The 288,358-nt window shown below is 41.7% G+C and overlaps 21 protein-coding genes and 2 pseudogenes across 25 annotated transcripts in view; 7 read left to right on the top strand and 16 right to left on the bottom strand.

Moving 5' to 3' along the window:
* The window catches only part of LOC139472269 (glutathione S-transferase theta-3-like), an 11,691-nt gene extending 4,036 nt beyond the window's left edge, over positions 1-7,655 (top strand). Inside the window, exons 2-4 of the mRNA XM_071254679.1 lie at positions 212-299; positions 607-760; positions 7,045-7,655. Coding sequence (XP_071110780.1) covers positions 212-299; positions 607-760; positions 7,045-7,383 — 581 coding nt within the window. The 3' untranslated portion in view covers positions 7,384-7,655. The remainder of the gene's footprint in view (positions 1-211; positions 300-606; positions 761-7,044) is intronic.
* On the bottom strand, positions 3,383-5,648 carry LOC139472270 (uncharacterized). The gene is made up of 3 exons (XM_071254680.1): positions 5,576-5,648; positions 4,769-4,889; positions 3,383-3,677 (listed from the first exon to the last, which is right to left on the bottom strand). The coding sequence occupies exons 1-3, from the start codon at positions 5,646-5,648 to the stop codon at positions 3,383-3,385; spliced, it is 489 nt and encodes a 162-aa protein (XP_071110781.1).
* A 7,667-nt stretch (positions 7,656-15,322) lies between the features above and the next one.
* On the bottom strand, positions 15,323-17,120 carry LOC139472196 (uncharacterized). Its single transcript, XM_071254572.1, has 3 exons — positions 17,109-17,120; positions 16,157-16,382; positions 15,323-15,576 (listed from the first exon to the last, which is right to left on the bottom strand). Exons 1-3 carry the CDS (start codon positions 17,118-17,120, stop codon positions 15,323-15,325), a joined length of 492 nt encoding a protein of 163 aa, XP_071110673.1.
* Positions 17,121-19,864: 2,744 nt separating this feature from the next.
* Positions 19,865-21,667, top strand: LOC139472490 (uncharacterized; annotated as a pseudogene).
* Positions 21,668-22,633: 966 nt separating this feature from the next.
* On the top strand, positions 22,634-28,484 carry LOC139472268 (glutathione S-transferase theta-3-like). Its single transcript, XM_071254678.1, has 5 exons — positions 22,634-22,703; positions 22,836-23,009; positions 24,590-24,677; positions 26,217-26,370; positions 28,082-28,484. Exons 2-5 carry the CDS (start codon positions 22,898-22,900, stop codon positions 28,418-28,420), a joined length of 693 nt encoding a protein of 230 aa, XP_071110779.1. The 5' UTR covers positions 22,634-22,703; positions 22,836-22,897; the 3' UTR covers positions 28,421-28,484.
* Positions 28,485-34,099: 5,615 nt separating this feature from the next.
* On the top strand, positions 34,100-40,811 carry LOC139472225 (centrosomal protein of 112 kDa-like). The gene is made up of 2 exons (XM_071254600.1): positions 34,100-34,130; positions 39,931-40,811. The coding sequence occupies exons 1-2, from the start codon at positions 34,100-34,102 to the stop codon at positions 40,809-40,811; spliced, it is 912 nt and encodes a 303-aa protein (XP_071110701.1).
* Positions 40,812-44,599: 3,788 nt separating this feature from the next.
* LOC139472480 (TWiK family of potassium channels protein 9-like) lies at positions 44,600-54,217 on the bottom strand. Its single transcript, XM_071254957.1, has 2 exons — positions 53,791-54,217; positions 44,600-45,399 (listed from the first exon to the last, which is right to left on the bottom strand). The coding sequence occupies exons 1-2, from the start codon at positions 54,215-54,217 to the stop codon at positions 44,600-44,602; spliced, it is 1,227 nt and encodes a 408-aa protein (XP_071111058.1).
* Positions 54,218-60,001: 5,784 nt separating this feature from the next.
* LOC139472468 (uncharacterized) lies at positions 60,002-65,034 on the bottom strand. The gene is made up of 4 exons (XM_071254944.1): positions 64,995-65,034; positions 63,360-63,528; positions 60,762-61,373; positions 60,002-60,107 (listed from the first exon to the last, which is right to left on the bottom strand). Exons 1-4 carry the CDS (start codon positions 65,032-65,034, stop codon positions 60,002-60,004), a joined length of 927 nt encoding a protein of 308 aa, XP_071111045.1.
* An 887-nt stretch (positions 65,035-65,921) lies between these two features.
* On the bottom strand, positions 65,922-71,222 carry LOC139472469 (tomoregulin-2-like). The gene is made up of 4 exons (XM_071254946.1): positions 71,137-71,222; positions 69,396-69,621; positions 67,719-68,057; positions 65,922-66,046 (listed from the first exon to the last, which is right to left on the bottom strand). The coding sequence occupies exons 1-4, from the start codon at positions 71,171-71,173 to the stop codon at positions 65,932-65,934; spliced, it is 717 nt and encodes a 238-aa protein (XP_071111047.1). The 5' UTR covers positions 71,174-71,222; the 3' UTR covers positions 65,922-65,931.
* A 1,129-nt stretch (positions 71,223-72,351) lies between these two features.
* On the bottom strand, positions 72,352-78,597 carry LOC139472495 (uncharacterized). The gene is made up of 4 exons (XM_071254972.1): positions 78,555-78,597; positions 74,780-74,969; positions 73,149-73,397; positions 72,352-72,495 (listed from the first exon to the last, which is right to left on the bottom strand). Exons 1-4 carry the CDS (start codon positions 78,595-78,597, stop codon positions 72,378-72,380), a joined length of 600 nt encoding a protein of 199 aa, XP_071111073.1. The 3' UTR covers positions 72,352-72,377.
* A 5,309-nt stretch (positions 78,598-83,906) lies between these two features.
* Positions 83,907-90,084, bottom strand: LOC139472195 (uncharacterized; annotated as a pseudogene).
* A 6,599-nt stretch (positions 90,085-96,683) lies between these two features.
* Positions 96,684-104,003, bottom strand: LOC139472467 (tomoregulin-1-like). Its single transcript, XM_071254943.1, has 4 exons — positions 103,914-104,003; positions 101,058-101,256; positions 98,078-98,326; positions 96,684-96,854 (listed from the first exon to the last, which is right to left on the bottom strand). Exons 1-4 carry the CDS (start codon positions 103,954-103,956, stop codon positions 96,737-96,739), a joined length of 609 nt encoding a protein of 202 aa, XP_071111044.1. The 5' UTR covers positions 103,957-104,003; the 3' UTR covers positions 96,684-96,736.
* Positions 104,004-107,361: 3,358 nt separating this feature from the next.
* Positions 107,362-113,960, bottom strand: LOC139472464 (tomoregulin-1-like). The gene is made up of 4 exons (XM_071254940.1): positions 113,874-113,960; positions 110,830-111,025; positions 108,118-108,366; positions 107,362-107,520 (listed from the first exon to the last, which is right to left on the bottom strand). Exons 1-4 carry the CDS (start codon positions 113,914-113,916, stop codon positions 107,403-107,405), a joined length of 606 nt encoding a protein of 201 aa, XP_071111041.1. The 5' UTR covers positions 113,917-113,960; the 3' UTR covers positions 107,362-107,402.
* A 1,088-nt stretch (positions 113,961-115,048) lies between these two features.
* On the bottom strand, positions 115,049-121,536 carry LOC139472372 (tomoregulin-2-like). The gene is made up of 4 exons (XM_071254843.1): positions 121,440-121,536; positions 118,759-118,948; positions 117,174-117,419; positions 115,049-116,443 (listed from the first exon to the last, which is right to left on the bottom strand). Exons 1-4 carry the CDS (start codon positions 121,480-121,482, stop codon positions 116,326-116,328), a joined length of 597 nt encoding a protein of 198 aa, XP_071110944.1. The 5' UTR covers positions 121,483-121,536; the 3' UTR covers positions 115,049-116,325.
* Positions 121,537-122,328: 792 nt separating this feature from the next.
* LOC139472425 (large ribosomal subunit protein uL18m-like) lies at positions 122,329-128,575 on the bottom strand. The gene is made up of 6 exons (XM_071254903.1): positions 128,397-128,575; positions 126,449-126,536; positions 125,009-125,086; positions 124,239-124,352; positions 123,152-123,269; positions 122,329-122,734 (listed from the first exon to the last, which is right to left on the bottom strand). Exons 1-6 carry the CDS (start codon positions 128,485-128,487, stop codon positions 122,585-122,587), a joined length of 639 nt encoding a protein of 212 aa, XP_071111004.1. The 5' UTR covers positions 128,488-128,575; the 3' UTR covers positions 122,329-122,584.
* A 7,902-nt stretch (positions 128,576-136,477) lies between these two features.
* On the bottom strand, positions 136,478-144,640 carry LOC139472284 (cytochrome P450 1A1-like). 2 transcript variants are annotated; one of them, XM_071254715.1, is made up of 5 exons: positions 144,541-144,640; positions 142,794-143,237; positions 141,044-141,832; positions 140,271-140,370; positions 136,478-139,390 (listed from the first exon to the last, which is right to left on the bottom strand). In XM_071254715.1, the coding sequence occupies exons 2-5, from the start codon at positions 143,233-143,235 to the stop codon at positions 139,153-139,155; spliced, it is 1,569 nt and encodes a 522-aa protein (XP_071110816.1). In that variant the 5' UTR covers positions 143,236-143,237; positions 144,541-144,640; the 3' UTR covers positions 136,478-139,152. The 2 variants fall into 2 exon arrangements, with proteins under 2 accessions (XP_071110816.1, XP_071110815.1); XM_071254714.1 differs by having other exon boundaries at positions 144,545-144,640.
* Positions 144,641-144,929: 289 nt separating this feature from the next.
* LOC139472244 (nuclear cap-binding protein subunit 3-like) lies at positions 144,930-164,436 on the top strand. The gene is made up of 11 exons (XM_071254633.1): positions 144,930-145,153; positions 145,755-145,820; positions 146,074-146,171; positions 146,917-147,074; positions 148,157-148,276; positions 150,282-150,505; positions 151,436-151,625; positions 152,853-152,924; positions 154,478-154,505; positions 154,735-155,046; positions 156,475-164,436. The coding sequence occupies exons 1-11, from the start codon at positions 144,932-144,934 to the stop codon at positions 156,968-156,970; spliced, it is 1,986 nt and encodes a 661-aa protein (XP_071110734.1). The 5' UTR covers positions 144,930-144,931; the 3' UTR covers positions 156,971-164,436.
* A 2,036-nt stretch (positions 164,437-166,472) lies between these two features.
* Positions 166,473-232,171, bottom strand: LOC139472254 (protein unc-13 homolog D-like). Of its 4 annotated transcripts, none has more exons than XM_071254645.1 (27): positions 231,942-232,171; positions 195,002-195,109; positions 193,818-193,877; positions 193,641-193,713; positions 192,431-192,668; positions 189,502-189,615; positions 189,020-189,104; positions 188,343-188,459; positions 187,085-187,162; positions 186,130-186,230; positions 185,106-185,271; positions 182,766-182,887; positions 182,019-182,109; positions 181,362-181,571; positions 181,092-181,252; positions 179,583-179,709; positions 179,272-179,340; positions 178,811-178,885; positions 177,802-177,906; positions 175,565-175,846; positions 174,882-175,022; positions 174,080-174,112; positions 171,732-171,890; positions 171,012-171,099; positions 170,740-170,902; positions 168,427-168,643; positions 166,473-167,905 (listed from the first exon to the last, which is right to left on the bottom strand). In XM_071254645.1, the coding sequence occupies exons 1-27, from the start codon at positions 232,050-232,052 to the stop codon at positions 167,765-167,767; spliced, it is 3,435 nt and encodes a 1,144-aa protein (XP_071110746.1). In that variant the 5' UTR covers positions 232,053-232,171; the 3' UTR covers positions 166,473-167,764. The 4 variants fall into 4 exon arrangements, with proteins under 4 accessions (XP_071110746.1, XP_071110747.1, XP_071110745.1 ...); XM_071254646.1 differs by lacking the exon at positions 231,942-232,171 and adding an exon at positions 219,630-219,708; XM_071254644.1 differs by lacking the exon at positions 231,942-232,171 and adding an exon at positions 201,077-201,381.
* A 9,618-nt stretch (positions 232,172-241,789) lies between these two features.
* LOC139472236 (oncoprotein-induced transcript 3 protein-like) lies at positions 241,790-246,327 on the top strand. The gene is made up of 5 exons (XM_071254616.1): positions 241,790-241,868; positions 242,726-242,932; positions 243,795-243,959; positions 245,159-245,356; positions 246,266-246,327. Exons 1-5 carry the CDS (start codon positions 241,790-241,792, stop codon positions 246,325-246,327), a joined length of 711 nt encoding a protein of 236 aa, XP_071110717.1.
* Positions 246,328-268,979: 22,652 nt separating this feature from the next.
* Positions 268,980-270,122, bottom strand: LOC139472194 (calphotin-like). Its single transcript, XM_071254570.1, has one exon. It carries the CDS (start codon positions 270,120-270,122, stop codon positions 268,980-268,982), a length of 1,143 nt encoding a protein of 380 aa, XP_071110671.1.
* Positions 270,123-273,581: 3,459 nt separating this feature from the next.
* LOC139472193 (beta-casein-like) lies at positions 273,582-274,208 on the bottom strand. Its single transcript, XM_071254569.1, has one exon. The coding sequence runs from the start codon at positions 274,206-274,208 to the stop codon at positions 273,582-273,584; it is 627 nt and encodes a 208-aa protein (XP_071110670.1).
* LOC139472192 (putative per-hexamer repeat protein 5) lies at positions 274,207-275,472 on the top strand (the record flags this gene model as incomplete). The annotated part of the gene is made up of 2 exons (XM_071254568.1): positions 274,207-274,258; positions 274,559-275,472. Coding segments are annotated over exons 1-2 (966 nt in total), but the record flags the coding sequence as incomplete, so codon positions are not given.
* A 24-nt stretch (positions 275,473-275,496) lies between these two features.
* On the bottom strand, positions 275,497-277,772 carry LOC139472191 (fap1 adhesin-like). The gene is made up of 3 exons (XM_071254567.1): positions 277,485-277,772; positions 275,617-277,397; positions 275,497-275,527 (listed from the first exon to the last, which is right to left on the bottom strand). Exons 1-3 carry the CDS (start codon positions 277,770-277,772, stop codon positions 275,497-275,499), a joined length of 2,100 nt encoding a protein of 699 aa, XP_071110668.1.
* Positions 277,773-288,358: the final 10,586 nt, after the last annotated feature.

The following is a 288,358-nucleotide window of genomic DNA, read 5'->3' as shown; positions in this document are numbered from 1 at the left end:
CAACTTCTATTGTTATTGTTAGCATATCATTTGACTAACCACGGGTCCAGGTAGTCCTGTGGGTACCCGAATCTTACTCAGGACCCATCCAATACCAGTTACCTGCCTCAGCCCTGTGCTGTAATGGACATGATTATGTTGGGACATGTTTGACTATTATGATAATAATTCTGACTCACTGTAATGCATAATTTGTGCTACTTTATTACAGGAGAACAATTCTCTGAGGAATATGCAAGAATCAACCCCTTCAAGCTGGTGCCAGTAATTGATGATAATGGATTTGTTTTGACAGAGAGGTATGGTACTCTACTGGGTCTTATATTTTCATTCATGTTTTAGTCATAGGCCATAATCCAGACTGGTTGACTGGTATTGGGCCCGTAGTTTCAAACTTGAATGGGGCCTTATGGCCTGCAGTACATTTGTGTGTTGATTTATTTGTACAATAAGCATGATAAGCTGCAGTTTTTAAGTGAGGGCCTGAAGAGTTTAGTCAGGGCCTGCAGGTTCTAAAGTCTGTATGTCCCGATGGCAGCCTGGCAATATTGTTTTCAGACACTGTAGGGCTGTGGTCTTTTCTGTCTACCTAATCCTTCTTTTCAGTGTGGCCATTCTGAAGTACCTTTCCTGTAAATACAACGTTCCTGATCACTGGTACCCACGCACTGACCTCCGAGCCCAGGCAAAGATTGATGAATACTGCAACTGGCAGCACCAGAACACAAGAGGCAGTGCTGCCATGCTCTTCAGAGAACTTGTGAGTATCAACATCACCACAGTTACCTCCCCTTCTCTCAAACTCAGTTCACATAAAAAATATTTGTCCTATAAATTGTTTATCTCAGAAATCATTTAGCTCAAATATTTTTGTTAATCTCAGATGTTGTCAGTATAGACATACATGATAGATTTAGTCTTGAATATAATTTGTTTATATATGCTTCAATTGCAAATGTTAACCATTACTATATTGTGTAATGGTTACAACTTTGAGCCACAAATTATGCATTTATGCTTGTCCTTCCCTAAGGCTAAAAAAAATAATAATCTCGCTTATCAGGCACCGCCCGCTTCATCACAAAGTCCGCCACATGTTTCGTTTTTATTTCCATTTCAAAATATATAAAAAAATCCTTAAATATTCCATGTCCAACAGGAGTTGTGTTCCAGTATTTTACTCATCAAGGAATACATTTACCGTTTTTGACGTAATAAGCGCCCCGCTCTAATAAGCGCCCACGGCGATATTTGCTAAACAATTTGCTAGTGAACGATCCCAATTAACACCCTTTTCGATTGAATACGTAATGTAATACGTGTGTTATATGCATCCTTAATAATGGGACATTAAATTCTGGAAAAAATATATCTGTCGCATATAAACATATCAGGCTGTCCACATAAACCACGAAATTTACGGATCTTTCAAAATAATATTCTAATAAGAGCCCCCTATTTCTAATTTTGAGAGTGCCCTGGGCGCTTATTATGTCGAATACGGTATGTAGGGAGGCCCTTTTACAGGTTGATTGTACACAACCTTTTATTTGGTTACACAACTGTTTATTTGGTTACATACTAGTTTGAACGACCCACTCCCAAAAAGACTGCCCACACTGTATTTGCAAAAAACATTGCCTGAGAACCAATTCTTTTATTTTATTCAGCCTAAATTACAACTTGATACTCAGTGATACAAGGTCTCTAAGTGGTTGTCATATGAAAACACACTGGTGTCATATTGATCAATCATTGTGCAGACAGGGAACTAATTGCATGTACACTGACATTACTGACAGAACTTGAAACTCCACTATTTCTTTCTGAAAAACAGTTAATTAGTGCCACATGTTGAATTTTATGAATGCATGGAGCTATCACATGTTTAACTTACGTCTAGTCCTAACGAAAATGTCATAGTGAGAAACTGCTTCTCAAAGGTGATGAATGACCCTTCTAAAAAAGTTAATGTTACGTTTTTTCACATGAAATGACTTTTTTTTCCGTGATTACTCCGAAGTTCAATTAGGGTTGGCATCTCTGCTTGAATTAAATTTGCTTCGATCATTCCAAAATCCACATAATCATTTGTTGTCCAGTGAAACTCACACTTGCTATTTGCTGTTTGCTATTTGAAGAGGTTCTTTATTTTATGCTCCTGCGACTGAAAGTCAAGTGAGCTTATGTCTCCATACAGCAACCGTCCATGCAAAACTGTAAATATTACTTTTTGAAAACTTTTTGATTCAGAATTACAACATGAATTGATAGTTCTTGTGACACCCGTTCAGTTTTTATGTTTGGGATGAAGTCTGTGTTACAGATTGGTCATCTGTAAAGGGATAAAAAGTAGTAGCAGTAGCATTTGGATTTCTGGTGCCCAGAAGAGACCTATTTGCATCCAAGAGGGAGGTGACATTTGTCAGAGATTGAGTTGGAATCAATACCTTCACAGATTGGGGCTAACAAAAAATTGACAGCAAACTACAATGTCTTATCTTTCATTTAAGCTATCACAAGTCACTCCAAAACAATTGCCACAGGCTGAACAGCCCATTTAAACAGGGTACTATATTCTCCTATTTTCATGGTAAAACTTAGGGGGGATAACTGTGGTCTGAGGCCTATCAGGACAGAAAAAAGTATGCAATTCAAATAAAACTTCATCAATACTAAGCCCATACACTGTTGAAGGCTCACAGAAAATTTGGAATCCCTAACTCATACACAGCTTGACTTATAGTCATTTGAAATCATGCTGCATCCATAGCACTTGAGAGTACATTTTTGGCATGAATTCATTTCAAATACAGTTCTAATTTGTCCATAACTCCATAACCAAAAGGAAATGGACAAAACAAGCAAGTGTTCCTGTCTCGTCATTACATATACTATCAACAGACATCAATTTCAGTCCGGTAAATCAATTCTTTTTTTGGGGGCCTATTTTTAGATACATGCATGCATTTTTTAACAAAAAAATTGAATTAAAGTTCATATTTTTCAACAAAAATGAAAACTGAAACTGTTAAATTTTTATTCACATGAAAGCTCTGTCTCTACTCATTAAAATGATTGGTGGGAAAGGTAGCTGTGTACAGCCAATCAAGTGCAGCGAGTCACCAGGTGTGACCACTCTCAGCTGACACTCGGCCAATACACGCCAAGGTGTCAAACTGTGTGTACAGCTCAACTGCAATTTGGACTGCTGGCACAAGACATATGTATGTCTCGAGAGTTTCTAATACATTTACACGCTTGTCATTGCCATTGACATTACACAGTGATGGGGTAGCTACATCTTGTGCTCAGAGCTCCCGTGTGCGAAATACGCTGCAGTCGGAAAGCGCACGTTAAATCTTCTATATCAGTCAGTCAGTCAGAGCTCATTAGTTCTGTCCGAGACAATCACGATGAAAGGCGATCGCAAGAGAATCAAGTCACAGTTCAGCAAGGGCCACACTCCCTGGAACAAAGGTCTCACCCTTGAGTCTGAAGAGACAGAAAGTGACTCTCCACCCCAGATACCCAGGACTGTCACTAGGATGAGTGCTGAAGACTTCTCACTGGTTACCAAGTCTAGGTTGGATGGCACTGGGCTGTCGACACCTGACTGTGAGGGCATCTCTACCTCTGTGAGGCTGTTGCGGCCTACTGCAGCCAGCATGCAAGACCTGAAACAAGAGTCAAGTAAAGATGACTTGGAGGGTATGCGACTAGTCGACAATGAAATGGTGGCCGAAGCATGGAACACAGCTCTGCGACTGCATCGTTCGACATCCACTGACTGCGACGACCCTCAGCTGCAGATAGCCAAGGAGAGAAAATGGGGAGCATGCTGGAAAGTGACACTGAAATGTGTTGTATGTGACTTCACAGCACCTGAAATGAAGTTGTATAAAGAAATCAAGACAGGCAAACCTGGACCAAACCCAGCAGCCCCTAACGTAGGACTTGCCTTGGGTCTTCAAGACACCCCTATTGGAAACACAAGAGCCAGGTTACTGATGGCGAACATGGACATTCCGCCCCCATGCAGGAGCAGTATGCAGAGGACCTCTACCAAGGCGGCTATTGCTGTTACTGAACTGAATACACAGGATATGGCTGAAAAAGTTGAATTGGTAAAGGAAGAGGGGTACTGAGCCATGCGAGATGTATATTGCCAAGGATGGCCGATACAACTCAACGACAATAGCCAGCAGGAAGAAGCCAGGGCAGAATGCATCACAAGCAATCGGCATAGCCTGCGAAACTATTACCGATAAGAAGTTCATCATCGGCGCGTCATTCCAGAATAAGCTGTGCTGGACTGGTGCTTGGCTGAAAGGAAAAGGAATGGATGTGAAGTGTCCAGGGGGGCACCCAGACTGTACTGCAAACATGTCGGCCTTCGCTCCGTTCTCCGAGTTCAATATGGGAGAGGACATTGGAAATCAGCTTGCGCTACAGGGTGTGCTCATTAAGTATGCTACTACCGATGGGGATTCTAAGTCTGCAGATGGAATAGACCAAGCTCTGAAAGTCTTAGACCCTATGTGGAAGGTGCAGAGGCTAGCTGATCCCACCCACTTGGCTCAAGGACAGTTTTGGCAATGCTACAGAGCTGATTTCAACCCAGATATGTTCCCCGGCACTACTCGTACACAGAAATTGGAGGCTAAGAAGGTGCTAAGTCAGGATGTAAAGGCACTGTGCAGCCTGATACTGAAAGAACTCATGAAGGATCATGCAGGCGACATGAAAGCACTTCGTAGTATCTTACCTAGAGTGCTCGAAGCAACCCTTAAGTGCTACAGCGGCGACTGCTCCAGATGTGCCTGGTACTCTGTTGTGTGTCGAGGCGGTGTAACAAACAGCTGGTGGCAGCGGTCCATGTTCCTCGGCTGCAACAAAATCACTCATTTCAATATGGATGACAATGATAAACACTTGATGAATGAAATTCTCAAGATGAAGCTGAGTGTCGAAGTTGTCGAACAAATGAAACTGTACACAGACACACAGAAATGTGAAGCCGTGAACCGATCAATGAGTATTTCTTTGCCAAAGAACGTGAACTTTTCAAGAAATATGATTGGGAGGGCTTCATCGACTATTCATAGGCTCAACAATGTCCCCGGGACATCAGCAATCGACAAGTGCCAAAACTCTGGTGTTGAACTATCAAGTCGAGCAGTGCGGTCACTTGAACAAATGGACAAGGAAGCTGCCTATCAGAAGAAATACCAGAAAAGTCCCAGTGTTGTGAAAAGAAAGCTTGTGCAGCATGGGATCAAAATTAGTGAACATTTAAAGTCAAAACTGAGTGACAAACAGAGGGGGGGCTACAAAAAGGGTCAACTTGACCCTGTGCCATGTTTTAGTGAACAAGCTGACCATTCATTTTCAAAGAAATGAACATGTGCAGTAATACTGTAGCTAATGACTAGCTTATGACTGACTTTGTGTAAAAAAATGAGTTAAAATAGGTAACAGTTGCTGTACAGCTATGTTTTTTGGTATATGCAATGCTACAATCAGCTGTCACTGTGATGAACATCAGTTAATGAATAAAGTCTTAATCATTTACTTTGCTTGTTGTTGTCTCCTTTCACAGCTTCAAAGCCAAAAGGCAATCTGCATATGGCGCATGGCCTTTGCATGCACCCCTGTTCACACAGGCTACTCTGTCTGCATTTACACTATGCGGCTCAGCAGACAGATGTTCGACATAGGTGCATTTGGAATTATGGCACAAATGGCTGATGTCCAAATCACCTATGTCGAAATCTTCCCTATGCACAATGTAGCTAAGTCTATGGGCATGTATGGTGCACCACTTGTTGGATATGGGGCAATAGTACCTCAAAACCCCATATCCACTGGGCTTACATGCCCTAGACCAGATGTGACATGGGCCGTTTTGACACGTGCCATGTTGGTCACTTTTGGCTGAATGCCGAGCAAATATCTCTCTGTATTTCTTAAAAAAGGCGTTGATGTTGGCCATATTAATATTGTACAAGTGCAAACGAGGCACGACAGGTGTAGTGATATATGATTCTACCATATTGGAACTCATATGACTTATTATGATGCTGGCATTCACTCATTTCAACAACATGCATAAAATCGCATGTTCGAAAAAGTACACAAAATCATTAAAAAAAATATAAAAATATTTCAACCTGAAAACACATGTACACAGATTTCAACACTTACTGTGAATATATGTGCCAAGTTTCAAGTCAATTTCTTGCATAATGATAGAGATATAGTGAATCAAACATATGCACTAGCCTCACCATATCAGGCCTCAGACCACAATTAATTTCCTTCTTTGCTATCTACAGTGACATGACAGCCCACCATAATTATTATCAGTCGTAGGCTGTTCTCCTGTTGCATGCTGACCAACCTGCCACTTGTCACTTAACACGCAAAGTTTCGGCCAGCATTCACCATCTCGCTTTCGCAGTAACCACTGTCAACAATGCTCACCGGAAGTTTCGAGCCGAAACACACACAACGGCTTTCAACTTGGGGTCAAATCATGGGAAGCTGGAATCAATACCTTCACAGATTGGGGCTAACAAAAAATTGACAGCAAACTACAATGTCTTATCTTTCATTTAAGCTATCACAAGTCACTCCAAAACAATTGCCACAGGCTGAACAGCCCATTTAAACAGGGTACTATATTCTCCTATTTTTCTTCAGGTTCATGGTAAAACTTAGGGGGGATAACTGTGGTCTGAGGCCACATCTGTGCACAGCCTTGCATAATGCTGCAATATAATCACAAAATATGGCTAGCTTCCCGGCTCAATTTCTAAGTACAGCAAGTTAAACACACCATCCTCGGATCTGTACCAAATGAAAATTTACTTGAAAATATCTGTAGAGTTTGAGTATCGATTATCTCCCCTGAGGAAGATAATTATAGACCACAGTGATCCATATTTCTAATGATGGTGTCGATGTAGTTTTTGGAATCAATATCAATATCAATATATTTTGAATATTAATTTGGGTATCACTAAATATATTTGTTTGCAGCTAATAATCCACAGGGCAAAGAATCAACCAATTGACATGGGTAAGGTGGAGAAATATCGCAAACTGGTTCGTCAGTCTGTCACCGATATTGAAACACATTTCCTCAAATCACAGCCATTCCTCTGTGGGAATGACATCTCTATAGCGGACATATTCGGAGCTTGTGACCTCATACAGCTGTACGCCGTTCAAGAGGAGAACCTGTATGAGAGCAGCCCCACCATGAAAGCTTGGATGCAGCGAGTGCGAGAGAGGCATCAGTCAGTGTTTGACGAGTCCTCCAAGATGGTGTATCGAGCCCATGATGTGACCAAGTCCTCACTCGGATCTAATCTGTGAAGACATGACCCAGAGATGACAATAATCAAAATGTGTTGTGCTTCGACTCATATGGCAGTAAACAAACGTGAAACTGTAACACAGCCTGTGTTGCCAGGGGCTGCAGTTAATAATATAGTGCACTCATGATTCAAGTGAATTGAGTAATTGATCTTTTGATTATATATTGCTTGTCCACAGACGTATATTATCTGTGTTTCATCATGACAGTTGAATGTCAGTTATTCAATATGTGACACTACTGTGATAAAGAAGTGTATATGACCAATAAATTGATATACCTCAAATATGATGTTGTCTTAATTCACTTACTCAGACGCGAAGGGAAAGTTTAGCCAGAGAAGAACAGGGTTTTAGTCAGTTTATCTTACCATTTGCAGATCTTGGTGAATGGAACTTTAGTTTCTGGTGTGATCGGAATTTATCATCTAGACCTAGACTGACATCATTGCGATGTAGCACACTGAACCTAGACTGTCACCTATCTGTGTTACACAGCAACAGTGTCTGAACCTAGACTGTCACCTGCCTGTGTTGCACAGCAACAGTGTCTGAACCAAGACTGACACCATTGTGTCACACAGGGACAGTGTCTGAACCTAGACTGACATCACTGTCACACAATGACAGTGTCTTAACCTAGACTGACATCACTGTGTCACACAGGGACAGTGTCTGAACCAAGACTGACATCACTGTGTCACACAATGACAGTGTCTGATCCTAGACTGACACCACTGTGTCACAAATGGACATTGTGTGAACCAAGACTGGCACCACTGTGTCACACAAGGACAGTGTGTGAACCAAGACTGGCATCACTGTGTCACTCAAGGACAGTGTCTGAACCTAGACTTACACCCATCTGTGTCACACAGGGACAGTGTCTGAACATTGACTGACATCACCGTGCCACACAAGGACAGTGTCTGAACCTAGACTGACATCACTGTGTCACACAAGGACAGTGTCTGAACCACGACTGACATCACTGTCACACAGGGACAGTGTCTGAACCTAGACTGACATCACTGTGTCACTCAAAGACAGTGCCTGAACATAGACTGACATCACTGTGTCACACAATATCAGTGTCTGAACCAAGACTTACATCAATGTCACAAAAAGGACAGTGTCTGAACCTAGACTGACATCACTGTGTCACACGAGGACAGTGTCTGAACCTAGACTGACATCACTGTGTCACAAAAGGACAGTGTCTGAACCTAGATTGACATCACTGTGTCACACAAGGTCAGTGTCTGAACCTAGACTGACATCACTGTGTCACACAAGGGCAGTGTCTGAACCTAGACTGACACCACTGTGTCACACAAGGACAGTGTCTGAACCTAGATTGACATCACTGTGTCACACAGGGACAGTGTCTGAACCTAGACTGACATCAATATGTCACACAAGAACAATGTCTGAACCAAGACTGACACCCATCTGTGCCACAAAAGGACAGTGTCTGAACCAAGACTGACATCACTGTGTCACAAAAGGACTTAGCATAACACCAATGCCACAGGCGCATTAGTTGATGGAGGTCATTCACATGTATATCATGTGACCGAAACGCGGACTACTTCCTTGTTTTATCAACAAAAGCTATCTAAGGGCTACGACTATTGTAAGCCTATGTTAAAGTATGAGAGTTACGATCATCTTAGCGCTAAGATCCCTTTGTGCAAGTGGGCCCTGGTAATTTCTCCCCTCAACATCATTCAGGTGATCAGGTGATAAGCATACGTGGCCAGAGCATGCAGACTGAGTGTGAGTGGAAAAGGAACCACCCTTCGGGAGGATTATGACTTCAATGAATGTAGTATGGTAACTTTTTTGGTAAGTTAATATGTTCTGTAGTTATATCATTGGGAGTGGTATTTTGTGGTTATTATTTACCAGTTTTTTATGCATAAATACAAACAAAACATATTTAGAATCTACACAATACTTTGCGGAGAGAATTTATGGGTACCTCCTGCAATATCGCTATATGTCAGTGTCCATGTACAAATATCTATAAATAGATCCAGTGAAAAGCCCTGTATTTTAAGGTGAGGTGAAGGTGAAATGGGGTTTAACGTCACGTCCAAGATTATTGCACTTATATAGCGACGTGCATGTACGTGTGTGTGTTTGTGTGGCTGCTTGTACTAGTCCGGACTGATGCCGCTTTATAGTGCTAGCTCACTGAGATACCATGCCGCAGTTTAACATGAATATCGCACTCACACACAGTATACTGACTCTGAGCCAACCAGTCCTTGTTTTAGCCCCTTAATGCCGAGCGTCAGACAGGGTAACAACAAGTACCATCTAAAACGTCTTTTGGTATGACGCGGCCGGGGATCGAACCCCGGACCTTACGCTCTCCGGGCGGACGCTCTAGCACTAGACCACGGAGGCGGCCCGTAATTTTAAGAATAAAGCATACGGTTTTTCCAGTTCTATGTATAGATCAAGTTACGCCCTAAAAATAGAGCAACGAAAACATGAAATAGTCACAGCTTCATCCGCATTTATTAAAAAAATTGCGTTGTCATCCAGCCAGTATGATATGTAGTCATTATTTTAAATGTCCACATTTGTTTTACTATGTGATTATTTTTATATTTGTTAGTAAGACTAAGAACTTCAAAACATTCATTTAAAATGGCATAATATTGGTTAGAAACAAAGAAGAGATTATTAATCTTGTTGCTATCTCAATATTGTTGATGATATGTATGATATGTATGTAGAGGAATGATAACTGTATGCTTAACATGGTGTCATTTTTTGGTTATTTTAGGAATGTGATGCTTCAATAGAAGACATAGAGTCCGGAGTTTATGTCATCTTATGCCACCCAGAGGCATTATTTTCCACACCTCAAGGAGCCGCTTTACTGAACAGTCAGACCTTTCAGGATAATGTTCTGGCAGTTGTCATTGATGAATGTCACACAGTTGATAAATGGTAAGTATACATGGTAGAAATGATAATGTGAAGCCACCAATTACAACATTTTATAAAAAAAATAATTAAGTAATAAAGATGTAATTGCCTGAAGCATAAAACCAGCTTGTTTAATGCTAATGTGGATGATATCAAAGTCAGGCCTTGCAACATTCATTTGATACATATGGGAACATCTGAAGTCTATTCTTATATCTAAATACTAGTATGTTGTTATTGTTTGATATGAGCATGACATGCAAGTAACTCAACTTGAGTTCCCACAAGATTGTGGTTATAAATTGTAGTTTGGTTTATATGTACTTTAAAAGTTCTTTCTTTGGTGACATATATGCAACATTTACTGCCTTTTAAGATATATTCTTCAGACCGTACAACCTACAATTTTATTAAAATCAGACCTTAGTTCTCGCTACCGCTAAGCAAAGATCTGAAGACATCCCATTAGGGGTCACGTCAGAACGACCTTTCATCTGACCAATCAGAGCGTCGCTTACCAGATCATGAAAGTGACAGTCGGAATGTGATTTCTAATCATACAACCTCTGAAACTTTAACACGGGGTATTCCGAACGATAGTTACGGGTTTAACGACTGCATCCATACAATCTAGACCATCTATTTGCCATTACAGAATGTTCTTTTGTTCAGGTTTCAAATTTGTAATTGAGAATTTGTCAAAATATGTTTCGAAGCATAGTAGCCAATTTAAAATTGGTGCCGTAAAGCACGAGAAAGCTGCCTTCTGATTGGTCATTCCATTGGTCAGTCAAAGTTTGCACAAGGTCAGTCTGACGTGACCCTTAATGGGATGTCCTCAGATCTTTGTTTAGCAGTAGCGAGAACTAAGATCTGATTTTAATGAGATTGATACAACCTATTAATAATACTTGTTTCAGGTCAAGAGACTTCAGAAAGGCATTTGGAGAGATCAACATCCTGCCCACCTTCTTATCCTGCCCAACCATTGCTTTAAGTGCAACATTGACATCCCAAGCTATGGACAAACTTCCTGGTCTGTTAAATATGAAGAAACCAAAAATAATAAAGGCAAATCCTGATAAACCCAATATCTTCTTGTGCTGTAAGAAAAAAATGTCTAATTATGACATCATTGCATGTGCAGAGTCTGTTTATATGCCCATTGTTGATGAATTGTATATCTTGGGTCCAGATTTTCCTGTAACTTTGTTGTATATGCCCATTGAATGGTGTTCCCAAGCCCAGATTTACGCTTTAGACAAATTTGATCACCCAAGCCTGCATTCAACATCATTCATAACCATTTTCTCTCTCCAGGATGAGGAGGTTCTAACAAATGAACTAAGAAAAGATAATCCACAAATTAGACTAATTTTCTGTACATCAAGTATTGGTGTGGGGTTTGACTCACCAAATGTTAGCAGGGTTATCCATGGGAAGCTTCCTCGTAATATCATTGATTATATTCAACAAATAGGACGAAGTGGTAGACAGGGGCAGAGTGAAGTAGCGGTTTTACATTTTAATGATAATGATATTGCTAAAAATGTACATCACATTGAAGAAAATATAATAAATTACTGTCGTTCAAAGAACTGCTTGAGGCTTGAAATGTTGAAGGTGTTTGGAATGTTGAAGGTGTTTGGTTTTGAAGAGGCTGTTGCTTATCTTGATAAATGTAGATGTTGTTCCAACTGTGCAATGAAATGTCAGTGTGAGTTGTGAACAAAGGAATAAATGGAACAAATAACATTTTTTACCTATTACTCAACCATGAAGATATTTAATGAAATACACTACTTAATCGATATACAACATAGACTGTAAAATCTTATTAATCATTTTAACTTGTTAAATGTATTTATTTGGTACAAATACAATACATATTACCATTATGAGAGTACTTACTCATTAACATAAACCTATTCATAATATGATGCTTGATATTCAACTTAAGTAGTTCAGGTTGTCAAAAAAAAGTAATCAATGAAAAGGTGCTGTGAATAAGTGCTCAATTTAAGTTCTATAAGGACTTCTCAAATAAAGGTGAAAAAAGAGAAATAAGATTTGGAAACATTCAATCACTTTTTAATTACCAGCTTAATCAGTTATTAATACCGTATTCGACGTAATTAGCGCCCCACTCTAATAGCCCACAGCGATATTTGCTTGTATATTGGCTAGTGAACAATCCTAATTAGCACTCCTTCTGATTGATCAATGTACACAAGACTTATTTTTTTCGTGTATAATACGCACTCGTGTGTAATATGCACTCTTAATTATGGGCAATTAAATTCTGGGAAAATATATCTGTCGTATATAAACATTTCAGGCTGTCAGCATAAAGCCATAAACCATGAAATTTACGATCTTTCAATTTTTAATTTTTTTTAAACAAAATAATATTTCAATACGAGTCCCCTATTTCTAATTTTGAGAGCGCCCTGGGCGCTTAGTACGTCGAATACGTTACTCATTGAATTAGCATAATTCTAACATGTATTATTGATTGACAGAAACAATTCATTTGAAAATAGACATTCTTGTTATTGTAGATACTCAATAAATACAAATACTTAAAAACTTGAGTATTATATGTACATGTTGTATTTATTCCAGTTTGGTTAATTAAATGTTACATTGTATTTATTTCAACCATAATTTCCATTAATAAGTACATATAGTAAAGTTAGACAATAGCAGTCATCCATCGCATACATGCAATTTCACTGTCAAATGACATATGTTTAGCTGTACATTGTATCTATATCCTCCATTTACCGTTCAATGTGTGCATTATCAACAGACCAATCATTTCTCACAGAAACAATACTGGCACCTAAACTCAGTAATTCGTCTATAGTGTTATGTTAATGTACCTTTTGATTCAGTTGATGAAATTGAGACCGAGATAATAAGACAAGAGACACATAGGGCCTGTATCGCTCACCTGGATATTTACTCAATCATGACAAAATATACACTTGCATTGTACATGTATATAATACTGCAAATATTTCGTAATTTTGAAATGGGTGGATGGCAAATCTGACAGCATGAACAATGTACAATGTACTTCTCTAGATACAAATGTAGCATAAAGATCGGAACCGTTTCGATGTTATGATCCAGGATCTAAGTTTCCAGAGGCAAGGCTGGACCCCAGGGAGAATCCTATTGGCATAAATGTATTATTCCCTTCATAACAAACACATGTATACAATGTATCTGTTTATCATAGGGTGGGGATAATATAGGTTTTGCATGTTATGGTCAAGGTTCTAACTCCTTTTGGAGTGCCGGACATATGAACAGAAGGGCCAGTCATGGTAGCATAATGCCTCTCATTATACTCAGCAATTGTACATACCGGTATGGTTATACGATGGGGATCTTAACTGTGTCCAAGTTATAAACTTTTTTTGGCCCAGCCCCTCAGCCCTTCCATTTGTACAATTTTGAATCCTCACCACCGGAGAATGTTTCCAACCAAATATGGTTGATATCTATCTCTTAGTTCGAGAGAAGAAGCTGTTTAAAGCAATATAGCCACCTAGGGGTGCTTCTAGTATAATTTCATTAATTTCCGATTAGTGTTTCAGAAGAAGAAGTCGTTTGATTGTTGATAATTCCCATTACACTGAAACTACAATTATCCATCTGCCTGATGTAATTACTTCTCCAATGTTAAATGTTCACCATGGCTGCTAAAATGTTATTATGTAACTAATATATCAAGTCATAATGCATAGTAATTCATAATGTCATAATGCATAATAGTTCAGATTAAAATTTGTAATAAATTTCATCATGTTGACACTTGATAACAATTGTTACTTATTAATTCAATTGTCCTTATCAACAAGTTGACACTGGTACTGACAACTATTTTGTTTCTTTTATATCTACATCGGCAGTTTTATGTGAGAGGAAAGTTGAACCAGTATTTATTCACATAAGCCAATTGAGATATATGTTCAGTTTGTTGCATTTGACCAGTAATGTTTTCTAAATGAAATCATAACTCATATCATGAACATGTCAATATCTTAAGGGGGCACGGGTGGCCCAGTCGTCTAAGGCGTCGTGATTCGCTGTGCAGAGTTACGTCCCTTGGGCACGCCAGAAACCTACAATTGTGGGTTCGAATCCTGGTTCGCCCCGATGATGTTTCTAGGTTTGTCAGCACCATACCTGTGCTCGTGGGTTTCACCGAAGTGGTAAATGTCTGAGACCTGCTTCACTTCGGGCCTTCCTCCCACATTAAGCTGACATGCGCCGATATGACTGTAACACAGTTTAAAAGCGGCCTTAAACCCAACACACTCACCACTCACTCACTCACTCACTAAATGTCCTAAGTACATGATAAATGCATACACAACTTTCAAAATATCCCATACTGAACCAATGAACTTGTTGCATGTGTAAGTGCAACTGTAATAAGCACCAACTCTTTAAATGCACATATAAATTTGATGTACTGAAGCCATGCGACTGAACTCCAAACACTGGTGCTGGTAGTGGATGAGTTGGATTTTGAGACATTGATGTGGTAGGAAGAAACATGTACATACAATGTTCCATGTAAGTAGGCAACAAATCATTCAAGCAGTTACAGATGAATGAATATATAGCATACAATTATGATTTTCCCTATAAACAGCATCAAATTGATGGCAAGCTATCATTCTCTTCACATTCATCATAAAGTTCTACTTCAACTATTTGTCCTCTACACGATCTTGTGATGACACGTTCCATATCCTTTCTCAATGTCACGAAAAATGTTGTGCTGAGATTTTCCTCCATCAAACATTCTTCCAGCCATGAATTGAAATGGACGCACCTGCCGAAAGACATCTTGAACTTTTTTCTTGTCTGCTTCCGATTCACGCTTTGTGTGTCGAGATGATTTGCACCTGGTACCAATGCTCCGGTTCAGTGATGCTGTAAGTTTTGCCACTGTGTCAGCTGCCAAGGATGCTCATTGTATGGCCTTTTCTGTCTTGTTAGCCCCTAGCTGACAGATAAGATCCTTCTTGTTCCTCACGGAGTGCTCCATAACAAGGTCAGTCTCCACATTGTTGCCTTCATTACCATGTGGGTTGACATAGCTTCCTTCCAACAACCTAAGCTGCATCTGTGGAGAAAGTAGATACTGAGTTTTCAGTAATATGTCAATGTTCTCCACAAAATATTTTGACAGCTTACTGTGAGCATAGAAGAAGGGTATGTTGGCTTAACAGGCAAGCACCATTCTGTCAATGTCTCCTTCCTTGGCAATGTCGTTCATGTGCATTAGATGCATTGCCCAATGAGTTAGATCATTACAGCAACTCATGACTTTGTCCTCTTGAGCTGGGACTTCCTGTGGGGTAACAATGATAGCACCATCTGGAGGTAGGCCTGTGACAGCATGGATATTTTGTACCGGGTACTTCATGATTAGCTGGTGGGTTGATCAAGCTTCCAATGGGGTTGGACAGGTTGAATCTCCCATACTCATATCTATTGAGGATTCCCATCAGGATGTTGTTGGCCAGATCCACCCTTCTTTAACGTGGTAGCCTCATGATGTTGTCAGGAATACTGATCTGAATATATAAAAATTAGAACCATCACTGATGGAATCAGCAGTTTCTAATACAATTGTTATAAATATACATTTAAAAATTGACTGTCATAAAGGTGACAAACTTAAACTGGGTTATCTTGAGCAACATTATTCTGACCAATCAAGGGCATAGTCTATGTTTGTTCTAGATTAATGTTTTAGTTACATCTCCCACAAATTTGTTGCTCTGATCAATGTTCATACTATATTTTATCCTAGTTGGTTGGGATTGATATGTTTCCATTCCCAGGTATTCAAGGGCCTGTTCCGTCATCAACATGTCTCCAAGAAGTAAAAATAATTCCTCATGGCCAGTGTAGTTGTTCTTGACCTTCCCATTCACACTTGTCCGGCGGAGAGACACCTTGAAGTAGAAGAGACTCCCTCGAACACGCCCAGAGTCCTTGTCATAGAAGCGCCTGTATGCTTTCTAAAAATGAAAGAATAAACCCTTTCTTTTAATAAATTTTACGCGGATTCATACAGTTTGCACATCGGTTTTTCGATTCATACCGCAATGAACCGAAAAAAATACACAGTCAATCCTTAAAATAATTTTCATGCATGTATTACATTTTTCAAGCCATTTTAATTACAAAAGCCTTACTCTATTATTTTCTTATCAATTACAACATAAACGACCATGTTAAAAAAGTATGAACATACATGTAAAAAATCCTGCTTATTGTGCCACAAAGTACGAATGAAAGGGCGAACATCTTCAAATATCTTCACAGGATTTGGTGCAAGTGCCCCTAATGGCTTTGCATACTGTAATCGGATCCTAGTAAGTTGATCACCCCAGAATGGCACTTTCGTTTTCTCAAGTTCAGTTGATGAACCTACACAACATTGGAAAACCACATTAGAACACTATTTGGGGACAATAGTCCTCCATATACATGTACAAGATTAATTGTCTTGATATAAACTTCATTGCATCCAGTTCATGACAACCACTGTCTAATAATTAAATTTTCGTTGTGTTCATTGAAATTCCTGTATTCTGATTGGCTGAATTGGTCACGTGTTATTGCATTCATTTCCCAAAGAATGTAAAAAATTAAGCCACGCCCACCGAGGCGCACTATTTTTATTACTTCGGAATGTCGGGTAATCCCAATATTACAGCCGAGGGAATTCCCTTTCTGCTCACGTGTATCGTCATGCACAGGACATTTAGCGACTTTCATGCATATTCATTGCCCAAACAAACCTTTGAAACCGAAGGCCGAGAATGTATGAAACAGCAAACGTGCAGGCTCGATCGCCTGGTTTTTTTTCTGCTCGCCTCGGTTCAACTTTCATGTCTTCGGGTTTCCTTTCTAACTAGCATATTTCCAACTGTGTTTTACCGTAATCAGGGAAGTAATGTTTGAATCTGGCAGTAACTGACCATGTAATTTGAAACAGCCGCCTTCTCCCGGACATATTTCTTCCAGTTCGTTACAGTCTGACTGTTCCAGTTCTTTTCGCAACTTGCCTTAACTGACAGGTCCAATGAACATTGTTTTGATCCTGCTCTCCGTTGATTGGCTACTGACAGTGTAGGCGTGTCAATTTATGTGCATAAACTAAACAATCACCTGATTCATGTTACGCCACAGTATGTATTCCTACACCTGGACTGTTTATCAATCTCGTCATTTTTGTCTGTTTTGATATATACAACTGTTTTTGGTTAAACTATTGTAGATAAAACATGTTTTACGTTTTCGAATGAATCGGAAAAACCAGTGTGCAAACTGTATGAATCCGCGTAGCGGATTCTTACAAAAGTTTGCACACTGGTTTTTCGATTCATACCGCAATGAAACGTAAATAAATACACAGTCAATCCTTAAATGTAATACATTTAACATTTGGGGATGCTAATTAAATGACTGACAAAACATGCCTGGTTGAATAACTATGTATCTACTTCTTGCTTTATTCAATGAATGATGTATTTCATTTTCACGTACATGCAACTGATCTAGTTAGAATATAGGTCAACTATGAAAGAAACGTCTCCATTCACACTGTAATCATGATAATACTGTAAAAAAGCCAAGTAATATTAATTTACATGTTTTTGAGTTCATTATTTTTCTGATATTAGTTCTAAAGTTATAAAACAAACAAATTACTGATAGCGTTACAAATTATATTGATAGCTTTCTTTGTAGATTTTATGTATGGATTTAGATTAAAATATTTAAAATGTAATATGCAAATTTACAAAATAACAATGATTACAAAATAATAACAAAACTTATTGTTTGAATCACACATAAAATATTTTTAATTTATTCGTTCATTAATCAAGGGGAAATCACTCTAACTTACAAATACAGATAATTGATGCCAGGCATAGGGGCATTGTGAACGTGGGCTGGTATTTCTGAGTTTTGTTTGTTTGTTGTTTAATGCCGCACTCAGCAATATTCAAGCTATATGACAACGGTCTGTAAATAATCGAGTTTGGACCAGACAATCCAGTGATAGACAGCATGAGCATTGATCCACGCAATTGGGATCGATGACATGTATCAACCAAGTCAGAGAGCCTGACCACCCAATCCCGTTAGTCGCCTTTTACGACAAGCATAGTCGCCTTTTACGGCAAGTATGGGTTGCTGAAGACCTATTCTACCCCGGAATCTTCACGGGCCTCTGAGTTTTGAGGTTTGTACATTATTTTCCCAGCATGATGTATGTAAATTTTAATGCAGGGTACATTTGCAGTATTTTATATTGTATAACCTACATAAAGCACCAATAACACAATAGCTAGGGACATCTTATTTACTTTTGATAAACTGATAATATTTTTATTTACTGGGATAATGTGTTTCATTGGTTACCATTACTTCTGTTAAATCTTTAATAAATTATATTTTTGAATTCTCGAAATGAACCACTCAATATAGAATCACAGGATCAAATCAGTACTACTGATGCCACTTGTCATGCAAATGATATAGCTGAAAGTGCTTGTTTGCTGTTAGAGATTTGTTGTAACAGTATGAGAGAATATTTTTCACAGCATGCCAATTAAAATCCTAATTCATCAGGTATCCTCATCATATAATGGTAGTTTCATGACCAGTAAATATTTTTAATATCTTTCATTGATTTACAAACACACTTTGAACTTTTATATGTTCTAAAAATAATCTAAACAGTTTGGTCATTATCAAAATATGTACCCTTTTTATGTCAGTAATCTCAATCTTTCATAAAGTTGAAGATAGCCCTTAACTAATAATTTAAACAATTATTTGTTAAGTTTAGACCCAGTTACACCCTTACCTCTCCACACTTGTAAGGCAAATCTACCTCAATCAAGTCCTGACGGTTAGCTCTGAGAACTGATGGGTTCTAGTTTGATGTTAAATCTATACATGAACTCTCAATTTCTTCCAAAATGTTCCTTTTCAAGCACAAATCAATCTGTGGAATACTTCTCAAGGTGAGCACGTGAGTGAGTGAGTGAGTATGGTTTTACGACGCTTTTAGCAATATTCCAGCAATATCACGGCGGGGGACACCAGAAATGGGCTTCACACATTGTACCCATGTTGGGAATCGAACCCGGGTCTTCGGCGTGACGAGCGAACGCTTTAACCACTAGGCTACCCGACCGCCCCGGTCAGCACGTGAACCGTACAAGGAATGTAAACGATGGGTCCTTGCGCGCATAAAAAATAGTGCGATGCATTTTGCAACATTTGCTTCCTTTTATTATAATTTTATTGGCGCTTTTTAAGTGAGTATAATTGTACCAGGGGGAAAGTCACACAAGTTCGATCGACATGTAAATTCGATCGGCCATTTTGAATGATATTTCTCGCGATATGTAACGAGAAATTACGGTACCTGCAGCTTTGATCTTCTGACAACACCGCTTTCGTTCGCTTAGACCGGAAAATGTTTCGTGTCAAGTTACCAAACGTAAGTAATAGCTCATATTCAGCAAACAACTACTTTTTAACCCGAGATCACTAATGTAATTTGATCAGCTCAAATAAAATGTCAATTGTAATAAATGCACACGTTGTAAATCGAAGGCACACCTGTCGTCTGCTTGTTTACTTTCATGCTGTAAATGTCACGTGATCAGACACGTGATGTGCTCACCAAAATTTAAAACTATGGAAACAAATTAGGGTCATTTCTGTCATTTATTATTGAAAACTTTATGCTTTTTGAGAACTTCTGTCTCTGGAGTTTTGGTGATATATAAAATAAAGCTTTATTTTTACAGGATTTGACCAATGGTGAACCAACCAGAAGAGGCCAATATAGGCAATATTTGTCTGCAGCCCTAGACAAGGCATATAATGCTGTTTTCGATGGAATGGCAATTAGGAAAGCTGCCATGCACAAACTTTGCTGTTCCATTTGCTACATTGCCTGACAGGATTAGTGGGAAAGTTTCTATTGAATGTAGTACCACTGGTGGAGAACCATTATTGTCCATGGAAGAAGAACGGGGACTTGTTTCACATATTGAAGCCATGGCATATTTTGGGTATGGCTATAATAGGGCTGAAGTTACTACTATTGCCACAGACCTAGCAATATATGTTGGAAAGAAGTCAAAGGATGAACAACCCCTATCACTTCATTGGTTCTATGGGTTTATGAAGCGATGGCCTGATCAGTGAAGAAGCCACGATCCCATGAGATACAGAGGAGGAGACGGTCACTCATTATTTTATTGAGCTTGGGCACATCATGGATAAGTACAACCTGAAGACATGCCCTCATCGCATTTATAATGTTGACGAAAAGGGACTTGTGGAGCATCATACCCCACCATCAGTTGTTACATCGAGTCAGAGTATTCCAGCTGCAGTGATCAAGATCAAGTACTACAACTGTTATAGGTTGCGGCAATGCGTCTGGTAGTTCTTCACCACCGTATTTTGTATTCAAGGGCAAGAGGATGCGGGAAGAACTCCTTTTAGGAAGTACCCCTGGAGCAGCAGTCACTGTGAGCGACACTAGCTGGTCAAACACGGAGATTTTTCAGCACTATATGACAGCATTTCCTGAAGCATGCTGTCGCCGCGTCTGCAGATTGTCCACTTCTTATTGTGTACGATGGTCATAGATCCTACGTATCTATTCCACTCATCGAATTGGCACGTCAGCATCACATTATTTTGTTTGTACTGCCTGCACACACGTCCCCTGTTTTGCAGCCAATGGATATAGGTTGCTTTGGACCTTTTGCTGAAATTTACAACAACCTCCGCCATACGTATATGCGGGAAAATGCTACAAGTTCAGTAGATAAACATTATGTTTGTGAACTTGGCTGTAGAGCTTATAACCTGTCGCTGACACCAACAAATCTGCAATCCTCTTTCAGGAAATGTGGAGTCTACCCATTTGACAAGTCTACCACCGCCAATATCAACAGCTTTTATGTCGACTGAACGTTTGCTGCATCCTTATGCTGGTGTTATTGATTCAAGTGTGCCAGTTGGAGACAAGAGTGCCACTTCACCTACTGAGGGCAATGATGTAGCAGGATTCTTTAAAGACAAGACGACTGTACTTTTTAAGAAAGCTGTGCCTACCAAAAAGAGAAACGTTCTGAGGGCTGTTGTCGGGGACAAGGCCATCACCGAAGTCGTCATTCTGAATAAAATAATTTTCCACCAGACTGTGAAATTGGCACCAAAAAAAGGAAGCAAGCACCTAAACCAAGTAAATCTTTAAAAAAAAAATACTGTCACTGCAACGAATGCAAGTACTTCTGGAACTTCACGGTCCAACGCGCATCAGGACGATAGTTATGATTCGTACGATAGTGATTTGACAAGTGATGACGAATTCTGCTGCAAATGTAACCAATTTGTACCCGATGAGGTTCGAGCTAATGTCTCACTGATCATTACAACCTGGGCACAATGTACCCACCCTACATGTCAGCACTGGACACATTTACGTTTCTGCACGCCAGTTCGTGTTGTGCGTCGACATTCTGAGTTTTGATGTCCCTGTCATGATGAACCTGAAGAATAACTCCCTGCATCAACCTTATAATTAATCTGGATATTTGAGACTTTTCATATATTTTTTTAAATATTAAAACATAAAATGAACGTTTGATGGACAAAGATATCATAAAACAACTGTGGACTGTTCTACTTCGGATTTTGACACAAGAGAGCGTCCATACATGTCATCCCGGTTATGCGACAAGCCAACCAATCAAACTTATGTGACGTAGCTTTCTGGGTCACTTCTGTTGACAGCGAGTGTCCATTTCAATGAAAATCCCTGGATTTGTGAAATGTTTGTCATAAATAAAAAAGTTCACAGGTAAGATATTTGAAAAAAAGATTATATGAATGTTACTATCATGAAAATTCAGCGACTTTTCGTAAGTGATAGAACTTCCATGACACGAGGATATGAGTTTATTTATTTGCTTAATTGGAGTGTGTAAGATGTGACGAATCGACACATGGCGCTGGCCTGTGGCAGAGGTACCATGCTGGCTAAGCTGGGCCCGTCTCTAATATCACAGGTTGACGACGTGCATAGGGAGCCGGGAACCAGCCTACTAGTACTATGCTGGCTGGCTGCCGACCGCATGGAGCTCTGGGTAGGAGAGTGCACTCCCTGTGTTGAGAGCTTCATGAATGGGCTATCGCTGTGAGGAGCTAAGCTTGGTCCCGTCTTATATCGAAATATACTTGGCGCAAGTTGACGACGCGCATGGGGAGTCGACGAGAACTTGCGATCAAAGGTAGACTGGTTCCCGGATCCTCCGCTTGGTGTCGCTGCACTTGTTCCGCTTTCCAATCAAAGCGTAAGATGTGGATTGTTATATATGCGTAAGATTTTCGCAGGAACGAACGGGAACCAGTCTAGATCAAAGGTCACCTGGAAGGGAGGGCAGCGACACTTAGTGGAGGATTCGGGAACTAATCTACGGAAAACATGGCGTTGAAAGTGTACTATGATTTGATGTCTCAGCCATCGAGGGCTGTTTATATGTTTCTGAAGTTAAACAAGATACCGTTTGAAGATAAAGTACTTGCGTTACGAAAAGGTATGCCACGAACGGAAGCTTTTTTGCATGACACTCTATTTGACAAAAGTTGTAATGAAATATGTTCACCTGTAATGGAATTTGTACCCAGCATAATGTTGCAGCAGCCGCTAAGACAGGGTTTTTACGTGACGCAGAAATGTATAGAATGGCGGCAGGAAACTATAAATTCCGTCCCGAGGGACGCACAATAATATTTCTTGTACTAAAATTCTTCACAAGAAATATAAAGTTCCTGTAATTAAAGTAATTATTCCATTTAACAGTACATTACTTTATATAGATCAGGGTCAAACCCTGTAAAACTCTTAAGTTTAGTACAGGAACTAGGAGACTGGGACTTGCGGCACTTGACAGTGATGACTGACGTTAATTTTACCGAATTAACTAGGCCAAGTCTAACCGAGACATATGCTGTTGTATATGCGATGATCATTAATAAATCCCACTCACCAATGTGACATGGGTACAAAGTGTGTAGCCTATTTTTGGTGTCCACAGTCGTGATATTTTTCAAATATTACTAAATGTGGCGTAAAACCATACTCACTCATTATGACGACATTTGTTATAGTTTCATTTTAAAAACCTCTTAAAAGTTTCATTATCTTTTTCCTCAAGTCCATAGGCATGAAAGGCATACGATCGTAGTGACTGGGTGTGGATATAAGCTTGACCATCTGGCAAACCTTGCTCCAACAGATCATAATGACCTGTCTGATATTAGTTGTTATTAACTATAAATACTGTCTAAGTGTTAAAACCCAACTATCCCAGCTGACTGAAAGTATTGTTGAGTGTGATAAGTATTTAGATCATGTAGATGTTGATGGATAATCATGAGCCACTATTTCTGTGTGATAACCCTGTCAGTAGGGCTGGGACGAGTCCATATTTACTACCCAGGTACTTGACCCCTGATAACCTGACCCTACCTAGGTAACCCCTGTAGGTCTCAAGAGTTGGGTACATAATGTCCAATTGGAAATTGTTTTACCCAAGCCTTGGCAAATACTATTTAGATACACATATATATAACGTTCAGATCATGCATACACTGAAGTTGACTGAAGTTTTATCTTTAGCGTATAAAATTCAGAAAAAATGCATGAATAGTCAGAAAAAATGCAAACATAAGCAACTTCTATTGTTATTTTATTAAAGGAACATATCACGTGACTAACCACTGGTCCAGGTAGTCCTGTGGGTACCCGGATCCTACTCAGGACCCATACCAGTTACCCGTCCCAGCCCTGTCTGTCAACCACTCGTTTGTCTGGCCTGTACAGGGATTGTCAGGTAGCCTAGTGGTTAAGGCGTTCGTCACGCCGAAGACCCAGATTCCCAACATGGGTACAATGTGTAAAGCCTATTTCTGGTGTCCCCTGCCGTGATATTGCTGGAATATTGCTTAAAGCGGCGTAAAACCATACTCACTCACTCACTCAATCACTCCGGCCTGTACTACTTATTTACAGAGTTCTGTGGTGGACATGATATTATTGGGATAATTTTGACTGTTATGATAATATTTCTGACTCTCTGTAATACATGCTGGTTTTTGTGCAACTTTATTACAGGAGAACACTTCTCAGAGGAATATGCAAGAATCAACCCCTTCAAGCTGGTGCCAGTTATTGATGATAATGGATTTGTTTTGACAGAGAGGTATGGTACTCTACTGGGTCCTATATTTTCAATAATCTTTTAGCTCATCACAGGCCATAATCCAGACTGACTTAATTGATGTTACTTACCATCTAGTTGAAACTAATGAAAAGTTTAATTGTGACTAATACAATTTCAATTAACTTACTCTAAGTACAACCAAAATGCTGGAGCTCTACAAAAGCTAACATGAGAAGCTCTAATACTCAAGAATATGATAAGGATTGCTTTAAGATTCTACATGTTTTCACAAAGTATTTGTTGCATGCAGATGATTGTTTTTTAAATATATGACAATACATTTGGTTCAACCCAATGAAGGGTTCCAACTATGCTATCTTTGTCAAAACAGGCAACTAATATGGATTGTGTGGTCAGATTCAGTGGTCTGGTTGATTTCATGTCCTTACCCTCACAGTGTTGAATGTCGCTCATTATTTCAACCATAGGTTTATCTCATTCAAGGGGGCACAGGTGGCCCAGTTGTCTAAGGCTCCACGATTTGCTGTGCAGAGCTGCGTCCTTTGGGCACGCCAGAAACCTTTGATCGTGGGTTCGAATCCCAGTTCACCCCGATTATATTTCTAAGTTTGTCAGCACCATACCTGTGCTCGTGGGTTTCACCGAAGTGGTAAACGTCTAAGACCTGCATCACTTCGGGCTTTCCCCCCACATTAAGCTGACACACGTGATATAACTGGAATAATGTTAATAGCGGCATTAAATCCAATTAACTCACTCACTCACTCACTCACTCACTCACTCACTCACTCACTCACTCACTCATCCAGAATTATTTGCAGTCACATAGCAGCATTGAATAACATTCTTTACTCACTCAAAATGTATTTGGGAAAATGACATACAAGAATTTAGTTGATCTTTATGACCTTTGCCTTTTGAACCTAAAGTTAAAACAGTTTATAATGCTGAAGAGTGTCCCCCGAATGTTTCAGGTAGATCTTATATTGGGCCCGTAGTTTCAAACTTGTATGGGTCCTTATGGCCTGCAGTTAATTTGTGTGTTGATTTACCGTATTCAACGTAATAAGCGCCCCGTCTCTAATAAGCGCCCACGGCGATATTTGCTGATATATTGGCTAGTGAACAATCCCAATTAGCATCCCGTCTGATTGATTAGTGTACACAAGAATTATTTGTTCGCGTTTAATACGCACTCATGTGTTATATGCACCCTTAATTATGGGCAATTAAATTCTGGAAAAATATATCTGTCGTATGTAAACATTTCAGGCTGTCAGCATAAACCACGAAATTTACCTTTCAACTCTGTGTTTCTTTTGCCAAATTAATATTCTAATAAGAGCCCCCTATTTCTAATTTTGAAAGCGCCCTGGGGGCTTATTACGTCGATTACGGTATTTGTACAATGAGCTGCAGTTTTTAACTGAGGGCCTGAAGAGTTTATTCAGGGCCTGCTGGTTCTAAAGTCTGTATGTCCTGATGGCAGCCTGGCAATATTGTTCTCAGACACTGTAGGGCTGTGGTCTTTTCTGTCTACCTAATCCTTCTTTTCAGTGTGGCCATTCTGAAGTACCTTTCCTGTAAATACAATGTACCTGATCACTGGTACCCACGCACTGACCTCCGAGCCCAGGCAAAGATTGATGAATACTGCAACTGGCAGCACATGAACACAAGAGGCAGTGCCGCCATGCTCTTCCGAGAACTTGTGAGTATCAACATCACCACAGTTACCTCCCCTTCTCTCAAACTCACTTCTCATAAATGTTATTTGTCCCATAAATTGTTTATCTCAGAAATCATTTATCTCAAATATTGATGTACTTTTTTATTTTTGTTTATCTCAGATGTTGTCAGTATAGAGTTAGTCTTGAATCTAGTTTGTTAATATATGCTTCAATTGGAAATGTCAACCATTACTATTTTGTCTATTCAAATAGTTACAATTTTGAGCCTAAAATTGTCCAGTTATGCTTGTCCTTCCCTAAGGCTAAAAACAATAATAATCTTGGTTCTCCGGCATCCCCCTTATTATGACAAAGTCCGACACACGTTTCGTTTTTACTTCCTGTTTAAGAAAGCAAAAAAGTCCAGAAGTAGGCAAATAACTTCTGTCATTTTTCTTCATGAACTATTTACATGCATAAAATATCACAGGGAGGAAATTGTTTATGGTGACATGAAGTATTCAACAACAAGACCATTGAGAGCCATGCTTTTAATTCACATTGTGTTGATACAAGGTCTCTAAGTGGTTGTCATGTAAAACACACTGGTGTCATATTGATCAGTCATTGTGCAGACAGGGAACTAATTGCATGTACACTGACATTACTTTTGAACTTGAAACTCCACTATTTCTTTCTGAAAAACAGTTAATTAGTGCCACATGTTGAATTTTATGATTGCAAGGAGCTATCACATGTTTAACTTACGTCTAGGCCTAACGAAAATGTTGTAGCGAGAAACTGCTTCTCAAAGGTGATGACCCTTCTAAAAAAAGTTAATGTTATGTTTTTTCACATGAAATTAATTTTTTTCCCCTAATTTCTCCAAAGCTTTGATTAGGGTTGGTATCCCTGCTTGAACGAAATTTGCTTCGATCATTCCAAAATCCACATAATCATTTGTGTCCAATGGAACACATACTGGTTATTGATATTTGAGGAGGTTCTTTTTTATGCTCCTCTGACTGAAAGTCAAGTGAGGTTATGTCATTGCCTGTTTGTTTGGCTCCACAATTTTTGAAACCTTTTTGATGCAGAATTGCAACATGAATTGATAGTTCTTGTGACACCCGTTCAGTTTTTATGTTTGGGATGAAGTATGTTACAGATTGGTCATCTGTAAGGGGATAAGAAGTAGTAGCAGTAGCATTTGGATTTCTTGTGGCCAGAAGAGACCTATTTGCATCCAAGAGGGAGGTGACATTTGTCAGAGATTGAGTTTGAGTATTGATTATCTCCCCTGAGTTTGACCATATTGTCTCCCCTTGGTTGGGATAGATTGTCTCCCCTATAAGGGAGCAATTGTCATTTCTGGTTACCAACTATTTTCCCTGGTTACTAACTGTTTTCCCATTCTTAATGGAAACACTATGTTATTTAAATAATAATTAGGAATTCAAGAGTTATTCCATGTACAACTGTGCACAGCTTGCATAATGCTGCATTAAAATCACAAAATATGGCTCGCTTCCCGGCTCAATTTCCAAGTACAGTACGTTAAACACGCCATCCTTGGATCTGTACCAAATGGAATATACTTGAAAATTTCTGTAGAATTTGAGTATCGATTGTCTCCCCTGAGGAAGATTGTAGACCACAGTGGTCACTTTCTAATGATGGTGTCGATGTAGTTTTTGGAATCAAAATATTTTTAATATTAATTTGGGTATCACTAAATATATTTGTTTGCAGCTAATAATCCCCAGGGCAAAGAATCAACCAATTGACATGGATAAGGTGGAGAAATATCGCAAACTGGTTCGTAAAGCTGTCACCGGTATTGAAACACATTTCCTCAAATCACAGCCATTCCTGTGTGGGAATGACATCTCTATAGCGGACATACTCGGAGCTTGTGAACTCATACAGCTGTACGCCGTACAAGAGGAGAACCTGTATGAGAGCAGCCCCACCGTGAAAGCTTGGATGCAGCGAGTGCGAGAGCGGCATCAGTCTGTGTTTGACGAGTCCTCCAAGATGGTGTATCGAGCCCGTGATGTGACCAAGTCCTCACTCGGATCTAATCTGTGAAGACATGACCCAAAGGTGACAATAATCAGAATGTGTTGTGCTTCGACTCATATGGCAGTAAACAAACGTGAAACGTGAAACTGTAACACAGGCTATGGTTAATAATATAGTGTACTCATGATTCAAGTGAATTGAGTAATTGATCGTTTGATTATATATTGTTTGTCCACAGAAGTATATTATCTGTGTTTCATCATGACAGTTGAATGTCAGTTATTCAATATGTGATACTACTGTGATAAAGAAGTGTATATGACCAATAAATTGATATACCTCAAATATGAAGTTGTCCTAATTCACTTACTCAGACGCGAAGGGAAAGTTTAGCCAGGGCAGAACAGGGTTTTAGTCAGTTTATCTTACCATTTGGAGATCTAGGTGAATGGAGCTTTGGTGTCTTGTGTGATCGGAATTTATCATCTGGACCTGGACTGACATCTTTGCGATGTTGCACACTGTCTGAACCTAGACTGTCACCTAACTGTGTTGCACAGCGAAAGTGTCTGAACCTACACTTCTGACATCACCGTCATAACAAGACAGTGTCTGAACCGATACTAACATCAACAAATGTCACTCAAGGACAGTGTCTGAACCTAGGCTGACATCACTCTGTCACACAGGTACAGTGTCTGAACCAAGACTAACATCACTGTGTCAAACAAGGACAGTGTCTGAACCTAGACTGACATCGCTGTCACACAGGGACAGTGTGCCTGAACCTAGACTGACATCGCTGTGTCACACAGGGACAGTGTCTGAACCTAGGCTGACATCACTGTGTCACACAAGGACAGTGTCTGAACCTAGGCGGACATCACTGTCACACAGGGACAGTGTCTGAACCTAAACTGACATCACTGTGTCACACAAGGACAGTGTCTGAACCTAGATTGACATCGCTGTGTCACACAGGGACTGTGTCTGAACCTAGACTGACATCGCTGTGTCACACAGGGACAGTGTCTGAACCAAGACTAACATCACCAAATGTCACACAAGGACAGTGTCTGAACCTAGACTGACGTCACTGTGTCACACAATGACAGTGTCTGAACCTAGACTGACATTCTGTCACAATGGGACAGTGTCTGAACCTGTCCCGTGAAGAATAGGTATTCAGCAATCCATGCTTGCCTAACAGGCGACTGTGCTTGTCGCAAGAGGCGACTAACGGGATCAGGTGGTGTGGATCGCTGTTGCATGTCATCGTATCCCAATTGCGTGGATCGAAGCTCATGATGTCAATCACTGGATTGTCTGGTCCACTTTACATATTTCGAAATCAACCTTCAAATTGTTTCCGATGATCTCAGTAACACCCTCAAACATTTGGTAACAGTGTTACGTGAAGGTTGTAGTTCTAACTGATATTCCCTGCTGTAGTTTTTTTTTAATTTTGCAAAAGAACAGGTTATGATGCTGTATTGATGAAATGTATAGCCCGATTAGTTTCACAGGCGACAATGCAAAAATATGGATTGACGGACGGAGAAGGACAATCGCATGGTTGACATGATACAAATGTATATTCTACGTGACAGTCCTAAGCTCGTATGTTCACTGATGATCATTTTGTTAAGAGTTAATAATAGCCACCAAGTTTTACCCAAAGGCTGGAGACTTAAATTGTCACGTGACGTAACTGCGCCAATTTGAAATTACCACGCGACAATTCACCATCCTGTCCCATGAGCCTCAACATTTTGATCGACTGTATCCCACAAGAAAACATGAGTAAACGAAAGCGTCCAGTGTTTCTGTCACCCAAAGCTCACAGTCGCGCCGTTCATTAAATGAGCGTTTGATGGATACCTTTAAAAAGCCACGACTGACGTCAGGGTTTCCAGCTGGGCTCTGCGTCTCAACCTACGTCATTTCAATGTTGAGTTGAGCTTCCAGGTGCTCGTCTGTAGAACACTACTCAGTAGAAACAATGATGTATGATCAATAATTCTGCCGGAGATAGTTAGTTATATGGATTGATTACTTGTTTCGAAATGACAAATTGAATTGTTCGCAAATATGAAAAAGCTTCCTTAATGCTTTGATAATGTTGATAGTGAGTGAGTGAGTTGAGTTTAACGCCGCTTTTAACAATATTCCAGTTATATAACGGCGTGTCAGCTTAATGTGGGAGGAAAGCCCGAAGTGATACAGGTCTCAGACGTTTACCACTTCGGTGAAACCCACAAGTACGGGTATGGTGCTGACAAACCTAGAAACATAATCGGGGCGAACGGGGATTCGAACCCAAAATCATAGGTTTCCGGCGTGCCCAAGGAACGCAACTCTGCACAGCAAATCGCGGCGCCTTAGACCACTGGCCCCCCCCCCGTGCCCCCCGTTGATAATGAATAGGTTTGAGATAAAATACCTGGAGTTGTTGATTTAATGTTTTTGTTTCCTGTTGTCATTAAAGATTCATGCTGACAAGACATCCTCCGTGGTCTACAGGATAGGGCGTCCGCCCGGTCGAAGGTCGGTGGTTTGATCCAGGCCGCGTGAAAACCAAGAGACGTTAAAAGATAGTGCTTGTTGTTACCCTGCCTGCTGTCCCGCATTAAGGGGATAAAACAAGGACTCGTCTGATCGAGGGCAGTATACTGTGTCTGAGTGGGTATCCTTGTTAAATTGCGGCATGGTATCTCAGTGGGCTAGCACTATAAAACCGGCATTAGACCAGGTCTTGTACAGGACCGAGCCACGCACACACACATGCATGCACGTCGCTATCTAACTCAATATTTTTGAAAGTTAAACACCATGTCACATCACCTACTGTCAACAGACCCTCGAAGCCACGCTTACCAGTCTCCCCGTAGCCACGGTTACCAGTCTCCCTGTAAAATTTCCAGCAACCTTAAATATGTCTCGGTGACTTGTTTGACTATGTGTCATCAGTACGAGACAGTGCACGTATATCAATCACTGGATTGTCTGATCCAAACTCGATTATTTACAGGCCTGCGTCATATAGCTGGAATATTGGCGACGGCGTAAAATAACAAACAAATAAGTTAGCAGTCACAACATACATCAATATCACAATATAATCCTCTCGTTCCTCGTTAAAACAAGTATGCACCCCTCCCTCCCCAAACAAAGACTGCTTATTGAGAATTAATGAACCTACATCTACAACACAGCACGGTACCCGAGATTTTTTATTGACGCCACTGTTTTCCATTCTTCATTAAATTAAGTAATTGCTAATTAGGACAAAGCATTTCGCGACTGTATTGATTGGATGTGTTCAGTCCAAATGGATCACACTCGTTGAGAATAAGACGATTTATACCTGCGTGAAGCCTAGATAATTCAGCAAGCATCCTGTGTTGCCATGGAAACGAAACAAACCGAGAAGAAATAGATTCTCCGCGTGTTGTGACCGACATTGCAGGTCAAACCCGTATGATGCGTGTTTGTAATTAACGGAAAGAGGAGTATGTCTGTATAGCAAAGGGAGATGACTGGTACATGAGCATGTATGTTTGGTAGCGTTTGTGTCGAGATGAATCTGGACTGCCGGTGACCGAGAAGAGATTAAGTCGACAACTGTTATGGTGTGGTTAAGTAGTCCCAAATTCAGCATACGTCAAACATATACTTGCAATATCGGCTTAGTGCGTGATTGTGTAGGTACATGTACATCCATGACGATGTAAGTGTAAATATATATATATATAGCATTGACAACGATAATGTTTCAACAATGACGATGTAAATGTGTACGTTAATGACGGTGACACTGTACATCCATGACAGTGACTTTGGGTACATCCATGTCAATGACAGTGCGTACGTCCATGACGGTGAAAGTGTGTACATCCATGACGGTGTGCACGTTCATGACGGTGATAGTGTGAACGTCCATGACGGTGTGTACGTTCATGACGGTGAAAGTGGGTACGTCCATGACGGTGTGTACGTTCATGACGGTGAAAGTGGGTACGTCCATGACGGTGTGTACGTTCATGACGGTGATAGTGTGAACGTCCATGACGGTGATATCGTGTGCGTCCATGACGGTGTGTACGTTCATGACGGTGATAGTGTGAACGTCCATGACGGTGATATCGCGTGCGTCCATGACGGTGATAGTGTGTACGTCCATGACGGTGAAAGTGGGTACGTCAATGACGGTGTGTACGTTCATGACGGTGATAGTGTATACATCCATGACGGTGTGTACGTTCATGACGGTGAAAGTGCGTACGTCCATGACGGTGTGTACGTTCATGACGGTGAAAGTGGGTACATCCATGACGATGTGTACGTCCCTATCGGTGTGTACGTCCATGACGGTGATAGTGTGTACATCTATAACGGTGTGTACGTCCATGACGGTGTTTACGTCCATGACGGTGTGTTCGTTCATGACGGTGGAAGTGTGTACATCTATGACTGTGTGTACGTCCCTGTCGTTGTGTACGTCATGACGGTGATAGTGTGTACATCTATAACGGTGTGTACGTCCATGACGGTGATAGTGTGTATGTCCAAGACGGTGAAAGTGGGTACGTCCATGACGGTGTGTACGTCCCTGTCGTTGTGTACGTCATGACGGTGATAGTGTGTACATCCATGACGGTGTGTACGTCATGACGGTGATAGTGTGTACATCTATAACGGTGTGTACGTCCATGACGGTGTTTACGTCCATGACGGTGTGTTCGTTCATGACGGTGGAAGTGTGTACGTCCATGTCGGGGATATGGTGTGCGTCTATGACGGTGATAGAGTGTACGTCCATAACGGTGAAAGTGTGTGCGTCCATGACGGTGAAAGTGGGTACGTTGTGATACTGTGTACATCCATGACAGTACTTTTGGGTACATCCATGGCAATGACCGTGCGTACGTCAATGACGAAGGTAGTATACGTCCATGACGGTGCTAGTATGTACGTCGGTTACGGGGTGTACGTCCATGACGGTGACGGGGTGTACGTCCATGACTGTGAAAGTGTGTACGTACATGGCGGTGTGTACGTCCATGACGGTGATGGTGTGTACGTCCATGACGGTGGTAGTATGTACGTCGGTGACGGGGTGTACGTGCACGATGTTTACACGTCCATGACGGGGGTGGTGTGTACCTACTTAACGTTGACAGTGTGTACGTCCATGACGGTGATAGTGTATACTTCATAACGGTGAAAACATACTTTAAAGATTCACTCACTTCCTTTGGCTGTTGAAATATTGATGAATAAAGTGTAAGTTCAGTTATAAACTAAGAATTTCGCATAAGCTATAACTTGATTCAACTACTGCTTCTTGTGGCTAGTGATATATTGATTATTTCTCTTGATACAGTTTGTGATTGGAGTCGATTCCATTTCGCTCTTTAACTTATATTTTACGTTACACTTATATTTTTTGTTCTCTTCATATTCTCTGGAAATCCTAACGTATGTTAATACAAACGACTTTGTGAAATCCAGGATATATATACTTGCCCGTGCCTACAGACGCGTGTCAACACTTCACCTTGTGTTGGAATGATGTTATATACAAGGGCTAATTACGCTAATAGACATGACAGTTTGCTGACTAAATACAGTAGCGCTACAGCGCTCCAGTGCTGTGACCATATCGTCCGCGCACCTGTCTGCACCACGTGACAAGTCTGCGACACACAGCTTCATCAGACGCCAGTAGACCCGGCAGGAAGGATGAACGCTAAAGGTCTGCCTGGATTAGAAGGTAAAGCACATATTGACATTAGTGAAACACGATCAACGCACGTCAGTCATGTTCGTCTGTTTTTACAATTAGAACAAATGTTTTCAAATCAAAAGGCCACTTTTTTATTGATTTTAACAAAAGGTGATGGATGACCCGTGACAAAGTTGCTGTATCAATCTCATAAAATCAGATCTTTACCCCGATACGATACCCTTTACACAGAGAAGTATCGTGTAGGATTAAAAAATCGGATTTTATAAGATTATTGCTGTATAATGTTCATCAATATATGCACCTCCTCTCAGATCACAGGAGGCGCCCGTTAAGATCTGGTTAATATGTAGACCGTCAAGGGTTTCGTCTTTACTAAACGACTAATGCGAAGCGGGTCCATGTTAATGTAAGTAAAATTGTTAGTGTCAGTGGAACATGTACGTTTCGCTGAAGAATATCAAATGTTTGCCCATCAAAGAATGCCCTTGTAATATGACTGATTACAGACAGTGTTCATGTCAATGTAGGCGATCATACTGTTCGCGTCAGTGAAACTTCATGGACAATGTCTAGACGCTGCGTGCCACTGTGGAATCGCAACACAGGCCATGTTTTATCTAGACCTACTTAGAGGTCTATAATCGGTCCCGGGTCTGCAGCAAGACCGTAAAAAACCCAAATAGGCATTGATACATTTCCGAATTCATGTGTCATATTTATAAGTGATGTCATAGTCTGTGTAGAGGTGACTTGTATTTCACTGATAACAGGACCAATACATCGAAAGAGGCTTTAATGCTTAGTGAGTGAGTGAGTGGGTGAGTATGGTTTTACGCCGTTTTAAGCAATATCCCAGCAATATCACGACAGGGGACACAAGAATCGGGCTTCGCACATTTGTACCCATATAGTGAATTGAAGCCGGGTCTTCGGGGTGACGAGCGAACGCTTTAACCACTAGGCTACCCGATCGTCCATTTTAATGCTTGGTGTTGCAGTGTTAAAATTGATTGCTAATATCACTTTAAAATTATTTTTTATAAACATAGAGACTTTATCCAATTTGTCTGCCAAGGGCACTTAGTTTGGAATCCGAGATAAATCCCTGCATGTACGTTCGTGATGTCTCGCGTGGCGGCAACACTCATGTCAGCCAACTCCGTCCATGTATTGTTGAGAAAATACCGTGTCCTGCAGTCTTCTTCACGTTTGCCACAAGCGGCGGCTCGACCGTGAGGTTGACCGTTGTTGTTTCTGTATGGTTGATGTGAGTTTAAGAGTAAGGTCCCGAAGGAGCATCTGTGATTAACTCCCGAGAAGTACGGTTGCCTTTATCGGCAAGTAGATGTATTTCTGCATTAATTCCTTCTCGGTATTAATGATAAAACGGTGGTCGTGTCGCCAAAGACCTCGGAGTCTAAGGCGCCGCAATTCGCTGTGCAGAGTTGAGTCCCTTGGACACGCCAGAAACCTATGATCGTCCCGGTTCGTGTCTGAGGTTTGTCAGCACCATATGTCCGTGCACATGGGTTATCACCAAGGTGATAAAAGTCTAAGACCTGCATCATTTCGAGCTTTCCTCCCACATCAAGCTGACACGCCGTATATAACTGGAACACTCTTCAACACGCCCTGATATATGTGAAATACTGTTCAAATCGACATTAACCGCATCTCATTATTAACTCACCAACGTCTAGAATGAGAAGCGGCGCCTAACCATACTTACTCACTCACTCAGTGAAATAACATCCATTCAAATGCTGCGACTGTCAGTCGACCAGTCTTATACACGTCACTTGCCGTGTTCGGTGTTCTCTGGATCGCTATCACTGGTCGGCAAGCCGTTCATACAGACGTTGTCGCCTACACGTGGAGACGTTCACGACGTCGTCTCTCTGAGGTATAAACCCATGCTTGGTAGTCTTAAAATGAAACCACAGATAATGTCGTCCTATATATCAAGTGCACTGAGACAGTGAGGTGGTGATGGGACTGTTTGCCTCAATGGTACCGACAATACAGTACAAGCGATGCCAGTATTTCGATAATACTACGAGACGTACTGGTGTTATGGGCACGCTGGTGCCAACTTTGACGTCTCTGCGTTAGACTATCGGCAAACGCTATGTAACATCAGTATAGTGGATTGAAATGGTTAAGCTGTTTTCTCATTTCTCCAAACGAAATGTCCTTGTACCATTAAATCATTGTATTGAGCGGACACGCCCAGGTATAAGCGTCATAATTCGTCAAGGATGAAATCCATACAGAAATACTACAGAAGACACAGCAAACATCCCGCTCTCCGCCAGCTCACAATACATCAATGGATCTGACAGTAGCTCATCGGTGAAGTCCTTCAGGCAATTACAGTCTCAAGTTCCCGATAGCTGCTGAGTACTTGGTTAAGCCTGCGTGTGTGTATGTTCGTCGCATCTTCATCGATTCTAGATTCACATTTATCATTATAAGGCAGTATACCTGTTGTGACACGGGGAATACAAGGACGGGGTATGATGTATTGTTATGGGATATAGTAATAACTCAGTATGTAATTGTCAGCCGTGTACTATAGATAACCGTGTCTGGAAAGATAAAATAAGTTATGGAAACCCAATGTCTAAATGGATAACACAGTATCTAAATGGATGACAGAATGTCTAAATGGATAACACAGTATCTAGATGGATGACAAAATGTCTAAATGGATAACACAGTATCTAAATGGATGACACAATGTCTAAATGGATAACACAGTATCTAAATGGATGACAAAATGTCTAAAGGGATAACACGGTATCTACATGGATAACACAGTATCTACATGGATAACACAGTACCTAAATGGATAACACAGTATCTAAATGGATAACACAATATCTAAATGGATGACAAAATGTCTAAAGGGATAACACGGTGTCTACATGGATGATACAATGTCTAAATGGATGACAAAATGTCTAAAGGGATAACACGGTATCTACATGGATAAAACAGTATCTAAATGGATGACAAAATGTCTAAAGGGATAACACGGTATCTACATGGATGATACAATGTCTAAATGGATGACAAAATGTCTAAAGGGATGACATGGTATCTACATGGATAACACTGTATCTAAATGGATGACAAAATGTCTAAAGGGACAATACGGTATCTAAATGGATGATACAATGTCTAAATGGATCACAAAATGTCTAAAGGGATAATACGGTATCATTGTACATGGATGATACAATGTCTAAGTGGATGATACAATGTCTAAATGGATGATACAATGTCTAAATGGATGTGACAATGTATCCATGGATGTTACAATGTCTAAATGAATGTTACAATGCCTAAAGGGATGACACAATGTAAAAATGGATAAGTGGGTATCTAAATGGATGATACAATGTCTAAATGGATGTTACAATGTATCAATGGATGTTACAATGTCTAAATGGATGACACGGTATCGAATTGGATGATACAATGTTTAAATGGATGATATAATGTCTACATGGATGATACAATATCTAAATGGCTGTTACAATGTAAAATGATTGACACAATGTAAAAATGTTTGACACGATGTAAAAATGTTTGACACAATTTGAAAATGTATGGTTCAATGTGAAAATGGTTAGCACAGTGTAAACATGGTTGACACAATGAAAACATGATTGACACAATGTAAACATGTTTGACACAGTTTAAGAATGGATGACAAAATGTGAAAATGGATGACAGGGCTGACAGGAAACATAATGACAAAGTCTAAATTGAAAACACAAAATTCAAATGCACAAAACACTTTATCGATGCGATTAACCACTCCGATAAACTAAGTATCATGATCCGATAAAACTAATAACGAGGAACTACTTTCAAGCTCCATTTATCAATGCCATGTATTTTTTCTCATTGTAATAAACTATTGACAAACGTTCCAAGTGTGCTTAAATATGTTTTCCATATGTATGTAAGTCATTTGGCACTATATTACAAACTGGGCGATACACTCAAACATTGTATTCACATGGGATTTCTAAAATTTCTTCACTTAGTGAAATAACGTCTTGCAAATCCATTCTAATGTGAATTTGGAAAATATTTGATTTTGATTGGTCAAAGGTATCAAATACCCCCCCCCTCTGATTGAAACAGTCCATTTGACGGCTGCATCAGCGCTGAAGCTAATATTTTTAGAATACTACTACTTTTACTGTCATTGTCGGAAGGCGTATTTAAATTATAATATGTATAATTACAGGCGACGAAATGCAAAGTTGCGGTTAAGACAATATTCAAGGGATGTGTGGCAATATATTTCGTGCCAAAAAACGATAGACATCTTCAAAGAGAATGTATTTCAAGCTTGCTATTTGCCGCGGTTTAAAGCGATTGCTCGTCACGCCGAAGACCCGGGTTCGATTCCCGACATTGGTACAATGTGTGAAGCCCATTTCTGGTGTCCCCCGCCGTGATATTGTTAGAATATTTTATAAATGCAGCCTTAAATCATACTCACTCGATCACTATATACGACTGTGACGTCAAATATTTAAGAATTGACTTTCACTTTGTCTGAGTTCATTGGAGTATGAAAATTCATAGAGTGAGGGCCAAACTGTCGCAAGCTCCGACGCTCATACAGTTTGGCCCTCACTCTATGAAGGTTCATACTCCAATGAACTCATGCAAAGTGAAAGTCAATTCTTATGATTTTTGTATCACAATTTCTTACCTTAAAGGATGTAGGCCAAGGCCTAAACACAATTTTATTTAGTACGTGTGACTTCATGTTTACACTGACAGCCATACAGCAACCAGCTACATCGCGGAGTAAAATAGTTCCTCCAAAAGAGAGGTGACATGTGCGTATGGATGCACAACTTGCTCTTCAGAAACATCTTACGCAGCACATGTCTTCAAATCATATCCTCATTAGATGAGAAAGTTCTGTAAAGAACTACCTCAGTAAGTCAGTCACAATGAAAGTACGTCGTAATACATTTACATCAAGTACAAGACGTCAATATGGCCGACACGATAAACGTGACGGGAGAGATTTCCGAAGTTGTCAATGAACCTGTGGCGATTACATGTGTTAGTCATCATTGATCAACTGGCCGATTATTGAAAGGTGAATAAAGATGCGTCAAACAGACACTAAGGTAAATTCATAGATTGCTGGAGACGGTCAGTGTCAGCCGAAGACACGGATCGAGTCGCTAACCCCGATAGTTTAGATGTGCATTTCTTCGTTTGTTCATTAGGATAGGCCGTAGCGAGGATATTCTTGAACAATCATGCAGTCACGCTCTCTGACATTTCTCAATGTATACTGAAACGCTGAGACCAAGAATAAAGGTTCTAAATGATCAGAAAGAACACTTATGTATGTTTTCGTGCTAGGGAATTCCTAGGGGTTTGCCCAGGAATGTGGAAGTAGTCCATCAGTGTTTACGTCATTTCAAGAACACGGTCTCGTGAAAAACGTATGAACGTCAAATTGTGTCGTTCATACACTTATGAACGTCAATTTCGAGATCATGTGACCGACCTCTCGTCCAGTGGAAAAGCCGTATATCGTGTAAACTTCAAATTTAAAAATTATCTTACGTTACATTGAGCGATATGACATCATAATAGTGACGCACGGCGAACGAAGCCTTTGCAAGGCTTGCTTACAATTATCGTAGCTCTACGATCGCTTTGTGGAACGGTGTCCTGTGTTCTGTGAATCCCCAATGATCGTCGGGCTACAGCGTTGATATAATGTTCAAACAATTCTTACGAATAAAATCTGTATTCAACCTTGTATTTTCAGTGTTATTCCGGGAACAGACTCGACTGTCGAAGAAGCTGAGCGTGGATGAGTTGGCGGCTGTTAGGCGCTACATAGAACAACGGGTGACATTCGAAAACCAGAGTCTTCTGTTCAAACTCCGCCACCTCAAGTCCACACAGGATCTCAGTGAAAGGGAATATGAGCGATCCCTAACTACGCTGCAGCGAGAGTTGGATAAAGAAAAATGGATTGCTCAAGAGTTTCAGCGAGAGTTTGGAAGTCTCGCGAGAGTTCTTCAACAACGAGATGAAAGATATCGCATGAAGAGCGACACATTGATCTCTGATTTGAAAAAGGCGAGACGCACTTTGTCTAGCGTCGATGACGCGAAAGAAAGGATGAATAGCGAAATTAAACAGAAAGACTGTGTTATTAAAGAGCAAGAACTGAAAATGAATCAGTTGAGGGATAATAACAGGAAACGGTATGAGATAGTGGAACTGAAATATTCCGAAGAGAGAGACAAAATGAATAAAGAAATATTGCGATTGAAATATATGTTGGATGAGAAGAATAAAGAAATAACAAATCTCAAAATAGATCTGTATGAAGGAAAGATGGTGGAGAAAAACGTGCGGTTCAAGGACACTTATTGTGACGCTGGCATGTGCAAAGCACGTGCAGACCTAGACCAATGTCGGACCCAGCTTGTCCACAAATGTACAGAAATAACGTCCCTGAACTTCCAGATCGAGCAAGGCAAACAGAAGATCCGCGAGCAGGCCAAGCTGCTGGACTATCTCTCCCCCGTGTTGAGGCAGAGAGACGATGCCAGGAACAACCATGGCTCCAACACACGGGTGAGGCGGCTGACGGCTTACACTCTCTCCAATGTCAGGAAATCAGGCTCTAGGATTTGATAGAGAGGTGGGTTTTCATGTACTCCCTCCAGTGTCAGAACATCAGTGTCATGGTGACAGAGAGGTGTGGCTTCATGTACTCCCTCCAGTGTCAGGAAATCAGACTCTAGGATTTGATAGAGAGGTGGGTTTTCATGTACTCCCTCCAGTGTCAGAACATCAGTGTCATGGTGACAGAGAGGTGTGGCTTCATGTACTCCCTCCAGTGTCAGGAAATCAGACTCTAGGATTTGATAGAGAGGTGGGACTTCATGTACTCTCTCCAGTGTCAGGAAATCAGGCTCTAGGATTTGATTGAGAGGTGGGACTTCATGTACTCTCTCCAGTGTCAGGAAATCAGGCTCTAGGATTTGATAGAGTGGTTGGACTTCATGTACTCCCTCCAGTGTCAGAACATCAGACTCTAGGATTTGATAGAGTGTTGGGACTTCATGTACTCTCTCCAGTGTCAGGAAATCAGGTTCTAGGATTTGATAGAGAGGTGGGACTTCATGTACTCTCTCCAGTGTCAGGAAATCAGACTCTAGGATTTGATAGAGAAGTGTGACTTCATGTACTCCCTCCAGTGTCAGAACATCAGTGTCATGGTGACAGAGAGGTGTGGCTTCATGTACTCCCTCCAGTGTCAGGAAATCAGACTCTAGGATTTGATAGAGAGGTGGGACTTCATGTACTCCCTCCAGTGTCAGGAAATCAGACTCTAGGATTTGATAGAGAGGTGGGACTTCATGTACTCTCTCCAGTGTCAGGATATCAGGCTCGAGGATTTGATAGAGAGGTGGGACTTCATGTACTCCCTCCAGTGTCAGGAAATCAGACTCTAGGATTTGATAGAGAGGTGGGACTTCATGTACTCTCTCCAGTGTCAGAACATCAGACTCTAGGATTTGATAGAGAGGTGGGACTTCATGTACTCTCTCCAGTGTCAGGAAATCAGACTCTAGGATTTGATAGACTTGTGGGACTTTATGTACTCCCTCCAGTGTCAGAACATCAGACTCTAGGATTTGATAGAGAGGTGGGACTTCATGTACTCTCTCCAGTGTCAGGAAATCAGGCTCCAGGATTTGATAGAGAGGTGGGACTTTATGTACTCTCTCCAGTGTCAGGAAATCAGGCTCTAGGATTTGATTGAGAGGTGGGACTTTATGTACTCTCTCCAGTGTCAGAACATCAGTGTCATGGTGACAGAGAGGTGTGGCTTCATGTACTCCCTCCAGTGTCAGGAAATCAGGCTCCAGGATTTGATAGAGAGGTGGGACTTTATGTACTCCCTCCAGTGTCAGGAAATCAGGCTCCAGGATTTGATTGAGAGGTGGGACTTCATGTACTCCCTCTAGTGTCAGAACATCAGTGTCATGGTGACAGAGAGGTGTGGCTTCATGTACTATCTCCAATATCAGGACACCAGTTATGATGTGTGTACCGTTTTCACGGAAAGGAAAATATGAAGCTAGAAAGTTTCAAAGGTTTCCAAAGCGACATGAAAATAGACATCTGCAGTTCGGTGGGGTGAGATTTCGGCCGACTCACAAAGGTGATGTGATCAACAGGCGGCGGTGATTTCATGATATTGGCATTGACATGCAGAGCTGTTATTAAACTCTAAACTGTAAATAGTTTTCAAAATTAAGGACTTTTGAATTTTCTATATTTTAAAAAGAGAATTGCAATGGCACAGTGTTTTTCTATCATCCCATCTGTATCATGAGCAGTTTGCATTATTATGTCGTGTTCGTTGAAATAAACACACCGATTTGATTACAATGTGCTTGTGTTATTGTATACATATGTACTGTACAGGCATTGTATTGAACTCTACCATGCGGGACGATGAGATAGGACAGTAGAGAAAACTCTGGTTCGTCACACTGAGCGAGTGAGTATGGTTTTGATTCGTCACATTGAGTCACTTCCTCGTCACTCAACCAGGTCACACTGTCAATTCCTTGTCACTTAATCAAGTAACTTTGTCCCTTCCTTGTCACTCAACCAGGTCACATTGTGACTTCCTCGTCACTCAACCAGGTCACATTGTCAGTTCCTTGTCACTCAACCAACTAACGTTGTCACTTCCTTGTCACTCAACAAGGTCACATTGTCACTTCCTTGTCACTGAGCCAGGTCACACTGTCAATTCCTTGTCACTTAATCAAGTAACTTTGTCACTTTCTTGTCACTCAACCAGGTCACATTATCACTTCCTTGTTACTCAACCAGGTCACGTTGTCACTTCCTCGCACCTCAACCAGGTCACATTGTCACTTCCTTGTCACTCAGCCAGGTCACATTGTCACTTCCTTGTCACTCAGCCAGGTCACATTGTCACTTCCTTGTCACTCAGCCAGGTCACATTGAGTCACTTCCTCGCACCTCAACCAGGTCATGTTGTCACTTCTTTGTCACTCAACCAGGTCACATTGTCACTTCTTTGTCACTCAACCAGGTCACACTGTCACTTTCTTGTCTCTTTCTGGGGGAATTTAACACAACTTCGCCTTGCTTTTTAACCGACATTAATCTATTGTTATATATGTTCTTGTTCTAAACCTGATAACAATATTCATATTCTATCAGCTATATAGTCAAGGTATTTATTCATATATACAGCTATTTAAGCAAGATTTTACATTTTTACAGGTTTAACATCTCATCTCTATCAACACCGTATAACATGTACCAGGTATCCTGTATCATGGTTCAGGAAGGCCATGTGTCGCTGGTGACTGCACAGATCTCCTGGAGGATTCCATCCTCGGGTGTAGCGGGGACAAGAAGGATACATATTTGCCCTACACGTCAAGATCCTTTCAACACACCCTGAGATCCTTCCCCTGCCCCATGGAATGCCCCGTGATACGCTTGAGTTACGCTGCCAAAGTTTGTCATTTCCCGCCTGTGTGTCGACTGGTAAAATAATGTACCCTAATTGGCCACTACACACAGGTGTATTCCCTGTCACGTTATATTGGCTAACCACTGATATGTCACGTTACATGAGTGTGTAAATGCACACTTCTTGTGTCACTTCACATCCATGTCAATATACACGGGTGTATCGCAATACACTAGCGTCCCACTTCAGACCTGGGCGTCACTATACACGTTTTTGACACTTCACACCTATGCGCCACTATACGCTCGCATGACATTTTACATAGGTGTGTCAGTGTCACTCACTCACTGCCTTTTCCCCGTCTTCCTCTTTTCCTCCTGTTCCAGTAGCCCTACCCTCTTGGCCAGCTCACTCACTCACTCACTCACTCACTCACTCACTGCCTCTTCCCCCGTCTTCTTCTTCTCCTCCTGTTCCAGTAACCCTACCCTTCTGGTCAGCTCACTCACTCACTCACTCACTCACTCACTCACTCACTCACTGCCTCTTCCCCCTTCTTCTACTTCTCCTCCTGCTCCAGTAGCCCTACCCTCCTGGCCAGCTCGCTCACTCTCTCACTCACTCACTCACTGCCTCTTCCCCCGTCTTCTTCTCCTCCTGTTCCAGTAGCTCTACCCTCCTGGCCAGCTCGCTCACTCTCTCACTCACTCACTCACTGCCTCTTCCCCCGTCTTCTTCTCCTCCTGTTCCAGTAGCCCTACCCTCTTGGCCAGCTCACTCACTCACTCACTCACTCACTGCCTCTTCCCCCGTCTTCTTCTTCTCCTCCTGTTCCAGTAGCTCTACCCTCCTGGCCAGCTCACTCACTCACTCACTCACTCACTGCCTCTTCCTCCGTCTTCTTCTTCTCCTCCTGTTCCAGTAGCCCTACCCTCTTGGCTAGCTCACGCACTCACTCACTCACTGCCTCTTCCCCCGTCTTCTTCTCCTCCTCCTCCAGTAGCCCAACCCTCTTGGCCAGCTTGCGGAACTTGTAGCGGACCTCCTCCTGCATCAGGTGGAAGCACATGGCCTGCATGGCCATCCCGAACACCAGGTACAGGCAGCACATCACCAGCTTCTCCTGGCTGCCCCACGAGTCGATGCTGCTCCCCGGGACGTAGTCGCCGAAGCCGATGGTGCTCAGTGTGATGAAGCAGAAGTAGGAGGCGATCAGGAAGTCCCAGTCCTTCTCCCACAATGCAAACATTATAGCGCCACCTATGATGTATCCGGTCATGATGAAGAGTGTTATCGACACCGGGACGCGAACCTCCGTCAGCTTAGTATGAACTGGCTCTTCGTCTAAGGGAGATAACTCTCCTTCAGTTTCATAACACGTTATTTCTCGAGATTCCGATTCATCTTGTTGTTTGTTTTCATCTTCGGCTAGGAGTTCTGAATTATAGTCGGTTTTGACGTTCTCCCCGCAGGCCTCAGCGGTTCCCCCGTTCATCTGACGACTCCATTTCCTGGCTCTCTCGGCAGCTTCTCGTATCTTCGATAATCTGCGAGACTTCCGCATTCTCCGTTTGAGGAGAAGCCATCTGCTCATGAGCCCTAAGCAAGCATGTTTATAGACTAGCTTGACGCAGGAGCTGAGCAAGGAGCCGATGTTCCGGAGACACAGAAACGTGAGGGGGATGCCGACGATTGCGTAGACGATAGTGACGATCCGACCCCAGCTGGTCTTAGGTGTGATGTGGCCATAACCTGCCAATAAAGTAGTGGGGAGTGTTATAGTAGTTTATACATATGTGTTTATTCATTTCGTTGTTACACGACAAATCAGAAATATTTCAACTATATGACGGCGGCCTGTAAATAATCTAGTCTGGACCAGACAATCCTGAGCATCGATCTATGAACCAGGGTCAGCGAACCTGGCCACCCAGACCCGTTACGACAAGCTTGGGAGGACCACTTTAAATATATTTCTTTCATTTTTTTTATATTTCAAAAAGAATTAATTTCAATAAGCATAAGTAGCGACTAGCATGGGAAGACCAATTCCAGTTCGTTTTTGTCTCTCTATTTTTAAATTTAAAAAGAATGAATTTCTATAAGCATGAGTAATACACCAGCCTAGTTCAAGTATTTATCTCTTGGGGTGGCACATTCAACGAATTTCTGTAGAAACATTGTCGTTAGAACTGGGTTTTTAATCCATTTATTTTTAGGGACATGCGAATCCAAGCGTTGTGACAAATGTGTCCATAACATTTAATATATACATTGACTATGATACACCTCGAAGTGTTACTTTTATTTGGCGTGGACACTGATCTTAATGAGCAAAACGACGACACTGACAGGACACCCATTCCTTAGGTACATGTATGGCCTTGGGCCATTTTCGCTAAGACTTGGTGTCATCACTGATTTTCAGTGATCAATTCATATAATTTTCAGTTTTTTGCTTTTTACGCCCGGTAGAATCTGTTTCGTCAAAATGAACAAGGCGTGGTGCTCCCTAAAGTTGGCTTTTTTATATTTACCCAGTACTGACTGTCCTAGGACACCGGCACCACTGCCCGCCACTACTGATCCTAGGAAACACAGCCCGGCGCATATTATATTCGTAGGCATTTACAGCACCGGTCTCCCACGGTGGCCTAGGTATAAGATCCTCATCATCTAAGCCCTTATCTCACCCACAAAGTTCAGAAGAAGCATAATCTGGTATAGTTTTTACCTTCAATCCCAACAACAAAACCCATGTAATTTACACAATGTTTATTGAAACACGTAAATGAAAACGTTTGTTGTTCTCGTCCCAGCAATATGTTCACAAACTAATCGAGTCTGGATTAAACAGTGAGTGAGTGACTATGGTTTTACGCCGATTTTAGCAATATTCCAGCAATACCACGGCGGGGGACACCAGAAATGAGCTTCACTCATTGTACTCACGTCGGGAATCGAACCCGGGTCTTCGGGGTGACGAGCGAACGCTTTAACCTCTAGGCTACCCGACCCCCCCCCCCCCCCCCCCCCTGGATTAAACAGTCCAAGGATGTCATGCTATACATCGCCGTCGTGGAACGATGGACCAACCACAGTCAGGCGGGCCTGACCATCCGTTTGGTTTGAAATCAGCATTGTTTTATGTTTAAAAGCTCAATTATGTTTTCATATACATAAACAGGTGCTCAGTTATTACCTTTAAACAAATAAAAATAAAGAATTATTTGGACACTTGTTTGCAAAGCAAGGGCACATTATATTGTTTCCTTCAATGCAAGGCGTACGCATTTCCTTCTCAGTAGACCGCCTCCGTGGTCTTGTGGTAAAGCGTCCGCCCGGACAGCGGAAGGTCCGGGGTTCGATCCCCGGCCGCGTCATACCAAAAGACGTTAAAAGATGGTACTTGTTGTTACCCTGTCTGGCGCTCGGCATTAAGGGGCTAAAACAAGGACTGGTCGGCTCGGAGTCAGTATACTGTGTCTGAGTGGGGTATTCATGTTAAACTGCGGCATGGTATCTCAGTGTGCTAGCACTATAAGTCGGCATCAGTCCGGACTAGTACAAGCAGCCACACACACACGTGCATGCACGTCGCTATATAAGTGCAATAATCTTGGACGCGACGTTAAACCCCATTTCACATCACACATCACATCCTCCTCGTAAATCACGGACGGAAACATCCCGACATATGGTAAGCCCGTGTGCAACCATTCACAGAAAGCTGTTTCTTTGCCTAGCACTCTCTACGACGTGTCTCCGCCCCAGACAGGTGCAATACAGTCTGAGATCTTTAACTTTCTGTACACGTTCTGATACAGATGAAATAGCAAACGTCGGACACTCTGAAACTTTGTGCTCCTCTTCACACCTATAGAACTTTGGTCTCTTCACTTGCTGCTGTGAAAACAAACTTCTTTATCTATCCCTAGGGTTTTGAGAGTTTGATGTCATACCAGTCTTGCCTTTTACATGTCCCCCAAATCAGGGTAAAAGCCTTTTTCTGAAAAAGTCACTAATCTGAACTTCAAGGTCACTTCAACCCCTTAGGATCCGTAGCCATAAATTTCCACTGCTCTATGAGGTGTGAAGACAGCCGTGCTACAAAAATGTTGACCGGTTCATAACTCTATACACAATTGCAATCGATATTCTTTGATGTATATGTTACAGTCAATGTATAAACAAGGGCCGTCCTTCACGATTGGGGTTTAAATAATCTCCGTTGTGCACCATTGGGAATCAAACAAGCTCCTTCGTTCACCATTGGGATTATAACAAGCTCAGAACTTCACGATTAAGATTCAATCAAGCTCGGTACTTCACGATAAGGATTCAATCAAGCTCGGTACTTCACGGTTAGGATTCAAACAAGCTCGGTACTTCACAATTCAGATTAAAACAAACCCGGTACTTCACAATTCAGATTCAAACAAGCTCGGTACTTCCGGATTAGGATTCAAACAAAATCGGTAACCCACCATTGGTATTCAAACAAGCTCCGTCGTTCGCCATTGGGTTTCCAAGAACCCTCGTTCACGATTGGGACTCAAACAGTCTATAAACATCAACGCTTTTGAACATGAATATGTCTGTCATGTGGCAGATCAACTGTGATTACTCACGAGGAAAGGGTATTCATGAATAACCAGAGATTGCACAAACAGTAATAGACCCTGGAACCTTACTTCTGTGGGAGTTTTAGTGGGGCCGCCATTTTCTCATTGTCGATCTGGAATAACGTTCGAAGAAATAAAGTATACGTAATTGGAGGTGAGTGATTAAGGGGAACATTGCCATATTTTTTTTTATTGTTTTGTCACATTGGTAAGGTATAACAGAAATAACCTTAAAATCTGCGCTAATGTGCAAACCTTCATGGAGAAACAATGAAACGTTTACCTAAAACAAGCTAACACTCATTCGAACTTGCTGCTAAACAAATGGACAAAGGAGTGCGTCTGCACGTCCGTCAAGCAGCGTGTTGATGGTGAATGAAACATAAAGGATGACAGACAATCATATTGGTAAACTTCGTAATATAATCGAGATATAATCAGGGCTATTCTTGCATTTCAGGACAAGAACATATATGTTTGTTTGTTTGTTGTTTAACGCCGCACTCAGCAATATTCCAGCTATATGACGGAGGTCTGTAAATAAGCGAGTCTGGACCAGACAATCCAGTGATTGATATCATGAGCATCGATCCACGCAATTGGGATCGATGATATGCATCAACAAAGTCAGCGAGCCTGACCACACTATCCCGTTTACGCTTTTTACGACAAGCCTAGTCGATTTTTACGGCAAGCATTTGTTGCTGAAGACCTATTCTACACCGGATCTTCACGAACTTACATGTAACTGAATGGAGTTTTAACACCTGATACAACGCAAACAATACCAAAGCGTTGGCTATTACAGTCATATCAAACTGCCATTACTATAGTGGCTAACTTGAAGATTACATTCCTGAGTCGCAAGCAGGTTTACGATGTTGCTTTCCACAACGCACCATATTTTACATTCTATCAAGAGCTTGTTTGATAAAGACCTAAAGAAAACTATTTTACACCACTTTCGTAGATTTTAAGAAAATATTTGATTATGTTGAAAGAGATGCAATTCAACGTTTGGATATTTGTTTTCTGGTAAATTATATTCAGGACTGACAGTTAACCTCGAAAAAAACTAACGTTGTTTTAGAAATAGTGGTATTTCATCTTCCAAGGAAAAACGGATGTACAAGGCAGCACACAGGCCACAGTTAACAATTATTAAGTTCTTAAGCGTAATTTTTTCTAGCACTTTTCAAATTGCAAATTGCATCAATGAAATATCGTGCAAAAGGGGTCCAGTGGAAATAACGAATATATATTTAAACAATATTGGAATGTTTGACCCAAAATGTATGTTAACATATTTGATACACAGGTTTAACATTTTTATCACAGGTGTATCAAATCTTGAAATCTTGTACACATGTCTACCACAAAACAGTGTTTGAACCTCAAATATATTTTAGCCTTGTCACTGAAATACATGCGCGTATTATTTTAATCAAATTAAGATGGATATTTTAACTCAACAAAAGAAGAAGGGGATGGCAATCGGATGAATCAGTTTTACGTATTTGCCCTGTTTGCGGTTGAGGATGAGTATAATTGTGTACATATTTGTAAATATTATAAAATAAACTGTGGAAAGCTTATCATCCAGAATGTCCAACTGCAAATAAATTTATGAGTTTGCTGTGAACATCTCAGGATGAAACAAGCAACCAGCAATATTTTATATACCATGCATTTTTAAAAAGATCCGAAATCTTAAATTCCATGAAATATGTGTCACGTAATATAGTCTTTTGCTTTGAAAAACCTATAGTAGAGAAGCCTGTTGTGTACACACAAGGGCTTCATTACCGGCTTCATCCTTTGTTCATGGCACTGACTTCACCCATGGCCATCATCACTGCCCTTGTGTGTACACAACAGGCTTCTCTACTCCAGTATACAATATCTCCCCTTCTGTATAAACATTGCCTCCTACGTGTATATATACTTGCCTACTGCACTCAAACATATTAACCAAATACTCAAAAGCGCAAATAACTTAACAGAGGCAGGCAAACAAATAGCATTTATCTGGATCCCAGCCCAAGTAGGAATATATGGAAACGAAAACGCCGATCAAGCCGCCAAAAAATCCCTCAAAATTCCTGAAATAAGCCTTAATCTACCAATATCTAAAGCAGAGATCAAAAGCATTAACAAACGTAAAATCACCCAAAAATGGCATAAGACATACCTAAAAACAAACACACAGATAATCAAAATCCTCAAAAAACCTCTAACCAAACCTAAAATCCTCCATCCATCCAAGAAAATTGATAGAATAATCACCAAACTCCAAACAGGTCACACTAAACTAAACAGTCAACTCCTAAAAATAAAAAAACACGCAACCGGAAAATGCCCACACTGCCCACACCTGGAAACAATAGAACATGCACTCTTACACTGCACGCACTACCAAACCCACCGAGCAACACTCCAAACAAATCTAAAACTAGATAAAGCCATAACCCTAGAATCAATCCTAAATCCACATAACAATATAGAAAAATTTAAAGCACTAGGCGTATACTTAACTAAAACCAATCTAATGATCCGCATCTAAAAACACTCAACCACACCACATAAACAAACAAACACACACCAACACACTCCCTTAGTACACTACCACACCCCTAGGCATGCATTCCAAATTTCAAAATCTCCAAAACTTATATAAGCAACCACTAAAACCCCCCTCTGGTTGCAACACCTTTATTTTCCCTTCAAAACCACGCTAAATGGCCCGACCGGGCTCGTGTGCGAAATACGCTCCAATCGGAAAGCGCACGTTAAATCTCCAAACGTAGGTAAGTAAGTAACTCAAACATAGCTAAAACCACCACACTCGCATACATACACGAAAATTGGCCAAATTGGTGTCACATATACACTGACGGATCTTCAGACCCGATCTCCAACCACACAGGCTTCGGAGTCCATACCACACAATCAGTTATATCCACACAATCTTACCGACTCCCCAACAACCAATCTATATTCATGGCCGAACTTATGGGCAAGGCCTCAGCCCTGCATAACCAACAATCTAAAAACAACAATAAAATCCTAATTCTCACCGACTCCCTTAGTGGACTACAAGCCCTCCAAAACAAAAATACAAAAAAACGACCTAAATTAATAAACCAAATACTTAAAAGCTCCAACGGTCTAACAAAAGCAGGCAAACAAATAACCTTCTTGTGGATCCCCGCCCACGTAAGAATTTACGGCAACGAAAGCGCCGATAAAGCAGCTAAATTATCTCTCAAAATACCAGAAATAAGCCTAAACCTACCCATCTCAAAATCAGAAATTAAAAGTGTTAACAAACAAAAAATAACCAAAAAATGGCATAATCAATATCAAAACACAAATAGCCAAATCAAAAAAGTGCTCAGAAAACCACTAGCCAAACCAAAAATCCTACACCCCTCAAAACAAATTGACAGATCAATTACAAAACTCCAAACAGGACACACTAACCTAAATAACCACCTAAAAAAACTTAAAAGGCACACCACAGCCAACTGCCCCCACTGCAAACAACCCGAAACCACAGAACACGCACTCATCCACTGCACCCAGTACAAAACACACAGAACCACACTACAAACCACCCTCAATCTAAATAAGGTTCCTACTCTAGATGAAATACTAAACCCTCAAAATAAACTAGAAAACTTCAAGGCCCTAGGTGTATTCCTAATCAAAACAGACCTAATTAAGCGCATCTAAAAACTAATTAATCTACCAATCCAAAATCCAATAAACATACAAACAAACACCCACCTCACCCGGCTCCCTTAGTTCCCTCCTCCACCCACCTCGGCATTTATTCCAAATTTAAAAATTCCAAAAATTCAATATAATTAAGCAACCCCTAAAAGCCCCCTCTTGGGTTGCACACCCCACTTTCACCCTTTTCGGAATACACTAAATGGTCTGGCCAGGCCCGTGTGCGAAATACGCTACAGTCGGAAAGCGCACGTTAAATCTTTTATATCAGTCAGTCAGTCAGACTCTGTAAACCACTTCCTTGATAACGGTGTTAGAACCTACACCGAAACGTCGCTCTTAATTGTAATAAAGAAGTTGTTCATCCATAAATTCTTATCCTTACTTAGTACTCCAACTTCTAAATGCCTATCAAAGAGTGAGTGAGTGAGTGAGTTGGGTTTAACGCCGCTTTTAACAGTATTCCAGTCATATCGCGGCGTGTCAGCTTAATGTGGGAAGAAAGCCCGAAGTGATGCAGGTCTCAGACGTTTACCACTTCGGTGAAACCCACGAGCACGGGTATGGTGCTGACAAACCTAGAAACATAATCGGAGCGAACCGGGATTCGAACCCACAATCATAGGTTTCTGGCGTGCCCAAGGGACGCAACTCTGCGAATCGCGGCGCCTTAGACGACTGGGCCACCCGTGCCCCAGCCTATCAAAGAAGTAACTCCCATACTTTAACACTGGCTTACGATAGTCGTAGCGCTAAGATCGCTTCGTGGAGCGGTGGCCTGGTGTTATCCCTCATTTTTAGTCGTTCACTCATTCAATTTTCACCGCTGTGCCTGTTATGGCCTATAGACGTTGTTTCGGTGGATAGTCTTGACTGGTTGTTCTCTGGCGTTGACGGTTTATGTATAGTGTATTTGGGTGAATATCCCAGTTACTAATCAACGACGTTGACTTTGACTCATTGTAATGCACATAGTTTCCAAGAATAAAACTGATGATATCAATCACGGTTTTGTCTGGTCAAGACCCGATTGTTATATTTACATCCACCTTCATATTGCTGTAGTCTTGCGGAGCGCTACTTTAAACGACACACGAAACAAAAGTATCCTTCTCTCTACCTGTTTTAAGCAGCTGTTGTTGGTTTCTACAAAGTTAAAACAGCGTGTATTATGTAGTATTTTGAGTTGTGTTCACTGTTGTTTCACTTCTGTACTTGTAGACCTCGGTCCCGTTTGTACAAACGAAATACAGTTCAGGTGCAAACAGTATAAAATACAAGACATTTCATTTTTGTATTTTTAGCAATAGCAGTGTTAAGATAACGTACATTATCATAGTTGGAGTATTTGTGTTCTTACAACAAGAGCATTAACCAGATACTTTGCTGTATTCATATTGGTAATTGGGTCTTGCGATGTCAGTTGTGTATTAAACTTCAGAATATTTGGAAAAATGTAAAATTTTGATTTTATGTATTGGGCTTAAGATGGCTATATGCTGGACAAATTAACAAAAAGAGATATTCATTTTTGATATGGTTTAGGTTATAAACTTTATATTTTCTAAATTCATGAGGAATATAAAAATGTCGCCAACGTTCAATTTCTAACTAAGCCGAAAACGAGTCAATGTGGTCTTGAATTTATTTACAGTAATACAACTCAAATAGTTCGCACATGAAATGGATGTTTTAAACTGTGCACGCTAAGCTGTTTGGGGACTTTTGGGTAATTCAATATGTGAAATCTGTTTAAACTTGTTTATTGATAGACTCCACTCACCGATAGTTGTGACGACGGTGATGGCGTACAGCAACGCACCGGGAAACGACCACTGCAATTCATCTTCCGGTTCCTGACCATCCCAGCCATTGAAGGCTGTCAACTCGAAAACTTCCATCTGAAATGTCTCCACCAACCTGGTCGCGTTCTGCTGCCACATGGCATAACTCTCCGTGGTGTTCTTCAACGCCTGTGACAGCTCAACCAACTTCTTGGTGTACGTGACTCTGGCCCTCTCAACTCGATCCCTTTGGATCCGTTCGCTTGGCGCCTCCAGACCCTTGAAAATGACACCACCTAGCATGCTGTAGGCGACCACAGCCGACGTAAGTCCAACATGTGAGAAAAGGAACATGACGAAACGTTTAATTCCGGTGAGGATGGCATGACGTACCCGTTTAGCGCGTGACACAGTTGGTGTTTCCATTTCAGGTGGAAAGCTGTAGAAATGGTGATATTTCACCTGGTGTATAGCACTGGTTTATCACTGTCTCTCCGCCCAATGGAATCTGGTTATTCACTGGCGTTTCTGTTTTGAATTATATTTCAAAGTGCTGTGCTATTATTTTTGTATTTCGTGTTGTATTGTTACTTGAATTAAACAAGTAATATCATTTGGATGCGTGCCTGACAACCGATGGCTATTAACAGTCCCTCTCTTATGTCTGGCGATCCCCTATATATCCGGTTAAATCAGTTATTCTTGGTTCGGATTGCAGGGTAGTGTATCAACAGAGTTGACCCAGTCTGGCTCTTTGATTGCACCGCTCAACTTCCGTGACAATCATTCACTGCACTCAGAATCATCAAACTTCATGAAACGTATACTTCTTTTGTAAACGAAACAGACTGTTATTCGCCATGAAAAGCCGCAGTCCTCTCTGTGTACACAACAGTAGCATAATAACACATCCTATCGCCACAAACTTAGTCAAAAATATTTGTTTATACCTCGGAACATCTGTTCAAGGTTTCCAGGTGCACAGTCGCTATCATTAAATATTTTTATACATTAACTTACGCTTCTCCGTCGAGTCTTCATCTTCTGATACTTTCTATAATAACATCGCCCCCTACCAGCACGTCTTCAGATAAACCAGGTATTCGTTGCTCTACAGACGACTGGTGGAATTTAATGGGAAAGGCAATTAAAGCCTAGCGTATTGAGTACTGTATCTGGAACATAAAGCAGTGGTTTTCTTTCCCCGGTATTCGGTGGTTGTAATCAGTGGCCTTAGTGTCTCCTGTCTATATAGAAATACCAGAAGTGATGTACAGTGCCAGCCGAGAGAACACCTGACCACATCCCGCGATCAAACGCGAGATTACATAGCCTGTGCCATGCGCGTAGTTGTTGCGTAAAGAACCATGGGAGCCGCGTGCCACCCTGGTTCTGTCAGACAGATAGCCTCCTGCTCTACCTGAAACGTAATACTTGCTGTTTCGTGTGTGTGTGTGTGTGTGTGTGTGTGTGTGTGTGTGTGTGTGTGCGCGCGCGTGCGTGTGTGTGCGTGCGTGTGTAATTAGTGAGTGAGGGGGCTTGGTTTATTCCCTCTGTGGAGAGTATTACATTTACTCGAAGTGATGCAGGTCGATGTTATTTTGATTAAACCAACAAGCACGGATGGGTGCTGACAAACCTCGAAAAATGTGTGTGTGTGCGTGCGTGCGTGCGTGCGTGTGCGTGCGTGCGTGTGCGTGCGTGCGTGTGTAATTAGTGAGTAAGGGGGCTTGGTTTAACCCCTATATGGAGAGTATTACATTTACTCGAAGTGATGCAGGTCTATGTTATTTTGATTAAACCAACAAGCACGGATGGGTGCTGACAAACCTCGAAAAATGATGTGGGCGAACTGGAATTGGAACCCACGATCAGATGTTCCTGGCATGCCCAAGGTAGACAACTCTGCACAGGGCTCTAACAGAAGTAGCTCGTATATTATTATTGTATATGGTCTTATTAGGTTACGTATAACCTGTTGTAATGTTGTATACTCAATATATGATGACGTCATTGACTCATGTCATTTGTATACTTTGACAACGTCGTGATAAATAATATTGTTTGTTCACTAAGACAAGGTGATTGTACATAATGTTGTTGCTCACAGTGACAAGGTGATTGCACACAATGTTGTTTGTTCACAATGATTTTTACATAATGCTGTTAGCTCACCTAGACAACGTCATTGCATATAAGGGGGGCACTGGTGGCCCAGTCGTCTAAGGCGTCGCGAGTCGCTGTACAGAGTTTCCTCCCTTGTACACACCAGAAACCTAAAAATGATAGTGGAAGCTCACCTAGACACAGGCATTGGTTATAATATTGTAATCTCACCTAGACGTCATTGGACATAATGTTGTAAGCTCACCTAAACAACGTTGTAAGCTCACCTAGACAATGTCATTAGATATAATGTTGTAAGCTCACCTAGACGTCATTTAACATAATGTTGTAAGCTCACCTATACCACGTTGTAATCTCACCTAGACAATGTCATTAGATATAATGTTGTAAGCTGACCTAGACGTCATTTAACATAATGTTGTAAACTCACCTATACCACGTTGTAAGCTCACCTAGACAATGTCATTAGATATAATATTGCAACCTCACCTAGACGTCATTGAACATAATGTTGTAAACTCACCTATACCACATTGTAAACTCACGTTGAAAATGTCATTAGATATAATGTTGCAACCTCACCTAGACGTCATTGAACATAATGTTGTAAGCTCACCTAAACAACGTTGTAAGCTCACCTAGACAATGTCATTAGATATAATGTTGTAAGCTCACCTAGACGTCATTTAACATAATGTTGTAAGCTCACCTATACCACGTTGTAATCTCACCTAGACAATGTCATTAGATATAATGTTGTAAGCTCACCTAGAGGTCATTGAACATAATGTTGTAAGCTCACCTATACCACGTTGTAAGCTCTCCTTGACAATGTCATTAGATATAATGTTGTAAGCTCACCTAGACACAGGCATTGGATATAATATTGTAGGCTCACCTAGGCGTCATTGCACATAATGTTAGTAGCTCACCTGTATATCGTCATTGTTAGTACACTTATACAACGTCATTGCATACTATGTTGTTAGCTCACCAAGGCAACATCATTGCATATGAAATTGTTAACTCACTAATATAACATCCTTGAATATACTATTCTTAGCTCACCTAGGCAACGTAACTGAATACAAATTCGTTAGTTCTCTAAGGCAACGTCACTGAAAATATGATTGCTTGATGTTGTTAGTTCGCTAATACAACGTCATTGAAACGAGTATTGTAGCTCACTCAATAACACTATGGAACTATAAAATTTCTTGTAAGCTCACCTAAATAAAGACGTTATATGTTGTTAGCTCACCTGGATAATTTGTATGCAATAATATTGTTATATGTAGGGATATGATATGTGCTTTAACCTCACTATTAATAACTGATTCAAAATAACGTTGCATTGTTTTCATTGTTTGTGAAACGCCCTTTAGGAACGTGACATGATATCAGCTGATGATTACTTGAACAACCAATCATATATGACTGCGGTCTGAAAACAATCCAGTGATTGCCGTCGCGAGCATCGGACTACACAATCAGGATACGATGACCAGGAAGTCATTGAGTTCAACCACTCGATTCATTAAGACAAGTTTAAGTTTCTGGGGACAAATTAATTTTACCCGGAATTCTTTACAGAGAGAGGACAGATTGACAGCTGATGTGGCTTTACTTAATTATTTTGTTGAGAGCATTGAATTAAGGAATTACGCCATCGCGTTGTCAATGTACATGTACCTGTATAACATTAATCAGATGAGGTGAAGTGGGGTTTAACGTCGCGTCCAAGGTTATTGCACTGATATAGCGACTTGTACGTGTGTGTGAGTGTGTGTTGTTGCTACCTGGACTAGTACGGACTAATATAGATTTTATAGTGCTAACCCACTGGCATACCATGCCTCAGTTTAATATAAATACCCCACTCAGACACAGTATACTGACTCCGAGCAGACCAGACCTTGTTTAATACCGAGCGCCAGGCAAGGTAACAACAAGTACCATATTTCAAAGTATTTTGGTATGATGCAGCCGGGGATCGAACCCTGGACCTTCCGCTCTCCATCCTGGCGGACGCTTTACCACTAGAACACGGAGGCGGCCCCCTAGGGATAGATAAAGGAGTGTGGTTTCACTTCATCAAGAGAAGACAGCACCCAAGTGGTATGTGTGGGAAGAGGAGCCCAGTGTATCAGAGTGTCCGACATTTGTTGATTCATTTATATCAGAACTTGTGCAGAGAGTTAAAGATCTCAGACTGTGTCTCATCTGTCTCGTGCGAAGACACTTAGTAGAGAGTGCAAGTCAAAGAAACAATATGAACACTCCACTCAGACACAGTACACTTACTCCAGGCAGACCAGTCCTTGTTCTAGCCCCTTAATGCCAAGCGCTAGGCAGGGTAACAACAAATACCATCTTTCAACGTTTTTTGGTTTGACGCGGCGAGGGATTGAAACCCGTACCTTCCGCTCTGATGGCGGACGCTCAACCACCAGATCACGGAGGCGGTCTCATAGTTTAAGTGGACAGCCTCAGTATATAGTATTCTTACTTCGAGTTAGCAAGCCAGTGTATACCATTATTTGATTTTGAAGGAACAAACGGTGCATCACATCACTAGTTCTCTTTACTCCGATACCATACCTCTGCATGAAGACATGGCAGCCTATATATAGGAACTTTCAAATCGAACAATCAGTGTTGATGCTTCTAAGTTCCATGAGTTGCATGAGTTAGCAACATATTTAATTTCTGTATCACGAAAACGAAAGAAAACAGCCAGTTCCGTGTGTGAATAATATAGGTCGAGCCATTCTATTGTTGATATCTTATACACCCTGGCCTTTTCTGAGCGCCATTGAATCTCCAACAACGAACCCGGTCATTTGACATTTTCAATCGGGTCGTGGTATCATATTGGAGTGAAATATCTTATGATAACGTCATTATTAACTCTCCATAGCACATAAAAGTCAAGTGTACTCGTAAAACAGGCCCCCCATTACAACGTCAGTGTATAATGTGACTTGTTCATATCAGTGGATAGCACTTAAAGTTTAGATTGGGTAATATCTGTGTATAGCTTTTCTAACCTATATTTGGCAAGGTCGATGTATGACTTACCTTGGCTCACTTTGGCAGGGTCAGGGTTTTGCATTGAGAAGTCATGGTGGCCACGTCTGCCTAAGAATCTGTTAGTTCTCTTTCGAAACATCAATGTATTTCATTGTGAGCTTACAGTGGCAACGTCAGTGTACAGAAAATTTCGCTCATCTTGGACACGCAGTGCCTAAATATCATATGCGCTCCTTAGATCAATGTAGAACAGTGTTAGCTCTCCTTAGCTCTGATTTCATAGCATTATAGTATAATAATATTATTCATTCTCTTTTAAACGACAATGTAATGTATTGTTAAATTCACGGAAAGGGGGGATTAGTTAAGATTAAAATGAGAAGATCAATTTATGGCTTTATGCCTCGAGTGGTAACAATGCGTCATGGCGAGTGTGCACTGGGATCTTATCTAAATGGGCATATGGATCATATATGACACATAAGATGGGGACTAGAGTACTGTAGAAAATAAACTAGAAGTGTTTGTTGTAATGTTACGTTGTTGTTTTAAAACTTTCTTACGGGCAGAGAAGTGGGGTGGATGAGGTGTACTGGAACAGAGGGTAGTGCGTGTGTCCGTGTGTGTATGTGTATGTGTCGGTGGGGGGGGGGGGGGGCGGGGGCAGGTGAAGTGTACTTGAAAACGGAGTAGTTGTGAGTAGTGAGGTGTACTAGGCCATGGGGTGGTTAGTGTGGGGTGTGTGTGGGGTGTATATTAGAGCGGGGGGGCTGGGGGGGGGGGGGGGGAGATATATTCTAGAGCAGTGGGACAGTTGGGTGGGTGGGGTGTACTAGGGGGAGGTGGTAGTGACTTAACAGAAGATAGGTCATAAGGGAGGTATCGAATCAGAGTAAACGATCTGATTATAATCAGGTTATGCCAATGCGATGAATTCAACGGTTAGGTGTATCCCGATGTTGAAGATTTTGCCACAGACGATGCGCGTTACACAAGGAGAAGAATTCAGAGAAAATATTTTATTTCGAAAGACAAAATGTTAAATTGAATTTATCCCACAATGGGAACAGGGCTCTTTGTCGTGGTGACGCCACAGAAGGATGGGTCCGTCATCTCCAGATCCAGCTTGTAACACTTCGTCTTAGAAAATATACATCTACAAAACACAATGATATGGATACTATGTTGTGTATATCGCCAAAATAGAAACAGCTTGGACTTTCTTGAAAAATATAAATTGACCAGAAAACCCTCGCCTTATAAAATAAAAATAAAACGTCTTGAAAATATGGTGCTGAGGGAAGATAAAATAATTCGGCTTCTCCCTTCAGAGAGATATCATTTAAGGTCTTGTCACAGTGACACCCTACCCTCTCACCCTAGCAATATGTTAAATGGACGAATAAAGTTTCATTAAAGCAGAATAGTGTCAAGATTCAGAATGCAGATTTATGCACTTTATGTCTTCTGTATTCAGCGTATGCATGTTTAATGTGTATTGTAATGTATCAGAATAATGCGGTGATCAGTATCATGCGATCTGTTGTGCGTTTTAGATACTCACGATTTATGTATAATGAATGCTCCCGCGCATGTCAGCGCGCATGCGCATTTGTGCCTTGCTTGCTCGATGATACGAATGAGTCATGTTGTTCGGCGTGGAATAATTCAAATCAAAGATACAACATGCCCACTCCGACTTACTGATATAAAAAAAATACTATATTTCTTTGAAAAAGCGTTTTCCATTTCAGAGAATAAAATATAAGTTAAAAAATATGAAATCAAATAGCACAGGCGTGCAGCTTACGTATTGCTGTAGGTTCGTCCATCGGTACCGCATACGAGCAGAGTCGGCGAAGTTCCACACGTGATGCTGTGTATGTTACGACAGAAGACTTCATGGATGATAGCGAAGGCAGGGTCAACGCCCTCCGTCGTGCTTGGAGCCACCGTTGATGCCGTGATGGCATCTGACGACATCGGAACCGTATCGGTCTGTGTCATGATGTCCGTTGACCTGATATCGTCGGTTGTTGACATCAACATGTTAATGAGGTCACTTGTTGCCTTTATCGATGGTGACGGTTTGTCTGACGATGTCGCTGGATTGGCTTTCTCAGATGTATCGGTGCTGGTTTCCATGGAAACCATAGGTGTCACCATGGTAGCTGTCACCGCATCGGATGACATCGGTGTGTCTGTTGTCGCAGTTACCGGGAGAGACATCTTTGGGGAGACTGCTGACGTCTTCCCTGCGTCAGTTGTTGCTGCTGTTGCGGACGGAGAAGATGACGGTTTCTCTGACACTCCAACTTTGCTGGTTGTAATTATGTCGTTAGTGACAGGAGATTGGGGACAGGGGCCGTGATTCAAGAGTGTCACGTTACCATCGTTACATCTGGCTTTAGCAAAGAGGCAACTGAGGAAAAGAACATTTGAATTTACAAAGTTACAAGTGTGTTTGAAAGCTGATACGCGATGTGGAGAAATCATATCATGGTTGATGTAAATTTCTCTAATTTCCCTACAGCTGCGTCAGATTTACTTGTTTGAAATGCACGTTCAGGATGGTCAATGAATTCCTGAAAACTCAAGAACAAAAGGGGTGACGTCACCATAAATCATGGGTTTGTATTTCACTTAGGTTGACTGTTTTTGATTCGGTGTTGTGTATTCATCAATTCAAAATGTTTTTGCCTCAAGACACAGCACTTAATCAGCGTCACTTTTGAAGCAGCCAAGGTGACACTGTCCTCGATAGGTTGTGTCAAGTCGTACTCACTGCTGTCATGTGATGTGTCGTCATCCCTATGGAATATGACGCAACACATCTATTCCCTGATTTATACAATATACCAGTATCCATATACTCACTGGTTGCTATACAAAATGCCATTTTCCATATGCTCACTGATTGTTATACAACATACCGTCATGCGTATACTCACTGATTGTTATACAAAATACCATTATCAATATGCTCACTGATTGTTATACAAAATACCACCATGCATATACTCACAGATTGTTATACAAAATACCACCATGCATATACTCACTGATTGTTATACAAAATACCCCCATGCATATACTCACAGATTGTTATACAAAATACCATCATCAATAAACTCACTGATTGTTATACAAAATACCCCCATGCATATACTCAAAGATTGTTATACAAAATACCATCATCAATAAACTCACTGATTGTTATACAAAATACCACCATGCATATACTCACAGATTGTTATACAAAATACCCCCATGCATATACTCACTGATTGTTATACAAAATACCCCCATGCATATACTCACAGATTCTTATACAAAATACCATCATCAATAAACTCACTGATCGTTATACAATATACCATCATGGATTTTCAATTCGTGCAATATACCGTCAAGCATATACTGATATACACACTGATTGTCATGCAATAAACCGTCACGCATATACTCATATACTCACTGATTGTTATGCAATAAACCGTCAAGCATATACGCCAATACTCACTGATTGTTATGCAATAAACTGTCAAACATATACGCAAATACTCACTGATTGTTATGCAATAAACCGTCAAGCATATACGCAAATACTCACTGATTGTTATGCAATGAACCGTCAAACATATACGCAAATACTCACTCATTGTTATGCAATAAACCGTCAAGCATATACGCAAATACTCACTGATTATTATGCAATAAACCGTCAAACATATACGCAAATACTCACTGATTGTTATGCAATATACCGTCAAGCATATACTCATATATTCACTGATTGTTATGCAATAAACCGTCTAGCATATACTCATATATTCACTGATTATTATGCAATATACCGTCAAGCATATACGCAAATACTCACTGATTGTTATGCAATATACCGTCAAGCATATACGCAAATACTCACTGATAGTTTACAATAAACCGTCAAGCATATACGCAAATACTCACTGATTGTTATGCAATTAACCGTCAAACATATACGCAAATACTCACTGACTGTTATGCAATATACCGTCAAGCATATACGCAAATACTCACTGATTGTTATGCAATATACCGTCAAGCATATACTCACATACTAACTGATTGTTATGCAATATACCGTCATACATATACGCAAATACTCACTGATTATTATGCAATATACCGTCAAGCATATACGCAAATACTCACTGATTGTTATGCAATATATCGTCAAGCATATACTCATATACTAACTGATTGTTATGCAATAAACCGTCAAGCATATACGCAAATACTCACTGATTGTTATGCAATAAACCGTCAAACATATACGCAAATACTCACTGATTGTTGTGCAATATACCGTCAAGCATATACTCATATACTCACTGATTGTTATGTAATATACTGATATACTCACTGATTGTTATACAGTACGAGGTCAGTACCGCACAAGTTCTCGTCTCCGTGTGGTATGTGTGTAGCACAGGGTATAGATAGAATTGAGGCACACACCTCCTGTGTATAGTTCATCATCAAATTGTTAATGTCGTGAATAGTTTCCCCATGGTTGATCTTCGAGGCTATGACTGGAAGATGAAAGCAACATGACATGTCAGTAAAGCTCATATGAAGTTTTATGGAAGACATGTGGAGAACATTTCCAAATTTGACGCATAAGTGACCAAAAGAATTATGTACGATGCATTTCCCTAATTTGATATATACCATATGTTCCCGTGTGTTTTTAGGTGCACAGTTGATTAGCCTTTGCATGTGTTTGTGACGGCAAGAACCGATCACCTTTTCGTGAACACCTGGTATCATCACAATTTCATGATCATTCATGAACACATGCTCATGATATAGTTGTAATCGTACAATCGGCTTTTGAGTTTGTTATGAATATGGAAATGGTTTTGTCATTGTACGTTGTAGTTGACTCAGCATTATTGATTATTGTTTCTGAGCTTATGGTGAAACAAGGGGACTACAGTTTACCAGCAGAAAAATCAGTTATAAAAAGACAACGCCAGAGAATAACCAGTCTCGATTATCCTCCGAAACAGATTTCATTGGGCGCAAAAGACAAATCAGAGATGAAAAGTATACGAATTCATAAAATTCTTAATGAAGCTGAACGGAATATTTTATCAGACTGTAATATTTTAACCCTTTCTTACAGCCACGCCCTGGGGTCGACCGAACGCGCTTTGGTTTGCCTCATGTGACGTGAGTTTAAATTTGACTAGTTTGAATGGTTGGTTGTAGTTTGACGCCGCACCATGCAATATCCAAGCAATATGACGGCGCTCCGTAAATAATAGACCAGACCAGACAATCCATGACTGACATCGTGAGCATCGATCCACGCTATTGGGATACGATGACGTGTATCAACCAAGTCAGCTAGTTCGACTACCCGACGCCGAGCATGGGTTTCTAACCCGGATCCGCGCGGATTATGTTTGGACTGTTTGTTGATATTACAGCACGGCAGTGTCGATATGTATTTTGATCATTCGTCACGATTCGCATGTTTCCGTAACCTACAACAAGGCTCGTCCTCCTCTAGAGGGATGCCTTGCGTGGAAACGGCGCACGCCAAATCAGAATGCGCGTCAGGATATCGGTACTTTGATCAACATAATCACAAGTAAACAACTTTTAGAAAAACTTATATGACTTATAGGCCGAAGGTTTTCAGGGTCATCTGTACTTTCTTCATCTTTGTAGATCGGACGAATAATTCCATTTAACAATTCCATTATTCGGGAAACATCCCAGTAGCAAAGATAAGAATAAAAAGTCTGGTATACAAGGGTGACAATGTTTACACTGAAGAATCATTGCTAGTGTTACCCTTTAGTAGTTTGATGGCGCATACAATTTCTTGTTCACTTATGTCACTGACAGTGTTTAAAATATCATTGCAATTACTGACATAAAAAATACTATTAAGATCATTCGGATCGTCAGCGATTGTCATCGAAGGAAAATAAGTACTATATATAATTACAGATTCGTTAATATTTCATATATAAGAGTGACGTACCGTTGATCAGAGAGGAGAAAATTATGACTTTCACAATCATAGTGTTAAGCCGAGGGCTGCTCTGGCTGAAAATACCAAGCTGCTATCTCGGGCTACTCTATAAAATATAAGGTTTGCACGTCATAGGTCACAGCCAGAAGTAGTTCTGGCCATGGAACGGCGACAGGGAGTGTGCGTCCACGTGACAAGCATGACCTCTATGGCACTCTTTGGAGTTTCTGGTGTATGCCAGTACAAGACGAGTGTCACTGTTAGAAATAATCATTCATCTGTATCTGATGTGGGTTTGTTCGTTGTTTAACGCCGCACTCAGCAATATTCAAGCTAGATGACAATGGCCTGTAAATATCGAGTGAAGACCAGACAATCCAGTGACTGATATGAGCAACGGTCCATACCTGTCAGCTTGGTATGGGAGGAAATCCGAAATTATGAAGGCCTAGGCGTATGAAATGAAATCAGGTATCGGCTTTGTAAAGCGTTTCGACGTCTCTTCTTTAGCACTTCGATTCGGGAATTTTGATTTGTACAAAAGAAAACGCACACAGAACCCACATTCATTCCTTCGGTTGAGCTCAGCAGCGACAGGGGTATCACAGATCCACAACTATATAATAGAGCGGCCTTTATTATTTGGATTCGGAACTACTTGTTTAACTTCGTTAACTTCGATACATAAAATCAGATATGCGTACAACCATACCGGGAATTTCGAAGCATCGATGCTGATTGGATGATTAGAAAGTTCACCTCCTATGGAGGTGTCAGATCTGGGAGAGGTATGGTATTGGATTATAATCAGATTAAGCCAATGCGATAAATCCAGCGGAAAGGTGTATTCAGATGTTGAAGATTTTGCCACAAACGATGCGTGTTACACAAAGAGAAAAAATCAGATAAAGTATTTTATTTCGAATTACAGAATTTTCAGTTGAGTTTATCCGAGCAGGGGGACAGGGCTCTGTGTCGTGGTGATGACGGGAAGTCCATGTCCTCCACAGTTCACCACCTCCAGGCCAGGCTTGAAGCACGCCACCTTGCTGAACATACACCTGTAGACACCAGCACACAACCAATCACAGTAGATCCTTGTGTTAGTCCCTGTGAGTGAGTGTGTAAATAAGGTTTTACGCCGCTTTTAGCAATATTCCAGCAATATCACGGCGGGGGACACTAGAAATGCGCTTTACACATTGTACCCATGTCGGGAATCGAACTCGGGTCTTCGGCGTGACGTGCGAACGCTGAAACCACTAGGCTACCCCTCAATTCTCCACGTGGGTACAATTTGTGAAGCCCAGTTCAGGTGTCTCCCGACGTGATATTGCTAGAATATTGCTTACAGCAGCGTAAAAACAAATTCTCTCACCCACCAGCCTGGGAGAGTGTGACGCAAGGCATATTACAGTCATCAATGAAACAGTTTCATTTGTCAATTATACATATTTGTGCATACCACTCTTTTTATGCCACTTAGTACAGTACATATTTGTGCATACCACTCTTTTTATGCCACTCAGTACAGTACATATTTGTGCATACCACTCTTTTTATGACATTCAGTAAGTACATATTTGTGCATACCACTCTTTTTATGCCACTCAGTACAGTATATATTTGTGCATACCACTCTTTTTATGCCACTCAGTACAGTACATTTTTGTGCATACCACACTTTTTATGCCACTCAGTACAGTACATATTTGTGCATACCACTCTTTTTATGACATTCAGTAAGTACATATTTGTGCATACCACTCTTTTTATGCCACTCAGTAAGTACATATTTGAGCATACCACTCTTTTTATGCCACTCAGTACAGTACATATTTGTGCATACCACTCTTTTTATGTCACTCAGTACAGTACATATTTGTGTATACCACTCTTTTTATGACATTCAGTAAGTACATATTTGTGCATACCACTCTTTTTATGACATTCAGTAAGTACATATTTGTGCATACCACTCTTTTTATGCCACTCAGTACAGTACATATTTGTGCATACCACTCTTTTTATGCCACTCAGTACAGTACATTTTTGTGCATACCACTCTTTTTATGCCACTCAGTACAGTACATATTTGTGCATACCACTCTTTTTATGACATTCAGTAAGTACATATTTGTGCATACCACTCTGTTTATGCCACTCAGTACAGTACATTTTTGTGCATACCACACTTTTTATGACATTCAGTACAGTACATATTTGTGCATACCACTCTTTTTATGCCACTCAGTACAGTACATATTTGAGCAAAACCCTTCTTTCTATACCACTAACTTTGCAAACATATTTGTGTCGACCTTGGGGTTCCAGGTAAGACAGGAGGTCAGGTTCCATGACTCGACAGACTGTGTGTCCTATGACCCTGACGGCCTGGGTCATTGCTTACAGTATCAATCATTGAATGTTCTGGTCCAGAATCCATAATTTACAGTCGGCAGTAACATAGTTGGAAAATTACAAACAAACAAACTATACTTACATAAGTAAGGATAAGAATTTATGGATGAAGAACTTCTTTATTACAATTAAGAGCGACGTTTTGGTGTAGGTTCTAACACCGTTATCAAGCATATTCACTTGCTTGATAACGGTGTTAGAACCTTCACCGAAACGTCGCTCTTTATTGTAATAAAGAAGTTGTTCATCCATAAATTCTTATCCTTACTTAATACTCCAACTTCTAAATGCCTATCAAAGAAGAATACTTACATATTGGTGTAGACCCTCCCGTCAGAGCCACATATGTCACTATCAATTCCATTGCCACAGCTGATTGCATCGATATTCCTGCAAAACACTTCTTTGATGAGGTCAAGACTGGGGTCGTGACCCCAGGTGATGGTGTTCCATGTCGTGGTTGTCACAGAAGGAGTGGTTGTTGTGACCTGGATTGACGGGGGGAGCGTCTGTGAGGTGACAAGCAGCCCCTGGTCCTCTGTGCTTGGTGAAGGGAGAGTTGTGTGTGGCGCTGGTGTGATGGGGTCGCAGGCACCATACTTGACGAAATCAACGTCATGATGTTTGCAGCGAGCTTGTGCAAACTTGCAGCTTAAACACAGGAAATATTCCTTTACACAGATGCAACTGTCATATGTCAACCATTTCAACCAATTACAGAATTACAAATTATTGCTTACTGCAAAATGTTATCATGTCAGTTTATAAGCCAGTAGCCGCCATGGTGACCTTCGGGATGGTTATTAGGATGCTGTTTCTGGTCAGTCAGCACAATTACTGAAGCAGCACATTGGATGGAAGATGAAGGACTGAGTGCGCCCCAGCAACAATGCATCACTCGTGACGATTGAACTTATGAATTACTCAATACTTAGGAAAATTCTGAAGTACTATTAACTTTAGGAGTACTCTTTATGCTAAAACTCTTTATGAAAAAATTCTTAGATTAAAGAGTAACGTTTGGTATTTCTTAGAATGTTCTAAGACCTCTTTAGCACTCAATACATTTTCATGAATACCACCCCAAGTATTGATTTCCACAAAGAGTGATCACTGAATACAAACTGAATTCACAATGATCACTATATCTCGAAACCCCTAAGGATACTCTGTGCTCTGAGTATGACCACTGTATGACCGCTGTGTTTGACCACTGTGTTTTCTGTGTATGACCGCTGTGTGTTCTGTGTATGACCACTGTGTGTTCTGTGTATGACCACTGTGTGCTCCGCATTTTGGTGCCCATTCACAGTCAAGATGTTGATCACTTATCACTGCCCTGTGTGAACATGAGACATTGTGTGACAGATTGACAGACATAGAGAATGTTTGGTGTACTCACGGGCAGACAGTAGGAGGCAGACGGTGGACGTACGCATGTTGCTGATCGTGCACTCGTTGGACACTCGAGTACCTGTCGCCTGTCAAGCCGCCACGACGGACACAATAATGTCACATCTGACATTCGTCGCACTTTACCCGTGAAATCCAGATAATAATATGTCTTCAGCAACCCATGCCTGCATAAGAGCCGATTATACTTGTCGTAAGAGGCGACCAACGGAATCGGTTGGCCAGGTTCGCTAATTTGGTTGATGCATGTCATCGTATCCCAATTGCGTAGATCGATGCTCATGATGACAATCACTGGATTGTCTGGTCCAGATTCGAGTATTTACAGACCCCAATCATGTCTTGGAAGAATGACGGTTAGAAAAAGGCGTGCATTGGAAAAATGACTGAAAGAAATAGCCATTTCTTTGAAGAATAAAAGGTGAAAAGGGACATTTCTTGGAAAGGTGAAAGGTAGAAATAATTATATTTTGGAAGAATGACAGATAGAAATAGACATGTCTTGGAAGAATGAACTGATTTGTTTGGTTGTAAAGGACGCATGTTTTAGTCAACCAGAGAATCTATAAAACTTACTGACTCTCGTATGTTTCGCTATTAGAGCCGCACACTTTACTATCAGCCGGCAAGGTGTCACAGTGGAGACCATGGATGTGTTGACACATCGTCGGGTTGTATTTGAGGATCACCTCGTTGATTTGGTCCACGACGCTCTCAGTGACGTGAGTTGTCTGTTGGTGGTCGCCATGGTGACCTTCGGGATGGTTATTAGGATGCTGTTTCTGGTCAGTCAGCACAATTACTGAAGCAGCACATTGGATGGAAGATGAAGGACTGAGTGCGCCCCAGCAACAATGCATCACTCGTGACGATTGAACTTATGAATTACTCAATACTTAGGAAAATTCTGAAGTACTATTAACTTTAGGAGTACTCTTTATGCTAAAACTCTTTATGAAAAAATTCTTAGATTAAAGAGTAACGTTTGGTATTTCTTAGAATGTTCTAAGACCTCTTTAGCACTCAATACATTTTCATGAATACCACCCCAAGTATTGATTTCCACAAAGAGTGATCACTGAATACAAACTGAATTATTCACAATGATCACTATATCTCGAAACCCCTAAGGATACTCTGTGCTCTGAGTATGACCACTGTATGACCGCTGTGTTTGACCACTGTGTTTTCTGTGTATGACCGCTGTGTGTTCTGTGTATGACCGCTGTGTGTTCTGTGTATGACCGCTGTGTGTTCTGTGTATGACCGCTGTGTGTTCTGTGAATGACCGCTGTGTGTTCTGTGTATGACCGCTGTGTGTTCTGTGAATGACCGCTGTGTGTTCTGTGTATGACCGCTGTGTGTTCTGTGTATGACCACTGTGTTTTCTGTGTATGACCGCTGTGTGTTCTGTGTATGACCGCTGTGTGTTCTGTGTATGACCGCTGTGTGTTCTGTGAATGACCGCTGAGTGTTCTGTGAATGACCACTGTGTGTTCTGTGTATGACCGCTGTGTGTTCTGTGAATGACCGCTGTGTGTTCTGTGTATGACCGCTGTGTGTTCTGTGTATGACCGCTGTGTGTTCTGTGTATGACCGCTGTGTGTTCTGTGTATGACCGCTGTGTGTTCTGTGTATGACCGCTGTGTGTTCTGTGTATGACCGCTGTGTGTTCTGTGTATGACCGCTGTGCGTTCTGTGTATGACCACTGTGTGTTCTGTGTATGACCACTGTGTGTTCTGTGTATGACCACTGTGTGTTCTGTGTTTGACCGCTGAGTGTTCTGTGTATGACCGCTGTGTGTTCTGTGTATGACCGCTGTGTGTTCTGTGTTTGACCGCTGTGTGTTCTGTGTATGACCGCTGTGTGTTCTGTGTTTGACCACTGTGTGTTCTGTGTTTGACCGCTGTGTGTTCTGTGTATGACCACTGTGTTTTCTGTTTAAGACCGCTGTGTGTTCTGTGTATGACCGCTGTGTGTTCTGTGTATGACCACTGTGTGTTCTGTGTATGACCTCTAAATATGAGAGTAAATATGTACAGTAAATTATCGATACGTTTTGTACTTATAATAGCGGTTCCAAATAAAATGTCCGGGGATCAAGTATTCACAAAAAATGAAAATCATAAAACGTGAACGCTTTATCCCCTGTTTCGTAATATGATTTGTGTTCATTTTCACCTCTTAATGAAAGACTTTGCTCCGCATTTTGGTGCCCATTCACAGTCAAGATGTTGATCACTTATCACTGCCCTGTGTGAACATGAGACATTGTGTGACAGATTGACAGACATAGAGAATGTTTGGTGTACTCACGGGCAGACAGTAGGAGGCAGACGGTGGACGTACGCATGTTGCTGATCGTGCACTCGCTGGACACTCTAGTACCTGTCGCCTGTCAAGCTGCCACGGCCCATCCTACAAGAAACCAGTCTATAGTACACTACTTTCAGATCCCGTGGAACACTGTGCGTTAGTGTAGATAAGAATGTTTCCCAGTACACAGGTGCATACATGTAAGTGTGTTTGATAGTCGCAGATAATCAGTATCTGTACCTGGACTGTCTACAACATCAGTATCTGTACCTGGACGGTCTACAACATCAGTATCTGTACCTGGACTGTCTACGTAATCAGTATCTGTACCTGGACTGCCTACAACATCAGTATCTGTACGGGGAGTTTCTACATATTCAGTATCTGTACCTGGACTGTCTACATAATCAGTATCTGTACCTGGACTGTCTACGTAATCAGTATCTGTACCTGGACTGTCTTCATAATCAGTATCTGTACCTGGACTGTCTACATAATCAGTATCTGTACCTGGACTGTCTACATAATCAGTATCTGTACCTGGACTGTCTAAGTAATCAGTATCTGCACCTGGACTGTCTACATAATCAGTATCTGTACCTGGACTGTCTAAGTAATCAGTATCTGTACCTGGACTGTCTACATAATCAGTATCTGTACCTGGACTGTCTACAACATCAGTATCTGTACCTGGACTGTCTTCATAATCAGTATCTGTACCTGGACTTTCTACATAATCAGTATCTGCACCTGGACTGTCTACAACATCAGTATCTGTACCTGGACTGTCGACAACATCAGTATCTGTACCTGGACTGTCGACAACATCAGTATCTGCACCTGGACTGCCTACAACATCATTATCTGTACCTGGACTGTCTATAACATCAGTATCTGCACCTGGACTGTCGACAACATCTCTATGTAGATTTATACAAGCAGTAACCGGACTGTCTGTGACGTACTGTACGATGACTCGCAATCAGCTAACCTGACTCCCCGATCCATTAAGTGTTAATTGACACCAGAATGTGTTGCATTCCAACCTGGAAGTCCCACGTTGAATAAATTCTTAATATTCATCGCCGTGATACAGAAAACAATGTAAATTCATTTTGATCCTGGTTACTGGTGTTTAATACCAAAGACATATTTACAGTTCAGGAATCAGTGTCAGCATCGCTTAAAAACAGGTCCATCCTGGTATTTGAAACATGCATTTCGTCATATTGGGCATGAATTTATCCAATCAGAATAGACTTCGGTGTTGACTTCAAGGGGAGGCCGTTCTCGTGACACTTCGCGGGGTTGGTCGGCTCCAGGTCGGGCTTGAAACATTTCACTTTGGCAAAGAGGCACCTTGAGATAAAGAGTTTCCTTGTGTCAGGAAAAAGCAAGGAAGCGCAGAGGTGCGTCTATCACTGAGGCACACACTGCACGTCACACTTGTCTTTAGCTAGTACTACTACTACTACTACTACTACTACTACTACTACAACAACAACTACTACTACTACTACTACTACTACTACAACAACTACTACTACTACTACTACTACTACTACTACCACAACATCTACTACTACTACTACTACTACTACAACAACTACTACTACTACCACAACATCTACTACTACTACTACTACTACTTCTACTACTACTACTACTACTACAACTACTACTACTATTACTACTACTACTCCTACCACAACATCTTCTACTACTCTGCTACTACTCTAGCTACTAATACAACAAATACTACTACTACTACTACTACTACTACAACATCAATAACTACTACAACTATTACAACTGCTACTACCTTCTACAACCACTACTACTACAACTACTACTACTACTACTACTACTACTACTACTACAACTACTGCTACTACTACTACAACATCTTCTAATACTGCTACTACAATAACAAGTACTACTACTACTACTACTACTACTGCAGCAACTACTACTGCTACTGATGATGATTATGATTAGCGTTATGATCTTACTGGTTCGTGTACACCTTCCCGTCCGTGGCACAGATGTCGGAGTCTACATTGTTCCCACAGATGATGGTGTTGATGTTGGTACAGAAAACGTCTTTGATCAGGTCATATCCTGGGTCATGGCTCCACGTGACTGTGCTTGGAGGAATGGTGGTCATGTGACTGGCTGGAGATGGCGTGACGTCACAGGCTCCTTTGTGATTGAACAGTATGGTGGAAGAGGGCCGACATCTTGCTTTGGCAAACACGCAGCTGAATGTGGAAGGAAACATAGAAGCAGTATCTTGGAACTGCAAATATATAGTTTATTCGTTTAATGAAGAGTGGGAAAGTAATAAATTTGTATTCATGATGTGATAAAGATGTCATTTGTATATGTCCGGTCTAATATAGAATGAAACGTAGTATATTCCTTGTGTAATATTGAATGGAAAGTAGCATATTCCTGGTGTGATATTGAATGGAAAGTAGCATATTCCTGGTGTGATATTGAATGGAAAGTAGGATCTCAGTGCTGTAATATTGAAAGCATAAATATTATAGTCGAGCTGTTCTAAAGTATGGGCAAGCAGTATATTCAACCAGTAGGGAGGGTGGATATTCCTGAAGTAATATTATGTTATATTAAACTGCAGTTATGTGGAAAGGAATATATTCCTGATGTATAGGCGAATGCGGTAATATACCCAGGGTAATATTGAATGGAAATAGTGAGTGAGTGAGTATGGTTTTACGCCGCGTTTTGCAATGTTCCAGCAATATAAAGGCGGGGGACACCAGAAATGGGCTTTACACATTGTACCCATGTCGGGAATCGAATCCTGATCTTCGGCTTGATGAGCGAACGTTTTAACCACTTGGCTAACCAACCGCCCCTTGAATTGAAATAACCAATATTCTATACCTCATAAAGTGTATACACTACGTTCCTTCATTCCCCGTAAATCATATGGTCTAGATGCAGTGTAGTGGCTTAGTGGAACCTACGAGTCAAACCACGGTCTGGTTCAAGGAGATGTGAACAAGGGAATGTTCAGACCAAGTAGCGTTCAGATTACATCGGCTCTACACATCGCTTCCATATCAGCCAAAGGGAGGGTTCGCAAAAGGTTCATCGATGGAGTTGTGCTTTTCTGACTTCAGTGAGATATACTCGCAGTAGAATAGACGATGAGTGAGTGAGTGAGTGAGTGAGTATGATTTTACGCCGCTTATAGCAATATTCCAGCAATATCACGGCGGGGGACACCAGAAATGGGCTTCACACATTGTACCCATGTTGGGAATCGAACCCGGGTCTTCGGCGTGACGAGCGAACGCTTTAACCACTAGGCTACCCGACCGTCCCTTATATAGACGATGAGGGTTGTATAGACGATGTATAACCCCACCCTGGAACATGTCCAGCTCCTGACCATGTACCGTCACTTCGTTGCCAGTCTCTAAATAGACACGTGCCACTGCTACACATATACCGGTAGTGTATATTCACGGGTGATAGGGAACTTAGTGAATGAAAACCCCTGAAGGGTTGAAGATGATGGCTACCAGGAACTTGTGGTTCGCTGATTCTGTTTGCATCCTCTACATTTAGGCCTAATCATTTACAACTATTCGGCCCTGAACACACTCACTGGTCGGGGTAGGTGACTTGGTCGGTGCCACACATTGTCTCGTGGTCCGTGACTTTGTGAAGACTGCAGTCAAACTTCAAGATGGCGGCGCACAACGTGGCGGAGAAAGGATTTTTGTGGGGGTGGTTGAGGACCTCTTCCACTGGCCTCGCATGAGCATTCAGTGTCCATTGAATATCGGACAGAAGCACTAAAACATATTTTGGTTACACTCCATAACATACACAATTGGGTTACATTACAGTATATGTAGAATCTGATACATTATGCTATAAGTACATTTGGGTAATATAATGTGTCAAAAACATAGGAGATATGGGGGTCGTTTTGCGTTACTAACACTGGGTAAAATCTGTTGGCCAGACATGCGCGATTTCTTCAAGACATGCTTCCGATGAGTCGACCAATGTCAGCTTACCTTATGTTATTCCATTCATCAGTAAGAGCAACACAGAGTTCATTAGAGTGGTGGGTGGATTTTGACGTTGACGTAACCGTCTGTCAATGACATCTCAGGCATGTCCAATGGAGGAAAGGCCAGGACGTTTTGGTGGCCATAACATGACAATGAGGTTTTGCTGTTGAAGGTATTGGGTCACGATCCTTGCACGATGTGTACGTGCATTTTCATGTTAAATGTGCAAATGGCACTACGGGTGTGTCCGTGACTGCCATGGGCAATATGAAGCGCAGTCCAGCCAGTCATTGTGATACCAATCAATACCATTATGGCCCCACCCCGAAACTATCCTGCTGTATGACGTTAACGCCAATAAAAAAACCATAGGTCGTCTCGAAACTCGATTCCTTCATTCATGGAAGTTGAGAGTGAACTTCGAATCGTCAGGACACATGACAGAGCCCAACATCGATTTTCCCACCGCTGACGTTACCTACTCCACAGACGCCTCTGATTCAAATGACGTGCAGTACGTTGTGGGATGACTCGTGGACGTCATGCACGTAAATGCCATCTGTGCAGACGATTTCGCACCGTCTTGGCATGTACTCTCACAACATGTGCCTGTTGCAACCGATCCGTTATCGGAGTGGCGGTTTGCAACGGATTTCTTAATGCCATCATTCTGACTCATCTGTCTTGTGCCGGGGTTGTTACCCTTAGGCGTCAGGAGCGCTGGCAGTTACTGACGTTAGGCGTTTGTTGGTATCGAGCCCACAATCTGCTGATGACATACAGTAAACTACGTTTATAACGAACATGTTTATAACGAACTGACGGATATAACGAACTTATTTTTTGGTCCCGGCCATTTGATGTATACATGCTGTATACATGCTTATAACGAACTACGGTTATTACGAAGTAAAATAAGTGGTCTCTTTGAGTTCGTTTTAACCGTAGTTTACTGTATTGAGAAACATTAATAATTCTGACGTGTGCCCACTACTGCAACATGCCTGTAGCACGGAAACGTCCAGCACGTTGCAAACATCACATGATTATTAATGTCGCTTCCTTAATGATTAAATGTGTTAATAAAGTGTCTTTGGCGTTTGGTTCCAATAAAAAATATGCCAAACATATGTCATACCACCCCTTGCACGTGCTGTCCGAGGTCATGACTGTGACAGTGTTGTGTTTGGGTGCTTGATTTCTCCAGACATTTTCATAAATCAATTACTTTCATGGCCAGAGACTTAATCCGACAATCGGTTTTATCCGACACTATTGATGGGAGCCGATTAAATCAGTCCTATTTAGCTTCGTTAATCCGAGGGTCTCGCACTGCGGCTCCAGCACACCTAATTTCCAACGAATTACCGAAATCACTCATTAATATGCCTCGTTAATCCGACACAGTGATCAGCGTACTCCATGGTCATCTGCCCGCAAGCCCTGTGTTTTGATGCGAGGCGAGCCGGTTGATAGCTGCATATTACAACGGCAGCAGAGGTAAACTTGCTTAACAATAAACACTAAACTACCTTACACTTGGGTTACACTACACTGTAGGTGCACTTAGTTTACACTAAACTACCTTACACTTGGGTAACACTACACTGTAGGTGCACTTAGTTTACACTAAACTACCTAACACTTGGGTAACACTACACTGTAGGTGCACTTGGTTCCCACAAAACTACCTGTACACTTAGATAACAGAACACTGTAGGTGCACTTAGTTTACATTAAACTACCTGTACACTTAGATAACAGTACACTGTAGGTGCACTTAGTTTACACTAAACTACCTGTACACTTAGATAGCACTACACTGTAGGTACACTTAGTTAACACTAAGCTACCTGTACACTTAGATAACACTACACTGTAGGTACACTTAGTTAACACTAAGCTACCTGTACACTTAGATAGCACTACACTGTAGGTACACTTAGTTAACACTAAGCTACCTGTACACTTAGATAGCACTACACTGTAGGTACACTTAGTTAACACTAAGCTACCTGTACACTTAGATAACACTACACTGTAGGTACACTTAGTTAACACTAAACTACCTGTACACTTAGATAACACTACACTGTAGGTACACTTAGTTAACACTAAGCTACCTGTACACTTAGATAAAACTACACTGTAGGTACACTTAGTTAACACTAAGCTACCTGTACACTTAGATAACACTACACTGTAGGTACACTTAGTTAACACTAAGCTACCTGTACACTTAGATAACACTACACTGTAGGTACACTTAGTTAACACTAAGCTACCTGTACACTTAGATAACACTACACTGTAGGTACACTTAGTTAACACTAAGCTACCTGTACACTTAGATAGCACTACACTGTAGGTACACTTAGTTAACACTAAACTACCTGTACACTTAGATAGCACTACACTGTAGGTACGCGAGGCGTACACATTACTGTAGTTCACTTCACTTATTGTCTTGCTTGACGTTTTATTTTTACACAATACAACCGGTTCACTTGGGTAACGCTACATGGTAGGCACACTTGGCTTACACTATTCCGCATGCACGCTTGGATTACATGCATCTGTAATTCGCTATTGCTTTCAAAATTAAGTCGCAACTTTTTTCAGAAGACTTTGGAAGGGGGTGTGGGAGTGTGGAGGGTGCTTGTAAGCTTTAAGACATCCGATTTACTGACTTATCTTAGATGAGTACCATTTACCTTCAAAAGTTGGTCGTTAGAGTCTGACGCAAATCGGGCCCTCGTTTCCGGAAATAGATTTAAGCTTTTACTCAAATCTCAAACTGAGTATGCCCCCCCCCCCCCCCCCCCCTCTAAAAAAACAACAACAACAACAAAAACAACAAAACAACAACAAAAAACAAAAAACAAAAAACTCACAAACTCACTCTAGCTAAATTTCGCCAAACAAACTTATCAAGAATTCAGCTGTTGGACACGAGTGACACGACGTATAGAATCGTTATGAAATCTAAATCTAAATGTTCCCCTGGCATGTAATCCAGGTTTTTTTTACGATCTAGAAAAAACACGTCTCCTTCTCGATCTCCGCTGTCTATTAGCAATCGCCATTTTGTATCAGTATTAAAATTTAAGTAACCAAGTAGGCTAACTTAAGTTTTACGTGGTTTCGACATCTTTTGGAGTAAACAAATGAACTCAGTTTTGTTTTAGAAATGCATTTTGTCGAGTTTACTCATTAAAAACTCTTACTTAAGTAAGTTTTTGAACTTAAGTTTGTTTCGAGAAATAACTGCATATAACTGCAGTTACATCTCGTAGTAGAGTTACAGACTTAAGACGCTGTACCATGTATACACAATCAAGAAGTTGAGGCCAGACTCACCAATAGCCAGCTGAATACACAGAAGTACCCGGGAAAACCACATGCTTTGTTTCAAGTGTGGAGAAGTCAGCGTGGCGTGCTGGTGGAGTCTTTCCAATGCTGACCTCTTGAGATAAGGCCAAGCACTTTTGACATATATTGAATGATATTGCTTAAAGCCTGTTAACTATTTGTAGAATTTGGTTTGTATGAGGTCAAATCCTTAGGGACAAAGGCACAGGTAGATTTTTAGTAAATTTATAGTACCAAATAAAGTCGATATATTGATTTTAATATCATATATACAAATATGAAATTTTGGAGCTCGATAGTCACATGATGTCGTTGTACAAAGGCATTGCAAACTGTTCATTGCCATGTCACATAAGACCACAAGGTAGCACTGATCTCAGTATCTCGCGTGACAGCCCCGGGCAATAATCACGGCTCTTCATCTCCTCGGCGCTGACTGGATAAGTGTACGAATTCTGTCCTGCGGAATTCTGTGTCATTCTGCTTGTAACGCATTGGTCAGTCTCGACGGCCAGGGCAAGGCGTTGATGTTGGCATTATGAAGGTAGTCTACCGTGACACGAGCTGTGTGCTGTGGAGCGTTGTCCTGTTGAAATAGCTCACTTTGGCGGTCAATGATTGGTAGAAGTTGAGGTTGTAGAATTTGATTCATGTAGCGATTGTCTGTCAAATCTCCCTGAACCACAACCAAGTCGGATCTCGTGGTATAGGATATGCCCCCTCCCCTACCCCAATCCATGACACTACCGCCACTGAAATTGTCGAATTCACGAACACAATATGGTGCAAAACGCTCATTTCGACAACGATAAACACGTTGTCTTCCATCTCGCCGGTGAAGAAGACATTGTGATTCATCACTAAATCATACCTGTCTCCTTTCGATGGATCTGTTGCAAAACAGGGTCTTCTGGATCGCATTCCAGCCTCGCGAAGATGGTTGCTGACAGTCTGGTCCGATATCCCCCTCAAACCAGGGATGCGTCCTGTAGTCTCCGCAGCTGTGGCATTGCGATGACGTAGGTGGAACAGTCGAATGTAGGGATCCAGTGCATGGGGTGGTAACTCTTGGTCGGCCGGTTCTCGGACGGTCTGCAGTGCAATTGAACTGTGTGTATCGGTCACAAAGGCGGCAAATAATGCTGTGGTGGACTTTGAAGTGGCGTGCAACAGAAGACTGTGATTCCCCTATTTGGCTACGTCCAATGGCGATGTTTCGATCGGCAGCTCTGAGTCTCGGCATTTTCAAACTTATTGGCTTGTGCTTTCCTTTTCATAGCCACTAACACGAGTTACGAATGCCATAACTTGCACGTGAATTTTGCTTTACTGTTTTCCTCTATGACATTCTTGAACAAGTGTGAAAATAATGTGGTTTAAAACATTGCAAATCGACAATGGCTGCATTTTAACGCACCAATTGTCGAATACCAGGCCACATTTTCCAATAACAGATATCCAATTTATATACTGGATTGTTTGTGTAGTCAGGTTCAGTGAACTACATACCTGTGCGTTTCTATTTTTGAAAAGTGTACATGTTGATTCCCAAGCTGAAACGCGAAGAATAAACAGAACTCAATTTTGGAATCAGTAAACAACCACATAAAATAAATGAACAATCACCAAATTATATTAAAACACTCAGTATTATGTCTACAAGCATAAAAGGCAATGCAAAGGGTCAAATATATGGCTGCAGCACTAAGTAACAGGCCCTGTTACACAAGTCTGTGCACTCACGAATGTCCAGAATGTGTCATGGTCGAATGTCTTGAACGAGGCACGTGCTCCGTTCTGGAACCCAGAAAACAGGAAGAAGGCAGAGAAGTCGGAGCTTTCCGAAAGGTATCTTGTCCGGACTTGGCAAGTAAAGAAGTCGCGAGGCAAATCGTAGAATGAGGCTCTCGCTCTCATATAAAAGGCCGGGCAAAAGAAAGCACTTAAAAACTGTCGTCCAAATTGTGCCCTGCAAGGTTCTTAAGACGTCATACGCATGTCATCTGTCGTGAGATATTCATGGATATGATTCATGTCATATCGCCGATCAAATGCATTACCATCAAATAATAAAAATATTTTGGTTTCACTTTTGGCCACCATCAAATATGGACGTACACTTTCTTTTGCTATGCATATTGGTGCAGACAGTCTTCTACAAACTTCTAGAAGTCAATCAGTCCTGTAAGTGAACAACAGTAAAAACGCTGAGTTATCTATACCGGGAGAGTCAATAAATAAAAGCGAAAAACCCTTTCCATATCTATAAGAAATCTCTGCCAAAAGCAGACTCTATTGAACGATTCAGACTTTATCTTGAGTATGTATTTTGAATCACCATAAAAAAATGTGCCACCAGGTGTCATCAGGTGGCACCCCTCACAAACACACGCAAAGGCGAGTCAAGGACTGGAATGGCGTTTGGACGATTAAGAACCACGAGAGCATCACCAACAGAACACTTGACATTTTATGCGCACCTGCCACTAGCAATCATCAGAAATAGTCACGATATTTACTGACACAGTGCTCTCTCCCCTTCATGATCCAGAGAGGAGAAGTTTAGGTGAAAAATCTCTTTAAAAAGAACACTTTGTCCAAATTAAATATATTAAATGAAAATAATATACATGTTTCCATGCTAAATGCATAAATAATTGCATGTGTGTACATGTCTGCTATTGTGTCTTAGCCCTTGACCCCGTGGGGACCTTGGGTAGAATGTATTCCCAGCACACCATTGCTGGTCGTAAGGGGCGACCAAATTAGGCTACCGAGTTTGCCGTAGGATTTGTCTTCGTGCCTGTGTCGGCGCAGGGCTGCAGTCTGGTGGTTGAGTGTATGGGTTCCAGGAGTAGCGTTCCTTTGCTCAATACACCACTTCGATCCATACTTCGCCTAGACGGGTTGGATGATGGGCCTTGTCCTATCAATCGGCTAGTCATGGCAAGGCCTGAGCACCTACTTTTCTTGTCTGATTGGCTTTGAATTGTATATATATGATTGTATTGTTTTGAATATACATTTACACTGGTTTTGACCACACTTGTTCAATTCAAATTTGCATCTACGCCAGTGCCAAAAGGCGATGGCTCATGGGCCCATCTGGTAGAATGTATATTCTCAAGAAATATTTCGGCATACACGGCATACACTCCTGGTGTCTTTTGTGCCGTCTGTTGGGAGGTCCACTCCATGGTAGGTTGGGAGCTAGGAGGGCGAATCATATTCGATACTACCATGGCCTTCACTCCCATTCAAAAAATGTTTAAATGAATCTGATGATTCAATCTCTTTTGAGGATGAGGACCCTTTAACAACCCTCATCAAACCTGATAATTTGGCGCGATTCCTTGTCATGTCTTCTCTTGACGTCTGTCTTCTAAAGTTGAAGACCGCCTCCGTGGTCTAGTGGTAGAGCGTCCGCCCGGAGAGCGGAAGGTCCGGGGCTCGGTCCCCGGCAGCGTCATACCAAAAGACGTTAAAAGATGGTACTTGTTGTTACCCTGTCTGCGTAAACTGCTCTAGAAGTCATCCTTCATCTTCCAAAAGATTACCCTATGTGGAAAGTGCAATCTAAAATTTTGTGAATCAAGCATGAGAGTAATATCTCTTTTCTGGATGAACAGAAGATTGTTCTAGCTCAGGAAAAAACGGACGTCATATGAAGATGCTGTAGTTCCTGTTTCAACCCACCTCCTGCTACTGTTCCGAGACCTGTTTCGTGGTATTCAGTAGGTTGCCAGACCGAATACACGCGGGCTACAGCTTCTCCTTCTATGTTGTGATTTACTGCAGTCTATGCGAGGCCTCCACAAGAGACGTCCAGTTCACAAACAATCATTCCCTCACAGGCATCTTGCGCTATGGATTAATCCTCATCTCAATAAAAATTGTCATCTCACTCAACTCAACAACCAAAATCAGAAACAAATGTAAAGCAAATTGAAAAAAACAACAACTTATACTTAGGACAGAACCTTCAAAAAAGAATCAAAGTGGCAGAGCCTCTAAGTATGGATCCCTTGAGGATATGGATGTGTCTGACAACGGCCATCATAGGACACAAAGCTTATCGCCCTCAAGGAAGACAAGGGTAGATATCCTGTCAATGCTCCGAAGAGATAGCTTCTTCATATATATTGAAATGGAATTGTAGAGAACTGAGGACTAATTTAATGAATTACAGCTCTTTGTTCAGGATTCTGCAGTGTGTCTACAAGAAACCTTATCTAAAGCTGACACATCATTTTAACTTACGTTAGTTTCATACATGTCGTTAGTTTTCTCCTCTGGGAGATAGGGTTACTGCTACAGGTGCTGATAATATTCGTTATCAGTTACACAAACATTTACCTGATTAATGCTAAGAAACATTGTCAAATATGTTTTTTCATATCTGGAGAACGGGAAATTTCCCTTCATAATGATCTTATTACTAATATTCAATGTGGTTTTCGAAAAAACAGATGTATAATTGTCCATTTGGTTGGATAGGAAACATTTGTTAAAAATGCTATCATCAATAAACAACACACAGCAGTTTTCGATTTGGAAAAAGTGTCTGATACAACCTTGAAACATGGAATTTTAAAAGAACTTCATCAAATTAGATTGAGAGGAAATTTGCCTTATTTTATATCAGAGTTTTAACAGACAGAAATTCCCAGGTACGTGTGTGATCCACACGTGAAATTTTGGAGAATGCGTTTTGATCATCATCTTACTTTCTTAGCACATATTACATATCTGAAAGCTAAATGTTTCTAATTCCAAGTGGGGAGATCACTTAACCCTTCTTCACTTGTATAGATCAGTTATCTGTTCTAAACTCGACGATAGCGCCATCATTTATGGTGTTGCTTCCAAAAAGTAAACGTAAATTACCTGATCTAATGCACCATCAAGGTCTAAGATCACAAAGTTATATTCAAATGACTCCAACCCTGCATACCAACGTGTGATTAATCCCCTTCGTGTGGATCTTTACAAAAACATGTTATCTATTATACCGCCTCTTGGAATAAGAATTAAACATTTTATTTCCGCTGCTAATATTGAACGCAATGACCTAACCTGACTACCCGATCCATAAAGTTGCTAACTGACACCAGCAAGTATATCGGGGAATCCATTCCAACCTGGAATTCCCATGTTGAATAAAATCTTAATATCCATCGCCGTGATACAAAAAAACCCCAATGTAAATTCATTTTGATCCTTGTTAGTGGTGTTTAATACCACAGGCATATTTACAGTACAGGAATCAGTGTCAGCACTGCTGAAATACAGGTCCATCCTGGTATTTGAAACATGCATTTCGTCACATTGGACGTGAATTTATCCAATCAGAATAGACTTCAATGTTGACTTCAAGGGGAGGCCGTTTTCGGGACACTTCGCGGGGTTGGTCGGCTCCAGGTCGGGCTTGAAACATTTCACTTTGGCAAAGAGGCACCTTGAGATAAAGAGTTTCCTTGTGTCAGGAAAAAGCAAAATAATACAAGGAAGCGCAGAGGTGCGTCTATCACTGAGGCACACACTGCACGTCACACTTGTCTTTAGCTAGTACTACTAGTCCTGTTGCTGCTGCTACTACAGTTACTACAACTATAACTAATACTACTCTTACAACAACTGATGAGTGAGTGAGTGAGTGAGTGAGTGGGGTTTAACGCCGCTTTCAACAGTATTCCAGTTATATCACGGCGTGTCAGTTTGATGTGGGAGGAAAACCCGAAGTGATGCAGGTCTCAGACGTTTACCACTTCGGTGAAATCCACGGGCACGGGTATGGTGCTGACAAACCAAGAAACATAACTGGGGCGAATCGGGATTCGAACCCACAATCAAAGGCTTCTGGTGTGCCCAAGGGACGCAACTCTGCACAGCGAATTGCGGCGCCTTAGACGACTTACCACTGCTTTAACTACCACTTCAACAGCTAAGGCTGGCATGGGGGTCATGACCAACAACAGCAATAATCTTACTGGTTCGTGTACACTTTCCCGTCCGTGGCACAGAGATCGGAGTCTACAGTGTTCCCACAGATGATGGTGTCGATGTTGGTACAGAAAACGTCTTTGATCAGGTCATATCCTGGGTCATTCCCCACGTGGCGGTGATTGGAGAAATGGTGGTCAGGTGACTGGCTGGAGATAGCGTGACGTCACAGGCTCCTTTGTGATTGAACAGTATGGTGGAAGATGGCCGACATCTTGCTTTGGCAAACACGCAGCTGAATGTGGATGGAAAAATAGAAGCAGTACCTTGGAACTGCAACTATATAGTTTATTCGTGTAATGTAGAGTGGGAAAGTAATAAATTTACATTCTTGATGTAAATCTTTAATAGAAGTAGAGCATTCCTGCGTTTATATTGAATAGCAAGCACAGTATTGAATATTGAATGGGAAGTGTAATATTGAATGAAAATTGGTATATTCCTTGTGTAATATTGAATGAAAAGTAGTATATTCCTGGTGTAATATTGAATGAAAAGTAGTAAATTCCTGGTGTAGTAGATGGAAAAATAGAAGCAGTATCTTGGAACTGCAAATATACAGTTTATTCGTATGTAGAGTAAAAAAGTAATAAATGTATATTCTTGATGTTATCTTTAATGGAAAGTTGAGCATTCCTGTGTGAATATTGAATAGGAAGTGTAATATTAAATGAAAAGTAGTAAATTCCGGGTGTAATATTGAATGGAAAGTAGTATATCTGGTGTAATATTGAATAGAAAGTAGGAGCCCAATGCTGTAATATTGAACAAGTACATATTATAGTTGAGCGGTCGTAAAGTATGGGCAAGCAGTATATCCATTTGGTAATATTGAAGGGAGGGTGGATATGCCTGATGTTATGTTATATTGAACTGCAGTTATGGTGAATGGAAAGTAATATATTCCTGATTTATCACCGAATGTGGTAATATACCCAGGGTAATAGTGAAAACTTGAGTGAGTATGGATTTAAGCCACTTTTAGCAATATTCCAGCAATATCAAGGCGGGGAACACCAGACATGGGATTCACACATAGTACCCATGTGGGGAATCGAACCCGGGTCGAACCTTCGGCTGGACGAGTGAATGCTAAAACGCAGCCCCTTGAATGGAAATAACCAATAGTCTATACTTTATAAAACTGTATACACTACGTTCCTCCATTCTTCGTGAAAACATGTGGTCGAGATGCAGTGTAGTTGCTAGTTGGAACCATATCAGCCAACGGTAGGATTTGCGAAAGGTTCATGGATGGACTTGTGATCTTTTGACTTCAGTGAGATACACACGGAGTAGTATAGACGATGGGGGTTCTACATCATCCCCGACCCAGGACCAGGTCTAGCTCTTGACAATATTCCCTCACTTCATTAACGGACTTAACGTGTCACTGCTACGCCTATACCGGTAGTGTGTATTCACGGGTAATGAGGAACTTAGTGAATACAAAGTGTTGAAGAGGATCAGAGTTCATCCGGCACAAGTCATGGCTACCCAGCTTCTGTTTGCATCCTCTACATTTGGGCCTACTCATTTACGATTATTCGGCCCTGAACACACTCACTGGGTAGGTGACTTGGTCGGTGCCACACATTCTCTCATGACCTGTGACTTTGTGTTGACTGCGGTCATACTTCAAGATGGCGGCGCACATCGTGGCGGAGAAAGGATGTCCGTGGATGTGAATGAGGACCTGTTCTACTGAATGCGTCGCCCTTGCATCACCAATTAGTGTCCATTGAATATCGGACAGAAGCACTAAAACATATTTTGGTAACACTACATAACATACAACACAATATATGTAGACCTTGGTACATTACGCTGTAAGTACACCTTGGGAATATTATATGCCAAAAACAAAGGAGATAGTGGCTCAACTTCGACATTTGCACTCATCAGTGAGAGAAACACGGAATTTGCACTTTGCTGCTACTTTAGTAATATCGGTAAAATCAACTCTGTAGGCCAGACATGCATGAGTTCTTCCAGATATGCTTCTGGTGAGTCGACCTACATGTATGTTGGCTTGACTATTGTTGTTCCACTTATAAGTAAGAGCAACAACGAGTTCATTGAGAGTGGCAGGTGGGTTTTGACGTAACTGTCTGCCAATGACAACCCAGGCGTGTTCAATGAGGGAAAGGCCAGGACTGTGTATTGGCAATGGCATGATATGGATGTATTGCTGTTATAGGAACGGGGTCACAATCCTTGCACGATGATCACGTGCCTTTTCATGTTGATGGTACCACGAGTGGTGCATTGATGATGTCCTGATAGTATTGACCTGTGACTGCCATGGACAATATGAAGCGAAGTTCGGCCAGTCATTGTGATACCACCCCATACCATTATGGTCCCAATCCATGATCATGCTGTACGACGTTAACGCCCATAAAACGGTCATTAGGTCATGGAAGTCGAGACTGAACCTCGATTCGTCAGAAAACATGACTTTATCCCAGTGCTTACATTCCCTACACCGTATCTTGCATGTAAATGTCATCTGTGAAGATGATGCACCGTCTGGGCAGGTACTCGTACACCAGTTGCCTGTTGCAACGGGTCCGTTATCTGAGTGGCAGTTTGCAGCCGATTTCTAAATGTCATCGTTCTGATAAATCTGTCCTGTGCCGGAGTTGTTACCCTGGGGCGTCCCGAGCATCGTCGATCGCCAACGTTATGTGTTCACTGGTATCGGGCCAACAATCTGCTGATGACAGACTGAGAAATATGCAGTGTTTAGGCAACTATATTCTGATGTGTGCCCACCTGCTACATGCTTTTGCCATGTGTCGTTCAGCAAGCTGCAAACGTCACTTGATCAATGCTCTTGCTTCATTTGGGGCGGTCGGGTAGCCTAGTGGTTACGCCGAAGACTCGGGGTCGATTCCCGACATGGGTACAATGTGTGAAGCCCATTTCTGGTGTCCCCCGCCGTGATATTTCTGGAATATTGCTAAAAACGGTTGAAAACCATATTCACTCACTCATTCACTCACTCATTCACTCACTCTTGCTTCCTTTATGATTAAATGTGCTGAATAAAGTGTCTTTGGGCGTTTGGTTCCAATATAAATATGCGTCTGCACACACCCGATTCCGAGTGCCAAATCTGTCATAACACCCCTTGCACGTGCTGTCCGAGGCCACAAGCCTCATGACTGTCACAATGTGTTTCAGAGCCTGATTTCTTCGGACATTTTCTTTCATTGCCAGACATTGATATATTTTCCCTTTTCTTTCACCTCCAAACATACTACCCCCTTCTATTTTTGTATATTATACTTCATGGTAGGTACACTTGTGTAACACTACATGAAAAGCGCCTCAGTTGTCTAGTGGTCTGGAACCTAGTTTCTGCCCTGAAGGTCTGTGGTTCGATCTCAGCCGAAGGATGTTATAACTTGTTGTTACTCTTCCTTGCGTCCGGCGTTAGGGGATACAATAAGGACTAGACGGATCAAAGTCAGTATAATGTGTCTGAGTTGGTTATCTATGGCATGGTGTCTTAGTGGACTAGCAGTATAAAACAAGCAGTACAAGCAACTAAATACACCCGTGGGTACAAAGGGATTTCATGATATTACATATACACATGACTTAATCAATGCTAAAAGGAATCCTTGACGTACACCAAACCAGCAGGCACTCTTTGCTTACAATGGACTAAAGGTACACTTAACTGGGATACAGCTTTAGTGATACTATAGTGTAGGTACACTTGGTTACACTAAACTACATGTACAATTGGGTAACACTGTAGGTACGCAAGGCTCACATATTATTGCAGTGCACTTGGCTTATTGTCTGGCTTGACGTTTAATATTTATGCCTTACTAGCGGTAAACATAGGTAACACGACATTGTAGATACTCTTGGCTTAAGTACTTGGCTTGTACTTGTAGGAACACTAGAAATAAAGGAGATCAGTGAGACCGCCTCATCTGTTATATATTTAGATCTATGCATACAGATTCAGAGTAAGGAAACACTCTGTCCAGGAAACTGTCCAATAGTCAACTTCAGCTCCAGCCTTTGGTGTTTACATTTCACAACTTTTGAGATACATCGATCATACTTTTTGTACCAAGATTTCAAAGAGCACGATAGACTCTTGCTCAGAAATAGTTTGATCAAAGTTACAACATTCAAGGTCTCAGTAAATCTTTCAAAATGTTTTGTGGTGGACATTTGTTGGACATTTCCAAATTTGACGCATCAGTGACAATAACGATGGCGGATGCAGTTCCTTCTTTTGACTTTTACCATATGTTCCCTTGTTTTTTCAGGTGAACAATTGACTTGCTTTTGCATGTGTGTGTGTGTGTGTGTGACGGGTGACACCGGTGGGGCAGGATATGCTCACCTTTTCGCGAACACCTGGTATCATTACTATTTGATAGTGATTCGTAAACACACGTTTATGATGTGGTCAGAATCGTACTATAGATTCTGCGTTATTCAGAGATTTCTATTGGACATGGAAGGGGTTTTGTCGCTTTGTTTACTTAATTAAGTGAGCCAAACCACATGAACACTTGGATTACATGCACGCCTGACGTTCACACTTCTGTACATGACTCTTGTCAAAACTCGTTTCTGTACACTACTGCTCCTGTTCACGTGACATGCATGTTATGTGCATTAAGTGTCAAACTAGATCACCTTACATGGACTCCCCGATGGAGCCATGGTTCTTTTATGCATGTTGGTGGGAAACTGATGCCAGTGGACGTTCACACAAACATTCGTTTTGCTTTTCACAATTAAGTCACAACTTTTTTCAAAAGGCTTGCACAAATGTTTACAGCTTGCGGGAGGTACTTAATTAGTTGTTTCTTTACTTCTACTTTAGCTATGCTTGGCTTGTACCTTGTTAGTAATTGCAATTTAGTGGAATGTGGAAATAACGTATTAGGTTAAAGTCACCATCATCTTTAGGGTATTATATTAAGAACTGTTGAGGCACATGGTGCGAAGACAAGTCATTCTAACATTGGCTCAAAACACTGCAGTGAACAATTGACTAAGTCAATACTTATCAAGAGAAATAGTCATACATATAACACGTCAACGACAGACAATAACCAGTCTCTATTGTCTGCTGAAACAGATTCTAATTCCCGTAAAAAGGCAATAGTGGCAATTATATAAATGGATCACTCATAATCAGTGCTGAAACCAGGGGCTCGCAAAAGGGTACGTCTGTCCACATCTAATGTCATTGCTCAGTACAGCATGAAGGTGCGATATACGAGAACAATCAACTGGTATTCCGAGAGAGAAGAGGGAGTTGGGGATTTTGTGGGGTGGGGTGGGGGTTGTTTGGTGGGTGGCTAGGGACAGAATAGTTGTTTTGTACTGACGTATCTGACCTGATAACTGCAGTAACATCACATGGTACAGTTAAAGATTAAAAGACTCTGTACCATATGTACACATTCAAAACTTGAGGCCAGACTCACCAATAGCCAGCTGAACAAACAAGTACCCGGGAAAACCACATGCTTTGTCTAAGGTGGGGAGAAGTCAGCGTGGCGTGTACGTGGAGAATAGTCCTTGCAATTCTGACCTCTTGAGATAAGGCAAAAAACTTTTGACATGTATTGAATGATATTGCTACACACGCTTAAAGAATCTTAACTATTTGTAGAAAGTGGTTTTTATCAGGTCAAATCCTTAAGAAGAGACTTGGTTGGTTCAACTATCAGTGTTACATTCTCAAGTTGAAACGCGAAGGTTAACCCAAAAATCGGTACGTACAGAACCTAATTGTGAAATCTGTAAATTGTTACGTGTCGATTCCCATATTGAAACAATACGTGAAACCAACAAACAACCAACAAATGGTATATAATCAACACATGTACTACAAAAATCACTAATTTACAAATCAATACAAATTACTGCACAACAATTACAATGCCAGTACACAAGAGAGCAGTAGTACAATATTCAATGGCAATACATATTATGATAGCAGTGGTCTCGATCAAATACAAAAACACAGTGGTGATAGCAAAAGTCAGTGAAAATGAAATATATACACTTAGCAGCGACAGCAGGCAATCTTCCAAGGCAGGCCGAAGAAGTGATTCGGTGATGAGTGATCCACACGCGAAAGCTGGTCTTAATGTGATTTAATGTGAGAGATACGTAAAACGACATTGTCCCGTTATATACAAGCTACTGGAAATGTCCATACCGTGCCCTCGCCGCATGACAGAAATGTCGGTAACATACTGACACCGTCCGCGTATAACGGACCGGAAGTTTACACATCTAAATATAGTAACTTCTTGACAACTGATCCCTGTCAAAACATAATGCAATGAGCGTCTACTGAATCTGAAAAGAAACAATGCAACTCAGTTACAATGATTATTAAACAATAGCATACACTGACATATAACAAAACGAACACACAAGATAAATAAACAATCAACAGTTTATATTAAAACACGGGATCATGTCTAGAATCATAAAGGGTAACAAAATGGGTCAAATGTATGGCAGCAACAATAACAGTCCCCGTTACATAAGGCAGTGCACTCACGAATGTCCAGAATGCGTTATGGTCGAATGTCTTGAACGAGGCACGTGCTCCGTTCTGAATCCAGAAAACAGGAAGAAGGCAGAGAAGTCGGAGCTTTCCGAAAGGTATCCTGTCGACACTTGGTAAGTATATAAGTCGCAAGTCAAGTCGTAGAATGAGCCCACGAATCGCACTAGTCTCGCACTCATATGAAAACTGCCGGTTTAAGTGGAGCCAGGCTTCTACAAATTTCGAGAAGTTAATCAGTCCTGTAAGTGAGTCAACAACTGTAAGCAGATCTGTCAACAGGTTCCTCAAAGCTGAGCGCTCCATATCGGAAGAGTAAAAAAATAAAAGTGTCAAAACCATATCCACATTCATAAAAAATCCCTGCCGAAAGCATTCTCTGTTGTACGATTCCGACCATATCGTGAGCATGTGTTTATGGATCACCATCACATAATGATCAGGTGTTGGCGAAAAAGTGAGCGTATCCTGCCCCGTCAGTGGCACCCGTCACAAACACACGCAAAGACGAATCAAGCACTGGGGTGGAGTTTGGACGATTAACAACCAAGGGAGTATCACCAACAGAACACTTGACATTTTATGCACGCATCAATTCTCTGCCACAAGCAATACTCAGAAATAGTCACAATATATACTGTCACAGAATATTCTCCCCTTCATGATCCAGAGAAGAGAAAGTTGAACGCCGTGAAAACTCTCTTTAGAATGGACACTTTAAACCATAATGAAAATATGTGTCCATGATGAATGTATGCAAACATATTGTTTTAGCCCTTGACCCCGTGGGAACCTGGAATAGAATGTGTCGCCAGCACCCCATTGCAGGTGGTAAGAGGCGACCAAATTGGGCAACCGAGTTTGCCGTGGGTTGCGTCCATGTGTCGCGGAGGACGGGAGTATGGTGGTAAAGGGCTCTGGTTCCAGGAGTAAAGATCCTTTTCTCAATACACCACTTTGAGACTTTTCTTCGTCCAGATGGATGGTAGGATGTTCCTATCAATCGGCAGGTCGTGCAAAGCACTGAACACCTCACGTTTCTTGTTTGCACACAGATTGGCTCTGAAGTTTATATGTATGATTGTAATTCTTTTGAATACACATTTACACTGATTTTGACTATACTTGATTATTTAATAATTTGTCTCGATGCCAGTGTCAGAAAGTGGTGGCCCATGGGCCAATCTGTAAGTATGTATCTCTTGAAGATATATTTCTGCTTGAGTAAACCCTCCTGGTATCCTTGGTGCCGTTGGAGGTCCAAAGACGTGAGGCATCGTCCATGTAGACACTCCATTGTGGCTCGGGGGGCTTGGAGAGCGAAACATATTCGATACTACCATGGCTCTCACCCGTCTTCAAAAACAGAGGATGAGGACCCTTCAACACCTCTCACAAAACCTAATAACTAGGCGGGATTCCTTGTCATGTCTTCTCTGGATGGCTGTCTTCTAAAGTTGAATTTCTTTGCTATAGGAACGGGTATTGAAGATTTACCTGGAGATGTAAAGGAGTTTAAAAAGCTATGATCTGGACATCTATTGATCGAATGCAGGATAAATATCCAATCGCAAATTGTAGTTGTTACTAAATCACCAGCAAATGTTCCTGTTTCACCCCATCGGGCTTTGAACAACAGTAAAGGCACAGTCCGCAATGTTGGACGCTGCTTCTCAGACATGACAAAGAGTGACATTGTTTCAGAGCTACACTCACAAGGGGTTACTGATGAGTTGCGTTTCACTGCAAGGAAAGATAATGAAGTCACAAAGACAAATACCTATTTATTTACATTTGGTTTTCCATCACGTCCGAATCACTCAAATCGGGTTTCTGCAATTTAAAGGTGGAGGCATTTATCCCTAATCAGATGTTACAGTTGTAAAAATTATGACCATGTCTCATAATCATGTCATGACGAAGCTGTCTCATAGATTTGGTGAAAAGTGAAGACCGTAGATTACATGACAAAACTCCTGCCTGCGTAAACTGCTCTGGAATTCATCCTTCATTTTCAAAAGATTGCCCTACATGGAAAATGCAATTCTTAAACTTCACGAATCAATCATCTATTTCTTGGGTGCAAAGAAGATCGTTCTAGCTCAGGAATAAACGGGGCCGTCAAATGCTGCTGCAGTTGTTTCTGTTTCAACTCCACCTCCTGCTATTGTTCCGAAGCTGTTTCATGCCATTCAGAAGGTTGCCAGACCGAATACACAAATGAAACGTGAGGGGTAGATCTCCCGTCAATCCTCCGAAGAGATAGCTTCTTCACATGTTCTACAATGGGATTGTAGATGACTGAGGACTACTTTTCATGAATTACAGCTCTTAGTTCAGAATTTTAAACATTCAGCATGCTGTCTAAAAGCTATCTGCGATGTATAATCATTGGTGATTTTATGGCAAAAACCCACTTAGGGATGGTACAAACACAAATACTAAAGGTAAAATACTTCAGGATTTCCTCTCCAATAACCACCAGTTTATAGTGAACGATGCCTCAAGCACGTATCTTCATCACTTACTCATACGCTTACACTACAGTCATCTTTTACAGACACTAACCTACTAAACGAGTTTGAACGCTCAGTGCACAATTACCTTTGTGGAAGTGACCATTTCCCAACTATCCTTTCAGTAGTAAATCCATCTAAAATTTCACCTTCAACAAGGTGGAAGTTTACAATGGCAAACTGGCACTTGTTCCAAACTCGATGCACAACTATGCTAAAATCCGAATGTTTCAGTGATGTTTCTGGTCGTATTCAGTTTATGAGTGACGTTTTAAATGAAATTGCTGATGAATTTCTCTACAAGTCCTCCTATATACGTACACCTTGGTTTAACACTGATAGTAAAGGAGCTAGGAGAAAGCAGAGAAACATTTCCACCATCACCCAACTGTCAACAACTGATATAAATTTATAATGTTAAATGCGAACGCCTGTCGTACGTTTAAAGAAAGTAAACTATGTTTCTAAAATGAATCCTCATACACAATGTCTAGGGTTTAGAATATGGTAAAAAAGCATAAAAGGTAACGGTTCCAAATCTACTATTCACCATCGTTAGCAAATAAACTAGGTGAAACTATAGCTAAACATTCTTTCTCGTCAAATTATATCCCGAAAATTTGAGAGATTTAAAAAAGAAGAGAACATGACACTGCTGCAGCTGCTGATAATATTCATTATCAGTTACTTAATCATTTATCTGATTCATGCTCAGAAACATTGTTAAATATTTTTTATCACATCTGGACAACGGGAACATTCCCTTTATGGTGACGGAATGCTGCTATCATTAATACCTAAACCTGGCCGTGATCATACCGACCCTTCCAATTAGGCCAATATCACTTACTAGCTGTGTTTGTAAGACCGTGGAAAGAATGGTCATTAATAAATTAATATGGTACATTGAAACAAATAATCTTATTACTAATATTCCATGTGTTTTTCGAAAATATAGAAGTATCATTGACCAATTGGTTAGACAGGTAACATTTGCTAAAAATGCTATCATCAATAAACAACACTCTGTATATATATATTTCGATTTCGAAAAAGTGTATCATTACAACCTGGAAACATGGAAGCTCAGAAAGATCCTCATGAGATGGGATTGAGAGACGGTTTGCCTAATTTCATATCACAGTTTGTAACAGATAGAAATATCCAGGTACGTGTGGAATCCACCTTGTATGATGTTTATGATCAACAGATCAGGTTGTCCCACAAGGTAGCATATTATCGATGACCTTATTCAGTATAAAAATGAATAGTTTTTCTGATGTGTTAAATGACTCTGCTGATGGGTCATCACTTGTCGATGATTTTAAAGTATCATCTCAAGGTAAAAATATGCACACGAATGAGAGACAGCTGCAGCTTTGTCTTAATAAAATTGATGATTGGACGGAGCAGCTTTAAATATTCTAAATCTAAGACAAATCGCATTCTTCCCTTGAGTATCTCTGAAAGCAATATATGCAAACGCTTTCTTAAGCTCGGTTTTAAACAGTTATTATGACATTGTGTGACCATGGCACGAAGGCGATTATCAAACGCGACAAGATGGCAAATAATCGGCATGCATGTCTTGTAAGCCATTGGTCGTAATTTGGGGAATCATCACACTGTCGTGAGCCGTTTTGTTGAGATACATGCTCAGTCCGGTGATATACAGGACCGACCCAGATCTGGAAGACCTCCTGTGACGACACATCGCGAAGACAGGGGCGTTCTTCGTCTCATACACCGAGAACCCTTTTTAGCAAGTACTCGTCTGAAACAGTTGTGGTTGCCCAATCATCCTTTCAGCGCCAGAACCGTCAGGAACCGGCTGAAAGCAGCAGGACTGAGGCCCAGACGAGTGATGAAGAGTCCCTTGTTGAGAGATCACAACAAAGCTGCTCGTCTAGCATGGTGTATTGCGCGACAGAACTTGAATCTGAGAACTTGGAGACGGATCCATTGGTCAGACGGAAGTCGCTTTCTGCTTCACTTCACTGATGAAAGAACGAGAGTTTGGAGGCACCGGAACACGGACTACCAACTGTTGCATACGGCGGGGGCTCGGTAATAGTTTGGGGGTGTATCTCTCATGATTGCAGGTTGGATTTGGTCACCATAAGGGGCAACTTCACAGGGGCTCAGTACATCCGGGGCGTTCTGAGGCCAGCCATCGTTCCTCATTTTGACAACACCTTCTTGCTTCTCGACCTTAGAACATGGATGACAATGCCATACCCCATCGTTCGCATGCAGTCGTGAATTACACTAGGGCAAATGCAATAACGACTCATTTAGCCCGGATTTGGACCTTGTATATCCTTGAACATGTTTGGGATATTCTTGGGTGGCGCATACAGGCACGAGATCCTCCTGTACAAGATTTACGCCAATTGGAAGCAGCATTGCATCAGGAGTGGTTGTTGTTGACCCATCAACAGATCCAACGTCTGACTAGGGCATGAAACGGGCACGTGGCGGTTTTACCCGCTACTGATCTTGTTTCACGTGGCGTGTGAAGTAGACTTTAAGGAACATTTTCACATGAAACATCAAATGTAACTCGTTTACCTAATCCTGCAGCTCCATACTTTTTTTAGGTATTGTCTTAGGTCGAAAACAGCACCTGTGTTACCATGATGTTTCTGTCAGTAATTTTCAATCACAACTCACCAAATCTCCTTTATTTGTTGTCAAATGTTTGTCCTATTCGATGACATTGGTATCGCCCAGCTCCATGATTTTTGTTATTTGTCATGGTTCAGAAATAGGGGTGTACTTAACTTTTTTCTTTGTGTATATTATCCGCCATTTGGAATAAGAATTAAACCTATTATATCGGCTGCTAATATTGAACGCAATCAGCTGACCTGACTACCCGATCCATTCAGTTACTAATTGATATCAGCATGTATTCTAGGGAATCATTTCAAAACTGGAATTGGCTGTGATACCGGAAACAATGTAAATTCCTTTTGATCCGTATTAATTGTGTTTAATATGATAAGCATATTTACAATACAGGAATCAGTGTCGGCATTGCTTAAATTCAGGTGCATTTGGTCACATTGAACCTGAATTTATCCAATCAGAATAGACTTCGGTGTTGACTTCAAGGGGAGGCCGTTCTCGTGACACTTCGCGGGGTTGGTCGGCTCCAGGTCGGGCTTGAAACATTTCACTTTGGCAAAGAGGCACCTTGAGATAAAGAAACTTTGTGTCAGGAAAGAAGAAAATAATACAAGGAAGTGCAGAGGTTCGTCTATCACCAAAACACACTGTAGTGTCTTTAACTACTACTACTACAACAACTACTCTAGCTACAACTACAACTATTACAACAACTACTACAACAACTACTACTACTACTACTACTACTACTACAACATCAATAACTACTACAACTATTAAAACTGCTACTACTACTACTACTACTAATACAACCACTACTACTACAACTACTACTACTACTACTACTACTACTACTACAACTACTACTACTACTTCTACTACTACTACTACAACTACTACTACTACAACTACTGCTACTATTACTACTACAACTTCCACTGACCCGTGAAGATCTGGGTTAGAATAGGTCTTCAGCAACCCATGCTTGCCGTAAAAGGTGTCTATGCTTGTCGTGAGAGGCGACTGACGGGATCGGATGGTCAGGCTCGCTGACTTGGTTAATGCATGTCATCGTGTCCAAATTGCGTGGAACGATGCTCATGATGTCAATCATTGGATTATCTGGTCCTGACTCAATTATTTACAGACGGCCGTCATATAGCTGGAACATTGCTGAGTGCAGCGGTAAACAACAAACAACTTCTACAACTACTACTACTACAGCAACAACTACTATTACTACTACAACCACCACTACTACTACAACCAATAATAATAATAGTATGGTGATGATGAAGGGGGGCGTCATAATCAATTCCAACAACAGGAACAATCTTACTAATAAGTCACACAATGTAGGTCACACTTGACCTTCAACTAGGGGCACGGGTGGCCCAGTCGTCTAAGGCGCCGCGATTCGCTGTGCAGAGATGTGTCCCTTGGCCAGAAACCTATGATTGTGGGTTTTAATCCCGGTTCGCCCCGATAATGTTTCGAGGTTTGTCAGCACCATACACGTGCTCGTGGGTTTCACCGAAGTGGTAAACGTCTGAGACCTGCATCACTTCGGGCTTTCCTCCTACATTAAGCTGACATGCCGCGATATAACTGGAATACTGTTAAAATCGGCGTAGAACCCAACTCACTCACTCACACTTGTCTATATCTAGGACTACTACTTCTACTACTGCTGCTACAATTACCACTGCTATAACTACTGCTTCTTCTACAACAACAACAAAGCCTGGCATGGGGGTCATGATCTTCCCCAACAAATGCAAAAATCTTACTGGTTCGTGTACACCTTCCCGTCCGTGGCACAGAGATCGGAGTCTACGTGATTCCCACAGACGATGGTATCGATGTTGGTACAGAAAACGTCTTTGATCAGGTCATATCCTGGGTCATGGCCCCACGTGACGGTGCTTGGAGAAATGGTGGTGATGTGACTAGCTGGAGATGGCTTGACGTGACACGGTCCTCTGTGATTGAACAGCATGGCGGAAGATGGCCGACATCTTGCTTTGGCAAACACGCAGCTGAATGTGGATGGAAAAATAGAAGCAGTATCTTGGAACTGCAAATATACAGTTTATTCGTATGTAGAGGAAAAAAGTAATAAATGTATATTCTTGATGTTATCTTTAATGGAAAGTAGAGCATTCCTGTGTGAATATTGAATAGGAAGTGTAATATTAAATGAAAAGTAATAAATTCCTGGTGTAATATTGAATGATAAGTAGTAAATTCCGGGTGTCGTATTGAATGAAAAGTAGTATATTCCTGGTGTAATATTAAATGAAAAGTATATTCCTGGTGTAATATTGAATGAAAACTAGTATATTCTTGGTGTAATATTGAATGATAAGTAGTAAATTCCCGGTGTAGTATTGAATGAAAAGAAGTATATTCCTGGTGTAATATTAAATGAAAAGTAGTATATTCCTGGTGTATTATTAAATGAAAAGTGGTATATTCCTGGTGTAGTATTGAATGAAAAGTAATATATTCCTGGGGTAATATTGAATTAAATGTAGTATATTCCTGGTGTAATATTGAATGAAAATTGGTATATTCCCCGTGTAATATTGAATGGTAAGTTTATATTCCTGGTGTAATATTGAATGAAAAGAAGTAATTTCCTGGTCTATATTGAATGAAAAGTAATGTACTCCTTGAGTAATATTGGAAGTTGATATTCCTGGTGTAATATTGAATAGGAAGCTGATATTCCTGGTGTTATATTGAATGGGAAGCTGAAATTCCTGGTGTTATATTGAATGGGAAGCTGATATTCCGGGTGTAATATTGAATGGGAAGCTAATATTCCTAGTGTAATATTGAATAAAAAGTAGGATCTCAATGCTGAAATATTGAACGGGTATAAATTATAGTCAAACGGTTCAAAAGTATGTGCAAGCAGTATATCTAATCAGTAATGTTGACGGGAGTGTGGGATATGCCTGATGTAATATCCTATTGAACTGCAGTTGTGGTGAATGGAAAGAAATAGTAGTATATACCTGATGTATCACCGAATGCGGTAATATACCCGGGGTAATATCAAATAGAAATAATCAATATTCTGTACTTCATAAAATTGTATACACTACTTTCCTGTATTCCCCGTGAACACATACGGTCACGATATAGTAAAACTGCTTGGTGGAATCTACGAGTGAAACCACGGTCTGGTTCCAAGAGATGGGACCGCCTCCGTGGTCTAATGGTAGAGCGTCCGCCCGGAGAGCGGAATGTCCGGGGTTCGATCCCCAGCCGCGTCATACCAAAAGACGTTAAAAGATGGTACTTGTTGTTACCCTGTCTGGCGCTCGGCATTAAGGGGCTAAAACAAGTCAGAATACTGTGTCTGAGTGGGGTATTCATGTTAAACTGCAGCATGGTATCTCAGTGTGCGAGCACTATAAATCGGCATCAATCCGGACTAGTACAAGCAGCCACACACACACACATACACGTGCATGCACGTCGCTATATAAGTGCAATAATCTTTGACGCGACGTTAAACCCCATTTCACCTCACCTCACCTCACCTCCAAGAGATTGGAGCAAGGGAATGCTCAGACCAATGAGCGTTCAGATTACATGGGCTCTACATAACGCATCTGTATCAGCCAGCAGTAGGGTTTGCAAAGGTTCATGGATGGAGTTCATTTGACTTCCGTGAGCTATACACGGAGTAGTATAGACGACGGGGGTTCTGCATCGCCCCACCCTTCACCAGGCTCAGCTCCTGACACTGCGTGGGCTCACTTCATTAAAGGACTCACAACAGACACGTTTCACAGCTACACTGTAAGCAGGTCGTATGAATTCACGGGTTATAGGGGAATATAGTGAATACAAACCCGTGAAGTGTTGAAGAGGATCAGAGCTTAGCCTATTTGCTTATATGATTTCCGATTATCATTCTTATTTTTTCTTTTTCTCTTCTGCTGCGGTGATATCCATCCGAATCCAGGACCTTTGCATAGTCCAGATTTAAAGATTATACATCTAAACGTACGCAGTCTTAAAGACAAAGTAGATTTAATCAGTGCTGAATTAGATAGTTATGATGTTGTATGTTTAACAGAAACCTGGTTGCACCATGATATTCTTGCCACTGATATTACACTGATACCATTTTCAAATCGTAGCCTGTATCAAGGAATATATTTTAGATCTTTAATCAGAGTATAACGGACAGCCTGAGGTGGAGGCGCGCGAGGATATGTTGACAGTTTTTACGTAGTTAGTGTTAGTGTTAAATTAATAAGATTTCTGAATTCAGTTACAACAGTAACCGTACATTTATTTGTTACATTAAGTCAAATTAGTTATGATTATGTCTTATAATTGTTTTAGGATGGAAGGTACAGTTACCAAATAAAATATGCTGAAATATCAATTCATTATGACCATATTTCATAATCTATTTTTTAAAGTAACCCTCCTTACATTAAAGATAACTATTAAAAGAATATAGTACTTAAAGACATCGCAACAAACCGAATAATCAGGGGGGAGACTTTATATTGAAGGGGGCGCGAAATATATCCGCCCGGGGGAGATTTTATTTCAGAACAGATTCTCCTTGGGAGAATCTGTACCGGTATAAAATCTCCGGGGGGAGAATTTGTACTGGGGAAAGTTTATACCGGGACACCGCCACAAGGCAGGCTACCAGGAACTGATTGTTCGCTACTTATTTTTGCACCCTCCGCAATTAGACAAACTCATTTACGATTATTCGGTCCTTGCACTCACTGGTCGGGGTAGGTGACTTGGTCGGTGCCACATATCGTCTCATGCCCTGTGACTTTGTGTTGACTGCAGTCAAACTTCAAGATGGCGGCGCACAACATGGCGGAGTAACCATGTCCGTGAATGTGGCTGAGGACCTCTTCCACTGAATGCGTCGACCTGGCATCACCACTTAGTGTCCATTGGATATCGGACAGAAGCACTATAAACATATTTTGGTTATACTACATTACATACACAATTGGGTTACACTACAATATATGTAGTCTTAGGTACATTACGCTATAAGTGATTGAGTGAGTATGGTTTTACGCCGCTTTTAGCAATATTACAGCAATGTCACAGCGGGGGACACCAGAAATGGGCTTTAGACATTGTAACCATGTCGGGAATCGAACCCGGGTCTTCGGCGTGACGAACAAACGCTTTAACCACTGGGCTACCCGACCGCCCCGACGCTATAAGTAGACTCGGGTAATATAATATGCCAACAATGTTGGAAATAGGGGGGTCGATTTCGAAATTTGCATTTCACAGCCAACGTTACTAATATTGGGCAAAATCAACTCTGTTGGGTAGACATGCATGATTTCTTCGAGACATGGTTCTGGAAAGCTGACAAATGTTAGCTTAACGCATGTTGTTTCACTCATCAGTAAGAACAACATCGAGTTCATGAAGAGGTGGGTGGATTTTGACGTCGACGTAACCGTCTGCCAATGACATCCCAGGCGTGTTCAAGGCGTGCAATGATGTTGTCCCGATAGTTTGACCTGTGGCTCCCATGGACAATATAAAGCGCAGTTCGGCCAGTCATTGTGATACCACCCAATACCATTCTGGACCCACTACGGAAACGATCATACTGTACGTCATAACGTCAGAAAACACTCATTAGGTCGTCCGCAAACTCGATTCCTTCAGTCATGGAAGTCAAGAGTGAACCTCGATTCCCCAGAAAACGTGAAATCAGCCCAGCGTGCTATCACAGTGCTGACGTTCCCTAAACCACAGATGCCTCTGATTTGGGCACGTACACTTTCAGCATGTTGGAAACGTCACATGCTTCCACTTTGTATACATTATGGTGGCTAACTGATGCCTGTGAACATTCACACAAACATTCACTTTTGCTTTTAACAATTAAGTCACAACTTTTTTTAGAAGACTTTGTGCACAAATGTCTATAGCTTGAGTGAGGTACATAATTAGTTGTTTCTTCTACTTTAGCTATGCCTGCCTGGGACCTTGTTATTTATTGAAATGTAGTGGAATGTGGTACTTACTTATGTAGTGTTACACAGACTTAATACTTATTTACATAAGTCATAACATGTAGTCATATAATTGCAGTCATTTAAATGTTTTAAATATGTCATTAAGTTCCGAGACAAACCCAGCACTGGATATCTTCACCTTTCCTAAATGTTTCATTTGAGAATGAGTGAGCGAGTCCGTATGTATTTATCATGTATGTATTTGCTTGTAACAATGTTATTTATGTATAATGTAAAGCGTTCGTAGGTATGTTATGTGTTATGTGTACATAATTCGATTTTTCTAAGATGAACCGTTTTAATTTAGTGAGTATATTTTTCTTTGTATTTGTATTTAGATGCAGGCATCATAGTCCTGTCCGTTTGTGTTTGGTGAACGCAGTTCGCCAACCAGTTTCACCTACAGGGTATGCTTGTTATTGTCACTTATAACACATCCTTCAATGTATTTGTTAAAAACATGAGTTCTATCTATGTCTATGATGCTGTCTGTGTGACGATAATATAATATAATATGAGTGAGCGAGTGAGTGAGTATGGTTTTACGCCGCTTTAAGGGGGGGGGGGGGGGGGGGGGGGGGGGGGGGGGCACGCGTGGCCCAGTCGTCTAAGGCGCCGCGATTCGCTGTGCAGAGTTGTGTCCCTTGGCTTGGGCAAGCCAGAAACCTATGATTGTGGGTTCGAATCCCGGTTCGCCCCGATTGTGTTTCTAGGTTTGTCAGCACCATACCCGTGCTCGTGGGTTTAACCGAAGTGGTAAAGTTCTGTGACCTGCATCATTTCGGGCTTTCCTCCCACATTAAGCTGACACGCCGCGAAAAAACTGGAATACTGTTAAAAGCGGCGTTAAACCCAACTCACTCACTCACTCAAAACACTGCAGTGAAGAAATATATCAATACATATAAATTTTCAACGCCAGATAAAAACCAGTCTCGATTATCTGCTGAAACGGTTACCTATTGGCGTAAAGATGCAAAATAGTGGTGAAACCTGATATGAATAGATCACTAAAAATCAGTGCTGAAACCAGGGGTTCGCGAAAAGGGTAAGCATGTCCTGCTCTACCAGTAAGCACTGAAGAGTTGAAAAGAGTTCCGTGTCAGCATGGTTAGCTCCGTCAGCATAGAACTGCGATTTTTGAGATCCAGAAGGGAAGGGGGAGTGGTGTGGGGTGGGGGTGGGGTGGGGTAGGTGGTGTTGGTATGTGTTGAGTAGCGGACGAAGTGGTGTGAGGTGTTTGCTGGGGACAGAATAGTTGGGGTTTTTTTGCCACAGCTTCAAGATATCCGATTTACTGACTTATCTGACCAGGACCCACTTGCACAAAGTGATCTTAGCGCTACAATTATAGTAAGCCTATGTTAAATTATGGGAGTTACGATCATCTTAGCGCTAAGATCGTTTTGTGCAAGTGGGCCTTGATCACCAGATTCTTTTATAAGTGGGTCGTCACAGCTTCGCGCAAATGTTTGGTTAAACAGAAACCTGACGTATAACTGCAGAAATATCACATGGTACAGTTACAGACTCAAAGACGCTGTACCATGTGTACACATTCAGAACTTGAGGCCAGACTCACCAATAGCCAGCTGAACAGACAGCAGTACCCGGGAAAACCACATGCTTTGTTTCAGTTGAGGTGAAGGTAGCGTGGCGTGTTCTTGGAGAAAAACCCTTGCAATGCTGACCTTTTGAGATAAGGCCAAGCACGTTTGACATATATTGAATAATAGTGCTACGCTTGCTTAAAGTCTGTTAACTATTTGTAGAATTTGGTTTGTATGAAGTCAAATCCTTTAAGAGAAACTTGCTTGATTCATCTGTCAGTGGTGCATGTTCATTCCCAAGTTGAAACGCAAAGATTAAACAAAAAGATTAATTGTGAAATCAGTAAATGACTGCACAGATAACAGAACAATAACACCGGATTATGTCTACAATCATAGAATGCAATAGAATTGGTTAGATATGTGGCAGCAGCAATAAATAACAGGCAATAAAAGTCAGTGCACTGACGAATGTCCAGAAAGTGTCATGTTCGTTTGTCTTGAGCGAGATACGTGCTCCGTTCTGGAATCCAGAAAACAGGAATCGTATCATTTTTATACAAACTCCATGGCAAAAGAAAGCATTCAGTTGAAAACTATTGCCTTCTACAAACTTTCAGAAGTCAATCAGTCCTGCAAGGGAACAACTGTAAACAACCCACAACCAAAAACAAGTTCCCCACAGTGGAGCTCTCTGTACCGGGAGAGTCAATAAATAAAAGAAACAAAACCCTTTCCATATTCATAAGAAATCTCTGCCAAAAGCATGATAACTGCATGTATTCTAATCCAGGCAACGGACTCTAAAAAGTGAATCTGCAATTACATTGTCTTAGTTATTGATATGTTTGGTCTCAAGGTTAAACTGCTGCATCCTAAATATATCCGTATTTCAGCAATAACAGATTATTTTATTTACACATACATAAATACAATGTTCCAGTTCCATAATGACACTAATTACATGGTTCCATCCTAGTCTAGGATTGTGCAGCAAAGCAGGAAACTGGAAACCCCTTAAAGGCACTACAGCTGCAGATTGTTCACAAACACGCAGCCAGCAAGGATTTTGAAAAGTCACGTTATGTTTAACAACAAATCAAAAGAAAAAATGGATAAAACAGGTAATACCAATGATGGCAAATGAAATGTTCCAACCAAACTGTGTCAATATATCAAACTCATTCCTTCATGGTAGTATCAGTTGACATATTCCAAACAAGCTGTGTCAAGGTGCCATGCAAGCCCAACCCTCAACAAATGGAATTTAGATAGAGGTTGACGATTAAACTCACGTACATCCTAGACGAGAACCTTCTTCTAATACGCCTGCCAAGGTACCTGTTTGCTTATATTATCAAGATGGTGTTTTGATGAGAAAATGGAGAACTCAAGAAGTTTCTGCGGAAAATGTATGGAAGGAGTTTCACCAGATTGTGATTATCCAGAAAATTAACAAAAAGAGTTAAGTTCATTTACTGGCCCAGCCTGGATCAGTGGTGGGAGGAAAACCTAATAAGAAAAATCCCAGCCCCTTGAAACCTATACAAGCGTTTGAAGAGCCATTAAGCCAGGTCTACATTGATTGTATTGGTCGGTCGCCTAACACAAGGTCTGGTAATTAGTATTTGCACGTTTCAACCAGATTTCGAGAAGAGGAAAATTGCCGCGCTAATTAGTGTTAAGGCTTTGATCATCTCCATGGTTGGCTTAACCACAGTAGTTCAGTTTGATCAGGAGTCAAATTTTATGTCAGGGTTGTATAAGCAGGTCACGTGTGAGTTGGAGATTAGACAGATTCAATCTTGTGCTTATCAACCTCCGTCACAAGGTGCAATGGAGAGATTTCATCAGACTCTTAAAACTAGGATCAGCATTTACTGCTTTGAAACTGAGAAGAAGTGAGTTGAAGGCATTTGTGTTGCTGTTTGCAGCTACTAAGGTGTCAGTTCAGGAATCGCTAGTATTTAGTCCCTGTGAGTTTGTCTTTTGGCCCACGGTCAGAGGAACACTCAAGCATTGTAAGGAAGAACTATGGCCATAATTTGAATTTACTGGACTATGTGAATTATCGCCGGACAAAATGTAGAGCCAACTGTGACATAAATTGCAAAGGATTCCTTTGTAATTGGGTTTTGGTGATGTTTTCCATCCCTGGCCAATTGGAGATCATGGTCCTTATGTGATTGATAAGAAACTGTATGAAAAAGACCCCTGAAAACAAATTTACCCGCCATATCTTATTCATGGTTTAAATGAAGGTGGTGTATTTCCTGTAAAACAACATTGGAGCATCTCAGAAAAGAAGTCAAGTATATGTTGGAAAATGATGTCATCGAACCAAGTAATATTTAGAGGAGTAGGCTATGCAAATAGGCAAATTTCCCAGTTCTGACAAACAAAATGTATGGCTGGTAGATATGGAACATTTTGTCTAGACTTCCGAAATGTATTGAACCCCTTTTACTGACTTATTGGCCCAAAGTACAAAATTGCTTTGGGATTTTCACCACAGTGAGCTCTTATAACAGTGAAAGCCATAGTCATGAATCCTCTAGTCAGATTTTGAGAAAATAGTTAAGCTGGTGGTTGATATTGGTGCTGGTGGTGCACTGTTATAGGAATATATAAATGGCATCGATCACCCTATTTGTTACTTGTCAAAGAAATTTGACAAGCACCAGAAAAATTACTCTGCAATTGACAAAGAAAGCCTTCCTTTGGTTTGCCATGGCGAACATGTATTTGGGAACTACCAAAAATATGCCATTGAAATGTTCGCTGATCACAATCCACTGACTTTTCTTTATAGATGAAGACAAACATCTGAAATTAATGAGGTGGAGTTTGTTTTTGCAATGGTTTAATCCTGAGATCAAGCTAAGGTCTATGCAATCGCCACCTACAATTTAATTGTTGATTCCTGTGAAAATTGTGGTAGGTTTTTGACAGTTTATCTGCACACGTGTGCCTATGACGGACGTTACTTGCCGTATGTTAATATGCCTCCTCTGTGTAAAGGTTCCCTAAGATGGGGATCTGGTAGTCAGGCTCATCCCCAATTGCCCTCATACACGGATGGCGTGAGCCTTTGGTCATGCTTGCAATCAATGGTTCACCTAGTCCAGAATCGATCAATTACTGGCTGCCATCAAAGAGCTGGAATATTGCAGAATGCAGCAACTCACTGTCGACGGTTTAGCCTTGTATGCTGTATCGCAAACGGTTGTGCTTTCATGTTGTGCTGATGGTCACCTAATCAACCATACCAGCTAACCTAACCACATGATACACTATATCACCAATTAACACCGGAATACGTTGCAGAGGATCTATACTAATCTTGAATCCCCACGTTTAATACAAGCTTAAAATACATTGACGTGATACCAGAAACATTGGAAGTTCATATTTGTTAATGATTACTATCATAGGTATATTAACAGTACCGAAACCAGTGTCCACTTTACAACAGGTTTATTGGCATTTGAAACTTTTAATTTAACACATGGAGTGTGAATTTATCCAACCAGAAATGGGTTTGGTGTTGACTTCAAAGGGAGGCTATTCTCGTGACACTTCGCGGGGTTGGTTGGCTCCAGGTCAGGCTTGAAACATTTCACTTTGGCAAAGAGGCACCTTGAGACAGAAAAACAGTGTGTCAGGAAGGAATTAAAAAATACTAGGAACCGGGTGTGGGTTTGAGGGATGGAGTGGGGTGGGGTGAGGTGGGGTGGGTTGGTTTGGTTTGGGGGGTGAGATTGATTTATCACTAAAACACACATCATTAAAAATCACCGAAGTGGTAAACGTCTGAGACCTGCATCACTTCGGACTTTCATCCCACATTAAGCTGACACACCGTGATATAACTGGAATACTGTTAAAAGCGGCGTTAAACCCAACTCACTGACTCACTCACTCACTGAAAGACCCACAGCTGTTTAATCTTCTTTATGGGCTCATTCGTTTGTATACCGTTTCTACAGCACCGTAATGATTGTAATGTTTTCATCCCAGTTGAAAACAGGCTGTGCACAATATGTGGGCCTTAGTTTAATAAATTCCATGAAGCCTGTTTATGCCAACAATAGTGAAATCACATGTGACACGTTCCTATGACTGTTCGTATAGGAAAAACAACTATTGATGGTTCCTGAAATTTGAAACATTGTGGAAAATTTAATTTAGGGAAACTGATTTGTGTGTGAGAATGTTCCTGTGTAATTGTCTTACTGGTTCGTGTACACCTTCCCGTCGGTAGCACAGATGTCGGAGTCTACGTTGTTCCCACAGGTGATGAGGTTGATGTTGGTACAGAAAACGTCCTTGATTAGGTCAAAGGCCGGGTCGTGCCCCCAGGTGACGGTGCTTGGAGGGATGGTGGTCATGTGACTGGCTGGAGATGGCGTGACGATACACGGTCCTTTGTGATCCATCCTAATGGTAGATGATGATTGACATCTTGCTTTGGCAAACACGCAACTGTATGTGGATGGCGAAAAAACAGCTGTAACTTGGAACGGAATATAGTTTATTCGTATTGTAATGTTGAGTGGGAAATCAGTATATTCTTTATGTAATATTAAATGGAAAGTTGTATGTACCTTTGTTAATATTAAGCGGAAAGTAATATATTCCTGCTGTAATATTGAGTTGAAAGTAATATATTTTTATTGTAATATTGAATGAACAGCGATATATTCCTGCAGTAATGTTCAGTGGAAAGTAGTATATTCCTGCTGTAATGTTCAGTGGGAAGTAGTATATTCCTGCCACAATGTTCAGTGGGAAGTAGTATATTTCTGCTGTAATGTTCAGGGGGAAGTAGAATATTCCTGCCGTAATGTTCAGTGGGAAGTAGTATATTCCTGCCGTAATGTTCAGTGGGAAGTAGTATATTCCTGCTGTAATGTTCAGTGGGAAGCAGTATATTCCTGCCGTAATGTTCAGTGGGAAGTAGTATATTCCTGCCGTAATGTTCAGTGGGAAGCAGTATATTCTTGCCGTAATGTTCAGTGGGAAGTAGTATATTCCTGCCGTAATGTTCAGTGGTAAGTAGTATATTGCTGCCGTAATATTCAGTGGGAAGTAGTATATTCCTGCCGTAATGTTCAGTGGGAAGTAGTATATTCCTGCCGTAATGTTCAGTGGGAAGTAGTATATTCTTGCCGTAATGTTCAGTGGTAAGTAGTATATTCCTGCCGTAATGTTCAGTGGGAAGTAGTATATTGCTGCCGTAATGTTCAGTGGGAAGTATTATATTCCTGCCGTAATGTTCAGTGGTAAGTAGTATATTCCTGCCGTAATATTCAGTGGGAAGTAGTATATTCCTGCCGTAATATTCAGTGGGAAGTAGTATATTCCTGCCGTAATGTTCAGTGGTAAGTAGTATATTCCTGCCGTAATGTTCAGTGGGAAGTAGTATATTCCTGCCGTAATGTTCAGTGGTAAGTAGTATATTGCTGCCGTAATGTTCAGTGGTAAGTAGTATATTGCTGCCGTAATGTTCAGTGGTAAGTAGTATATTGCTGCCGTAATGTTCAGTGGGAAGTAGTATATTCCTGCCGTAATGTTCAGTGGTAAGTAGTATATTGCTGCCGTAATGTTCAGTGGTAAGTAGTATATTGCTGCCGTAATGTTCAGTGGGAAGTAGTATATTGCTGCCGTAATGTTCAGTGGTAAGTATTATATTCCGTCCGTAATGTTCAGTGGGAAGTAGTATATTCCTGCCGTAATATTCAGTGGGAAGTAGTATATTCCTGCCGTAATGTTCAGTGGGAAGTAGTATATTCCTGCCGTAATGTTCAGTGGGAAGTAGTATATTCCTGCCGTAATGTTCAGTGGGAAGTAGTATATTCCTGAAGTGATATGTTCTTAATATAATAATGAATGGAAAATGGCATATTGCTGCGTTCGAATTGAATGTATTATAGTCAAGTACTTATATTGTGTAGGTAATATTGAAAGTGAGGGGGGATTATATGCCTGAAAATGAAAATGCAGTTATAGAAAATGGAAAGTATTATACTTCTGATGTATCACCGAATGGAAAATAGTATATACCCAGGATGATATTGAATAGAAATATTATTCCCGCGGCAATGTTGAATGGGGTATTTTGTTCATACCATAATATTGCTGCTATAAGATAAAAGCTTGATTGGTTCCAAAGTCCAATTTACTAACATCGTCTACGCTTAATAGATTGTTATACACCAATTTGTCCCAGTGCCCGGGAATACATACAGTCGCTATGCAGTTGTCTCGCTGTTTGGAACCAACGTGTCAAGGCAAGGACTGAGAGAGAACACGGAAATGTTCAGACCAATGAGCGTTCAGATTACATCGGCTCTACACATCGCTTCCACATCATCCAACGGCAGGGTTCGCAAAAAGTATATGTACGGAGTTGTGTTCATTTGACTTCCGTGAGTTTTTCACGGTTACACTGTATCTCGGCCGTATGTATTCACGGGTGACGGAGGAACATGGTGCAGACAAACCCGTGAAGTATGGAAGATAACCAGAGTTCAGCGGGCACAAAGCATCACGACAAGGAGGTTGTGGTTTTGCTGCCTCCATTTGCATCTGGTTGGCTGCGGTCTTTGTATCCTTTCATCTGTTCCGCGTTTAATTTGGGGATTATGTTTCATCCCGTCAAAAAAGTCAGCGGATTTGTGCTCTAGGATTTACAATTTATAAACCAGTCGGTTTTCTAATCCCTTACTCCAAAAGGGCATGCTTTATTAGAATATTTTTTAAACTTTTTGATATAAGATTTAGTAAAAGGATTCCAGATCCACAACAAAAACCGGTTGTTCTTTTGGGTGCAGCCATCTTGTTTCCAAAGTATTCCCAGTAGTGACATAAAGACAAACTGATTTTAAACGAGGAAGGGGGTACGGTAACCACAGCAACTCATATTCGGCTCCTGAACACACTCACTAGTCGGGGTAGGTGACGTGATCGGTGCCACACAATATCTCGTGCTTTGTGACTGTGTGCTGACTGCAGTTAAACTTCATCATTGCGGCGCACATCGTGACTGAGAAACTGTGTCCGGGATCTCCGAGGGCCTGCTCCACTGGCTGCGTCGTCCTCGTCCTGGCCGCTAGTGTCCTCTGAATCTCGGACAGCAGGACTACAAACATACTTAAGTTACACTACATAGCACACATATCTCGGGAGGACCACACTGTACTTGTCTAACATGAGTGAGTGAGTATTGTTTTATATTTAGCAATATTCCAGCAATATCACGGCAGGGGACACCAGAAATGGACTCCACACATTTTACCCATGTCGGGAATCGAACCCGGACCTTCGGTGTGACGAGCGAACGCTTTAACCACAAGGCTACCCGACCGCCCCATTGTCCAGCATGATCCTCAGCGAGGTGGCCCAGCTTTGGTTACTCGTGGCCTATAGCCCGTGTTTTAAAACTGTATACATGAGATTGTTATGCCTAATATGTTTCATGAATTGTTTCTTAATATAAATAATTATTCATAAACAAACTGTGTATATATCAACTTGGTCTCGTCGCTATATGGGTGAAATAATGCCGATGCGACGTTAAATTTTAACTCACTCACTCACTTGTCTAACACTAAACTGACTGACTGCGTGGTCTCGTGGTAGAGCGTCCGCCTGGAGAGCGGGTTCGATCCCCGGCCGCTTCATACCAAACAACGTTAAAATATGGTACTTGTTGTTACCCTGTCTGGCGCTTGGCATTAAGGGGTTAAAACAAGGACTGGTCGGCTCGGAGTCAGTATGCGGTGTCTGAGTGGGGTATTCAAGTTAAACTGCGGCAGGGTATCTCAGGGGGCTACCACTATTAATCGGCATCAGTCCGGACTAGTACAAGTTCGAATCCCGGTTCGCCTTGATTATGTTTCTAGGTTTGTCAGCACCATACCCGTGCTCGTGGGTTTCACCGAAGTGGTAAATGTCTGAAACCTGCATCACTTCGTGCTTTCCTCCCACATTAAGCTTACACACTGTGTAACTGGAATAATGTTAAAAGTGGCGTTAACCCCAACTCACTCACTCACTCACATGTGCCAATACTGTACTTCCTGTACATTTGACGTACGATATACTACCTGTACACTTAATTGATGTACAGAACACTGTACTTTTAGTAATACTCGGATAACACTATGCTACCTGTACACTTGATCGACGTACAGAACACTGTACTTTTAGTAATACTCGGATAACACTATGCTACCTGTACACTCAATTGACGCACGGAACACTGTACTTTTAGTAATACTCGGATAACACTGTGCTACCTGTTCACTTGATCGACGTACAGAACACTGTACTTTTAGTAATACTCGGATAACATTATGCTACCTGTACACTTAATTGATGTACAGAACACTGTACTTTTGGTAATACTCGGATAACACTATGCTACCTGTTCACTTGATCGACGTACAGAACACTGTACTTTTAGTAATACTCGGATAACATTATGCTACCTGTACACTTAATTGATGTACAGAACACTGTACTTTTGGTAATACTCGGATAACACTATGCTACCTGTACACTTAATTGACGCACGGAACACTGTACTTTTAGGTATATTCGGATGACACTATACTACCTGTACACTTAATTGATGTACAGAACACTGTACTTTTTAGGTATACTCGGATGACACGCTACTACCTGTACACTTAATCGACGTACAGAACACTGTACTTTTGGGTATACTCGGATAACACGCTACTACCTGCACACTTAATTGACGTACAGAACTCTGTACTTTTGGGTATAGTCGGATAACACTATACTACCTGCACACTAAATTGACGTACAGAACACTGTCCATTTGGGTATACTCGGGTAACACTATACTACCTGTACACTTAATTGACTTACAGAACACTGTACTTGTAGGTATACTCGGATAACACTATACTACCTGTACACTTAATTGACGTACAAAACACTGTACTTGTAGGTATACTCGGATAACACTATACTAACTGTACACTTAATTGATGTACAGAAGACTGTACTTTTTAAGTATACTCGGATAATACTTTACTAACTGTACACTTAATTGATGTACAGAACACTGTACTTTTTAGGTATACTCGGATAATACTTTACTAACTGTACACTTAATTGATGTACAGAACACTGTACTTTTTAGGTATACTCGGATAATACTTTACTAACTGTACACTTAATGGACGTACAGAACTCTGTACTTTTAGTAATACTCGGATAACACTATACTACCTGCACACTTAATTGATGTACAGAAGACTGTACTTTTTAGGTATACTCGGATAATACTTTACTACCTGTACACTTAATGGACGTACAGAACTCTGTACTTTTAGTAATACTCGGATAACACTATACTACCTGTACACTTAATTGACGTACAGAACACTGCACCTTTAGGTATACTCGGATAACACTATACTAACTGTACACTTAATTGACGTACAGAACACTGCATCTTTAGGTATACTCGGATAACACTATACTACCTGTACACTTAATTGACGTACAGAACACTGCACCTTTAGGTATACTCGGATAACACTATACTACCTGTACACTTAATTGACGTACAGAACACTGCACCTTTAGGTATACTCGGATAACACTATACTACCTGTACACTTGGCTTACACATACCATAGGTACACTTATTTTATGCTATGAATTATCAATAAATTGTGTCTACTTTGTGTGTATACACCACTGAACCAGTTCACACTGCATGTTTTGGGCATTAAACAAGGGAGTCAAACTAGACACCCATACTGAGCCACGGTCATGCCATGCATTATAACTAAGTTATCTTCCAAAGTGGGTCGTTTTATAGCCTTGCGCAATACGGCATTTGTGTGGTCACATGGAAACCTGGCGTGTACCTTCAAAACCAGCACGTGTTAACTAGTAGCAGACGCTGTATCCTCTGTGCACATGGAAGATGTTGAGGTTAGACTCACCAATAGCCAGCCCAGCAACCACTAGTGCCCGGGAACAACGCATAGTTTGTGTCAGGTGGGAAGATGTCAGCGTGGCGTATACCTCCTGGCAATGTTGACCTCTTGAGATAAACCCCAAATTTTCATTTAAGAAATAAACGACTCGTAGTCGTTGTTTAAAAACAATATAACTCTGCATGGAGAATAATTACGATGGGCGTTGCCCCGAGTGGTCATACTCCTTGCATTGTTTTATTGTACGATACAAAACGACGAGTCTTTTGTTTCTTAAATCAATATGAGAAATTAGCATTATTTACAGCCTCTAAGTATATTGCATAATTCATTATTTTCCCTGTGAAAATTTGTGGACATTCGTGTAAGTATTTTCGCACTTTATCTGCACACGCGGACCCTTTTCGCGCAAACCTGGTGTCATCACTGATATATTTCAGTGATCCTTTCATATGATTTTCACCTCTATTTTGCCTTGAACGCCCAACGGGATGTGTTTCGGATAATCGAGACTGGTTATTCTCTGGCGTTGGCTCCGTGGTCTAGTGGTAGAGCGTCCGCCCGGAGAGCGGAAGGTCCGGGGTTCGGTCTGTGTCTGAGTGAAGTATTCGGGTTAAACTGCGGTATGGTATGTCAATGAGCTAGCACTATAAATCGGCATCTGCCGGACTAGTACACACACGCACGCATGCACGCACGCACGCACGCACGCACACACACACACACGTGCTATATAAGTGCATTAATCTTGGACGCGACGTAAAAGCCAATTTCACCTCACCTCACCTCTGGCGTTGACGATTCATATTTACTTCTCAACTGCAGCATGTACCGATAGTTCAGTGTGCTTCATGATTGTACAAGCCCAATCCAGAATCGATTAATTTCCGGCCACCGTCAAATAGCTGGACTATTGCTGAGTGCAGTACATCACTGTCAACGCTTTAACCTTGTGGTTATTACGTTGATACATCTTACAGAAGACCCGTGTTCCGATTCTCTGATTGTGTACAATGAGTAAAACATGTGGTGTCTTCCACAGTTATATTGTTGGAATCTTGCTAAAGCCGCCTCACTGTATTTGTGCTAATGTTTGCACGTTATAGTAATCACTAAATGATACTATCTCCTTGATGTCGTGATGTCTGCCATCTTCCCGGGGCAAAGGAACAATAAAGGTCCAAGGTAGACACAATTTTATTGATAACAACTTCTTTAATACTGTAAAAAACGACGTTTCGGTATAGATCCTTATACCGTTGTCAAACAAGACTGAATGAGGGGCGTGGTACAGAATATTTACTGAACTAAATTAAAAACTTCACAATCCTAGAATTTTAACATTTTGACCAGTTATCATTGTGGGCCCTTATTGTGTATTTAAACAGTAATGGCCACGTATTGTCTTCAGGTAACACCCGTTTTTGTGCAGGTGAATCGATCAAAATCATGTGCTCAGCACTATAGGGGCAAAAGTGTTTTTTCACGTGCAACTGGTCACGTGGCCATAATACCGCACGTGTTTTCAGCCATACTTGTTAGCAGTCATTAACAAAAAAAGAAAAACACGAGAAAACAAAAGTCTTTACGGCCATTTGTCATGCCACGCCTTTCAAATGTGAAACGTGAACGTGCCATCGGCATGTTGCAGACGGGAACGATGGGTCACAAGAAGTTTTATTTCGACTTCAGGCAGATCGTTGGTCTGATATTGTTAAATAGTGGTCAAATAGCCTATTCCCTACCACTGATTTTGCCCACCTGAGCTAGATATAGAGGAGACAAACGAAAGCGCCACGTCTGTTTTAATTTAGGTCTGCGCATCTAGATTCAGAGTGAAAAACACCTACGCAGAGACTGAATGACAAGAGGGATGTCTGTGGGAAAGCATCAATATCACTGCATTGCGGCAGTGTGGTGTTGATGTTTGGTCTTGTGGAAAAGCATCAATATCACTGCATTGCGGCATTGTTGTGTTGATGTTTGGTGTTGTGGAAAAGCATCAATATCACTGCATTGCGGCAGTGTGGTGTTGATGTTTGGTGTTGTGGAAAAGCATCAATATCACTGCATTGGGGCAGTGTGGTGTTGATGTTTGGTGTTGTGGAAAAGCATCAATATCACTGCATTGGGGCAGTGTGGTGTTGATGTTTGGTGTTGTGGAAAAGCATCAATATCACTGCATTGCGGCAGTGTGGTGTTGATGTTTGGTGTTGTGGAAATGCATCAATATCACAGCATTGCGTCAGTGTTGTGTTGATGTTTCAATGAAACTTTAGTTATACTTTAATCCAAGGGCGTGATGCAGGACACATTGTAAATTCATTTAGATGTTTGGTAATGGTGTATAACGTCACAGGAATATTTACAGAACGGAAACTAGTGTCAGTATTGATTAATTACAGGTTTATCATGGTACTTGAAACATTGAAACATATGCGTCACATGGGGTGTGAATTTATCCAATCAGAACAGTCTTCGGAGTTGACTTCAAGGGGAGGCCGTTCTCGTGACACTTTGCGGGGTTGGTCGGCTCCAGGTCGGGCTTGAAACATTTCACTTTGGCAAAGAGGCACCTTGGATAAAGAAACTTTGTGTCAGGAAAAAAAAAATAATACAAGAAGGTGAGAGAGAGGGGGAATGTGCCTCTGTGTGTATATGTGTGTGGGTGTGGGTGTGGGTTGGTACTGGTGTAGGTGTGTGTGTGTGGGGAGGTTTTGGTTTGGGTGTGGGTGGGTGTGTGGGTCGGGTGTGTGTGTGTGTGTGAGGGGGTGTGGGGGTGGGTCTAGGTGTGTGTTGATGTGGGGGTGGGTGGGTACTTGTGTGGGTGTGAGTGTCAGTGTGTGTGTGGGGGGGGGGGGGGATAGTGGCGTGGGTGAATGTGGGTGGGTATTGGTGTGCGTTTAGGTGTGACTGCGTGTGTGTGTGTGTGTGGGGGGGGTGTTATTGGTATGGGTTGGTAGGTGTGTGAATGCAGTGTAGTGTATTGGTGTCTCTACGTATATTCTATTTGTTTGTTTATTGTTAAACGACGCAAATATTCCAATTTTCAGGTGAGGGTCGTGAAAAATAAAATTAAGGAAGGGCATGAAAGAATAGGGAAGTTTCATAACTTTACATACATTTTTTTCAAGAAATACTTTTCAAGGGCCTTGAAGAAAACGACTATTTAGGGATGTCATCAGAATTGGACTAACTTTACGAAATGCCTTGTCTCAGGCCCGCCTGTGTTTAATGACTAATAAGTTACGTTTATTTACTATTTCGCTTAATCAGATCAACCGCAAACAACGGCAACGGTCTTACTGGTTCGTGTACACCTTCCCGTCCGTGGCACAGATGTCGGAGTCTACGTGATTCCCACAGATGATGGTGTTGATGTTGTCACAGAAAACGTCTTTGATCAGGTCATATCCTGGGTCATGGCCCCACGTGACGGTGCTTGGAGGAATGGTGGTCATGTGACTGTCTTGGGGTGGCCTGCCGCACGCTCCTTCGTAATCCAACTTAATGGTAGATGATGGTTGGCAGCTTGCTTTGGCAAACACGCAGCTGGGTGTGGATGGGAAAATACATAATATTCAATAGTATTCATACAGTAAAACGGAAAATCTTGTTGAATGGGAAACTAGTGAGTGAGTATGGTTTTACGCCGCTTTTAGCAATATTCCCGCAATATCACGGCGGGGGACACCGCAAATGGGCTTCACACATTGTACCCATGTCGGGAATCGAACCCGGGTCCTCGGCGTGACGAGCGAACGCTTTAACCACTAGGCTACCCGACTGCCCCTAATGGGAAACTAGGATATTCATGAAATAACACTGAATGGAGAGTAATATAATTCATCTTGTAATGGGGAATGGAAAAGTAGGCTATAAATGTGATATAAATGTGATGAAAGTGAATTAGAAACTAGCATATGCTTTTTTAATATTGAATTAAAAAGCTGACATCAAACTTACACGCCGTGGTATGACTAGAATACTGCCCAAAGCGGCGTTAAACTCACTCACTCACTCACTCACTCACAATGGATATTGCTTTCTACAGAAACTTTATATATATATATAGAACAGAGGTTCCAAGAGGAATATATTTTATATGTATTTGATATGGGTATGCACAGCCGTATAGATGCATCTTATTATTTTCATGGGTCGAAGTTTGACGTTAACCTGATTATTATGACGAGAAAAAAACTAAAGTGGAGCCACAGTGACTTTTAACGTAACTATTTGAGAAATCAGACATTTTTTAGGGTAAAGTTAAACATCCTTTCAGATTTGTAACGAGCGACTGATGTTACAGTTTAATTCACATTCGTCACCACTCGCTCCTTTCCATAACCTGCAAGACGACTCGTCCGCCTATCGATGAATGTTATGTGCGAAAATACGACAAACCAATCAGAATGTGCGTATGATTTCAAGTTCTTCGTCAAAGAATCCCTCAGAAATATTTTTTTATTTTACATATGTCTTGCATCTAAAAATATACCCAAGATACAGTTTAATGTGTTCAATCATACTGTATAATTCCGTACGTCCCGATGTGCTTTAAATTGCATCTGAAATATATGTAATATATGGGGAAATGTAAGTGAACCATTTCGCAACGAATTGACAATTGTTTAGGTATGCCCGTTTGCGCTAAGACGGAACCCGGTCGCAAATATGGCCATGAGAGTGGCACGAGTCGCTATTCGGCTTATCCCGGAATAACACGAGTTGTTCACGAATGGTTAATTCACTCTAGAGTGAATTTTAAGGTATTGATTTGAGCCTACTGCACCGGCACACGATACTTGTGATTTGACTGCTTCTAATTGCATCCACAAAACATTTAGGCCTACTCATATTCGATTATTCGGCCCCTGAAGACACTCACTGGTCAGGGTAGGTGACTTGGTCGGTGCCACACATTGTCTCGTCGTCTGTGACTTTGTGATGACTGCAGTCAAACTTCAAGATGGCGGCACACATCGTGGCGGAGAGAGGATGTGTTGGGATTTGGGCGAGGGCCTGATCCACTGACTGCGTCGGCTTCGCTAGTGTCCATTGAATCTCGGTCAGAAGAACTACAAACATATTTTAGTTGCACTACACTTGGGTTGCACTACATAGACACGAGTAACACTACTGGAACACTTAGGTAACACTAAACGATAGGCGCACTTAACTAACACTATGCTACCGGTGCACTTAAGTAGCACAGTACTGTAGGTACACTTGGCTTACACTAGACTACTGGTATACCTCAGTAGCACTACACTGTAGATACACCAAACCTATGTTCAATGGACATCAAGCCTGTTTTATCTACGTCAAGCTTATGTAACTGTTCGTCAAGGCTATTGTTATAAGGTTAAAAATGCATCTCAAAAACATTAGAAAATGATAACAAATAAAACCATTATAGCTGCAATGAGGAGTTGCATTGGATATAGTTTGGGACAGAACTTGTAGTTTGAAAGGAATCAATAGATAAAAGACATTTCACATTTATCACAAGTGTATTCTGGACATTTCATAATTATCATTGGATTGGTTCAGGGCTATCGTCCATTAGTTAATGAAACAAATAGAGAGTTTCAAGGTATATTTCATTTGGAGATTCCGGATGCGTGTCACAAAATCAATAGAGAGATGAGCGATATGGCACGTCGGCTTCTGTATTTTTCCGATTACGACACACATGAGTTCATGGTCAGATCTAACTTTTAACGAATCAAAATGGTTCTTTATTATGCGTGTGTGAATGCTGATAGAGAAAACATGGAGTAAGTGTCGTTAGACCAATCACTCCTTGACGGTGCCGAGCCGCGGCGGACAAGGCGAGTGGCAATGTCAGGACGTAAATGACCACAAGGACCAAGAACGGCAATACATTTAGTAACTGTATATGGGTCGCACTGGACGCCCGAAAGCAGTTACGACACTATGTACGAGGGCCATTCAATATATAATCAGCCTAACCTTTTTGCTACTGCTCCTCACTTCTTCTTTTTCCACATAATCACCATTGAGGTCTATGCACTTTGTCCAGCGATGTGTGAGAGCTAAAAGCCCGTTGTGATAGAGACCATGGGGTTCTTCGTGTAACCACCCCTCCACTGCTGTCGTGAGTTCATCATCGGACCGGAAATGACCACGCAATTCTTTCTTCAAGTTTGGGAAGAGAAAGTAGTCGCTTGGTGCCAGGTCTGGTGAGTAAGGTGGATGAGGCAATACTTTGAGCTCGTTCCGCTTCACTGCGGCAACCGCAAGTCGACAGGTGTGCACTCCGGCATTATCATATTGGAGCAGCCCACCTTTTGTGATCTTTCCACGACGTTTGGCAAGAATAGCAGTCTGCAAACGGTCCCGGAGATCGGAGTAGTACTCTCCAGTAATAGTCTGCCCACGTGGCAAGTAGTCAATGAGCAAGACCCCTTTGGTATCCCAAAAGATGGTTGCCATGACTTTGCCAGCCGATGGTTGAGTCTTAAACTTTTTGGGACGGGGTGAAGCAAAGCCAGTCCACTGCTTACTCTGTTCTTTGGTTTCTGGGTCATAGTGGTGTACCCAGGTTTCATCACCAGTAACAATTCTCTCCATAAAGTTGTCTGCATCCCGACTGCATTGCGGCAAAAGTGCCTGACACATTGACGCACGTACAGCCTTCTGATCATCACTCAGACATTTCGGGACCCATCGGGCAGACAGCTTCCTCATACCCAGACGATCATGCAAAATGGTATGGACACTTCCCTCTGAAATGTCCAAGGCATTGGCCATTTCTGACACCTTCATTCGCCTGTCTTTGACAACCAGTTGTCTCACAGCTTCACTGGTTTGGTCATTGGTCACCTCTACAGGCCTGCCAGGGCGTGGCTCATCTTCCAGGTTCACCCGACCCCTCTTAAATTCTGCAACCCAGAATTTGACCATTGCATACGAAGGTGCACTGTCACCATAAACATCTGACAATTCATCATGTATCTCCTTTCCCCGTTTCCCTTTTAAGTAGAGGTACCTAATAACAGCCCTGTATTCAACCTTTGACGAAAATTTGGCAGAATCTACCCTTGCCATCTTTATAGATCACGTGTGTGACTTCAAATACAATTTCCTGTGAAACTTTGTCTATGCACGTGACATACATTGGTGCACAGCACGTGACAAACATGCAACCGTTAAGATCTGATAAACAGCTTAGGCTGGTTATATATTGAATGGCCCTCGTATCGTCTACGCCAAACCTATGTTCAATGGATGTCAAGCCTGTCTAGTCTAGAAACACCATGGTACAAGTATGTCAAACATCCGACTAGTTTACGTGAACAATTTGTCTTCTCCGGTCATCTTGTCATATTTACGCCTGACCTGTCTACGTCCAGTTCATGTCTAGTCTTATCAGTCTATATCTCATCTACGTTTACCGACTTATCTGACCTGATCTCCAGTCACTTTCAAACGTGGGTAGTTTTAGCATGGCACAAGTCCGAAATTGTTAGGTCAAATGGAAACCTGGCGTAAAACAATATTAACATCACGTGGCACAGTCAAAGACGTCGAGGCCAGACTCACCAAGAGATAGCCCCAGAATCAGCAGTCCTCGGGAACAGTGCATGGTTAGTTCCAGGTGTGAAGAGGTCAGCGTCGCGTATACCTGAAGACAAACTGGCAATGCTGACCTCTTTAGATAAGCCCAGAATATATGCCATATATAGCATGATATTGCTTCATTCACTTAAAGGCTTGGGATTACTTTTGTTTGTTTGTTGTTTAACGCCGCACTCAGACAATCCAGTGATTGACAACATGAGCATCGATCCACTCGATTGGGATCTATGACATGCATCATCCAAGTCAGCGAGCCTGTCAACCCGATCCCGTCTGTCACCTCTTACGACAAGCATAGTAGCCTTTTACAGCAAGCATGGGTTGCTGAAGACCTTTTCTTCCCGGATCTCCTTCATTGTACCCAATAAACGTCACAGCCACATGATTCATTGATCTGATCCTTCCTTGTAAACGTCACAGCAACATGGTTCAGTTTGGGTTCTTCCTTGTATCCGATCAAAGAACCATATGGCTGTGATGTTTATTGGCACATGCCAGTCATCAGGATGTGTCACATGGACGCATGTTTCACAGGTGTTATGTGCAAAGTTTGACCTTGTTTGCTACTGCAAGGATAACATCTTTAATTACTGTAAAGGCGAGTTTTGGTATAGATCCTTATACTGTTGTCAAGCTAGACTATCCGGATTCAGCAACTGTGTCTGATGCAACCGGACTTTTCATTCTTACATCTAAACATGTGTTCCCTTAAATACTGTTCCTCGTAGGTATGTCTCTTTCTAGCAAAACGTGTTTCCTCAAACTGTGGATAACCAGCTCCACGCCTCACTATACATGGATGCATCTCGATGCTATCTGGAAATAACACACACAATAACATAACAAGCTTGTTTATTGTAAAGCCAGCAATACAGTTATCTATGACCAACGTTGACATGTCTTCTATCTACATCTGATACACATGTGTCTATTGTTAAAAGGACACACGCCCATGTGAAGGACATTCTGCACAGCACACATCAGGACACATGTCCATATGATGGACATACAGCATGACACACATCAGGACACATGTCCATATGATGGACAAACAGCATGATACACATCAGGACACATGTCCATATGATGGACATACAGCACGACACATATCAGGAGATCTGGTAGTCTGGTTTCAGCTTTTTCTTCTCTCCATATCTGTTTGGTCTGTCATAGTCGATTCCTGGTTCATACCTTGGCTTCAGTTGTCTTGGTTCTCTCAATGTCACCACATCTTCAACTGCCTTCATAAACGCCTCACGCTGAAATTGAATCAGAGAAATGTGACACACCATGACAGATGCAATGCAGAAACTGAAACTTGTGATATAGAAACTGACAGATGTCATACAGAAACTGACAGATGTGTTACAGAAATTGACAGATGTGTTACAGAAACTGACAGATGTGATACAGAAACTGACAGATGTGTAAGAGAAACTGACAGATGTGTAAGAGAAACTGACAGATGTGATACAGAAACTGACAGATGTCATACAGAAACAGACAGACGTGATACAGAAACTGACAGATGTGATACAGAAACTGACATATGTCATACAGAAACTGACAGATGTGATACAGATGTGATACAGAAACTGACAGATGTGATACAGACACAGACAGATGTGTTACAGAAACTGACAGAGAGGGGGCCATGCGACCAAGTGGAAACTCACAGACTCGGAAGGTGTGTCGTCTTCTGTCCTGTCATAGAAGACACTGGTCAGTCCACTCTCCACACACCGCTGGGCCAGCACTCGGCCAACGTTCTCTGCTGCAGACACATCTGAGGTGCTGTAACAGACAGAACGACATGAAATACTTCTCACCTCCAGATACATGAAGCGTTTGCGCTGTCCATATAATCAGTATGTGTTGTCAATCAAGCAATACCTGGAGTTTCCATGTGATCACCACCCACCTGTTACCAGACTGTCTACGTCATCATACACATGTACAGCTGTTCCTGGAAGTCTACATCATCACCCACCTGTACAGCTGTTCCCGAACTAACTACGTCATCACCCACCTGCACAGACGTCCTCAGACTAACTACGTCATCACCCATCTGTACAGCTGTTCCAGGACTGCCTACGTCATCATCCATCTGTACAGCTGTTCCCGGACTAACTACTTCATCATCCACCTGTACAGCTGTTCCTGGACTAACGACGTCATCACCCACCTGTACAGCTGTTCCTGGACTAACGACGTCATCACCCATCTGTACAGCTGTTCCCGGACTAACTACGTCATCACCCATCTGTACAGCTGTTGCCGGACTAACTACATCATCACCCACCTGTACAGCTGTTCCTGGACTAACTACATCATCACCCACCGGTACTGCTGTTCCTGGACTAACTACATCATCACCCACCGGTACTGCTGTTCCTGGACTAACTACATCATCACCAAACCTGTACAGCTGTTCCTGGACTAACTACGTCATCACCCACCTGTACAGCTGTTCCCAGACTGCCCATGTCATCATCCACCTACCTGTACAGCTGTTCCTGGACCGAGGAATGTCATCATCCACCTACCTGTACAGCTGTTCCTGGACCGAGGAATGTCATCATCCACCTACCTGTACAGCTGTTCCCGGACCGCCCATGTCATCACCCACCTACCTGTACAGCTGTTCCTGGACCGAGGAATGTCATCATCCACCTACCTGTACAGCTGTTCCCAGACTGCCCATGTCATCATCCACCTACCTGTACAGCTGTTCCCGGACCGCCCATGTCATCACCCACCTACCTGTACAGCTGTTCCCGGACCGCCCACTCCCGTGTAGATGCTGACACAACTGTCTCCCCATTCATGTGCTCCACCCAAGCTGATGTGTGGCGAGCACTTCTCTCAAAAAACAACCTGTGTGAAAACAATAGTGTCTGGTATTCTTTCAAGTCTATATAAATATAAATATATATATATATATATATACAGATGCTAACATCACAATCCCCCATAGCAATATATATTCATAGACAGGAAGTCATACTAACTGCTGAAGAAGTTGTTGGCCTATAGGGTAATACTGAGACCAACAATGTTCCCAGGTAGGGAACAGGAATTACATCATTGTTCAACTGTGTCATGTTAACAGCCAGTATATCACTAGTGTTCTGTGGTGTCATGTTAACAGCTATTATATCACTAGTGTTCAATGGTGTCAGGTTAACAGCTAGTATATCACTATAGTTCAATGGTGTCAGGTTAACAGCCAATATATCACTAGTGTTCAATGGTGTCAGGTTAAGAGCCAATATATCACTACTGTTCAATGGTATCATGTTCACAGCCAATATATCACTACTGTTCAATGGTATCATGTTCACAGCCAATATATCACTACTGTTCAATGGTATCATGTTCATAGCCAATATATAACTATTGTTCAATGGTGTCATATATCACTATTGTTCATGTTAACAGACAATTTATCATCACTGATCCATGGTATCATGTGAAAAGCTAATACCACATTGTTGACAGTAAATTTATCATTGAAACAAACATCAACTTACTTGTGATAGAAATTCTTTCTGGGATATTGCAGAATCCAACCTTGTCTTTTCCTTGCAATTCCCATTGTTTCTAAATTTCTGAAACACACAGTGAATGCGATTAAAGAGATTGTTTTCATGGTATAATATTCCATTCAAAACAATGCAATGATAAAATCATACTCTTTTCAGATTCCTTGAAAAAGAATTAAAACTTTGATGAACCAACACATGCCAAGAGGGCACTCATCCAAAACAGCCGGCACAATGATAAGGGTGTTGTTGCAAGTGTCAAATTTTGTTTCTAAAGGTTTGCCTATATGCATGGTGGGATAATTATTCTGGAGAGCTAAGCAGACTGATTCCTTTCCTCTAGATAAACCTTAGAAACCAGAGAACCCTAGATACGGCATCTTCCCCAGGCAAGGGAGTTAACTCAGAGTAAATGTCCAGTTCCCTACCTTGCCGAACAAGGCAGGAATTACAGTGTTCCCATTTACCGGTAATTACCAGTTTTGTACCGGTAAAATTAGGCTTGGACCGGCTTGGACCGGTACTTCATGTGACTGCCACTCCCTGTGGACTGGCATATAGTACCTTATAAATCTTTGTTGAACAAGCATATTATATTCATAAAAGTTTATTTTTCGAACGAAGTCAATTTTTTACCATCAGGGTTTTTTTAGTGCAAGGAAATAACATTTTGCTTTGATTGAAGGTTAAATATATATTTGTTGCGACTTATATATAATATTCAAAAAAGAGACAGAAAATTGTAACTGAACTTGACTGAACGTGCAAATAAGTTACTTCAGAGAGTTACATCATTGCATTGACAATGATGTTGACAGAATTAAAACCAGGTAATTTTCATACGTTTTTTATTTGTTGAATATTGGGACTGATAAAAATTAGGGGGACTCATCAGTTTTAGAGTTGCCAGTCCACCAGGTCTGCCAGTTTCAAAAACCAGTGGGAACACTGAAATATTGAGTTATATTTTAGCTGGACTACCGAGTCTATGCACAGTCCAATCAAAATAGCAGAACAAAATCGACATTGGGTTCATAAACAACATGGCGACTGATATGACATGCAGATATGGTCGATTGCAGGATTTGCAGAGCACATGTACTGTCAACTGGGGCGTCGACAGAAAATTTCCAAATGTTTTCATGTTTTTAATCAAGGTGCTCAAGTGATTTGATGTACTTCATGAGGTAAGACTCATTTCATTACAATATAGATAACCATTTTGTTTGAAGCAAATGCAAGAGGAAGGAGAGCTGGGATCTTATTGGTCAAGCTGGTGGCGCTACGATTGAGTCACGAAATTCCAGGCTACTTCGGCAAGTGTGGAAACTGGACTTTTATCGTCAGTTAACTAACTTGCCCGGAGAAGATGAATATAAGGTTACCACGGTTACAGCAGTGCAATACCTTCTGCTTGTACAGACTCACCTCGGGTTTTTATTCAGGAACACAGGGTTTACTTTGAAGTCTTTGTTAGGGATGTCATCATGGTATCTCAAACATGTGCTCCCAAAACCTGCACCAAAAATGCAAAGTGATGTAGAATACAGAGAAATAGAGTTTCATACTTGGTCAACATATACAGTGTACATGCCAACATGTATTTAAGTCACAGTCAGTCTGTAAAATGGGATTCACTTAAGCAATTTTTAAAATGCCTAAATGTTTCTGTCATTTTACAAATTGACTGAAATATCTGTTCATTCATTTGACAGTTTGACTAAAAATGATTAAGAAGCTCAATATGCCTTAAAAACATCACAATAATCTAATTATGTAAGGATAAGATATGGATAAACAACATGATTATTACAATTAGGAGAACACTTTGGTGTAGGTTCTAACACTGTTATGAAGCAAGACACATCGCATGCTTAATAACGGTGTCAGAACCTACACCAAAACGCGGCTCTTAATTGTAATAATGATGTTGTTCATCCATATATCTTATCCTTACTTACTACTCAAACATCTAAATGCCTCTCAAAGAAGTAAATCTAATTATGCTAGGACTAGATGTGCTTCTCAGTTGGCATCTATCAGAATGTTTGTCGCAGATGCTTTTCTGAATGTAACTGTTGGTAAGTGAATTTGGCGATCGACTGATACACAATCATTTTATCTAACAGTTGTAATATACACACTCATTTTATCTAATAGCTATAATATATTCATTAATTTTATTTCAATAGCGTATTTATAGTTTTTGTTGCATATCTGATACGCTAGGATTTGATTTGTCCACATATTTCAGTAGATTTTAAGTGTATTTTACTCTTAAGCTCTGTCTAATACACAGCGTTGTATCTCTACACATGATACAAAGACCAGCTCAATGGCTGATACCCAGGGTCAGTAATGAGGACAAGGCTTTAATCCCGTTAATGCCATCTTCCCCAAACAAGGACGTCAACTGACTATAAAAGTCCAGTTTCAACCCTTGCCGAACCGGGCTGGAATTTCATGGCTCAATCTTTACGCCACCAGTGGCCATTACGAGGTATGTCCCTTCTATGTCCCTCCTATTGACCAATCAGATTACATCTCTCATATCACTTGCATTTGCTCCAATCAAAATGGAGGTGCCACGTCAAGACGATCTGATGGATATTCAAGACATGTATTGTAATAAAATGTGGCTAACCCTGCAAGGTGCATCAAATCAGTTGAACACCTTGATAACAAACGTGAAAACATTTGCAAAATATCTGTCGATGCCCAGCTTTGCAAAAAATCCATTTTGTTTTCAAACCGGATGTCTAGCGGTTTTGATTAGACTGTGCAATGACTCATTAGTCCAGCCAAAATGTAACTTCAGAATTCCACCCTAATTCAGCAATGCTTAGAGTTTTACATTATTGCATTGATTGAATGCAACTTAAAAATATTATTTAAGTGCCCCCTCTGGGACATCTGCTGAAGAGACCATACGTTATTTTCTACTTAAATAGCTCTGGACAGTGCCAGAGCGCCAAAGACGAGGGCCCCTTCCTTGAGTAAATTTGGAATATGTTTTGGCGAGAGTTAAATCCCTTGCCACAACGCTGTGGGTTTGACACTTTGAACAAAATAATGCCAAGGGCATTTAGTTTAAAACACGAGATAAATCACTGTTACTTTGAGCCAATAAAAGTAGGTGATTTCCACAGCTTTCCACAACGCTGTGGGTTTGACACTTTGAACAAAATAATGCCAAGGGCATTTAGTTTAAAACACGAGATAAATCACTGTTACTTTGAGCCAATAAAAGTAGGTGATTTCCACAGCTTTTTAACATAACTTGATCACTAATATCGTGTCGTTACAGTATCAACTTGTCTAACGTGTGTTTTACAGTGATCGAATACTGGACACTCGGCCTACGAACATGTTTTACCCTGGATTCTCTGTCGCCAAGTTGTTGTGCAAGAAAATGACCCCGTGTCGATCCAAGCTGGACAAACCACCCTAGAGAATCTGGTAAACATTATGTGCACAGTATCCTTCAGCTAAGAGCTAAAGAACTTTTTTAGTTTGTTTAGCTCTAAATTGTATTCGACATGCGTGAGAACCCGCCGGAAGTCCCAGAGCTCCAGACAGCGTCTAAGGATAAGTACACGCGCTGCCCTGGAGCGTTTGACTGACAAGCGTTTGACGGAAGGACTGCTTATCATGCAGTTTATACATATAGAATGTCGATAGAAAGGAATATAACCGATCCAACCTATCATTGCTGCCTGACGCCTTCAATATGTAGGTCATCTCAGAAAATGTCACTTTATTAACTGACAAAAGTGTCAAAATAGTTAATCGACTCTGTCATGTTATTATAGTCAATCTGACAAGGTACGGCAGATCATAGGAGTCCGTATCTAAAAATAGACGCCCTCATGCATATTCATGACTGGAATATGCATGAGGGCGTCTATTTTTAGATACGGATCGACTCCTGTGAAAACAATTAAAAGCACCTGGCTGAAATATACGCCCACCTAACCGACACATCTGTGTATACTCAAGTATTTACGATAAAAAATATGTTGTGCCCCTAGATATGCAATGATATACAACGTGTTTGCTTTGATCATTGTGAAAAAAGTTACCCATCCTCTCAGAAAACACAACGCTTAGACAGACACCTATGATCGTGGGTTCGAATCCCGGATAGCTGTAATTATGTTTCATATCCGTGCTCGTGATTTGACATCGAAGACCTGCTAGAGCTCAGACTTTCCTGTCACAAACTGACACGCAATGAAATGACTGACATACTCAGTACATATTCCAGAACATTGACATGAGCACCATAGCCTTATGACTTTTAAAATGACAAGAATCATTGTAGGACTTCTTCAGAATTCCTTACCTGGCGTGACAATGATACAGCGAAAGACAACATGGAGAAACGCCGCCCACAAGGCAAATCTATGGTTTCTAAAATATTAATTTACAAAATACCACAGAGGACACAAAATGAAAATGCAACAACACTTGTATTGCGTGAATGTCTCTTTTCTCATATATCTATCCACGGTGACGTTTCTTTTGCGGTTCAGTATACATTGCAATGAAAATCCAGTTGAAAAATATTCCGAATATGTCCAGAAACCTGGATCTTAGTGTGAGTGTACAATGTGTGAAGCCAATTTCTGGTGTACCCCGCAGGGATATTGCAGGAATATTGCTAAAAGCGGCGTAAAACTCACTCACTCTTAACAGGATTTACCTTGGATCTCAGTAGCTTGTAAAGTATCGGGATAAATTGTTCCAGAAAATACTTAAATAATTATGCGTCTGACTGTTGAGAAAAAGTAATTCCATGCAACAAATTATACATTTTCTACAAGACGGTTTAATAAAGACTTCGGACTCGTAGTTTTAATAAAGGAAATATCTAGTTCATCAGCTGTAGCTGGCATAATACATACACATATCACTCTTCTTCGCGTATGAACCCTCGCGTATGAACAAGCATAGTCGCCTTTTACGGCAAGCATGGATTGCCGGAACTTCATGGGGCGTTGCAGTGTATGAAGACCATTTATCGTGTCATCCGCCGTGGTATTGCTGGATTTTTGATAAAGCATAAACAATATGCACCCAGACTCTCACTCACAACTTAACGAGAATGGAGAAACTTAGCCCGTAAGGGTATTTTAGTATACAGTTGTAGAACAGCTCAAAATTACACTGAAGTTTGATAGATTCTCTCTCCACTCTGAACATACTCACATTCCTTAGAACTACATAGTACATCTTGCCCTTTGGATCTTGTCCGTTAACCTTGCTCTTCGGTTCGTGTCCGTTAATCTTGCTCTCTGGATCGTGTCCGTTAACCTTGCTCTTTGGATCGGGTCCGTTAACCTTGCTCTTTGGATCGAGTCCGTTAACCTTGCTCTTTGGATAGTGACCGTTGTCCTTGCTCTTTGGATCTTGTTCGTTAACCTTGCGCTTTGAATCTTGACGGTTAACCTTGCTCTTTGGATCCTGACTGTTGACATTGCCCTGTCGAGGATGTTCAGCAGGTGTTTGTGGTGCAGCATTAGTTCTGCACTTGCCCTCACTCTTCCAGTAGAACACAGAGATGCAGGAGGGACTTCCAAAGCACATAAGGGTACACTTTACTTTACTGACGTGGCTGACGACAGAGCCAGAGTCTGCCATGGACGCTCGGTTGTCAAGATGAAATGAGACTACTCTTTGACGCAGCTTGGAATCCTGGGGCTGATGACCCAGACACAGATGTACTGTGATACAACACAACAAGAGCTTCATTGCAACTGTGGACAAACTGAAGAAACTCAAAAAAACTTTGAGGGCGACTGCTGCGTCTGTTCTAGAAATGGATAAAATTTTAACAGCATGTTTTACACTTTGAATTATTTATGCACCGTTGTGACTTCTTTTACGGTAATTGAGTAAAGAAAGCTGACAGTTTCACAAACTAGTTCATTAATAATGACACAATGTGACACGCACACAGGAAATGAAACTGAAAAACATAATTGTACAACATAAATTTCGCTTTGCAATCACAACTGCTCGTTTGCACGGCATGACGTGCTCAGCGGTGACACGATTGTCTCACGTCATCATGCTGGTGGAAAGGGCAGGGGGGTAGTCTAGTGGTTACAGCGTTCGCACGTCACGCCTCGAAGTCCCGGGTTCGAGTCCCAACATGAGTTCAATGTATAAAACCCATTTCTGGAGTCTCCCCCACCTGGTATTGATGGAATAATACAAGGGGCGTGCAACCATTATCACACGGATGGATAATAGGCCGTGTTTTGCATACGTTTGTCAAACAACTCCAAATATTATCCCAGAACATCAAAAATGGCTAATCATTGGTATGCACCAAACTGGCATGTCATGTCGGACTATTGCTATCGTGTTGAACATTAATTATACTGTAATCAGACGACTCATTAGAAAACACACATTGACTGAGCATGTGAGGGACTTGCCGAGAGCTGGATGTCCACGGAAGACAAGTGCCGGAGAGGACAGGGTCCTTGTTCGCCAGGCAAAACGGCTGCCAACTTTAACTTGCATATTTCTTCGTCATCACTGGCCTACCCACAACAGAGTGTCCCTTAGCAACACATTACGTCGACTGAATGCAGCAAGATTAAGGAACTGAAGACATGCGGGACTGTTTAGCCTGGTGTCAGGTTCGAGCACAATAGAACTTGAGGTCATGGAGGAGGATTCATCGGTCTGACAAAGAGTCGTTTTATTTATTGCACCACACTGATGGTAGGACTCGTGTCTGGGGGCAAAGGTGGGTGAGGTGGATGGTGTTTAACGTCGCGTCCAAGATACCCCACTCAGACACCGGATACTGACTCCGAGCCGATCAGTTGTTGGTTTAGCCCCTTAATGCCGAGCGCCAGACAGGGTAACAAAAAGTACCATATTTTAAAGTATTTTGGTTTGACGCGGACGGGGATCGAACCCCGGACCTTCCGGTCAGACACTCTACCAATAGACCACGGAAGCGGTCTTGGGGCAAAGGGGGACATCTTATCATCAGCGAACATCCAGGAAACAGTGACATGTGGTGCCGGCTGAGTGATGGAATATTGCTCCTTTGGTTGTAAACTTGATTTGGTCAAAGTTCAAGGGACATTAAATGAACGAAGGTATCAAGATACCATATTGGGCGGTTTTATTGCGCCTCATTTTGATAACCATGCATCTGCCACACGTCCGGTCTTCATGGACGACAATGCCTGCTCCACCGAGCACGAGCTGTGACTGACCTCTCCAGAATCTACCTAGGACTTCTCGGAGCCCAGACCGGAATCCAATCGAGCATCTATGGGATAAGTTGGGTTAGGTGAGGTGAGGTGAAATGGGGTTGAACGTCGCGCCCAAGATTATTGCACTTATATAGCTACATGCATGTACGTGTGTGTGGCTGTGTGGCTGCTTGTACTAGTCCGGATTTATAGTGCTAGCACCATGCCACAGTTAAACATGAATACCCCACTCAGACACAGTATACTGACTCCGAGCCGACCAGTCCTTGTTTTAGCCCCTTAATGCCGAGCGCCAGACAGGGTAACAAAAAGTACCAACAATTAGTATGACGCGGCCGGGGATCGAACCCCGGACTTTCCGCTCTCCGGGCGGACACTCTACCACTGGACTACGGAGGCGGTCGATATGGTCAGAGCCATGGTCCATCCAGTACAGAATCACCAAGAATTGACCCTGGCAATGAATCAGGGATGGCAGCACATCCCTAAGTTGAGGATCAGGAGTCTGATTGTGAGCATGAGGAGACGTCTTGCAGATGTGCACCTTGCACAGGGCTGCTGCACAGATATTGAGTTACACTGTTGATCATTTCATGTGACATGGGTACAACGTTACTAAGACCCGAACAGTTTCGACCTGCCAATCTCATTCCTAACAGTTAGCATACTAGTATTGTCTCTATTTATTCCCAATTAGTCCTTGAAGTCGCTGGCGAATAAAGTTGCTTTTTTCTTTGTAAATGCTCATTTATTTCCTATTATGCATGACATTAACATCATATTTGACATTAAGTAATAGTTTTTTTGCTTTTGTTTCGCTTTCCAGCTTTTCTTTTCTGATCATCATAAGATCTTGGTGGTGTGATACTCCTGACGAGGAGAATATATACTGAACAAACAAAAGTTCCTGTGACATTGAATAAGATTTAATGCAAAGTTATGTTGTTTTACCAAATCTGAAACAATTTCGATTTGCAACAGATAAAAGACTCCTGTTAGTGTTCAAATGGTTTAATTTGCCATACTGACTTCAGAAAATGCGTGATTTCATAAAAAAAACCAAACATGAACATGACAAAATGTCAATTTTCAAATCAATAGCGTGTGTGTCCACCTCTGGTTGCGATACAAGCAACACATCTTCGTCTCATGGAATGGACCAGGCGTCGCACAAAGTCCTGTGGGATATCTGTCCATATCTGCTGGAGCATGTGTCGAAGTTCCTGGAGTGTCTGTGGAACACGTGGAACAAGAAGGTGCCGATCCATCTCATCACACATGTGCTCGATTGGTGAGAGATCAGGGGAGCGAGCCGGCCAGGGGATGACATTCGCGTTGTTTTGTTGAAGAGAATCCTGAACGCCCTGAGGCCGGGCGTTTTCATGTTGAAAGGTAATGCCTGGGCCACGACGACGCAAAAACGGTAGAACAACAGGGCTGATGATCTCGTCGCGGTAGCGCTGTCCATTGAGATTTCCCTTTACCACTACCAAGCGGTTCCTCTGTCTTGCTGTAATCCCACCCCATACCATAACGCTGCCGCCCCCGAGCCGATCTTCTTCCATGACACAATGATTGACGTACACTCGGTACACTCGAATCCGTCCATCGCTGTGGCTGAGGTGAAAACAAGACACGTCAGTGAATAGAACTTGTCCCCACCGCATGGCCGGCCAGCGTAGATTCTGTCTGCATCACTGTAGACGTGCTTGACGGTGGTTTCCTGTCAAAATGGGACGTCTGGGGGGTCTTCTAGCGACAATCCCTGCCCATCTAAGGCAGCAACGTACGGTTTGTGAAGATATTCGTCGAAGACCAAGGATGCTTTTTGCAGTCACTGTTGCTGGCTGGAATCTATTTCGTAGGTGTGTTGTTCGAATCCAGTTGTCTTGTTGATTATTGGTTACGCGTGGCCTGCCACTCCGAGGATGGTCTCTGACTGCATTCGTATGTTGCCAACGTTGCCATACACACCAAATGGTGTTTCTGTGGACGTTAAATTGTCTTGCAACATCACGTTGACTCGATCCTGCTTCAAGCATACCAATGGCTCGCAGACGCTCATTTTCGGACAGGCGTGGCATTTCGTAATGTTCAATAATTGCGTAATTTTGTTGTTTTTCTGAGTGGTTGTTGTCAGCACGATGCTTAACAATGCATATGGAATCCCTTAACGCACGTATTTATACCCATTCTTGGGCAGTGAAATGCGTGGGGCTTGCATTAAAGTCAACTTTTACATGGAATGCATGCTTTTCTGTAGCAGTTGCGTTTTTGTGACTTGATTCCATACATGTACTACAATATTGGAAACCAAACTTTACTTGTTTGAAAAATACACTAAAATATTGGTGTCACAGGAACTTTTGTTGTTGAGTATATATGAAATGTAGAGATAGAATATTTCCGCATAAAATGTAGGGATAGAACAATTAGGCAAGAAGCAGGCATGAACACCAAATGTGACACGCCTCCTTGTTGATCGCTTTCTTTATGCAATCATTTTTGATTGGCAAAATCAAAAGAAGAGAATATGGACAAGAAGTTTAACTTATGCTCCAGCTAGCAATGATCCGATATAGTTTAATAACGGTCAAATAGCCAGTTCCTTTCAAACGATTTACCTAACTCAGTTATAAATATAAGAAGCCAGTAAAACCGCTTCATATGTTTGTTATGTAGGTCCATGCATAAAGATTCAGAATGATCAAGGCCGTAGTTAACAAGGGGGCAAATATTTGTACAGGTATCACTTGTCCCCGACTTGATTCAAATAAAACTGTTTTCTATGAAAAATCTGTGGGGGGGGGCTGTCCCCCGGCTGGCTACGGCACTGATGATAACATAATGTTGATCAAGAGGGATGACTTCAACCTTCCAATAGTCAAATTTCCCATTATGTAGAGCAATATTCCAGCAGCTCCAGCCTTTGGTGTCTACATTTCACACCTTTTGAGCTACGATCAAGCATGCTCCTTCTACCGAGATTTCAAAGAGCCTCATGTGACACTTGCTAAAAAGTTGTTTGATCAAGGCTACAACATGCAAGGCCTCAGTTCAGCTTTCAAAAGGTCTTCTGGAAGACATGTGGAGGACATTTCCAAACTTAAAGCATCAGGGACAAAAGCGATGTCCGATAGAATCCTCTAATTTCCATTGGATTTGCTCACATTTTCGTAAACACCTGGTATCATCTAGGGCTGGGACGAGTCCAAATTTACTATCCGGGTACCTGACGCCCTATTACCCGACCCTACCTGGGTACCCACTGCAGGTCTGAAGATTTGAGAACAAAATGTCTGAGTGGGAATTGTTTTATCGCAGCCCTGGTCAAAACTATTAAGATACCTGTATCAAACGATCAGATCATGCGTACACTGACATTAACTGAAGCTTTATCTTTACTCAAACATATACAAGTCAAAAGGAATGTGTGCATCGTCAGAAAGAAATGCGAACATTAGCGACATGTACTGTAACCACTGAGCTATAGTGAGTTTTTGTCATTAAACAATATATCACAAGCTTATCCATCGGTCCGGGTGGTCCTGTGGATACCCGGGTCCTACTCAGTACCCACCCAACAAGAGGACCCGAGTTACCCATCCAAGCCCCAGTATCATCACTTTTGATAGTGATTCTTAAACACATGCTCATATTATAGTCTAAATCGTACAATGGACAAAGATTTCTGAGTATTATGGAAAGTGTTTTGTCACTATCTACTAAACATATCAGCAATATACTGTGTTTTTGAGGTTATCACTATACAGTTTCTGTGATCAAGCACATATTTACACTAGGACTTCATAACAGCCTTCTGTTTTGGGTGTGCTGCAGCAGTTTAAATTGCTGTTCTTGGAACTGTTACCCTGTCTTTTCCAGGTGAACAATTGACTTGCCTTTGCATGTGTTTTTGATGGGTGCCACTGGTGAGGCAGGATACGCTCACCATTTTGCAGACACGAGGTATCATGGCTATGCAGATTACACACTATGCATACAAGTTTTGAAGTTTATACCACCTTAAATGCAAACAATATTGAAGTCAACTCTGAATAAAATCAATTACAGTAAATATATAGTCTCTGAAAAAACAAATCCAAAATGCATTGATTTGTGCTTGTAAATTTCATTGTCAAAACGGACATGGCATGTAAATTACAACAAAATGTAAATAGGAATGCAACACAACTGTGTCCAACAATAAATATATAACAGATCTACTGACATATTGCACAAGAAATATATTGTTCCTCTGATTAGACTCAGACAACAACCAACCAGACAGCAAGATGACAAGAAGCTGACAGAGAGATATACTGTACACGACAATCAGAAATCATGCCTACTGTGATGTGGATTTATATGTGTTATTGTCAATTTGATACCTCTGACTGTTAGCAAAACTGACAGCATGATTTCAATGTATGGATTAGAGGTATCAAATCAATGCCTAGGGACCAAATTTTGTATAGAGATTAGATATTTTTTCAGCTACAGACACAAACCAGATATCTTTTCAAAACCAGGCAGTTTCTTTTTTTTTCAATAGTCTGAAGCATAATTATTTTTGTCACGAATTTTGGGAACATTTTTTTTTTTTTCAACAAAATCCTATGATTCCAGGATATGGGAAATGGAATGTTGAAAGAGTATGACATGTTGTATTGACAATTGTAAAGACAATATTTCATAGTTGGTCATGAAAGTAAATATAACATTTGATCACGAAAGCAAAGATGACATTGATAATGTAAGTAAAGACCAAATTTGATCATGTAAGCACATATGAGTGTGTGAATTGGGCTTTAAGCCGCTTCTAACAGTATTCCAGTTTAATCATGGTGTGTCAGCTTAATGTGGAGGAAAGCCCCAAATGATGCAGGTCTCAGACGTTAACCACTTCGGTGAAATCCACGAGCACGGGTATGGTGCTGACAACATAGAAACATAATCGGGGTGAACCTGGATTCAAACCCACAATCATAGGTCTCTGGCTTGCCCAAGGGACGCAACTCTCAGCGCCTTAGACAACTGGGCCACCCGTGCCCCCTAAGCACATAGGACATCTTATCTGATTTGATCTAACACCCCTGCTGATCCATGACCTTCTGGAAGTTGCTTAAAGCACTAAATGGTGTATTAGACTTTTCCCTATTTTCTCCCTCTTGACTCGGCTTGAGAATCAATCTTCGTGCACCTGGGACATCTGGCACAGGCAGCTTTGGTGTCATCAGTTCCACAGACAAAACAGCCCGGGCACCAGGCACTGTGGTTCTGGGGAGGACTAGCAGCGTTATTAGGACAAGAAATGAGGGCATCAGGCACATGCATCATGTTCTTTGGAGGACTAACTGGGATTTGTATCCGCGGAGGACCAGCTGCTGAGATCTTAGGACAAGGGTGTGTGTGTGTGGGTGTGTGTGGGGGTGTGGGAGTGGGTGGTCATCTGGCACAGGCATAATGGGATCTGTGGAGGACTATCTGCTGGGATCTTAGGACAAGGATGTGTGTGTGTGGGTGTGTGTGGGGGTGTGGGAGTGGGCGGTCATCTGGCACAGGCATCATGGGATCTGTGAAGGACCAGCTGCTGGGATCTTAGGACAAGGATGTGTGTGTGTGGGTGTGTGGGGGTGTGTGGGAGTGGGTGGTCATCTGGCACAGGCATCATGTTCTTTGGAGGACTAACTGGGATTTATATCCACGAAGGACCAGCTGCTGGGATCTTAGGACAAGGATGTGAGTGTGTGGGTGGGTGGGGGTGTGTGTGGGGGTGTGAGAGTGGGTGGTCATCTGGCACAGGCATCATGGGATCTGTGGAGGACTAACTGGAATCTACATCATCCATTCTGTGGAGGATTAACTGGAATCTACATCATCAGTTCTGTGGAGGACTAACTGGAATCTACATCATCAGTTCTGTGGAGGACCAGCTGGGATCTACATCATCAGTTCTGTGGAGGACTACCTGGAATCGACATCATCAGTTCTGAGGAGGACTAACTGGAATCGACATCATCAGTTCTGTGGAGGACTAACTGGAATCTACATCATCAGTTCTGTGGAGGACTAACTGGAATCTACATCATCAGTTCTGTGGAGGACCAGCTGGGATCTACATCATCAGTTCTGAGGAGGACTAACTGGGATCTACATCATCAGTTCTGTGGAGGACTAACTGGAATCTACATCATCAGTTCTGTGGAGGACTAACTGGAATCTACATCATCAGTTCTGTGGAGGACTAACTGGAATCAGGAACAGGCGTCGCACCTGTGGCAATTAGACCACTAAAGTATACCCACCTTACTACAGAGAATGGAAAATTAACTTTGGTAAAAACATGTATGACTAGAAATTGTGGGTGTCACAATACACTTACCTCAAGTGAGGTGAGGTGTGGTGAGGTGAGGTGAGGTGTGGTGAGGTGAGGTGAGGTGTGGTGAGGTGAGATGTTAGGTGAGGTTAGGTGAGATGATAGGTGAGGTGAGGTAAGGTGCGGTGAAATGGGGTTTATATTCTCCATGTTAGATTTGACCCGAATAGAAAAAGGTTGTTGCTATAGGTTTGTAATTGCATTACTGGTTAATTTAGGTTAGTTTTGCATTTTTAGCAGTTTTTATGAAAGGGGTTAAGTTAATGCAGTTACCAGGCCAAGTTACTGCAAAATCATACAGAATAAAAAAATATGAATCAATACATGGATAGGCATATCATGTCGTGAATCATCAGGTGAACATTTGATGTACTGATGCGTTAGTGGATTGTGACAACCCTAATAGAAAACTGTGTGAGACACTAGTCTCCTGTTTGTGAAGGTAATGAGGCTGATGAAGACTTCACTGGAGTATATCAGAGCGGTCCTGTCGACTGGGGGGTCATAACTCAGCCCTCTCTCTCCTCAAACACCAGTGCAAATGGGTGTGGCCGAATGATGAAGTCGTACTCTCCTTCCAGGCAGAAGTTCTTGGTGGCCGACTTGACCGTCAGTTGGTGCATGATGGTGGAGAAGAACAGGAACAGCATGATCTCGGCCAAACTTTCTCCTGGACAGCGCCGTGTTCCGGCACCGTAGGGCAGGAAGTGGTCTGGAATCTCCAGGGAGTTCTCGTCTGTTAGGAATCTGTGTCAATACATTCACAAATCATTAGAACACATACAAGCACATATCCCTCTCATCTCACATCTTATCTGAATCTGTTTCAAATCAATGAGCGCCAATAAAGATCAAATCGGTTGGTCATGTTGTTTTTCTGTGAAAGAAATAAGGAAATAAAAATTACTTGTGATAATTTGTTTTCTGGGCCAACTCTGTTTACCTCAGTAGGTGAAACGAAACAACCATGCAAATTTTATCACTGCTGTTCTTAAGAAATGGGGAATAATACATATACAATGTATAAATATTAATTCTTGCCATGTTAAAACATATTTGTACCTCCTTTAAAAGTAACAACACAATCTGGTAGTTGTAAAGGTCACACAGAATTTTATGCCTAAAAAATGTAAACCAACTAAAAAAAAGACCAAAGAAAAATGATAAAATGAAAAGTGACAAAAAAAATAGCTAGGTAAAAAGATCTCCCAAGTTAGGAAAGGCCCCACTTTCTACAGTCTAGTATTATATGCAACCTCTGTCACAAAAAAAACTGCAGGGGGGGGTAACGGGTGGCCCGATTGTCAAAGGCGCTGCAATTCGCTATGCAGAGTTGCATCCCTTGGCCACACTAGGAACCTATGATTGTGTGTTCGAATCCTGGTTCGCCCTGATTATGTTTCTAGGTTTGTCAGCACCATACCCGTGCACGTGGGTTTAACCTAGGTGGTAAACTTCTGAGACTTGCATCACTTCGGGCTTTCCTCACACATTAAGTTGACACGCCCTGGTATAACTGTAATACTGTTAAAACAGGCGTTAAAGACAACTTACTCACTCACTCACTCAATGAGTCACGTTTTCTACCAACTCGCTCACATATACAAAATCATGATTGTGTATGCACCTGTTTGGGTTGAACTTCATTGGGTGTTTCCAGTACCGGCTGTCATGGTGGATGCTCCACACGTTCAGCAGCAAGATGGTGCCCTCCGCTATGTCAAAGTCTGGTGATCAAAAAACATGGAGTAAGGTGAGGTGAGGTGAAATGGTGTTTAATGTCGCATCCAAGATTATTGCACTTATATAGCAACGTGCATGCACGTGTGTGTGGCTACTTGTACTAGTCCGGACTGATGCCGATTTATAGTGCTAGCCCATTGAGTTACCTTGCCGCAGTTAAACATGAACACCCCTCTCAGACAAAGTACACTGACTCCGAGCTAACCAGTCCTTGTTTTAGTCCCATAATGCCGAGCACAAGACAGGGCAACAACAAGTACCATCTTTTAACGTCTTGGTATGACACGGCTGGGGATCGAACCCCGGGCCTTCCGCTCTACCACTAGACCATGGAGGCGGTCAACATGGAGTAAATATACATGGTGCATTATCAGTACTTGAACAATGATGGATGGTGTCCCTCTTCTACATCAAAGACTGGTATAAAGTAAAGCATGCATGGTGCAGTATCAATACTTGAATGAACTGATTTCAGAATGATAATGTCATTCCAAAAGGGAAGGATGTGTACCACTGACATGAGAGAGGAGATTTTGAAGGTATCTACGTAAGATGTATAAGCTGACCTTGTTCCCCTGTTGAGTTCATTAAACTACTCTATGAATCTGAATCAAATTGCTCCACTGTAACCATGGTATCTGTGAAAAAGAATGTAACCTTGTAACTTGCAGTTGTCCCTCGCAACGTGTGGTTGAAGGAAAGGGTAGACTGAAGCCAGTCTCTCCGCTTCAAAGATGACGGCACTTGTATAGGGGAGATACGGCTGATCCTGTAGAGACGGGAGTCGGTCGTTACCCACAATGCCATCCAGTTCCTCTTGGACCTTGACCTGGATGTCAGGGTTCATGGCCATGTAGCCAAGCAGCCACGTGAGGACAACAGCCGTGGTCTCGTAGCCGGAGTTAGCGAAGTCCATCATCAGAAAGTCGATGTCCCCCTTCTCCATTAATCCATGGTCCTCCCCAGTCTCCAGATACAGCAGCAGGTGATCCATCATATCGCGGATGCTCCCTGGATCATAGCTGTCCTTGTGCACGTTCATAATTTTCCTCTGATACAGGATCTGCTGCAGGGTCTTCTCTTGAACAAATTCCAAATCTTCTCTCGGTGAGAAAGCTTTTAGGAATGGCACATAGTCAACAGCGTGGAAACATTTGGCAAAATTTCGGGCGTGGAATGTGGACAGAATCTCTTGCATGACTCGGCCTGCTGGGTCAAACCTCTGACCATACGCTAGCCTCGTCATGATGTTCAGACAAGCAGATTCCAAGGAGTAGAAAGGATCCAGCGGTTTGTCAGTCTCAACAAATTTATTGACAACTTCCAAGATGTCTGCCGCCACTACGTCCTCAATGTTGTCCGAGCTGGAGCAGTAGACGTCGAGGCTGAAGTCGAGGAAGTTCTTCTTCATCACTGTCTTCTCATCATAATCAGCCGTACTGATACCTGAAATTAGAAGTTTTAAAAGGTTTTTACAATACAGCTATTACTGTTTCATTTTAATGTTTGTTTGTTGTTAAACGCTGCACCCAGCAAAATTCCAGCGATATGACGATGGTCTGTAAATTAATCGAGTTAAGACGAGACAGTCCAGTGATTGACATCATGAACATCGTTCTACGCAATTGGGATATAATGACATGTATCAACCAAGTCAGCGAGCCTGACCACCCAATCCTGTTAGTCGCCTCCTACGACAAGTATAGTTTCCTTTTGACTTTATCACATGAGTTTGTATTATTTCACTTGTATCACGGTATGACAGCTTGATGTGGGAGGAAAGCAGACTTTTACCACTTTGGTGGCATCCAGGTTTAACCCACAAGCATGGGTTTGGTGCTGACAAACCTTCAAACAATCAGGGCCAACCTGGATTGAAACCAACGATTATAGGTTTCGGCATGCCGAAGGGAAGAACAATGAATTACTGTACATTAGTGAGTGAGTGGGTTTAACCCCATTTTGAACAGTATTCCAGTTATATCACAGTGTGTCAGCTTGATGTCGGAGAAAAGCCTAAAGTGATACAAGTCTTTGATGTTTACCACTTTGGGGAACCCAGCATGGGTATGGTGCTGACAAACCTGGAACCATATTCAACAAACTGGGATTCGAACCCACATCATAGGTTTCGGGCGTTCCTAAGTGACGCAACTCTGCACAGTGAATTGTGGCGCAGTAGACAACTGAGAGCCCAATGCAATCCTTGTACAATAGTCTACCATGACTAAAATATGAAACCTTAAACATCATAAATACTTCCAAAATTACAAACAAAATACTCCTCAGATATCATACATGTCCAAGAGTATCCCAGGAATAGATCTAAGCTTGGTGCGCTGTCACATCAGATTAATATTAATGTTCCATGCTCATGAAGTCTTAATTATTTCTGTTACGTTCTCACCTTGATGTCGGTTTCCATTATACAGGATGTGACACACCTCAAAGTCAGGTCGACCACTGAAGTCAACCCCTTTATGTATCAGCCCTTCCAAAACAGCATCTAGCGAGCAAGCAATCACAACATTATGGGTGCCCAGCCGCAGCTGGTAGATATCGCCATACTTTTCTTTAAGGTTGGATAGCTTGATATGGGGCTTATTCCTGAAATAGTTAATGTGTCCAATCACAGGCCAGGTCCAAGGGCCTGGTGGAAGACGTTTCTGGGTCTTTTTGAATATGAAGAAGAGGCTAAGAGATGTTGCAGCAAGGATGAGCGTCCAGTGATGGGTGTGGAGACAGTCGGTCTGGAGGATGTCCAGTGGGAGGAGCAGTCGCTGGAGGAGACTGTCCCCGTCATGGTTGGGGGCGGAGTCACCGGGAGGGGCAGAACCAGTCATACTCATCCCTGCAAAACACAGTTTGAAAGTAGGAAAACATCAGTACATATGAGTTACAGTATGATATCATGCAGTTGTGTTACAATACAAGCAACTCCTATTGTTGCACCACTAAGTGATATACGTTAACTTGTATTGTTATTGTATTGTGATATCATACTGTAACTCCTATTGTTGCACCACTACGTGATATACGTTAACTTGTATTGTTATGCACTGTGTGATATCATACTGTAACTCCTATTGTTGCACCACTACGTGATATATGTTAACTTGTATTGTTACGCACTGTGTGATATACTGTAACTCCTATTGTTGCACCACTACGTGATATACGTTAACTTGTATTGTTATGCACTGTGTGATATCATACTGTAACTCCTATTGTTGCACCACTACGTGATGTCATACCTTAACTTGTATTGTTATGCACTGTGATATCATGCTGTAACTCCTATTGTTGCACCATGTGCTATTGTACTGTAATGGTGGAATGAAATCAGTTACAGTATGATATCATGTAGTTGTGTAACAATATGAGTTGCAGAACAATATCACACAGTGCTGTAACCATGGTAACAATATGGGACTGGTGGATGCCTTTGTTATTTTTCCTGTGGATACCCGGATGATAACCCAGAAATCTTGACAAGTTCGAGACCTTTGCTTCGCCAACCATAAGCGCATTTGTTGCTTTTATTGATAGCATGAAGGAGTATTGTCACATTGATCAACAAAATTATTTACAGTTTTGTCTTGGAAAAAATAAGGATTCTCTGGGGGTAGCACCAATAACGTCAACAAAGTTTTGATATGTCACTAGCTTGGTTTGATGCGATTTTCTGTTGACTTGTAATACAAACTAAATATTTGACCTGAGAATCGCATATTTTATTGTGTGCATATGGTACAATCATTGTGTAAAATGACTAAAATTTTCACTTAGGCAATTCATTGAAATATCATAACATTACTCTTCTGTCATATACCAAACCCTTCACCTGCCCATGACATCATCTGATGTACAGGTCAACTTTCACTACTGATTAACTGCTCTGATTAATTACGATCTTCCTACTTTTCTGAAAAAGGGTATTTTCAATATATAATTTACAATTAGATTTCGTTACAAAATAAAGTGTATGCACAAACTACTCAGACCACAAACGCTTTATGTGAAGAAAATCCAACAAACGACTCGAAAGCAATAAGCAGGTGATAATTAGGCTTGCAATTATTAGCCTACTGGTTAGCCATGTGATGGTATTTTGAATCAAGAGATCTAAACCAGCTGATAAAAGATTTCATCACCTACTGTGAAATATGATGATATCCAAAGATATGTCTTATCTTTGAGTCGACTTATTCAAACACCATCCCACTGACTACTTGCTGTGTCGTCCATTTGTAAACAAGGTCCCCAGTGACCTCGCACCTGAACTAAAATATCCCGGATTATTTTAACCGTACAAATCACCAACAAATAATATTGCCAGTAAAACAGCAGTCTTACGCCATTTTCAGAAATATGCCAGCTACTGTTCCAAGGCGTTAATTTGTTTGTGAATACGATAGGTCTATTGAAATGCGGTAGAAGGAACGAAACACATTTCCGTTATTTATTGTGTGTTCCGGATTTTAATAGTAGAAATGCATTGACCAATGAAAAAATGCTTCAGATTCAGTGCGCGTTAGAAGCAACATGGACGACCAAGGAAGACAGAATTTACCAAATTTGAAAATATGTGTAGATAATACTGAAGAAGGTGAAATATCCGACAGCGATAGCTCGTTAGAGTCCGAAGTAGCAATAGAGGTTGACGAGATCGTGAAGACTGATAACACTGGGAACGCTGGAGAGGTTGAGTTTAATGTGAGAATAGCGGATGTTGGAACCGAAAACAAAACAAAATCGAAAACAGAGGTATGTTTAACTGTAAATTTATTATCAGATGAGCTCACTCACAAGACACATCCCGTATAAGCATGTATGTTTGTGAATGTGTTTTAAGGGGCCGTTTTTAATTATCACGAAGAACGCGATTCTAATAAAATATGAACAACAATGAAATATACGAAGTAAAAAAAACCAAACTAGGTAGAATAGTATAGTGTAAATGTTTTTATCAAAACTTCTCAAACAAATAACTGTGAGGGTGGAGGATCTAACTGATGTTGCTAACTTGAAACTAAGCTAGGATAATGAATTTGCCAACACCTTACAGTTACAGCAAGCTTTTCTGCTAAAATTCCATATGTTTTGATTTATATACACATGATACAGATATATATTGAAACTGATGCTGAACAAGAAGTTACGTCTTGCAGACTTAAAATATAATTCCATTATAAGAAACGTCTACGAATTTACTCTCGGTTCGTCGAGTTGGGAGTGGCTACGATTTCACCGTTACACAGTGTGTTTTTGTGTATTAGATGAGACAAAACAGTGAGGCATGTCCTAATTTCCATTGAGCATGTGGTATGAACAATGACATGTGCATTTTATTCTTTATTTTTTCCAGGTTTATACAAAGAAATATGAAAATAGAGATGGCGATTTTATCACTGGTATTGACCTTACATCAAAGGTATGTGGGTTTGGTTCATTAAGATCAGTTTACCTGAACAGCTGTCAGGTATCGTCTGTAGGCTGTATCCTAGCTAAGTATCAATGACGCCATACATATCAGTAAACCATAACAACCCTACTGTTCAAGTATATTGATAATCACTGATAATATATAAATGTTTATGAAAATTTCATCAGCGTTTTCAGGATGCAAGGTATCTTACACTTTTGCTGGCAACGATTATCAGATTGTTGTTTAATTACTTTAATAGGAAGCCATTGAGAAGAAAGAAGAGCGTGCTCGAAGGTTTGGCATTGAGGTGTCACAACAACAGGGCATGGATGCTGATGTCAAGGCTCTCTACCAAAGGTAAACTTCAAGATCACATGAGAGTCGGAGGGTTCAGCGAGTACAACTGCCCATCTTCCTCATCTTGGGACATCAAAGATTTGTCATGATCACAAAGATGATAAAAATTTGCTTTTAAGTCCCTGAGTTAAATAAGTAACTATGGGCGCTAAAGAAATTAATAATTAATATACGATAAGTTTTGGCGCACGTTTATGTAGCTTAATGCAGTAGTTGAAGGACACAGGAGACTCAGTCATCTGAGGTGCAATTCACTGTGCACATCATGCAGAGTTGTGGTCCTCAGGGGTATCATCAAATCTCATTAAAATCAGATCTTAGTTCTCGCTACCGCTAAACAAAGATCTGAGTACATCCCATTAGGGGTCACGTCAGAATGACCTTTCATCCGACTAATCAGAACATCGCTTACCAGATCATGAAAGTGACAGTCAGAATGTGATTTCTAATCATGCAACCTTTAACACTTTAACACGCGGTATTCAAAACGATAGTTACGGGCTTACCAACTGAATCCATACAATCCCAGTTCGCCCTGATGATGTTTGTCAGCACGATGGATTCACCAAAGTGGTAAACATCTAACATGTTCTAAGACCCGCATTGAAGAATTTCCTTCTACATCAAGCTGACACGTTGTGATATATTTGAAAAACTGTTCAACATTTTCAAAGCATGTAAAACCAGACTGAATGACTCTCTTATGCAGTAACTTCCCTTGTCAGCTTGTAGCTTTTACTTCCAGTCTGGGCATTAAGGATGCTGACTTCAGCCATGGCGAGCGTGGAGTCAGGCCAGAAGCCATCCACATCCGTGGGACTGAAGACATGAGCACACAGGACATATTCCGCTATTTCAAGGAGTTCGCACCAGGAGGTGTGGAGTGGATTGATGATTCCTCATGTATGTACACACTTTCGTGCATTGTCTTAACTCCATAGGTATTCCAGGTCAGAGAACCCTATTCTAAATAGAATCTGCTGAAATAGGGAACTATTTTTAGACGACAGGTTCACAGATTCGGGACATGAATGCAATGGAAAGTTAGTAATTTTTCTCAGTAGCTATCCAAACAATGATTACATGTGGGCCAACTGTCAAAAAGTAAGAAATTATCACTTGCCATAGCATACCTTAAGTTTTAGATAAATTGGTTTCGGGGAGTTGGAACAATTCTAATATATGTATACTCTCTGTGAAAAAGAAATACGAAAGCATTTTCAGTGACACTTGATGTGTTCATTTATTGGGTGAGTGAAAAGAGGAGAATGTCCACTGGACACATGCTACCATAGAGGACACAAGTCGGTGATGTAGACGTGACATGTCTAATGTCAAGGTCAGGCAGTATTGTGTGTGCCCATCCTGGCAGACAAGGAATGCTGTAAAGTGAAATGTCATTTTTAAGATTGTCCTTTTATTCAGGAATAACAACACTAAGTCTTCAGTGTTTGAAATCAAGAGAACCCTTTGCTCCTTGCGATTGTTTGCTGTATTATTTTGATTTAGAGACTTTAGAGAATTTTTTAATTTTTCACATTAACATGGTATTTGCGTTGTTACATCCAAAGTTTTAACATTAAAACTATTAGTTGTGTTTTTCACAACCATATTTGGTTATGACAAGGACACCCTCAATTTTCATCCTCAACTTTGACACTGAAGTGTTAACTTAGTATCTGCTCCTCATGAACTCAGTGCTGATCTGCTGATTATTAAGGTGACAGATGAAAAACATCAGGTTAATCAGTCTATCTTTGAGAACTATGGCCTGGATAAGCATGGTTCTTAGTGTATTTAGCCAGTCTGTGCTTAGCCTCTGATCTTAACGTGGCTCTTATCGCAATATTCTCAGTGTTATTATGGGGACTATTATTGGTTGGGCTTGCTCCACTGAACAGAATTGTACTAGATTCAAGCTGCGGACTAGTGGTTAAAGTTGCAGACTGGGTAACATTGACATGTTTTTGCTTCCTGGTGTGTAGGTAATGTGGTCTGGGCTGACCCAACAACTGCAGCAAGGGCGATGCTCAAAATGAGTCGCAGTCAAGAGTCCGGCGCAGAATTGATGAGTGGCGATGAAAAATCAAAGGGCCAGAAAAAAGGTAAAAAGTGATATTTGTTGTACACTGAAGGTGTGGTTGATAAACTTGGGGTTTGATAATCAGGAACTGATATTTCCACGAACATCTTTCTCTTTCTACGGCCAGTTTTTGACTCGCGGGTAGAAAGAGCTGTTCTGCTGTATTCCTTTGTTGAAAATGGCTTTACACTCTCACTGATGTTTCCTTTTCAGTCTGATCCTTGATGGGATTCCAGGGCTCGATTTAGCTATGTAAAATATTATTATTGAAAATGCAGCCTAATATTTATGTTAACATGAACTACGTGTATTTGTGTCTGCCTAAGCTTCCTTGTCCGCTCAAAATCAGTCTGTAGTATTGTAAATACACCTTAGAGGTATCAGAGAGGTATTAATCACAGCAATATCAGATCACCCAACACACTCTTTATACAGCTGGTCACAGCAATATCAGATCACCCAACACACTCATTCTACAGCTGGTCACAGCAACATCAGAGGATCACCCAACACACTCATCATACAGCAGGTCACAGCAATATCAGATCACCCAACACACTCATTCTACAGCTGGTCACAGCAACATCAGAGGATCACCCAACACACTCATCATACAGCTGGTCACAGCAATATCAGATCACCCAACATACTCATTCTACAGCTGGTCACAGCAACATCAGAGGATCACCCAGCACACTCATTGCATAGATGGTCACAGCAATATCAAATCACCCAACATACTCATTCTACAGCTGGTCACAGCAACATCAGAGGATCACCCAACACACTCATCATACAGCAGGTCACAGCAATATCAGATCACCCAACACACTCATTCTACAGCTGGTCACAGCAACATCAGAGGATCACCCAACACATTCTTTATACAGCTGGTCACAGCAATATAAGATAACCCAACACACTCTTTATACAGCTGGTCACAGCAATATGAGATCACCCAACACACTCTTTATACAGCTGGTCACTGCAATATGAGATCACCCAACACACTCTTTATACAGCTGGTCACTGCAATATCAGATCACCCATCACACTCATTATATAGATGGTCACAGCAATATCAGATCATGCAACACACTCATTGTATAGATGGTCACAGCAATAACAGATCACCCATCACACTCATTGCATAGATGGTCACAGCAATATCAGATCATGCAACACACTCATTGTATAGATGGTCACAGCAATAACAGATCACCCAACACACTCATTGTATAAATGGTCACAGCAATAACAGATCACCCAACACACTCATTGTATAAATGGTCACAGCAATAACAGATCACCCAACACGCTTATTGTATAGCTGGTCACAGCAATATCAGATCACCCAACACACTCATTGTATAGATGGTCTCAGCAATAACAGATCACTCAACCAGGGGCAGATTTATCAAGAAATGTGAATGTAGCCAGCAGGGCTTGCTCCTTTTAAAAGTTACTGGCCCATCTCCAAACTAACTACAATTTAATGTGGTGGCAGCGAAGTGGCCGAACCTGTGGTTGCATAGCCACCTAGCGGGGCTCTGAAAATTGAGAGCTCCTCAGTCGTAAAATGCCTTTTCCTGCACTCTGAGATAAATTCTTGGCCTCTATTTGCCTCCTTTCGAGGTGATTTATGAGCATATGAGATGTTGTTGTACACATTACAAAATGACGTCCGGTTGTCATTCTACCGAGATGATCGTCATATATCTTTCTTTGAGTTAACCATTCACAAGACCTCAGCCCCCCTCCCTCCCCGCATAAATATTTTCTCTTCAAAATAACATGTTCCCTGAGCATGCTGAGTAATGTCTTATTAAGAAAATATAATATCCATGGAAAGGGGGGAACTTTTGACTGGCCAGGCGGACTAATTACTTTACATTTCAGCAAGCCCATTGTAATTTTAACTGGCCACAGGCCAACAGGCCAGCAGTTAAATCAACCCCAGCCAACACTCATTATATATCTGGTCACAGCACTAATATCACTAGGCCCTCTTCCTCTGCCTGACCCAGGTGATGTGAAGACTCCGATGATGGACAAGGAGGAGAAGGATGGTGTGAAGGAGGGAGGAGAGGAGCAGGGCATGGAGGTAGACGATGATGAGCTGGATCTCCTCACGGATGGGCAGGATGAAAAAGAAAAGAAAGAAGTGAATAAAGCTGTTGAAGAAAAGAAGCCTTCAAATGCTGGTGATGTGAAATTAGACTCAGATGAAGATACCTCATCAAAGAGAAAGGTATGGATGTTTAGAAAGTCATTATATGTGTATGATAAGCTTGTTGTAATACATTTCTGTAGTGCCCCGCTGTGATATTGCTGGATTATTGGTAAAAGCGGTCACTTAGGCTGAAGAAAATAGAAGAATTGATTCTCAGGCAATTGCTTTTGTAAATAACGTTGCGGGTGGGTGGTGGTTTTTGTTTATTTTTTTATTGCTTGTTCAAACTAGTATGTAACCAAATAAACTGTTGTGTACCATCAACCTGGGAAGGGCCTCCCTACATAAATGTTTTCCTTGATGAGTAGGATACTGGAATACAGTATTTGACTACCATTGGGCTTAGAATATTTAAGGATATTTAAAAAAAAAATGGAAATAAAAAGGAAAACTGCGGCAAACTTTATGATGATGCGGGCAGTGCCTGAGAACAAAGACTATTTTTTTAGCCTGATTCAGACGTTTTTTCATGCAAGGTGTTTGAGCATAGATTGTGACTGTTCAGGATGTGTATATTTTTTAAACGAATAGTTGAAAAATGTGGTTTGTCATGAGTATGAGTGGTGGGGTGGCTAAAACTTCGGCTCATGTTGACGAATGCCTGGGTTTGATCAACTTCCCTAGGCAAGAGAGTTAACTGACTTTAAAAGTCCTGTTTCTACCCTTGCCAAACTAGGCTTGAAGTCCTGGGCTCAATTGTAGCGCCACCGGAGGCTATTACGAGTTATGTCCCTTCTACACCTCTCCTATGGACCAATCAGATTCCACCTCAGCCACGCACACACACATGCATGCACGTCACTATAGAAGTGCAATAATCTTGAACGCAATGTTAAACCCCATTTCACACCACCTCATCTCACCTCACAACATTTTGTTGTGGATAAAGGGTTCCTCCAATTGAAATGCACATTTTTGGTTCAAGTCGGTCGATATTTTTATTTGTAGAACAAGAGGGCGGAGTCGACTGAGTCCACAAAAGAGGAAGAAGAGGTCGACTACGACGAGTGGGGAAGCATCAACACCAAGGACAGCAAACCCAAGCACAAGGAACAAGTGCCCTGGCCACCTGGGAAATGGAGGCTTGGTCTTAATGCACCTAAAGCTAAATTCATCTTCCTCCGCTTTGCCACTAAAGGTAAGTTATCTAAGTTCCAGGTAATTTCTGCCCCCATCTCTTTGTTCCAGGGAAATCACTGCCCCCTTCTCTTTGTTCCAGGGAAATTCCTAACCCCTCCTTTGTTCCAGGGAAATTCCTGCCCCCTTCTCTTTGTTCCAGGGAAATTCCTGCCCCCTTCTCTTTGTTCCTGGAAAATTCCTGCCCCCTTCTCTTTGTTCCAGGGAAATCCCTGCCCCCTTCTCTTTATTCCAGGGAAATTCCTGCCTCCTTCTCTTTGTTCCAGGGAAATTCCTGCCCCCTTCTCTTTGTTACAGGGAAATTCCTGTTCCCTTCTCTTTGTTCAAGGGAAATTTCTGCCCCCTCCTGTTTGTTCAAGGGAAATTCCTGCCCCCTTCTCTTTGTTCCTGGAAAATTCCTGTCCCCTCCTCTTTGTTCCAGGGAAATCCCTGCCCCTTTCTCTTTGTTACAGAGAAATTCCTGTCCCCTCCTCTTTGTTTCAGGGAAATTCTTGCCTGCTCCTCTTTGTTACAGGGAAATTCCTGTCCCCTCCACTTTGTTCCAGGGAAATTCCTGTTCCCTTCTCTTTGTTCCAGGGACATTTCTGCCCCCTCCTGTTTGTTCAAGGGAAATTCCTGCCTCCTTCTCTTTGTTCCAGGGAAATTCCTGACCCCCTTCTCTTTGTTCCTGGAAAATTCCTGTCCCCTCCTCTTTGTTCCAGGGAAATCCCTGCCCCCTTCTTTGTTCCAGGGAAATCTGTCCCTTTCTCTTTGTTACAGGGAAATTCCTACCCCCTCCTCTTTTTTCCTGGGAAATTCCTACCCTCTCCTCTTTGTTCCAGGGAAATCCCTGCCCCTTTCACTTTGTTACAGGGAAATTCCTACCCCCTCTTCTTTGTTCCAGGGAAATTCCTGTCCCCTCCTCTTTGTTCCAGGGAAATTCCTACCCCCTCCTCTTTGTTCCAGGGAAATCTCTGTCCCTTTCTCTTTTGCTCCAGGGAAAAGTGCTGCCCCCTTCTGTTTGTTCCAGGGAAATATCTGCCTCCTTCTCTTTGTTCCAGGGAAATTGCTGCCTCATTCTCTTTGTTCCAGGGAAATTTCTGCCCTCTTCTCTTTGTTCAAGGGAAATCACTGTCCCCCTTCTTTGTTCCAGGGAAATTTTGACTCATCTCTATCAAGAAATATCTTGGAAATACCTCCTAATTAGTTTGTGAATATTGTTCTATTTCAAGTGATCATATCTTTACAGCCGACAGGAAACTTCCTAGAGCAGAACGCAGAAGCAAGTACTACAGGAAATATGGAAATCCCAATTATGGAGGTTGGTGTTGTAATCAAATTCCTAACAGATTGCTATGAATGCTCCTGTTTCAGCCATATCTGGGGAGGAGTGGGCTGAGCGTGTGGCCCTGTGATCAGCTGATAGTGGTTAGCCAGTATCATATCTTATGTTTTGCTGGAGAATAATTTTGCATGGAAGTAAAGACAAGTGTTTTTGCAATTGGAAGCTCTACCCTAATTCTCTTTGTGTGTGGGTGGATATGGGAGAAGGTTGACGCGGGTGGTGGGTGGGCGGGCACAAGTAATTATGGACATGGGTGGACATGAGTGGTGTTTACATGGGTGGTGGTGGCGGGTTACCCTGGTGGACACAGGTGGTGGTTGGTGGGCACAGTTGGTGAGTGGACATGGGTTGTTGTTGGTCAACACAGGTGGTGGTGGGTGGTGGCGGGTACCCCTGGTGGACACAGGTGGTGGTTGGTGGGCGCGGTTGGTGAGTGGACATGGGCTGTGGTTGGTCAACACAGGTGGTGGTGGGTGGTGGCGGGTACCCCTGGCGGACACAGGTGGTGGTTGGTGGACGCGGGTGGTGGTTGGTGGGCGCGGTTGGTGAGTGGACATGGGCTGTGGTTGGTCAACACAGGTGGTGGTGGGTGGTGGCGGGTACCCCTGGCGGACACAGGTGGTGGTTGGTGGACGCGGGTGGTGGTTGGTGGGCGCGGTTGGTGAGTGGACATGGGCTGTGGTTGGTCAACACAGGTGGTGGTGGGTGGTGGCGGGTACCCCTGGCGGACACAGGTGGTGGTTGGTGGACGCGGGTGGTGGTTGGTGGGCGCGGTTGGTGAGTGGACATGGGCTGTGGTTGGTCAACACAGGTGGTGGTGGGTGGTGGCGGGTACCCCTGGCGGACACAGGTGGTGGTTGGTGGACGCGGGTGGTGGTTGGTGGGCGCGGTTGGTGAGTGGACATGGGCTGTGGTTGGTCAACACAGGTGGTGGTGGGTGGTGGCGGGTACCCCTGGCGGACACAGGTGGTGGTTGGTGGACGCGGGTGGTGGTTGGTGGGCGCGGTTGGTGAGTGGACATGGGCTGTGGTTGGTCAACACAGGTGGTGGTGGGTGGTGGCGGGTACCCCTGGCGGACACAGGTGGTGGTTGGTGGACACAGGTGGTGGTTGGTGGACGCGGGTGGTGGTTGGTGGGCGCGGTTGGTGAGTGGACATGGGTTGTGGTTGGTCAACACAGGTGGTGGTGGATGGACGCGGGTGATGGTGGGTGAACGTTGGTGCCCCAGTTGTCTTAAGTGCCCCAACTTTGCTGTGTAGATTTGTGTCTGGTAGGCATGCTAGAAACCAATGATCATGTAATCAAATCCACGTTTGCCATGGTCTTGTTTCTATGTTTGTCCGCTCCATGCCTGTGCTTGTGGGTTTTCACGAAAGAAGTAGACATCTAACACCTGCATCACTTCAGGATCTAGCTGTCTCACCGAGATCTAACTGAAATACTGTTCAAAGTAACGTTAACCCAAACTTCCCCCCATGTAGGTAGACAAATGTACATGAGATACTAAATAGTGAATATTTTACTTCCAGGTATGAAGGGTCTCATCAGCAACTCAAGGTAAGCTGCACTTCATCATTTGTCATGTTTTCTTAGAATTACTTTAAGTTGCTGAGACAAATTTAATGAAATTTACTGAAAAAAACCCACTGATTATTGCTTCATTTTTTTACATAGTCACGATGGCTTACAGTCTTGTGGAACCGATAAGCCATGCAATGTCATAAAAATGAGATCTCCTACTCTTCAGGAAGACCTGAGTAATGTTTTTTTCTTGTTTGTGGTGTAGAAAACAAAGATTCCGCACAAAGACATTTGAGGAGGAGTTAGAAGAAGCCAGGGATGCAATAGAATCTCAGCGAGAGGAGCGGGAGGCCAGACAGAGGGGGAACTCGGAGGAGGAAGAGGTGGAGGAGGAGATCCAGCTCCCCAGAGTGTCCCCCCTCAAGAGGAAGCGGGCGGAGTCTGGCGGCGGGAGTGGGAGTGAGGACGGGATGGACATGGAGGCGGAGCTGCAGCAGCTTCTTGGGCCCCCTGCTCGGAAACAGCGGTCCATGAGGATGTATGCTGACGATGAGGAGGAGGAGAGAAAAGCTAAGAGGTTTGTTACAAGAAAGTTGTGACTCAATGATTAGGTCAGCAAGAATGTTGATGTACATGATGGAATTTTCCAGAGTTTGGATTGTCACTCGATTGTTTGGTCCAAACTTCATTACTTACAGACCATCGTCATATAGCTGGAATATTGCTGTGTCCAGCGTTTATAAAAAATGCAACAAAACGAAACATTGTCGCAAATACTTGATAATGACGCCATCCATGACACCCATGTTCATTACATAAATGAATTTATATCATGTTATTCCATCATTAGACCTGTAAACTAATTGAGCTGATTAGGACGTGCTGTACAGGATTTTCAGGTTGTCAGGCTGTATATCCGCAGGTAGAATCTATTTGGAGGACCTGACCTGTAATTCTGCTGATTTGATTAACCGTTAAATATGTTGAAACGGGGCTGATTTAGGTTTCATCAGAATTTGACCTTCAGTGGCAGAGAATTTTCTGAAGTCTTCCACAGAAAGAGTATTGACAATAAAGAATGCTCTTCAATGGACTTTTTGTGGCACATGTCAAAAAGGTCAAGGTCATGAGAAAAATCACTCAAAAACGTTTGTGGTTTCCCTTTTTAAAAAGTATTGATGGATTTATTATGTGTTTATCATTAAATTTGGTATGTACCATCTCAAAGATGGGGCTTTGAAAAGGTTTTTGTTAAACTACGTCAAAGGTCAAGGATGAGCTTGAAGTTTTTGAAAACATATGCATTGTCAGTTTCTCAGTCATGGTTACCTCTAAAGGCATGAAACTTCATGTTTGCATGTATCTTTCAAATCCACTTGAAACGTTAGAATCCAAGGTCATAAGCTGGTCATCTTTGAGGTTATTGTGAAACATGGTTTTTGCTTTCATTGTCATTTAGTGGCAAAACTTCTACTTGTGTAGTCATGGCAGGTTGGGGGGCACGGGTGGCCCAGTCTTCTAAGGCGCTGTGATTCGCTGTGCAGAGTTGCATCCCTTAGTACGCTAGAAACCTATGATTGTGGGTTCGAATCCCGATTATGTTTCTAGGTTTGTCAGCACCATACGCGTTGCCTTTGGTTTCACCGAAGTGGTAATCATCTGAGACCTTCATCACTTGGGGCTTTCATCCCACATTAAGCTGACATAACTTGAATACTGTTAAAAGCGGTGTTAAACCCAACTCACTCACTCACTCATGGGAGTTAGTAATTGTTGGATCTTTTGAAGCTTTCCTAAATAAGGTCATTGTCTGGAAGTAATGTTTTTTTACTTGAAGTATATGGTGGTATGATAAGATTTTAGGGGCTTTAAGAATGTTAAGGAAATGGTGGTGGAGGTGACGATTCCGTTTTTGCAGGTACTTGCAAACACCTCTAGTTAAGTCAGTTTGAACCACATCCATTTTTTTTAGACCAACTTCACACTTTGTCAATTTTGTTTTCAGTCGACTTGGGAAGGGGAGTGGTGTGATGACGGTTGTTGCCGGTGCTCGCAGCAGACCTGCTGGCAAAGTGACAGATGCCCGAGAACTCATCAAACGCAGTGCGTTGAGATCTCAGATGAAGATGGACAAAGACAGGGACAGTTCACCAGAGTCCATGAAGCGATCTCGAGGTGGTGATCTCAGGTTGAGAGTAATGACTAATCCTCTGGTCAGTGACAGTGAAGATGAGGAGGAACAGGAAGGTTCAGAGGAAGAGTCTGAGGACGGAGAAGAGACTCCAAGGTCAAATGTTATGTCACGTTTGGGACCCTCAGGGAAGGCTAGCGGTGACAGTGAAGGGGAAAGTGATGACAGTGACGGGGACTTGAGAGCAAGGCTTGGTGTTCACAGTTCTGTGGACCATGTGAGGAGTGACCTTAGGTCAAGGTTAGGTGGTCGGAAAGGTCACAGTGACAACAGCAAATATCCTTCCATGAGGATTGAAGTGTTTGAATGATGCATAATATCATCAAAATTCAGTGTGCTCATTTCTCTCTGGGTAGAACCGTCTCTCAATAAACATCATTCTCTGGATATATTCATGGAAATCAAGATGGATAATGACAGATAAGTCGTATGAAGCTTAATGTCATCATTTGTGGGAAGCAACAAGTTATGAGCTTCTTAAGTTTTTCTTTTTGTTTATGTGATAGGGGATGAAATAAGATTTGAGGTATTTGGCATAAAAGACATTTGGCAAATAAACAATAACAGCAAGAGGTGAAGTTGGACTGGAAAATGGGATAAATCCAGAGATGCCATCCATGACTATTGTGGCGTAATAGTTAATTAAAATGTTATTACCCTTTTCCTCCAAATTATCATTTAGTTATATTTTTCACGAATTACTTTCATGCATAAAAAATCACGGAGAGCAAATTGTTAATGCCTCAGTGACCTGAATAATTCTACAGCAAGACTATGCTGACCCAGGACAGCAATGCTTTCAATTTATATGGTGTTAAAATATCCGTTCAATGATGATACGAAGTCCCTCTTTGGTTGTCATGTTTATACACATTTAATCGATCGGTTGACCCTTATGGCTGCAGACAGGGAACTAATTGCATGTACACTGTAATTACTTCAGAGCTTGAAACACCACGTTGTCTTTCTGAAAAACAGATAATTAGTGACACATGATACATTTGGTGAATATTCAGAGTTTTGTCCATGTGTTTAACTGAAATCAAGGCCATAACTCTTTGTCACATGCAATTACACTTTTTAAAACCAATGATTGATCTAACACTTCAGTTAGGGTTGGCATCTCTGTGAACTGAAACATGAGATAATCGTATTATAGGTTTTGTCCTCAAAATGGGTTTTTGAGGCCAGATTAGGTACACAATGATCATATAATGTTCAAGTATTGACAGTACAGGGACTTATGACCAGCTTTCATCACAATCATGCCTTTTAAGTCCAATAAGTTCTGTTGTTCATATGTAACGTCGCTGTGCATATGCCACTGTGGTCTAGGTGGAATATTGCTGACTACAGGTAACCATGATATAGCTGTCATATTGCTGACAACAGGTCACAGGTTGTCTTTATTATATGACTGTAATGTTGCTGGTTGCCATGGAATGGCTGTAATATTGCTGGTCGCCAGGGTATGGCTGTAGTATTGTTGGTTGCCATGGTATAGCTGTAATAGTGTTGGTCACCATGGTATAAACATACAATTGTTGGTCACCATAGTATAACTGTAATATTGCTGGTTGCTATAGTATAACGGCAATATTGCTGGTTGCCATGTTATAGCGGTAATATTGCTGGTCGCCAGGGTATGTCTGTAGTATTGCTAGTTGCCAGGGTATGGCTGTGATATTGCTGGTCACCATGGTATAAACATACTATTGTTGGTCACCATAGTATAACTGTAAGATTGCTGGTTGCCTTGCTATAATTGTAATATTGCTGGTCGCCATTGTATAACAACAATAATGCAGAGACCATGGTATAGCTAATATTGCTGGTCACCAAGGTATAACTAATATTGCTGGTCACCATGGTATAACTAATATTGCTGGTAACCATGGTATAACTGTAATATTGCTGGTAACCATGGTATCAGTAATAATGCTGGTCACCATGGTATAACTGTAATATTGCTGGTAACCATGGTATAACTGTAATATTGCTGGTCACCATGGTATAACTGTAATAATGCTGGTCACCATGGTATCAGTAATAGTGCTGGTCTCCATGGTATAACTGTAATATTGCTGGTAACCATGGTATCAGTAATAATGCTGGTCACCATGGTATAACTGTAATAATGCTGGTCACCATGGTATAACTGTAATATTGCTGGTCACCATGGTATCAGTAATAGTGCTGGTCACCATGGTATAACTGTAATATTGCTGGACACCATGGTATAACTGTAATATTGCTGGACACCATGGTATAACTGTAATAATGCTGGTCACCATGGTATAACTGTAATAATGCTGGTCACCATCTTATAACTAATATTGCTGGTAACCATGATGCAGCTGTAATATTGCTGACTATGAATCCATGGTGTGACCATGACTGGTATATTGCTGACTACAGGCTGCCTGGTGTTGATGTTATATTGCTGACCGCAGGTCGCATTGGTGCAGCTGTGATATTGCTACAGTTTACAATGGTTTGCTGTTGTATTGCTGACTTGAGTTCACTGATGTATTGCTGTACAATTGCTGACTACAGGTCACTGTAGTATGGCTATAACATTGCTGACTACAGATCCCTGTGTATAGCTCTTACAATTGTTACCCCACTCTATCCCACTTTTCTGTAGCGCTGTTAATGCTGAGTGTCCGTTGAGAGAGAATCGTCACCAGGTTCCAGAGGAAGCATGTATACTATGCGTATATCCATGGCAACTATGCAGCTTCTCATTATGTCATCATCCAGTGTCATCCTCATCCCATTATCCATTGCTAGTGTGGAAAGTGGGACGGTGTTGTCTCCATATTCACAGATGGAAACAGGACTGATGTCCAGGTCTTCTGGGCCCACTTACACAAAGCGATCTTAGCGCTGAGACCATTGTAAGCCTATGTTAAAGTATGGGAGTTATTATCATCTTAGTGCTAAGATCGCTTTGTGCAAGTGGGCCCTGGTCCGGGACAGGAGACTTTTCAGCTGCTACCTCTATTCCATCACGATTATCCAGTGTAGTTTATCTCCATTCTCTGATGATAAATACCCTGGAGCACTTACCACCACAACTTGGTTTTGAATCCAGTTAATGCAATGCAGAAGACAATGCAAAAATAGCTTCCCCAACACATTACTTTGTTCTCATGATTGAAATGAGCAGAAATATCATCAGTCTTTGACCTACCACGTTTCAGATCACCCAATGGGTGTGCTTTGTGGCATAACGATTTTGACTTTCCAGTCTTAATGCTTTACAGGAAATAATCATTTAAGTGTCTCCTCATCCGATTTAGTATATACAGCTTGCTTGTACGAGTGAGCGATTTTGGATGGAGATCCAATCCGAACTCTCATTAAAAGAAGCATTTTGACAGGTTGGGTGTTGATTTCAAACCCTTGAGTGAGAGAAGTTCTGTATCAAGATAGTGATATGAGAGATTGAGCTGCTCATATCACTTCCAGAAGCTGTGGTGTGGGTGGCAATCAAGGGTATACGTCAGCATGATCCAGATATGGTACACTTTGAGAGGGCTGTATCTGTTTATCAGTATCCATTCTCATAGAGTTGCCTTCTCAGGGTCTACCCAATAACACTGGGAACAAGATGTAGAGGCAAACATAAACATGTTAAAGATGGGTACAATGTGTGAAGCCCATTCCTGGTGTCCCCTGCCGTGATATTGCTGGAATATTGCTAAGAGCGGCGTAAAACCATACTCTCACTCACTCACTCAGGTTAAAGAGTGCAACCTAGAGATTACCACACAAGTGTCTGTCTGGATTTAAGAAAATGAGAACTCTGAATCTCAGTTTTGAAACAATATAACAAAAAAATGATAGTCTTGGTTCTCAGGCACCGCCCGCATCATCATAAAGTCTGCCGCACGTTACATCTTTATTTCCATTTTCCAAAAACATAAGGAAATCTTAATACTTAAAAACAATATGTCCAATATAGCATGCAGTTACTTCCCTTTACATGTGCTCTGCTTTACTGCGCATCTCTTATGGTCAAGGCGGCAATACAAGTTTGTATGCTTGTTTATGAAGGTAGGTTCTTTCCCAGGTTGATGGTACACAACTGTTTATTTGGGTACAAACTAGTTTGAACATAAAAAAAACACTCAAAAAACAACCACGTGCCCGCACTACATTTTCAAATGTCATTGCCTGAGAACCAATTCTTTTATTTTTTTAAGCCTTATGAACCTGTTTTTGAGGCAACTATTATGGTCCAGTGCAGAAAATAATGATTTTGAAGTTATCTTTTCATGATTGTTTGGGGGACACGGCTGGCCCAATCTTCTCTAAGGCATTGCAATTCACTGTGCAGAGCTACGTCCCTTGGGCATGCCGGAAACCTATAGTTATGGGTTCAAATCCCTATTTGCCCTCTTTAGGTTTTTTAGGTTTGCCAGCACCATACCCATGCTCGTGGGTTTCACTGAAGTGGTAAACGTCTGAGACATGCATCACTTCGGACTTCTCCCACATTAGGCTGACACACCGTGATTAAACTGGAATACTGTTGTTAACAGCGGTGTTAAACCCAACTCATTGTTCCAGTATGTGCCCCCTGAACTAACTCTATATGGTTTCGGTGTGGTTTGTACATAAATTTTGTTTCTCTAGACACTCCAATGATCTCTATTGGAGATATGACTGGTTCCAATGTGGATAATTGTGTTTTAATTGGGTAAGTGAACTATGGGGTATTCAAGGAAACCATGCATATGACTATCTCATTTCATGTAAAGCATTGACTGCTACAATCTTCAACTTACCAGACCTAAGGTTTAGGAGATATCGATATATCCTAGTAATGTTTGAATCTTGTGATGGATATGGCAGAGGGGTGTTGATTGTCTCACTTATAGAGTAACATTGTGTCTCTATATTTGAAAAAGTAGAAATGATCCTTGTTTCATTCAATTGTATATGTGTCAGAAATGAGGGTTCATGATTTGGAGAGCAAGATTGCCTCGTGCATGATTCCCACTGCAGATTCTGTCTGTAGTGGTTATTTGGTTTTTAGATTTCATGTTGTTATGACATTTTCATTCTACAATTTGCTTCATGACTATTTTTTGTCATCATTTTATCATACCATTTTCATTTTATTTGTCACGTTTTGAAAACAGTTGTTCAGGTAGTCAGAGTAAAAAGTACCAAAAGGGGAGGTACACAAACAGATGTTGAAGTGGAAGGTATTAGGGCTGGGACAGGTCCAAATTTACTACCCGGGTCCCCCCCCCCTATACCTGACCCTACCTGGGTACCCGCTGAAGGTCTCAAGAGATAGGTAAAACATGTCCCATTGGGAATAGTTTGACCGTACTCCTGTCAAAATACATTTAGATACACGTATAAACCGATCTGGTCATGCATACACTGAAGTTGACTGGACTGATGTTTTATCATTATGCAATCACATAAAGTCAGAAGGAATGTGTGCAAAGTCAGAAAGAAATGTGAACATTTATCACTTATAGCGTAACCATAGAGTTCTAGACAATTTTTGCCATTTAACACTATAATCACGTGACTACCCATGGGTCGGGTGGGTAGTCAGTACCCACCCGACCCATGTACCCGAGTTACCCGTCCCAGCCCTATAAGGTATGATTTCTCTACCTGCAGAGACAGCAGTTCTATCCCTGTAGCAACTGATGCGCTTCACAACCAACATCCACCCATGTCATGCTTGACATATCTTTCACTGGTGCCTAGCTTTGTTTTTCAACAGGGTCACCTGGCTTTTGTTTGGCCTGGTTTGCCAACAACATACAAGTGCTTGTGGGTTTCCCAAAGTGGTAAACGTCTAAGACCTTAATCACTTCGGGATGTCCTCCCACAAGGAGGACTGACCTGCTGTGATATAACTGGAATATAGTTAAAAGCTGTGCTAAACCATACTCACTTGTCAACATGCCAAAAGGTTGCTCTGGTTCTTCCAAAGCTCAAACATTAGAATTCAAAATAAAAATTAGAATGTTTATTTTAGGCTTCTTAGTGTATATTGGCCTGTAACATATTTTGAAGGTTTTCTGGAGTTATACTGGTAGGATGACTAGTTCTGACTTTTGACTGCCATATGTTGAGTGTTTCAAATAGTTTATATTACCATTGTCAATACGTCAGGGTTTTGTATACACTTTGTTCCTCCATCACCTGTGAATACATACTGCTGGTATTCAAGTATTTAAGCCACATCCAGAAAAGCAGCAAGTGCTCAAACCAATCAACGTTCAGAAACATCATCTCTATCCTTTCCGTGGATCTTACGATCTCTGACCACATCTGTGGTCAAACATTAGAGTGTCCGCCCAGTGAGCAGAATGTCTGGTGTTCGATTCCCGGTTGCGTCATACCAAAAGTCATTAAAAGATGGTATTTGTTGTTACCTTGCCTAGCTCAGCATTAGAGGCTAAAACAAGGACTGGTTGAGTCGGAGTCAGTATACTGTATACTGGGTTATTCATCTTAAACTATGGCTTACTACTTCAGTGGGCAAACACTATAAAATTGGCATTAGTCCTTACTACAAGCACGTGCACGCACGCACGCACGCACGCACACGCACGCGCGCACACACACACACACAGTGTATGCACCGCTCTCAATAAGTGCAAAAATATTGATTTTCTTTTTAACGACCAATTAAGGAGAGGGAGGTAACTGGTATTGCCATGGTGTAGATATCAACAACCCAACATTCTCACATTCTTATTGGCACGTCAGATTGAGTAGCGCAGCGAATCAAATTCGCTGATGAAAACCAAGGGCATAATTTGAGATCCTGAGAACCACGGGAATGGATCCAGGAGTAAGGGTAGGTTTACGAAACTCGAGCCGCGGAGATACAGAGGATATAGTTCGTATGAAGTCGGCAATATTTCTCCTGCGACGTATGTCATTGCCATGCAACCAACTACCTCAACGCCTTGATTCGATATAAGGCAACCATAGAATTCCGAAACGTTCACGCACAGAGTTGGGCTCATTTGACATGAGTCAAACACGTCCTTTTTTCATTGCCTTACTAGACACGCGTCACAATTTCACAGCCGTGTGCATTCATCAGTGATGGAGAAACAGTGTAAACAAACCCGTTAAGTATTGACGATGCACGGTTTGGACTCACTCCACATTTCACCGGTGCAGGTAGTCATTTTGTTATCTGGGGGCACGGGTGGCCCAGTCCTCTTGAGGCGCCGCAATTCGCTGTGCAGTGTTGCGTCACTTGGGCACGCAAGGAACCAATGATTGTGGGTTCGAATCCCGATTCGTCCCGATTATGTTTCTAGGTTTGCCAGCGCCAAACCCGTGCTCGTGGATTTCACCGAAATGGTAAACGTCTGAGACCTGCATCACTTCGGGCTTTCCTCCCACATTAAGCTGACACGCCGTGATAAAACTGGAATACTGTTAAAAGCGGCGTTAAACCCAACTCACTCGCTCACTCATTACGTCATCTGCCAGCATCAGGGGACTTCTTTGTATATGTCATACAAGGTGTGTGTTTAGAATATCACATAAGAAGCTATTGATCGGGTATTTCTCTCCCACATTTGCGTCGGTGTTGGAACAGATAACGACATGAGCATGCCACGGACATTTTCACAGGACGCTCACCGTCGGTACTTGGTTGCCTTATTACGTGAACAATTGTTTTTGTTGATTTGTTGATACTTTTTATACAGTACATTTTAAATTTGTACAGAAGAGGTACATTTTGAACAGAAATATTTATGAAATAAACAGATCTATGCATTGACATGTTTGTGATATTTAATTTATAGAAATAATCGTTCTGCAAGATTTTAAAACTTCAGTTTATAAGCGCACCAGACTGCCTTCGTGGTCTTGTGGATAGAGCGTCTGCCCGGAAAGGGGAATGTCAGGAGTTCGATCCCTGGCCGCGTCATACCAAGAGACGTTAAGATGTGGTATTTGTTGTCACCTCGCGGCCGCTCGACCAAAGAAGCACAGGAACTGGATGATAGCGTGTATAACAACATAATATATTCGTATAGAGAAAAAAACATCACACCCCTCTATATACATAGAGACTATGTAAGTGCAATGGTCTTGAACGTTCCAGCCAGTATTTAAACTGAAACCCAGCAGCTCCCAAGATGAAGTAGTATTGCTTGGTTGACCATGATGACTGCTGTGTAGAGCCGCTGAATAGTTTCTGTTTTGTAGGGTCAGTTTTAGTCCAACATCTCACAATGTATCTCTGAAGTTCTGTCTACATGTGGGTCACGGGTGGCCCAGTCGTTGTGCAGAGTTGCGCCCCTTGGACACGCCAGAAACCTATGATTGTGGGTTCGAATCCCGGTTCGCCCCGATTGTGTTTCTAGGTTTGTCGGCACCATACCCGTGCTCGTGGGTTTCAATGAAGTGGTAAACGTCTAAGACCTACATCACTTCGGCCTTTCCTCCCACATTAAATTGACACGCCGTGATATAACTGGAATACTGTGAAAAGCAGTGTTAAACCCAACCCACTCACTGTCTACATGATGAAGTGTTACCAACTGGCCCAACAGAACAGGGTTGCTGATTGGTCAAACATATTACATCATTGCTGATTGGCCGATACAATTTTGTATTGTTGATGTTTTTAACATTATGATACAGTGATGCTGATTGGTACGTTATGGTGTAGGGTTGCTGATTGGCAAGCACGATACACTAACAGTGTTGATGATTGGCCCAGGATGATTGAGTCAACAGACGCTTGAACATTACATTTGCTACTGTTTGCTGTACTATCAGAGCAGGCCCTCTCCTTTGTCTTGTGGTACATCGTTCGCCCGGAGAGCGGAAGGTCATGGGTTCGACTCCGGCCTCGTCATACTAAAAGTCGTTTAAAGATGGTACTTCTTGTTACCCAGCCTGGCGCTCGGCATTAGCGGGCTAAAACAAGGCCTGGTCGACTCGGAGTCAGTATTCTGTGTCTCAGTGGAGTATCCATTTTAAACTGTAGCATGGTATCTTAGTGGACTAGCACCATAAACTCGACATTAGTCCGGACTAGTACACCCCCACACACGTGCTTGCACGTCGCTATTTTATTGCAATAATCTTGAACGTGACGTTAAACCCCATTTCACCTCATCACACTATCAATCTCATTAAAATCAGATCTTAGTTCTCGCTACGGCTAAACAAATCTTTGTCTTGCGGTAGCGAGAACTTAGATCTTATTTTAATGAGATTGTTACACTATCAGAGCATGGGGCAACAGAAGGAAGATGTCGCTCCGAGTACCGACTAAAGTACAGATTTCTTGATGAGTGACGACCCTCCCGATTTTCTCCGAGTGTTGCTAGCGACTGGTTTGCCTGACCCAGACTTAATGTTTTACACGTGGCCGTGATATCGTTGGGTGAGTGCATGAGTGAGTTGGGTTTAACGCCGCTTTAACTGTATTCCAGTTATAGCGCGGCGTGTCGGCTTAATGTGGGAAGAAAGCCCGAAGTGATGCAGGTCTCAGACGTTTACCACTTCGGTGAAACCCACGATCACGGGTATGGTGCTGACAAACCTAGAAACATTATTGGGGCGAATCGGGATTCGAACCCACAATCATAGGGCCAAAGGGACGCAAATCTGCACAGCGAATCGCGGCGCCTCAGACAACTGGGCCACCCGTGCCCCCTGATATCGTTAGAACATTGCTGACATGGACTAAGCCAACATTCACTCGCACGTTTTATATCGGAATGCTTCTTCGTCGTCACACAATATAAATTATTTTGTTATTTTGAGGTTGATTTTATTATGCAAAGACCCACAACATGATGTTCAACAGGGGACAACGCGGAGATAAATTAGATAAAAAATCTATATACATATTGCACATTTCCTCAAAACCGGGATGGAGAACATCGGGTATATTGGACCAGTTTTCAGTCCATATACATCTTCCCGAGGCAAGAGTGTTAACTGACTTTTCCGAACTATGCTTGAATCGTAGCGTCACCAGTGGCTATTACGAGTTATGTCCCTTCTATGCCTCTTCTATGGACCAATCAGATTCCACCTCTCGCATCACATGCATTTGCTTCAAACTAAACGGGGGGCGGTCGGGTAGCCTAGTGGTTAAAGCGTTCTATCGTCACGCCGAAAACCCGGGTTCGATTCCCGACATGGGTACAATGTGTGAAGCCCATTTCTGGTGTCCCCCGCCGTGATATTGCTGAAATATTGCTAAAAGCGGCGTAAAACCATACTCACTCACTCACTCAAACTAAACGGCGGCGCCCAGTCAAGACGATCTGATCGATAATCAAGATCTATATTGCGATAAAACGGGTATTACATCTCGAAATGCATCAAATCACGTGAGCACCTTGATTAAAAACCTGAATTTTTTTTAAAAGATCTGTTGATAACGAGTTGGCCTTGCAAATGATTTGCAAATCCTGCAATCGACCGAAATCTGCACCACAGTTTACGAACCGGATTTCGATTTCGTTGTGTGATTGTGATTGGACTATACATAGACTTGTTAGTCCAGCCAAAACGTAACTCCATAATACCAGCCTAGTTCGGCAAGGGTGGAAGCTGGACTTTTATAGTCAGTTAACTCCCTTGCCTCGGGAAGATGGTCCATATAATGCATGTATCGACTGTGAAGACAGTACTACAGGTGCTACCATAGGCATCCTAAAATGCTAACTGAACATAGTGCTGATGCTAATTGATCATATTGTTCACATATCTGATGCCACCTGAGCATAATGTTGACGTTACTGTTCCAAACTTTTGGTCTGCATCAAACCACTACTAGAATAGCTTAGTGTTGAGTTATCTGATGCATACACATTGCATTTGTGTGGGCCAAGCTAGGTTAATTTACCATAGTGAGAAAGTAACCAAGTTAAGTCGGAGTCCAGTCCTTAAACGTACAAGAACCAGTACAGTCACTCATACGCCTAATGTCTTATTTCTCTTCTCTTCGACCATATCTGAGGTGGTCTCCCTTTCCATCATAACCACCCTATAGACACTTCCAGTCATGCGCACATCGTAGCCACGAGAAGCCGAGCTGAGAACCCATGTGTTCGTCCACAAAGCTTCAAGTAGCGAGACCGAAGAAGGAAAATAAGGAGTTTTGAGAAATTTTCCCACGCCTTCGGGGCTGGTTGATGATATATTTCAACCTGTCCGTCACGAAGCCTTTCGCTTCTTTATCCCACGAACTTCTTTCCTCCAGCACCTGCAACAAGACAGTCACGTGACAGTCACTTGAGAAATTTAGTAGATCATACCCAGACAACTTTTCAGACATTTACATGTCAGAATGAGTCGGTTGATTGCGGCCATTTTCTAAATATGTCATTAATGTTCTCGTATGGTAATGGAATGTTGGGTGTGGCCAAGTAGTAAAGCATTCCCTCGTCACGCCAATTCGATTCCCGACATGGGTAAATTGTGTGAAAATCATTTGTGGTGCCCCTCTCCATGATATTGCTGGAATAGAGCTAAAATCGGCGTAAAACCAAACTCACTTCAAACGTGCGTTGCCGGTTCGCCCTGATTATGTTTCTAGGTTTGTCAGCACCATACCCGAGCTCGTGGGTTTAACCTTAGTGGTAAACGTCTGATACCTGCATCACTTCGGGCTTTCCTCCCACATTAAGCTGACACGCCGTGATATAACTGGAATACTGTTAAAAGCGGCGTTAAACCCAACTCACTCACTCACTCAAACGTCCGTTGATGACGTGAATGCCTTACCTGGAAAGGGCCGTCCGCGACGTGTTGAGGTCGTTTCAGGGGCATCATGACAACAGGGGTGGAGTCAAGGTATTCCTCGTCTCTGATTGGATGAAGCGCCGAAATGTTTAAGGCCACTTCGCCGGCAAAGTCGTCGGACACCATGTAGTCGTGGTCGAGGACGGAGAAGAGGATGCACGCGCCAGGTTCAGTCAACAGACTGGAAGGAATATTCGGGCTGCCAAGACAAGTAGAAGTGTTTTTTGTAAAATAAACTACACGTCAAAATCAATGGTATTTAAATCATTGAGGGACGACTACTTACCTTGTCGTTGCGTTGGGAAATGTATCAAGGGGACATAACTTGGTTACATGGGGCGTTTGTGTCGTGGTATAGTTGTTGTTTTTTAAATGTTCATTCTCGCATATATTATTCAAAAGAAGTAACATAACATCTGATGATTAAATGCTCTTTTTTTAACTTATGGTGATGTCCATCTGTTTGCTAAGAAGGTGATGTCATGATGGGGATTACAGTGCACTCAGAGCCATTTATCACAGTTCCTCGATGCGATGATGATAAAAAGAAAAAATACTAAAATTGACAAAGTAATTTTTCATACACATTCTACTCACAAAAGAGAACTGATGAAATGATACTGAAAGTGTAGGGACACCTGTGTGTCACGCTGTGTGGGTCGAACAGGTAATTGATTATTTGTTTGTTTGTTTGCTTAACGCCGCACTCAGCAATATTCCATCTATATGGCGGCGGTCTGTAAATAATCGAGCCTGGGTTGATTGCTATTCTAACCTGGATCTGCACAGGTAATTGCGTATTTAAATCCTTGATGATTTAGCTTGGACAGTATTGTCTAGTGTTAACAAATCCTTAAACTTCATCTGGTTCATCTTGTCAATGCGTCTTAATGCAATCGGTTGGTCTGTTTATCATTGTAGACATAACGTGGGGGTTTTCACGCCCGTAAAATGCCTTTGACAGTTACGGGTCGGCGCAAGCGCAATCTCATTAAAATCAGATCTATGTTCTCGCTGCCGCTAAACAAAGATCTGAGGACATCCCATTACGGGTCACGTCAGGACGACCTTTCGCGAACTTTGACCGACGACTGAAAGGACATCAGCCAAGTCGACATCAGCCAATTAGAAAGCAGCTTTCTCGAGCTTGACGGCACTCGTTTCAAGTAACGAATTCCATTTCTGTCTACGCTTGAAAAATATATTGACACAGTTCTCGATTAATATTTCGAAAACTGAACAAACGAATATTCCGGAATGTCTAATATATGGTTGAGAGTGTATGGCACTGCTTCCTACGAACTGTGCAACGCGTCCTCCGTTCAAATGTTTATACCACGGAATCGAGAGATGGACGATAATTTTGACGGGATCAGTCGTACGGGCCGTAACTGTCGTTCGGAATACCCCGTGTTAAAGTTTTCGAGGTTGCATGATTAGAAAATTCATTCCGACTGCCACTTTCATGATCTGGTAAGCGACGCTTTGATTGGTCGGATGAAAGGTGGTGCTGACGTGACCCGTAATGGGATGTCCTTAGATCTTTGTTTAGCGATAGCGAGAACTAAGATCTGATTTTAATGAGATTGGCTCAAGCGTAGATGGCGGGATCGTTAGTTATAAACCTATTCATTGGGATCGCTATTAAGTAAGTTAAGTAAGAGACTTCTTTCTATAGGCATTAAAACTTATTGTGAGGTTTTACTTTCCAGTCGGGTTAAATCTCATAAACAGGGACGGTGTAATGTCCCTGGGATTTTATAGGATATTCAAGTCATATTTGCTATAATAACCAGGGGATTTTATTTGATGTCCTGGGTATTTTATTAATGTAACTTCCGTTCAGATTGTAACATGTAATGAAATGTAAAATCAAAATGGAACTGCTGTCTTTATATTCCCGAGGATCGAACTCGCGATTTTCATATCTGTAGCCCAGTGAGTGTACCACGAGGCTACAGAGGTGTTTATCAGCTACACTGGTTTTTAGAATGTCCTTTTCAAGATCCGTACGCCAGCAACAGATATTTTACGCGCGTTTCCTAAGGTTCATGGAAAGTATGTTCGAAACATAAAAATGTTGATAAATGTTGTTTTAAGTTTCTTTTTTTCGGTTTATAACTATGGAAAAAACACTTTCCCTCGGTTTTGGTAGACAGAGCATGGCCTGGGGGTCGGGAAAAACGACCCCCTTGGTTTTTCCCTCTCCCCAGGGCATGCTCTGTCTACCAAAACCGAGGGAAAGTGTTTTCTCCAATACTTAGACACCGTGGCAGCCACAAGAAGGGTACTTACAACTGAAAGGACTCATTGAATATAGGGTTGAGAGTTTTCTCCACCACTTTGGTCCGGGCAGGCTTGACGTTGTGAAACAGATTGGGTGGCTGGAGATTCATCAAGACGTAAGGGTCACTCAGGCCACTGTTGTCCAGTCCAGGCAGGTCACTTGCCCGCATCACTGTGGAACAGACACTTCCGGTGAGATTGGGACTACATTAGGGCAGCGTGACACGTGATGAAATAACGGAGGGAAATGTGTTATTTGCGACTGTCTGAAAGTGACGTACCTTTAACTCCTATTGTGACCATACCCTTGGTCTCCTCCACGTAGGCGGCCTTGATCGCCAGATGACCCAGGTATTCTGGAGGTGTGCTCTGAATCAGTAATGGGCGTTCTTACAGTTTAGATAGAGAGAGAGAGAGAGAGAGAGAGAGAGAGAGAGAGAGAGAGAGAGAGAGAGAGAGAGAGAGAGAGAGAGAGATGAGATGCCGTCCGATCGAGTTGCTTGAGGGGCTATTTCATCACTCACTGAGACAGAGAGTCTAAATTGTCGTGTTCTTATGGGGCTATTTCATAAACAGAGAGGATAATAAACCTTATCGATAATATCTTTGTTTGATAAAAAGCGATTTTATTGATGGTATTGATGACTGAAATAAATGCCAAGTAGACCTCCTTATTGTAAGTAGTACTTTAAGACTGTTGAGTTGACATGGGCGTGGAATCTAGACCGAGATGGTATTTATTCGTCTGTTTTAGCAACGGGTCGAACTACGCATTAGTGAATATTCATTTCCAAATTTGTACTCCAAAACGATACCTATACGGGCAATTACGGCAACAGGGTGGCTTTTGTACCTGACATGGGTAGATAGATCCACCAAGACAACCTAAAGGGTGTCCGTCAGCTCTCTTCCCCGTGAGGGAGGAGGGGTAGGGTGGGAGGGGTAGGGTGGAAGGGGCCCTGAATAGCATCAAGATCAACAGGGTAAAATATATGTATTACCATTCCATTAGCTAGGCCTTGGAAGTATTCCTGCATGAGAATCCCAGTGTGCTGACAGTTAAGATGGATGCGAGACCTCAACTGTGCTTCCGCCGCACCCTGGGCTAATTTCTCCTCCAACCCACAACTCAGGAAGAACGTAGTCAGGGCACCCAGGCGCTGAAACCAGACCAGAAGATGAAGCGAGTCTGTACCCACAACGAGGATTTGTTTAACTAATGTTATATTTGTTAATGTTATAACTAAATATATATACCTGCCAGGGTGAGGCACCTAATCGCCAGCACACAAAGTCAGCGATCTAACCCACTCAGCCACCGAGGCTTCCAGTTGTCGGACTTCCATTTTTGTGGAAGCCTCGGTGGCTGAGTGGGTTAGATCGCTGACTTTGTGTGCTGGCGATTAGGTGCCTCACCCTGGCAGGTGTGGGTTCGAATCCCGGACGGCACTCAACCCTAAAAAGTACTAGAATCTGTACTTTACTAAGAAAGTGTTATCCCAAATATAACGTTAGTTACATTTGACAACTTATTAAATGGCATTGTGTATTCAAGGATTTGTTTGTTTGTTGTTTAACACCCCACTCAGCAATACGACGGCGGTCTATAAATAATCGAGTTTGGACGAGACAATCCAGTGATTGACATCACCAGCATCGATCCACGCAATTGGGATACGGTGACATGTATCAACCAAGTCAGCGAGTCTGACAACCCGATCCCGTTAGTCGCCTCTTACGACAAGCTTATAAACCTATTCACTGGGATCGCTATTAAGTAAGAGACTTCTTTCTATAGGCATTAAAACCTATTGTGAGGTTTTACTTTCCAGTCGGATTAAATCTCATAAACAGGGACGTTGTAATGTCCCTGGGATTTTATATAATATCCCAGGGTTTTTATAGGATATTCAAGTCATATTTGCTATAACATCCCAGGGATTTTATATAATGTCATGGGTATTTTATTAATATAACTTCCGTTCAGATTGTAACATGTAATGAAATGTAAAATCAAATGACAAATGTTTTCTTTATATTCCCGAGGATTGAACTCGCAACTTTCATATCTGTAGCCTAATGAGTGTACCACGAGGCTACAAAGGTGTTGATTATCTTTACTGGTTTTTAGAATGTCCTTTTCAAGATCCGTACGCCAGCAACCGATATTTTACGCGCTTTTCCTAAGGTTCATGGAAAGTATGTTCGAAACATAAAAATGTTGATAAATGTTTAAGTTTCTTTTTTCGGTTTATAACTATGGAAAAACACTTTCCCTCGGTTTTGGTAGACAGAGCATGGCCTGGGGGTCGGGAAAATTTCTCTCCCCAGGGCTCTGTCTACCAAAACCTCGTGAGCGTGTTTTCTCCAATACATTGTCGCCTTTTACAGCAAGCATCAGTTGCTGAAGACCTATTCTACACCGGAACTTCACGGGTCCACGACAAAGGAACACGGGTACTTAAAGCGTAGCAAGCTAAGGAAAACTCTCAGTCCCGGAAAGTTGTATTCAAGCCATTGAAACACTTCTTAGTTTTTGAGAGTTGGTTTATCATTCAGGTAAAGTTCCCTATTTTTTATTAGTTGATTTACAAACATTCTGGCCTAAAATTCAACATAGATGTTGGAAAAAAATAAACAAGTACTGCTACAAATGAATGGAAGAGAAGGCAACATATCGAAAGATATCTTACGACCAGCCTTTTTAAATCTCGTGTGTGTTTTTTTTCATTTCACCTCATGGTAAAACAAAGTCGGCCAAATTTCATTTAATAGAGTTATCTTGTTTCTTATTTAAATTTTTTAGTGTTAGCCGGTCTCAAAAACACTATATTGGCTTAAATAGAGACAACGTTTCAATCATAGAATGAACATTTACAAGAAAAAAATAAATGGGCAACAAACTGTGCGGAATAGTCTCCCTTTAATAGTCTGCAGTGAGATATATAACACGGGATTCGATGGGCTTGCTGTCTCCAAAGAGTGAGTGAGTTGAGTTTAACGCCGCATTTAACGGTATTTCAGTTATATCAAGGCATGTCGGCTTAATGTGGGAGGAAAGCCCGAAGTGATGCAGGTCTCAAACGTTTACCAGTTCGGTGAAACGCACGAGCACGGGTATGGTGCTGACAAACCTAGAAACATAATTGGGGCGAACCGGGATTCGAACCGACAATTAACGGTTTCTAGCATGCCCAAGGGACGCAACTCTGCACAGCCAATCGCGGCACCTTAGACGACTGGGCCACCCGTGCCCCTTGTCTCCAAAGACACATTCTTTGATTATATTTGTAAATTTGGTAGCCGTGAATCTGTGAAGTTCAACAGGATGTACAATGATGCGCCTTACCCTCTTCATGTGTTCGTAGTAGTCTGGCTTTTGCTGGAACAGAAGTAGGAAAGTACAATCATCTCGTGTTATTATTATTATTATTATTATTACTATTTGCGGTAATAACCAGTTTGATATTGCCTTTATAACATAAATTACTTAAAATAAGTTAAAGAAATCCAATATTTTCATTTTACTATAGTTAATCTGTTAATCTAGCTGGTGGGTATTGCAAAAAAGGATGTTCTTTAATTTTTTTAAGCAGTATACATACCCATACTTGGTGATCTACATATAGTTAATGGTTATTATTACCATCATTATTTCTGATGAATATCCTGGATCCAATCCCACTATAGTTAGGCTTATGTCTGATTCGAATGGCAGAATGCTATAAATGAATGCCCAATTAAATTAATTGTCTAATCAAATATATAAACTGGGAGAGAAACAATTTTGAAAATTACAACAGGTATGATTTTAAATAAAACTATGAGCCAAAATATGTTTTTTTCACCAATGTAATTTTTGTTGAGACAATTTCTAATTTTCCAAAAATATGAAGGATAGTTATTTTTCAAAGAATTGTGGGGACAATTTCTTATTTTCGATAAAATCCCATCCCCGCCACAATATAAAAAAGACGGCCCTTTAAAAAAATGACCTCCATTCTGTTGCATACAGCTTTTCGTTTTAATGGATTAGAACACTACTCCAGTCGCGTAAAACTATACTCACTCCATTCTTTGTGCCCTTTGTCTCGTAATCACCGAATGTGGCACAGAATCCAGCATTAGATTGAAGATGGTAGTCCACCTACCCCAATTTGCATCTGTTCATAGAATATCTGCAGTACGACCTCCCACAGCTCCTCGATCATCTTGGGATAAATAGACGTCATTAGACGGTCGTCTAGAGTCTGCAAGTTGGTAGACAGGTATCCAATTGTCTTGTCTACAGCCTGTAGTTGAGGTCATAGAAAGGACATTACATTAACGAGTTCAAAAGAGTGTCTGATTGTGGGTTCGAGTGTCAGAATGAGTCGGTTGATTGCGGCCATTTTCTAAATATGTCATTAATGTTCTCGTATGGTAATGGAATGTTGGGGGTGGCCAAGTAGTAACGCGTTCCCTCGTCACGCCAGTTCGATTCCCGACATGGGTAAATTGTGTGAAAATCATTTGTGGTGCCCCTCTCCATGATATTGCTGGAATAGAGCTAAAATCGATTATGTTTCTAGGTTTGTCAGCACCATACCCCTGCTCGTGGGTTTCACCTTTGTGATAAACGTCTGAAACCTGCATCACTTCGGGCTTTCCTCCCACATTAAGCTGACACGCCGCGATATAACTGGAATACTGTTAAACGCGGCGTTAAACCCAACTCACTCACTCACTCAAAAGAGTGTCAAGGGGTTTGAGAGATTGACTGATTGACATTGACTGAACTTACAAAGGCCTTCACGGGAGCCTTGACAACAATGAGTCCCTTGACGTAGCTTACCGAAACCTTCGCGGGGGTCTTGACAATGAACATGTCCATGAGTTTCTGAACGTTGGTCTTCATCTTGACCGCGATCTCCCGGAGCAGGAACGAACTTTTCATGAGGATGTCCTGGTTGGCGGTGGTAGTCAGACGTTTCAGGGTCATCAAGGACTGCTTGCCGATCTTGGCGTCCTCGTGACGCGCCGACTGTGACTGTCCCACCCCCTCCCACTCCAACAGCTCGGGGAGATGATTCAGGTACTGGCGCACGTGCTCGATGTTGTTCAGGGTGATGCACAGCTGGACACAAAGAACAACATGAAGGAATAGAGCATATTTCCTGTGTCTAGTGAAATATCATGTTTCTCTCATCGAGTGACGGTGGAAAGGAGATATTTTCACGAGGTGAATAATAGAGATTATTTTGCCTTGTCAGTGTTGAAATAACGTAAAACGGACGTCAACAGTTTGTGTACGGGCTAGACACTTGCGATAAAAGGAGACAATTTGTGTCTTTCACACTGAAGTATATAGTACATAATAAAGAAGTTTTTTTGTTTGTTTTTGTTTAACTTACACAAGCTTGTTGCCAACCACACACTAGTAGTACATTTAAACGTATGTATTGTTCATAGTTTGTTGAGGACATTATAAAGCGTGTTAGAAATGAAACATGTACATCTCAAATATGTTACCGTAGTAAAATAATAAAAGACTGTATGGTGATTCTTTGGCTCAATAGTTAGAGCAGTATATGAAGCAGTGTTATCATCTCTATTGATATTGGATATTTTTGTTTATGAGAGCCATGGAAATAGCATTTATACGAAGGAAGTTAACATCAGCTGTAGAGAATCAAACAAGTTATCCATCAGATGTAGAGAATGAAGGAAGTTATCCATCAGATGTAGAGAATGAAGGAAGTGAACATCAGATGTAGAGAATGAAGGATGTTAACATCAGCTGTAGAGAATGAAGGAAGTTATCCATCAGCTTTAGAGAATGAAGGAAGTGAACATCAGATGTAGAGAATAAAGAATGTTAACATCAGCTGTAGAGAATGAAGGAAGTTTACCATCAGCTGTAGAGAATGAAGGAAGTTTACCATCAGCTGTAGAGAATGGGGGAAGTTAACATCAGCTGTAGAGAATGGAGGAAGTTAACCATCAGCTGTAGAGAATGAAGGAAGTTAACATCAGATGTAGAGAATGAAGGATGTTAACATCAGCTGTAGAGAATGAAGGAAGTTTACCATCAGATGTAGAGAATGAAGGAAGTTTACCATCAGCTGTAGAGAATGAAGGAAGTTAACATCAGATGTAGAGAATGAAGGATGTTTACATCAGCTGTAGGGAATGAAGGATATTAACCTTCAGCTGTAGAGAATGAAGGAAGTTATCAATCAGCTGTAGAGGATGAAGGATGTTAACATCAGCTGTAGAGAATGTATGAAGTGAACATCAGCTGTAGAGAATGGAGGAAGTTAACCATCAGCTGTAGAGAATGAAGGAAGTGAACATCCGATGTAGAGAATGAAGGATGTTAACATCAGATGTAGAGAATGAAGGAAGTTAACATCAGCTGTAGAGAATGAAGGAAGTTAACATCAGATGTAGAAAATGAAGGATGTTAACATCAGATGTAGAGAATGAAGGAAGTGAACATCAGCTGTAGAGATTGAAGGAAGTTAACATCAGCTGTAGAGAATGAAGGAAGCTAGATGTACTCAGAGCATGATGAAGGTAATAATACGAGAGTGCACGACAGGTTATTGTAGGTCCGAGGGGACGTATTAATACTCTCACTCTCATTTACTGTTTTGGTCGTGTAAGAGATAATATATTTGTGTTTATCATGACTACGTTAGCGTATAGGAAGGGTCACACAAGAAGTTGACAAACATGTACCAAGGTATTTAAATTTGTATCTGACAGTTGTGGATTGATACCTCCAGCCGTTCGGGGTCTCCATCTTTCAACACAACCACGTGATTCATCCATACATAGAACATACGTGTACATGTGACAGAAATATGATTAAGGTTGCCTTGACGATCTACTACCACTACCACTACTACCAGCAACAATAACATTAATAATGCGCCGAATCCATCCACTATTACACCAGTCAGAAGCACTCGATTTTCATTCTCATCCCCCTGGGAAGTATACAATACAACGTGCCCCATAAGTATTAGAAGGTTTACATGTGCATCATGTAAACACCAATAGGCAAATAGAAGGTGGGTTACATACTCTGTCGTTGACATCAAATTGTTCTTCCTGTTGGTCGTAATAGCAGTTCCTCTCCAGAATGGTGTGAATCTTGTCAGCATACAGACGGGCACCGTCACAGATTAGCTGTAGAAACACAAGTGATAGATAATCTGCAGAGGTGGTGAAATGGGGTTTAAGGTCGCGCCCAAGAATATTGCACTTTTATAGCGACATGCATGCACGTGTGTGTGTGTGACTGCGTGCGTGCGTGCGTGCGTGCGTGCGCGTTTGTGTGTGTGTGTGTGTGTGTGTGAGAGAGAGAGAGTGTGTGTGTGGCTGCTTGTACTAGTCCGGACTAATGCCGATCTTATAGTGCTAACCCACTGAGATACCATGCCACAGTTCAGCATAAATACCCCATTAAGATACAGTATACTGACTCCGAGCCGACCAGTCCTTGTTTTAGCCCCAGGCAGGTTAACATCTTCTTACGTCTATTAGTATGACGCGACCGGGGATTGAACACCGGACCTTCTGCTCTCCGAGCGGACGCTCTACCACTAGACCACGGAGACGGTTATCACCTGTAGAACCCCTAGTGATGTATCAGCTGTACAAACACACGTGACCTATTGGTTGTTCAAATACACGTATCACATGTCCAGTAGACAGTAGAAACAAAGGTGACATGTCAGCGTTGGTAACTGTACAAGCTGAATACAACTGCAACTAAACCATTGAACCATTGGCACGTTTACGTCACCAGTAGACCCGTGAAGATCCGGGGTAGAAAAAGTCTTAAGCAACCCATGCTTGCCATAAGAGGCGACTATGTTTGCGACTAACGGGTGGTCAGCCTAACTGACTTGGTTGAGGCATGTCATCGATCCAATGATGTCAATCGCTGGATTGTCTGGTCCAGACTCGATTACTTACAGACCGCCCTCATATAGCTGGAATATTGGTGAGTGCGGCGTTAAACAACAAACAAACAAACAAACAAACAAAACGTCACCAGTAACGTTCGTGTTAGGATGACATTACTCACGTCAGTGATCTTGGTGACGCCCATGACCACGGAATCCGGGTCCTTGAAGTCAATCTCCCGCCACTCCTGGGTAATCTGATGGGAAGACACACACTGGGTTAGTACAGGCAGAATTACTACATGACGAGCCCCCCGTGAAGATCCGGGTTACAATTGGTCTACAGCAACCCATGCTGGCCGTAAAAGGCGACCAAACTTGTCGTAAGAGACCCGGGATCGGTCAGGCTCGCTGACTAGGTTGATGCATGTCATCGTATCCCAATTACGTGGATAGATGCTTATGATGTCAGTCACTGGATTGTCTGGTTCAGACTCGATTATTTGCAGACCGCCGTCATATAGCTGGAATATTGGTGACTGCGGCGTTAAACAACAAACAAACAAAACACGACGAGCAGAATCAGTGCGGTAATAATCCAATGGAACGGGCAGGTTCACAAATTTGATGTGGGGAAACGAACCTTTGCAAAGCAGGACAGGACATCCACGGACGAGTTGGAGAATTTCACCAGTGATGTCACCAACACAACCTGGAACAATTAACAGGATTAGTCTGGCAGCACAATATCAACATCCCAGTCACATTGTTGTGACATTATTGACATTATAAACACACATGCATACTGCTGTCATACTTGATTCACAGAACAGTCACTCGCATGGTCCAAAAGAAAGGATCCACAGTTTATTTACATTTCTTTCACGAAATTATGTCACACATCATTCACACCTATGTCACACATCATTCACACCTCTGTCACAAACAACTCACATCCTTGTCTATTTCCAGTGCCTTCTCCATCCGGGTCATACACTCTGTCTTGAAGGTCTGCAGCCAGAACACCAGAGATTCCTGGAACCAGCGTTGGTACTGACTGATGGTCAGGCGGAACATGTCCCTGGGGGAGACGGCAGAGTTACTGATGTGTTGTGCATGTATCCCCTGTCTGTGTGGTGCATGTATCACCTGTCTGTGTGGTGCATGTATCACCTGTCTGTGTTGTGCAAGTCCCGGAGGGGGAGACGGCAGAGTTACTGATGTGTCGTGCATGTATCTCCTGTCTGTGTGGTGCATGTATCACCTGTCTGTGTGGTGCATGTATCACCTGTCTGTGTTGTGCAAGTCCCGGAGGGGGAGACGGCAGAGTTACTGATGTGCTGTGCATGTATCCCCTGTCTGTGTGGTGCATGTATCACCTGTCTGTGTGGTGCATGTATCACCTGTCTGAGTGGTGCAAGTCCCGGAGGGGGAGACGGCAGAGTTACTGATGTGTTGTGCATGTATCCCCTGTCTGTGTGGTGCATGTATCCCCTGTCTGTGTGGTGCATGTATCACCTGTCTGTGTGGTGCATGTATCCACTGTCTGTGTGGTGCATGTATCCCCTGTCTGTGTGGTGCATGTATCACCTGTCTGTGTGGTGCATGTATCCCCTGTCTGTGTGGTGCATGTATCCCCTGTCTGTGTGGTGCATGTATCACCTGTCTGTGTGGTGCATGTATCCACTGTCTGTGTGGTGCATGTATCCCCTGTCTGTGTGGTGCATGTATCACCTGTCTGTGTGGTGCATGTATCCACTGTCTGTGTGGTGCATGTATCACCTGTCTGTGTGGTGCATGTATCCACTGTCTGTGTGGTGCATGTATCACCTGTCTGTGTGGTGCATGTATCACCTGTCTGTGTGGTGCATGTATCCCCTGTCTGTGTGGTGCATGTATCACCTGTCTGTGTGGTGCATGTATCCCCTGTCTGTGTGGTGCATGTATCCCCTGTCTGTGTGGTGCATGTATCACCTGTCTGTGTGGTGCATGTATCCCCTGTCTGTGTGGTGCATGTATCCCCTGTCTGTGTGGTGCATGTATCACCTGTCTGTGTGGTGCATGTATCCCCTGTCTGTGTGGTGCATGTGTCACCTGTCTGTGTGGTGCATGTATCACCTGTCTGTGTGGTGCATGTATCCCCTGTCTGTGTGGTGCATGTGTCACCTGTCTGTGTGGTGCATGTATCCCCTGTCTGTGTGGTGCATGTGGTGCATGTATCACCTGTCTGTGTGGTGCATGTATCAGCTGTCTGTGTGGTGCATGTATCCCCTGTATGTGTGGTGCATGTGTCACCTGTCTGTGTGGTGCATGTGTCACCTGTCTGTGTTGTGCATGTATCACCTGTCTGCGTGGTGCATGTATCAGCTGTCTGCGTGGTGCATGTATCACCTGTCTGTGTTGTGCATGTATCAGCTGTCTGTGTGGTGCATGTATCAGCTGTCTGCGTGGTGCATATATCACCTGTCTGTGAGCCCCTCCCTGATGAGGAGGTAGAACTTCCTGATGGCGAAGTAGAGGGCGAGGGAGTGGCGGCTGCTCTGAGCGATGTTGACGGGGAAGTTGTGATAGCGCACCATGTACTTGTCCATCTCTAACATCATCTCGCGAGCTGTCGTCGACAACTGCGGATACAGGACGGCATTGAGTCATCAAAGCAATTGAAAAATCCCACTTGTTTCTCTGTGGAAATGAGTTTTGATAGTAACCGTAGCATCTTTCGTTCACGCCTACCTTTCTCTCCGTTCTGAATGCAACAACCCTGTAATACTTCACCCCCAGGGGACCGTAGAACTTGGTAATGACCCCTAGGGGACTGCAATGAGAGGCCAGAGACCTGATTGACTCGGTCAGGGATTCCATTTCCGGTATCACCGAGTCCTTGACCTTCTTGTGCGAGTAGACCTCCTGGAGCTTTTCCGTCATCCAAAGGTCAATGTCCGACTGGAAAACAGCAGATAGTTAAGATAACACAGGTAATGGATATGCGTAGATACATACATTGATCTTAATTTGCGCAACACGTGTGACCTTATACTGTGTCATTGTGTGACATGTCTCGTTTGACCTATCTGATAGTGTAAGTTGGTTTAATTTGGTTTAACGCCGCTTTGAAGAGTTATATCATGACGTCTCAGCTTCATGTCGGAGGAAAGCCCAAAGTTATGCACGTCTTTAGATATTTGCCATTTTGGTGAAACACACGAGCAAGGTTATGGTGCTGACCTACCTACAAACATAATCAGGGCGGACCAAGGAGGGTTCATCGGGTTCTGGCCCACGTAAGGGAAGCAACTGTTGCATGTATTGGAGCGCCTTGGACGACTTCGACTCCCGTGCCCCCGACTTAACTGATAACCTGTGGTATACAGTCTTTAACGCGATTAGTACCTGTAATTTCTGGAGAAGCTTATCTGCGAGTTCATTTTGTGTTGAAGACGACGAGTCCCAGAGATCCAGCTCGAGGAGATGTATGGCTAGACTGTGGAATTAAGATAATGATTAATAGTCAGATTGTAGAATAGGGATGTTATATGGCCAGGCTGTAGCATACCTCCCACCCGAACCACAACCCACCACCCCAACCACCATCCAAACACCCACCAAACACTAGAGCTGAGTACCGCCGAGTATTATGCGATACGATTCGTATCACGATACGATACTACTGGTATCACGATACACCACATACGTTAGTAAGAAATGATTAAACCACTGAATTAATTAATTAAGACCTGTTTCTTTTTACATTTATTTATTGGTATCTCAAAACTCTTAGCAAAGACAACCACAAGAACAAAACAGTTTTAAATGGATGGATGATTATTAAATGTAACAGCTAGTCGGCGCGTCCTCAGCAACAACGTCCTTGTGTTCCACCATGCTTACAGGTGGCGCTATGCTACTTTTGCTATTACATGAGGTAACACTATCAGTTCATGTTCTATTTATAGTGTATCGCGATCTCACAAACTCACGATTCAAGTATCGTGTGTACCTAAGTATCGCTGATATCGTAGGTATCGGTGAATCGTTACAGCCCTAACAAACACCCAGACACAATTAATCTCCCCACCCCCGCCAATTCCCCTCATCCCACCCCCATACATAGAGATCACTGCACACCCGGCCGCTTACCCGAGAGACCCCTTGAGTGTGACAAGACTCTCTGCTGACGGAGGGAAGAGACTCGGCAGTTCATGGAGCTTGCTGGTCAGGGAGCTGATGTAGTTCCGGGCGCCGGTCCGATACAGACAGATCTGAAACCATGGCTCACAGTGAACAACTAATTGACTGCGATTTAACAACATGCCTTCTCTCAAGAATGACCTCTCGGAAACAGCAATGTTTCATAATGTTCTTGTCTATAACTATATCTGAAGTGTTCTGTAGTATAACAACGTTCTTGTCTTAAAGGCTATATGAATTGTTTTGTGGTATGGCAATGTTCTGCTCTATAACACTATATGAAGTATTCTGTAGTATAACAACGTTCTTGTCTTTAAGGCTATATGAATTGTTTTGTGGTATGGCAATGTTCTGCTCTATAACACTATATGAAGTATTCTGTAGTATAGTCACGTTCTTGTCTTTAAGACTATATGAATTATTTTGTAGTATGGCAATGTTCTACTCTATAACACTACGTGAAGTCTTCTGTAGTAAAGTAACGTTCTTGTCTTTAACACTATATGAATTGTTTTGTAGTATGGCAATGTTCTTCTCTATAACACTATACGAAGTGTTCTGTGCCATAGCAGTGGCATATGTATCCAACAATATGCATTGTTCTGCAGGATAGCAATGTTCTTGCCAACCCCCTGTATGCACTGGTCTGTAGTAATGCAATGTTCTTGCCTATCACACTCTATGAATTGTGTCAATTTTACATCACGCTTTGTGTAAGTTATATGGCTGGTATGTACACCTGGACCAAAATGAGCATCACTTAAATTTCCGTATAAAATGTCCAGTAAAAAACACGAGTACGGTATTAATGTTCAGACGAAAGTGTCATACTCATATTGAAAGTCAGACACCAAGATCGATCTGCTGACATGTTTTGTAACTGTTCCATGGCGGCAGTTATGTGACTACCATCTGCTCCCTGTGCTTATTTGCATCGTATTGGATGACATCTACTTAAAACACACCGGCGGAACATACAGTGTTCCTGTGCAACAACATTTCAGCAGGTATCAATGGGATCTTAAGCATCAATAAATAAATATCTCAATATCATATGTAGATAGTTCCAAGAGATACTTTGAAGTTGACAATAAGGGGAGAAGCTAAACTCTTTTGCAGGAGTATAGTGTGTGGCGCTCCGTTAGTCTTACTTCCTGGGGAATATTGCTGAATGCTGGCCAACATGATGTACATGTAGCTGGAATATTGCATTACTACAGGTCTACGTGATGAGTGAGTGCGTGAGCATGGTTTTACGCCGCTTTTAGCAATATTCCAGCAATATCACAGCGCGCGACACAAGAAATGGGCTTCACATATTGTACGCATGTCGGGAATCGAACCCGGGTCTTCGGCGTGACGAGCGAACGCTTTAACCACTAGGCTACCCGACCACCCCTCTTACGTGATGAAGCTAGAAAATTGCCGACACCCATACAACAGATGATCATATATCTAGATCTATATTTTCAGGTAGTCATCTATTTGTAACTATAGTTCCACAGCTTCTTAAAGCGTGGTATATACATTTTTTAAGCTATGGTCTGACTTGACACTGCCGATTTAATGCATAATGATGGAAAATCGCCGTTTAAAGACGGATATAAAGTGACGCTTTATCTTCCGCTGAAAGCTTATAATGATCATTGTCCTGATGCTTCATTCACTTAAACCATTCTTTATAAACTCATCTTCTCGAGGCAAGGGGGTGGGCTGACTGTAAAAGTCCAGTTTCCACCCTTGCCGAACTAGGTTTGTATTTCTGGGCTCGATCGTAGCGCCACCAGTATCTATTACGTGTTATGCCCCTTCTATGTTCCTCCTAATGACCAATCAGATTCCACCTCTCATATCACAGGCATATGCTTAAAACAAAATGGCGGGGCCAAGTCAAGACCTTCTGGTCGATAATCAAGACCTATATTGTATTAAAATGGGTCATATCTCGCGAATGTCATCACATCGCGTAAGCCCCGTTATAAGAACATGAAAAGATTTAGAAAATATCTGTTGACACTAAGTTAACGGTACACATGCTTTCCAAATCCTGCAATCGACCGAAATCTGCTCGGCAGTTTACAGACCGATTTCGTTACGCGATTTTGAATTGTACTATGCATAGACTCGTTAGTCCAGCCAATATATATATATAACTATATATAACTCCTTAATTCCAGCTTATTTCGGCAAGGTTGGAAACTGGACTGTTTTAGTCAGGTAACTCCCTTGCCTCGGGAAGATATTATAAACTAGGAATGTAAATTGACTGCGGAACGTGCACCCCACTACCTCAGAGTCGGACAACGGCATCCTCTGTGTGAGCTCCTGGCCACACGCCTGCATCGCCAGCCACGTCATCTGCACCTCCTCCAGCGACTTGTGCAGCACCGTGTCCGACAGACACTGGATCTCTTTCTCCGGGGATGCCACCAGCTCCAGTAGCACCGTCAGATCCCTGCAGATGCAAAAGATACATCTCTGATACTGATTATACCGTGCTGGGATGGTATCTGATTCTATTCTTCTGACATGTCTTCAGAGTACACAATGCTGCTTTATCATCCAAAGGATGCTTTTCTGTGATGCCATGTATTTGTGCTCTTCAGTGGTGATCGTCACTATATGGCTGAGATACTGCCGATGAGACGCTGAATATTACCTCACTCACTCACTCTTCTGCCATGTAATTGTGTGCGTCGGTGAAGCCATGTAATTATGCTCTTGTAGGGTGCCATGTAATTATGCTCATCTGTGATGCCATGTAATTGTGCTCTTGTATGATGCCATGTAATTAGGCTCTTCTTTGATGTCATCTGATTGAGCCTAGTGTGATGCCATAAAATTGTGCTCTTCTGTGATGCCATCTGATTGAGTCTACTGTTATGACTTCCGATTGAGCTATGCTTTTATTTCATCTTATATTTATTATTTCCCGGTGGGTACAATGCGTGAAGCCCATTTCTTGTGTCAACGCCGTGATATTGCTGGAATATTGCTAAAAGCGGCGTGAAACCATACTCACTCACCCACTCACTCATGCAACTAAACATGGCTAAATACACTCGGTATGACTCTCATGTCCACACATCACACAACTGTTCTTTTTAATCTCAACATGAATTTACGAAGAATGTAGCAGCGGGGTAGCCTTGTAGTAAAAGCTTTCGCTCTTCACTCCGAAAACCTGGGTTTCGATTCCCCACATGGAGCAATGTTTATAGCGCATGTCTGGTGTCTCCTTCCTTGATATTGCTTGTATATTGCTAAAGGCGGCGTAAAACCACACCCACTCACGCACTAGTGAAGTACCTACAGGATGGACTGGGAGAGCTTGGATATCCTATTTCCTATGGCGAATGTGTCAAGAATCCGTCGACTTTGCGGAGACAACAGAAACGCAGAGTCGGTACAGTCCTGAAAATGAAAAAAACCCACAATCTCATTAAAATCATATCTTAGTTCTCGCTACCGCTAAACAAAGATCTGTGGACATCCCATTACGGGTCACGTCAAAACGACCTTTCGTGAATTTTGACCGACCAATGAAATGACTGACAAGAAATCGACATTAGCCAATCAGGAGGCAGCTTTCTCGAACTTTACGACACTAGTTTCAAACTGGCGACTACGCTTCGAAACATATTTTGACGTATTCTCGATTAAAAAATTTAAAACTGTTAAAAACATTCTGGAATTTCTTATACACGGCATAGATTGTATGACTATAATCATAAAACCCGTAACTGTCGTTCGGAATACCCCGTGCAAAATATTTCGTGGTTGCATGATTAGAAAACACATTCCGACTGTCACTTTCATGATCTGTAAGCGACGCTCTGATTGGTTGGAGGAAAGGTCGTTCTGACGTGACCCTTAATGGGATGTCCTCAGATGTTTGTTTAGCGATAAATCCTGCTGAACGTGCGACGGCCTTTAAACCGAATAAAGACATAAGTACAATGTTACTTTTAGCAAATAAATATCTTGCCAGGCATATCAATTAACGCCTGACCCTATGACTGTGGAGACAGTCACTGTGCGTAATGGCTACATGACCAAACATATATTTTTTATTGACAGCCCGTTGTACAATTGGTATTTTCTGACAATTTTCGGCTGTATGTGGTTCTCATTTTAAAAAATAAATAAGGAAGACGTTTACAAATAATTATGCAATAAATGTATGATCTACCAGTTCCTTCATTAAAAGCGTATGGACATATTCCGGACAACAATGAACAACTAGGACATATTGTGGTCTGTCTCACCGTGTTGATCTTCACAGCGTGTTTGTGGTGGATGAGCGACACCTGGTGGTAGTCCTCCACGGAGAAACACGCACCTGACTGTACAAAGGAGGAGATACAGATACAGATACTGTACACAGAGAGAGAGAGAGAGAGGGGGGGGGAGAAAGGGAACGGGAGGTGGAGAAACTAAAATTCTCACATAACGAAAAACTAATTTTCACTATATGTCAAGCGTATACTTACATACTATGACACATCTGATTACCCCCATCACAAGTTGAGTAGTAAATATCTATCTATGTATTTATCTATATATAAAGAGGGAGAGAGAGGAGGGAGGATGTGATGGAGAGAGATAGTGAGAGGGGAAGGAAGGAGGTTGGGATTGAAAGAGAGACCGAGAGAGAGAAGGGGGGAGGCGGATGAGATGGAGAGAGGCGGATGAGATGGAGAGAGGTTGTGATGGAGAGAGAGGGGGAAGACGGATGAGATGGAGAGAGGTTGTGATGGAGAGAGAGGGGGAAGACGGATGAGATGGAGAGCGAGGGAGAGAGGTTGTGATGGATAGAGAGAGAGAGGGGCGGATGAGATGGAGAGAGAGGTTGTGCTAGAGAGCGAGAGAGAGGGGGAAGACGGATGAGATGGAGAGCGAGGGAGAGAGGTTGTGATGAAAAAAAGAGAGAGAGGTTGTGATGGAGAGCGAGAGAGAGGGGGAAGGCGGATGAGAGAGAGAGGTAGAGAGGAAGAGAGGTTGGGATGAAGAGAGAGAAAAGAGACAGTGAGAGGTTGTGATGAAGAGCGAGAGAGAGAGGAAGGTGGATGAGATGGAGAGATAGAGAGAGGAAGAGAGGATGGGATGGAGAGGGAGAGAGAGAGGGGGAAGGCGGATATGGGGAGAGAGAGAGGGAGAGAGGTTGTGATGGCGAGCGAGAGTGTGAGAGAGAGAGGGGAAGGCGGGTGAGATGGAGAGAGAGGGAGAGAGGTTGGAATGGAAAGAGAGAGAGAAAAGAGAGAGTGAGAAGTTGTGATGACGAGCGAGAGAGAGAGGAAGGTGGATTAGATGTAGAGATAGAGAGAAGGAGAGAGGATGGGGTGGAGAGGGAGAGAGAGGAACGAATAGTTCTACCTTCTGTTTAATATGTCATATGATTTACAAGGTTAGTTTTACATGAAGTACAGTAAGCCCATGTCATATGTTATCATTTCTCAATTATTCAATTATTCAATTATGCAATGACACACCAAATGGTTGCTACTTGACCAGTAATCAGCTGACCTGCATGTAGGAGATGGCAAGGCGCACGCGGCACTGACCGACAGGTTTTGTCCTGGCGCTGACCGGCCCCACCGGGAACACATTCATCCATCTGTCTACACTGTTTGTGGCAATGTCCTGCAAGATACAAGACACCAGTTTCTCATCTCGAAAATTCTAAGTTTTAGCGATAAACATAGCTGATTTATGATCTTTCCCCTCATCATTCAAAGATAAAATGTAAACTTTAACCAACACCTTTTTCTAGAAATCGTTCATCGCAAAATAGGACTAAGCGCCCACGAATAACGCCCCAAATAACCAATTATTATAGAGACAATTGTTACGATATAATAGCCGAACGGCGAACAAACAATATGGGGTATCATATTTCGAGTGACGGCCTACGTCATATGTGTTTATTACCGACCCGCAGACATCAACTAGAACGGGAATTGTTACCCATAACTTCAATCACAAGCTTGTCTGGTCCAGGCTCCAATATTTTACGCCGCCTTCATACAGCGGGAATATTACTGAGTGCGACTTTAAGCAATAAACAATCCATCAAACGGGAATGTAATATGTGGCACTGACCTTATTACTGAGTATTTGAACAGTTTACACTACGTATAATTAATTCTCCAGGAATTTAATTCAAAGAGTGCTCCCTGGTGGAAGGGGTGCAACACACATACCCGAACTGGGACAACTATTCGCCCGATGCATCCTGGGATATATTTCTCATGCTCAGATGAAGAAGCCAAGACGTTGCGGAAGAAGCTGAAACATAAATGTTAGATGACTGAGTGAGTTGGGTTTAACGCCGTGTTGAAACCCGAAGTGATGCAGGTCTTTGACGTTTATCACTTTGGAGAAATCCATGAGAAGGGGTATGGTGCTGTTAAACATAGAAACATGATCAGGGGAGTCTGAGATTCGAAACCGCGATCAAAAAATTTTGGCACGTCATAGTGATGCAACTCTGCACATTTATTTGTGGCGTCTTAGACGATTACTCCCCCACCCACCACTACAACCTCGCCCACACGTGCGTGCGTGTGTGTTATGTTTTTCGTTATGGTAGTACGTGAAAACCCAATGGTTAAAAGATATCCGGGGTTTAAATTAAAAGTATGAAAAGTATGAATGTCATCCAAACAAAAACAGGTTATCCCACCTCTTGAGAAAGTTACCGCCCTTGTCCGGGTGTTTGTTTTCCTGATGAGTCACTTCCGAGTCTTGATGAAAGAAACACACGTGGAGTTCATCCGTTAGGAGGTCCTCTATTTCCCTGGAAGAAGACAATTGGTATTTCCAGACCGAAGGTTCTCTATACCCTAAACATTAATGTTATCTTACATAAGGCGTGCTGTTGGTAGCCTAGTGGTTAAAGCGTTCGCTCATTGCGCCGAAGACTTGGGTTTGATTCCCCAAATAGGGTTATATGTGTCTCCGCCGTGATATTGCTGGACTGTTGCTGTAAGCGGCGTAACACCATACATACTCCATCCTTACCCAGAAATCGATTCTTGATATTTGGCTACAAGGACATCACTTCCATACTGACCACGTCCTATGCCAGACATTGATTCCTGGTATTTGAGCTACTAGGACATCACTTCCATACTGACCACGTTCTATCACAGACATTGGTTTCTCAAATATTTGGCTACTAGGACATAACTTTCTTAGACCACATCCTATCCCAGATATTGATTCCTGGTATTTGAGCTACTAGGACATCGCTTCCATACTGACCACGTCCTATGCCAGACACTGATTCCTGGTATTTCAGCTACTAGGACATCACTTCCATACTGACCACCTCCTATGCCAGACATTGATTCCTGGTATTTGAGCTACTAGGACATCACTTCCATACTGACCACGTTCTATGCCCGACACTGATTCCTGGTATTTGAGCTACTAGGACATCTCTTCCATACTGACCACATCCTATGCCAGACATTAATTCCTGGTATTTGAGCTACTAGGATATCACTTCCACACTGACCACGTTCTATCCCAGACAATAATTCCTGGTATTTGAGCTAATAGGACATCACTTCCATACTGACCACGTCCTATGCCAGACACTGATTCCTGGTATTTCAGCTACTAAGACATCACTTCCATACTGACCACGTCCTATGCCAGACATTGATTCCTGGTATTTGAGCTACTAGGACATCACTTCCATACTGACCACGTCCTATGCCAGACATTGATTCCTGGTATTTGAGCTACTAAGACATCACTTCCATACTGACCACGTCCTATGCCAGACACTGATTCCTGGTATTTCAGCTACTAGGACATCACTTCCATACTGACCACGTCCTATGCCAGACACTGATTCCTGGTATTTCAGCTACTAGGACATCACTTCCATACTGACCACCTCCTATGCCAGACATTGATTCCTGGTATTTGAGCTACTAGGACATCACTTCCATACTGACAACGTTCTATGCCAGACACTGATTCCTGGTATTTGAGCTACTAGGATATCACTTCCATACTGACCACATCCTATGCCAGACATTAATTCCTGGTATTTGAGCTACTAGGATATCACTTCCACACTGACCACGTTCTATCCCAGACAATAATTCCTGGTATTTGGGCTAATAGGACATCACTTCCATACTGACCACGTCCTATGCCAGACACTGATTCCTGGTATTTCAGCTACTAAGACATCACTTCCATACTGACCACATCCTATGCCAGACATTGATTCCTGGTATTTTGAGCTACTAGGACATCACTTCCATACTGACCACGTCCTATGCCAGACACTGATTCCTGGTATTTCAGCTACTAGGACATCACTTCCATACTGACCACATCCTATGCCAGACATTGATTCCTGGTATTTGAGCTACTAGGACATCACTTCCATACTGACCACGTCCTATGCCAGACACTGATTCCTGGTATTTGAGCTACTAGGACATCACTTCCATACTGACCACGTCCTATGCCAGACACTGATTCCTGGTATTTGAGCTACTAGGACATCACTTCCATACTGACCACGTCCTATGCCAGACACTGATTCCTGGTATTTCAGCTACTAGGACATCACTTCCATACTGACCACGTCCTATGCCAGACATTGATTCCTGGTATTTGAGCTACTAGGACATCACTTCCATACTGACCACGTCCTATGCCAGACATTGATTCCTGGTATTTGAGCTACTAGGACATCACTTCCATACTGACCACGATCTATGCCAGACATTGGTTTCTCAAATATTTGGCGACTAGGACATAACTTTCTTAGACCACATCCTATCCCAGACATTGATTCCTGATATTTGAGCTACTAGGACATCACTTCCATACTGACCACGTCCTATGCCAGACATTAATTCCTGGTATTTCAGCTACTAGGACATCACTTCCATACTGACCACGTCCTATGCCAGACATTGATTCCTGGTATTTGAGCTACTAAGACATCACTTCCATACTGACCACGTCCTATGCCAGACACTGATTCCTGGTATTTGAGCTACTAGGACATCACTTCCATACTGACCACGTCCTATGCCAGACACTGATTCCTGGTATTTGAGCTACTAGGACATAACTTTCTTAGACCACATCCTATGCCAGACATTGATTCCTGATATTTGAGCTACTAGGACATCACTTCCATACTGACCACGTCCTATGCCAGACACTGATTCCTGGTATTTGAGCTACTAAGACATCACTTCCATACTGACCACGTCCTATGCCAGACACATAATTTCCAACATTATTTTGCCTTTTAAGCCCATAGGAAACTGTTGCGGCAAATAATTGTGACAGGTTATTCTCTGGCATTGACGTTTTATATTTATATATATATGATCTGTTACTAAAAATCACAATCAGGACGACACTTGGTTCGAACCCATGCCTCTGTGGCACTCTTGGGCGTCCTAGACCAATAACCAACCAGTGTCCATGTAAATAGGTACTATGCAAATGGGTATGACAACACACAGGAATGGTGATCGTCAACACGGCTGACATATGCTTGCCATTGTGGTCTTAAAACTGAGGTTAGTGTTCCATAGAGTAGCAGATGATGATTGAAGGGAACTCACAAGTAGAACTCTTCATTCCACTTTGGCTGAGCGAATCCCCTCGCCGTCTGAGATCGAAGCACATCACTTCCGTAATCTTGTGAGCCAGATCGTGGTGGAAGGTGTCTGCGTGAAGGAAGTGGACTATTCCTCGGGGAGGAACGAGGGGAGACTTTTGGGGATGCTATTGGGGAATACCTGGTGTTCTTGGTAGGGTTCACAATGGTGAGGATACAGTAAGGGTTGCACTCGGACTGCACTGCAAGAGAATTAGCAGGATTAGTCTTACAGCAGCTGTGATCTCTCGTGACTTGTCTCATTGGTGCGCATAACATATGTCATGATACATCATTCTTGGAAGATGTTCGAGAATTTCCTCCCATTGAACCCACATGTATGTGTGTGTATGTGTGTGTGTGTGTGTGTGTGTGTGTGTGTGTGTGTGTGTGTGTGTGTGTGTGTGTGTGTGTGTGTGTGTGTGTGTGTGTGTGTGTGTGTGTGTCCCTGTATCCCCTGCTGGAGGTCCCTACTGTTCATGGACCCCGCATGTGTAAACTTCTCTTAATCCCCTACTGGAGGTCCTGTTCGTAGCCTCAGCCTGTGAAGGTTCTTTGATTCCTCTACTGGTCTTGTCCATGGAACAGACTTGTAGGTTTATATGAATCCCTTATCAGAGGTCGTGTTCATGGGACCCACATGTAGGATTGTATGAGTCCCCTACTAGACGTCGTGTTCATGGGACCCACATGTAGGTTTGTATGAGTCCCCTACTAGACGTCGTGTTCATGGGACTCAGACGTAGGTTTGTATGAGTCCCCTACTAGACGTCGTGTTCATGGGACCCACATGTAGGATTGTATGAGTCCCCTACTAGACGTCGTGTTCATGGGACCCACATGTAGGATTGTATGAGTCCCCTACTAGACGTCGTGTTCATGGGACCCACATGTAGGTTTGTATGAATCCCCTACTAGACGTCGTGTTCATGGGACCCACATGTAGGTTTGTATGAGTCCCCTACTAGACGTCGTGTTCATGTGACCCACATGTAGGATTGTATGAATCCCTACTAGACGTCGTGTTCATGGGACCCACATGTAGGTTTGTATGAGTCCCCTACTTGACGTCGTGTTCATGGGACCCACATGTAGGTTTGTATGAATCCCCTACTATAGGTCCTGTTCATGGGACCCACATGGGCAGTTTTGTCTGAATCCACGAAATAACTCACCTTTCGGCGGTTTGTCTGCACACTTGAGGTTTCGCGCTTCTATTACCGTTGCACATACTTGAATCTTTGTTGGCTGATAATGAAAACGGGAATTAAACACAAACACTAACACTGAGTACCAACACGCTCTCAAAAACTGAAAAAAATATAGTTTCTAGATGATGTAAATTTCCTCACCTTATTTTTTGCTTCTTCTCTGATAAAATACTCGTGATCGTCCTGGTCGATTGCAAACACCTGCACAGTGACACGGGGGAACAATAAAGGGCACATTCACACATTTAATGCATCATTCTGTTTGTTTCTTTGAGGGAGCATTACAAGTTTAAATTTGATTAAAATAATTAACTTAAATTTCTTAATTTATTTTTAACAGTTCAGCACATGGAAGATTTATTCATTGAGAACAAGAATCACATTTTTTTTCCACTGGTATTTTCGTAAATGGTGTATATTATTGACTGTCAAAAGAGGATCTATTCAAACTGAGATGTATTCTCAGTGAACATTTGCCAACTATACCGGCAAGTGCTATTGTTTGACCTATGCTCAGTGGTGTTTACAATACGGTGGAATGTGACCAGTATCCAGGTCAGACACCATGTATGTACATATTGACATAACATATATCTGCTGACGTGAGCTACCTGTCCCGTTTGACGTGACATCCCACTCGGATCTGATGTGACCTACCTCCCCGATCTGACGTGACCTACCTCCCCGATCTGATGGGACCTACCTCCCAGATCTGATGGGACCTACCACCCGGATCTGATGTGACCTACCTCCCAGATCTGATGTGACCTACCTCCCAGATCTGATGTGACCTACCTGCCCGATCTGATGTGACCTACCTCCCCGATCTGACGTGACCTACCACCCGGATCTGATGTGACCTAACTCCCCGATCTGATGGGACCTACCACCCGGATCTGATGTGACCTACCTCCCGGATCTGATGTGACCTACCTCCCCGATCTGCTGTGACCTACCTCCCCGATCTGATGTGATCTACCACACGGATCTGATGTGACCTACCTCCCCGATCTGATGTGATCTACCACACGGATCTGATGTGACCTACCTCACAGATCTGGTATAACCTACTTCCCCATCCTGACGTGACTTACTTCCCCAACCTGATGTGACCATTGCCCCTCCGTAGTGCTCCCTCTGTAGAGCCCCTCTGTAGAGCCCCTCTGTAGTGTCCCCTCTGTAGTGCCCCCTCCGTAGTTCCCTCTCTGTAGAGCCCCTCTGTAGTGCTCCTCTGTAGAGCCCCTCTGTAGTGCCCCCTCTTTAGTGCCCCCTCTGTAGTGGCCCTCTGTAGTGGCCCTCTGTAGTGCCCCTCTGTAGAGCCTCACCTGTCTGAGATGATCCACCAGGTCCCCGGGACGGAGCCCGATCTCCGAGTCAGGGGTGCCGAGTGGATGAAGGAGGCTGCGCAATAAACCCCGAAACAAAGCCTCGTTCTGGGGAAAAGAAAACAACCGCATTCCTATACGTGGTACTCTATATCTGTATAGCTTATGTTAACTGAACGTGTGACGTCATTATTAATAGCAGATCACCTGGTCATCAAACATGAAAACAACCACAGTAGTCTCGGCATTTACTATGTGCATATTACAACCCGGAAGTTTATAAAATATTTTAGCTGCGCGGGCACTGCAGTTAATTTCCGGTTTATTAACACTCATTATAACAACAGTGTAACAACGGTATAATCACGACATTAAATATCTGTAACATCAATGTTGCGATACTGTAACAAGACCGCGACAACAACGGTATAATTACGATGTTGCGCCAATACAACAATACTGTAACAATCCTGGAATAACACTGTAACAATGTAACTATGCTGTCACCACACTGAAAGGACAATGTAGCAACACTGTTCGTTTGTTTGTTTGTTTAACAACGGACTCAGCAATATTCCAGCTATATGACGGCGGTCTGTAAATAATCGAGTCTGGATCAAACAATCCAGTGATTAACATCATGAGCATCGATCCACGCAATTCGGATACGATGATTTTCATCAACCAAGTCAGCGAGCCTGACCACCCGATCCCGTTAGTCGCCTCTTTCGACAAGCATAATCACCTTTTACAACAAGCATGGGTTGCCGAAGACCAGTTATACCCCAGATCTTCACGGGTCTCCAACATTGAAAAAATACTGTCACAACGGTATAGGAACGATGTAACAGAACTGTAGCATCAGTGGAAGAATACTAAAATAAGACTGTAACAATGGTGTAGCAACGGTGCAGCAACAATGCAACAATACTGTAACAACGGTGAAACAACAATGCCACGATACTGTAACAACACTATAAGAATGGTGTAGGAACGACAAGGCAACAATGTAACAACGAAACAACAGTGTATTAATAATGTTATAATACTGTAACAACAATCTGTAATAACATTATAACAACACCGAAACAATAGTGTAGTAATAATACTGTAACAACGATCTGGTAACGACGTGAAACATTGTAATAATATTTTAACAACACTATATATAACAACGGCGAAGCAACAATGTAACAATACTGTAACGACACTGTGAAAACGTTATAACAAGACAGTAACAAAGAGGTACTTAAACCTGGGCAACGCTGTAAACCTTGATGATCAGTTTTGCCAAGTTTCATCTTTTTAATATGTCTCAAAGTATGTTTACAGTGTTTGGACAAATTAGGTTTCTCATATATTTATCCATGATGACGTTTCTTTTGCGGTTCAGTATATATATATACAATAACTGACATTACTGAAATATGAGTAAATTTGAGTAAATCAGTATATAAAATGGATTTACTCAAATTTCAGCAATGTCAGTGATTGATTTGATTTTAGTTTCAGAAAAACGGTAGTTTCGGGCAGAAAAAGTATGCAAGGCAATCACTCTAAAAATACACTAAATTACATTAAGAAGATATGTGTCTTATTTCAAAGATCAAAGAATGACCAAGGCTTTAACCGTTATATATAACGAAAAATGGAAATATCACATTTGCTTCAACCAATAATATCAGTCAACGAACTATATGACGTATTTAACCGACAAATAATGCTATGTGGACTTCAATCTGATTTATTTATCAGATCATTATAATAATAACAACATTGAAACGTGTATGTGTAAACATGTAGAGAATCACACTTTTTTTTATTAAAATGTAGAGATAAATGGGTATCTCCGGATCACAAGCAGAGATACCAGCACACTCAGTCTATTGACCGAACTACGTCACACAAAAACCCCGCTGGCGTCATTTACGTTAGATGATGTCATCTTTATGTAATGGCTACAATGCGTTGACGTGACACGTTGCTGTGGGCAGCTTCGCAGTCAAAGAAAACACAGGAACAATTGCCATGAGCTAGCAAATCAGCTCACAGTAAACGATATAATGTTCAGTGAGATTTACTGAAAATGATTGTACCGATATTTGTTTCTTTCATTTCTAGACATCATCAACCATACTTTTTTTTGCCCGGCAGTTTATATAGTGACGATCAAAGAGACGTAATAAAGTTAATACGAACTCAAGTAAATCTAAAGTAAAGGTTACGTATGTGTGTGTTACCACATGAGATCCAGTTACGTATATATGTGTCACTACATGTTACCCAGTAACCTATATGTGTTACTACACGAGATCCAGTAACGTATGTGTGTTACGACATGAGATCCAGTAAGATATATGTGTTACGATATGTAATCCAGTAACGTATGTGTGTGTTACTACATGCGACCCAGTAACCTATGTGTGTGTGTTACTAAATGAGATCCAGTAACGTATGTGTGTTACGACATGATATCCAGTAAGATATATGTGTTACGATATGAGATCCAGTAACGTAAGTGTGTGTAACTACATGCGACCCAGTAACCTATGTGTGTGTGTTACTAAATGAGATCCAGTAACGTATGTGTGTTACGACATGATATCCAGTAAGATATATGTGTTACGATATGAGACCCAGTAACGTATGTGTGTTACTACATGAGATCCAGTAACGTATGTGTGTGTTACTAAATGCGACCCAGTAACCTATGTGTGTGTGTGTTACTACATGAGATCCAGTAACGTATATGTGTAACGATATGAGATCCAGTAACGTATGTGTGTGTTACTACATGCGACCCAGTAACCTATGTGTGTGTGTGTTACTAAATGAGATCCAGTAACGTATATGTGTTACTACATGAGACCCAGTAACGTATGTGTGTGTTACTACATGCGACCCAGTAACCTATAGGTGTTACTACACGAGATCCAGTAACGTATGTGTGTGTTACTACATGCGACCCAGTAACCTATGTGTGTGTGTGTTACTACATGAGATCCAGTAAGATATATGTGTAACGATATGAGATCCAGTAACGTATGTGTGTGTTACTACATGCGACCCAGTAACCTATGTGTGTGTGTGTTACTAAATGAGATCCAGTAACCTATGTGTGTGTGTGTTACTACATGAGATCCAGTAAGATATATGTGTAACGATATGAGATCCAGTAACGTATGTCTGTGTTAATACATGCGACCCAGTAATCTATGTGTGTGTGTTACTAAATTAGATCCAGTAACGTATGTATGTTACTACATGAGACCCAGTAACGTATGTGTGTATGTTACTACATGAGATCGAGTAACGTATATGTGTTACTACATGAGATCCAGTAACGTATGTGTGTGTTACTACATGAGATCGAGTAACGTATATGTGTTACTACATGAGATCCAGTAACGAATGTGTGTTACAACATGAGATCCAGTAACGTATACATTGTGTGTCACTACATGTTTAGACACAGTGGCCGCGGCAATCAACTCGGCACATTTATGTTTTCTATGTTGAGAGTGAGTGAGTTTGGTTTTACTCCGCTTTTAGCAATATTTCAGCAATATTACGGCGGGGAACACCAGAAATAGGCTTCGGACATTGTACCCATGTCGGGAATCGAACCCGAATCTTCGGCATGACGAGCGAAAGCTTTAACCACTAGGCTTCACGACCGCCCCTCTATGTTAAGAACACATGTCCAAAAGAAGGTTTGACTTTCAAATGTAAATGATTTGACTGAAGTGAAAGTCAAATAGTTTGACTGTAGTGAAAGGTAAATGGCTTGACTGTATTAAACGTTCGATGGCTTGACTGTAGTGTAAGTTAAATGATTTGAAAGAACTGAAACGTAAATAGGTTGACTCTAGTGCAAGGCTAATGATTGCCTATAGTGAAAGGTAAATGGTTTGACTGAAGTGAAAGGTAAATGGTTTGACTGTAGTGAAGATAAATGGTTTGACTGTAGTGAAGGGTAAATAGTTTGACTGTAGCGAAAGGCAAATAGTTTGACTGTAGTGAAAGTTAAATGATTTGACAGAAGTGAAAGGTAAATAGTTTCACTGAAGTGAAAGGTAAATAGTCTGACTGTAGTGAAAGGTAATTGGTTTGTCTCTAGCGAAAGGCAAATGGTTTGACTATAGTGAAAGGAAATGGTTTGACTATAGGGAAAAGCAAATTGTTTGACTGTAGTGAAAGGCAAATAGCTTGTCCATAGTGAAAGGCAAATTGTTTGACTATAGTGAAAGGCAAATGGTTTGACTGTAGTGAAAGTTAAAGGTAGGTAAACAAGAGGTATAAATGTCCAAGAAACTGTATAATTTGCACTCTGACGGAGCTTGTAAACCCAGGTGCAAAATCAGTAGTGGGCTGCAGCAGAAGGTTCTGAAGGAGGCGTGACACAAACTGTCGAACATTAAAGGCTGAGCAACACCCAGCTACGTGGGGGGCCAGTAACTGATGTACAACAGGGCTGCACATGACGTCTAATATGCCGACGAACTGTTATCGTCGACCTCCATTAAAACATCTAAAGATTGTTGCATATTTCTTAATCTACGTTTGCCGAGTTTGTCGTGTGTATCTTGCATTACGTCGGCCTAAGGACACTGATAGCCGGCTTAACGACGATTAGAAGATAGTGTATGGCGACACCTGCTTAAGATGATTTGTTTAACGATTACAGAGGTCACGTGATTCACATCTCAGGTATCTAATGAGGGTTCGTATAACGGACAGTGCATCTGCAAATAAGTCTCTATTCCTCTAATAATAACGAAAATGAACCCATATTGTCTTGATCATTCTACACGAACACCACAGACGGTGTGCAAAAGGGGATGACTATTTCATACTCATTAGAGATACAGTTTTCAACATTACATATGGCGATGAGGCAACATGAAGGTGATACTTATTTTAAAATAACGAAAATGAACATGTTTTGTCGTTATCATTCTACATGAACCCCACAGGGGTGCATGAAACAGTGGGTGGCAATCTCAGACTCACTTAGAGATACAGTTTTCAACATAACATATGGCGATGAGGCAACATGAGGGGGATACGGGAAGGGAGGTGTGAAGGACTCCTGTGCACATGTAGGTGATGCTGGGGAACAGGTGCTACTTCATCATTTAGGCGACCATGGGGATGCCTATTTAGAGTAGATGCCAGGCCTCTGCGCTTGTCATACGAAACCACTTCTAAAATTGATGGGGTATGTGATTTAGTTGGGTGATGGCCATGGTATCCTGACGCGTGGAATACTGACCATAATATCAATCACTGGTTTGTCAGGTCAAACTCGAATATTTACAACCCACCGCTATATAGCTAAAACAATATGAGTGTGACATTAAACAACAAACAAACAAACACACAAACACAAATAATATAGGCAAGCGTGAAAATAGGTACACATGACTGCATGAGACAAATTAAATAACCATGTTAACAAGATGAACTGGTATTCATATTTAAACCATGCGCTTGCAAGACCAGTGATTCGCATCGGAACCAATGACAAAGATACCGTGGAGAAGGACCTCGGGATTCCACGTGAAGGTCTCTGATCAATGCACACATGTGTGCTTCTGTCATGTTCTTATAGAAACTTAACGAAGTAAGTACCATGAAAATGACACTCTTACCCTTTCCATTATAAGGAAATACTTTTAAATCGTTGAGCTTCTGCACAGCAAACATGGACGCTAAGGGTGTCTCAAACAGCAACACTGCGTTGCCTGAATACATGATTTATGGGTGCAGTGAGGATGTTTACTCAAGGAACAACTCCTGTGTTGGTGAAAGGTGTGTACTTTGTGTTGAGCTGTGGAGTATATATGCCCCCTCACAGCCATACTTGTATAGCTTCCTGTACAAGGCAAACAAATCGTGTGTTATGTGCATTAACCTAAATCCCACATCGAGTGAATGCTTGTTGATAAATATTGACCTTTGACAGATAAGAAAGCTCAAATGACCCAGACACATAAGTACATACAGTTCCTAATAAAATCTTTCTTCGAAAGTATCATTACTGGATGATCGTTGGGCCGGCCATTTTCTCACCTCAATTGTTGGGAAACTGTCACGTGACGCATTGCTGATTTTCCTTCCGACTTCATTAAACAAGTGGTCTAGATTGTATGTGTTTATGGAATTTTTCCTTCGGTCCAAAGAGGACTTCCTTCGGATGCTCAACCTCCGGAACACCTTGGTAAAAACTCCCGGCGATGATGGCGACGCGGCGCCATCGTGTGTGACAGGGACCGACGACGATCTCCGTAGGGACATTGTGCTTGTGTTTGTGGAATCTCAGAGTCGACGGTGTTACCCCCTATTTTCGTCATGTCCAAACCTGGCCTGTATTCTGTCTCAACAGGGCGGAATACATGTGCTAGTCGCCGGAGTGTCGAAATGGCCGCGCTGTCATTGATAGGGTACTGTCTCATACGCTCATACGCTCGCCTGTCAATCAACCAGTTCAGCAGGGCGGGGTAGCGAGCTGACGGACACCCCTTGGGTTGTTTGGGTGGGATCTGTCTGCACACCCGTGCCAGCTACAAAGCCACCCCACTACCGTAATTGTTCGTGTAGTTATCGTTTTGGTTGTTAACCAGTAAATATACATTCACTTATGCGTAGGTCGACCCGTTGCTTAAACAGGCCAATAAATACCAGCCGGGCCTAGATTCCACGCCCATGTTTACTTAACTGTCTTAAGTACTTCTTAAAATTGGGAGGTTAACTTGGCATTTATTTCAGGTATCAATACTATCAATAAAATCGATTACAGTACCTTTATCGAACAAAGATATCGAATAGGTTTGTTATCCTCTCTGAAAAAGCTCCATTAGCAACACGAACATGTGGTCTCTTGCACGCCCCTCCCCCCCCCCCCCCCCCCCCCAACACACTATCTTTCTCTCTCTGTATCTCTCCCTCTCCTTTCCCCCTCTCTCCATCTCCCTCTCCCCCCCCCCCTCTATCTCATTTCCCGTCTCCCCCTCCTCTCATCTCTCTCTCCCCTCTCCATCTCTCTCCTCCCTCTCTCTCTCCCCTCTCATATCTCTCTCCCTCTCTTTGTCCCTCCCTCTCGATCTCGCTCTCCCTCTCTCTCCTTCCCCCTCTCATCCTTTCTCATCTCTCTCTCTCTCTTCATCTCTCTCTCCTCCCTCTCTCTCCTCCCCCTCTCTCTCCCCTCTCATATCTCTCCCCATCCCTCTCTCCCTCCCTCTCGATCTCGCTCTCTCTCTCTCTCCTTCTCCCTCTCATCCCTTCTCATCTCTCTCTCCTCTCTTCCCCCTTCCCATCTCTCTCCCTCATTCACACTCTCCGAATCAAGCTCACATGTCGTGATATTACTGAAATACTGTTCAAAGCGGCAAAGTATCAAACAATACTTACTCACTAACTATAGCATAAAATTGATGTAAGTTCCCCTCTCTAACAAATACGGTATTGAATGTATTTGTCAAGCACTTATTTGGCTGAAATGCCGCTCGTGTTGTTATTTGTATCGTGTTCGGCGAGCGGAAGAGGGGGGCAGGGGTTGACGATACGGTCCAGGTCAGCTGGGCTTGCTGCTATCTGGGACAAATGACAGTTATTGTTGTCGATAACAGAGGAAGTATGCAATTGTAGGTCACGTGTCAGACGGGCCATGTGATCTGGGATTTGTCTATTTCTAAAAATAACTACCACATGGATAAACATGTTTAGATTCTGATTTTCGAAATACGTTAAGGTTTCTTAATCAGTGAGAATTTATTCGTCCATTACGAATAAATCTAAATTCGTAGAAAATGGCTGTTAATCAAAAAGATGTATATTTCACTTATATCATCCTGTCCGTGTAATGTCACGTGACTTTTGTGACACGTGTCAACCATCTACATTATGTCATTTATATGTACGCGCAGGTGTACATGTATTTAAATTCATTTACACATTTACTATGATTTGGGGGGGGGGTAGCCTAGTGGTTAAAGTCTTCGCTCGTCACGCCGAATTCCCCCTTTGGTACAATGAGTGAAGCCCATTTCTGGTGTCCCCGCCCTGATATTTCTGGAATATTGCTAGACAAAAGGGACGTTCCCCTTGTGTCAATATTGGCGAATATTTCCTTCAATCCCCCACGTGGCTATAAGACACAAGGCATTTCCGGGAGAGTACGTGAAAGCGTGACTAATACTATTTCACAACGTCTGCAATTTCTGATGAAATAACAGTGTCGGTCGCAGTGATCTCTAGCCCGCACCCACACCCACGCAGGCTTAACGGGTATTAGATACCAATACATCAATATTCTAGACGCTTGAATCAAATACCAATCATGCCTTATCGATAGCAAATTAGTGTGCGATACAAAGCACCAGGCATGCGCAATAACGCCTTGTCTAATCTCGCCCAGGTTTAACGTCTAAGTGACATCGAAAAAATAATAATACCAGAATGAGAAGACACTGCAGCCTTCTGCATTGCCCATATTGTCAGAAGAGTTGTATTCCTGGAGCAAATCCTGGTTCTCTCCCAATGTCAGTCAACAGATTGGGAGTTACCAATCCTAAGGCACCGAGAACAACGGGGAGTCGGACAACTTGGTACTTGGGATGCAACCGTGACATTTCGAAAGCGAGGTCCGCATATTTACCATGTTTATCTTGATCTTATCAATCACATTAGTGTCAAAAGGAACAGAAAATTCAATGGTTATAATGATTATGATGATAATTGTTATTATTATTATTGTTGTTGTTATGTCCGATTGGGGACAGATACATATGCATTTAGGTATACAGCAAGTACTGTCACAAATTATGACTAAATGACTATTCCCAGTATATCGTTAGATACCTGCAATAGTTGGGACATTATATCGTTTAATACCCAGTTTGCAATAAGATGAACGTGGACACACAATATTACGATTTTCTGTTCAGACCACCCGTGGATTATTAACTGGTAGATAATTAAATAGTAGATCAACAACGGGTAGATATTTCAATGGTAGATCAATAACGGGTAAATAATTAAATGGTAGATTAGTAACAGGTGACTATGTAAAGGGTAGATAAGTAAACGGAAGATTACTTAACTTACTTGCTGATCAGTAACGAGTAGAGTAGCAATAGGTCAGTAAGTAACGGGAATACCATGAACGGATGGTTGGTTTATTGTTTTACGCCGCACTCAGCAATATTCCAGCTATATGACAGCGGTCTGTAAATAATCGAGTCTGGACAAGACAATCCAGTGACTTTTCATGGGCATCGATCCACGCAATTGGGGTCGATGACATGCTTCAACCAAGTCAGCGAGCCTGACCACCCGATCCCGTTAGTCGCCTCTTACGACAAGCATAGTCGCCTTTTAGGACAAGCATGGGTTGCTGAAGACCTATTCCACCCCGAATCTTCACGGGTCATACAATGAACGGGTAGGTCAGTAAGTGGTGGCGGCATAACGGGCAGCAAAGTAATTAGTAAATTAGTAAAGGGTAGGTTACTAAGTTGTTAATCAGTAACGTATAGATTAGTAATGGGTAGATAAGTAATGGATCATTAACAGGTACATCGTTAACGGGTAGGTCAGTCAGAGGTAGCTAAGTAACGGGTAGCAAAGTATCGAGTTAATTAGAAATGGGTAGATTTAGTAATGGATAGATCTAAACAGGTAGATCAGTAATTGGTATATCAATAACGGGTTGATCAGTATTGGGGATATCAGTAACGAGTAGATCAGTATTGGGAAAATCAGTAACGGGTAGATCAGTATTAGGATATCAGTAACGGGTAGATCAGTATCAGGATATCAGTAACGGGTAGATCAGTATTGGGAGATCAGTAACGGGTAGATCAGTATCAGGATATCAGTAACGGGTAGATCAGTATTAGGATATCAGTATCGAGAAGATCGGTATTGGGGCTATCAGTAACGGGTAGATCAGTCTTGATGAAATCAGTAATGGGTAGATCAGTACCAGGATATCAGTAACGGGTAGATCAGAATTAGGATACCAGTAACGGGTAGATCCGTACTGGGGCTATCACTAACGGGTAGATCAGTCTTGGTGAAATGAGTAGCGGGTAGATCAGTATTAGGGAGATCAGTAACGGATAGATCAGTATTAGGGAGATCAGTAACGGATAGATCAGTATTAGGGAGATCAGTATCGGATAGATCAGTCTTGGGGAGATCAGTATCGGATAGATCAGTATTAGGGAGATCAGTATCGGATAGATCAGTCTTGGGGAGATCAGTAACGGATAGATCAGTATTAGGGAGATCAGTAACGGATAGATCAGTATTGGGTAAATCAGTAACGGATAGATCAGTATTAGGGAGATCAGTAACGGATAGATCAGTCTTGGGGAGATCAGTAACGGATAGATCAGTATTGGGTAAATCAGTAACGGATAGATCAGTATTGGGTAAATCAGTAACAGATAGATCAGTATTAGGGAGATCAGTATCGGATAGATCAGTCTTGGGGAGATCAGTATCGGATAGATCAGTCTTGGGGAGATCAGTATCGGATAGATCAGTATTAGGGAGATCAGTATCGGATAGATCAGTCTTGGGGAGATCAGTAACGGATAGATCAGTATTAGGGAGATCAGTAACGGATAGATCAGTATTGGGTAAATCAGTAACGGATAGATCAGTATTAGGGAGATCAGTAACGGATAGATCAGTCTTGGGGAGATCAGTAACGGATAGATCAGTATTGGGTAAATCAGTAACGGATAGATCAGTATTGGGTAAATCAGTAACAGATAGATCAGTATTAGGGAGATCAGTATCGGATAGATCAGTCTTGGGGAGATCAGTAACGGATAGATCAGTATTAGGGAGATCAGTATCGGATAGATCAGTCTTGGGGAGATCAGTAACGGATAGATCAGTATTGGGTAAATCAGTAACGGATAGATCAGTATTGGGTAAATCAGTAACAGATAGATCAGTATTAGGGAGATCAGTATCGGATAGATCAGTCTTGGGGAGATCAGTAACGGATAGATCAGTATTAGGGAGATCAGTAACGGATAGATCAGTCTTGGGGAGATCAGTAACGGATAGATCAGTATTGGGTAAATCAGTAACGGATAGATCAGTATTGGGTAAATCAGTAACAGATAGATCAGTATTAGGGAGATCAGTATCGGATAGATCAGTCTTGGGGAGATCAGTAACGGAAAGATCAGTCTTGGGGAAATCAGTAACGGATAGATCAGTATTGGGTAAATCAGTAACGGATAGATCAGTATTGGGTAAATCAGTAACAGATAGATCAGTATTAGGGAGATCAGTATCGGATAGATCAGTCTTGGGGAGATCAGTAACGGATAGATCAGTATTAGGGAGATCAGTATCGGATAGATCAGTCTTGGGGAGATCAGTAACGGATAGATCAGTATTGGGTAAATCAGTAACGGATAGATCAGTATTGGGTAAATCAGTAACAGATAGATCAGTATTAGGGAGATCAGTATCGGATAGATCAGTCTTGGGGAGATCAGTAACGGAAAGATCAGTCTTGGGGAAATCAGTAACGGATAGATCAGTATTGGGTAAATCAGTAACGGATAGATCAGTATTGGGTAAATCAGTAACAGATAGATCAGTATTAGGGAGATCAGTATCGGATAGATCAGTCTTGGGGAGATCAGTATCGGATAGATCAGTATTGGGTAAATCAGTAACGGATAGATCAGTATTGGGTAAATCAGTAACAGATAGATCAGTATTAGGGAGATCAGTATCGGATAGATCAGTCTTGGGGAGATCAGTAACGGATAGATCAGTATTGGGTAAATCAGTAACGGATAGATCAGTATTAGAGAGATCAGTATCGGATAGATCAGTATTGGGTAAATCAGTAACGGATAGATCAGTATTGGGAAAATCAGTAACGGATAGATCAGTATTGGGAAAATCAGTAACGGATAGATCAGTATTGGGAAAATCAGTAACCGATAGATCAGTTTTGGGAAAATCAGTAACGGATAGATCAGTTTTGGGAAAATCAGAAACGGATAGATCAGTATTGGGAAATTAGTAACGGATAGTTCAGTGTCTGGGAGATCGGTAACGGATAGAGCAGTATTGGAAAAATCAGTAACGGGTAGATCAACCTTCGGAAAATCAGTAACGGATAGATCAGTCTTGGGTAAATCAGTAACGGATAGATCAGTATTGGGAAAATCAGTAACGGGTAGATCAGTCTTGGGGAAATCAGTAACGGATAGATCAGTCTTGGGGAAATCAGTTAGAGGTAGATCAGTATTAGGCAGTAACGGGTAGATTAGTATCTGGGGTACCAGTACTGAGTATATTTCTAACGGATAAATCTGTAGATGGTAAAGTAGGACCAGGTCCATTAGTCGGATGTAAATCATTAACTGGTACATCGGTAACACTTACATAAGAACAATAGACCAGTCCAAGGTAGATTGGACAGTTGCGTAACGGGTACATTAGTAAAGGATAGATTAGTAAAGAGTACATTTTAACGGCAGATCAGATATTCGGTCAACTAGTAAAGGGTGATCAGCAGTTGGTAGGTCAGTAACAAGATGACCGTCATGACAGCTTGTCATACATGTTACATGTCATACATGAATAGCGCCCATCCTTTGCGGGTATGGTTCCACCCAGCTGCAGTAATGCATCAGACATTTGTCAACAGTATTCCCCAATAGCGAGTCTGTATGTTGTAGTCAATATTGTTTTGAAGTACGTGACAATGCATTTTCAATCTTGCCTCGTGTCAGCGGTACACATATCCCGCACGATCTAGCCGTACCCACATTGACTAAGACATGCCTACATTGACTACATAGACTACACTGACCTCCATTGACCTCCATTGATCTCATAGACCTACACTGGCCTGGACTGACTTACATTGTCATTATCTCCTCAGTTTACTTATTACTTATATCCGGTTACGTACGGCAGAACACGTAAACGACCTGTAGCCATTACATTAAACACGGTAAAGGGGGATATTGTGCAGGTTGGAGTGAAATAGAAGAACTGAAAAGTAAATTTGATAGCGATATATTAGAAGACAAAGATGAGACTACGTGGAAACGGCTGTACTCTCCAAAGGCTGCCAGTCTGAAGGTTCAGAGTCAGCATATGCTTCTGTCAAAGGACAGTACATAAAGAAACATTTAGAAGGACGAACATGTCAGCAATGACATTACAGGAAAATGTAAGAGGTTGAGTCTGAACCGGAAAACATTGACTTATTAACGCGTCAGAGCAATGTCATACTTAATGGTATCCTGGAACACGAGTAGGTGGGTAACTTTGGCTCTCAGCAGTAGCTGAGTTGGCGTGCCAGCTTAGTGTGTGGGGTGAGGTGAGGTGAGGTGAGGTGAGGTGAGGTTAAAGGGGGTTAACGTCGAGTCCAAGATTATTTCACGTACATAAAGACGTGCATGCATGAAAAAGACAGGACTAATGCTGATTTTGTAGTGCTAGCCCACTGAGATGACATGCCGCAGTTTAACATGAATACCCAACTCTGACACAGTATACTGACTCTGAGGCGACCAGGCAGAGTAACAACAGGTACTATCTTTTAACGTCTTATGGTATGCAGCAAAGAGTGTTTGGGTGATCCTGGCACAGTCATGCTGGTAAGGCTCATCATCAGGTCAGGGCCCCTCTACACGCAGCCCAGACAGCAAATGGGACTTCTCCCAGGAAGTGCCGCCTAGTCGAACCCACCCAGAACTTTTCGGAGAATGTGAAGTCTCCCAAACACTGCATCCTTCTGCATTACCCAGATTGTCAGAAGGGCTGTATTCCTGGTAGCAAACCCGGGTAGTCTCCCAATGTCAGTCAGCAGACTGGGAGGTACCAGACCTAAGGCAACGAGAATAGTCGGGAGTCGGACAACTTGGTACTTGGAATGCAAGCGTGACTTTTCGAAAGCGAGGTCCGCATACATGTTTTTGCCATGTTTTTCTTGAATCTTGTCAAAAACATTAGGGTAAAAAGGAACAGGAAATTCATTGATATTAATAACTTCATTAGATTTATAAAAAAGGACAAGGTCAGCTTTGTCGTTATCATTTTTATGATTGTTTTCAACTTTCGTTTTGGATGACTTCAAATTTCCAATTGTCAACTTTCCCTTTATGTCTAGCAATATCCCAGCAACTCCAGCCTTTGGTGTTTACATTTCGCGACTTTGGAGATACAATCTAGCATGCTCTTTATACCAAGATTTGAAAGAGCGCCATATGACACTTGCTCAGAAGTTGTTTGATCAAGGTTACAACATTCAAGCCTCAGTTAATTTATCAAAATGTTTTATAGTAGACATGTGGAGGAGATTTCCAAATTTGATGCATCAGTGACAAAAATGATGTCTGATGCTATTCCCTATTTTGACTTGTACATTATGTCCCCATCTTTTGCAGGAGAACAATGGACTTGCCTTTGAATGTGTTTGTGACGGGTGCCACCGGTGGAACAGGATACGCTCACCTATTTGCGAACACCTGGTATACTATTTGATAGTGATTCATAAAAAAATGCTCATGATATAGTCGGAATCATACAATCGAAGCTGCTTCATGCAGAGATTTCTATTGGACATGAAAAGGGTTTTGTCGCTATATTTTGTAGTCGTTGTCGAAGTCGAAGTAGTTTGATGATGACCACAGTCTATGCTTTTACCAGATGTACAGACAACAGTATTAACGACGCTCTTGAGTATATATTTATCTGTGACGAATTACCAAATCAGTAGGCTGTTTGAAATGTGGGGAATCATCCGATCCCGGCATTTACAGCACCTGAATAATTTATTTCACATGACACGCGCCACGGGATATTTCCCAACAGCTTGGTGAGTGAGTGAGTTGGGATTTAACGTCACATCGGCAATATTTCAGCCATATAGTGACGACCCAACAGCATGGAGAAGTGTCATAGTGTCATGTTGTCATACACATACGTGGCCTTAGAAACGATCTTGATAATTGCAACCACTCTTTTTGCTGACATGTTTCTTACAACAATAAATATTCGTTTAACTGTTTGAACTGAAAGCAACGGCAAACTAATCAAAGAACAAGCGGGATTCAGAAATAGGTTTCTTGATGTTCAACCACCGACAATCTGTCCACATTAAAGTAAAGTATTTGAGAACACAAAACGGTATAATTCATGTAGCTTTTATACATTTAAAGACAATTGAGTACTGCAGATGTGTAATTTAACATTTATTAATTTACATCCTCAGAACCCTGTGCATGTTAAAGCGTGTGTCCACCGCCATGATACATGCAGCGACTGTTGTGAATGGAGCAGGGATGAGTCCATTGGTTTCTTTACTGTTTTACGTATCTATCGACCGCCTCCGTGGTCTAATGGTAGAGCATCCGCCTGGAGAGCGGAAGGTCCGGGGTTCGATCCCCGACCGCGTCATACCAAAAGACGTTAAAAGATGGTACTTGTTGTTACGCTGTCTGGCGCTCGGCATTAAGGGGCTAAAACAAGAACTGGTCGGCTCGGAGTTAGTATAGTGTGTCTGAGTGGGGTATTCATGTTAAACTGCGGCATGGTATCTCAGTGTGCTAGCACTATAAATCGGCATCAGTCCGGACTAGTACAAGCTGACACACACACACACACACGTGCATGCACGTCGCTATATATTTGCAATAATCTTGGACGCGACGTAAACCCCATTTCGCCTCACCTCACGTATCTATCAATGATAGACTGCAAACATGCCAGCAAGATATACAGCGGTTTCAAGATTTACTCGAACTATTTCTGTTAATGTTCGTAATATATTGTGTTATCTGACCCTTAATAAAAAAGTGACAAGGGAACCCACAACCAGTAACAATATTCTCAATATATAATTTCCTTATTTCAACTGTAGAATAAAACGAGCTAAATTCAAGACGTCAAAGCAAGATATTAACCAGTCTTGATTATCTACCGTAAAGATTCCGTTGGCAAAATAGAGATGACAGTTATATGAACAGATCAATGACAATCAGCGTTGACAGCAGGTGTTCACACAATTTCCATAAAAAGGTAATTATTTGTTTGTGGTATAATGCAATACTCCTGCCAGACTACGGCGGCCTGTAAACAATGGCGTCTGGATCAGGTATGGTAACAAGGGCAATCATCCACACCGTCGGCGTGTCATGCAGTGACGTCAACCAAGTCACCAGGCCTGTCCACCGGATCCACTAAAGTAAGTACCAGTGAGTAAGGTGTCTCTTCTCCCTGCAACGGTCATGTAGCGACCATAATATTTCCGAGTCCCGTGATGGGATTCGAACCACGGACCTTCTTATCCGAGGTCGGACGCCTTGTTCACATGACCAAAGAGGATAACACCGTCACAAGGTAGCAAGGTAACCATGTCATCTGTGGGATGACTCTACGCCCTGCTACAATAATGTTGGACAGCATCGAGCATCATGTTGACAAGCGATGTGTCATATTTAGTAAATACTTCTGTTTACCATTACATTTCTGGAATGTCATATATTCTGTGTAACTCTATCAGACTGCCTGTGTGACACTGTCCACGTACAGTTTCTTGCACGGTGCCGATGCCAGATGGCATGCTCTCGTGTCGTAGAGATGTGGCCCGAAAATAAACACATCATCCTGTTGAGTCTGGCGCGTTAAGTAGCCAGTTTGTCAAGCAGTGTCTCAGCGCCGACTGTCCTCAGTGTCACTGCTGTACACGGGAGACAGAGCACCATTAATCGCGATAACGTCAAGTTGGACGCCATGTTTCTCTGGCGCAAAGGTCTTCGCTGCCTGGTAGCTCACAGCGGCAATGTTAGTTTATGTCTCCATAACGAACCAATTACGACAATAAAGCTTGACACGAGGCAGTCGTGACAGTGTGAGGTACGCAAGACCTTAAACTGTCGGATTGGTACCTGAGTCAGGGCACTAGGAATGGTAAATGGAATTCTTAATACATCCAAGGAAATAAGACATACAATCCTGATTGACAAAGGTGTAAGGATCTATACCGAAACGTCGCCTTCACAGATATTAAAGAGTGAGTGAGTGAGTTAAGATTTAACGTCACATCGGCAGTATTTCAGCCATATCGTGACGATAAATCCCTAAATTGTGTCTACTTTGTCATCCGTCATTTCTAAGTAATGCCTATCAAACAATTCACATTTAATGGCCCACACCACAACGTTTTAGAGTAACTTGCACCTAGCGTGTAAAAGACAGTCAGTACGCTGTCATACGTCGAGCTTTCATCGAAAACCAGGATTTTGGCGTATCCATAGCGTATACATAACGAGTTCACCGTACATATAACGCATGTCTAACGTATTAGGAGCGCATCACTGACTTATACATAACTTATGACAGCGTATGAAAGCGTTAGGTACGTTAGCTGTACAGTGTCACCTTCAGCCAACTTATGTCGACGTATATCAGCGTATAGGTAACGTATATCTGGTGTATGTAAACGTATGTAGAGAGAACCTCTAACGTATACCTAACGTATAATTCATACGTTCCCATACGCCGAAAATTTTGTGCACGCACAGAAATGGTTTTAAGCCTCGGCGTACTACAACGCATACCAGGGTGCCTTTAGCGTATACAACTTACACCTAACTTATCCATTGTGTGTTTCAGCGTTGGCGGCGTTTTGGCAAAAATTCTCATATGTCGCTATACGTTACTGTTATACGTTGTAGTGTGACAGTGCCATAAGGAAGGACTTTCTATATAATCACAGAAAGTATTTGAGACAAGTGGAATAAATATCATGTGGATTCTCAAAGACTCAAAGGTTTTGCTTGACTTCTTACAATCTTCAGTTCTGTCAAAATATTTGATTTTTCAACTTTACACCAATATCTCACATGACAAACTTAAGCAAAAATTTCATTCTTTGATCCATGGGGCTTTTGTTGGTGTCATAGATACAGTTACCTATCCATCGTCAGAGGTTCATGGCAATTTGCAAAAATGAAAGCAAATGTTATCTGAAGTTTACTGAGAAAACAATATTTGAAATGCTGGACTACATCATTGAGAACATCTTTGTAAAATTTTGGGGAAAGACATCAGGCAAGAAGTAGGCATCCCCATGGGCACCAATTGTGCTCCCTTCCTTTGAGGATCTGTTTCTTTACGCATATGAATCGGAATTTCGGATTGGCAAAGTCAAAACAAGGCATTATGGCCTTGGTATTAAAGAAGTTTAACTTAGGCTTCAGGCATATCGATGATTAATAACCATCAGATAGCAAGTCCCTTTCGCTGATTTACCCACCTGGACTGGAAATAACGGAAACCAGTGAGACCGGCTTCATACTTAGATCTATGCATACAGATTCAGAGTGACAAAACACTCTCCACAAGACGAGTTCAACTTTCTAAAAGTCAAATTTCCCTTCATGTTGAGCACTGTTCTTGCAGCTCCAGGGGCAGTCGGGTAGCCTAGTGGTTAAAGCGTTCGCTCGTCACGCCGAAAACCCGGGTTCGAATCCCGACATGGGTGCAATGTGTGAAGCCCATTTCTGGTGTCCCCCGCCGTGATATTGCTTGAATATTGCTAAAAGCGGCGTAAAACCAAACTCACTCACTCACTCTTTCAGCTCCAGTCTTTGGTGTCCATATTTCACAACTTTTTAGGTACAAAGAGCATGCTCCTTCTACCAAGATTTCAAAGAACATCATACGACTCTTGCTCAGAAGTGATCAAGGTTACAACATTCAAGTCCTCAGTAAAACTTTCAAAAGGCTTTATGGCAGACATGTGGGGGACATTTCAAAATGTTACGCATCAGTGACAAACATGATGTCCGATGCTATTCCCTATTTGATTTGCACATATTATGTTCCCGTGTATTTTCAGGTGAACGATGGACTTGCCTTTGCGTGCGAGAATTATACGCGCATCCTTTCGCGAACACTTGATATCATCACAATTTCATAGTGATTCATAAACACATGTTCATGATATAGTTCATACTGTAACAGTAATATGAATGGGCTATCCCCATGCTGTAACAGTAATATGAATGGGCTATCCCCATGCTATAACAGTAATATGAAAGTGATATCCCCATGCTATAACAGTAAACTGAACGGATTATACCCATGCTATAACAGTAATATGAAAGGACTACTCTCACGCTATAACAGTAAAATGAATGGACTATTCGCATGCTATGACAGTAAAATGAATGGACTATTCCAATGCTATAACAGTAATATGAATGGGCTATCCCCATGCTATAACAGAAAAATGAACGGATTATACCCATGCTATAACAATAATATGAATGGACTACTCTCACACTATAACAGCAATATGAATGGACTGTTCCAATGCTATAACAGTAATATGAATTGACTGTTCGCATGGTACATAAGTACTACGAATGGACTATTCTCATGTTATAATAGTAATATGAATGGACTATTCCCATGTTATAACAGTTAAATGAATGGACTATTCCCATGCTATAACAGTAATATGGATGGAAAATCCTCACATTATAAGAGTAATATGAATGGACTATTCGCATGCCATAACAACAATATGAATGGACTATTCCAATGCTATAACAGTAATATGAATGGACTGTTCGCATGTTATTACAGTAATATGAATGGACTATTCTCATGTTATAACAGTGATGTGAATTCACTATTCCCATGTTATAACAGTAAAATGAATGGACTATTCCAATGCCTTAACAGTAAAATGAACTGATTATTCTCATGCTATAACAGTAATATGAATGGTCTGAATCTCAGTGCTCATTCCTGATTTTTATTGGCTTCCGTAATACCAGGATGCATTCGGTGGAATCTGACACCACATACTGCTTGTAGCCATAGATACTGAACAGCACGGACATACTCGCTTCCACAGGGTTTAAATTTAGATCGCATCCTTGGCGTTAGCGATAAATGCCATAATCTGACATAATCTGATATAATGAAGAAAATAGATCCCTGCAGAACGATAAACGCACGTTACCAGAGGCAGCGAGGATAATGTATTGATGGTTATTCGCTGACATTTGTTAGATAGACCACTTGGGTATTAATACAATCGTTCATCCAGTCATGTGTTTGGGGTGGATCTAAACGTCAAACCTTCGTTTTCGATTTGTCCGAATCTTTGCCGAGGGGAGAGAGAGAGAGGGGAGAGAGAGAGAGGGGAGGAGAGAGAGAGGGGGGAGAGAGAGGGGGAGGGCGAGGGGAGAGATAGATAGGGGGGAGAGAGAGAGGGAGGGAGATAGAGAGAGGGGAGAGCGAGAGAGAGAGAGAGAGGGAGGGATATATATATATATACATATATAAATACTATGCTATGCACCTTTATTCCAATGATGCTTTTGATAGGACTAATCAGATATTTTATTAAAATATATGCAAATGATACATCATGACAATCAGTTTTATGCATCACGAAAAGATAGAAATGTCAACGTCGAAAGTGGAGTACAGACCTATATTCATAGCTTCCTGTCTTGCGTGCACAACGCTTCATGTGTTGTACAATATATGCATAACAGAACACGACCGCATTCGCTCAATGATAACAGGACAGATAGCGCTTGGCAAAGTGAATATGTAAATTTCCAATTGTCTGAAAATATGATATTTAGGAAGCTGTTGTGTATAGAGATCAACACAAACACAATGACGTATTTAGATGTGAACACATTTAGGAAGCTGTTGTATATAGAGATCAACACAAACACAATGACGTATTTAGATGTGAACACATTTAGGAAGCTGTTGTATATAGAGATCAACACAAACACAATGACGTATTTAGATGTGAACACATTTAGGAAGCTGTTGTATATAGAGATCAACACAAACACAGTGACGTATTTAGATGTGAACACAGTTCGGAAAATAAAGTGACCAAATGACATACTGAGGTGGACATACAGTAAATTACGTTTATAACGAACACGCTTATAACGAACTGACAGATATAACGAACATATTTTTGGTCCCGCCCATTTGCTGTATATATGCTGTTTATATGCTTATAACGAACTACGGTTATATCGAACTAAAATCAGTGGTTCCTTTCAGTTCACTGTACATTTAGATAGATGCGAACACATTCAGAGAACTGACACAATGGGATATTGAGAGGAAAACATCCAGACAATTGACACAATGGAATATTGAGAGGAACACATTCAGACAACTGACACAATGGGATATTGAGAGGAAAACATTCAGAGAACTGACACAATGGGATATTGAGAGGAAAACATCCAGACAACTGACACAATGGAATATTGAGAGGAACACATTCAGACAACTGACACAATGGGATATTGAGAGGAAAACATTCAGAGAACTGACACAATGCAATATTGAGAGGAAAACATTCAGAGAACTGACACAATGGAATATTGAGAAGAAAACATCCAGACAACTGACACAATGGGATATTGAGAGGAAAACATCCAGACAACTGACACAATGGAATATTGAGAGGAAAACATTCAGAGAACTGACACAATAGAATATTGAGAGGAAAACATTCAGAGAACTGACACAATGCAATATTGAGAGGAAAACATTAAGAGAACTGGCGCATTGCAATATAGATGTGAACATATTTGGAATGCAAATGGAAAATTATGTTTTGGACCAACTGACACATATAGAAGTAAACACCTTCAGACAGCTACCGCATACAGATACGATCAGAACGGCTACAATGCCATAGATTGGTTACATAGTAGATGCATTCGGGTAGTGATTCGCTCAGACATGCAGAATCGATCGTGCGCTGAAACAGATAACACGGAACTTGGAATGGCAGATCTGGCAGTTTTGGACTCAGTAGATGTACTTTGTGTTAAGTTACGGATCACATATTTTGGAAAACAGGTTTTAACTTCGAAAATACAAGTACTACTTAATGGCAGATGTGTTTGCATCTGTACAAGACCAAAACTGCCAGGTTGGACCTTATGATGACACCACGATGTTACCGACTTGGGTCTCACAGCAGTTCAGACACAATTCAAACAGCGCCAGTGGAGAAGGGAGACAACTCGGCCACAGGCTCGAATCTACCATAATGCTGCAAAATCGGAATAACTGACCACTGTTCACAGACTGAAGAATAAGTGTATAGGTCACGTGATTGGCTGAAAGATTACAGTCGACAGTTAATCTGATTAACGTTCATAAGCTAATTTATTAACATGATGCGGATTATTTGTCCGGATATAATTCTGATTACCTTGGTTTACAAAATATTATTGTACTTAACTTTCCCCAATATACTCTCCCTAATAAGAAACGCACAGATGAATTTGTTTATAAAAATTCTGCATATTTAGCGTCATATGTTTGATGAAGTTACTTATTTCACAAATAATACTTTACAGTGTTTCACGATTGGAACGCGTCGTTTGGTAATTCGTTGATATTTAAAACGGTTTTTGCGAAATTGTCAAGAAAAAAGCGTGGAATATAATTTTGCATGCATTCCGCACGTGGTTTTCGGGGAAATGGAGGGTAGGGTTGTTGGATTTAAAAGGGTGGCATTCCTTCGGTAAACTGTCTGCTGTTGCTTCAACTAAGTATTTTTCGATATGTCACGACCAGACCCCGCAACTCGAAATAACGCCATCGGACGTATAGAGGCTGTTGCGTCTCAGTCGTCAGTAGCCCGTCATTGTAACGTGCACTTTGGGACAGGCACCAAAGACACGGGTCTACAAGAGATCGCCAGAAATCTGGCAGACCGAGAAATATAACTGCAGCTCAGGACAAGATGATCCGGGTCTCCCGTCTACGTTACAGCGACACACGCCGCCTCCAATGTACCTGGTCTGCGTAGGGTCGTCATCGTTTTCGTGAGTTTGGTTGTTCAAGCCCAAATGTCGTATTAAGGTGCTATGGTACGACATCGTGGAATCTGACACACGGGCATAGAGTTCGGCTTTATGAAAAATCTTGCCTTTTATTGCAACGTCGAGATGGGTGAACCCGAGTCTATTGACGTCGAAACGAACGTGGAAACATTCAGAGATGGCAGCGTCATGATGTGGGCGGTAATATACTACAACCATAGAACCAGCCTGGTGCACGTGCAAGACAATTTGACAGCATTACGTTACCGAAATGAAATTTTCCAACGTCACCTGCTTCCCGCTATCGACCCTTAACGAGAGGGTTTTTTTCAGCAGGACGACGCCCGATCACATATTGCACGTGATACTATGGATTTCCAAAGAATCAGAAGATTACTATGCTTCCATGGTCATCAAGATCGCCCGATTTAAACCCAATTGAAGATCTATGGGATGATCTCGAGCGCCGTGTCAGACTACGTCAACCTCCGCCTGAAACGCGTCCGTTTAGGTTGAATGGGCACGGATACCACAGGATCGAAATTCAGCAACACATTCAGCCAATGGGCAGGCATGGCACAGCTGTGATACAGGCCAATAGCGGCCATGACGGGTACTGACGTTAACGTTGTCATAGCACAGTGTGTGAACGTTTGTGTGACATTTTTGTCAGTCAGATTAGACAACAGACACTATGACTTTCATCATGTGAAGTTCGACATTCATAGATATTTCGTACGGCTCAAAATATCATTTGAAACAATGACGACATATGTAAATATTTTCACCTGTGCGTTTCTTTATTTAGCATACATTAGAGGGGATTACTGATATTATAAAGAGGCTAGACTTGCTTACATGAGTTCAATTTTATTTCATTTTGAAACTAAATTAATCCAATAACACAATCCAAAGAAATGTTCTAGCCAAATAAACCTGTAAATATTGGTGTCTGCACCAGTCACTCTAATTGCGTCATGAGCATCGATCCTAGCAATTGGGATACAGTGACAAGCAAGTCACCGAGCCTGACCACCTGGTCCATTTAGTTGCGTCTTACAAGGACAGACCTATATTCTTGACTGGAATTCCCACATACTCAAACCTTCTGGCTTCTCCAACGGTTTGCCGTATGTGGGGAATCCTAGTGTCAACAATGATGCGCTACGTTATTACTATTGTGACGTCAATGAACATTAGACTGCCTCCGTCGGTGGAATAATCTTGAACGCAAACCCATTTTGTCAACGCATGTCTGCATCAATGTTCACAATATCGTATCGTGGCAATCTGCATCAACGATCATGGTTCCGTGATGCAGCTGTCTGTATCAAAGATGGCAGTGTTCTTGTGTGAATTGGCTGTCTACATCAACGCTCACAGTACCGTGTCATGACTGTCTGCATTAACACTCACAATACCGTGACTGTCTGTTAGATGACGACGGTGTTTTGTGTCATGTATAGATGCATCGACGCTAACAACAATGTGTCATGGTGGTCTATATTCGCATTCACAGAACCATGCCATGACAATTTGTATTAACACTCACAATATTGTTTCACGACTGTCAATTTCACCGCTCATAGTACTGTGGCCAGCTGAAATTCGTCATCTCTTCACAGTACTGTTAAAAAGTATCGTTATTTGGCTAACATGACAAATATTGATTTTCTCACAAATATGTCATTGTATCATACAGTATTTGAGACATACACAATGCTTACCTGAAGATAGTCTTCAGTGTCGATGTAGAAAATACAGTACGTGGCAGACATTGGACGTAGATACTGCAGCTATTTCCACGGTTGTGTAAGGCTGGGGGATGTCAGTAACGGCACATGGCGCTGGCAGCACCGTGGCTGTTGCGATATGAATCACCTTATGTGATGTACAGCATCAGTGATAAAGTTCAAACCCAATATGTTTAGTCCCAGTGGAAACTGTAGCAGCGACAACGGGGGACAGCTATTGGCAGATGATCTACTGCCATATGTACACCAGTAAGTGTGTCACCGGAACACCTGGCGGTGCTAGATCCGTTGTACATTGTTGTAGTCTCGTGCATCAACTGGAAGAGATCAAACACATCGCGGTGCTAGATCCGTTGTACATTGTTGTAGTCTCGTGCATCGACTGGCAGAGATCAAACACATAACGGTACTAGATCCGTTGTACATTGTTGTAGTCTCGTGCATCGACTGGCAGAGATCAAACACATAGCGGTGCTAGATCCGTTGTACATTGTTGTACAAAAGAGTAACATTAGCCACACACCGGGTTGTATTAGATAAGTTGTATATTGTACATACATGTAACATAAGCCGCACACCTTGTATTAAATAAGGTGTATCTTGTACATACATGTAACATTACCCAAATACCTGGTTGTATTAGATAGGTTGTATATTGTACATACGGGTAACATAAGCCGCTCACATTGTATTTAATAAGGTGTACATTGTACATACATGTAACATTAGCCACATACCTGTTTGTACTAGAGAAGTTGTACATTGTACATACGGGTAACATTAGCTGCACACCTTGTTGTATCAAATAAGTTGTACATTGTACATACATGTAACAGGTGCACATCTGGTTGTTTTAGGTAGGTTGTACATTGTAAATACATGTAACATTAGCTGCGCATCTGTCGGTACTAGATAACTTGTACATTGTTGTATAGAGTAACGTTAGATAAGTTGTACATTGTACACACGTTTAACATTAGCCGCACCCCTGGTTGTATTAGATCCGTTGTACGCTAAGGTGATCGTAACTCTCATACCTTAACATAGAATTACGACAGGCGTAACGCTAAGGCTGGTTTGTACAACGGCACCAAGTTGTACATTGTTGTACACAATATAACAATAGATGTAGACCAGCCCTTATATAGCTATAATATTGCTGAGTGGGACGTTAAACAACAAACAAACAAACAAAACTTCGTTTGATTGTGTGCAGTACATGACCATTGTCGACATACCATGTCACAATATAGGGGAAATGTCAGGTCATATATATATATATATATATATATATACAGACTAAATCTACATTAAGAACACTTTGAACGTTCGTCAATACCAACACATGGTGACATATCTTCTTTGGGCATCTTGTCACCTTATCAATGTCACCATTTGATATACAAGTGAAGCTATCTGATGACAGACTGTCGATGACTAGATACACAACTACAGCCATTAATGGATGTTTATACAGAGCCGACTTTGTCCCATATATAATCCCTGACATGTCAGCTGAAGCTTTATAAGGCAATGAACAGGCCTCATCAGCCATATCACACACGGGGACAGCAGGTGGTGTTGTAGTCATATTATTCTAGCATTATGTAATATTATTTTATCTCTGCATAGTATTGCATATGCCATATCGTGTGGTACTTTAAAAATCGATATACGTCTTAAAGGAGTATTCTGCGTTCAAAAAAAATGTATAAGGTGTGACGCGTGGAGCGATTTTTGCAGAGACAGGATGTGTTAACGGATACCGCTTAAAACAATACAACTATAAACGTCTGGGGAAAAGCAAGCGTACACGAATGTTTGATAGTGGCTTAAAATGAAAACAAACAAGAAATGGGTATTCGATGGTTTGTTTGTATATTTGTTTAACGCTGCACTCAGCATTATTCCAGCTATATGACGACGGTCTGTAAATAATCGAATCTGGACCAGACAATCCAGTGATTGACATTATGAGCATCGATCCACACAAATGGGATACGATGACATGCATCAACCATGTCAGCGAGCCTGACCACCGGATCCCGTTAGTCGCAAGCATAGTCGTCTTCAACGGCAAGCATGGGTTGCTGAAGACCTATTCTAGCCCGGATCTTTACTGGTCAATTGGATGTTGATGTAGTTTAGGGGGAGTGTTTTGTGTAACTTCTGAACAGTCTAAATTCAAGAAATACCAGAAAGAGTAAAACAACTCGGGACATTTTATAGTGAAACAATATGGTAGTCTCGGTCTGTTGGTGAGAGAAAGACCACGTGCAGCATGCAGGCAACTGAAGTCAGGACACGTAAGATTGAAACCCCCTTCATCACCTCCCCAGGTGGGTCAGTGGGAAAACAGTGGTTTACAATACTAAACAGCTGTGTTTGTGGACCTTAAGTTTAGACTTTTTAGGAGACTGTTTTCACCCTAGAACGTTGTTATAGCTTCTGTCATTAGTTTGGGAAACCCAGTGTTGAAGTGTATACTTTCTTTTGGCCGATAGTTTATCTCAGAAAGACGGAGATATTTATTTCACAACACATGTTTGTCAAGACTTCCAGTGTGCCAGTGAACAATAGTTAATGTAATATCTCGGGCAAAATGATCGTGTCCAGTATTTTCTGAAATAAATATTTTTTAATTCGACCCCTAGACCCCACCTCCATATCATTAACGAAATGTTTGTCTAATTATTTGTATTTAAAATAACTCGTCAGAGATTTCCAAATAAAGCCAGAGGCTTTTTAACGTTTCGAGACAAAAAGCGTGTATCTTGAAGCATCAAGTTGATGGGTGTCTTAAAGGTACCAGTCGATCTCTCAAACCAATAGCTTATTCATCACACAAAGACACATTATTGTTCTAATTTTAGTGTTACGGGGTTTTCTATCCTTATTGACCTTTCGTGATGTGTTTACAAACGGTATTCACTCTTGTGTCGTGTGCAAAAGAGCCAGTCTATTGTGACGTATTTAGGTCACGTGGTTATGTCTTACAGGTTTCAGGTATTGTTCAATGACCTTCAAGTCACGTGTCAGTAAACATATTATACGTCAAGGATCATTTTACCGATTTCAGGTGAAGGGAGTATCTCTCAGCCCAGACGAAGAAGTCTGTGACATAAATTATCAAATGCAAAATTCAGAAACTTCAAATAAAAGTTGACTTTTATTTTTTGCAGCATGCTAGTATTACAATTCATAGCATTCTCCGCGGTAAATTGCGAACAAATAAAACCAAGCCATTGATTATAAATCAAAGTGAACTGAAAACTGATTTCTCACAGTTAACGCTTAAGAAAATATGTATGTATGTTATATAATAGTCCATGGCATGAATACCATTATCATAAAGTAACAATTCTGGTGTCATTCGCCGTGATTTTGCTGGAATATTGCTAAATGCGGCGTAAATCAATATTCACTCACTGTTATAAAGTAAGTGAGTATGGTTTTACGCCGCTTTTAGCAATATTCCAGCAACATCGCGGCAGGGGACACCAGAAATGGGCTTCACACATTGTACCCATGTCGGGAATCGAACCCGGGTCTTTAAGCACTAGGCTACCCGACCGCCCCGTTATAAAGTAAATATCCAATGAATGCGTCATGTCTCTCTGAACAAATTGTAATTTGTAGACTAGTGTACACACAATACCGGGGAAATTCTACCGGTAGAAATAAATGTAGAAAAAACAAAAGCAATCTGGATAGGATCATTGTCTGAAAGTAATCTAGTTTTAGCACAAGACTTTAAACTTGATTGGCATAAGGGAGATTTTGAAATTTTAGGGATAACTTTAAATACATCATTGAACAACCTTTGGGTAATCAGTACTAGAAAAAGACTAGAACATATTAATAGACTACTAGCTAATTGGCATAGAAGAACCTTAACTCTTATTGGAAAAATTACGGTTACCAAAACTCTTGCTATATCAACTCTGGTACACATCTTCTCTGCTCTACCCAATCCACCTAAAGCTTTTATTACCAACCTAAACACATTAATTTTTAGATTCCTTTGGAATAACAAAAACGACAAAATTAAGAGATCAACTATTAGTAGAAATTATGGAGATGGAGGTCTAAGGATGATAGATATTGAATGTTTTATTAATGCTCTCAAACTATCTTCATTTCAAAAGTATATAAAAAAGTATTAAGATTCTACAACAATCTTCCCTCTAAAACATCTTTTCAAACATGGTTCTAATGCTGTAGAATGTTTATCTAAACATGACAACCCTTATTGGAGAGATGTATTGTCTGCTTGGAAGATATTTTACCAAAAAATGAGTTTGTATGAATATGATTTAGACCACATTCTGAATCATCCAATCTGGCTGAATCATTTATTTAAATCATCTTATATTAAAAAAAACTGGTTTAATCAAGGTGTCCAGAGTGTTAGAGACCTTTGCGACAACAACGGTTTTCTTAGTTTTGAAAATTTCAAACAAAAATATAAGATCCAGGGAACCTATCTAGACTTTCAAAAATTACTGAACAATATTCCAAAGAGTTGGAGATTTCAAATCAGAGACAAAACCCTTGATGTTAATGTAGTTCAGCTGAACAATATATGTAAACACTTCTTTAATAACGTTAAAAAATCAAGGACTTTTTATGATGAACCAATTAGGAAGGATACTGTACCGAAATCATTAGAACACTGGAATATGGTTTTTGCTCAAGGTTTGGATTTGAAAGATTTACTTCTATGTTATAGAAAATGCACGCGCGATTGTAAACTTTTAGATTTTCAATATCGATTTATAAACAGAATAATTTACACTAAGAAAGAATTATTCAAGATGAAACTTGTCGATGAAGATATTTGTACTTTCTGTAAAACTGCTTCTGAAGATATGTCTCATGTATATTTCGATTGCCAATCTGTTCAACAATTTTGGCTTAAAGTTTAAAACTTCCTAAATAACAACCTGCAAACAAATTTTATCCTTTCGAAACTTAATATCTTTTTTGGTATTTCCACTCAAAACCATGTAACAAATCATATTATTATATTAGCAAAAAGATTCATCTACTTATCAAACATAAAACAAGATTTATCTTTCGAGCAATTTCTTTCACTACTAAAAGACACAATTTGTTTGGAAAGTTTTATCGCTAAAGAAAAATAATCAATTTAACCAATATGCTCAGAAATGGCAACACGTACATCTCATAATCTAACGAAGCAGTTGAAACATACTACCTGTTAATCAGTAATCATCTATTTCTTGTAAACAAATATTTATAATCTCCCTCTCAGTTTGAGAAGACGACATATCCTACACAACCTGCCTGTCCTCACCTATGAAAACTATAACTTGTGTTAATACTGTCATATATATACATGTTAATAACTACACTTGTAACAATATACATGAAATGGAATAATAATAAAAAAGATTTTTAAAAAAAAATACCGGGGAAATCTGCACACGACATCAATTGGAGAAGGGGGTGGGGGCAGGTTTTGTTTTAGATAACTGTGAGATTCGTGAAGGTAGGTGACTTCCGGTCATGAGGCCTAGCACAAAGTATAACTGACATAAAACGCGAAGTGAGAACGACATCATATCCGGTTCTCCCGATCTTATAATGAGGAGGTATGTCTGGGAGGCGACAACCAGACAACACAGGAAGCTTGTTGCAGATTCTGCATCGATTTCTCATTTAACGTGATTACAACCTGATTACAACCTGTTACTTGAATGCAGTGCAAGCAGCAGTTCGTGTGTTAAGTTAATCTTATCTGCACGAGCCTGTTTTTAAACATGTGACCTGTACTGAGTCACTATTTGAGATCATAGTTTATTCTCCCTGCAGTATGTTACTGTGCGATAAACAACGACCACGAGTCGTTTATTTCTTATATGAGATATCAACATTATCCACAGCCTCTTTAAGGATGTTAATAAAGTGTACAAGCTTTAATAATATTCACACTTATCAAAATAATGATGACTCACTGAATAGAATCCGACCTCGGAAATGTCGGACAAGTCCATTTTATGCACAGGTGGGTATTTCCCGCATATTCTCACAATCCTCGCGTCGATTACCTGTACTTTTACCGATTGCCATGTCTCTCACGCTTTTGGATGCGATCGTTCGTCCATCACGATTATTTGCGTTGCCCAGCCCATCTATGGGGAACAACTCACTTAACACTCCCCTCTCAAAAATATTGTCTCCCAATAAACGACGTCATGAATTTGCGAGCGCATGTTGAATCTCCAGAAAAGGCCATGATAGAACAATGTTTTTATCCTGAAATAAACCACGCATTGTTCTTTGCGATTTGTTATGCTATCTTATATATTGTCATATGTTCCATTGCATCTTGTTCTAAAGCCGTATGATGTATTTGTCCTAAGTTACATGACCTTACATGTTCCTCTGTATTGTAATGTCCTCTGTTGTATTGCTATGTCTGTATGGCTATTATGTCCTATGTCCATGACCTATGTTGAATACCTATGTTGGTTTGCCCTAGGCTGCGTACCCCCATGTCGCATCGCCCTGTTATAATGTCCATACTAATTCGTCCTGTGCTTTATTTATTGCCCTATACTCAACATCCTATGTTCGTTTTCCCTAGACTGCTTATACCCTATGTCATCTCGCTCTGTTAAATTGCGCCATACCATATTTCCCTACACTGTTCGCCCTACGTTGTATTGCCCCATATATTGTCCCGGGCTATGCTATATTGTCGTTATATTGACACATACTGTATTGTTCTGTGTTATTATGTCCTATACGGTATTGACACACGCATCATGGACCCATGCTGCATTGGTCTACGCCTTATTGCCATATGTTCTATCACCACGCTGTATTGCTGTATTGCGTTTACCGTGTTCGCTGATAGGACCACAGGAAAAGATATTCGAAAAGTATTAATCAGCTGTCATATAATGCATTCATCATATATGCATTCAAATGATCAACATGATTATAATTCGGTATATCTATTGCGAAAAATTAAATTATCAATTTTTCTGTTGCCATCTTCCCATATATGAAATTGTTTCACTGAGTTAACAAATAACACTATGGTGTATATCCTTGACTGAGACCGTCTCCGTGGTCTAGTGGTAGAGCGTTCGCCCGGAGAGCGGAAGGTGCGGGGTTCGATCCCCGGCCGCGTCATCAAGGGACTAAAACTAGGACTGGTCGGATCGGAGTCTGTGTTTAAGTGGAGTATTCATGTTAAACTGCGGCATGGTATCTCAGTGGACTAGCACTATAAAATTGGCATTAGTCCGGACTAGTACAAGGAGCCACACACAAACACAACCGCAACAATCGCTATATAAGTGCAATAATCTTTGACACGACGTTAAACCCCATTTAACCTCATTTCCTAGGCCGAAAACTGAATGTATGTCAGTGCAATAGATGGGGCAGTACTTCGCTTGATCATGTGGGCGTGAGTGGCCATGAATATACGTGGAACATCCATTAGTGATGATGTTACCCATAGAACACAAGCGCTTCCTGTCGGCATGGTAACTTGTCCTCCGTGTTTATCAATCACAATTTCTGTGTGACATTCCTGTAATCGGCGAGATGTTATTTAGGGTTCAACTATGCCATGTATGAGGAATAAGAGGCAATATATTCTCAATAAATTATAGTGATGTGATTACACATGAACCTCTGAAGCCGCTCGTGACCATTTTCCGTTGCTAGAATTATACAATATTCTTTGTTTATATATGTGTAAAAATATTTCTGATGTGTGATTTTGTACCTATGCGAAAACGGAAGTCGTAACCCAGACACTGATCTTTAAATCGCCATTGTTGGTATACCTAACTGTTTGATTGTCGTTCATGATTGGCATTGATTACATTAGAACACGTACAACTTCATGGAGAACAACTTCTGGTTTCTTGCATAGGCAAGAAGGGTGTAAGAATCTACTTCGCAACGTCGCTAATTCATCAAGAAGTGCGTACGTACGTACGTGCGTGCGTGAATGCGTGCGTGCGTGCGTGCGTGCCTGTGTGCGTGAACCAGTAAAGGTTATACATATGTGAACCAGCTAAACATGTATATCTGTGGACCACTTCAAGATATGTTTGTGAACCAGTTATAGATACTTATGGGTGAACCAGTTATATCCCAAACCAGAAAATACTGTTAGCATCAACTGACTCCGAAGTGGAAGATGTTTGTGTCGATTTATCACATAAGTCGATCTGTGCTTCAAGATCATGCTGTCAACATACAGAGTGTGCCTCAAAAAGTCGAATAAATATTGCGCAGTTTGTAAAAGGGCTCTACCCCCACTTTCCCACTATTTGTTCAAACAACATTTTCAGCCAGGCGTGAAACATTAGAAGGATTAAGTATTCAACTTTTAGGGGTGGTTGACAGTGAGATCAGTCCTTCCTTCACTTAGAGTTCACTCTCTCGCTGTCTATCATATCAATCTCTGACTGCCTCCGTGGTCTAGTGGTAGAGCGTCCCCCCGGAGAGCGGAAGGTTCGGGGTTCGATCCCTGGTCGCGTCATACGAAAAGACGTTAAAAGATGGTACTTGTACTCGGCATTAAGGGGCTAAAACAAGGAGTGGTCGGCTCGGAGTCAGTATACTGTGTCTGAGCGGGGTATTCACGTTAAACTGCGGCATGGTATCTCAGTGAGCTAGCACTATAAATCAGCATCAGTCCGGACTAGTACAAGCAGCCACACAAACACACACACGTATATGCACGACGCTTTATAAGTGAAATAATCCTGGACGTGACGTTAAACCCCATTTCACCTCACCTATCAATCTCTAACATAACTATTATCTATGTTCACCAATCACATCAATGATAAGTACGAACTGACTCCATCAATAACAATGGTAACTCTGTTCTTCAGTTAGGTTCTATATCTGATATAAGTGAGCCTAAGATATTTTATAGAGTCATATGCAATGATGGCAAACGCACATGTTAACGTCGGTTATGTTACGAATGTACCTGGTGGTGAAAATATAGTCTATAATGGGCAGTTTATAGTTGAGCAGACTAACATCTAGTCTCTGAAATGAACATATCGTACATAAAAAAACAGTTGTTCAGTTATCTTAATAAAAATATAATAAAAAGGAGCCCAGTGACTCTCTTCATCCTGATACTGCAGTGATCTAGACTTACCAAACATTATAGACTTGCATGGGCTGTATTTGATATATATTTGTATCAGGGTCTGTAAGACAGACTAATAGTTGAGAGAAACCTCATCTCCCGAAGGCCGCAAAACAGCAATCCAGTATGCTGATTATGCATCCCGCCTTATTTGAATTCTTATATAATCATAGTGTAATTTTTCGAAGGACTTAAAACGATATATATATTGTAAAACATAAATCTATATGTGACCCGTATGTTGTAAAACACAAATTAAAACAAAGTACTTGTTCAAATGTAACATGAATTACAACACATTATACGTGATACATATGATGTTGATCTGTCAAATATTTGATCTAAGTACAATAGTAAAACCATTAGCTATTGGTAATAGCATTTATGTGTTATATATGTTGATCTGTATGTTCTAGAACATAGGTAATAAAATTAAACAAGTTATTTCACTCCTCGAACAATCTGACCCCAGCCCATTATCAGAACCCCTAATGATATAATGGGCAACACACAGACACACAAACACACACAGACACACACACACAGACAGACAGACAGACAGACAGACAGACACACACACACACACACACACACACACGCACGCATGCACGCACGCACGCACGCACGCACGCACGCACACACACACACACACGCAACACATAATCCAATGTTGTTTATACCCCTACCAATGTTGGGAAAGTGGGGTGACAACGTCAAATGACAACGTCACATTTAGGGCAAACAGGTTCTGGGTTTCATATGCGAAATATGCATAATGTCGGAAAGCGCACGTTAAATCTCCAATAGTAAGTAAGCAAGGGCTTCATGTGCCCGATCATGTAATACAGACATTCCTCCACTGTAGGTGGCTTTGTTAAAATCTGCCGAAGCAGAACGCTAGCTCGTTTACAGGTGTGGCAGGTGTAATAGTGATTATGATAGAATTACACATATCACACGTTACCATCATCCAGTTGAGGGTGTTGTGACTTGTAGTCATTAATCGGTGTAGCTACATCAACTAGGCAGCATCTAGAATACTGATGGAGATGAGTCCCATCTTAGTTTGAAAGCCGCTGATAAATTGTGGAGAAAAATATAAAAAGATATTGTTGTATGAAAATGTTGGATGGTCACAGTTATGTATGGGAAGAGACGACACATTGTGATTAGAGAGGTACAGTGTGGTTAGATAGGCTACAGTATTGTTAGATAGGCTACAGTGTGGTTAGGGAGGCTAAAGTGTGGTTAGATAGGCTACAGTGTGGTTAGATAGACTACAGTGTGGTAAGGGAGGCTACAGTATTGTTAGATAGGCTACAATGTGGTTAGGGAGGCTACAGTGTGGTTAGATAGGCTACAGTGTGATTAGATAGGCTACAATGTGGTTAGATAGGCTACAGTGTGGTTAAAGAGACTACAGTGTGGTTAGAGAGACTACAGTGTGATTAGATAGGCTACAATGTGGTTAGATAGGCTACAGTGTGGTTAGAGGCTACAGTGTGGTTAGAGGGACTACAGTGTGATTAGAGAGGCTACAGTGTGGTTAGGGAGGCTACAGTGTGGTTAGATAGGCTACAGTGTGGTTAGAGAGAAAACAGTGTGGTAAGGGAGGCTACAGTGTGGTTAGTGAGGCGACAGTATGGTTAGTGAGTCTACAGTGTGGTTAGATAGGCTACAGTATGGTTAGTGAGGCTACAGTTTTGTTAGAGAGACAACTGTGTGGTTAGGGAGGCTACAGGGTGGTTAGATAGGCTACATTACGGTTAGTGAGGCTCCAGTGTCGTTAGATAGGCTAAAGTGTGGTTAGATAGGCTACAGTGTGGTTAGATAGGCTACAGTGTGGTTAGAGAGGCTAGAGTGTGGTAAGGGAGGCTACAGTGTGATTAGAGAGGCTACAGTGTGGTTAGGGAGGCTACAGTGTGGTTAGAGGGAATACAGTGTGATTAGAGAGGCTACAGTGTGGTTAGATAGGCTACAGTGTGGTTAGAGAGGCAACAGTGTGATAAGGGAGGCTACAGTGTGGTTAGAGAGGCGACAGTGTGGTTAGATAGGCTAGAGTGTGGTTAGAGAGGCGACAGTGTGGTTAGATAGGCTAGAGTGTGGTTAGATAGGCTACAATGTGGTTAGATAGGCTACAGTATGGTTAGTGAGGCTACATATAGTTAGCTGGTCACCAGTATGGTTAGATAGGCTACAATGTGGTTAGAGAGGCTACAATGTGGTTAGATAGACTACAGCTTGGTTAGGGAGGCTACAGTGTGGTTAAAGAGACTACAGTGTGGTTAAAGAGACTACAGTGTGGTTAGAGAGACTACAGTGTGGTTAGAGAGACTACAGTGTGGTTAGATAGGCTACAGTGTGGTTAGGGAGGCTACAATTTGGTAAGAGAGGCTACAGTGTGATTAGAGAGGCTACAGTGTGGTTAGAGAGGCTAGAGTGTGGTAAGGGAGGCTACAGTGTGATTATAGAGGCTACAGTGTGGTTAGGGAGGCTACAGTGTGGTTAGAGGGAATACAGTGTGATTAGAGAGGCTACAGTGTGGTTAGATAGGCTACAGTGTGGTTAGAGAGACAACAGTGTGATAAGGGAGGCTACAGTGTGGTTAGATAGGCTAGAGTGTGGTTAGATAGGCTACAATGTGGTTAGATAGGCTAAAGTATGGTTAGTGTGGCTACAGTATGGTTAGGGAGGCTACAGTGTGGTTAGGGAGGCTACAGTGTGGTTTGGGAGGCTACAGTGTGGTTAGACAGGCTACAGTGTCGTTAGATAGGCTACAGTGTGGTTTGGGAGGCTACAGTGTCGTTAGATAGGCTACAGTGTGGTTAGGGAGGCTACAGTGTCGTTAGATAGGCTACAGTGTGGTTAGAGAGGCTACAGTGTGGTTAGGGAGGCTACAGTGTCGTTAGATAGGCTACAGTGTGGTTAGAGAAGATACAGTGTGGTTAGGGCGGCTACAGTGTGATTAAATAGGCTACAGTATGGTTAGAGAGGCTTCAGTGTGGTTAGAGAGGATACAGTGTGGTTAGGGCGGCTACAGTGTGGTAAGGGTGGCTTCAGTGTGATTAAATAGGCTACAGTGTGGCCAGAGAAACAGGTATATAGGCATGGGTTATACGTACCTCAATCTCATCACTGTACGGATCATAGCTACAGTCGGGGACGTACAGGTACTCCGAAGACGTCCGCCTCAGTTTTTCGTGAACTCGCACCTTTCTGATTTTATTATCCATCAACCTCAACAGTCAGAGTTCTGTTTTTCTCAAAGACTTATGGTTGTTCAGTGACACAGCTGGTATCTCACTGAAATATGTGTTGTCTCAACTCTTTATCTCCGAGTTGATGTGTTCCATGACACAGCGGGTATTTCACTGAAATATGTGTTGTCTCAACTCTTTATCTCCGAGTTGATGTGTTCCATGACACAGCTGGTTTCTCACTGACATATGTGTTGTCTCAACTCTTTATCTCCGAGATGATATTTTCAATGACACAGCTGGTATCTCACTGACATATGTGTTGTCTCAACTCTTTATCTCAAAGGTAATGTGTTCAATGACACAGCTGGTATCTCACGGACACATGTTGCATGAACACTTTATCTCCGAGTTGATGTGTTCAATGACACAGCTGGTATCTCACTGACATATGTGTTGTCTCAACTCTTTATCTCCGAGTTGATTTGTTCCATGACACAGCTGGTATCTCACTGACATATGTTGCATGAACACTTTATCTCCGAGTTGCTGGTAGCTGACTGGCATATGCGTCTGTTCAGGCTATCTGTGAGTGACACAACTGCTAGCCCACTCTCATGCAACGTTACACATTGTTCTGTTAAGGTACACGCTTGTAAGATTCCTCCTCTTGTCACCCGGAACAGCTTAAGGCTGATGTCTTTCAAAAACCTGAGCGGGCGGCTATCTCGTTCCTCATCGCTTGAGGGATGCTCGTGGGGAAAAATCCCCTCCAACCGAACACGTGACAGCTCTCCGGTGACTATGGATCTGATAAAAGCGCGTTCAGGTGGTCGCATAAAGAACGCGCTAGTTCACAGGACGCGAGATCTATCGGACGTTGAGAACTGTGGACAGTAGCCCTGTGAAGAGCTAAACGCCGATGTCATAAATTAATTACCGTTGACATTTAGCAGCAGGGATCGAGGACCATTCACGACTCTGACAACGATACCCAGCTCAAATTGATCCTGGTAACGGAAATCTGTATAGAGGTCAAATCTCGTGCTTTCTTATAATCAGCTGGACAAAGCTAAGGACCAAAAAAAGACGATCCTTCTGTATTTCCATTCAGAGATAAACCTTCATTAGTTAGAAATGTTACCAGTGAGATTTTATGGCGAAATGATTTTGATGCGAAACACGTCATGCGAAAATTGTACATTTTGCACGAAGCCCTGCCTGTAGAATGTAGTTGAGAGTTAACTTAGTTTAGAAGGACTCGGAACTGAAAGAATGTTCTCTTGAGTGACCGGCTCGAGAATAGGGGAATTATACTGAGGTTGCAAATATATTTTACAAACGCTTCTTTCACTTCAAAGGGATGTGAGTCACTGAGGTCAACGCCAACCCATGTTTGTGGGTTTCAGCAAAGTGGTAAAGGTCCGAGATATGCAGAGTTTCGGACTTTCCCCATAATAATACCGTTACACGTGTAATAGACGACAACTATAATTGCTCCATGAGGTATTGTAATATAACGGATAGGCCTACTCTATAGTGAACGACAGTCGGTAACCTTTTCAGCAGTGTATGGACAGAAAACGACAGCCCGCCCCTGAGCTTTGGCATAAAAAAACATCGTTCAGAGACACCAACATTCCTCCTACGTGCTCAGGGCGAACATTTCCGCCGCTCATTACAGTTGACATTTGACAGCAGAGAGACGCATTCACAACTTTAAACACAAATTAGCCCCAGTGAGGGAAATGTGTACAGGGGTCAAATCTCTGTTGAATGTTTGCACAACTTCCTGTCTGTGAAACTTTTAAGCATTATTCTCCATTAGGATTAATACGGTTAGATCGGCTCAATGATGCTGTGGACAGAGCGTTCTGTAAGAGAGCGTTGTGTAGGAGAGCGGAAGTTTCATAAGTTATCTGATAATTGTCAGGTATAATATATACTGAAGCAAATTAAAAACTTCACAATCCTAAAATTTTATTATTTTGACCAGTTATCATTGTGGGCCCTTATTGTGTATTTAAACAGTAATGACCACGTATTGTCTTAAGATAACACTCGTTTTTGTGCAGGTGCATCGATCAAAATCATGTGCACAGCACTATAGTGGCAAAAGGGGTTTTTCACGTGCAACTGGTCACGTGGCCATAATACCGCACGTGTTTTCCGCCATACTTGTTAGCAGTCATTAACAACAAAAAGAAAAACACAAGAAAACAAAAGTCTTTACGGCCATTTGTCTTGCCACGCCTTTCAAATGTGCAACGTGAACGTGCCATCGGCATGTTGCAGACGGGAACGTCCGTAGCTGAAGTCGCAAGGACGATGGGTTGTAGTCGACGGACTGTTTATGATTTACAGACGCGTCTACAGCAAACGGGTACCACCGCTGATTGCCCTCGGCCAGGTTGACCACGTGTGATGTCACATGCAGAGGATCGTCAGATTGTCTTATGTCACCTCCGTAACCGATTTGTGACGGCTACATCAACCAGAAATGAACTGTTTAGGGGTAGACTGAGTGCGCAAACTGTTCGAAACCGTCTGAGAACTGCTCACCATCAAGCACGACGGCCATACTGTGAGCCGATTCTGATTCAATTACACAGACGTCAACGTCAATTGTGGGCACAGCGATACTTACGATGGACTAGATGGAATTTGAATCAAGTCGTCTTCAGTGATGAATCCCGATTTAATCTTCGATTTGCTGATGGTAGGGCGAGGGTGTGGAGGCGCTGACATGAACGTTACGCCCAGTGTTGTGTACAGGAAGTTGACAGATTTCGAGGCTGAAGTGTCATGGTGTGGGGTGCTTTCTGTGGCAATGTACGTTCCAGGCTTCTTGTCATCCGTGGCAACCTCAACACTGCTGCTTACCGCGACCAGGTACTGGCACCAGAACTTCTGCCTTTTATGGCAGCACATGGACCCGGTTTGATCTTCCAACACGACAATGCCAGACCCCACAAAGCAATTTTGACAAGGAATTTCCTTCAGAATGCGGGAGTCAATGTCATGGACTGGCCGTCAAGGTCTCCCGACCTCATTCCCATCGAATACATCTGGAATGATCATGGCAGAAATCTGCGCACTCTCTAGAACCAACCACAGGATTTACAAGATCTTGGCACCATTTTGCAGCAACAATGGCGTCGTCTTCCCAATCATGTGTTCACAAGCATCACAAGGTCCATGCGGAGGCGTTGTGTGGCAGTTGTCAACACACATGGTGGCCATAAACGCTACTGAACTTGTGTGCTATCAGATTCTCGTGTTTGGGACTTATGATTTAAACTGTTGATGTTATTACCGAATACCGTAGGTGCTTGGAACAAATTATGGTTACCACCGTTAATTAAAATCCTTCTTTGGACATTATTGATTAAAAATTACCATTTGTATTACTGTAATTACTTTTTAAAATGTGAAGTTTTTAATTTGACTCAGTATATAATAACTGATTGTACACTAACATTACTGGACCGCCTCCGTGGTCTAGTGGTAGAGCGTCCGCCCGTAGAGCGGAAGGTTCGGGGTTCGATCCCCGGCCGCGTCATACCAAAAGACGTTAAAAGATGGTACTTGTTGTTGCCCTGTCTTGCGCTCGGCATTAAGGGGCTAAAAAAAGGACTGGTCGGCTCGGAGTCAGTATACTGTGACTGAGTGGGGGATTCATGTTAAACTGCGGCATGGTATCTCAGTGAGCTAGCACTATAAATCAGCATCAGTCCGGACTAGTACAAGCAGCCACACACACACAAACGTGCATGCACGTCGCTATATGAGTGGAATAATCTTGGACGCGACGTTAAACCCCATTTCACCACACCTCACCTAACATTACTCACATTTAAAAGGTATAATACGTTATTATGTGTGATATATTTTGAAGATGACTATTGTTGTACATTGCTCTGTTAATATGAGTAAAAAAAGGACTTTGATGTCAACTTTGATTCTTTATTAATACAATCAACATAATACCGTCACATCGCCATTACAAGAGAGCAACAATATACATATGTCAGCAGTCTTTGTTTTCATTTTGGAAAAGTTTAACAGATTTTGTTTGTGCAGAAGTGACTTGAATGGCATCTTAAATTGCACACGAATCGTGCTTTAAAGAATTCGCATTTGTTACTTTGGCATCTCTTTGTGCCAGCACAATTGCATGCAATTACACCTTGACCCCCACATTTGGAGTCTCTAGCACAACTACTCTAGGAAAAATGGCATCGTCAGGTGACATATCGTCCATAGTGTAGAGTGATGTCACACATCAAATTGATTCCTGGAGTACTTGTTGTTCAATACACCAGACTTGACGTCAATGGTGTACATGTCATTTTTGCTGATCAGTAATTGATCTGTACCATGCTTGCCGTAAAAGACGACTATGCTTGCCGTAAAAGGCGACTAACGGGATTGGGTGGTCAGGCTCGCTGACTTGGTTGATACATATCATCGATCCCAATTACGTGGATCGATGCTCATGATGTCGATCACTGGATTGTCTGGTCCAGACTCGATTATTTACAGACCGCCGTCATATAGCTGGAATATTGATAAATGCGGCAAACCGAACCAAAAATCAAAAAGGCTTTGTAGACTTCAGTGCTGAAGAATCATGTTTCATAAATCACACAACATACCATTCAGCCAGACGGGGTAGTTGGCGCCGCAGCTGTTGATGTCCACGTGCGATGTTGGCATCTCCAGAGCGGTCTGTATTTTACAGACCGCCGTCATATAGCTGGAATATTGCTGAGTGCGGCGTTAAACAACAAACCAACCAACTGTACCTCGGACAGTCCTCTGTCGAAAGCTGGAACATTACCACGAACGTCCACTTGAGTCGTATAAATTTGCTTCTCTTAACCACACTCTCGGCAAGGTGGGCTCGTCCGATGGTATAAAAGGTGTCGTCGATGGAGACAAAGTAAAGCGGATCTTCATTCTCTTATCTTCTTCGCTCCGCGATTCGCTGTGCAGAGATGCGTCCCTTGGGGACGCCAGAAACCTATGATTGTTGGTTCGAATCCCAAGCTGGAACCGAAACATCCAAAGTGCAAGAAACTAGAAGTTGTTCACCACAGATGGGCTTAACACAATGTACCCATGTCGGGAATCGAACCCGGGTCTTCGGCGTGACGAGCGAACGCTTTAACCACTAGGCTACCCGACCGCCCCTACACTTTTATGAACTCTCGTTGATATATTTGATATCAAAAGTCACGAGGGTGAGATTCGCTATTTAGGTGATCCTCTCTAAGAGTTTATATCACAGAGAGACATAGCTTAAAGATACCGACTACCCACAATGAGTGCTCACAATGTGCTGGTTTGGATGATACCAATCTAACCTTGTTTCTGGTGTAAAGTAATCATTATGTATGCTGAGCACATCAGTTCATCGTCACTACAACAAAGTTAACCTCACACCCTCCATATCAAAATAGACTCGTCCAGTATGAAAGGCGACGGACCCATCGCCTTTTTTTATTTTTTTTTTTATTTTATTTTTATATCTTTGTTAACAGGTCATTGCCAACAACCCATTTAAAACAATGGACAACATCGGACAACACTTACACGTATACGTTAACACCATAGGTTATGATCTAAGCTAAGTTCTTAATGAAATTATAAGTGAGTGAGTGAGTTGGGTTAAACGCCGCTTTTAACAGTATTCCAGTCATATCACGGCGTGTCAGCTTAATGTGGGAGGAAAGCCCGAAGTGATCCAGGTCTCAGACGTTTACCACTTCGGTGAAACCCACGAGTACGGGTATGGTGCTGACAAACCTAGAATAATAATTGGGGCGAACCGGGATTCGAACCCACAATCATAGGTTTCTAGGGTGTCCAAGGGACGCAACTCTGCACAGCAAATCGCGGCGCCTTAGACGACTGGGCCACCCGTGCCCCCTAATGAAATTGTAAGTGTTGCAACAAATAGTAATTCATAAATACATACATCTGTTTACAAGTTTATAGCAGATTTCCAAACTTCATCCAAGTGTAAACTTTGGGTTAAACCCTCAGTTTTCTGATATTTGTTTACAAGCTTTACTTCAGAGTCGACAAATGTGTTTTCATGCGAAATAATTGCCTTATTATTTACCCACGATGTTACATTATGATTGATGACATTGTATGATAACCTACCATAGCAAAATTCAGTCTCCAAGGTATAGCAATCCTCAGGACATCCCGCGAGGCATTCAGACCAGGATGGAGAGGCAATTGTTGGTCCAGAGATAATGTAGCGTCCAGGAATTCGGGGGACAAGCTCCTGTCGTCAGGATAGTCCACCAGAGATCCTCCAGACATCTTGACAACAAGTTACAATACAGTATTTGTAATCAGATTGACCCCTAGCCGTTTTCCGTATATGATAAGATATATATAACTTCCATCCTGTTGTCATGGATACCAAAATGTATTTCACACCATCAACATAAACAAATTTTCAATTATGAATGGTATCAATCCTTCGCCTTCGCTTGGAGTTGCTAAGGCAATGCATCACCCAGTTTGCGAATCTTACAAGACGTCTGTAATTATTGTATCCGTGTATTGTATAACTCATTAAGTTATAATCACCCCACCAATGTATACTTATCCTGTTGAATTGGCTTCCTGTCGTATTGGCTTCTTCATCATGTGTTCTCTGTTCATCATGTTGCTACAGTATAATCCTTCTGTTTTCATCACTTGACCTACTCATGTTAATCTCCCTCCACCTACTATATATATTCTGTACCATGTTCATTATTCAGCCGGGGACACGGGTGGCCCAGTCGTCTAAGGCGCCGCGATTTGCTGTGCAGAGTTGCGTCCCTTGGGCACGCCAGAAACCTATGATTGTGAGTTCGAATCACGGTTCGCCCCGATTATGTTTCTAGGTTTGTCCGCACCATACTCGTGCTCGTGGGTTTCACCGAAGTGGTAAACGTCTGAGACCTGCATCACTTCGGACTTTCCTCCCACATTAAGCTGACACACCGCAATATAACTGGAATACTGTTAAAAGCGGCGTTAACCCCAACTCACTCACTCACTCATTATTCAGTCATGCTTGACAACGGTATAAGAATCATCGGTATACTGAAACGTCGTCTTTGCAATAATTAAACAAGTCGTTATCCATAAATTGTGTCAACTTCAAAGTAATGCCCATCAAACAATTAATATGGGACATGTGGATGTTGTTTTGCAACAAATGGAATTTTGATAGCTTTTGGCCTTCTTTAAGACAGGCCTTGGATTTCCTAGTTGGTAAGGTCTCAGCTTCTCTGAAATTAACAGTGCCATTTTGGCCCTATTAAAATTATGAAGACAGCAGAATTGACAAATCAATAGCGTGGACAGAACCCCGCTGTCACAAGATTTATGAGAGAAATTTTCACTTTGAGGCCTTCCTTACGTCTGAATAATGTAACAGGGGACGTGACTTTCTCAGAGGTGTTAATGAATATGAGTCCTTCTATTAATGAAGCTAGTTACTTTGTTACTACTTTTTTTCAGGACTAAATCCAGTCAATCCATTTAACTGACACTAGAAATATTGACATTTCTGATACACAGGTCAAGATTTGGGGATTTTAAAAATATCTTTTATGCCGGATATCAACAGGAAGAACGTTTCAGAGGTATCCAGACAAAGTGAGTGAGTGATTTGTGTTTAACGTCCTTTGTAACATTATTCCAGTTATATCGCGGCGTGTCAGGCTAATGTAGGAAGAATGCGCTAAGTGATGCAGGCCTAAGGCGTTTACCACTTTGGTGAAACCCACTAGCACGGGCATGGTGCTGACAAACCTAGAAACATTATCGGGTCGAACAGGGATTCGAACCCATAATCATAGGTTTCTGGCGTGCTGAAAGGACGCAAGTCTGCACAGCGAATTGCGGCGCCTTCGACGATCGGACCAAACATGCCCCTATAATGCCATGTACATACACTGACAAGTAAAAAGATCATTGATGTTCACACTGATACCTTTTGTTCTGCTTGAACCTTCCGACTTTGTCTGATTTTTGTTCGACGAAGGAAAGGACTGGAGAAGTTGCGTTTGAGTTGGTCCATGGTCCCCGGTTCGTATTAAGACAAGGTTGTCTGTGATTCAATGTGAACGCGTGTCCACTAAGAGGAAGAGATGCAAATCTGATTTAATATTTTGACGAGTGACCAATCAATGGGTATCTTACGTTACCAGGAAGCGGGGAAAGCGCGACATCTGGTTGCTAATCAACACTAATTGCACTTCCTGGTTGATGGACAACGTGTTAACGTCACTGACGTATCAAATGTGTGGATTTCAAAGTAGAATAGGCACACACATCCTGTATATTCAACTGCGCTAAATTGAATTTAGAACCGAGATTTCAAATGTTGAATTTAGTTTACATTAAAAAAGCTCTCCATCTTTATCAAAGTCTTGAGCAACACTTAAAAAGGATAATTCGAATGCGCCTAAAAATGTTTTTTTATGTAAAAGAAAATTAAATACAGTTCATACCAAGCTAAGGATACCAGCCAGTTAAATGATGCTTTAAACAGAATGTGCATAATTGGAGATAAGAGTTTTTGTTTTAATGTCAACAGTATGATCTGTCAACAGACGAGGTGGACTGGGGTTTAACGTCACGTTCAACATTAGTGCACTTATATATTGTACTAGTCCGGACTAATGCCGATTTAATAGTCCTAGCCTACTGAGATACCGTGCCGCAGTTTAACATAAATACATCACTCAAATACAGTAAACTGACTCCGAGCCGACCAGTCCTTGTTTTAGCCCCTAATGCCGAGCGTCAGACAGGGTAACACCAAGTACCATCTTTCAACGTCTTTTGGTATGACGCGGCCGTTTCGACCCCACGACTTTCCGCTCTCCGGGCGGATGCTCTATCAACAAGATCACGGAGGCAGGCGCGTTGTTGACAAGTTTGTATAACATAGTTGTGGACAAGCTTCCGTTGGATATTAAATTAGTTTTGTATGGTATGACTAAAACTCGAATGCTGGTCAATTGTTTTCTATCCAACACAAATAGACCATACCTTGTAATTATATACGTCTCACAATATATATTCTATTCTGCTTCGCTACCTCTGCCTATTCGTAATACTTTTATGGTGTGATATAAATATTAAGGAGATGGTGTTCTAAGTTGAACATCTTGTAACCAAGATAACCGTTTTACTATTGTGAATAGTATGTTTAAAATAAAAAAAAATACTTTCACCAATGTTACTGTGGTGAATCTGTATCGCCATCTTGTCGGACACCCACTCCGTCTACATCCCGTTTAGCGTCGTGTTGGTAACAGAGAATGTTTGTTTGTTTGTTGTTTAACGCCGTACTCAGCAATATTACAGCTATATTACGGCGGTCCGTAAATATACAGAGAATGTTCATGATACCAGATAAATAATGGTTATATCTTCAAGCTGTTACGAAGGAACTGTGAATAATGCTGAATTCTATAAAAAAACAAAAAACTTGATTAAGCAATTTTCCCGACGACTTATCTAGGTAAGATGTTGATACGAGTTCCCTTTTTGCAGCCAACCATGTCAACATACATGTCTCGTGTTATAGGTTGGTTACGCATAGTCTGTCTGTGTAATATTACACCTGTCTTCTCTGGCAGTTTACCAAACACCTTTGTTGAGAGTAACCAGCATGACAGGGCGTCGTGATCTGGTGCTGTGCGACGTGAAGGGGGTTGTTGTGTTTGCGTCATATAGATCCCGCCATGATGGGGTGGTACGCTTTTGTAATCAACATGGCAACAAAACTCATTGTCGCTCTCGTCACGATGACGCCACTCACATGTGAGTAAACTATGTTTTTACCACCCGTCTTCTATTTTTGCTATCTTCTATTTTGATATCAACACTAACAGGTGAACGCCATCAGTTTGTTCATTCTATACACCTTCCCACCTCCAGTCTCACTCTCGTATGAATGACGATCAAATCATGGCTAATTTGTATAAGGTGCTTAATCCGACCAATGGGATCGAATGGTCAGACTCGGTGACTTGCTTGATGCATGTCATCGTATCCCAACTTCGTAGATCGATGCTCATGATGGTCAATCACTGGATTGTCTGTTCCAGATTATTTACAGACCTCCGTCATATACGTGGAATATTGCTGAGAGCGGCTAAACAGCAAACAAACATGACTTGTCATCTACATCTTGAAATGGATTCGTTGTGTAATAACATCATTAATATCCAACTATAATGTCACCAAAACCTGCCAAACATGTCACCAAAACCTGCCAAACATGTCACCAATACCTGCCAAACATGTCACCAATACCTGCGAAACACGTCATCAATACCTGCCAAACATGTCACAATACCTGCCAAACATGTCACCAATACCTGCCAAACATGTCACAATACCTGCCAAACATGTCACCAAAACCTGCCAAACATGTCACCAAAACCTGCCAAACATGTCACCAATACCTGCCAAACAGAATAAATACCAGACAAACATGTCACAAATACACAATAATAGGAAACGGTACTCGACTTTTGGCAATGCAGCCAAACTAATGGAGGTGGTTTGCGCTTAAATCCGACAGATATAAAGAAACGTTAACCACAACCCGACCCTAGCCATGCATGCAATGCCCATGTAACAGAACGATATTGAGATGTATTCATTTCCATCAGCTGCAACTCCCGACCCCTGCACCGACCACAAGTACATCTACGACAAGGGAGGTCGCAGTCCCAAATGTCCCTATCAGCCAGTGGAGTGTGACCGCTACATCACCGAGAACTGGTACAAGGTGGTCAACTATTATGGAGCTCTGAAGATGCCAACATCGCACGTGGACATCAACAGCTGCGGCGCCAACTACCCCGGCTGGCTGAATGGTATGTTGTGTGATTTATGAAACATGATTCTTCAGCACTGAAGTCTACAAAGCCTTATTGATTTTTGGTTTGATTTGTTGTTAAACGCCGCACTCAGCAATATTCCAGCTATATGACGGCACTCTGTAAATAATCGTGCCTGGACCAGACAATCAAGTGATTGACATCATGAGCATCGATCCACGCAATTGGGATACGATGACTTGCATCAACCAAGTCAGCGAGCCTGACCACCCGAACCCGATAGTCGCCTCTTATGACAAGCATAGTCGCCTTTTACGACAAGCGTGGGTTGCTGAAGACCTGTTCTACCCCGGATCTTCACGGGTCGCCTCTTTGATGAAGGTTTGAGGCAATGCATTGTCATAACCGAGACCAATTGCATCTCTTCTCTCAGATGCTTCACTTCGTCCAGATAACTGTCCAATTATCATTATCTCAAAAATGGATTATATGTTTGCTTATTGTAAATTATCATCACCATTGAAAAATGAAAAAAATAATTTTACAAAGCTGCTTATGCATGTCAGAGTTGCATGTAAATCCATTATAAATTAACTACCGCGATAATATATCGTGCTATCCTATTGTGTAGGCACAAGTAGCTTATACTTTTCGTGGGATTCACGCATGTAGATGAGATCAGGTTATGTGACGTTCCTGGTTGTATGTTATCCGTCTCGCCTCTGGGAAGTTCTTATCAACCACTGGCTTGTCTGTCCCGGACCCGGTATTGATACACTGATGCGATACTGCTTGTACATTGCTGCCTCGACGTAAAACAAGAAACGATAAGGTAAAATTAGGTTGTGTTATTCATAACACAATAAGCCTCCACCATGTATCAAGTCATCTGTTACAGGGACACACCCATCCGTCCGTGACGGCGTTGTGCATAGATCCGTGTGCGTCAGCGGCTACGACGACTCTTGCATGAAGCGTGTGATAATCCAGGTGAAGAACTGTGGACACTTCTATGTGTACTACCTTGTGAAGATGGACGGTTGCTCGGAGAGATACTGCTTTGGTAAGTTGGAATACTCAAAGTGTTAGGATCCCATGCAGTTTTTTAAACATCGATGCATCCTCTCCTAAATACCTAAAAGAGCTATTCGTGGAGGTTGGCACGACCTTTGTTGGTCGACAGCCTTTTTATGGAAATTAAGAACTCTACTAACATCTCCAGGAAAGTGGGGGCGGTGGTGTAGCCTTGTGGTTAAAGCATCCGCTCGTCACGCCGAAGACCCGGGCTCGATTCCCCATATGGGTACAATGTGTGAAGCCCATTTCTGGTGTCCCCCGCCGGGATATTGCTGGAATATTGCTAAAAGCTCACCAGGAAAGTGTGATAAGTTCGATAACACAATCACGTATCAATCACGATGTACATCTTAACCCAGAATAAAACCTAGAAATGTCGAAGTGAAATTTGCGACAATGTTAGGTGAGATATATAAACCTTATTAAAGAGAACTTTCCTATTATCTGTATGAAAAGGTATTACGTTCCTGGAACATATCATGTATGGTCTTTTTAAAGTTTATCAAGGACACGCAAATTCGCAAGTATATGTCTACATGTCTACCATAAAATACTTTGAAAGCTTTTCCTGATGCAATGAATGTCATAACCTTAATCAACAACTTTTAGGCATTAAGCGTATGAAATCAATGTAATCTTCAGCATGTAGTTCAAGTAGTTAAATTAGTGGAAGAGAACTGGCTATTTGGCCATTATTGAAGGATATCAGCTTAAGTTTAACTGTTTGACCAAATTCCCTTGTTTTGACTTTACTATTTTCAGCGGATATTTCAATTCATATATTTAAAAAAACAGATTACCTAGGAGAGCACAACTGATGCCTTTGAAAGCTTTTCCTGATGAACTGAATGTTGTAACCTTGATCAGACAACTTAGTAGCCAGAGTTATACGACGCTGTTTGAAATCTTCGTAGAAAGAGCATACTCGATTTGACCTTGAAATGTAGACACCAAGGGCTGGAGCTGCTGGAGTATTGCTCGACATATTGGGAAAGTTGACTATTGGAAAGTTGAAGTCATCCCTCTTATCATGTAGTCTTGTGGATGTACATGTGTTGTCTGAACATGCTTGCCTTGGGGATAAAGACAATACATTCATCATAAACAGGTTGATTAAGATTATGCAGTAATTATGAGGGAGGCGTTCTGTCAGAACCATTTCCAACAAAAACACTCTGCTCACAGGTATAGATGGCATCTGTCCCCGGACTGAAGCAGAAAGAGAGCAAGGGGAGACAACCTGTCTACATAACGAGCAAGGGGAGACAACCTGGCTAGATAAAGAGCTAGGAGGGACACCCATGCCAGATACAAAGAAGAGGAAGGCAAATGTGGACGTGGATGACGATGGACCTATTCCTTCAAGCGCAAACTTTGAAAAAGGTATATTAAACACACAGAGATATGTATGAACACATACACACTTAGTACATATAAATGCAAATACAAATACATCCCGAACAACGAACACACTAACAAGCGAACCACCACAACCCGCCCTCCCCTCGCAGTAACATATTTCGTATGTTCTTTTCAGTTATAACTTTGACGGCAAGCTACTGGGAATGTTGCTTAAGTAAACACTTAAATCAATAGGACCGCCTCCGTGGTCTAGTGGTAGAGCGTCCGGAGAGCGGAAGGTCCGGGGTTCGATCCCCGGCCGCGTCATACCAAAAGACGTTAAAAAATGGTACTTGTTGTTACCCTGCCTGGCGCTCGGCATAAGGGGCTAAACAGGAATGGTCGGCTCAGAGTCAGTATACTGTGTCTAAGTGGGGTATTCATGTTTAACTGTGGCATGGTATCTCAGTGTGCTAGTACAAGCAGCCACACACACGTGCAAGCACGTCGCTGTATAAGTGCAGTAATCTTGGACGCGACGTTAAACCCAACTTCACCTCACCTCACCTTAGATCAATAGTGCATTTGGATAAAGTACTGGTGTGTCATGCCAAATACCTAGGTTAGATTACGCAATTGGTACAATGTGTGAAGCATGCCCCATCACCATGACATGGCTGGAATATTGCTGAAAGTGGCGTAAAACCATACTCACTCCGTGGTCAGGGTTAGAATTGGTCTTCAGCAACCAATGCTTGCCGTATGAGGCGACTGACTGGATCGGGTGGTCAGGTTCGCTTACCTGGTTGATGCATGTCATCGTATCCCGTTGCCCGAATCAATACTCATGTTATCAATCACTCGATTATTTACAGAACGCCGTCATAGAGCAGAAATATTGCTGAGTGCTGAGTACAATCTTTCATATTGTAATTTGCTTAATTTTCACAGGTGATACATGGACTGTTGCGGTTTTGATGTCGTGCCTAAGAGTACTGATCTCATCGTTGTAAACATTCTAACATTGTTTGTTTGTTGTTTAACGCTGCAGTCAGCAATATTCCAGCTACATGATGGCGGTCTGTAATTAATCGAGTCTGGATCAGACAATCAAGTGATTGACATCTAACATTGTCTTTTACATGCATCAATATGTAACTGGTGACTGCATAGTTTTCTCTTTGATAACTAAATATCTATAAAGACACTGTTGTCTTCCTGTAAATAACTTAAGTCTTTCGAGACACAAATGTCTCGCGGCGAGATGATAGCCGATGTATTGTTTTTATACTAAAATATATAACTGCGTCAGATGGAAACAACAATCTGAAAGTGATATACTATTTTAAATCCTTTTCACTTTTTAAACAACAATCCAAAAACAAACTCACTAAATGCAAGATACGTTATTCTTTAGAAGGGGTGTCAGCGTGGCCAATACGGAAACTTGTCAAAGCGGAAGCCAAGACTGCTAGAAAATATAAATATTTGTCATCAACATTTGTAACACGAGTTTATTCAGTAAAATAAAAAAGAACATGTCTCCTACTCTAAACGGTGCATATATGTAGAAACATTAATTCTAAAATGTTTTGTGTGTTACGGTCCTTAATATTGTGATAAGGTGGTTGTAGCAGTGGATAACATGCACTTTTTTGTTTTGATATTACAAAAGTTCTTTTTTTGTATTTTGGGTTTATTTCAAACCATAATGTTTGTAATTTACACCTGTTGAACGAACACTTCGGGTTGAGTAAGAAAGACCAGTAGGCTCATGTATGTATGAGCTAGGGGATAGTTTTTCCTTGAGCCAGAGCACGGTTTCAGAATTTCCTGTGTTTGTTTCTTTGTTGTTTAACGCCGCAGACAGCAATGTTGCAACCATATAGCGGCGGTATGTAAATAATTGAGTCTCGACCAGACAATCATGAGCATCGATCCACGCAATGGGGATATGATGACATGCATCAACCAAGCCAGCGAGCCTGACCACCCGATCCCGTTTGTCGCCTCTTACGACATGCATAGTCACCTTTTACGGCAAGCATCGGATCTTCACGGGTGATGTTCTGTATGTATTGGTGGATTGTGTGACGTTGCCTAATAAATTCTCTTGAACATTGATTCCTTTGCTTAATTTCTTCCATAAAACGAGCTTATTCCCCGGAGACCACGCGCAGTGTCAGTTGTACATTGCGGCACGCTTTGTTTGGTTGTTGTTTAACGCCACACTCAGCAATATTCCAGCTATATGACGGCGATCTGTAAACATTCGAGTCTGGCCCAGACAACTAAGTGGTTGACATCTTGAGCAATGATGATACGATGACGTGCATCAACCAAACCAGCGAGCCCGACCACCCAATCCCGTCACCGGGGATCTTCACGGGGGACAAGTATGGGCTGATGAAGACAAATTCTAACCCGGATCTCCATGGGGGGACATACATGGATTGATGAAGAACAATTCTAACCCGTATCTCCACCGGGGATAAACATGGATTGATGAAGACCAATTCTAACCCGGATCACCAGGGGGGACACATATTGATTGATGAAGACCAATTCTAACCCGGATCTCCACGGGGGACAAGCATGGGATGATGAAGACCAATTCTATCCCGGATCTCCACGGGGGACAAACATGGATTGATGAAGACCAATTCTAACCCGGATCTCCACGGGGGACAAACATGGATTGATGAAGACCAATTCTAACCCGGATCTCCACGGTGGACAAGCGTGGGGTGATGAAGGCCAATTCTAACCCGGATCTCCACGGGGGACAAGCATAGGTTGATGAAGACCATTTCTAACCCAGATCTTCACGGGGATGTGACAGTTCATGACAAAACTGAGAGCAACTGTCATATAAAGTTTACCGAGAAAACAATATATTTTCAACCGCAAAAGAAACGCAAGTTGTATAAAATGCGGATAACGTTATGACCATAAAAGATATGTCGATAACATAAAGTAACGTTACTGGCCGCACATCGCCGTCTCAGAGGAATCCCGTTCCATGCCAACACGAAAATGGCTTCCAGTTCCTGAAGTGGATGTGGCTGCCTTACAGCCTGAAGACCAATCTCCCTATCTCGTGTAAGACATGCTCAAATGGCGCCATTTTCGGTAATAAAGGGCATCCCAGGAATGTTTTTCACTCTGAGGAAGTCCACAGAGACCCGTGCTGTATGGGGACGAGCGTTGAGATGCTGAAAGACCTTGAGTTGAGGTGAACCCATAAAGAGAAGTCTGATGTGATTACGAAGAACATATTCCCTGTACACAACAGCAGTTTCACGCTGACGGAACACGAGGCCCTGTGATGATAACTGAAGCTGTCGGTCACGCAGATGTGTAACCCCGGATGTAACGGTCATGCGCTGGAGTAAACCCTTAGCCTTCCAGAACGAGGCCGGTCTTGCACACTGCCTGTCTGTTGATGCCTTGCGACCAATCTGGTGAGGGTAGACACATGACAACCAGAGTGCCTCTCCACTGCTGTTGACATTAATCTGGCCTGTAGTATCCCCATGGCAACGCCTCTCTGGAGTTCAGTTAAAAGAACCATGTTTCCTGTCCTTTTGCAAAGTCGAGTGTAAGATGCTTAGTGTTTTTTATATAGTGGACAAGGGGAAAATGCACGCATATTTCAATGTGATTTGCGCAAAAACGTGCAAAAAGCGTCAAACGAGACGATGCGACAGCATTCCTTCGACGTGCTCAAAATGATGTAAATAGTGAACAGGGTTTCTTCAACGCGTCTCTTTGCGTTTGTATACTTTTTCTTTTCACAAAATAATATTTTGTGCATTTCACGACCAAAAAATTGACTTGAGTTTCTTTTGCGGTTGAGAAAATGTAGACAGTCGGACAAGCTCACTGACACAGACATTTGGGGATAAGACAAGAAGTAAGCATTCCCATGGGCACTAGTGGTGCTCTCCTAGCTGATCTGTTTTTTTTTATATTAGAATACCTATGAATCGAAATATCTGCTCAGAATGGCAAAGTCAAAACAAGGGAATTCGGTCCAATAACTTAAACTTCAGATATATCGATGAGCTGATGTCCTTCAATAACGGTTAAATGGCTAGTTCTCATCCTTTGATTTACCTACTTGAACTACATGCTGAAGATTTCAAAGATTTCATACGATTCATGCTTATAAGTTGTTGATCAAGATTACAACATTCAAGGCCTAAGCAAAGCTTTCAGACAGGTTTATGGTAAACATGTGGAGGACATATCCAAACTTGACGCTTCAGTGACTTATACCATTTGTTCACGTATTTTGATCAGGTAAACAATTGACCTGCCTGTGTATGTGTTTGTGATGGGAGGCGCCGGAGGGGCAAATGTCTACCCATACATTTCGTTGAGGCTACCTAGAAAATCAAAAGCTTTACGTTTCAGTATAATTATTTGCCTCAATGTTATGTGTATTAAATAATTACTATGTAAAGAATTTGCATTTCCAGAAACATTTTATGGTGTTGTAATTTGTGAAATTTGATATTGTTAAATTTCAGTGCAGATTTACCCAATGTAATTGCTTTATCTACTAACGGAAGTCAGGTGAAAGAAAGAAACTGCAAAGACAGAGTTTGAATTTTATGTATTAAACTGTTAATCAATTACAGTCACAATTTCACAATACTAACCAGACACAGATGAAAATACAATAACGAAAACGACATTCCAACATGTACATACAAGGGGAGATAAATCATGTCAGGATACAAGCACATTGAACATGATAATACATATATCATATGAATTAGTTGCAAAACGACACAAATCTAACGTCACTTTATAATGTGACGCTTACACGATATACGGCTTTCCATTGGACGATAATCGGTCACCTGACGCGAAGCTGACGTCCATAAGTGTATCTACAACACATTTTGACGTTCATTCGTATTTAACGAGACTGTATTCTCCAAATAACGTGTTTACTGGCGGACTGCCTCCACGTTCCTGAGGAAGCCCTTGGGAATTCCCTCGCATGAATGCATGAATAAATACAATAGCGTTCTTTCTAATTTAGACTCTATAATTTTGAACATAGCATTTTACCATACATGGCGATATTTCAGAGAGTTTAATTGTATGCCCACGCGCCACGATCCATCCTAGGGAACAAAACGAAGAATATCACATCAAAACTATGGACTCGATTCCTGTCCAGACTGACAAGTAACAGCAAACAGCATACTTAAAATTTACCTCAGTACTAGTATCTATTTGACACATCTTTAAACATGTAGTCTCCTTTCACTGATCGGCCTGTTGATCAATGAAGACTAATATTTTGTAATCGCCACAGGTTCATGAACAACTTCGGAAATCTCTCCCGTTACGTTTATCGTGTCGGCCATTTTGACTTTCTGTATATGATGTAAATGTCTTACGACGCGCTGCCACCGTGACTGACTTATTGAGATTGTTCTTAAGAGACATTTTCATCATAAATAATAATATTATTTGAATTCATTTGTTGTAACCAAAGATGTTCAAGAAGAATCAATCCCTCGACATATACAATAGTGATATAAAAAATGATATTTACTTTCACTTTGTGTGAGTTTATTGGTGTATGAACCTTCATAGAGTGAGGGCCGAGCATTGTATAAACGTCATCGCAAGCTCCGACGTTCATACAGTGTGGCCCTCATTTTATGAAGGTTCATGCGCCGATGAACTCTAAGTGAAAGTCAATTCTTAATTATAAATATTCAAAGAATACATATGTTTATCTTTAACCGTCTCGATATTTACACAATAAAGTTCTCAATCATGTCTTACACATGTATGAACATGGATTTCTACAATCAAACGACCAACTAAGGATGCATATTTTAGGGGGGAAATGCTGTTTTTTCAGCCGGCTTTGAAAGATCGTGGACCGAGACCCGAGGACGCGTCGAATCTAGACCAAAAGAAATCAGGTTATTATAACAATTTTACCACATTTATATATTCTTATGAAAATTAGGAGATTATGAAATATAAATGTCAATACCAATTATTATAAAGAAGCCAAGTGTTGATGATAGTGAGTGAGTATGGTTTTACGCCGCTTTTAGCAATATTCCAGCAATATCACGGCGGGGAACACAAGAAATGGGCTTCACACATTGAACCCATGTCGGGAATCGAACCCGGGTCTTCGGCATGACGAGCGGACGCTTTAATCACTAGGCTACCCGATCGCCCCTGTTGATGATAAACATCCCGTGAAAGAACGTTCATGTCTGAAGCACTTAAAAACAAAACACATCCTATCGTGTGCACGTTCCGCAAGCAGTAGAGCTACACTGGTGCGTTGGGTGTCTTTCTTGATTTTGACACCTTCAAAGAAGGTCGATTTGTCTCTGTGGACCATTATTTCTCTCAATTGTACTGATTCTGCGTATCATACAGTTGTGATTCACTTGAGTTAATTTCTTTTTTTTGCGAATGAACGAGCGATGCGGCGTCTGCAACGCGCGGATCGTCTACTTGCGATTGACATGCTTAAAGCTGACAGATGTCAAGGTGCAGTGTCCAATACGTTCAATGTTTCACAGTGTGTGATTAGCGGACTTTGGAACAGGTACCAACAAATCAAATTAAAAAATGTTGATGATCGACCCTGTTCAGGGTGTCCCAGGTCAACGACAAGAGTGCAGGATTGATTGATCCGAAACTACGATCTACAAATTCGAGCTCACACGGCGAATCAAATTGTGGAAAACTTTAATCAAGGTACTATAGTGAGAGTTACGGGTCAGACGATTAGAAATCGCCTATAGCGATGCTCGACGGCCACGTGTTTTGTGACCCCTTACAAATCGTCATATTGTGAATAGATCGCAATGGCGTACGCAACGTCGAGACTGCTAATCGTCGCTGGTCGCTTTCAGATGAGTCCCCATTCAATTTGCACTTTCATGATAGGCGTGGTCGTTTCTGGCAACGTCGAAATGAACGTCAAGCTAATGTCAACATGACACCTCATGACAGAGTTGGCGGGGGATCTGATAATATAGTGTGAGGTTGTAGCACTGTGACTGAGCGAACCCAACAGTCACTGGACAGTACTATGGCGGCGCATACCGCCACCGTTGTTGTCTCGTTTGCAAGGTGTACTGGTCGACGTTTTGTCTTTCAGTTTAACAACGCCCGTGCTCATCTTGCACGAATCGTCAATTCTCGGGAGACGTATGCGTCAACGTCATAGACTGCAAACCACATTGTCTGAACTTGGCCAGGCGGAGAAGAGGGGTGGGACAGACTCCCTCAAACTCAAACTACCATAGTGTCATACGCAGTATCCGTCGTCAAGTAAAAGAATGTTTGTCAAATCGCGGCGGTTTTACGCACTACTAATGAAAAAAACGTCAACTTTGAAATTTCCCATCGTACCCCTAGCGTCCTTCAAGATCGTCATGACATCTACTACTTCACAACTGGTTGTAATGTACTTAATGCGTTCATGGATTGATAGCAACTAATATCTCTTACAAGTTTGGAAAATTTGTAAATGTTAGTTCCGAATACAACCTACCTTCGTATAAGTTATGAAAGAAGTGGATTTTTGTTCATATGCCAACAACAGTTTAATATTTGGTTTTGCATTGATAAAGTTTATAGACTGATCAAATAATACAACCACATACAATCTGTTGCTTCCAAATGACGTTTATTAAACGGAATCAAATACAACCTAGTACGCATGCAACTATATTTATCATATAATGGAGAGTGTCTGCGATCCTATATACCTTGTAATACAATCGATAAGTAAGAAAATGTTAATATCAAGCCAGACCTCCTTTTATTAATCTCACTAAACCGGCGTGACGAGTACTAAGATTCAAAACGTCCAGGTAGTTTCTTGATGTGTGAGTGCTCATGTTAACAAATATGTCTGCAGATCAGTTGGCGCTATATCACATAATGGTCGGTTGACTCAGGAGTTACTTTTCCTTTTGTGAATGAGTGAGTGAGTGAATTGGGTTTAACGCCGCTTTTAACCTTATTCCAGGTATATCACGGCGTGTCATCTTAATGTGGGAGGAAAGCTCGAAGTGATGCAGGTCTCAGACGTTTAAAACTTCGGTGAAACCCTCGAGCACGGGTATGGAACTGAACAAACCAAGAAACATAATCGGGGCGAACCGGTTTCTGGCGTGTCCAAGGGACGCAACTCTGCACAGCGAATCGCGGCGCCTTAGCCGATTGGGTTGGTTGGTTGGTTTGTTGTTTTATGCCGCACTCAGCAATATTCCAGCTATATGACGGCACTCTGTAAATAATCGAGTCTGGACCAGACAATCCAGTGATTGACATCATGAGCATCGATCCACGCAATTGGGATCGATGACATGTATCAACCAAGTCCGCAAGCCTGACCACCCGATCCCGTTAGTCGCCTTTTACGACAAGCAAAGTCGCCTTTTACGGCAAGCATGGGTTGCTGAAGACCTATTCTATCCCGGAATCTTCACGGGGCCTTAGACGACTGGGCCACTCGTGCTCCCTTTGGTGAATGCAAACGCGTCTTTAACTTTGATTGTTTTAAGAATGGCACTACATGAAAATTTGTGTTTCGAATAAAAACATAATCATAATACCATTCCCCTTATAAGCTATTTATGATACACACTATTAAGCTCCAAATATTATTCGTATTTCGCGAAAGTAATTACTCTCACTTACAACGATTTGAGAGATTCTTTGACAGTCTGAATGAAAATTGTTCTTGTTTGTTTTAAATGTCAGAAAAGTACATAGACACGTTTATCAACCTGCGTGGACATTTTTTGTGAAGACATTTTATATATGAATACTGAATAACAATGTTGACCTTTTTTCGGATCTGTAAAATATATATACTCCAAACACATGCTTAATATCTGAACGTGCTGCTTCCAACGCATTGCTGCTTGAATTCAACAGTATCAATTACCTTTGTATGCGTGTCATTATTAAAAGACAGAAGTAAAATTACCAATGTCTCAATTGTTTGATCTAAGAATACTCACTGTAATATAGCTTTAATAGGAAACACAACACCGCTGCTGCCCCCAATGTTGCCAGACAGATCGTCAATGTGCGGTAGATCTCCGAGGTGCACTCTTAAAGAAAAATATGTCAAATTTAATATAGGAGAAATTCTTACGTTTAATAACGAGGCTTTTGTTATCAGTTTAGAAACGTGTTCACATAAAAGGTATGATAGTCCTTTAATCCTTTTACAAAGGTAAAGATGGAACGAAACTGATGAAATAATATGCTACACAACTGACATTATACATAAAGTATCAATATTTATTTATGACAGAACAATATTATTTAAGCAATTATATTTTTAATTTTCATGCATTAGTAATTACCACAATAATTATTGACAGTTCTAGGGGTAAGTGTGGGTTGGGCAGTAGTAGGTGCTGCTGTAGTTGGTGCTGCTGTAGTCGGTGCTGCTGTAGTTGGTGCTACTGTGGTAGTTGGACAATCGCCATCTGTACCTGCGACACATGATGTCATTCATTGGAAATAATCAATACAATACCTGAAAATATATATGTTGTATTAGTTCATATCATGTATCTGACTTTGAAAAGTTGATTATGTTAAAGTTTTGATTCATAATCGTCAACTTAAAAGTAAAATTAATCAAACAACAATACGATCATTGTCGTATCGACTATTAATATCGGCAGTTAGATGTACATGGAACCCGTTCTCATGTTCAGACCAGGTGTGGTTATAGTGAGTGAATAAGCATATGTTGGTGAACGTTGAGACGTTTGTTGAAACTTTGTTAAGCACGGGTATTCCCAAACGTTCTAAAAGTTGTATCCTTGCCGTTGTATGATTTCAACTTTCCAAAGCAGTATCTCTCAGAACAGCCGTCCATCTTCTTTAGGTAGTATACATAGAAATGGCCACAGTTTTTCACCTGGATTGTAACTTGCTTTTTGCAGGGTTCATTGTAGAAACTGACACAAACTGCATGTTCCTAATACAGTCAGCGTCGGACGGAAGGGTTCCTGAGTATAAAGTGTAAAAAACAATCAATGTAAACTACAAGTGTCACATATTAGTATTTCTGTTATATGCTTCATTTGTCTTTCTTAATTAAAATATGTATAAAGGTACTCTACCTAAAAACCAACCAATCAGACTTCGTTCATACCATTTTTTCATTTTACAATGGTGATGAGGATTTACAATAAGCCAAAGGATAATCCATTCTTGAGATGGTTATATTCAGACAGTTGACTGGACAAAGTAAAGCATGAGAGAGAAGGGAGACAATGGGGCTCGGTTATGAAAATGCATTGCCTCCAACCTTCATCAAAAAGGCTTTGTAGACTTCAGTGCTGAAGAATCATGTTTCTTAAATCATACAACATACCATTCAGCCAGCCTGGGTAGTTGGCGCCGCAGCTGTTGATGTCCACGGCAGCTCCAGAGCTCCATAGTAATTGACCACCTTGTACCAGTTCTCGCTGATGTAGCGGTCACACTCCTCTGGCTGATAGGGACATTTGGGACTGCGACCACCCTTGTCGTAGATGTACTTGTGGTCGGTGAAGGGGTCGGGTGCTGAGTGGAGTGGAAATCAGGGCCTTGATTTAGTGGCAGGTTTACTGGCCATTGCTATATTTATCAGTGGCATCTGTAAATTCCTGTTAGGATCATGTTTTATTTCAGTGTAAATATAAAACATTAACTCCAGAGGACAGCCAGTCTCGATAATCCGACGAAACAGATTCCAGTTAGTGTTAAAGGGAAAACATGTGAAGGGATCAGTGATAACACCATTAATGCCTCGTCTATAGGAAGAAGGCTCGTGCAGAATTATTAAATAGACTCCATGCAAGTATAATTGCCTTTATGTATACTGTGTAAAAGAGCTTAGCAATACCAATGGCATCGATCAGCTCACACATGTGTGTAGTTAACCTGTTCCGGATAATCGAGTCTGGTAATACTCTTTGCGTTGCGTTACAAATTTAGGTTGCTAATGTTTATGTATGCTAACATACTTTTCAAGGTAACATTATATGCCATATCATCAATGTTCATAACATCACTCACTTACATTTTAATTACCAGTCTGAATTCTTAACACATGGATGAATCTAATAATGGAATGCATTTTTCTGGAACAATCGTTTTCACACTTTTATCTTGAGATAACTACTTTATACACACCGAGGTAACACTCACCTATAGCATCAGCCAGTAACAGGAGGCTGAAACCCAGGGGCCACATGCTCATAGCAGTTGGGCAGAAAATGTCCGTCCAAACAACTGAAACAGGTATAAAATGACTCAGTTGCACCTGCAACCTGCCGTGGTGTGCCGCTTAACACTGTTGTCTCTTATCCACCCATGCGAGACATGGCGAACAATACAATTGCAGTCTGCATGCAAGGGACATATTGATTACCTGTCGCAGGCAGCAATAGCTTTACGTGGGGCAACGTGCATAGTCGCAATTTTATATCACTGCTTCACTAGTTAAAAGACCAATGTTTTGGAACAGCCATCGTATGGCTAATCTGGCTGGAATCTATCTTATTTCCTTACGCGGGGCTTTGTGTGCATACATCTGTAATGAGAGGTATATCTTACCTCGAGACAGGAAAAGAATTGCATAACAGATGACCCATCGACCTGTATTTAAATGGTCAGACATGTTGAGTGAGAATAACATTGTCTGGATGTGAAACTCAATCCCAACTCTAATGTACAAAACATATTGATTCCATGCCACCAAGAGCACAATATTGAAAACCTGTCACCCAGTGCATAAATGTTCACTGGACAGCAATAGATTCATGTGGAACACAATAACCAGTCGTTATGTCTTCAATGACTGATGCGTTCTTGATTTTATATCGAATTGTTTACATTGGGCTCTGCGCGTACATATTTGTGATGCCTGTGAAATGTATATCTCGCGGGGAGACATATGTGTAGTATTGCATTACAGATGACTCACCCATAAAAATCTAAAGGGTCAGACATGTTGTGTGATATAAACATTACCTGGATGTGTATAAAGAGAAGACGATCAATCAAATACAACTGAAAGGTGCATCAATCATTGATTCCATGTAGGAGATATGTGAGCAGATATGTGGGATCTCTATTGGATGTTTGAAATACAAACCCCCACTGAGGTTAAGGCAAACCTTTTCTTCACTAAAACAGTTTACCTACAGTGCTTTATTGTTTCCATATTTTAAATGTCTATACAAGCTGGTATTAATCACACTGATCACGTGACAATCCCTTTTGAAAACCATCGTAGTTAAAAAAAACATAGAAAACATCATTAGCGGTCACAATGAATCACCAAATCCTATATCAGAGAAGTGCGCAAAGAATATACATCACATGTTTTGTTCCTTCATGAGGTGTTTTGTTCGTCCCTACATTTGTATACCACAGCGAGCTATATGTATACGTGTAGCGAGGAGGGCCTGATGAGAATGATTCCAGTATATGGACCTGTCCATAATTGACCTTGACCTGTCTAAATTTTGGCTTTTGAAAAAAAACAGTTCTTGGTAATGAACAGTTAGTCATGTTACAGAGGGGAAGACCCAGAACTCAACGTTCTTACCAACGGGGCACTCTCTTATAGCTGACAAGGTTCCAGTTTGCTATTATTTCAAGAACTTCTTTGATAGGCATTTAGAAGTGGAATACTAAGTAAGGATCAGAAGTTATGGATGAACAACTTCTTTATTACAATTAAGAGCAACGTTTCAAGCAAGTGATATACAGAGTGTGGTTGACATGTATGTATACAGGTAGGAGGCAATGTTATACAGTAGAGTAGATAACTACATCTAATATCTACTCTTCTGTATAAACATTGCCTCCTACCTGTATATATACTTGTCAACCACACTCTGTAAATCAGGACTCATTTCATGCCATGTGTTTTCCAACAGCCTATGTACCAGTTAGGCATAACTCAGATTGAGTATAGTGCATACCATACTGGATTTCAAGGTGCTTTAGAGAGGTTTCATCAGACTCTCAGGATATGATGAGGACTTACTGTTTTCAGACGGAGAAGGGCTGGGGTGAAGGCATTCACTTGCTGTTTGCTGTGAGTGAGTCAGTTCAGGAGTCCCTGGGTTTTAGCCCTTTTGACCTTGTCTTTTCCAATACTGTTCATGGAACTTAAAAGCACTTAAAGGACCATTGGCTTAATGATAGGTCTGAAGTGAGTTTGTTTGCCGATGTCTCATCATTTCGGACTGGGCATTCTAAAGGTTGTGAAGTTGCTAGCGATAACTTGAAGGATTCCCAGGAAAAAAATGATGGTACATTGTGCCAAAAAAATCTCAAGAGAGAAATTTCAGTCCTACCAATCCCTGGTCAACCATTACATGCTAGGTACCACAATCCTCATGTTGTTGACAGAAAAAGTCAAGGATACAAAGTTTGTTGTACAATCACCAGGCCATCGTAAAAACGACATCTTTGTCATGTCAACATGATTAGAAAGTATCACGAAAGAAATGACAATGTACCTACTCAGTTTCTCCTGTAGATATTGTATCAGATTGTGATACTGATAAGTCCTAAGCTAAACAAATCTGAAGTTTAAGCTTTAACTCACTTGGATGCTAAGTTTGGGCATTTGTTATCTGAGCAAAAAGGCTCAAATGACAGAGTTAATTCAAGAGTTTGACAACGTGTTAACGGATGTACCTGTCCGTACAGACTTAGTGTGTCATGATGATATAAGGGTAACGCTATTTATCAGGGCATTATCATTTGCAGAAGCTCGAGGTCTTCCATTAACTGCCCGACGGAAGACCGAGGGCGTCTGCAAATGATAATGCCCTGAAAAATAGCGTTACCGTTATTAAACCTAAAATGGATGGAATTTGTTATCAAATAAAAAGAAACAACAATATCGGTTTTGAAACAGCTACTGCAATCAACACGAATATAATGTCACTGATCCACTTTTACAAAAATGGAAGACTCATAGAACAAACCAGATGACGTCACTATTGAACGTGGCGTCACCTATTCCTATCCTATGACGACACCTAACAACGGGCGTGATAATGGCCCGTCGTCAAGCAGTATGAGGGCATTATCAAGTTACAGTGGCCCACTCATATTTGATAACATTCGGGCGGTTTCAGATAATTCTATCCATTTTAGCTATAGTGTAGATGTAGATGATGCTGACCCTGTGTTATAAATCTCTACCGCATGGATCCAATCAAGCTTAAAGCTCCGAAGAAGGTAATGTAATGGACAATGACATTATTGAACCATGTCAAAATGTCTGGAGTTCACCTATCATTCTTGTGCCGAATCCTGATGGTAGTTACAGATGTTGTTCCGACATGTAACGTGTGAACGCTGTTTCTAAAACTGAATCTTACACAAGACCAAGAATCGGTGATCCATTGACAGAAATGGTCAAGCCAAATAGGTAGATAAGTTTGACCTGTTGAAGGGGAATTGGCAGATTCCACTGACTGAGCATGCCAAGCTGGTATCAGCTTTTGTGACTCCAGATGGACTTTTTCACTACAAAGTAATGTAATTTGGGCTCAAGAATGCTCAAGCCACCGTCCAGCGTCTCATCAATGACATTACAGCCAATCCTGTGGGTTTCGAAGCCTGCGTTGATGATATATCATCAACAATTCAATGGAGTATGACGAACACCTGAACAGGATCCGTGCACTTTTCGAGGGACTCACTGAAGCCACGGAGACCATTGATTAGTGAAAAGTGAATTTGCACAGGCACATGTAAATTTTGAAGGTCATCGCACAGGCACAGCCTGTATAAGCAAAGGTGGAAAAGGAACTTATGAAGTTATTATTGTCACTGATTTTGTATTTGAAGCTGACCACTGCCATTATAGCACATAATATATTGTGCCATTGAAAATTGTACTTTGATTTGTAAACCTAGTTAATTGTGTAATACAATTGTTGATTGGATACCATTTGTTGTTTGTTGGTTGGTTTCACAGGTAGTACTTTTACGTACATATTTCTTGGTTAACATATTGTTTCAATTAGGAATCAGCACGTAACAATATGACATACATGTGAATGACTGAGTCTGATTATGGAAACATCATCCTACATGGACTGGAAAATATGGGTATCTTTCTCCATAGCACCTGATTACAACGAGGCGTAACTCCGACAAATCATTAATATTACGAATCATTGGTACACTCACAAACACACCACCCCATAATAATCTTTGTTCTGATGATTCAATGCTGGCGAATAGAATGCACTATATTCAGGTAGTCACGTGTGTAAATGTGATCTGGCAGTTGAAAAGCACTGCTGTCACGCACAGTTGTATAGCTGTCAGACTTTAATCAGACATGTCGACTGGACGTTATCTCGTTCTTTTACTGCTTCTCAGCTGTAAAATCATATCCTGTGACAGTAAGTAATTAAAATATCTACAGTTGTATTTGTTTCACGAACATACACGTAATTATCTGTCCCTCAGTTTGTTTTACAACCTCAGAGCTAATTTCGGGGTCAGGAGTATTTCATTCTAGCAGGTAGGGAAAATAAAGTACATTCAAACTATTGTTTCATGGTCTTCTTGATATACTGTATTTCCTCGATTACAAGCTCGATCTCGAATAGACGCCAGGCCTCGAATAAACGCCGGGGTATGCGGTACCTAAAAAATATAATAACTGGAAATACCGTACTGTATTGTGACTAGTGTACACATTGTAACACATTGTCCCTACTAAACAGAAGCATTTGAGAGAACTTTTAAACTACAGTAGTGAAGATGGGTCTGAGTAAATCATAAATAACACAATAATAATAAAAGGCGGGCCATGATCAAACGCCGGAGGTAAAGAGTGTCTGAAAGAAACATAGATCGAAGGTCGAAATAAGGTGGTGTGAATTTACCGAAAGATGTTATAATTGTATGATCACTTGCAGGGAGACACGTGCCGTGCTCCTGATAACTACCCTTCCTGTCTACCACAATCACACTGAAAATGAGGTAAAAGCCCATCAGGCCCTCCTCGCTACACGTTTACATATAACTCATTGTTGTATACAAATATATGGACGAACAAACCAACAAAGTAGCTTTAACCAAACATTTGATGTTCTACGAAATGTTCTATATGTAGCTCTAGTGAGTGATCGAGTGAGTGGGTATGGTTTTATACCGAGTCTGGCAATAGTCCAACAATATCGCGGAGGGAGAGATTAGAATAGGGCCCAATACATTGTTCCTATTGGGGAATAGAACCCAGGTGTACGGCGTCACGAACGAACTCCTTAACCACTGGGTTTTCTTAAGTCTGGCTCGAGATTCAAAATAATAATAGCTAAGGCACGAGGGCCTGAACACCTTGTTTATGTACTAACAGCAATGTCGACTGTTATGGTATCATTAAGAGGCAAGTTAGCTAAATCAACAAAATAGAAATATCAATCCGGCCATCTGGTATTCTAGATGGTGGGGATGGTGACAATACTGATTGCAGGAGAGCCTAATAAAAATAGGCTGAGGTCTCAAGTGTCATCAGTAGATACATATCCACCATTCTTTGTGAGTGCAATATCATTTAGAGGCAAGTTAACTAAATCAACAAAATAGAAATATCAATCCGGCCATCTGGTACTCTAGAGGGTGGGGATGGTGAAAACAATGTAGGAAAGCCTAATAAAAATAGATTTGGACTAAGGTCTTGAGTGTCATCCACCATTTTTTACGAGGGCAATATTAAAAGAATCTTATATCACACACACTGAAAGGCAGAACTATTTAAACTAATTTGGATAGCGTTTGCTTCTCCTCAAATTAGACATTACAGTAAACTACGGTTATAACGAACTCAAGGGGACTATAATTTTAGCTCGTTATAACCGTAGTTCGTTATAAGCATATATACAGCATAACTACAGCAAATTGCCGGGACCAAAAAAGTAAGTTCGTTATATCCGTCAGTTCGTTATAAGCGGGTTCGTTATAACCGTAGTTTACTGTATGTATGGGACATAATGTATGCACTTCTGAAGGTAATATCCTGGACACAACGTGCCTCCATACTTATATGACGATGTAAAGAGTATGAAATTAAAAGATCATAAAGCAGTGAAAAGTTTCAGTTCATGTGGTTGATTGCTGTACAATGGTGTCTTGCTAGACATGTTGCTAACGTCAAACTACACTTTCTTTTTAATGTGGGTAAGCCCTCCCATCTGATAAGTCACATGGATTACAGATATTCAAACTGTCCTTATCTATTCTAACAAAGAGCCACTGTACCACCTGGTTGATATTTATGCAAAGATTCATGAAGCAATACAACGGAGTTTACAACACACAGCTAACCTGGTGAAACTATACGGCTGTCAGTAGAGTGCCATTCCATGCTAAAATAGCATTGATAAAGTCTCTCCATGCAACCATGTAGGGGAAACATACCTATGACCATATTTATGTTTCAGTCGCAGCAGATATGTCAAAATCATTTAAGTGTAAATGTACTAATCTAATCTCTTCCCAATGACAAATAATAAATTGTATGAACAAAACTATAAAGCGAGTATGTAAATAATAAAAACATTATTTATCATTTGTGTCATTGTAAATCAGTTTTCCTATTTTCATTTTTTTGGGGGGTAATATATGCTTACTTGTTCATATTTTACATTTGCATTCTCGTTTCATTAATTTAAAATTGATAAAGATCAAGATCAAAAGGAATATATTTTCAAGAAAGGTATCATATATCATTTCATGCAAATACTGTTCAAGCTCTTACTGTTCGGTATTAACTTATTGTGATTTCTATTGTATGAACAGAAATGAAATGTTGTTTGATTCCATAACATCATCAGTGTACGTATGCTGCTTCTTGATCCTGCAAAAAGCTAAAATGTTTAACACTGTGCAGGGATTCTGTAATGTCCTTATGTTATTGCTGTCATTTCCCGTTTCTACTTTCTTTTCCAGCTTTTACGGGTAAGAAATATTTTACTTATCATGCTTGATCGTTCTCTACATTTGCATTCCAATCAAATTCCATTAACATTTGTGAGTAAAATGAAGATAAAAATAAATTATCTTCAAGAAAGAAATCCTTTATTACATTTAATTCAATGCAGGTTTGTGTGCTACCTAGTAATATCCCAGTGCATTGATCTACGCAAGTGGGATACGATGACATGCATTGACTTGCATTGCAAATCAACAAACCTGACCACCCGACCCCGATAGTCACCTCTTGCGTCACCTCGAAACTTCTCCCAATGTATGGTAAAACGCTAAGTTCAGGATTAAAGGGCCTAAATGATGAGAAACGATGCTCCTGTTTTTATTCGTGCTCGGGAATTCCCAGGGGTTTCCCCACGAAAGTGCGAGTAAACCGTCAGTGTGTAAGTCATTTCAAGAATACAGTCTCGTGAAAAACGTATATACAACAGAGTGTGTCGTTCGTACACGTATAAACTTCAGTTTCGCGGTCATGTGATCGACCTCTCGTCCAATGGAAAAGCCGTATTTCGTGTAAACTTTACATTTAAAACTTATAATTTAAGACAACCTTTATCAACTTTAATGCCAATACAATTCAATACAAGTTCGTATATTGCCTCAGTGATATTATAAACGACCCCTTCTTGTAATCATGGCGTTACCTTTCTGTGATGTCATAATGAAGCGGATCTACTCTACGAATATAAATGAAATTCAGGAAACGATAGAAAGCTTGCGGTTTGAACATTATTTCTGTATCAGTTATCGGTATCACATATGATCCATGGTCTTTAGCCCATTTCCAGTCTTAGTAAAGGCCATATAGTGGCATATGTCAAACTGAAAGTCATTGTAAACAGTGTAACCATTAACGGCTTGATTGACACACTTGAAAGAGGCGAATTTGCAGGCACACAACGTATGCTTAGAATAACTTGCTTCAATTGTTTATTGTTTCTTTTGATGGACTGAACTGGATGCATGGGTGGTCAGATTTTCTCTTGCTTGTCTTAAAAGTGAGGTATGTCCAATACTTTGCAATTACTAACTCATTCAAGATAATAACGATATTATGCGGAAACGGTTAAAGCTTCTAATTGTTATCCTTTTGTCTCTCAATTTTCACATGTTTGTTTAATGAGTTTGGGTCAGGAGCATGAGTTAGGGCTCCTGTTGTGCAAATTGATCATGAGTATTAATGTTTTAAACCACTATTCGTACATTTCACTCTGAGTGAGTGAGTGAGTTGTGTTTAACGCCGTTTTTGACATTATTCCAGTCATATCACGGCGTGTCAGCTAAATGTGGGAGGAAAGCCCGAAGTGATGCAGGTCTCTGATGTTAACCACTTCGGTGAAACCCACGAGCACGGGTATGGTGCTGACAAACCTAAAAACATAATCGGAACGAACCCGGATGCGAACCCACAATCATAGGTTTTTGGCGTGCCCAAGGGACTCAACTCTGCACATCGAATCGCGGCGCCTGAAGCGACTGGGCCACCCGTGCCCTCATTACACTCTGATAATTTGCATGCCAACCATAGTGCATCGAACGCAACTGACCTGGAAAGATGTTTCATAAGACTCGAACAACTATAAGCTTGAATTACCATTAGTTGGAACATTTTCAAATCAACAAGTTGTGCGTTGCTGCTGTAATGCATGTCACAGTAGCTGTAACACCAAACATGACAACTCTTACGAGAATGAATGGAGTAATCAAAATGAATTATACTCCAACATATTAACTAGTGCCATGAGATAATATAACAAATGCACCCTTAATACATTGAATCCTTACTTTGGGATTAAAAATCCGACTAATATTTTGTTATTTGCAGTAGCGTTGACCACAGGCACAGGGTCAAACACTGGCACAAGCACAGGCTCGACCACTGGCACAGGAACAGTCTCGAGCACTGGCACAAGAACAGGCTGGAACACTGACACAAGCACAGGCTCGAGCACTGGCACAGGAACAGGCTCGAGAACTGGCACAGGAAAAGGATTAAACACTGGCACAAGCACAGGCTCGAACACAGGCACAAGTACAGGCTGGAGCACTGGCACAGGCATTGAAACATCGATGAGCCCAACTTGGACCACAACTTCAGGTACATATGCATTATTATTCATTGTAAGGCCCACGTTTACGAATAATGGATTGTGTGACTGTTTTCCGTTATTGCTAGAGCTGTGCACATAGGATGAACAGTTACTTATTATAAACACTGACATACTAGCACTTTTCTGGCCAGGATTTTCATAAAGTGAACACAATCTGCTGGAGCAGTAATGATTTATCGATTTACACATCTCATATTGTCTGTGCATCGCCTTATGATAGTGCTGCACTTATGGCAAAGGAGTACAGCCTAATATTTGTAGTATAATTGAAACAAACACTCAAGTATGCACATCTGTTTTTATGCCGAATACTTCTGGATACAGAACTGCCTTCGCTCATTGTGAATGTGCGAAACATACGTAGGTGCTTGTGAAACACTATTTATAGTCATTCTTCAATGTGCGTAGCTGCAAAGCAATTCTTCATACAAACCTCTTGAAAACTTGTATCTCAATATAATACGATAAAACCCTGTTAATTATCATAGTAAATACGACTAAACATTTCCATAATCATAAGAAATATCTACTGAATGAAGAGTCCTTTCAACAACTCTGATTATATCATAAGAATATGCCCATGAATCATTAATCAAATAGTGATGATACCATGTGTTCGCGAAAATGCACCACAAATGGCACCCGTCAGAAACACATGCAAAGATAAGTCAATCGTTCACCTGAAAAACACAGTAACATATGGTACAAGTCAGAATAGGGAATAGCATCAGACATAACTTTAGTCACCTATGCGTCAACGTTGGAAATGTCCTCCACATGTCTATCATTCAACTTCATGTGGCATTGGGGCGGTCGGGTAGCCTAGTGGTTAAAGCGTTCGCTCGTCACGCCGGGATATTGCCGGAATATTGCTAAATGCAGCGTAAAGCCATACTCACTCACTCACTCACTCACTTACTCATGTCACATGACGCTATTTGAAATATTCGTAGAAAGGTCATGCTCGAATATACCTCAACATTTCTGAAATGGAGATACTAAACGCTGTACCTGCTCTAATATTGCTCGACATTGGAAAGTTGACTATTTGAAGGTTGAAGTCATCCCTCTTCTCATTCAGATTTGTAGAGAGTGGTTTTGTCTATCTAAATCTTTATGCATTGATCGGAACATGAAACAGATGAGGCGGACTCTTTTATGTCTGGTTCAGGTGGGTTAATCAGTGGAGGGGACTTGGCTATTTGACCGTTATTGAATGAATCAGAGCATATACTTAATAAAGGAAAGAAAAGTTATTTGTTTGTGAAATGCACAAAATAATAAATTGTGAAAAGAAATGTAAACATAGGTTAAGGAAAGCATTACAAAAACACTGCTCACTGTTTACATCGCTCAGTTTGAGCACAACGAAGTCGTATCGATTCGTTTAACGTTTCTCATGCAAAACTGCGTGCATTTCCCCCTTGTCCATCATATATAAGCCAGTCATATGCATGCGCCAATCACATGCAAAAATGCGTGCTTTTCCCCCTCGTCCATCATATATAAGCCAGTCACATGCATGCGCCAATCATGTGCAATAATGTGTGCATTTCCCCCTTGTCCATTAACATTTGTGAGTAAAATGAAGATAAAAAGAATTTATCTTCAAGAAAGAAATCCTTTATTACAGTTAATTCAATGCAGGTTCATGTGTTACCTAGAAATAATCTAGTAGTATGACGGCGGTCTGTAAATAATCGAGTCTGGACCAGACAATCCAGTGCATTTATCTACGCAAGTGGGATACGATGACATGCATTGACTAAGTCAACGAACCTGACCACCCGACCCCGATAGTCACCTCTTGCGCCAAGCATAGCACCTCTTAAGATAAGTTCCCGAAGACCAAACTTTACGCGGATCTTCATGGGATCTTACCTAGGTGATAATCTAAATGCAGCCGCATTGTAATTACCTAATTTTGATGTCACAATGCGTATGAATAGAAATGGAATTCGGGAAAATATTATAGGCTTGTTTCAATTTGAATGTACTTTCATAACATCAATATCAGTGTACAAATGCTGCATCTCCGTGCAAAAAAGATCAATTGTATAACATTATACAGTGATTATGTGGGAGATGAGGACTCCTTATATTATATATATCATATAACATTGTTGTTTTTCTATTTTAGATGGTTTGGGTAAACATCTTACTATTTCATCCTTGTTCATATTTTACATTTTCATTTCTAACAACTTCCATTAACACTATTGAGCGTGAGCTGAATATTAAAATAATCTATCTTCAGGGAAGAAAGCTTTTATCAAATGTAATGCCAATATAATCCAATGCAAGTTCGTACTCTTCCTTCGGTGATATTATAAACGACCCCTTCTTGTAATCATGGCGTTACCTTTCTGTGATGTCATAATGACGCGGATCTACTCTACGAATAAAAATGAAATTCATGAAACGATAGAAAGCTTGCGGTTTTAACATTATTTCTGTATCAGTTATCGGTATCACATATGATCCATGGTCTTTAGCCCATTTCCAGTCTTAGTCAAGGCCATATAGTGGCATGTGTCAAACTGAAAGTCGGTGTAAACAGTGTAACCATTAACGGCTTGATTGACACACTTGAAAGAGGCGAATTTGCAGGCACACAACGTATGCTTAGAATAACTTGCTTCAATTGTTTATTGTTTCTTTTGATGGACTGAACTGGATGCATGGGTGGTCAGATTTTCTCTTGCTTGTCTTAAAAGTGAGGTATGTCCAATACTTTGCAATTACTAACTCATTCAAGATAATAACGATATTATGCGGAAACGGTTAAAGCTTCTAATTGTTATCCTTTTGTCTCTCAATTTTCACATGTTTGTTTAATGAGTTTGGGTCAGGAGCATGAGTTAGGGCTCCTGTTGTGCAAATTGATCATGAGTATTAATGTTTTAAACCACTATTCGTACATTTTACTCTGAGTGAGTGAGTTGTGTTTAACGCCGTTTTTGACATTATTCCAGTTATGTCACGGCGTGTCAGCTAATTGTGGGAGGAAAGCCCGAAGTGATGCAGGTCTCTGATGTTAACCACTTCGGTGAAACCCACGAGCACGGGTATGGTGCTGACAAACCTAGAAACATAATCGGATGCGGGATGCGAACCCACAATCATAGGTTTTTGGCGTGCACAAGGAACGCAACTCTGCACAGTGCATTGCAGCGCCTTAGACGACTGGGCCACCCGTGCCCCCATTTCACTCTGATAATTTGCATACTAACCATAGTGCATCGAACGCAACTGACCTGGAAAGATGTTTCATAAGACTCGAACAACTATAAGCTTGAATTACCATTAGTTGGAACATTTTCAAATCAACAAGTTGTACGTTGTTGCTGTAATGCATGTCACAGTAGCTGTAACACCAAAATGACCACTCTTACGAGAATGAATGGAGTAATCAAAATGAATTATACACACTCCAAATAATTAACTAGTGTCATGAGATAATGTAACAAATGCACACTTAAGAATTTGAATCCTTACTTTGGGATTAAAAATCCGACTAATATTTTGTTATTTGCAGTAGAGTTGACCACAGGAACAGGATCAAAAACTGGCACAAGCACAGGCTCGAGCACTGGTACAAGCACAGGCTGGAACACTGGCACAAGCACAGGCTGGAACACTGACACAAGCACAGGCTGGAACACTGGCACAAGCACAGGCTCGAACACTGGATCAAGCACAGGATCAAACACTGGTACAAGCACAGGCTCGAACACTGGCTCAAGCACAGGCTGGAACACTGACACAAGCACAGGCTGGAACACTGACACAAGCACAGGCTGGAACACTGGCACTGGCACAGGCTCGAACACTGGATCAAGCACAGGCTGGAACACTGGCACAAGAACAGGCTCGAGCACTGGTACAAGCACAGGCTCGAGCACTGGTACAAGCACAGGCTCGAACACTGGCACAAGCACAGGACCAAACACTCGCACAAGCACAGGCTCGAAAACTGGCACAAGCACAGGCTGGATCACTGGCACAAGCACAGGATCAAACACTCGCACAAGCACAGGCTCGAAAACTGGCACAAGCACAGGCTGGATCACTGGCACAAGCACAGGATCAAACACTGGCACAAGCACAGGCTCGAACACTGGCACAAGCACGGGCTCGAGCACTGGTGCAAGCACAGGCTCTAACACTGGCACAAGCACAGGACCAAACACTCGCACAAGCACAGGCTCGAAAACTGGCACAAGCACAGGCTGGATCACTGGCACAAGCACAGGATCAAACACTGGCACAAGCACAGGCTCGAACACTGGGACAAGCACAGGCTCGAACACTGGCTCAAGCACAGGCTCAAACACTGGCACAAGCACAGGCTCGACCACTGGCTCAAGCACAGGCTGGAACACTGGCACAAGCACAGGCTCGAACACTGGCACAAGCACAGGCTCGAACACTGGCTCAAACCCAGGCTGGAACACTGGCACAAGCACAGGCTCGAACACTGGCACAAGCACGGGCTGGAGCACTGGTACAAGCACAGGCTTGAACACTGGCACAAGCACAGGATCAAACACTGACACAAGCACAGGCTCGAACACTGGCACAGGCACAGGCTCGAACTCTGGCACAGGAACAGGCTGGAGCACTGGCACAGGCATTGAAACATCGATGAGCCCAACTTGGACCACAACTTCAGGTACATATGCATTATTATTCATTGTAAGGCCCACGTTTACGAATAATGGGTTGTGTGACTGTTTTCCGTTATTGCTAGAGCTGTGCACATAGGATGAACAGTTACTTATTATAAACACTGACATACTAGCACTTTTCTGGCCAGGATTTTCATAATGTGAACACAATCTGCTGGAGCAGTAATGATTTATCGATTTACACATCTCATATTGTCTGTGCATCGCCTTTTGATAGTGCTGCATTTATGGCATAGGAGTACAGCCTAATAATTGTAGTATAATTGAAACAAACACTCAAGTATGCACATCTGTTTTTATGCCTAATACTTCTGGATACAGAACTACCTTCGCTCATTGTGAATGTGCCAAACATACGTAGGTGCTTGTGAAACTCTATTTATTGTAATTCTTCAATGTGCATAGCAGCAAAACTTGAAAACTTGTATCTCAATATAATACGATAAAACTCTGTTAATTATCATAGTAAATACGACTAAACATTTGCATAATCATAAGAAATATCTACTGAATGAAGAGTCCTTTGTACAACTCCGATTATATCATAAGAATATGCCTATGAATCACTAATCAAATAGTGATGATACCATGTGTTCGCGAAGATGTGAGCGTATCCTGCACCACTGATGGCACTCGTCAGAAACACATGCAAAGATAAGTCAATCGTTCACCTGAAAAACACAGTAACATATGGTACAAGTCAGAATAGGGAATAGCATCAGATATAACTTTAGCCACCTATGCGTCAACATTGGACATGTCTTCCACATGTCTATCATTCAACTTCATGTGGCATTGGGGCGGTCGGGTAGCCTAGTGGTTAAAGCGTTCGCTCGTCACGCCGTGATATTGCCGGAATATTGCTAAAAGCGGCGTAAAGCCATACTCACTCACCCACTCATGTCGCATGACGCTATTTGAAATATTCGTAGAAAGATCATGCTCGAATATACCTGAAAATGTCTAAAATGGAGATACTCAACGCTGTACCTGCTCTAATATTGCTCGACATTGGAAAGTTGACTATTTGAAGGTTGAAGTCATCCCTCTTCTCATTCAGATTTGTAGAGAGTGGTTTTGTCTATCTAAATCTTTATGCATTGATCGGAACATGAAACAGATGAGGCGGACTCTTTTATGTCTGGTTCAGGTGGGTTAATCAGTGGAGGGGACTTGGCTATTTGACCGTTATTGAATGAATCAGAGCATATACTTAATAAAGGAAAGAAAAGTTATTTGTTTGTGAAATGCACAAAATAATAAATTGTAAAAAGAAATGTAAACATAGGTTAAGGAAAGCATTACAAAAACACTGCTCACTGTTTACATCACTCAGTTTGAGCACAACGCAATCGTATCGATTCGTTTAACGTTTCTCATGCAAAACTGCGTGCATTTCCCCCTCGTCCATCATATATAAGCCAGTCACATGCATGCGCCAATCATGTGCAATAATGTGTGCATTTCCCCCTTGTCCATTAACATTTGTGAGTAAAATGAAGATAAAAAGAATTTATCTTCAAGAAAGAAATCCTTTATTACAGTTAATTCAATGCAGGTTCATGTGTTACCTAGAAATAATCTAGTAGTATGACGGCGGTCTGTAAATAATCGAGTCTGGACCAGACAATCCAGTGCATTTATCTACGCAAGTGGGATACGATGACATGCATTGACTAAGTCAACGAACCTGACCACCCGACCCCGATAGTCACCTCTTGCGCCAAGCATAGCACCTCTTAAGATAAGTTCCCGAAGACCAAACTTTACGCGGATCTTCATGGGATCTTACCTAGGTGATAATCTAAATGCAGCCGCATTGTAATTACCTAATTTTGATGTCACAATGCGTATGAATAGAAATGGAATTCGGGAAAATATTATAGGCTTGTTTCAATTTGAATGTACTTTCATAACATCAATATCAGTGTACAAATGCTGCATCTCCGTGCAAAAAAGATCAATTGTATAACATTATACAGTGATTATGTGGGAGATGAGGACCCCTTATATTATATATATCATATAATATTGTTGTTTTTCTATTTTAGATGGTTTGGGTAAACATCTTACTTTTTCATCCTTGTTCATATTTTACATTTTCATTTCTAACAACTTCCATTAACACTATTGAGCGTGAGCTGAATATTAAAATAATCTTTCTTCAGGGAAGAAAGCTTTTATCAAATTTAATGCCAATACAATCCAATGCAAGTTCGTGTCTTCCTTCAGTGATATTATAAACGACCCCTTCTTGTAATCATGGCGTTACCTTTCTGTGATTTCATAATGAAGCAGATCTACTCTACGAATAAAAATGAAATTCATGAAACTATAGAAAGCTTGCGGTTTGAACATTATTTCTGTATCAGTTATCGGTATCACATATGATCCATGGTCTTTAGCCCATTTCCAGTCTTAGTCAAGGCCATATAGTGGCATGTGTCAAACTGAAAGTCGGTGTAAACAGTGTAACCATTAACGGCTTGATTGACACACTTGAAAGAGGCGAATTTGCAGGCACACAACATATGCTTTGAATAACTTGCTTCAATTGTTTATTGTTTCTTTTGATGGACTGAACTGGATGCATGGGTGGTCGGATTTTCTCTTGCTTGTCTTTAAACTGACGTATGTCCATTATTTTGCAATTACTAACTCATTCAAGATAATAACGATATTATGCGGAAACGGTTAAAGCTTCTAATTGTTATCCTTTTGTCTCTCAATTTTCACATGTTTGTTTAATGAATTTGGGCCAGGAGCATGAGTTAGGGCTCCTGTTGTGCAAATTGATCATGAGTATTAATGTTTTAAACCACTATTCGTACATTTTACTCTGAGTGAGTGAGTTGTGTTTAACGCCGTTTTTGACATTATTCCAGTTATATCACGGCGTGTCAGCTAAATGTGGGAGGAAAGCCCGAAGTGATGCAGGTCTCTGATGTTAACCACTTCGGTGAAACCCACGAGCACGGGTATGGTGCTGACAAACCTAGAAACATAATCGGATGCGGGATGCGAACCCACAATCATAGGTTTTTGGCGTGCACAAGGAACGCAACTCTGCACAGTGAATTGCAGCGCCTTAGACGACTGGGCCACCCGTGTCCCCCATTTCACTCTGATAATTTGCATACTAACCATAGTGCATCGAACGCAACTGACCTGGAAAGATGTTTCATAAAACTCGAACAACTATAAGCTTGAATTACCATTAGTTGGAACATTTTCAAATCAACAAGTTGTGCGTTGCTTCTGTAATGCATGTCACAGTAGCTGTAACACCAAAATGACCACTCTTACGAGAATGAATGGAGTAATCAAAATGAATTATACACACTCCAAATAATTAACTAGTGTCATGAGATAATGTAACAAATGCACACTTAAGAATTTGAATCCTTACTTTGGGATTAAAAATCCGACTAATATTTTGTTATCGGCAGTAGCGTTGACCACAGGAACAGGATCAAAAACTGGCACAAGCACAGGCTCGAACACTGGCACAAGCACGGGTTCGAGCACTGGTGCAAGCACAGGCTGGAACACTGGCACAAGCACAGGACCAAACACTCGCACAAGCACAGGCTCGAAAACTGGCACAAGCACAGGCTGGATCACTGGCACAAGCACAGGCTCAAACACTGGCACAAGCACAGGCTCTAACACTGACACAAGCACAGGCTCGACCACTGGCACAAGCACAGGCTGGAACACTGGCACAAGCACAGACTGGAACACTGGCACAAGCACAAGCTGGAACACTGGCACAAGCACAAGCTCGAACACTGGCACAAGCACAGGCTGGAACACTGGCACAAGCACAGAATCAAACACGGGCAGAAGCACAGAATCAAACACTGGCACAAGCACAAGCTCGAACACTGGCACAAGCACTGAATCAAACACTGGCACAAGCACAGGCTGGAACACTGGCACAAGCACAGAATCAAACAATGGCACAAGCACAGGCTCAAACACTGGCACAAGCACAGGCTCGAACACTGGCACAAGCACAGAATCAAACATGGGCACAAGCACAGAATCAAACACTGGCACAAGCACAGGCTTAAACACTGGCAAAAGCACAAGCTCGAAAACTGGCACAAGCACAGAATCAAACAATGGCACAAGCATAAAATCAAACACTGGCACAAGCACAGTCTCGAACACTAGCACAAGCACAGGCTCGACCACTGGCACAAGCACAAGCTGGAACACTGGCACAAGCACAGGCTCGAACACTGGCACAAGCACAGAATCAAACACTGGCACAAGCACAGAATCAAACACTGGCACAAGCACAGGCTCAAACACTGGCACAAGCACAAGCTCGAACACTGGCACAAGCACTGAATCAAACACTGGCACAAGCACAGAATCAAACACTGGCACAAGCACAGGCTCGAACACTGGAACAAGCACAGGCTCGAACACTGGCACAAGCACAAGCTTGAACACTGGCACAAGCACGGCATCAAACACTGGCGCAAGCACAGAATCAAACACTGGCACAAGCACAAGCTCGAACACTGGCACAAGCACAGAATCAAACACTGGCACAAGCACAGGCTCGAACACTAGCACAAGCAAAGGCTCGACCACTGGCACAAGCACAGGCTGGAACACTGGAACAAGCACAGGCTCGAACACTGGCACAAGCACAGGCTACACCACTGGGTCAAGCACAGGCTTGAACACTGGCACAAGCACAGGCTCAAACACTGGCACAAGCACAGAATCAAACACTGGCACAAGCACAAGCTCGAACACTGGCACAAGCACAGAATCAAACAATGGCACAAGTACAGAATCAAATACTGGCACAAGCACAGGCTCGAACACTAGCACAAGCACAGGTTTGACCACTGGCACAAGCACAAGCTGGAACACTGGCACAAGCACAAGCTCGAACACTGGCACAAGCACAGAATCAAACACTGGCACAAGCACAGAATCAAACGCTGGCACAAGCACAGAATCAAACACTGGCACAAGCACAGAATCAAACACTGGCACAAGCAGAGAATCAAACATTGGCACAAGCACGAGCTGGAGCACTGGTACAAGCACAGACTCAAACAATGGCACAAGCACAGAATCAAACATTGGCACAAGCACAGGCTCGAACACTGGCACAAGCACAGGCTCGAACACTGGCACAAGCACGGGATCAAACAATGGCACAAGCACAGGCTCGAACACTGGCACAAGCAGAGGATCAAACACTGGCACAAGCACAGACTCGAACACTGGCACAAGCACAGGATCAAACAATGGCACAAGCACAGACTCGAGCACTGGTACAAGCACAGGATCAAACACTGGCACAAGCACAGACTCGAACACTGGCACAAGCACAGGATCAAACACTGGCACAAGCACAAGATCAAACACTGGCACAAGCACAGGCTCGAACACTGGTACAAGCACAGACTCGAGCATTAGCTCAAGCAGAGGCTGGAACACTGGCACAAGCACAGAATCAAACACTGGCACAAGCACAGGCTCGAAGACTAGCACAAGCACAGGCTCGACCACTGGCACAAGCACAAGCTGGAACACTGGCACAAGCACAAGCTGGAACACTGGCACAAGCACAGAATCAAACACTGGCGCAAGCACACAATCAAACACTGGCACAAGCACAAGCTCGAACACTGGCACAAGCACAGAATCAAACAATGGCACAAGCACAGAATCAAACACTGGCACAAGCACAGGCTCGAACACTAGCACAAGCACAGGCTCGACCACTGGCACAAGCACAAGCTGGAACACTGGCACAAGCACAAGCTGGAACACTGGGACAAGCACAGAATCAAACACTGGCACAAGCACAAGCTCGAACACTGGCACAAGCACAGGCTCGAACACTGGCACAAGCACAGGATCAAACACTGGCACAAGCACAGACTCGAACACTGGCACAAGCACAGGATCAAACACTGGCACAAGCACAGGCTGGAACACTGGCGCAAGCACAGAATCAAACACTGGCACAAGCACAAGCTCGAACACTGGCACAAGCACAGAATCAAACAATGGCACAAGCACAGAATCAAATACTGGCACAAGCACAGGCTCGAACACTAGCACAAGCACAGCTTTGACCACTGGCACAAGCACAAGCCGGAACACTGGCACAAGCACAAGCTCGAACACTGGCACAAGCACAGAATCAAACACTGGCACAAGCACAGAATCAAACGCTGGCACAAGCACAGAATCAAACACTGGCACAAGCACAGAATCAAACACTGGCACAAGCAGAGAATCAAACATTGGCACAAGCACGAGCTGGAGCACTGGTACAAGCACAGACTCAAACACTGGCACAAGCACAGAATCAAACATTGGCACAAGCACAGGCTCGAACACTGGCACAAGCACAGGCTCGAACACTGGCACAAGCACAGGATCAAACACTGGCACAAGCACAGACTCGAACACTGGCACAAGCACAGGATCAAACACTGGCACAAGCACAGGCTCGAACACTGGTACAAGCAAAGACTCAAGCATTAGCTCAAGCAGAGGCTGGAACACTGGCACAAGCACAGAATCAAACACTGGCACAAGCACAGGCTCGAACACTAGCACAAGCACAGGCTGGAACACTGGCACAAGCACAGGCTGGAACACTGGCACAAGCACAAGCTGGAACACTGGCACAAGCACAGAATCAAACACTGGCACAAGCACAAGCTCGAACACTGGCACACGCACAGAATCAAACAATGGCACAAGCACAGAATCAAACACTGGCACAAGCACAGGCTCGAACACTAGCACAAGCACAGGCTCGACCACTGGCACAAGCACAAGCTGGAACACTGGCACAAGCACAAGCTCGAACACTGGCACAAGCACAGAATCAAACACTGGCACAAGCACAGAATCAAACACTGGCACAAGCAGAGAATCAAACATTGGCACAAGCACGAGCTGGAACACTGGTACAAGCACAGACTCAAACACTGGCACAAGCAGAGAATCAAACATTGGCACAAGCACAGGCTCGAACACTGGCACAAGCACAGGCTGGAACACTGGCACAAGCACGGGATCAAACACTGGCACAAGCACAGGCTCGAACACTGGCGCAAGCACAGGATCAAACAATGGCACAAGCACAGACTCGAGCACTGGTACAAGCACAGGATCAAACACTGGCACAAGCACAGACTCGAACACTGGCACAAGCACAGGATCAAACTATGGCACAAGCACAGACTCGAGCACTGGTACAAGCACAGGATCAAACAATGGCACAAGCACAGACTCGAACACTGGCACAAGCACAGGATCAAACACTGGCACAAGCACAGGATCAAACACTGGCACAAGCACAGGCTCGAACACTGGTACAAGCACAGGCTCGAGCACTAGCTCAAGCAGAGGCTGGAACACTGGCACAAGCACAGGCTCGAACACTGGCACAAGCACAGGCTCGACCACTAGCTCAAGCACAGGCTCGACCACTGGCAGAAGCACGGGCTGGAACACTGGCACAAGCACAGCCTCGAACACTGGCACAAGCACAGGCTCGAACACTGGCACAGGAACAGGCTGGAGCACTGGCACAGGCATTGAAACATCGATGAGCCCAACTTTGACAACAAATTCAGGTACATATGCCTTATTATTCATTGTAAGGCCCACGTTTACGAATAATGGGTTGTGTGACCGTTTTCCGTTATTGCTAGAGCTGTGCACATGGGATGAACAGTTACTTATTATAAACACTGACATACTAGCACTTGTCTGGCCAGGATGTTCATAAAGTGAATACAATCTGCTGAAGCAGCAATGATTTATCGATTTACACATCTCATATTGTCTGTGCATCGCCTTTTGATAGTGCTGCATTTATGGCAAAGGAGTACAGCCTAATAATTGTAGTATAATTGAAACAAACACTCAAGTATGCACATCTGTTTTTATGCCTAATACTTCTGGATACAGAACTACCTTCGCTCATTGTGAATGTGCGAAACATACGTAGGTGCTTGTGAAACTCTATTTATTGTAATTCTTCAATGTGCGTAGCTGCAAAACTTGAAAACTTGTATCTCAATATAATACGATAAAACTCTGTTAATTATCATAGTAAATACGACTAAACATTTCCATAATCATAAGAAATATCTACTGAATGAAGAATCCTTTGTACAACTCCGATTATATCATAAGAATATGCCCATGAATCATTAATCAAATAGTGATGTTACCATGTGTTCGCGAAAATGTGAGCGTATCCTGCACCACTGATGGCACCCGTCAGAAACAAATGCAAAGATAAGTCAATCGTTCACCTGAAAAACACAGTAACATATGGTACAAGTCAGAATAGGAAATAGCATCAGACATAACTTTAGCCACCTATGCGTCAACGTTGGACATGTCCTCCACATGTCTATCATTCAACTTCATGTGGCATTGGGGCGGTCGGGTAGCCTAGTGGTTAAAGCGTTCGCTCGTCACGCCGTGATATTGCTGGAATATTGCTAAATGCAGCGTAAAGCCATACTCACTCACTCACTCACTTACTCATGTCGCATGACGCTATTTGAAATATTCGTAGAAAGGTCATGCTCGAATATACCTCAACATTTCTGAAATGGAGATACTAAACGCTGTACCTGCTCTAATATTGCTCGACATTGGAAAGTTGACTATTTGAAGGTTGAAGTCATCCCTCTTCTCATTCAGATTTGTAGAGAGTGGTTTTGTCTGTCTAAATCTTTATGCATTGATCGGAACATGAAACAGATGAGGCAGACTCTTTTATGTCTGGTTCAGGTGGGTTAATCAGTGGAGGGGACTTGGCTATTTGACCGTTATTGAATGAATCAGAGCATATACTTAATAAAGGAAAGAAAAGTTATTTGTTTGTGAAATGCACAAAATAATAAATTGTGAAAAGAAATGTAAACATAGGTTACGGAAAGCATTACAAAAACACTGCTCACTGTTTACATCATTCAGTTTGAGCACAACGAAGTCGTATCGATTCGTTTAACGTTTCTCATGCAAAACTGCGTGTATTTCCCCCTTGTTCATCATATATACTGAGTCAATTTAAAAACTTCACATTTTTAAAAGTAATCCCATATATGATATACAACGGACAAATTTATCAGAGAAGGTAATTTTTAATCATTCATGTCCAAAGAAGGATCTTAAGTCCCAAGCACGAGAATCTGATAGCACACAAGTTCAGTAGCGTGTATGGCCACCATGTGCGTTGACAACTGCCACACAACGCCTCCGCATGGACCTTGTGATGCTTGTGAACACATGATTGGGAAGACGACGCCATTGTTGCTGCAAATTGGTGCCAAGATCTTACAAATGCTGTGGTTGGTTCTGGAGAGTGCGCAGACTTCTGCCAAGATAATCCCAGACGTGTTCGATGGGATTGAGGTCGGGAGACCTTGACGGCCAGTCCATGACGTTGACTACCGCATTCTGAAGGAAATTCCTTGTCAAAATTGCTTTGTGGGGTCTGGCATTGTCGTGTTGGAAGATCAAACCGGGTCCATGTGCTGCCAAAAAGGGCAGAAGTTCTGGTGCCAGTACCTGGTCGCGGTAAGCAGCAGCGTTGACGTCTGCGTAATTGAGTCAGAATCGGCCCGCAGTATGGCCGTCGTGCTTGAAGGTGAGTAGTTCTCAGACCGTTTAGAACAGTTTGCGCACTCAGTCTACCCCTGCACAGTTCATTTCTGGTTGATATAGCCGTCATAAATCGGTTACGGAGGTGACGTAAGACAATCTGATGATCCTCTGCATGTGACGTCATACGTGGTCGACCTGGCCGATGGCGATCAGCGGTGGTACCCGTTTGCTGTAAACGCGTCTGTAAATCATAAACAGTCCGTCGACTACAACCCATCGTCCTTGGGACTTCAGCTACGGACGTTCCCGTATGATACGTTCACGTTGCACATTTGAAAGGCGTGGCATGACAAATGGCCGTAAAGATTTTTGTTTTCTTGTGTTTTTTGCTGTTGTTTTTTTAATGACTGCTAACAAGTATTGCTGAAAACACGTGCGGTATTATGGCCACGTGACCAGTTGCACGTGAAAAAACACTTTTGCCACTTTAGTGCTGTGCACATGATTTTGATCGATTCACCTGCACAAAAACGGGTGTTATCTGAAGACAATACGTGGCCATTACTGTTTAAATACACAATAATGCGCCAATCACATGCAAAAATGCGTGCATTTCCCCCTTGTCCATCATATATACTCAACAACAAAAGTTCCTCTGACACCAATATTTTAGTGTATTTTTCAAACAAGTAAAGTTTGGTTTTCAATATTGTAGTACATGTATGGAACCAAGTCATAAAAACGCAGCTGCTACAGAAAAGCATGCATTCTATGCAAAAGTTGACCTTTATGCAAGCCCCATACATTTCACAACACAGTGCACAAAAGGTTGCGATGAAATTAAAACATCTATCTTTTGACTAAGTTTGTGGGGTATTTTGTCAACTTCTTTTTGAGAAAATATGTGTTTTGAACACTTATTTTGAACTACTCAAGACTATGGGATTTTTAATCTTGAAAATTTAGTAATATTTGTTGCATATATAGCTACCTGTGACCACTTTTCGGAATGTTCTAGGATCTGTGGACCTTTGTACCCTGTGTTGTAATGCGTTGCGAGAAAACCCGTAAGCTAAATTTCAAAACACAGTAGGTTTATCTCCTAACTATACAGCATAGTCCTTCATACATGGATAAAACCATGACTGTATCGAGCACACGAGCAACGTTCTGCGCCATCGCGTAAGAGGGCGTGAAATCAGCTTAGTCGATTATTGTCCGTGGGTTGTCATTAACATTCCAAAGTGGTAACCATAGTTATCTACTGCAAAACTGTTGGCTTTCTTCTCACATTTGCTACCCTCTAGTGTAAACATGTTCCCGTTAAGCAGTAAAGATCGTTTAGTGACAGTTAACGTTGTAATTCAAAACTATTTTGAATACCTGAATAACCTGATATCAACAATTGATGTAATTCGTACGTCCTGTTTTGATTCTTTAGAAATGAGCTTCCACGTTTGTGCAACCAGTTGACAGATTTAAACATGTTGCCTTCTTTATGCTCAAGGGACTAATGGCGGCTTTTGTGCAAAAACTACTATTGTTGGGTCTCTTTATAGCTTCTACAATGACAGGTTTTACCCACATGGGGTATCAAATATGCATTTGGAGACGAAACAGATTCTCTAGGTATGCTTCATGGGTAAAGTTGTATGACGTGATATGTTACTTACAGTTTGCTAAGGATCACAACTTTAAACTCAAGTTGGGTGCATCTGTTGAAATAGCCAAATACAATATTGCGCGAAGACGTTCAAATGAATTAAATTCCGATGTCACATTCCACACTATGCCAACAAACGACATTTGAGCAATAATCAGTAAGATCGTCCGTCAAAATCTGACCAATACTGAAACGTCAAAATATCACGAAAACAAATTCATTGTACAACAAAAATCAAATCCCAGTAGCGCGTATGTGATCGGGGTGATGCGACCACAGTCTGGCACATTCGTCTCATGCTCCCAATAAGAGTCTGGATGGCTTCCAAGGGAAAAATGGTCCATTCTTTGTAAGAGCTTTGCCGAGTTACTGTAGATGCGCCGTGAGGCTAGGAGGAAGTCGGGTCCAATTCCACCAGCATGCTGTCTCATGCAGAATGCAAGTACACACGTGTCTTCGTGTCCCGCTGAAGGACGTGGAGATCAGTTCTTCAAGTTCTACTGATCCAACTCTAAGTTGGAATCCTGAAGTATTTCTCCTTGCCTACTGCACATTCGACCACGCTGATTCGTGAAGTCCAGACAGTATCTCGATTCATCAGTGAAAGGTACTGGATTCCAGTAGTGGCCCAATTCAAACGCGCGTGACTCACGGACTCGATTACGTACTGTCCAAGTAGAAACGTTAACCCTTCTGGCGTTCCGCAGGTTGTTTCTGAGTGTGGTGGCAGTGATGACTTCCTGCAGCAATCAGAAGAATACAGTTTTTTAAGCAACTCGTGCACATCGTGCCCACGACTGCATGCCTTTGTGCGGTTATCATGAAATTGAGGTCCAAAAGTGGTTACCCACTTATTGTGTTCCGGGATAGTTCAATCTTTATTTGTTGGATGATTTTCTGAAATCACGAAAACGTGATTATTAGCATTAATTAGTATAGTATTGCATGTGTAGAAATACCCACACAATAGAACACAGAATCAGTTTATTGTAATAACACTAAAACTCATATCTGGGGGCATAACCCAACCAATGTTGTTTTTTGTTTTTCTAATTTGAACATGTAGCACAGATGATAATGCCCAAATACAGTTTTCTTTACAAATCTGCCCATATCCATTTTTAAAGTCTGAATCTGATATAACTCTATAACAAATTTGAGATGTGAATTTAACATAAAACTTTATGCATTGCATATGGCTGTGGTGGGCAATTCATTTACAGAGATTGTTGCAGAATTTCATATGGCAGTAAAAGCACCTTACCCCATTTCCATTCCATCTGGCAGTGTATATTCTATCAGATGATAAAATCTAAAACTCATGTAGATATTCAAATTGTACCAATACAATGTTGCCTGGTGTGTTTTGTTGAGACATTTGGACTGGTTAGGGAGAGGTTGTTGAATGTAATACAATTATAGCCTATTTAAGTTTTTTAAAAGATGTTCAGAAACATTTATCTAGTCAGGTATTATAATTCTGTAAATTGTGTTTTCCTTCCAGATGGAGTAGGATCACATCCATGTAACTGTTGAATGTTCATTAGATCTGCAAATTATAAATTGAAATACTGTGCACCTTGTCATGGGTTTCACCAAAGTGAAACACACCTGAGACTTTAGGCTTACCTGTCACTTTAGGCTGAGGGGACGAGGTATAACTGAAAATAGGTAATGCACAATGCGCCAGTCTGGACTGATATCTGGTCAAAGTTCGTTCAAAAAACATTTAAGTCTTTGAGTCATGCTCCGAACCGAATCCAACTGTCATTTGTACATACATCCTATATGTGTTGTCATGGGAACCGGAACTCATATATATTACAAGATTACTGAAAGACAAAAGGCACCAGTCCATGGCTTTAATGATATATCTTCAAAGTTTGGTCAACGAAATAATGAACAGTCTTCGAATTTTGCTCCGTAAAGAACATTTGACGCACGGAAGGACAAGGCTCTTTCCAGTGTCCACAGACAACATTTAGTTCGATGGTATTCACTGCAGTGACACCTGAATCATCAGCTCTATTTTGTTGTCTGTAAAAGGTTTAACGTCACCTTTGACATAATTCTGTTCCAATACTGAAGTAACAGCCATTCCAAACGAGCATGGTTTATAATGTCTCACCTGCAACTCCATCTTGTACATGTGTTGGAAATCTGATTCTAACCTTCATGCCCCATGTTTGAACACGTTTTCCAGCTTTCTACTTCAGTATTCGTCATGATGATGATGATGATGATGATGATGATGACATTGTATCTTCAACTCGTTTATCCAACAAGTTTCCCTTCACAAGCAGTGTAGCCATCCCACCAATTTAATCCCATCATATGGCTTAGGCGTACCTTTGATCGTTTGCACAAAACTTTCTCCTTCACAGATCTAATTGCACTGAGCAATCAACAACTTTGTTTCACTGGTGCCACCACTACTTCTTATGGGGTGAATCACGAAGCAATTTAGAAAATATATACATAGTACATATATTGTAACTGTCCTTTTACAAACGACTCTTTCATCAGTACATCCTTAATGACATTGAAATCAAATGAATACAATATTCATTGCTAAGGATGTAGTTGTCAAAGCTAGAAATGATGACTAAACTTACTTACAGACATCATGTCTATGTCAGTTGCAGACAGCTATTACTGAATGACCACACTGTAAAGCTACTTTACCATTATGAGTAAGCGAGTAAAGTTTTACGCCGCTTCTAGCAATATTCCAGCAATATCATAGCGGTGGACACCGGAAATAGGCTTCACACATTGTACCCTTGTGGTGAATCGAACCTAGGTCTTTGGCGTGACGAGCGAACGCTTTAACCAATAGGCTACCCCATTGCCCCAACCATTATAAACAAAGTACCGGGTGAACTACATGTACATCATCTAACACGGCAAGTGTTTTGAGGACAGCAAAGCCCGACTGTGCAGGCTGGTACAGCATACATCACAGTTATGTGTTGCTACTCGTATCTACCTAGGTGGGTTATCGAGTTATGATACATTGTACAGTTATTACTCTTTCTTACTCTGTTTCAAACCTTTCTATGCCATTACTTCAAAATTAGCATAGTGTTCAGTATGGTACTCTCAGGTGACTGGATTTTCTGGTCCATCGATCACTTGATTGCCAGGTTTGTTTAGAGGCTGACGTCACGTGGCAGGAGTACTGCTATGCTGCGTCAGGCAATAAATACTTACTTTTTTATGCAAAATGTATGAATGGCAGGTGCTGCCGATAGGACAGGACATGCCTACCCTTTTCGCAAACACCTGGTGTCATCACTGTTTTTGAGTAGGCCATTCATACAACTTTCACAGCTATTTGACCTTTGCGCCAAGTGGAATTCGTTTCGGCAAAAAATCTAGTCTGGTCTTGCATACAGTCCAGGCAAAATAAGGTTTCTACTTGGAACAAATTGCAACAGAACTTATTTTACCACAATGCATTTCTACCAGGTCCCAAGAACAACATATACTGAACAACAAAAGTTCCTGTGACATTGAATAAGATTTAATGCAAAGTTATGTTTCTTACCAAATCTGAAACAATTTCGGTTTGCAACAGAAAAAAAGATTCCTGTAAGTGTTCAAATGGTTTAATTTGCCATAATGACTTCAGAAAATGCCTGATGTCATAAAAAAACCATGAACATGCCAAAATGTCAATTTACAAATCAATAGCGTGTGTGTCCACCTCTGGTTGCGATGCAAGCATCACATCTTCGTTTCAAGGAATGGAGCGGGCGTCGCAAAAAGTCCTGTGGGATATTTGTCCATATCTGCTGGAGCATATTTCGAAGTTCCTGGAGTGTCTGTGGAACACGTGGTTGACGTCGAAGGCGACGATCCATCTCATCACACATGTGCTCGATTGGTGAGAGATCAAGGGAGCGAGCCGGCCAGGGGATGAAATTCACCTTGTTTTGTTGAAGAAAATCCTGAACAAGTCGAGCAATTGAGGCCGGGCGTTGTCATGTTAAAAGGTAATGCCTGGGCCATGACGACGCAAAAACGGTAGAACAAAAGGGACGATGATCTCGTCGCGGTAGCGCTGTCCATTGAGATTTCCCTCTACCACTATCAAACGGGTCCTTTGTCTTGCTGTAATCTCACCCCATACATAACGCTGCCGCCCCCGAACCGATCTTCTTTCATGACACAATGATTGACGTAACGTTCACGCCGACGTCGGTACACTCGAATCCGTCCATCGCTGTGGCTGAGATGAAAACGAGACTCGTCAGTGAATAGAACTTGTCGCCACTGCATGGCCGTCCAGCGTTGACGCTGTCTGCACCACTGTAAACGTGCTTGACAGTGATTTTCTGTCAAAATCTGAGGCGGCGACGTATGGTTTGTGAAGATATATCGTCGAAGGCCAGGGATGCTTCTTGCAGTCACTGTTGCTGGCTGGAATCGATTTCGTAGGTGTTTTTCGAATCCAGTTGTCTTGTCGATTATTGGTTACGCGTTGCCTGCCACTCCGAGTATGGTCCCTGACTGCATTCGTCTGTTGTCATGGTGTTTCTGTGGACGTTAAATTGTCTTGCAACATCACGTTGACTCGATCATGCTCCAAGCATACCAATGGCTTGCAGACGCTAATTTTCGGACAGGCGTGGCATTTCGTAATGTTGAATAATTGCGTAATTGTGTTGTTTTTCTGAGTGGTTGTTGTCAGCACGATGCTAAACAATGCATATGGAATCCCGTTAACGCACATGTTTTAATACCTATTCTTGGGTAGTGAAATGCATGGAACTTGGATAAAAGTCTACTTTTGCATGGAATGCATGCTTTTCTGTAGCAGTTGCGTTTTCGTGACTTGATTCCATACATGTACCACAATACTGAAAACCAAACTTTAGTTGTTTGAAAAATACACTAAAATATTGGTGTCACAGGAACTTTTGTTGTTGAGTATACTTAAAGTCCCAAGCAATCCTAGTGTGGCAAATATGCATAATCCATAATGACCACCAATTATCAAACAATCTTCCATTTTTCAAAAGAGCTTCGATCTATTGATGAAAAAGCCTGTGTTTCATTGCAAATTAGCCAAGAGATTGATGGATAGTCATGGAATATCAATACACTGTTGGTCTCTGATGACATATTTGAATGATTTTAACTTCTACACTGGGTTAAACAGGGCCATAAGATGCATGCAGAATATTTAATGATTTGCACAAATCCAATATAACCACACAATACAAATATTTGAATATAAATTTGAAAAAAGATTAATCCAATACTCATCTAATTAGATGATTGTCTGATTCATACATGAAGAATAGTGGCAAAGTTGTCTCGGTGAATGCTGTAGCTGAATTTGCAGGGTCACAACATCTGAAAAGTCTCAACAGGGTTGTCATCCTCCTCTGAGAAATCTGTTAGCTCTGCATTGGTACAGCTTGTACCATGGCATCCCCCCCCCATGTTCCAGTTCTCGTTACTTCACTTGGATATATTTCGAGATAGCATCACCAAGGGTTGCCTTGTTGGTCTGCAGTGGAAGAGAGGATGATTCAAGCAATGCAGGAGGGTGACCACAGAGTTCATGCTTGAACAATTTCTTGAAGATTTACCCAACATTTCCCAACAGTTATCAGCCTCTGGAATATTAGCTGTGGATCCACCTCCACGCATTCCCATTTGATCTTGACAGTTGATCTTGTACCGAGTGTGATTGCTTGATCAGCTTTCCGGAAGTCAAAATCTTCTACAGATTTCCCATCTATGGACGACAGAATCTTTTCTCCAACCTCTTTTGGCCTTTCAACATTGACTCCTTCCTGAGCTGTCATGCCATTTGCGATGTTAAACAGTGTACTGTTATTGACGAATGGGTCTCTCTGTCCAAGATAAATGATAAGGTCAAGGGTGTCACTGACATCTCAAGATTGTCTTGTTGGTGATATGTCTTTGTGTTGGTCACTGGTTTGATATGAGACACAACTAAGCGTCTGCATGGCATCGTTAATGTTTGCACATGCTGGCATGGACAGGATCCACACCAGGCGTTGTGTTTCCGTCATTCCTTATCATCTTGTAAGGCCACCACTTGTCTTAATACTTCGCATAAGCACCTGCTCTATAATGAGATCTGTTGACAACCCTGCCCAATACCTGTCGCTGCGTCTCACCACATGGTATCCCTGCTAAAATTCCTGGCTGACATGTGGGTGCGTTTCTGGCAGATTAAACATCATTTGAATATAGACATAAACAGACTTTGCATATAATGTGTGTCCAGATGCTGCAAATGTACTGTACTGATTGGAGGTGCATTTTTCAATTGCCTGTCCGTTCAGATTTGAGAAAACTTTTAGAGTGAGTGAGTGAGTGAGTTAGATTTAACGCCGCTTTTAACAGTATTCCAGTTACTTCACGGCGTGTCAGCTTAATGGGGGAGGAAAGCTCGAAGTGATGCAGGTCTCCGACGTTAACCACTTCGGTGAAACCCACGAGCACGGGTATGTCGCTGACAAACCTCGAAACATAATCGGGGCGAACCGGGATTCGAACCCACAATCATAAGTTTCTGGCGTGCCCATGGGACGCAACTCTGCACAGCGAATCGCAGCGCCTTAGACGACTTGGCCACCCGTGCTCCCTGAAATCTTTTAGAATGTCCGTATCCATATATTGCATCCGTTTTGCAGTCCGTTGCATAATCAAACCATCCTTTTTCCCATTCAGTTTACTTTGGCTTCTTGTCAATACATCTGCCAAACATACTTCTTCAACAGATAATGTAGAAGAGGCTGCTTTGTCATACAGTTCTGTTTTCAAGTCGGTTGTGTCAGAATTCGTGTTGATGCCATCGCTTGCTAGCAGACAAACCCAAAATGTTGACTTTTGACCCCGTTCACGGCGT

Source organism: Haliotis cracherodii, unplaced genomic scaffold, assembly GCF_022045235.1.
Source record: "Haliotis cracherodii isolate W230 unplaced genomic scaffold, xgHalCrac1.p SCAF_24, whole genome shotgun sequence".
NCBI lineage: Eukaryota > Metazoa > Mollusca > Gastropoda > Lepetellida > Haliotidae > Haliotis > Haliotis cracherodii.
This window is presented reverse-complemented; position numbering and strand designations above follow the sequence as displayed.

Coding starts and splice junctions, on each gene's coding strand:
- LOC139472270 (XM_071254680.1), bottom strand. CDS start 5,648: ATGCAAAGGCCATGCGCCATATGCAGATTGCCTTTTGGCTTTGAAGCT. Junction 4,890..5,575: donor AGGAGACAACAACAAGCAAA/GTAAATGATTAA, acceptor ATTTTGTTGCAG/CCGAGGAACATGGACCGCTG. Junction 3,678..4,768: donor GGTTGCTTCGAGCACTCTAG/GTAAGATACTAC, acceptor CTCTTGTTTCAG/GTCTTGCATGCTGGCTGCAG.
- LOC139472196 (XM_071254572.1), bottom strand. Junction 15,577..16,156: donor ACCAACTAGGATAAAATATA/GTATGAACATTG, acceptor TTGCCTGTTAAG/CCAACATACCCTTCTTCTAT.
- LOC139472268 (XM_071254678.1), top strand. CDS start 22,898: ATGGCGTTGAAAGTGTACTATGATTTGATGTCTCAGCCATCGAGGGCT. Junction 23,010..24,589: donor AGTACTTGCGTTACGAAAAG/GTATGCCACGAA, acceptor ACTTTATTACAG/GAGAACACTTCTCAGAGGAA. Junction 24,678..26,216: donor GGATTTGTTTTGACAGAGAG/GTATGGTACTCT, acceptor CCTTCTTTTCAG/TGTGGCCATTCTGAAGTACC.
- LOC139472225 (XM_071254600.1), top strand. CDS start 34,100: ATGAACGCTAAAGGTCTGCCTGGATTAGAAG. Junction 34,131..39,930: donor AGGTCTGCCTGGATTAGAAG/GTAAAGCACATA, acceptor TTGTATTTTCAG/TGTTATTCCGGGAACAGACT.
- LOC139472480 (XM_071254957.1), bottom strand. CDS start 54,217: ATGGAAACACCAACTGTGTCACGCGCTAAACGGGTACGTCATGCCATC. Junction 45,400..53,790: donor CACCGTCGTCACAACTATCG/GTGAGTGGAGTC, acceptor CTTTATTGGCAG/GTTATGGCCACATCACACCT.
- LOC139472468 (XM_071254944.1), bottom strand. CDS start 65,034: ATGATTGTGAAAGTCATAATTTTCTCCTCTCTGATCAACG. Junction 63,529..64,994: donor TTTCTCCTCTCTGATCAACG/GTACGTCACTCT, acceptor TTCATCTTCCAG/TCATAGCCTCGAAGATCAAC. Junction 61,374..63,359: donor CTCGTACTGTATAACAATCA/GTGAGTATATCA, acceptor TCTTTTCCTCAG/TTGCCTCTTTGCTAAAGCCA.
- LOC139472469 (XM_071254946.1), bottom strand. CDS start 71,173: ATGCGTACGTCCACCGTCTGCCTCCTACTGTCTGCCC. Junction 68,058..69,395: donor AGCGAAACATACGAGAGTCA/GTAAGTTTTATA, acceptor CCTGTGTTTAAG/CTGCAAGTTTGCACAAGCTC. Junction 66,047..67,718: donor GGGAGGGTCTACACCAATAT/GTAAGTATTCTT, acceptor TGGTGTCTACAG/GTGTATGTTCAGCAAGGTGG.
- LOC139472495 (XM_071254972.1), bottom strand. CDS start 78,597: ATGTGGTTTTCCCGGGTACTTCTGTGTATTCAGCTGGCTATTG. Junction 74,970..78,554: donor GTGTATTCAGCTGGCTATTG/GTGAGTCTGGCC, acceptor AATATGTTTTAG/TGCTTCTGTCCGATATTCAA. Junction 72,496..73,148: donor GGGAAGGTGTACACGAACCA/GTAAGATCATAA, acceptor CTTTATCTCAAG/GTGCCTCTTTGCCAAAGTGA.
- LOC139472467 (XM_071254943.1), bottom strand. CDS start 103,956: ATGTGGTTTTCCCGGGTACTGCTGTCTGTTCAGCTGGCTATTG. Junction 98,327..101,057: donor CAAGTCACCTACCCCGACCA/GTGAGTGCAAGG, acceptor ATCCACATTCAG/CTGCGTGTTTGCCAAAGCAA. Junction 96,855..98,077: donor GGGAAGGTGTACACGAACCA/GTAAGATTTTTG, acceptor CTTTATCTCAAG/GTGCCTCTTTGCCAAAGTGA.
- LOC139472464 (XM_071254940.1), bottom strand. CDS start 113,916: ATGCGTTGTTCCCGGGCACTAGTGGTTGCTGGGCTGGCTATTG. Junction 111,026..113,873: donor GGTTGCTGGGCTGGCTATTG/GTGAGTCTAACC, acceptor GTATGTTTGTAG/TCCTGCTGTCCGAGATTCAG. Junction 108,367..110,829: donor CACGTCACCTACCCCGACTA/GTGAGTGTGTTC, acceptor ATCCACATACAG/TTGCGTGTTTGCCAAAGCAA.
- LOC139472372 (XM_071254843.1), bottom strand. CDS start 121,482: ATGCACTGTTCCCGAGGACTGCTGATTCTGGGGCTATCTCTTG. Junction 117,420..118,758: donor CAAGTCACCTACCCTGACCA/GTGAGTGTCTTC, acceptor ATCCACACCCAG/CTGCGTGTTTGCCAAAGCAA. Junction 116,444..117,173: donor GGGAAGGTGTACACGAACCA/GTAAGACCGTTG, acceptor TCTTTATCCAAG/GTGCCTCTTTGCCAAAGTGA.
- LOC139472425 (XM_071254903.1), bottom strand. CDS start 128,487: ATGTTTACCAGATTCTCTAGGGTGGTTTGTCCAGCTTGGATCGACACG. Junction 123,270..124,238: donor GTCCGGGAACAGCTGTACAG/GTAGGTGGGTGA, acceptor TGTCTGTTACAG/CACCTCAGATGTGTCTGCAG. Junction 122,735..123,151: donor ACGACACACCTTCCGAGTCT/GTGAGTTTCCAC, acceptor ATTCAATTTCAG/CGTGAGGCGTTTATGAAGGC.
- LOC139472284 (XM_071254715.1), bottom strand. CDS start 143,235: ATGAGTATGACTGGTTCTGCCCCTCCCGGTGACTCCGCCCCCAACCAT. Junction 141,833..142,793: donor TAATGGAAACCGACATCAAG/GTGAGAACGTAA, acceptor TTCTAATTTCAG/GTATCAGTACGGCTGATTAT. Junction 139,391..140,270: donor ATGAAGTTCAACCCAAACAG/GTGCATACACAA, acceptor GTATTGACACAG/ATTCCTAACAGACGAGAACT.
- LOC139472244 (XM_071254633.1), top strand. CDS start 144,932: ATGGACGACCAAGGAAGACAGAATTTACCAAATTTGAAAATATGTGTA. Junction 148,277..150,281: donor ATCAAAGGGCCAGAAAAAAG/GTAAAAAGTGAT, acceptor TGCCTGACCCAG/GTGATGTGAAGACTCCGATG. Junction 152,925..154,477: donor TGGAAATCCCAATTATGGAG/GTTGGTGTTGTA, acceptor TTTTACTTCCAG/GTATGAAGGGTCTCATCAGC.
- LOC139472254 (XM_071254644.1), bottom strand. CDS start 201,301: ATGTCCCTACGGAGATCGTCGTCGGTCCCTGTCACACACGATGGCGCC. Junction 189,616..192,430: donor TGGAATGAAGAGTTCTACTT/GTGAGTTCCCTT, acceptor GTCTTCTTCCAG/GGAAATAGAGGACCTCCTAA. Junction 187,163..188,342: donor TTGCCATCTCCTACATGCAG/GTCAGCTGATTA, acceptor TCCTTTGTACAG/TCAGGTGCGTGTTTCTCCGT.
- LOC139472236 (XM_071254616.1), top strand. CDS start 241,790: ATGATGGGGTGGTACGCTTTTGTAATCAACATGGCAACAAAACTCATT. Junction 241,869..242,725: donor CACGATGACGCCACTCACAT/GTGAGTAAACTA, acceptor CATTTCCATCAG/CTGCAACTCCCGACCCCTGC. Junction 243,960..245,158: donor CTCGGAGAGATACTGCTTTG/GTAAGTTGGAAT, acceptor CTCTGCTCACAG/GTATAGATGGCATCTGTCCC.
- LOC139472194 (XM_071254570.1), bottom strand. CDS start 270,122: ATGCCTGTGCCAGTGCTCCAGCCTGTTCCTGTGCCAGAGTTCGAGCCT.
- LOC139472193 (XM_071254569.1), bottom strand. CDS start 274,208: ATGTTTGATTCTGTGCTTGTGCCAGTGTTCGAGCCTGTGCTTGTGCCA.
- LOC139472191 (XM_071254567.1), bottom strand. CDS start 277,772: ATGCCTGTGCCAGTGCTCCAGCCTGTTCCTGTGCCAGTGTTCGAGCCT. Junction 277,398..277,484: donor TTGTGCCAGTGTTTGATCCT/GTGCTTGTGCCA, acceptor CTTGTGCCATAG/TTTGATCCTGTGCTTGTGCC. Junction 275,528..275,616: donor CTGCTTGAGCTAATGCTCGA/GTCTGTGCTTGT, acceptor TGCTTGTGCCAG/TGTTCGAGTCTGTGCTTGTG.